The sequence below is a fragment of the Bufo bufo genome, chromosome 6 (assembly GCF_905171765.1).
Source record: "Bufo bufo chromosome 6, aBufBuf1.1, whole genome shotgun sequence".
NCBI classification, from domain to species: Eukaryota; Metazoa; Chordata; class Amphibia; order Anura; family Bufonidae; genus Bufo; species Bufo bufo.
Window position 1 is genome coordinate 282,630,275 of NC_053394.1, and position 284,422 is coordinate 282,914,696.

Sequence of the window (284,422 nt, forward strand, 5' to 3'; positions counted from 1 at the left end):
TCCCATTGTCTTGTTAGAAGGTAAACATTCTGCCCAGTCTGAGGTCCAGAGCACTGTGGATCAGGTTTTCATTAAACATATCTCAGTACTTTCCTCCATTCAGCTTTTCTTCAACCCAGACCAGTCTCCCTGTCCCAGCCGCTGAAAAACTCCCACAGCATAAAAGCACTGCCACCACCATGCTTCATTGTAACGATGGTATTAGGCAGGTGGTGAGCATTGCCTGGTTTTCTCCAGACATGATGCTTAGAAATGATGCCAAAATGGTCAATATTGGTTTAATCAGACCAGAAAGAGAGTCCTTTACATACTTTTTTGCAAACTCCGAGTGGGTGCCATGTGTCTTTTACTAGGGAGAGGTTTCTTTCTGGCCACTCTGCCATAATGTGCAGATTGGTGTAGTGCTGCACTGATGGTTGACCTTCTGGAAGTTTTTTCCAATATATTTGTTCATCTACAGGCAGTTCTTTCCTCCTAATGGCTTGCTTTTTGCTCTGATATACATTGTCAGCTGTGAGGCCTTATGTACACAGGCCTGTGTCTTTCTGTAGTGTCCCACTAGGTAAAGGTGGGCACTACACAAGGGTCAATTGGGCCACGTTGTTCTCCACCTCCTGTGGAACATGGTCATTGTATTTTATATGTCATTTTAATGTAAATTTTTATGTTATTTATGTAATCTCCTGTGTACCAGGCCTGTAGGGGTGTAATTCATCCTCCTAGACTGTAGAGGGAGCTAGGAAACCCCTAGTATAAATAGCCAAGTCGAGACCAGGGAGAGTCAGCGAAAAGAGGAGTGGATTTTGAGAAGCCTAGTGTTGCACCCTAGCCTGAGGGTAGCTGGGATCCATCCTATGATATGCAGCTAGACAGCCCAGGCTTCTAGTTGCCCCACCAGGAGAAGAGCTTGCCTCCTGAGAAACCTTTAGTTCCTATAAGAGTCCAGAGCAGAGCTATTGTTCCAGCTAAACAGAGAGCTGAAGGGCAGAAGGATTTATATGCAAAGCAAGGATATATATACCTGAGGAAGTTTCCCTAACCAAGGATAAAGCCAGCAATAGGGAATACGGGCCTTGGGCTAAAGACAGACAGGATTCTGAGGAAAAGTGCAGCCTGATCTGTAAGTGTTTAACCCTCTGCGTATCTTGCAAGAACATTGTTACCTGCCAATTGATGTCCAGCCTGCATGTTACTGCCTCTTACTTGTGGAACTGAACAAAGGACTGTAAATAGTTAACTGTTTCAGTAAAAGGAAGTTTTGGTTCAGGGAAACTTGTGTTCCTCCATTATTACTGCAACAAATCGGTGTGCCACCATTACCGGCACTGGCGTCACGAACTTTAAGGGATCTTGCCACAGGCACATTAAACTTACAACACCTAGGGCACCTCACCTACCACCTGACCTGGTCCCTATATACAGAGAGTGCCCCAGAGGACTTCTGTGCCAGCCTCTCCATCACTGCTGTACGCCTGCCCAGGGTCTCCTATGAACTGTGAGTACCAAGAGCTACCCTCGTTTTGCCTATAATCCCGTGACCTCACCATCGCTCACCCTGCAGGGCTGCGTACTGCATTTCCACATCATGTCCAATTAACTGAATTTACCACAGGTGGACACCAATCAAGGTATAGAAACATCTCAAAGATGAAGAGAAATTGGAGGCCCCAGAGCTAAATTTCAAGCGTAGTAGCAAAGGGTCTGAATAATTATGTCCATGCAAAATTGTAGGTTTTCCTTTTTAATAAATTTGCAAACATTTCTAAAATGCTGTTTTCACTGTTCTCATTATGGGATATTGAGTGCAGATTTATGGCGAAACTTGATTTTTTATTTTATTTTAGCACAATGCCACAACATAACGTGAGAAAAGTGAAAGAGTCTGAAGATTTTCCGAATGCATTGCTAGGGCTCATGCACATGAATGTGTGCTCCCCGCGCCTGTGCTGCAGACCACAAATAGCTGTCCGCAATGCACAAGCACCAGCCGAGTGCCTGCCTTTTGCAGATGCGGGCCCATTCACTTGAATGGGTCTGTGATCCGCAAGATTCAGTCTGCGTCACAAAAAAATAGAACGTGTTCTATTTTTTTGCGGTGCAGAGGCACGGACCTAAACTCCACAGAAGGGCTCCGTACTTCTTCCGCTCCATGCCTCCGCTCCGTATCTTGCGGATTGCGGACCCATTCAAGTGAAGAAGACAATTTCTGCTCCAATGTCAGCCACAAACTTTTCATCAGACTGTGTGCTCCATGTCCTTGAATGACATCACTATACCAGCACAGTGACATCATCAAACCCAGCCTAGTGTTGAAACAAATGAGACATTAGATTGGATCTACACATTAACAACACTGTATGGCATCATTATTTGGTAATATGATTAGGGCATGACACCTCTAACAGTGTATCGGTTTTTGCCCACAGTAATCCAATTACACAATCAACTGTCCCACTGCTATTCCAAAAAATACAATTGCTTTTCTCGGTCTATGGTTCCAAAGTGTGGTTAACTATTAAAAGAAAGCATGAGAGAAATAAACATCATGTCATGTGAAAGGATCATTGTCACATCTATTACTCAACAGAAACTCTTAACAAAGACTTATTTTCTATAGCTGTCAGTTCTTCAAGATAAAATTGCTCAAGCAACCCCCGACCCCCCAAAAAATAAAAAACATGAGCGCAACAATACACAATGCAGCCTTTCAGACTTTCCACACGCATGGCAATGCACTGATGAAACTCTATATAATCTCTCCTCCACATGAACTAAAACTAAAATTAAAAGGGATTTCGAGACATAAATACTGATGACTTATCTTCTGGAAAGGTCATCAGTATCTGATCGGTAGTGGTCTGACACCCGGACCCCCGCTGATCAGCTGTTTGAGAAGGCAGCGGCACTCGCAGTAGCGCAGCAGACTTCTCAAAGCTTTCCCTAGAAGACACATTCATCAGTCACATGGCCTAGGTGCAGCTCAGCCCTATTGAAGTGAATGGGGCTGAGCTGTGATACCAAGCCCAGCCGTTATATAATGTATAGCACTGTGCTTAGTGAGCAGGGTGAAGGCCACAGTGTTGATGCTGCTTTTGGGAAATGTCGGATGTGCCTGATCATCGGGGAAATAGGTGAGTATTCAGTGGTTTTTAAATTATTAATGGATGTTTCATGATAGAAACGTACAATTGTGGGCATTACTGATGTGAGCTGCCCCAATGAAGGCATTACTGTGAGGGGGCACAATGTGGGCTAACTACAGTGAAAAGGGGCAAAATGTGGATGTAACTACTGGGAGGGGGGCACAATGTGGGCATTACCACTGTGACAGGGCACAATGTGAACGTAACTAGTATGAGGGGGGCACAATGTGGGCCTAACTACTGTGACGGGGTACAATGTAGACATAACTATGGTGATGGGGCACAATGTGGGCATAACTAGTGTGAGGGACACAATGTGGGCATTACTACTGCGAGGGGGTAAAATTAGGTCATTACTGCTGTGAGTGGGCAAAATGTGAACATAATTCCATTATATACTGTGAGGTGCTGGAGGTGTTACATTATATACTGTGAGGTGCTGGAGGTGTTACATGATATACTGTGAGGTGCTGGAGGTGTTACATTATATACTGTGAGGTGCTGGAGGTGTTACATGATATACTGTTAAGAGTTGACTGGGGATGTAACATTGTATACTGTTAAGAGTTGACTGGGGATGTAACATTGTATACTGTGAAGAGCTGGCTGGTGGTGTTACATTATATACTGTGAGGAGCTGGAGGTGCTACATTATATGCTGTGATGGGCAGGCTGGGGGTGTAACATATATTGTAAGGAGTTGGCTGGCGGTGTAACATTACATATACTTCCCAACTTTAGAAAATCGCAAAGAGGGACAATATGTGTACAGCACTCACAATAGTTATGCCCAGATATGTGCCCCCTCACACTAGTTATGCCAAGATATGTGCCCCCTTCACAGTAGTTATGCCTAGATGTGACCCCCTTCACAGGAAGTAAAAAATACAAAGAGTAAATACTCACCTAGTTCCTCCGATGATCACAGTACCCCCAAAGCAGCAGCAGCAGTATACTGTTACACACATCGCGCTGCTGTGTAGGAGGAGGAGATGCTGATTTCTGGGCGGGATGCTCCTCCTACACAGTCCAGCAGTGCAATGTGTGATAGATATGGCTCTGCTGCTGGGGAGCGCCAGCTGCTGAACTGAATGGTGAAGTGGGGATCGGGTAGCTCCCTGTTTATTCCATACAATCAGCTGAAAGCTGGACATACCTCAGCCGTTCCGGGACCGTGGAACAGCCACCAAAATCCAGGACTGTCCCACCGGCAGTGGCGGATTAACATAGGGGCGTTCGGGTCGGCAGCCTCAGGCCCAACATCGCTGGAGGGCCCAACGCTGTCTCGAACGCCCACATACTGCGGCGGGGCACAGGAGCGCATAGTTCCCTGCCCCGCCGCCGATCAATGCTAAAGGTTTCAGGCCTAGTAGGCCTGAGGCCTATGTGGTAGTATAATACCGGCGCAGGCATGTGTGATGACATCATCGCGTGCCTGAGCCGGGGTGCAGAACAATGAGGATTGCACACCTGCGGCCTGCCTCACCATCCCGGACACAGGTAAGTATTAGCTTTTAGTTGTTTATTTATATATTTTTTTTCTGTGTGTACCAACTTTGAGGGGCAGAGGAGGACATGGGGGCAGTGTGGGGAAAATCACTTCAGGGTGCGCAGTATGGGGGCAGATTATTACATGGGGCAAATCACTTCATTGGGGACATATTATTACATGAGGCAAATTATGCAGTGTGGGGCAAATTACTTCATGGGGGCAGTGTGGGGGCAAATAATTTTATGGGAGGGCAGTGTGGGGGCCAATTACTTCATGGGGGCAGTGTGGGGGAAATTACTATATGGAGCAGTGTGGGGGAAATTACTATATGGGGCAGTGTGGGGGAAATTATTATATGGGGCAGTATAGGGGAAATTACTATATGGGGCAGTGTGGGGGAAGTTACTATATAAGGGCAGTGTGGGGTAAATTATTATATGGGGGCAGTGTGAGGGAAATTATTATATGGGGCAGTGTGGGGGAAATTATTATGTGGGGGCAGTGTGTGGGGTATTATTATGTGGGGGCAGTGTGGGGGAAATTACTGTATGGGGGCAGTGTGGGGGCGTTGCTATTAGGGGACATTATTTTTGGGGACACTATACAGGTATTATTACATGGAGTGTTATTATTACTGGGGGCACAGAGTCTAGGGGACATTATAACTGCTGTAGACACTATAGGGACCTTTGCGATAATTTATTAAAGTAGTGTTAAGTAGAACTGGCTTAGTAGCCCAAAGCAACAGATTCCACCTTTCATTTTTCACAGCTCCTTTGGAAAATGAAAGGTGGAATCTGATTGGTTGCTATGGGCAACTAAGCCAGTTCTACTTTACACCAGTTTGATAAATGACCCCAATTATGAGAATCCTAATGTGTCTGTGTAACAAACTCTGTAGAGACGAGATGCGGCTGAAAGAATTTGTCATGGCGTTCTGGGTCAAACGGAGGAAAGAGAAGGTCTACATGACAGGAGATGTCACTGGATGTAACAGGTATGTGGTGCTGTATTCCCCTATATGTAGAGCTGGCTCACTACTGTGAACTGCGTCTCATCTTCTCCTCCAAGTCTTTTTTTATCATAATTATATGCATTTTAAATTTGGCAACTAAAATTTTAATTTGTCACCTGCAGTCCTATGTAACAGCCCAGATAACAGTGATAACTTTCTTTGTGCAGATAATGTAGTAGATGTTCCATGCAGTCCTATGTAACACCCCACATAACACAATAGTTCACTGTGTTATGTGGGGTGTTACATAGGACTGCAGATAACATCTATGACATCTGTACTCAGAGAGTTATGAGATGGTGGGGGTATGATTCCTGGCACCCCCGCCAATCCGCTGTTTGAGGAGACCGCGATGTCCCAGTGAGCGCTGCAGCCTCTTTGCTCCTTACTAAGCACAGCGCTGTCCATTTGATAGCACTGCGCTTGGTATTACAGCTCAGACCCAATCACTCAGATGGGACAGAGCTGCACCAAGACCATGTGAACGATGAATGTATAGGCCCCCAGAGCGCCTAGCTTGGGGGATACGTGGGGGCATATACACCTATAGGGTTTAGATATATTTTTGGGATATTTGTGTCTCTCTTGTCCCCCCCCCCTACTTTTTTGTCTTTTATCAGGTAAAATCTACCTCAGGAGGAATTTTACCTGAGTAAAGAAGACCGGTCGGATCTGGATTGAAGCGGTCCTAGGTGAAGTGTTCAGGTTCCTCCTGATTGGCTGTCATCGGTTGCTGGGGAGAAATCCAGGATCTTGATTTGTTGTGGCGTGTGGCGGCGGGAAACTGGTACCTTTATAATGCGGCAGTTGGCTGTGCTGAGGTGCCAGTTTGAAGAGGACCTTGATCTGCGCCCTCCCTCCCTTGAAATAATTTTTTTATTTCATGTCGCATGCTTTATTAGTGGGGTTGATCACTCAGCTACAGCTGAGTGGATTGTGGTTTTAATGGTTAATTATTTATTTATTCTAATTTATTGAGTGAGTAATGGATGTTATGGTAATTTAATGGGTAACTCATAATAAAGCATTGCAGCCTTTTCATTCCAAACTTGGAGTCTGTTGGTTTTTTATTTAATAATTTATTTATGTAATTTATTCTGTAGTTTGATGGGTGTAGTGTGCCTCCATGTGATGTCATATGGCCGAGGAAGAGACTGTGGCGCTCACGAAGCACTGAAGCCTCTTCATACAGAAAGAAAAAAAACTAAAATGGAGGGAGGGGCCCGAGTTGGGTAGACAGCCCCAGGCCTATCATGCACTTAATCCACCCCTGCCACCGGATCCGGAATGGTTGAGAGGTATGCATTATATGGTGTGAGGTGCTGGAGGTATTTCTTTATACACTGTGAGGAGCTGGCTGGGGGTATTACATGAGGTATGAAAATCAATATGGCATGAAGTACTACTTCTGAATAGAAAAGGGGACATGGAGGTCCTGAACCATCTAGTAAAGGAATTGAACAGAGAATGGTGTAGTTCTCAGGTTAGGAAGGTGCAGCTGTCAGGACCTGTGGTGACATCATCACAGCTCCTTTACTCCCTGACAGCATGGAGAAGAACTGCAAAAGAAGCTCTCCATTGAAAATAGAATGGGCTAAGTAAAGGGAGGTCCTTTTGTTTTCTCTCCATGCCCCTTTTCTGTTCAGAATTAGTACTTCATGCCTTATTGTTTCTCATACCTCATAAGTGCCATATTATATATTATAACTGAGAAGCAGCTTATACCTCACTCATATACAGTACAGACCAAAACTTTGGACACACCTTCTCATTCAAAGAGTTTTCTTTATCTTCATGACTATGAAGGCATCAAAACTATGAATTAACACATGTGGAATTATATACATAACAAACAAGTGTGACACAACTGAAAATATATGTCATATTCTAGGTTCTTCAAAGTAGCCACCTTTTGCTTTGATTAATGCTTTGCACACTCTTGGCATTCTCTTGATGAGCTTCAAGAGGCAGTCCCCTGAAATGGTCTTCCAACAGTCTTGAAAGAGTTCCCAGAGATGCTTAGCACTTGTTGGCCCTTTTGCCTTCACTCTGCGGTCCAGCTCACCCCAAACCATCTCGATTGGGTTCAGGTCCGGTGACTGTGGAGGCCAGGTCATCTGGCGCAGCACCCCATCACTCTCCTTCATGGTCAAATAGCCCTTACTTTCAAAGTTTTCCCAATTTTCCGGCTGACTGACTGACCTTCATTTCTTAAAGTAATGATAGCCACTCGTTTTTCTTTACTTAGCTGCTTTTTTCTTGCCATAATACCAATTCTAACAGTCTATTCAGTAGGACTATCAGCTGTGTATCCACCTGACTTCTCCTCAACGCAACTGATGGTCCCAACCCCATTTATAAGGCAATAAATCCCACTTATTAAACCTGACAGGGCACACCTGTGAAGTGAAAACCATTTCAGGGGTCTACCTCTTGAAGTTCATCAAGAGAATGCCAAGAGTGTGCAAAGCAGTAATCAAAGCAAAAGGTGGCTACTTTGAAGAACCTATAATATTACATATTTTCAGTTGTTTCACTCTTGTTTGTTATGTATATAATTCCACATGTGTTAATTCATAGTTTTGATGCCTTCAGTGTGAATCTACAATTTTCATAGTCATGAAAATAAAGAAAACTTTTTGAATGAGAAGGTGTGTCCAAACTTTTGGTCTGTACTGTATATATAGTACTGAAGACTGCTACAACCCCCAATACCTAACATACCTCACATATTGACCATAATGTATAACTGACCACTGATCTATGATGTCATGTACCTCAACTATCAGTACACTGCTGTATATAATATATATCTGTACACACTGCATATATTATACCTCGTACATTACAAATCAGTACACTGCTATATATATTATATGTCTGTACAGACTTCATGTATTTGCAGTGTGTACAAATATATAGTACGAGTGTGAAGTGCGAGGTATAATAGATGCAGTGTTTACAGATGTATAGTATATTCAGCAGTGTAGTGATATGTGAGGTACAAGGTATAATAGATGCAATGTATAGAGGTATATAGTATATAAAGCAGTGTATTGATATGCCATGAATGAGGTATAAATTACACCTCGTACCTCACATATCAGTACACTGCTATATATATTATACATCTGTACAGAGTGCATGTATTATGCGGAATAATAGATGCAGTGTGTACAAACATATAGTATATTCAGCAGTGTACTTACAGTACAGACCAAAAGTTTGGACACACCTTCTCATTCAAAGAGTTTTCTTTATTTTCATGACTATGAAGGCATCAAAACTATGAATTAACACATGTGGAATTATATACATAACAAACAAGTGTGAAACAACTGAAAATATGTCATATTCTAGGTTCTTCAAAGTAGCCACCTTTTGCTTTGATTACTGCTTTGCACACTCTTGGCATTCTCTTGATGAGCTTTAAGAGGTAGTCCCCTGAAATGGTCTTCGAAGAGTCTTGTAGGAGTTCCCAGAGATGCTTAGCACTTGTTGGCCCTTTTGCTTTCACTCTGCGGTCCAGCTCATCCCAAATCATCTCGATTGGGTTCAGGTCCGGTGACTGTGGAGGCCAGGTCATCTGGCGCAGCACCCCATCACTCTCCTTCATGGTCAAATAGCCCTTACTTTCAAAGTTTTCCCAATTTTTTGGCTGACTGACTGACCTTCATTTCTTAAAGTAATGATGGCCACTCGTTTTTCTTTACTTAGCTGCTTTTTTCTTGCCATAATACAAATTCTAACAGTCTATTCAGTAGGACTATCAGCTGTGTATCCACCTGACTTCTCCTCAACGCAACTGATGGTCCCAACCCCATTTATAAGGCAAGAAATCCCACTTATTAAACCTGACGGGGCACACCTGTGAAGTGAAAACCATTTCAGGGGACTACCTCTTGAAGCTCATCAAGAGAATGCCAAGAGTGTGCAAAGCAGTAATCAAAGCAAAAGGTGGCTACTTTGAAGAACCTATAATATTACATATTTTCAGTTGTTTCACTCTTGTTTGTTATGTATATAATTCCACATGTGTTAATTCATAGTTTTGATGCCTTCAGTGTGAATCTACAATTTTCATAGTCATGAAAATAAAGAAAACTTTTTGAATGAGAAGGTGTGTCCAAACTTTTGGTCTGTACTGTATATATAGTACTGAAGACTGCTACAACCCCCAATACCTAACATACCTCACATATTGACCATAATGTATAACTGACCACTGATCTATGATGTCATGTACCTCAACTATCAGTACACTGCTGTATATAATATATATCTGTACACACTGCATATATTATACCTCGTACATTACAAATCAGTACACTGCTATATATATTATATGTCTGTACAGACTTCATGTATTTGCAGTGTGTACAAATATATAGTACGAGTGTGAAGTGCGAGGTATAATAGATGCAGTGTTTACAGATGTATAGTATATTCAGCAGTGTAGTGATATGTGAGGTACAAGGTATAATAGATGCAATGTATAGAGGTATATAGTATATAAAGCAGTGTATTGATATGCCATGAATGAGGTATAAATTACACCTCGTACCTCACATATCAGTACACTGCTATATATATTATACATCTGTACAGAGTGCATGTATTATGCGGAATAATAGATGCAGTGTGTACAAACATATAGTATATTCAGCAGTGTACTTACAGTACAGACCAAAAGTTTGGACACACCTTCTCATTCAAAGAGTTTTCTTTATTTTCATGACTATGAAGGCATCAAAACTATGAATTAACACATGTGGAATTATATACATAACAAACAAGTGTGAAACAACTGAAAATATGTCATATTCTAGGTTCTTCAAAGTAGCCACCTTTTGCTTTGATTACTGCTTTGCACACTCTTGGCATTCTCTTGATGAGCTTCAAGAGGTAGTCCCCTGAAATGGTCTTCGAAGAGTCTTGTAGGAGTTCCCAGAGATGCTTAGCACTTGTTGGCCCTTTTGCTTTCACTCTGCGGTCCAGCTCATCCCAAATCATCTCGATTGGGTTCAGGTCCGGTGACTGTGGAGGCCAGGTCATCTGGCGCAGCACCCCATCACTCTCCTTCATGGTCAAATAGCCCTTACTTTCAAAGTTTTCCCAATTTTTTGGCTGACTGACTGACCTTCATTTCTTAAAGTAATGATGGCCACTCGTTTTTCTTTACTTAGCTGCTTTTTTCTTGCCATAATACAAATTCTAACAGTCTATTCAGTAGGACTATCAGCTGTGTATCCACCTGACTTCTCCTCAACGCAACTGATGGTCCCAACCCCATTTATAAGGCAAGAAATCCCACTTATTAAACCTGACGGGGCACACCTGTGAAGTGAAAACCATTTCAGGGGACTACCTCTTGAAGCTCATCAAGAGAATGCCAAGAGTGTGCAAAGCAGTAATCAAAGCAAAAGGTGGCTACTTTGAAGAACCTAGAATATGACATATTTTCAGTTGTTTCACACTTGTTTGTTATGTATATAATTCCACATGTGTTAATTCATAGTTTTGATGCCTTCAGTGTGAATCTACAATTTTCATAGTCATGAAAATAAAGAAAACTCTTTGAATGAGAAGGTGTGTCCAAACTTTTGGTCTGTACTGTATATGTGAAGTGCGAGGTATAATACTGTAGATGCAGTGTGTACTTATATATAGTATATACAGCAGGATACTAATATGTGAGGTATAGGGTATAATAGATGCAGTGTATACAAATATATTGTGTATTTAACAGTGCACTGATATGTGAAGTGCGAGGTATAATAGATACACTGGGTATAGAGATATACAGTATATTGTAACTGTAGTCTGTAGTTGTGAATATTCTGAATGATAAGTCACTTAGGTTCTGTTCAGATCTGCATCATGGTTTCCACCAGTGACACCCAACAGATCACATTGATTTATAATGGTTCATTGGTTTCCACAGAGATGTCTGCTGTTTTGCTGAGAAAAATAGCCTCCAACACAGATGTGTACAGATGGACGTTCCCGCGACAGGTGGCAGGAGATCAGTGAGACTGGCAAAACATGGTGTGATCTAACATGTTTTCCGTTTGGATCAAATTACATCTGTGTTGTTTCTGGTGCTTGCCTCACCTTCTTTCCCCAGGTATGGTTATTAGGGTCATTTAACCTTCTCTATTTATAGTTGCTTCTCCCACAATGCTGTGTCCACTGCCACCCTTACTTTATATCTAGCCTTGGAGCCACTATCTACATTCTTTGATCAAACTAATTGGTTAAAGGGAACCCGTCACCGGGATTTTGTGTATAGAGCTGAGGACATGGATTGCTAGATGGCCGCTAGCACATCCGCAATACCCAATCCTGATTTGATACATATGCAAATTGACTGGAGATGAGTCCTGTCCCTGACTCATCTGACATACAGGACTCATCTCAAGACTCATCTCATGTGTTGGTTCCATGTTCATATGTGTCTGCATTTCTGAGAAAAATAACGGTTTAATATATGCAAATGAGCCTCTAGGAGCAACGGGGGCGTTACCGTTGCATCTAGAGGCTCCATTTTCTCTGCAACTGTCAAGCCTTCTGCACTTTGATTAACAGGACCAGGTGTTATGATGTTTTTACTGCCTGGCCCTGTCAATCAAAGGGCAGAGGGCACGGCAAATACAGAGCTGAGCCGCTAGGTGTAACGGCAACGCTCCCTTTGTTCCTAGAGGCTCATTTGCATATATTAAAACATAATTTTTCTTAGCAACGTGGGCCCCTATGAACATGAGACTAGAGATGTCGCGAACATAAAATTTTCCGTTCGTGAACGGTGAACACGAATTTCCGCAAATGTTCGCGAACGGGCGAACCGCCATAGATTTCAATAGGCAGGCGAATTTTAAAACCCACAGGGACTCTTTGTTTCAAGGGGACTAAGTTGTTTCAAGGGGACTACCACCTGGACTGTGGCATGCCGGAGGGGGATCCATGGCAAAACTCCCATGTAAAATTACGTAGTTGACGCAGAGTCGGGTTTTAATCCATAAAGGGCATAAATCACCTAACATTCCTAAATTGTTTGGAATAACGTTCTTTGAAACATCCAGTGTGTGTATACGATCAGGTATGATGCTGTATCGATCAGGTAGTGTAAGGGTTACACCCGCTTCACAGTGACGGACCAAACTCTAACAGACCAAACTCCCCGGTTAACACACCGCAAACAGTCAATTTGCATAACCACAAACTCCCCATTTGCACAAGGTTGGATACCAAGCTAGCCATGTCCCGTTCCTTGTCCTCAGTGACGTCATTGAAGGTCTCTTCCTCCACCCAGCCACGTACAACACCAAGGGTCCCCGAAAGGTGACAACAAGCCCCCTGGGACGCCTGCTGTGGTTGGTCTTCCACCTCCTCAAAGCCACCTTTCTTCTCTGACTCCTCTTCTTCAGACTCCTCTCTGCGTTGCCGCAGGTCCAGCAATCGTCGACGACAAGGCTGCTTCTGGTGGTGATGGTGACTACAACTCTTCCTCTTCATGCTCATCTACGGCCCTATCCAGCACTCTTCGCAGGGCACGCTCCAGAAAAAACGCATATGGGATGAGGTTGATGATGTTGCCTTGGGTTTGACTGACCAGGTTTGTTACCTCTGCAAAAGGACGCATGAGCCTACAGCCATTGTGCATGAGCGTTCAGTAACGCGGCAAAAAAATACCCAGCTCCGCAGAGACTGTCCTCTTTTTTTTTTAATTAAAAAAATCAGTTTTTACCAGTTTAATCTCTGTTTTGTCCTCTATCAGGGGCCGGTGTGGTGTATGGAATAGATTTTAGGAACCGGGAGATGGAAAAAGATGCTTGGTCGGTCCTCTTACTTCCAATTTGGGGCACTGCGCGTGCGCCGTGCAATGTACTGTGCTACCCGATATGAGTGGTATGTTAAGTAGTACTATTCCTATCAGTTTAATCCCTGTTACGTCCCCTATCAGGGGACGTGTATGGAATAGATTTTAGGAACCGGGAGATGGAAAAAGATGCTTGGTCGGTCCTCTTACTGCCTCTTATCACCCCCATATCAGCCCCCATACCTCTCATTAGCCCCCATATCAGCCCTTATGCCTCATTAGCCCCCATTATAAGCCATTATGCCTTTTATTAGCCCCCATATGCCTCATTAGCCCCCATATGCCTAAATAGCCCCCATTATGCCTCATTAGCCCATCAAGCCTCTTATTAGCCCCCATATGCCTCACTAGCCCACATATGCCTCATTAGCCCCCATATGCCTCTAATAGTCTAATTAGCCCCCATTTTGTCTCTAATTAGCCCCATGATGCCTCTCATTAGCCCTCATATGCCTCATTAGCCCCCATTATGCATCATTAGCCCCATATGCCTCATTAGCCCCATATGCCTCATTAGCCCCCATATGCCTCTAATTAGCCCCCATATGCCTCCAATTAGCCCCCATATGCCTCCAATTAGCCCCATATGCCTCCAATTAGCCCCCATATGCCTCTCATGATTAGCCCCTATTATGCCCCCAGCAGCCACATTTTTTATCAAATAAAAAAAACACTTACCTCTCCTGCTCCTGGAAGCTGCCTGCAATTTTCTCTCTCCTCAGTCGACTGTGCTCTGAACTGACACGCACAGCGTGAGGTCACAGAGCGCAGCCCTGCACAGCCGACAGCCAAGGACCAGGAAGTGGTAAGTACAGAGCGTTTACCGCTTCCTGGTCCTTCGGTACTAATGAGCGCTTCCATAATGGAAGCGCTCATTAGTATTCACCGGCCTGCTTTGGGGGGAATTAGCGGGGGGGGGGGGGCACCTGGGGGGGCAAAGAATAACATAGGGGGGGCAATTGCCCCCCCTCACCCCCTGTAGAGATGCCACTACTCATGACATAAATTTTATTCCTCTATGCGTCAATCTTGGTGTAGTGATGACTGTGCTCGTGCGCATGTTTGGGAGATTGCAGGTGATGGCGGTTTTTCAAAGCCTATGGTCGTGCTGAGGTAGTTCAGTGACAGTTAAGTGACCCAGAAAACAATGATTCTGCAGTGTGGGAACATTGTTGGCCTAGTAGGCTTTAATGATCACCTTAGATGATCACAAAGAAAATTAATGTTTTTGGTCTGTTCACAATGAAGCAACGACCTTATCATCTGGGGTGTGCCAACATTGCCATTGCCAACACACTCATAGAGGTGATCGCTTCATTGTGATACGCAAGCCCCTTCACCACAACAAGGTAACGATCATGAAGGGGAATTGACACATGTATGTGCCTTTTTTTTTTTTTGCAGCCACAGTGCAGCACCAGAGGCCAGAAAAATTAGGCATGTGCACATGCCTGAAAAATTAGGTATTGTTGCAGCTGCTAAAAATTAGGTATTGTTGCAGCTGATGTTTTCCAGGCAGAAAGTGCACTAAAACATTGCGGCTTGAACCCTAGTTGGTGGCGGAGAAGTCACGCAAGTCACCCGGCATGCAGAGATTAAATACAGCAGCGTGTGGACCATTTTTAGCCCAAGGCATCTCATCAGGCCTTTTTTAGTCAAATGCATCCCCCACTGTCAGTCCCTTCGGGATCCATGCCTCATTCATCTTAATAAAGGTGAGGTAATCTAGACTTTTTTTACCTAGGCGACTTCTCCTCTCAGTGACAATACCTCCTGCTGCGCTGAAGGTCCTTTCTGACAGGACACTTGAAGCGGGGCAGGCCAGAAGTTCTATCGCAAATTGGGATAGCTCAGGCCACAGGTCAAGCCTGCACACCCAGTAGTCAAGGGGTTCATCGCTCCTCAGAGTGTCAATATCTGCAGTTAAGGCGAGGTAGTCTGCTACCTGTCGTTCTCTGAGGGTGGACCCCGAAGGGCTGTGGTGATGCGTAGGACTTAAAAAGCTCTGCATGTCCTCCATCAACAACACGTCTGTAAAGCGTCCTGTCCTTGCCGGCGTGGTCGTGGTAGGAGGAGGATTACTTTCACCTCTTCCCCTGTTAGATTCCAGTTGTGCTGTGACATCACCCTTATTCGCTGTGTAAAGCATACTTTTAAACTTTTTTTTGAACTGTTGCATCCTTTCCGACTTCCGGTAATTCGGTAACATTTCAGGCACTTTCTGCTTATACCGGGGGTCTAGTAGCGTGGCCACCCAGTACAGGTCGTTCTCCTTCAGCCTTTTTATACGAGGGTCCCTCAACAGCCATGACAGCATGAAAGACCCCATTTGCACAATGTTGGATGCCGAGCTACTCATGTCCCGTTCCTCGTCCTCACTGATCTCATTGAAGGTCTGTTCTTCCCCCCAGCCACGTACAACACCACGGGTACCAGATAGGTGACAACGAGCACCCTGGGATGCCTGCTGTGGTTGGTCTTCCTCCTCCTCAAAGCCACATTCCTCCTCTGACTCCTCTTCCTCAGACTCCTCTTCCAGGGTTGCCGCAGGTCCAGCAAGAGATGCTGATAAGGCTGTTTCTGGTGGTGATGGTGACCACAACTCTTCCTCTTCCTTTTCAAGCTCATCTACAGCTTGATCCAGCACTCTTCGCAGGGCACGCTCCAGGAAGAAAACAAATGGGATGAGGTCGCTGATGGTGCCTTTGGTGCGACTGACTAGGTTTGTCACCTCCTCAAAAGGACGCATAAGCCTACAGGCATTGCGCATGAGCATCCAGTAACGTGGCAAAAAAATACCCAGCTCTGCAGAGGCTGTCCTAGCACCCCGGTCATACAAATACTCGTTGACAGCTTTTTCTTGTTGGAGCAGGCGGTCGAACATTAGGAGTGTTGAATTCCAACGTGTCGGGCTGTCGCAAATCAAACGCCTCACTGGCATGTTGTTTCGCCGCTGAATATCGGAAAAGTGCGCCATGGCCGTGTAGGAACGCCTGAAATGGCCACACACCTTCCTGGCCTGCTTGAGGACGTCCTGTAAGCCTGGCTACTTATGCACAAAGCGTTGTACGATCAGATTCAACACATGTGCCATGCATGGCACATGTGTCAACTTGCCCAAATTCAATGCCGCCAACAAATTGCTTCCGTTGTCACACACCACTTTGCCGATCTCCAGTTTGTGCAGAGTCAGCCACTGATCCACCTGTGCGTTCAGTACGGACAGGAGTGCTGGTCCGGTGTGACTCTCTGCTTTCAGGCAAGTCAACCCCAAGACGGCGTGACACTGTCGTATCCGGGATGTGGAATAGCCCCTGGGGAGCTGGGGGGGTGCAATTGATGTGGAGCAAGACGCAGCAGCAGAAGAGGACTCAGCCGAGGAGGTTAGCGAAGAGGATGGAGTAGGAGGAGTAGAGGAGGTGGCAGCAGGCCTGCCTGCAAGTCGTGGCCGTGTCACCAACTCCTCTGCAGAGCCACGCATTCCATGCTTGGCAGCCATCAGCAGGTTTACCCAATGCGCAGTGTACGTGATATACCTGCCCTGACCGAGCTTTGCAGACCAGGTATCAGTGGTCAGATGGACCCTTGCCCCAACATTGTGTGCCAGACATGCCATGACTTCCTTTTCCACAATAGAGTACAGGTTGGGGATTACCTTTTGTGAAACAAAAATTCGGCCGGGTACCTTCCACTGCGGTGTCCCAATGGCTACGAATTTTTTAAGGCCTCAGACTCCACCAGCTTGTATGGTAAAAGCTGGCGGGCTAAGAGTTCCGACAAGCCAGCTGTCAGACGCTGGGCAAGGGGGTGACTTTGTGACATTGGCTTCTTACCCTCAAACATTTCCTTGACAGACACCTGACTGTGGGCAGATGAGCAGGAACTGCTGAAGGTGAGAGGCGGATGGTTGAGAGGGGGCAAGGAGGACAGCAGTGGTTGATGTGGCTGAAGATGCTGGACCAGGAGGAGGATGGTGGCTTTGAGTTTGTGTGCTGCTTGTACTCATCATGTGTTGATCCCATAGGCGTTTGTGATGTGAGATCATGTGCCTTCGCAAAGCAGTTGTACCTAGGTGGGTGTTGGACTTCCCACGACTCAGTTTCTTATGGCACAGGTTGCAAATGGCATCGCTGTTATCAGAGGCAGACACACAAAAAAAATGCCACACTGCTGAGCTTTGCAATGACGGCATTCTGGTGGTGGCAACAGCATGCGTTGATTGGCGTGCTGTCTGGCTGACCCCAGGTGCCGATACATGCTGTCTGACTGTGCCACTAGCTCCTTGTGACGACCTCCCCCTGCTTTCAACTCGTCTCCTCCTCCTGTCTGTCTCCCCATCTGAACTTTCCCCTTGTTCTTCTTCTCTTTGAGCGGGCACCCACGTGACATCCACGGACACATCGTCATCATCAACCGCTTCACTTGTATCTGACAACTTAGCAAAGGAAGCAGCAGCGGGTACAACATCATCATCATCACATCGTACATCCATGTGTGTAATGCTGCCTGACTGAGACATATCCCTGTTATCTACATCCTCTGGCAATAATGGTTGCGCATCACTCATTTCTTCAAACTGATGTGTAAATAACTCCTCTGACAGATCAAGTGAAGCAGCTGTTGTGCTAGTGTTGGTGGTTGCGGCAGGCGGGCGAGTGGTAACTTGAGAGGTGCCCGAAGCTGAGCTGGAGGAGGATGGTGCGTCAAGGTTCCGAGCGGAAGCTGTAGAAGATTGGGTGTCCTGTGTTAGCCAGTCAACTATGTCCTCAGAACTTTTCGAGTTCAGGGTACGTGGCCTCTGAACACTGGACATTATTCTAGGGCCAAAGGAAATAACAGCACCATGACCACGACGGTGGCCTGCCTCTGCCTGTCATTTTTTTTTCGATTAGTGGTACTATGCGTGCAAGCTACTGTGACACCAGATATGAGTGGTGGGCACTGGCAGTAGTGGGCACAGTACACGCTGTGGGCCTGACACACACGCTGGCAGGCAACTGCAATTATATTACAGTGAAAAATTGTTTTATTGTTTTAAATGCAAGCTACTGTGACACCAGATATGAGTGGTGGCACTGGCAGTAGTGGGCACAGTACACGCTGTGGGCCTGAAACACACGCTTGCAGGCAACTGCAATTATATTACAGTAAGAAAATTGTTTTATTGTTTTAAATGCAAGCTACTGTGACACCAGATATGAGTGGTGGCACTGGGCACTGGCAGTAGTGGGCACAGAACACGCTGTGGGCCTGAAACACACGCTTGCATGCAACTGCAATTATATTACAGTGAAAAAATTGTTTTATTGTTTTAAATGCAAGCTACTGTGACACCAGATATGAGTGGTGGCACTGGCAGTAGTGGGCACAGTACACGCTGTGGGCCTGAAACACACGCTTGCAGGCAACTGCAATTATATTACAGTGAGAAAATAGTTTTACTGTTTTAAATGCAAGCTACTGTGACACCAGATATGAGTGGTGGCACTGGCAGTAGTGGGCACAGTACACGCTGTGGGCCTGAAACACACGCTTGCAGGCAACTGCAATTATATTACAGTGAGAAAATAGTTTTACTGTTTTAAATGCAAGCTACTGTGACACCAGATATGAGTAGTGGGCACAGTACACGCTGTGGGCCTGACACACATGCTGGCAGGCAACTGCAATTATATGACAGTGAATTTTTTTTTTATTGTTTTAAATGCAAGCTACTGTGACACCAGATATGAGTGGTGGCACTGGCAGTAGTGGGCACCGTACACACTGTGGGCCTGAAACACATGCTTGCAGGCAACTGCAATTATATTACAGTGAATTTATTTTTAATTGTTTTAAATGCAAGCTACTGTGTAGTGGGCACAGTAGACGCTGTGGGCCTAACACACACGCTGGCAGGCAACTGCAATTATATTACAGTGAATTTTTTTTTTTATTGTTTTAAATGCAAGCTACTGTGACACCAGATATGAGTGGTGGCACTGGGCACTGGCAGTAGTGGGCACAGTACACGCTGAGGGCCTGAAACACACGCTTGCAGGCAACTGCAATTATATTACAGTGAGAAAATTGTTTTATTGTTTTAAATGCAAGCTACTGTGACACCAGATATGAGTGGTGGCACTGGGCACTGGCAGTAGTGGGCACAGTACACGCTGTGGGCCTGACACATGCTGGCAGGCAACTGCAATTATATTACAGAGAAAAAAAAAAGCAGACTGATGTACTAGCCCTAAAAAGGGCTTTTTGGGGTGCTGTCAGGACGCTCTTTGAGGACTCTTTGAGGACTGGAGTGGACACAGAACACTGGCCTAGCTAACGATTTCCCTATTAATTCAGCAGCAGCAGCAGCACTCTCCCTGCTCTCACTAACACTGCAGCTTCCGAATGAATCTAAGATGGATGCTGTCCTTGCTTTTTGATCGGAGGTGGGAGGGTCTGGGAGGGAGGTTATGCTGCTGATTGGCTGGAATGTCAGTCTGCTGACTGTGAGGTACAGGGTCAAAGTTTGCTCAATGATGACGTATAGGGGGCGGACCAAACATCGCATATGTTCGCCCGCCGCGGCGAACGCGAACAAGCTATGTTCGCTGGGAACTGTTCGTCGGCGAATAGTTCGGGACATCTCTACATGGGACCAAAACAAATGTCTTCAGCTGCCAAGTGCACATGCAAGGCCCAGTTCACAAATCAGTTATATGGTCAGTTGTTTCCATCAGTTTTTGTGAGCCAAAACCAGGAGTGGAGGCTACACAGAGATAAGGTATAATAAAAAGATTTCAACTGTTCTGTATTTTGGCTCTCAATAACTGATGGAAATAACTGATCAAATAACTGATGTGTGAACTAGGTCTGACAGGTCAGTTTCATAGGTACAAATCTGCTGACAGATGTCCTTTAAAAGCCAACTGGAAACAAAATGCTACAAATTGCATTATTTGCAGACGACCTACTGCTGTTAGTAGATGATAAGGAGAATCAAGCAGATAAGATTTTCTCGCTCTTAACTGATTTTGGATCCGTGATATTATCTTCTGAATGTGTGAAAATAGCCTAGGAGACCTAGCAGAATTAATATTTTTTGTATATTTTTTTTACAAGGAAATACTGATTGAAAAAATAGAAAAGTGTCTATATATATTCCCAAATTCATAATTTCTCAAATTTTTCTTATCCTGATCTCAGGGTAATGTAAGAGATCTGACAGATCCACTTCAGAGAGAATGGCAGCCACCCCTAGACAGAGCTTACTACCTATAGGTTATAAAGCTCTACCATTGACATCAATGAGGCTGTACAGGTGAAACTCGAAAAATTTGAATATCGTGCAAAAGTCCATTTATTTCAGTAATGCAAATTAAAAGGAATTGCATTAATGCAGCTTAAAATTTGAATTTTGTGAAAAGGTTCAATATTCTAGGTTCTAAGCGTCACACTCTAGTCAGCTAATTAATCCATACCCCCTGAGCAAAGGGTACCTCAAAATTGTGATTTTGGGGTTTCATAAGCTATAAGTCATAATCATCCAAATTATACCAAATAAAGGCTTGAAATATCTTGCTTTGCATGTAATGAGTCTATCTCATATGTTGATTTCACCTTTTAAGTTGCATTACTGAAATAAATGAACTTTGTACAATATTCAAATTTTTCGAGTTTCACCTGTATACATCTGGGCACAGACAGGCCAGTATCCATGGCATTCTTAGTGTCATGGTGCTTTTCAGGGTCATTTTGTCACCTTGGTGGCTGAGTGCAGCTTCGCTCTGTGATCACCCGAGCACCCGCCCCTGTGTTGCGTGTGGTCAGTCCTGGGTAAAAACGGATCGGATAGCTACATCAGATCTGGACTGGTAATCTTTCCTGCTGGGCAGAATACCAGTAGGCTGCACAACCAATGCCTGGAAATGTAGCCACTGGTGAATAAGGCCGGGTTCCGGGTAATTACCTGGTGGGCCGATGCCCCAGGGGAGTCCTCCTCTCTGCTACTGACCGGGTACATAAAGAGCTCTCAACAATAATTGATGCTATGGGAATCAGGTACTCATGTACCCAGCCAGCAATTGCACATGGCCCCCTGAATTCAACTGCAGTGGCCCACATATCACCTCATAAGCCCCCTGCTCCATATATTAATCAAAGACAACTGGAGAAGGACAGAAAATTGTAGCTATTGATGGCCACCACAGAGGGACATCTTTTGGGGCAATATATTGTGCTGCACTATGTTCTTTGGTTCTGCTGGGATGGTATTTTGCACTATGGTATTGTTGACCTCACCTACTTGTGTTGTCCCACCTTCTGTTAATTTGGACCTGCCTCCAAAATGGGGCCACTTTTAGTTTTTTTCCCAGGGCCTCTTTAAGTTCCCAGTCCGCCCCTGCCGGGTTCACATTTGCGCTGTGAACTCCGGCACTGTAATCTGGTCACTGTATCCGGTGTACATGCCGGCTTTTAGCCGGATCAAAAAATGTTATGTGCAATATTTTTTTGTCCAGGTGAAATTTGGCATATACGCTGTGGTGATACATTATGTTAAAGATGTGTGAATTTTATTCTATATTTTGTATATCTAGGACTGTAATGAGTTAACTTTTTCTTTTCCAAGTGCCTCTCCCCCCCCACCCCTCTCTTTGTTTCAAGGCTGGAGAGGAGAGAGAGGGGGGCAAAGTGCTGCGGGCAGTGTCTGATTTCTCATCTTTCTGCAGGTGTCCCATAGAGTGTGGTGGAGATGCGTAAGCCAATCATATGGCTTGATGATATATATATTATCCACTGCCTATAGAGAAGCACCTCTTTGAAGTGTCACATATGACGTATGCAGTATTATTGTTAGAATAGAAGCCATTACAAAATGGCGATGGTAACGAGATGTTTACATTAGTTCACATTCCAAAGTGGTATTCACTGCGCAGATGCAGGTGTATTATCTCCTCTCTCTTATCTCTTCTTCCTTTTTGACCAATGAAACAATGTTTAAGCCTGAGAGAGGACTGCCCTCTTTTGAAGATGTATAATACGGCTTACCCCATGTAATAAAAGTTAGAGATTGCTTTGACCAACTTCTGTGTCAGTGTTCAGTCTCTCAGCCACGCATGGATATTAACCCCTGGGGGGGTACATTGATCTGGAACACCAGAGTGTATCTAAAATGCCCTAATTTAGGGCGTCTTTATCAAAATGGCGACCACGAAGGGACTCTGAGCGAATGTAGCATCAAACAGCTGACAAGACGGGCCCCTGAGCTTGACGAACGGCAGAGGGGAGAGGATTGCAACCTCAAAGAAAGGTGAGAAAACTTTTTATCTCATCTGCCTTTCTGCTATTTACTTCGTCATGCTCAGATAGCTCAGTCCGCTGTGGGGTGGTACTAATGTAAGTATAGTAGTCGGCTGTAATGCTGAAAGCTTAGAGTCTATTGAACCAATAGTCTGAAATCATAGATCACTCTGGTGTGTATATGTTTTGTGTGTGTCTGATTTATGTGAGGAGTGAGTTGAGCACAGACGGTAAAACCACAGACAAAGGGAGGGGACAGTAACCTCCTGGTTTGGAAGGAGGCGCTGTAGCGCCGAGGTGTGGGACAAAGAAACTCCGGCTGACCTGACCAGGGAGATGCGTAGAGCCGTATGACCTTTTTATCTAATGGAAGACTGCGGAGACTACCTGACCTGACCCTAGGAAGATGGTAGAACCTCTCATAACCTTTTGATCTAGGGGAAGACTGCGGTGATATTCTCTACCTGACCTGACCCCAGGAAGACGCGACGGAGCCCGCCTGACCCCTGGTTTTGGGGAAGACGTGCGGGGAGTCCCGGCTGACTAGTCAGACGTGATAGTCAGATTTGAGCAAACCAGTGGGAGGGTGAATCCTTTGTCTGCGGAAGAAAGGGCTAAAGGTGCTGATCACTCCTCTGTTTTGTGTGTGTGTCAGTTTGAAATATTGTTGTTTTAAGAGGGGCCAGTCCCAGTATTAGAAAATACAGCCCCTAGCTAGTAGCGAGGAAAGAAGGAGAAATGAAAGTTAAAATGTGACAAAGAATGTTAGAGAAAGGGTGGCCCCGGACAGAAGGTCGCCCGGCTGGCAACAGGGATGAAAATCTGTAAGAAACTGTGAAGTTAGAGCTTACAGATTGAGGGCATCAGAACTCCGGTGATGTTGAAGGGGGAGTTTTAACGAGTGAGAAAACAGAGCAGTGTCAGGATGATAGGTGATGGCATTAGCAAGAAAGAAAGTGCCCCAGTGTCTGCAATCAGAAAGGCGCTTGTGTTAAATATTCAGAAATGAACTGGTTAAATAGGGAAGATCCAAAAAAAAAAAAAGATGGTCAGGAACTGTGAAATAGAGAAATTCCTCCCCCCCCACCTTCACACAGAAACATTCCTGAGATAAGAGGAGCAGAGAAAAATGGGGGCAGGGAATCATGCAGAGTAAGTGATGTTATATGTGTAATATTATTATAGAAGACAAAGAATTGTTCAATAATCTTCTTTCTTCTTTCCCAAGCAGTGTACTGTGGGAATCCGGCTTTTAACAAAATGACTGTATGATTATAACATGTATATTGTCTTACAGCGACAGACCATCAGCAATTCTGGGTGTGGTGTGGCTATCTGTTTCCAGGAAAGCTGTGTTTGTCTGTGCTGCAAGTTTTGGGATGAAACAATGTGGGTTGGAAGACATAAATGATTCAGTGGAATGTGAATGGGTGTGGCTTTGAGTTGTGATTGAGGAGAATATGTGTAAAGACTGATTATGAGCTGTTAATGAAAATGAGCACATGAAAATGTATATGAATGCGTATGGAGTACGGCATTTGTTTTTTAAATAATATGCGCATTGAGAATTTTATTTTATTTTTCTTGGAAGTTTTGGGGTTTTTATTGGTGCCAACAGCATTGATCAAGCTGTACATTTTTTTATATCGAAGTCAATGAAAAGTTTCTTATGGGCCCTTTGTGTGTTCATGTCTGTATTGTCAGATCTGTTTGTTTCAATGTTTGAAGTTACGTGTTACATGTTAAGTGTTGTGCTAAACATCAGAGCTCTGTTCTGATGGATAGCTGCCACATTACTGACAGACAAAAGGGGGACCACAGCGTCCGACTGAAGGGGGTGGACTTAGATGACTCAGAGCGGAGGGAGGAGGATAGGGGTGGACGTTACAGACAATGACAGCCCTTGTGCCCATCCCCTAGTTATAAGACACTCCCATGGAAGATGAGAAGTCCTGTTTTGTTTTCCAGTCTATTAATTCCATGATAGGGAAAGTTGGATACTTCTGTAATCCAAAATGCAGAGTAACATCAAGCGGCATTGGGTGGTTCAGTGGTGCCAACAATAGGTAGTGTTCCTTTGGCATTGCTTCAGCCCTGATGCCAAACGCCTCATTGAAGTGAGGAAAAAGTAAGTCTGCCACCCTGTTATGGGCCTGCAGAGTCTGTGGGACCCAGATCCCAGAAGACAGAGTGTTGTGCTGTGTGTGGTACTCCTCGTCCACACCACACGAGAGGATTGTATTCTATGTTGACCATGCCCGGATCACTGTCCGTCCCCACAGACACCCATGTTTTTTGTTATAAGGAGAACACAAAGACAGGGAGGGGGGGAGTTAGATCAAGATTAGGAAACAGGAAATCCAGTATCGGCTCTACTTTTAAACATTTTAAGCAGATTCAGTCTGGCCCAATGATATCCCTTACTCTGGGAGATAAAGAAGTAGTCCCGTTTTTGATTGATACTGGAGCAGCCAAGACAGTTGTGCACAGCAAACATGGTCTCCCCTGATTTACTCTCCAAGCACACCAGTCTTTGGGTAGAAGTGGATGGGAAAGTAGTACGCTCCCTTTTCAACATAAACCATCCATATTAGATTTGCCCCTAACCAAGATGCACTTGCCCATTTGCTGGTCAGTGGTAACGCCCCTTGTTGCCTCCTAGGTGCAGATTTGCTTGCAAAAGTACATGCTGGTATCTCATATCAGGAGGACGGCACTGTGAAGCTTACAGGTGCCCTCAACGACCAGGAACTTTGTTTGTTGGCCATTAGTGATAAAATTCACTGGTCCATGTTTGTATCAGTACTCCCAGAAGCTGAAAAAAGCAAAACCACTCACCATTGGATGGTACATGACCTACATGCCGTTAATGAAGCCACAGTTTCTAACACCCACAGCGTGCCCAATACAAACCCCTTGTTGGCTCAAGTTCCCATTACCCCTGCTCACTCCACTGTGATTGATTTGTCCTTTAGTCCCTACCGCCTCACAGATGAGGTGGTAGATGCTTTTTATGTCTAGAACTGGCAATTTTGTGTTCCCCCACACTGGGCCTATCAGATTATTACATTTAGATTGTATTGTTATGAAGTGAGTGGCCATGACTCAGCTGTCCTCACCCAACTGCATGGCCAGCAATAACGCCCCGTAGCATATGATTCAGTCAGACTTGATCCCGTGGCCAGAGGTGCCCATTTCTGCATCAGAGCTGTAGTAGTTGTATTAGCTATGTTTGATGAAAGCTCTGAGATAGTACTGAACCACAAAGTGATGGTGATATTACATCTATCCTCATGAACGTACAATCCAAATGATTGTTTTGTTGCCCGTTATTTGAGAATGCAGTGTTCCATTTTGTTGCCTGACAATGTTGCTCTCCAAAGGTGTAATACTTTGGACCCAGCCACCCTGTTGCCTCTGGACCAAGGGGGGAGGGAAGAGTTAGGGCACCGCACTTTAAACTTTTCTTCCAGATTCAAAGGAAGAGGCTCCTGACTGTTTGCAGATGATGTCACAAGAGGTAGTGGGATTTGGTAAATCAGCCATTAGGTAATCTAGATCATGTGCTCTTTGTGGATGGATCGAGGTATGGCCAGGATGGCAGGTACTACACAGGTTGGGCAGTGGTGATTAAACGTGAACTACCACACATGTCTGCTCAAGAAGTGGAGCTAAAAGACTCTGAAGATGGCTTGCAGATATGCAGATGGAAAAACAGGTGATTCCAGGTGTGCTTTTGGGATAGCCCATGACTATGGGCCCATATGGAAAGCCAGAGACTCCTTGATCGCTTCAGGTAAACCCATCGAAAATGGGGAAGCAGTGAGGTCTCTGATGGAAGCCCTCTTGTCACTAACATGAGAGGTGATGATAGCAACGAAAGGCCACTGTAAACAGATGCAGAGGAGGCAAAGGGGAAAGCCACGGCAGATCAGGCAGCAAAAATGGCTGCCAAATTACCTAAGCAGACCCCTGTCTTAAGTGGCCACAGTTCAGGTCCCTGAAATAACTCCTCCTGTCTCCTGAAAGTTCTTAAGACCTTACAGAACCAGATGGGGAAGGAGGAAAGGAACTGGTGGATGGAAAAGGGGGGACTACAAATAAGAAGGGAAACTTTGCCTTCCCAGGTCCCTCTAATCCACGATGGCACAGGCAACCCATGGAGTGACGCACCAGACAAAAACTGCCATGTGTGATTTAGTACGTAGCATATGGTACGCCCCAGGGTTCAGCACTGTAACAGTCAGACATACTCAAGGATAAATGGTTCGTGTCCAGAACAACGTGGGCAAGGTGGTTAAGTTACCCAAGAAACACGTCTTGCTTTTTGTATCTGTTTCAACATTTGCAGACTACCTTCAACTACACAAGGTGGGCATGTATGAGTATGTATTGATATGTGATGACTTGTTTTCAGGATGGCCAAAACCGTACCCAAAGAAGTAAAAAAGATTATGGCCGAAGTTGTGTGCAGGTATTGGGTACCTTAGATCATTGAAAGTGACACAGGTGTTCACTTCACAGGTGAAGTGATGCAGGAGATGATGAAGGTTTTGGGTGTAGGACAGGCCTTACATGCTTCGTACCATCCACAAAGCAGCAGTAGAGTAGGGAAAAGGAACTGAACGGGACACTAAGTTAAAGATTCAAAAGCCTTAGAGTGCCTGCTGGTTTCCCTCTTTTAGTAAGGTATACGCCTAACCGTGAGACAGGCCTTTGTCCCTATAAGGTCCTTTTTGGGTCAGCCACTAGGATAGGATTTATTTCGCACAGCAGCTTCAGATGCAACATGGTTGTCTGACAGATTATGTGATCAGTTTGTACAAGCATTTGACTAAAGTACATTTTCGAGTTTTTGCTTCACTTCCAGGTTTTGATAAAGTACCAGGAACCCACCCACTTGTGTCTGGAGATTGGGTGGTAATAAAAGACACGTTAGAGAAGTCCTAAAACCCTGGTTTGATGGTCCATTCCGAGTGTTGTTGACCACAAGCACAGTGAAGCTCAAAGAAAAGCATAATTGGATTGATTTCAAGGAAGTGTTGAAACTGGTTTTCCCTTGTGTGACTGTTGATCATGACTCAAAAGAATATGGAAAAATTGTATGAAAACATCGATCCAGAAAATCAGAAGCACTGATGACCTCCAGTCCCCCCCATATAATGTCAACGCCAGTTAGGGAAAGATCATCTGACTTCCCCGTGCTCAAATCCAGTGTCACGGGAGGCTGTTCGCTAGGTATGGCTTTTCGTGGAAGCTGGTGAAGAGGAGGCGGAGCATTGGGACAGATGGTTAGGTTTAGGGAGAGAATGAAATTCAAGGGGGGACTGTTAAAGATGTGTGAATTTTATTCTATATTTTGTATATCTAGGACTGTAATGAGTTAACTTTTTCTTTTCCAAGTGCCTCCCCCCCCCCCACCCCTCTCTTTGTTTCAAGGCTGGAGAGGAGAGAGAGGGGGGCAAAGTGCTGCGGGCAGTGTCTGATTTCTCACCTTTCTGCAGGTGTCCCATAGAGTGTGGTGGAGATGCGTAAGCCAATCATATGGCTTGATGATATATATATTATCCACTGCCTATAGAGAAGCACCTCTTTGAAGTGTCACATATGACGTATGCAGTATTATTGTTAGAATAGAAGCCATTACAAAATGGCGATGGTAACGAGATGTTTACATTAGTTCACATTCCAAAGTGGTATTCACTGCGCAGATGCAGGTGTATTATCTCCTCTCTCTTATCTCTTCTTCCTTTTTGACCAATGAAACAATGTTTAAGCCTCAGAGAGGACTGCCCTCTTTTGAAGATGTATAATACGGCTTACCCCATGTAATAAAAGTTAGAGATTGCTTTGACCAACTTCTGTGTCAGTGTTCAGTCTCTCAGCCACGCGTGGATATTAACCCCTGGGGGGGGTACATTGATCTGGAACACCAGAGTGTATCTAAAATGCCCTAATTTAGGGCGTCTTTATCATTATATAGTGTGAGGGAAAGTGGGTAAAATATAATCTGATGTGGCTGGGGAGTTTACATTATATACTCTTAGGAAACATAGAAACATAGAAACATAGAATGTGTCGGCAGATAAGAACCATTTGGCCCATCTAGTCTGCCCAATATACTGAATACTATGGATAGCCCCCGGCCCTATCTTATATGAAGGATGGCCTTATGCCTATCCCATGCATGCTTAAACCCCTTCACTGTATTTGCAGCTACCACTTCTGCAGGAAGGCTATTCCATGCATCCACTACTCTCTCAGTAAAGTAATACTTCCTTATAATGTAACAGGAGCTGGAGGGTTTATATTATCTACTGACAGACTTGGGGTGTTACATTATAAACTATGAGGGGGTGGGGTTGCTACAATATGTATTAAGAGGGGCTGGGGGTGATACATTATATACCATATGGGGCTGGAGTTTCACATTATATCCACTGAAGGGTTAGGCTTGTTACCATACATTATTTACTGAGGGGCTGGGGGTGATACATTATATTCGCTGAGGAGCTAGATGGGGGTGTCACATTATATACTGTGAGGAGCTGGAGGTGTTACATTATATACTGTGAAGATCTGGCTGGGGGTGTTACATTATATACTGTGAGAGGCTGGATGTGTTACATTATATACTGCGAGAAGCTGGAGGTGTTACATTATATACTGTGAGGTGCTAGAGATGTTACACTATATACTGTGAGGGGCTGAAGGTGTTACATTATATATTGCGAGGGGCTGGAGGTGTTACATTATATATTGTGAGGGGCTGAAGGTGTTACATTATATACTGCGAGGAGCTGGAGGTGTTACATTATATACTGTGAGGAGCTGGAGGTGTTACATTATATACTGTGAGGGGCTGGAGGTGTTACATTATATACTGTGAAGGGCTGGAGATGTTACAATATGTACTGTAAGGGGTTTGAGGTGTTACATTATATACTGTGAAGGGCTGGAGGTGTTACATTATATACTGTGAGGATCTGGCTGGGGATGTTACATTATATACTGTGAGAGGCTGGATGTGTTACATTATATATTGCGAGGTGCTGGAGGTGTTACATTTTATACTGTGAGGTGCTAGAGATGTTACACTATATACTGTAAGGGGCTGAAGGTGTTACATTATATATTGCGAGAGGCTGGAGGTGTTACATTATATACTGTGGGGGACTGAAGGTGTTACATTATATACTGCGAGGAGCTGGAGGTGTTACATTATATACTGTGAGGAGCTGGAGGTGTTACATTATATACTGTGAGGGGCTGGAGGTGTTACATTATATACTGTGAAGGGCTGGAGGTATTACAATATGTACTGTAAGGGGTTTGAGGTGTTACATTATATACTGTGAAGGGCTGGAGGTGTTACAATATGTACTGTAAGGGGCTTGAGGTGTTACATTATATACTGTGAAGGGCTGGAGGTGTTACATTATATACTGTGAGGGGCTGGAGGTATTACATTATATACTGTGAGGGGCTGGAGGTGTTACATTATATACTGTGAAGGGCTGGAGATGTTACATTATATACTGTGAAGGGCTGGAGGTGTTACATTATATACTGTGAAGGGCTGGAGGTGTTACATTATATACTGTGAAGGGCTGGTGATGTTACAATGTGTACTGTGAGGGGCTTGAGGTGTTACATTATATACTGTGAAGGGCTGGAGGTGTTACATTATATACTGTGAGGGGCTGGAGGTGTTACATTATATACTGTGAAGGGCTGGAGATGTTACAATATGTACTGTGAGGGGCTTGAGGTGTTACATTATATACTGTGAAGGGCTGGAGGTGTTACATTATATACTGTGAAGGGCTGGAGGTGTTACATTATATACTGCGAGGAGCTGGAGGTGTTACATTATATACTGCGAGGAGCTGGAGGTGTTAAATTATATACTGTAAGGGGCTGGAGGTGTTACATTATATACTGTGAGGGGCTGGAGGTGTTACATTATATACTGTGAGGGGCTGGAGGTGTTACATTATATACTGTGAAGGGCTGGAGATGTTACATTATATACTGTGAAGGGCTGGAGGTGTTACATTATATACTGTGAGGGGCTGGAGGTGTTACATTATATACTGTGAGAGGCTGGAGGTGTTACATGATATACTGTGAAGGGCTGGAGGTGTTACATTATATACTGTGAAGGGCTGGAGGTGTTACATTATATACTGTGAAGGGCTGGAGGTGTTACATTATATACTGTGAAGGGCTGGAGGTGTTACATTATATACTGCGAGGATCTGGCTGGGGTTGTTACATTTTATACTGCGAGGATCTGGCTGGAGGTGTTATATTATATACTGTGAGGTGCTAGAGATGTTACACTATATACTGTGAGGGTTGGAGTGTTTTATTATATAATGAGAAAGGCTGGGTTGTTACATTATATACTGTGAGGAGCTGGGATGTAACATTATATACTGTGAAGGGCTGGAGATGTTACAATGTGTACTGTGAGGGGCTTGAGGTGTTACATTATATACTGTGAGGAGCTGGGATGTAACATTATATACTGTGAGGTGCTGGAGGTGTTACATTATATACTGTGAGGGGCTGGAGGTGTTACATTATATACTGTGAGGTGCTGGAGGTGTTACATTATATACTGTGAGGTGCTGGAGGTGTTACATTATATACTGTGAGGGGCTGGAGGTGTTACATTATATACTGTGAGGAGCTGGGATGTAATATTATATACTGTGAGGTGCTGGGGGTGTTACATTATATACTGTGAGGTGATGGAGGTGTTACATTATATACTGTGAGGTGCTGGAGGTGTTACATTATATACTGTGAGGGGCTGGAGGTGTTACATTATATACTGTGAGGTGCTGGAGGTGTTACATTATATACTGTGAGGAGCTGGGATGTAACATTATATACTGTGAGGGGCTGGAGGTGTTACATTATATACTGTGAGGTGCTGGAGGTGTTACATTATATACTGTGAGGTGCTGGAGGTGTTACATTATATACTGTGAGGGGCTGGAGGTGTTACATTATATACTGTGAGGAGCTGGGATGTAATATTATATACTGTGAGGTGCTGGGGGTGTTACATTATATACTGTGAGGTGCTGGAGGTGTTACATTATATACTGTGAGGGGCTGGAGGTGTTACATTATATACTGTGAGGTGCTGGGGGTGTTACATTATATACTGTGAGGTGCTGGAGGTGTTACATTATATACTGTGAGGTGCTGGAGGTGTTACATTATATACTGTGAGGTGCTGGAGGTGTTACATTATATACTGTGAGGGGCTGTTACCCTATAGACTGTGAGGTGCTGGAGGTGTTACATTATATACTGTAAGGTGCTGGAGGTGTTACATTATATACTGTGAGGGCTGCGGCCGTCTCCGTGCTTACCAAGCACACCGCTGAACATTGTATAGCAGCTGTGCTTGGTATCACATTCAGCCCCATTCACTTCTATGGGGCTGAGGACGATGCCAAGCACTGCTGCTATACAATGTATGGCATAGAGAAGCCCGCGGCACTCACAAGAGCGTCGGTGTCTTCTCAAACAGCAGATTGTTGGGGGTCCCAGGTGTTGAATGCCCGACCGATCAGATACTGATGACTTATCCAAAGGATAGGTCATCGGTAGTAAAATCCTGGGAAACCCCTTTAACACCAGCTGCAGCCTGTGTCCATTTCTTCCCATGTCCTTCTGATGACATATGCTGTCTGCCACTGTCATGTCTCCAGAGTTTTACTTTGCGGGTCTGGTCTGGGGTCTGGTGGACTTAGGGGTCAAATTTAGGGTCTAGGTTTATTTAGGGTCCTGGGGTCTGAATTGATTTGTGCTTCTATAAAGGGTCTTAAGATGTCTCAGCAGCAAACTCTGCAGTCGGGAAAATCCGTCATGGCGGTTCCGTTCTGATGGACAAGCAAAGGAAAGTCAAAATCAGAGGAGAAGTCACTGGATTTATAGATGCCCTGTTACATCTTGTGATTTTTTTCTCATACTAAATCTTTATATTACTCGTGACATACCAATTCTAGATCATCTTTACTTAGAATTCTTTTTTGGGATGTTCCTGTGTTATTCTTCCTGGAAATGTTAAATAAGGCTTGGCCTACATGGATAATTTTTGTGACTGAACTATTATAACTATGGAGCTACAGCTGCAGTCCACAGTAATACTTTGATTCACATACAGTCTTGTGACCCACCGCTGTCACTCAATGGTTAAAATGCTATAGAAAGTCTCCGTGTATCCCAGGCCTAAGTGACAACTGGCTGATACTATTCCCCTTGTCAATTTGAGGTGTCCCTACACTGGGTCAAGGCCAGCCTTAGGGGTGAGGGACCTGCGCATTCTGTTTGCCTTCTCTAGGGGGCACCAGAATCCCTACAGTTCCTCACACAGAGTACTTTTAATGAGGACATGCACTCCATTCTTTCCTCAGCACTGAAGACCAATCCTTAAATGCAGGTTGGGTGAGTACTGAGCCCCTTTTAGCAATAAGGAGATAGAGCACTGCACCCATATATGCTGATAGGGACTGGTGGATACTTCATGGGAATAGAGCTGGCCTCGCGGTTCGCCCGGCGGTCGTTTCGCGGCGAACTTTGCGTGTTCGCGATTCGCTGAACATGCGAACATATGGAGATATTCGCGCCCGTCATATTCTTTTACATTGTGAAGAACTTTGACCCATGACACATCCATACTTTGCGTGTTCGCGATTCGCTGAACATGCGAACATATGGAGATATTCGCGCCCGTCATATTCTTTTACATTGTGAAGAACTTTGACCCATGACACATCCATCAGGTGGTACAGGACAGCCAATTGAGAAGTTTCAGCACATGGACATACCCCCTACCTTATAAATAAACCTGATCTGGCCGCCATTTTACATTCAGTGTTTTGCCAGTGTAGGGAGAGGTTGCTGTGTGGAGCAGGGACAGGCTGTTAGGGACACCAAACGCTAGCTAATAGGGCCACAAAAGTCCTTTTAAGGACTGGTATAGGTGTGCTATCGATAGGTGTGATACACAGAGGGGTGCGATATACTTATAATATACTTTTATAATGAGTCAAAAACCCATAGATCTATATAGTGATCACCTGGAAGTCAGGGGCCTAGGGGCTAGGGGCTTACTAGGGCCATTTTTATATAGGGTAAGGTTCCGGGCTGGGGTTGCTCTTATCAGGGCGGGTGGTCTGTGGTTAGGCTATCAGGGCCAGAATAGCACCCCCCTGTAGGGCAATATCAGGGACAGTTCTTTGCCCACCCTGTCCTTCAATACCACATCATCATCTAGCCCAGGAATAGATGTTTTTTTGCTTTCCCTCCGGGATTCATGGATGTGCACTGGAACCACCCGGATTGTGGTAGGACATCTGGTTTCTGATTTAGTGCCACTGAGCACTTGTTATTGCCTACCACATCTATGCTTTTTGCTTAACTTTAATAATTCAGTTTATTTTCATTTTGAGGGATATCTTTTCCATTCACACGTCCACAAAATGGGTCCGCATCCGTTCTGCAATTTTGCGGAACCGGTGCAGACCCATTCATTTTCAATGGGGCCGGAATGTGCTGTCCGCATCCGCATTTGCGGATCCAAATCCGCATTTGCGGATCCGCACTTCCGCATCCGTGCTTCCGTTTCCGCAAAAAAATAGAACATGTCCTATTCTTGTCCGCAATTGCAGACAAGATTAGGCATTTTCTATTATAGTGCCGGCGATGTGCCGTCCGCAAATTGCGGAATGCACATTGCCGGTGTCCGTGTTTTGCGGATCCGCAAAACACTTACGGACGTGTGAATGGACCCTCATAGTAACATTATTAAAGGCTACGTTTTATCTTTATGTATATTCTAATAGATTGCCTTCCTTGTACAATGTTATAATATACTTTCTATGTTAGAAAGTATATTATAGTGCATTTGTATTGTGCGGCAGTTGTGTGCGGTTCTGCTGCGATACTGCAGGTATATAGAGGGACAAGCGTTATTGGAACAAATTATTTCTACTGGTGTGATATACCAGTCCCCCCCCAAAAAACAGATTGAAGCGGGGTGTTATATAGCAATATACTTTCTTTATAGTGCATTTGGGTACTGTATAGTGCATTTGCGCATGCGCGTACGCGAAAATTATATTGCCGATATTTCGCATTGAAAAAAATAATGAATGGAGATCGCAAATTTGAATAATACATCTGGTATGTCACTGTCCATGTTGTGGGACTATTTGTGCACTTCTAGTAATTATTTCTTGGCTGCAAATATGAGCCGAAGGTTTTTCAGGTTCGCTGCCATTAAAATGAATGGGACCCGCCGCAAACTTGCGTTTCGCGAACATTTGATCACGTCGCGCGATCGCATTCGCGAACTGTCCCGGCAGATGTTCGTCCATCACTACATGGGAATATATAGGAATTATATGGCATCATAGATACTGTAGGAGTATATAAAGGAAATGCATAGCATCATGAATACTGTATGGGAATATATAGGAATTGAATTGGTTATGCCAGTATATTATCTCTGCAGACATGCAAACAAAACCCGGTTGGGAGGATCGAATCACAGTTGTGGAAGCAGCTGGTAAGTAAACTGGTAAGTATAGCTAATTTTGTTTTTTTTAGCACAATTTCTTAAAGGGAACCTGTCACTGGGATTTGATGTATAGAGCTGAGGATATGGGTTGCTAGATGGTCGCTAGCACATCCGCAATACCCAGTCCCCATAGCTCTGTGTGCTTTAATTGTGGAAAAAAAACGATTTGATCCATATGCAAATTACCCCGAGATGTGTCCTGTACGTGAGATGAGTCCAGCGTGAAGGAGCGCAGCACCGCCCCGCATCCTCAGAATCTCCTCCTTGCTCCCCTGATGTCAGACAGCCAGAGCGCCGTAATCTCGTGATGTGCGAGCTAGCGCATGCGCTGTTCCTTCCCTGAGGCTGATGCCAGCACAGGGAAGGAACACTATGAGGACACTGCGCATTGCGAGATTACGGCGCTCTGGCTGTCTGACGTCGGGGAGCAAGGAGGAGATTCTGAGGATGCGGGGCGGTGCTGCGCTCCTTCACGCTGGACTCATCTCACGTACAGGACACATCTCAGGGTAATTTGCATATGGATCAAATCGTTTTTTCCCCACAATTAAAGCACACAGAGCTATGGGGACTGGGTATTGCGGATGTGCTAGAGACCATCTAGCAGCCCATGTCCTCAGCTCTATACATCAAATCCCGTTGACAGGTTCCCTTTAAATAACTTGGAAACCCCTTTTTAATCTTCAGAAAATAAATATGCATTTATGTCTTATTCAGCTCATAAGACGAGGAGTCTGTATAATGGACTCTGTATAATAACTTCCTCCCTTGTGTGCCAGCCTTTTGGCTTGAGCCACACTGCCATGTTATGTCTCATGGGGATGAATCACGGAGCAGAGAAGGAAAAGCTCATACAAAGCGACATAATATATAATTTCCTCCAGACAACAGACTCATTCCTTCCACCTCAGACAACACGTCTGGGTTGACTACTAATTCCTTCTTTAGAACTGAGCTCTGTCTACCGGACCTCTAAGCTATATCAGTAGTGTAATCTCACAACCTCTACCATGCTGTAGTAGACAGGGAATATGCTTCTCTTTAGCTTCTCTGGGCTCAGGGGGGTGCACAGATCCCAACGGACCCCATAGTATGAGCCCCCCTTCCTTACCCAATTTCCCAATATGTGTACATCAAACACTCCCAGACAAAGTGGAATCTAAAGCATGGCTTGTAACAAACATATTTTTATTTTTACTGTGAAGAAGAAATTTTTAATTACAACATGAAATAAAAAAGTCACACTCTGCCGGACCCGCTTTTTCCAACTTCTATGAAATAGGTGCCTAATAAATATGGTGCTCATTCTGAACAGCATATTTCTCAATGCATTTTACACCAGACAACTGGCATAAATACATTGGTAAATCTCCTGCTTCCCTTCACAGGGTATATTATAAAACTGGCTGCCTGTGGGGACGTTCGGGTCGGCAGCCCCGGGCCCAGCATCGCTGGGGGGCCCAACACTGACCCGAACGCCCACATACTGCGGCGGGGCACGGAAGCACATAGTTCCCTGCCCCGCCGCCTATCATCGCCATAGGCTTCATGCCTAGTAGGCCTGAGGCCTATGTGGTAGTAAAAACCCAGCGTAGTCGTGCGTGAGGACGTCATCACGTGCAATGACATCATCGCACGCCTATTTCGGGGAGCAGGGCTTTGATGTATGCGCACCTACCTCACCATCACGGACACAGGTAAGTATTAGCCTTTAGTTTTTTTGGTTTGTTTTGTTTTAGGTTTTTCTTTGTGTGTGTACAAACTTTGGGGGGCAGAGGAAGTCATATTACTGCAGGGACAGTGGGGGCAAGTGATTACATGGGGCAAATTACTTAATGGGGGGCAGTGTGGGGGCAAATTACTTAATTGGGGCAGTGTGGGGGCAAATTACTTAATTGGGGCAGTGTGGGGGCAAATTACTTAATTGGGGCAGTGTGGGGGCAAACTACTACATGGGGGGCAGTGTGGGGGAAATTACTATATGGGGCAGTGTGGGGGAAATTGCTATGTGGGGTAAGTTTTAGAGAAATTACTATATGGGGGCAGTGTGGGGGTAATTATTACTATATGAAGGCAGTGTGGAGGAAATTACTATATGGGGCAGTGTGGTGGAAATTACTATGTGGGGGCAGTGTGAAAGAAATTACTATATGGGGGCAGTGTGGGGGTAATTATTACTACATCGGGGCAGTGTGAGAGAAATTACTATATGGGGGCAGTGTGGTGGAAATTACTATGTGGGGGCAGTGTGAAAGAAATTACTATATGGGGGCAGTGTGGGGGTAATTATTACTACATCGGGGCAGTGTGAGAGAAATTACAATATGGGGGCAGTGTGAGGGAAATTACTATATGGGGTAGTGTGGGGGCAAACTACTATATGGGGGGCAATGTGGGGGAAATTACTATATGGGGCAGTGTGGGGGAAATTACTATATGGGGCAGTGTGGGGGAAATTACTATGTGGGGTAAGTTTTAGAGAAATTACTATATGGGGGCAGTGTGGGGGTAATTATTACTATATGAAGGCAGTGTGGAGGAAATTACTATATGGGGCAGTGTGGTGGAAATTACTATGTGGGGGCAGTGTGAAAGAAATTACTATATGGGGGCAGTGTGGGGGTAATTATTACTACATCGGGGCAGTGTGAGAGAAATTACTATATGGGGGCAGTGTGGTGGAAATTACTATGTGGGGGCAGTGTGAAAGAAATTACTATATGGGGGCAGTGTGGGGGTAATTAATACTACATCGGGGCAGTGTGAGAGAAATTACTATATGGGGGCAGTGTGAGGGAAATTACTATATGGGGGTAGTGTGGGGGCAAACTACTATATGGGGGGCAATGTGGGGGAAATTACTATATGGGGGCAGTGTGGGGGAAATTACTATATGGGGTAGAGTGGTGGCAATTACTATGTGGGGGCAGTGTGAGAGAAATTACTATATGGGGGCAGTGTGGGGGAAATTACTATATGGGGCAGTGTGGGGGAAATTACTATATGGGGCAGTGTGGGGGAAATTACTATATGGGGTAGAGTGGTTGCAATTACTATGTGGGGCCAGTGTGAGAGAAATTACTATATGGGGCAATGTGGGGGAAATTACTATATGGGGGCAATGTGGGGGAAATTACTATATGGGGGCAATGTGGGGGAAATTACTATGTGATGTGGGGGATGTTGCTATTGGGGAGGCACTGTAGGGGCCTTTCTATTACAGGACATATTAGGGGACATTATTTTTGGGGACACTATTCAGGCATTACCTGGAGCACAATATAGGATGTTATTATTACTGGGGGCACTCTAGGGGACATTATAATTGTTGTAGACACTATAGGGATCTTTGGGATAGTTTATCAAACTGGTGTAAAATAGAACTGGCTTAGTTGCCCATAGCAACCAATCAGATCTCACCTTTCATTTTTGACAGCTCCTTTGGAAAATGAAAGGTGGAATCTGATTGGCTGCTATGGGTAACTAAGCCAGTTCTACTTTACACCAGTTTCATAAATTACCCAATTATGTATACTGGGGGTCACTATTTTTTCAGCAGTATAGTACCTAGGACATTGGGGAGCACAGTGGGCACAGTATTGGGAGTGGCAGCAGGATGACACTGTTTGGACACCAGGATGGGGAGGTTGATGGAAAAATTGAGAAATCTAAAGTGTCTGTGTAAGGCTACTTTCACACTAGCGACAGGACGGATCCGACATGCTGTTCACCCTGTCGGATCCGTCCTGCCGCTATTTCGCCGTGCCACCGGTCTGCCGATCAATCCCCATTAACTATAATGGGGACGGGGGCGGAGCTCCGGTGCAGCACGGCAGTGCACGGCGAGAGGCCGCTGGACTAAAAGTGCTGCATGTCCGACTTTTTTGTCCGGCGGCCTCTCGCCGCGCACTGTCGTGCTGCGCCGGAGCTCCGCCCCCATCCCCATTATAGTCAATGTGGACGGAGCGGCAGTCCGGTGGCACAGCGAAATAGCGGCAGGACAGATGCGACAGGGTGAACAGCCTGTCGGATCCGTCCTGCCGCTAGTGTGCAAGTACCCTAATAAACTCTGTAAGGACGAGATGCGGCTGAAAGAATTTGTCATAGTGGTCTGGGTCAGACGCAGGAGAAGAGGAAAGAGAAGGTATACATGGCAGGAGATGTCACTGGATGTAAGAGGCATGTGGTGCTGTATTCCCCTATATGTAGAGCTGGCTCACTACTGTGACCTGCATCTCATCTTCTCCTCCAAGTCTTTTATTATAATCATATGTATTTTAAATTTGGCAAACAGCCCAGATAACAGTGATAACTTTCTGTGTATAGATAACGTAGTAGATGTTTCCTGCAGTCCTATGTAACAGCCCAGATAACAGTGATAACTTTCTGTGTATAAATAATGTAGTAGATGTTCCCTGCAGTCCTATGTAACACCCCACATAACACAATAATTCATTGTGTTATGTGGGGTGTTATATAGGACTGCAGGTAACATCTGTACTCAGAGAGTTATGAGATTGGTGGGGGTCAGACTCCTGGCACCCCCGCCAATCCGCTGTTTGAGGAGACCGCGATATTCCAGTGAGCGCCGCAGCCTCTTTGCTCCTTACTAAGCACAGCTCTGTCCATTTGATAGCACTGCGCTTGGTATTACAGCTCAGACCCAATCACTCAGAGCTGCACCTAGGCCATGTGAACGATGAATGTGATGTCATATGGACTAGGAACAACACAAAGCGCTCACAAAGTACTGCAGCCTCTTCATACAGAATTATTTTTTTTACTAAAATAGAGGGAGGGGCCCGAGTTGGGTAGACAGCCCCGGGCCTATCATGCACTTGATCCGCCCCTGGCTTGCGGCTACCACTAGGGGGAGCTCAGTGCACAAGAATTTATATAGTTATATTGAAATCAATGATAGCTGTAGAATCTCTATGCACTGAGCTTCTCCTACCGGTGGCTGGTGTAAAATGCAATGAACCTTCAGCATGTCAGAATGGGAGAAGCATTTCAGTGACAGGGCAGCAGCATAACTATTTTTACTTAAGTAGCAACCTATGGATGTGTTGTAGTCTCCTATATGAGATCTACACAAAGGGCAATCAGGGGTGGACTTAGCATTTCAAAGTTATGCTTGGGGGCCCTAATCAAATACAATTTTGTATAGTAAAATACAACAATCCTCGCTGCCTCTACGAGTTTGTTATTGGCCAGGCCCCCACACACTGGTATATCATTATCACTCTGCCCCAAATGTCACCACTCTGCTACTCTGATGCCACTATTCCCCCCACCCCTCCAAGTGATACCACTATGCCCCAAATGCCCCTCTGCTCCTCAATGTGGCACCACTCTGTCCCAAATGCTGCCTGGCTCCCACTAGTCTGGCCCAAATGCCACTTTGCACCCATTGTGCCACCACTCTTTCCCCAATGTGCTACTTCTCCCAATATCCCGCTCTTGTCACAGAGCGGGATATAACTCTAGTGACTGACTGAGTGTGAGAGCCTCAGTCAGCGCTGTGGATGCAGCGCACACTCAGACAGCACAATGCCACTGGATGAAGCTACTAGAAGCCACTAGGGGACAGCTGGCACGGCTTCAATCAGCGGCTGCACACACATCGCTCCAAAAAGTCACACATGCCTTTTTGGCGTTGTCCAGGGGTTTCCAAGTGTTTTTAACTGCTGAACTATTATCTGGATAGGTCCTCAGTATCTGATCATGGAGGCCCAACATCCAGGACCCCCACCGATCAGCTGTTTGAGAATGCAGCGGCGTTCGTAGTAGTGCAGCAGGCGTCTCTCTGCTTACCAAACACAGCGCTGTACATTATATAACGACTGTGCTTGGTATCGCAGACCAGCCCTAATCACTTCAATGGGGCTGAGCTGCGCCTAGGCCATTTGACCGATGAACGAGACGTCACATGGCCTAGGAAGGGGACAAAGGAGCCATCCCATTAAAGGGAATGGGACGTCTGAGTTGTAATTACATCTGCTCGCCTTGTAGTGTCGCTGACAAGCAGGTGATCGACGAGGAGTGCCAGCAGTCAGCACCCCGCTGATCTTGTATTGTTGACCTATCCTGAGGGTGGGTCATCAATATAAAAAAGCGGATGATATAGATAGGTACATGTAAATTTTAAAAAAAATGTCATTCCTTTTAAGAATCTTCTGTATTGATCAGAGCGTCTTTACTCTGTGCAGACTGACTGTCCACATTTACCTCTGCATAGCATTCTGGGGCTTGCAGTTAACACTTCCACTTTACTAGATCTGCCTTTCTCCCCAAATAGCACTATTGTAGGACTGATTTATAGCTGTTTTAACTGGCTCCAGAAGCGCATATCCATTTTAGTTTCCACAGTGTGTATTGTTTTTGGAGTTTTGTCGTGTTCTCTGACTCTGAAAAGCCAGCTATTTTTGTGATCTTGTTAAATTGAAAAATTCTGGGAAGCATATAGGGAGGGAAAAACATCAATTATCGTGCATGTGAAGACATGAAAGTGTTGTCCACAATTATTTCTTTTCCAGAAATAGCACCACTTTTGTCCAGAGGCTGTGTCCAGTACTACAGTTTGGTCCCATTCCCACAAAAAGTATTCCTATGCAATTTCAAATTAAGTATTATTATTATTACAATATACTGTATAAGAAATTAAGATATTGTAAGGCTTTTTTATGTTGATTACATTTTCCTCTCTGGTACGCCCCCTGCTGTTTATCCTTCTAGTCCACCTTCTGCATTCATTGGTGGACTAAACGCTCAGTAACTTCTCAGCTCTCTTGCTCCTCTCAGTGCAGGGTATGGACCACATAGTGAACAGTCTAGACACCTTCCATTCATTCTTCTTGTCCAGCCGAAACCCAACAACTATGCCGGTAGTGAACTATTGCATCCAGATCCAGTGAAATCCGGCAGGCTGCTCTCTGCCGGAACAGCCTGCTGGATCTGCGTTGCAGAAGTGAATGCAGCCAAAAGCGTTATTAAGCATAAATTCATAGAAATATAAGCTATACCTCTTAGGCCTCTTTCACACGAACGTGTGTGCTCCGTGGCTGTATTGCGGACCGCATTTGCGGATTCGCAATACATAGGGGCCGTTCCGTGGGCATTCCGCATGGGACCAATGGGTCTGCAAATTCGGAGATGCGGAACGGAACCCTACGGGAGCACTACGGAGTGCTTCCGTGGGGTTTCGTCCCGTACTTCAGTTCCGCAAAAAGATAGAACATGTCCTATCTTTTTGCAGAACGGCCGGATCGCGGACCCAATTAAAGTGAATGGGTCCCCGATACACTGCCCCACGGACGGTGTTCATGCATTGCAGCCCGCATTTTGCGGGCCGCAGCATGACCACGGGGCGCACACGTTCGTGTGCAAGAGGCCTTAAGAGAAAGAAACTGGGTAGTGGGCATTACATACCACAGTGCCACTTTTTGGTCTAAATGTTGGGGTTCTTTGTGCAGGAATGGAAGACAAGAGAAGAGGTTAGCAAGAGCTGACTGCAATGCGCCCCTGGGAGATGCAGATGCTTGATGTTCACATGGGATGAGCTGCTTCCCACCTAGAGAAAGCGAAGATACTAGACTTGCAGAGAGCTATAAGCTAAGGCCTCTTGCACACGACCATATGTATTTTGCGGTCTGCAACAAACGGATCCGCAAAAAATACGTATGACATCCATGTGCATTTCGTATTTTACGGAACAGCTGGCCCTTCATAGAACAGAACTATCCTTGTCCATAATGCGGACAATGATAGGACATGTTCTGTTTTTTTGGCGGAACAGAAATACGGACATACGGAAACGGAATGCACTTGGAGTAACTTCCGTTTTTTTTGTGGACCCATTAAAGTGAATGGTTCCGCATACGGTCCGCAAAAAAAAACGGAACGGACACGGAAATAAAATACGTTCGTGTGCAAGAGGCCTAAAAAGAATGACAGGACAGCAGTGTTTTTTTCCCCATTTATATAGTGAAAATAATAGTGTGCATCACTCCAGATATTTTTTACAATTTGTTGGATAACCCCTCTAAGGCCTCATTCAGATGACCATGTCTATTATTGCGGTCCGCATACAACAGATCTGCAAAATACGGATACCTTCCGTGTGCATTCTGCATTTTTTTCACTCCCATCATTAGAAATGACTATTTCTGTCCACAATACCGACAAGAATAGGACATGTTCTTTAATTTGCAGACATTTGTGGGATGCATGAGCCCTGAATAGGCATGGGCAACAAATCCAAGTAGGTTCTCCAGAAAGTGACTACATTAGGAAGACATTAAAAACAGTCATTTTGGAGTCCATGGAGAGACAACTTTGGTCAAAAATATAGTGCAGTAATAGTTCTCCCTGAGCAATGCTCCTGCAGCTCTGCTTTTTCAGATTGGCTCCTGCCTACCATGACAGGCTCACCAGAGCGCACAGAGAGCTAATTTGTACTGTGTAACACCAAGGACAGAATGGTTAAAAAGAGCAAATTACTAACTTAGGGGAGGCATTGTCCTGAAGATTTCCCTTCGTAGGAGCCATTATGACTCCCTAGCACATCCTGGCATGCTGTCTCAGTTGTAACCTGGACGATACTGAAAATGACCTCTAGAATTTCTCCTTTTTCCTTCTCTTTTCCGCAGAATTATATGTAGCTTTTCTTAAGTTATCAGACCCTCTCCAAACTTCCTGCACGTCATGTTCATGTCACAATGTGGCCACAGCATGAACAGAGTTTTGCCCACCACATGATCGTGTAATAATCTCTCCAGGCAGAACGTATTTTGGTATACCCATTTATAGTTTTTTTCGTGAATCAGCAAAGTACTACCCGAGGCTGGCCGACATCTTATGCAATTGCCCTAAGGGTACAGCCACACGTTCAGGTTTCTGCATGCAGTTCTGGAAGCCAAAACCAGGAGTGGATGGTAATGAGAGGAGAAGTGGTATCTGTCCTTTATACTTTGCCTCCCTTTTTATGATCCTCTCCTGATTCTGGCTTCCAAAACTGAATCAGGAAACCTGACCGTGTGGCCGTACCCTAAGGGTAGATTTATAATTTAAAAAAATGTAAAAAAAAAATGCCAGGTTCTGATTAATAAAAATGGTGAATTTCAGTGGCCTACATAAAGTTCCCCCACTCCATAGCAAACATCAAGATGGGCCCACATGATGGTGCTGGATTTTACCACCATGGACAGAGGTTCCTCCTCACCACCCTTGGGCCAATTCTTCACTTTTTACTAAGAAACAAAATGCCTCCTTCTCTTGGAAGGGGAGTCTTAAACAGCATCTATCCACTTTGTCTCAAGAGGATGTTACAGACCATGTCTGGGCCCCTTTTCTCCAAAGGGCCCCACTGAAGCTTCATGATTTTCCTCTGTTGTGTGTATGCCCTCAATGCAATGTATATGAGATGGGGAGCCCTGTATGGTTTGTGCAGCAGTCTGCACATACCATATTCTGACCTTAACATTACCTACTGGTAGGCAGTGATGGCCAGTCCGCAGTGTTCACCAGCGAAGTATGGTTAGACTCACCCATCCGGCGATGCACAGGTAAGCCCTTACCTGTGCCTGTGCCGCGAGCCGGTCTGAAATCAAATGCGGTCACCGGGAGCAGGCAGTTCCGAGAACAGCCCGATGAAGGCCCCCGGCGACTGTTCTCGGAACTGCCTGCTCCCGGTGAGCGCATTTGATTTCAGACCGGCTCGCGGCACAGGCACAGGTAAGGGCTTACCTGTGCATCTCCGGACGGGTGAGTCTAACCTTACTAAAGATGGCAGCACGCATGTGTTTGCTGGTGAACACTGCGAACTGGCCATCACTGCTGGTAGGGTCCATGTACTTTCTCTGTTCTCCATGAACAGTACACGGATCCATTGAATTCCATATGTGTATTCAGACGTCCGTTTTTTTCCCCCGTAGCCCATTGATCTGCAGGGATAAAGCTGTAGCATGCACTGCTTTGGTCCGTTCTGCAGACAGGACACACCCATTCTATTCAGTGGAATCCACGTGTGGCCTGCATTTCATTGATCCATTGCATACAAAATGATAAAACTTTATAAAAATAAAAAAAAGTTTGCTGTCTTTGGGCAGGTTTACACTTTGGTCAGTTATTTCCATCCGTTATTGTGAGCCAGTAGTGAAGCCTACTCAGAGATAAGGTATAATGGAAACATTTGCCCTTGTTCTGTGTTTTTGACCTGAACCTGGTTTTGGCTCACAATAACTGATGGAAATAACTGACCAAATAACTGAAGTGTGATTCAAAAAAACGGATCAACCACAGAGAAATACGATTGAGACATGTCTTGAACTTGAGGCTGTGAAGATAGAAAACCCGGATGCAAAACAGTATTTTGCAAGAAAAAATAATTTTACATTCACAGCATGTGCTACAAAACAGGGGTTGTATGACTGTTCAATTTCAAGAGAGGAATATAAACAGCTCATATGCAATAATGTAGCAAATGAACTTATTACCTGAACTTCATAAATTAGCCAGAGGGAGGCAGCAGTGAGCAGATGAAGTGACTAAGTATAGGGGGTCTATTAAGATTGAGAAAAGGAGTTGCAGGGTGTGAACTAGGGACAAGGGAGGAGTTGTGATGACTATCTTTGGTACTTACACTCCGCTGCTCAGCTGAATGTCAGCATACAAGCTAGTGGGGGATTCTAGGAGGCTGTTTAGAGCTCTCCCCTAAATTCTGGCTGATCATGACGACTTTTATGTACAGAAGTCTGATCCTTGTATTTCTGGTCTCTTCTACAAGCTGTGGTAAGTGGACAGAGAATTGTATCACATATAGTTCCTGTAACTTGAATTTATATTCATAAAAATCTATGTATGTCCACGCATCTGGTTAATGCACAGATGTAGATTGTAAGCTCTTGAGAACAGGGAGTATGTTTATTGCTTCCTCTGCTTGTAAAGTCCTGCAGAATATGTTCCCGCCGTACAAATAAAGTTTGTTATTCCTATCTTGTAGAGCAGTTACCTATGAGTCTCCAGCTTTTGGGGAAATACAGCTCCCAGCATTGCATTGGCATGCTGAGAGTTGTAGTTCCACAACTGCTAGAGGTGTCAGGGTATACTGGGAGCTGTATGTCCATGATAACGAGAGATGGAGGCTAGAGGCTGTTGCTTCATAACATCTGGATATGTCAGGGCATACTGAGAGTTGTAGTTCTACTACCCCTAGAAGTGGCAGGGCATGCTGGGAGTTGTAGATCCACAACAGCTGAAGATTTATAGTTAGTGCCCAGTGCTGAGGAACTGCATGAAATGTATAGATATCTGTGTGTACATGTCTCCTTCTTGTTTGTGACGAAATATTTAGTATGCAATAGGCGATACCCTGTAAAAAAGTCCAAAATGTCAGAGCAACATGAAAGTGCCTCAGACTGCTTTATAACATATGATGTAGGGATAGGACTGAATCACTTTTCCCACTGTCCATACGTTTCACACAGGATCTGAAGCATTATATCTAGATAGATAGATATTAGATAAAGATGATAGATATGAGATAGATAGATAGATAGATAGATATTAGATAAAGAAAGATGATAGATATGAGATAGATAGATAGATATTAGATAAAGATGATAGATATGAGATAGATAGATAGATAGATAGATAGATAGATATTAGATATAGATGATAGATATGAGATAGATAGATATTAGATAAAGATGATAGATATGAGATAGATAGATAGATAGATAGATAGATAGGTAGATAGATATTAGATATAGATGATAGATATGAGATAGATGATAGATATGAGATAGATGATAGATATGAGACAGATGATATAAGATGGATAATTACAGTAGATAGATAGATAGATAGATAGATATGAAAAAGATATGAGATAAACAGATGACAATTTCTATACAGTGCTGCAGTAAATGTGCCATATAAAAAAATGACCGTATGGATTTTTCAGTATTTTGCAGTCCACAAAAAATACGGATGACGTCCGTGTGCATTCCGTTTTTTGCAGAATGGAACATCTGGCCCCTGATAGAACAGTACTATCCTTGTCCGTTATGCGGACAATAATAGGACATGTTCTATCTTTGAACGGAAATACGGAAACGGAAGACATATGGAGTACCTTCCGTTTTTTTGCGGAACCCAAATAACGGAACGGAAAAAAAATGTTCGTATGCAAGAGGCCTAAAACAGATCTTAGATAAATAGATATATACTGTGTGTGTCATTGTTTGGCAAGGTGCCATGTCTGCCTGAGAATTTGCTTTAGTTTGGAGAACATTTCGACTTATATGAGGTAATGTCAAGTAAAGAACACATGCCCTGTCTTGGTAATATATTCCTTTTGCCTTTAATATATAGTGACATGTATGGGGTGACCCAAGAAAATAAGAAACGTCTTAAGATAAAGAACATTCTAATACTATGTAGCATTCACCACCTCTACTTTGTAGGTCATATATCAGACATCCCAACCTGCAAAAACTCATTTCAGGGAGGTGCACTTCTCATTTCAGGGAGGTGCACTTCTCATTTCAGGGAGGTGCACTTCTCATTTCAGGGAGGTTTTCTTTTTTTTTTCTTTCATGAACTTTTTATTACATTTTCCAAACATATGCAGTATCTGCACACTTTGCTCTATGGTGTGGAGGACTGGGCTCATTACCCTGCCCCAAATTATCATATTTATGTATATGATTAAAGGGGTTCTGTCACCACCTATAAGCCCTGTGAGCTAAACATCTGCTCATGTCCAGGGCAGCATTCTGATTTCTAAGGTGGCCTTATAAAAGCTATTTGTGGCTTTATTCTGCGGAAAAACTGGTTTTACTAACCTGTCAATCACTGAATTAAGGTGCCCAAGCAGGGGAGGTCTGTGGATGCATGGTGCCCGGCCGCACGCATCGCCATTCGTGCCCAGCGCTGCCTTCTACTCCTCAGTGCCGCCTCTCCCTCCCTCCCCCCGCTTTGAGATCCCGCGCGTGCGCACAGGCTCAGCCTGATGCGCCGTTGCGGACTGCTGGCATCGGCTTCTTCTTGCACTGTGCGCACGCGCCGAGAAGGGGACACTGCTACAGGTTGCCGGAAAGGTTTACTGCGAGTAAAAGTAAACCTTTCCGGGATATATTGTTTCACATGCGGGTGTCAGGGAGCCGCTATCTAATAGCGGGAGACTCCCTGAACCTCCGGGAGACTTGAGATCCCTGATATATGAAAAATCTGTGCTTCAGAAAGCCTCAAAGTGTCTGATCATGGCTAAAGCTTTCTTACTGTGGCACCATGACTTGGGTTGTCAATGGCCAACACATCTGGACCGTCACATGAAACACATCTATCATGGGAAATTAGGTTTATGTGAAGCGCAATATAACACCATTTATTTAAAGGGGTTGTCTCACCTCAGTAAGTGGCATTTATCATGTAGAGAAAGTTAATACAAGGCACTTACTAATGTATTGTGATTGTCCATATTGCCTCCTTTGCTGGAGTCATTTTTCTATCACATTATACACTGCTCGTTTCCATGGTTACAGACCACCCTGTAATCTATCAGTGGTGGTTGTGCTTGAACAATATAGGAAAAAGCACCAGCCTATGTGCGCTCCCATCGTCCCGGCCACCAGAGAGGCTGATGCTTTTTCCTATAGTGTGCAAGCACGACCACCACTGATGGATTGCAGGGTGGTTGTAACCATGGAAACGAGCAGTGTATAATGTGATGGAAAAATGAATCTAGCCAGCAAAGGAAGCAATATGGACAATCACAATACATTAGTAAGTGCCTTGTATTAACTTCTTCTACATGATAAATGCCATTGACTGAAGTGACACGACCCCTTTAATGCCTACTGTTATTCATTAACTCCTTAGGCCAGATTCAGACAAGTGATCCGAAACTTGTCCTCATTTCCAGCCGAAAAGTCTCCAGTGTGAGTTGGCTCATTCACTGGGTTAATGTTCAGACCAGGTATTTTCTGGTATTGTCCATTCTAAATTTGTTAGAATAAGCCCTTTAGGGCCCCAGGAGGTGTCATGGAATACACTGTACATAAACAGGGTTATAAGTGGTAAATTCAGGCTTTGAACATTAGGTGTACATGATATACACTATACGGCACATATACTGTGCATTTTACATATATACTCTATACTACGCATAGGTTTCTCAACCTTTTCACGCCAAGTACCCCCTAGTGACATGAGTTCCAACAGGGTACCGCCAAATAAGGCTATGGTCACACTGCTGTGAGAGATTTCCTTAGATTGGACTGGAAGGATAGTGCAGCAAAATGCAAACACTGCGTTTGGTGCTATTGGTGCCAACAGTCAGAAATTCCTGGACAGTCCACAAAAGTCCATTTTTTTTTTAGACTGGTGGTACTTGATCAGGTCACAGTAAATATGTTCACTATTGGTTCCTGACCTATAACCGCGTATCGCTTATAATCTTTACAGTTCTTTATAGTTTTTGAATTTGTTGGTTGTCCGTGATTTTTTGATAAATTGTCCAGAAAAAAAATAAAAATTTAGGTTGGCAACCCTGTATTGGTGTTGGTAGTGTGGTGGATCCGGCAGTGTGTCATGGCCTCCATTTAGAAGAGGACCCTGCTCATTTATATAGGTCATGCTCCCTTCCAATGGAATTTGAATTGGAAATAGTACATATGATCTTCAATATAGTTACAGACCACATATCAGACCTCAAAATAAAGATATAGATATATTTACCAATCCTGTCTAATATTTAGAGAGTGTAAACTGAGACTAAGCAGTCTAATGAGGCAACAGTCACTCGTGCTGGATGATGAATTTTGCTGCACTTTTGTCAAACTTTACAAAATGTATTGGTTTGTTTCACTGGTTTGTATTTAGCTTAGTAAATCCTCTGCATAGATCCAGTTTTGGACTGGGGTGCCTTGGGCCCACCAGTAAAATTAATTCTGGGGGCCCACTGCAAAGCTATATGCAAATATTATCTGCTCACGTAGCAACAGGCAGCAGCAAGACAAGATTATTGATTATGGGGTCTCTGCAGCAACTTTGAAAAGGCAAGTCGCTGATGAAAGAGGATATAGGTTGGCTTGCCTTTGTACCTACAAGTCATGTGCCACCTGTGCAGGGAGTGAGGGACTAAGGGTACACCTTGCTCAGCAGCCCACTGGGGGATTCACCTGTTACCCTGTGAGCCAGTCAAAGCCTGTATAGACCCCAAACATGTATCAAGACCCCAGGTCACAACTTCCAGTATACAGGTCCTATAACATACCCCCATTTACAGACCACTAATCAGAACCCCCTGTTTACAGACCCAAGTCCAGACACCTTCCTGCTCAGACCCCCCATAACATTGTGACTGAGCCTTAACAGACAACTGTCTTTCACACACAGAAGCAGGCAGAAATTTCAGCAGTGCAGATTCAATGTAAGGCCTCATGCAGGGCCGGTGCAAGGATTTTTGCCGCCCTAGGCAAGATAAAAATTGCCGCCCCCCCCTTATCAGATGATCTGCCCATATCATGACATCACATATGTTCCACCCCTTTCTCAGCATTTAAATTAAAAGAACTGCTATGTTTCCCTTAGGGTTAATCCAGCTTCTTGTAGCTGTCTCCCTGACAGCCGCTAGAGGTGCTTCCGCGATTCTCACTGTGAAAATTACAGTGGGAAGACGCGGAACATAGTTTTGAATGCGTGCGCATGCGCATTCGCAGCAGAGAGGAGGATAGGGGAGAAGAGTTTCCAGTGCTGGCGCTGGAGAAAGGTAAGTGGCTGAAGGGGTTTTAACCCCTTCAGCCCAGTGGGAGGGGGACACGAGGGTGCCCCACTCCTAACAACTATATAGTGCCAGGAAAATGAGTTTGTTTTCCCGGCACTATAGTGCTCCTTTACCACCAGTACTGCACAGTGTCTTTTCTCTGCAGGAACAGGCTATAGACACCAGTACCACTACATTAAACTGTAGTGGTTCTGGGACTATAGTGTCCTTTTAATGTGGGGTAAATTAGTTTCCAATGTAGTATTAATAACTAAACAACTAAATAATAAACATATTGCATTGTCTACTTACCACCAGGACAATAAGATGATCTGGTCTCTGGCTGCAGTCTGGCTCTTGGTCTGGCTCTGGGGACTCTGGGGACTGGAGACAAACACCAATGTCGCCCTGGGGAAGAAGAAAGCAGCTGCACTCCAATCCAGGAGCCCACTTCTGTCCCAGAAGGCACTGGGAGGCAGGAAATTGCTGATGGCTGGCTGCTCAGTGGCCTTCCCTTCCTTCTTCACTCCACCCCCTCTCTGCTCTGCGTGCTCATGGGTGGGAGGGGTCAGGGGGGTAAACGTAGAGATCAGGGCGCACTGTGCGCGGCTGTGCGCCCTTGAGCTACCCAGCCTTCCATCCAAGTCGGCAGAGCTCCGCCTCCACCCTGAGCCTGAAGGTAAGCTTAGTCAGACCAGAGAGACAGCGGTGTCAGTCTCTCTGGTCTGCTGCGCCCCCACGGCTTCACTAAGGCTCTGGACTGTCTGTACATCATATCCGGACGCTGGCTCAGTGCTGTGCCGCCTGAGGGATTCTTACTAGAGCGTTTTTTTTAAACCGCACGGTTCCGGCGCCCCGTGCTAAATTGCGCCCTTACAGGTGGCGCCGGCCCTGGCCTCATGCACACGGCCGTTGGGCCCGCCGGCTGTGTGCACCACGCATCACGGATGCGGACCCATTCATTTGAATAAGTCCACAATTCCGGAGATGCGGAACGGAACACCGGAAGCACTACAGAGTGGTGTTTCTTTCCGTTGTTCCGCACCGCAAATAAATATGACATGTCATATTTTTTTCGGTGCGGACAGACCACGGACCCATTCAAGTTGAATGGGTGCGGCCCGCTGCACGGATGTTGCCCGTGCATTGGGGAATGCAATTGCGGTCCACAATGCGCTGAACGGCCGCACAACGGCCGTGTGCATGAGGCCTAATAGTGTAGTCAGTAACTGGTATTTATGACCCTGGCCCTAGGAGTACCTCTCTTCATCTGCTCCATTTCTTCTTTGTTCCATAGTCCTCAGGGTGTCTGGGCATCAGCAGATAAGCAGGGTCACCCAGGTGTAGCTGCTAGTGTGTTCAGGTAGCTTTATGGTCATTTCTGATCTATAGTGATGCAGGTCTTGCATTACTGCATAGGACTCCTTCAGCTTCTCCTGCTAGTATGTGTATTTTGGTTTATTAATTAGCATATCTCCCATGTAAGTCTTTGAGCCATTTTTTTATTTTCTGCTTATTTTAGCATTGCACCTCTGGTGCTACAATGATTATATAGGATAACTTATATATGCTTTTGAATATTTGGGCAAACTGACTGAATATGGTATCAGCCACTGTATGGTGGTCTTATCCATTCACTCTATGGTGGTATTATCCAGTCACTGTATGATGGTGTTATCCAGTCACTGTATGGTGGTGTTATCCAGTCACTGTATGGTGGTGCTATCCAGTCACTGTATGATGGTGTTATCCAGTCACTGTATGATGGTGCTATCCAGTCACTGTATGATGGTGTTATCCAGTCACTGTATGATGGTGTTATCCAGTCACTGTATGATGGTGCTATCCAGTCACTGTATGATGGTGTTATCCAGTCACTGTATGATGGTGTTATCCAGTCACTGTATGATGGTGTTATCCAGTCACTGTATGGTGGTGTTATCCAGTCACTGTATGGTGGTGTTATCCAGTCACTGTATGGTGGTGTTATCCAGTCACTGTATGGTGGTGCTATCCAGTCACTGTATGATGGTGTTATCCAGTCACTGTATGATGGTGTTATCCAGTCACTGTATGATGGTGTTATCCAGTCACTGTATGATGGTGTTATCCAGTCACTGTATGATGGTGTTATCCAGTCACTGTATGATGGTGTTATCCAGTCACTGTATGATGGTGTTATCCAGTCACTGTATGATGGTGCTATCCAGTCACTGTATGATGGTGTTATTCAGTCACTGTATGATGGTGTTATCCAGTCACTGTATGATGGTGTTATCCAGTCACTGTATGATGGTGCTATCCAGTCACTGTATGATGGTGCTATCCAGTCACTGTATGATGGTGCTATCCAGTCACTGTATGATGGTGTTATCCAGTCACTGTATGATGGTGTTATCCAGTCACTGTATGATGGTGTTATCCAGTCACTGTATGATGGTGCTATCCAGTCACTGTATGATGGTGTTATTCAGTCACTGTATGATGGTGTTATCCAGTCACTGTATGATGGTGTTATCCAGTCACTGTATGATGGTGCTATCCAGTCACTGTATGATGGTGTTATTCAGTCACTGTATGATGGTGTTATCCAGTCACTGTATGATGGTGTTATCCAGTCACTGTATGATGGTCTTATCCAGTCACTGTATGGTGGTGTTATCCAGTCACTGTATGGGGTGTTATCCAGTCACTGTATGATGGTGTTATCCAGTCACTGTATGATGGTGTTATCCAGTCACTGTATGATGGTGTTATCCAGTCACTGTATGATGGTGTTATCCAGTCACTGTATGATGGTGTTATCCAGTCACTGTATGATGGTGTTATCCAGTCACTGTATGGGGTGTTATCCAGTCACTGTATGATGGTGTTATCCAGTCACTGTATGGGGTGTTATCCAGTCACTGTATGATGGTGTTATCCAGTCGCTATATGGTGGTGTTATCCAGTCACTGTATGGGGTGTTAGCCAGTCACTGTATGATGGTGTTATCCAGTCACTGTATGATGGTCTTATCCAGTCACTGTATGGGGTGTTAACCAGTTAATGTATCGTTTTTATCACGTTTTAATCATTAATCACGTTTTTCCCATCCGTTTAGCATATACAAAAAACGTATACCTTAAACGGATACCTAAGACTTATGCCATACCGTGGCATCCGTTCACCATGGAGTTTCATTGTAAAAAAAAGTATACTTTTTTGTTACCGGACTCTGCAGGATACAAGAACGTGGTGTGCTCCGTTTTTGTATCCTCTTTTTTTCTAACGTATATGTCAAACTGAGGCGTAAAACGTGATGTGAACCAAAATTGTTGTTTTCCTTTGGTAAGACTGTCCATGACCAAATATCGTTGGTCAATTATCATGACGATAGTTGTTGAGGGAAATAGGACTTTAACATTGGCTCAGTGCCTAGGGAGGCATGGTCTACAGGCTAACATACAAAAGCCATATTCTGTCCAATTAAAAAAATTGCTATTCCCTATATCTTTGCATGCGGTGTTCCCTCTAAGCTGAGTGCAAGAGAACAACATGATGAAAAGCATTAATTGGTAGAAACTGCCCATAGCAACCAGTCACAGCGCAGCTTTCATTTTCCAAGAGCACTATAAGAAATGGAAGCTGTGATTGGTTGTTATGGGCAACAGACTTTTCCTTTTTTAGGCTGGTTATAAATCTGCCCACCTAGGTCTGAAAACGATTCTACCGGTCTGCAGCTTTTGAAATGTTTAGGGCACGACCAAATGTACTGGTTCAGCAGCGGAAAATCTGCAGCGTATCTGTGGAAATGCACAGATTTCACATTTTGCATTGCAAAAGGAAAAAAAATCTGTGGCAGAAATCCACGACATAAACAGACATGCTGTGAATTAAAAATCAGCACCGCATGTCAAGGTATGTCTGCAGCACGTAGATGAGATTTGTCGAAATGCTGTGGATTTTCTGCATGCAAATCCACTGCAGAAAGTCCTCGGTCTATACCCCACCAGTGGCTGTACCCAGAACGTTATCATTTCCAGTTTCCGAATTCTGCAATTTATTGGCGCCTCCTTTCACTGTATGTAAGAAAATGATGGCAGTATTCTTCGTCTGCATATACTTCTGTAGGTAACAATATCTTTATATTTCAGCCTCCATCTGCTCTTCACGAGGAGTGAGCTCCTGTAAGCAGTGCCTAGCTGTCAGTCCCATATGTGCCTGGTGTTCACAAACGGTAAGGCCCTGTAGATTGTCAGCTGCTTGGACAAGAATTTGTTTGATGTCCATCTGCCCAAACCACAATATTGGCTCTGCTAGGATGAGACTGATTCATTATAAATATCATTGCTGCATAGTCCTAGGATTCTTGCATGTTGTCTGATTGTTTGGTTGAATTTGTGCAGCGTTCCCTCCCTGATGCCGTCAGTGGTCTGCAGATCCTTCCCGCTTTCCTTCAGCCTCCTAATAAGGCAATGTTTCCCTGGGCTCACACTCCACGTGGGGCTGTGTCTCTCAGACAGATGTAACAGTGAAAAGTCTGACAGAGGGCCAGGTCTCCACCCTCGGCTCCCCCAGCACATCTCACATCTGGGAATCCTTGTACTTGCAGCTGAGGCGTCTACTGAACAAGCTTTTGGTTTATATGTTTAAGTCATTCCATAGATATTCTATGACTGCGGGGGGAGTAGCAGAAGAACCAGTTGGACAGAAAAGATTTCCATACCAAAAACATTTAGATGTTTTCTACAGTCCTTGTCCAAATACCTTTTAGGCCAGGAACCACTAACTCAGGAACCACCTTTTGCGCTTAGACTTGGTACCTTAACTAGTCCAACACACAGCACTTTTTTATAGGTCTAAGGGCTCATGCACACAAACGTATTTTTTGCCAGTGTCCGTTTTTTTGCGGCTTGTATGCAGAAGCATTCACTTCAATGGCGCCGCGAAAAAAACAGAAATTACTCCATGTGTATTCTGTGTCCGTTTGTCTGCATGGCCGTTCCACAAAAAAATAGAACATGTCCTATTATTGTCCAGATAAAGGACAAGAATAGGACTGTTCTATTAGGGGCTGGCCATTCCATTCCGCAAAATGGGTGTTTTGGGGATCCGCAGTTTGCGGACCGCAAAACATCCAACGGTCGCGTGCATGAGGCCTAAAGCTGCCTCCCTTACCAACCTGTCAGTAGACAGCTATGCCAAGGTCAGATCTATGCTCAGGTGGACCATCGGTGCCTGCACTGATATCAGTTGGCACTGTGTATGGTAGAGATTGTTAACTTACGACTCTCCTGCTGCAAAACTACATCTCTCTGCGTATCAGCAGACAGATAGCTGCGAAAACCAAGCTCAGTTACATATCAAACATTGTATATATAGTGAAGTACAGGTTGTACAATACCAGAACAGGTTGCACTATATACTACCCACATGTAACATACACCTGGGGTGGACTGAGATCTTAAAGTGGCCCCTGGAAAAAAAATCCTAAAAGTGGCCCCATGTTGTAGCCAAATTGACAGAAACAGGGCAACACAAATAGGCAGGGTCAGCAATACCATAGTGCAAAATACTGTCCCTTCAGAACCATGTACCCAGGGGTGCACCTAGTCTTTCTGCTGCTCTGAGGCGAAAACTGAAACTGCGCCCCCCCATGCCAATTTCTTAACCTAACCCCTTTGCCACAATGAAAGCGCTCAAGGCCCATGGGCCTTTTGCTGCCCCCCCCCCTTGCCCCTTCCTGGTGCTGCCTGAGGTGATCGCCTCACCTGGCCTCATTGGTGGTGCACCCCTGCATGTACCACACAGCAGCACAATATATTACCCCAAAAGCTTTCCCTCTGTGGTGGCCATTAGTTGCTGCAATTGTCTGCCCTCCTCCAGTTCTCTCTGATTAGGATATGGAGCAGGAGCTTATGAGGTGAGATGTTGAGCAGAGCAGTTGAATTTAGGAGGGCATGTGGGTCGCTGTACAGAGTTAATAATACTGTAAGTTCATTATGTACCTGGCCAGCATCAGAGAGGACTTTCTAGTTATAGGAAATGCGGCAGGTGATGCAAAGCCCCACCCCTTCCGCTAAGCCCACCCCTTTTTCTCATCACTTCGGAAAAGTGTCGAGAAGCCTAAAAAGGAGTTTCGGAGGGTTGCCTAATTTATGATCCCTTCCCCAGAAACTGGTAAAATAGTCTCAGACCTACGGTTTTTGACAATTTGAATGCCTTTGTGACCGTTTGTGACTATTTGAATGTCTTGTCACAAATTAAGTACATCCTCTAACGTAAAACTCCGATCTTTGTTAAATGGCCCCCAATGAGTCCCCTCCAGTCTATTGTGTCTATGGCCCATGGCGGCTGATGTGAAGCATATCTATAAATGCCGTTAAAGGAGACCTGTCACCTCTCCTCTCATGTCTGCTTTAGTAACTACTTGCATTCCGCATGTAATACCAATGCTGGAACATCTTCTTATATAATTCCACCTTGTGCCATTCTTCTACTATTCCTGTTTGAAGTTTACAAATGATTTGCCACCAGTAAAGGTCCATCTGAGTGTGACCAGGTGAAGGCGTGTCCTTCTATACACTGCGTGCAGAATTATTAGGCAAATGAGTATTTTGACCACATCATCCTCTTTATGCATGTTGTCTTACTCCAAGCTGTATATGCTCGAAAGCCTACTACCAATTAAGCCTATTAGGTGATGTGCATCTCTGTAATGAGAAGGGGTGTGGTCTAATGACATCAACACCATATATTAGGTGTGCATAATTATTAGGCAACTTCCTTTCCTTTGGCAAAATGGGTCAAAAGAAGGACTTGACAAGCTCAGAAAAGTCAAAAATAGTGAGATATCTTGCAGAGGGATGCAGCACTCTTAAAATTGCAAAGCTTCTGAAGCGTGATCATCGAACAATCAAGCGTTTCATTCAAAATAGTCAACAGGGTCGCAAGAAGCGTGTGGAAAAACCAAGGCGCAAAATAACTGCCCATGAACTGAGAAAAGTCAAGCGTGCAGCTGCCAAGATGCCACTTGCCACCAGTTTGGCCATATTTCAGAGCTGCAACATCACTGGAGTGCCCAAAAGCACAAGGTGTGCAATACTCAGAGACATGGCCAAGGTAAGAAAGGCTGAAAGACGACCACCACTGAACAAGACACACAAGCTGAAACGTCAAGACTGATTTTTCTAAGGTTTTATGGACTGATGAAATGAGAGTGAGTCTTGATGGGCCAGATGGATGGGCCCGTGGCTGGATTGGTAAAGGGCAGAGAGCTCCAGTCCGACTCAGACGCCAGCAAGGTGGAGGTGGAGTACTGGTTTGGGCTGGTATCATCAAAGATGAGCTTGTGGGCCCTTTTCGGGTTGAGGATGGAGTCAAGCTCAACTCCCAGTCCTACTGCCAGTTTCTGGAAGACACCTTCTTCAAGCAGTGGTACAGGAAGAAGTCTGCATCCTTCAAGAAAAACATGATTTTCATGCAGGACAATGCTCCATCACACGCGTCCAAGTACTCCACAGCGTGGCTGGCAAGAAAGGGTATAAAAGAAGAAAATCTAATGACATGGCCTCCTTGTTCACCTGATCTGAACCCCATTGAGAACCTGTGGTCCATCATCAAATGTGAGATTTACAAGGAGGGAAAACAGTACACCTCTCTGAACAGTGTCTGGGAGGCTGTGGTTGCTTCTGCATGCAATGTTGATGGTGAACAGATCAAAACACTGACAGAATCCATGGATGGCAGGCTTTTGAGTGTCCTTGCAAAGAAAGGTGGCTATATTGGTCACTGATTTGTTTTTGTTTTGTTTTTGAATGTCAGAAATGTATATTTGTGAATGTTGAGATGTTATATTGGTTTCACTGGTAAAAATAAATAATTGAAATGGGTATATATTTGTTTTTTGTTAAGTTGCCTAATAATTATGCACAGTAATAGTCACCTGCACACACAGATATCCCCCTAAAATAGCTAAAACTAAAAACAAACTAAAAACTACTTCCAAAAATATTCAGCTTTGATATTAATGAGTTTTTTGGGTTCATTGAGAACATGGTTGTTGTTAAATAATAAAATTAATCCTCAATAATACAACTTGCCTAATAATTCTGCACTCCCTGTAGTCTGACACTAGCAGCACTGTTTGAATAGTGTAAGACTGTGCAGGGACACACCAGGAAATGGGTGATAGACCTTTATTGCAGACTGCTGGGATTTCATTCCTAAAATTCTTGTAAGTATAGTAGAGGAATGGCACAACATAAAGTTATAGGAAAAGATGCTGCAGAAGCGTTACTACTACTATAGGACCTATAGGCAACATGGTTGCCCCCCATAATCATGTTTAGGAAATAGAATTAAAACAATATACAAACAGAAAATAAAAGCAGATAGGGTCCATTCACACGTCCGTTGTTTCTTTCCTGATCTGTTCCGTTTTTTGCTGAACAGATCTGGACCAGATCTGGACCCATTCATTTTCAATGGGTCCTGAAAAAAAAATCAGACATTGAGCTGTCCGTTTTTTTCCAGGACCTATTGAAAATGAATGGGTCCAGATCTGGTCCAAATCTGTTCAGCAAAAAACGGAACAGATCAGGAAAGAAAAAACGGACGTGTGAATGGAGCCTAAAAAAGAGATATGTCACTATCCAGTTTATACTGACAGTAAAAATCATATGTTCCCTTTAATGAGGCCATACCTTTTGTGTATACTGAACCACTGCGCAGTTCCAGAAACCTTCATTGTTGGCATATTCTTCTCTGACACTGGAGCTGCTGATGGTTGGCAGTAGTTGTTCTCACAGTGCTAGTGGTCTGTAACCAACATGTTCTGAACAATGATAAATATGGCAGATCCACCATCCATATTCTTTGGACTGCCTTGCAAAATAGATCCAAGATGTTTAGGATGGCAACTCTGCGCACTGCCAGCAGCACGCCTGGAGTCACCCAGTAGTAGCCTGTCATAAATGGGCTGACCTGTTGCATATGCGCTTGGCTTGTGAGTAACTCTGGAAATCTGGGGGAGACATCAGCCTTCTCAAAAACTGTTTAAGGCTTCTTTCACATTAGCGTTAGAATTGTCCAGCAGGGGAACAGCCTGCCGGATCCGTACTAACGCTAATGTGAAAGAAGCCTTAAGGGAATGCACTTCAGTCCCAAAGTAAATTGGTCACACAGCAGTTCATTAACAGTCCCAAGACTTAACTCCTTCTATGCCACTGTAAATTGCAGCAGTGTTTCCCTTACATGCTAACATGAAGAATTTCCTCCTCAGTAAGGGGGCTGATGAAGTGTCTACATATAAACAGCCTAAGGCCTCTTTCCCACTACCGTATGGCTATTTCAGTGTTTTGCAGTCCGTTTTTCACGGATCCGTTCCGTTTTTTGTTTCCGTTGTGTTTCCGTTTCGGTTCCGTTTTTCCGTATGGCATATACAGTATACAGTAATTACATAGAACAAATTGAGCTGGGCATAACATTTTCAATAGATGCTTCCGCAAACAACGGAACGGATACGGAAGACATACGGATACATTTCCGTATGCATTCAGGTTTTTTTGTGGACCCATTGACTTTAATGGAGCCACGGAACGTGATTTGCGGCCAAATATAGGACATGTTCTATCTTTGCACGGAACGGAGATACGGAAACACGGAAACGGAATGCATACGGAGTACATTCCTTTTTTTTTGTGGACCCATTGAAATGAATGGTTCCGTATACGGAACGCAAAAAACGGCCCGCAAAACGGAAAAAATAAAAGGTAGTGTGAAAGAGGCCTAAGAGTGTGTTCACATGGCAGATTTTGACACATCAAAATAGGCAGTGTACTCCACGGCAGACACTGCGAGGTTTCTGTCCCAGTTGTTCACTTTGCATGTAGTTCCATTGAAAGTAGCTAAACCGCTAATGGACACCCACTGGAGCTTCAAAAGACATCCACCTGGACACTGAGCCAAGAAGGGCAATGTCCCTTCTTGGCGAGGTCATAGCTTTAAAATGCCAGCCCACAAACTGCAGTGCTATCTCCAATTGAAAGCAGTCGGACACTATGTGGCCGCCACCAAAATTATGGAGTGGTCTCTGTCGTGTGAACGAGCCCTAAAATATTCCACAACATCACTTTTCCTCTTTGCTTCAGGAGCAGCACAGGTCTCCGGACCTCTTCTTCTAGCAGTAAAATGGCCAGATCCACTTCATTAATCCAGGGACTCCATGTAGGCGAGCTGCCTTTTAGTACTACTGTCCACTCTTTTAGTGACATGTTAGAGCCATTGTATTTAGGTAGACTTCCTGTACTTGCCATCATAGGGAATAACATTTCAGGTATACACAGGTTTGCCACCATATTCACATGGAAGTGTGTCCTGTTTGTGATGCCAAAATGTAAGGGTGGCACAACCAGGGTATTATACAAGCACAGAGACCAAGCAGGCAGCAGATTTTACTAAACTTTACTTCAGCAATGAATTGGATAACTCCGGGTTATCTACAGATCTCCACAAACTGTTGACAAAAGTCTATTGTCAGCTCCTGATTGCCACATATCAGTGGGTCACATGACACATGGAGGCCAGGTCACTACTGTGGCCAGAAATTCCAAACAAGACAGCTCACGACCTTTTCAATGTCTGCACGGGAAAGGAGCAATCCCCATAAGATGCATAAGAAATAATCCCAACTGCATGAGGAAGGCTGACATGCCGCAACGCGTTCTGCTGTGAACGGTTAATAAAGCACATTCTGAAGAGCAAGTACGTCGGGGGGGGGGGGGGGAAGGGGTTAGGGGGGTAGCCAGAACCTAGTGACGGGGTCCGCTAACATGGGAGGGTCTGGGAGAAAGGCCCCCAAAAAGTAAACAACTCTTTTATCTCTGGTCTAAATCTCAGTAGCTCTTTCTAGATGCTGCCCTCCGCTCTGTCGGCACTGAGCTCTGCCCCTCCTTTTTAGCGCTTTCTGTCTGATGCGTGGCATTCTGAGCATGCTCAGTCAGTCCTACACATATATTAGTAATATATTCATTCTACATATACAGTATAAGAAGACAAGTAACTGTGGAGTAGAGGTTTAGAACAGACAGCAATCCATACTACAGGCATGTTTACGCCTCTTACATGCCTTGACAGTCTCCAGCTGGCAGAGCATGCTGAGAGTTAAAGTTTTGAAGTGCAGAAAAGACACAGACGGGTGAACACTGGTGTAATTGTAATGCATTATTTTCTCAGAACAAGTATACTACCCAATTGATTGGTTTTGACATGGTGATCCGTATGGATATCCCACCACAGCAGGCAATGGCAATGCCCTCACATAGCTCAGCTGATGGTATTTGTGTCACAGTTTACTTTGGGTGAAACACCAGCCAAATATGTCAGCTGTAAAACTTAAGGCTCATTCACATGACCATGTGCACCCCATGTCCGTGCTGCAGACCTCAAATTGCAGTCTGCAATGCACGGCCCCGGCCGTGTGAATCCTGTATTGCAGCGAGGACTCATTGACCTGAATATATAGCAAAAGATAGGCCTAAAATTCTCTCCATCAGTGATGCTCCTAGTGCTGCATCCATTTTGCCTAATAATTATTATTTCCTGTATTAGAGAAAATTGTATATTAATTGCGACAGTTTTTCAAAAATGTGAAACCACAAATTCCAGTAGTATGTTATAAGCCAAAATTATTAGCACAGACTTCCTTCCACATTTCACATTTAGCTGGATACGCATGGAAGACTTGTGTCACATCATCATTTTTTTAATCGGATCTTCACATGAATCACTTGTGGTCAAAACAACCAAATAAGCACACCAAGTTAAAAGTAGACACGTCATTACCATATCCTATGTGAATCAGTTGTTTTTTTCTTGAGGGTCGTTGACAGCAGGGTTCACATAGGGGCATTGGGTGCATCTAAAAGTACTATTTTTTTTCAAGAGACGAAAAGCAGTGGAGCGGGGCGTAGCCGTAGCCAAATGCGGCTTGACTTTGGTGGAAGGTAGTGGCAGATGGGGTTAATTTTAGGTTGTATGGAGTTATGGCAGGGGAGGAGTGAGGGGTGGAGCGGCAATTTCGTGCCAGGGATTTAAGGCAGTGAGGGCAGGGGCTTAGAGAGTGTGAGGAACGTGGGCTGAAGTTACCCACCCACCCGTGTTTGTTAAGCCATTGTCGTAGCGGGCAGGTAAAAGGGGGATCCTGGGAGGCAAAACTTGGAATAGGTGCATGGCTCTTTCGGCGTGCATCTATGAGGTTTGTGGTGAATGGAAAGCTGGGGGATCCTGTTTGGGCTAATAGCCTTGCAGGGTTATAACTTCTAGGAGTTGGTGCCCTTGGGTCAGAGAGTGCGGCCGAGGGTAAAGTTGGATTAAAAATCTGGATCATAAGTGGAGGTTCACGAGTGGTGTATATGGTTTACTAGGATTGCCTTCTAGGATCTCTTCACGTCATATAGGAATTTCCTGGGACAGAAACGGACGGAAAAGTTACATGTTGGATTAATGTTACTATGGTTACAACAAGGTATCTGTACAATGCATGGTAATTATTGTGTTGTTAATAAATTGCTGCGGCTTTTTACACCAAGTCAGGCTGATGAATCTTTCTTCGGGTTATGGGGATACGAGCCAGAGAATCTTCCATCCCAGGAAGTCAATGAAATTTAAAGAATTTCCTTGAAATAGTTTCCTATCGATTACCACTAGAATTAATAAGTGCAAACTGCTTAAAAAAACTGGTGTCTAAGTGGTGTCTGGTGTGACGCCGAGTCTGAGATATCATTTTTATTTATCTTCATACTCACTTGCAATCCAATGTTGTGCTCCAACAAAGTTAGAGTCCTCTCCATAAGGGCCCATGCACACGACTGTATCCATTTTGAGATCCGCAAAACATGGATACCAGTCGTGTATGTCCTGCCCTATGTTAAAATGCCTATTCTTGTACGCAAAACTGACAAGAATAGGATATGTTCTATCTTTTTTTGCCGGGATGGAACAGACATACGGATGCGGACAGCAAATGGTGTGCTGTCAACATTTTATGCTGCCCCATTGAAATTAATGCATCGGATGAAGGTCGAAATGCAGGGATGTGGTCTGGAGTCCTCTCAATGCATTTGACAGCTGGTTTGTGGTAGCATAGCATTGGAATGCAAGCGAGTATGAGGATAAAACTTACATAATCGGACACAGCGTCACACTATACACCGCTTACTCTAGTTTGAGGGTGTTTTGGAGATGAAAGCAAAATGCTTGTTCATCAGGTGAAATAATCTTTCCTGCAGCACTTTAAATTATCGTTTCACTCTGTGTGATCAGCGATCTGCTGCCTATTAATAATGACTCTGTATGAGGACTAGTGATGACAGTAGCCATCACTTTGTCCCCATACAGTGGAGGTGATCGCTTTCCTCCACTGACAAGCAGAGAGTTATCGGGAAGGAACAGTCCGTTCCAGATAATTGCCTGCTCTGTTGGGCAATCTAAATGCACAATTACTACCTTATCTATGCCTTTAGCAGTACAAGAGCCGTCTATAAATCCCCAACATTTTAATAATCATGAGACAACTCTGCTCATTTTGACAAAGCCTACACAGCAAATCTCACAAGTAAGCTGCAGAAAATACAAATGAAACAAAAAATGTTTATACTGAAAACCTTATTTAAACATTGACATTTTTATGATATATTCCTTTTTACATGAAGAATTGGACATGCTGTCTGTTTAAAAAATAAATGCAACTGCATTAAATACAACCTGAATGGACTTCTCCTTGAGGTAACTGAAGTGTGGTTGTCAACTTGAATAGAACCACTAATGTTCTAGAAACAGCTCTCAAACTAATCTTATTACTATGTAATACCATGCCACCTAAAGGATGCAGTTACAAGGTGGTCCTAGTGTCTGAGGGGTTCTGGGAGTATAAATGGCAGATAAGGGGCCTGTAACAGGTTTTGCACTGGAGCCCAGGAACATAAGTTTATGTCTTTGGGTCATGGTTTGGGTGAGCACAAACATAGTTCTGTATTTATGTCAATCTGTGCCAATCTGTTTATCTATATTAACAACATTGCCAATCTCTCAGAATTGGATTTATTAGTTGGAAACCAATAGAGATGTTTTCTATCAGTTGCACAAATATAAAACTGGCATCAAATTATTAGTTTTTTTTATGGTTACTGGCAGATCAGATGAGGAAACCCATACATGCAGCAACACATATAAACTATATACAGTATGTATCATTCCCAATAGATGGTGCCCCTTTACTGACGAGAGTGTTATAGTGGTGGAGCTCCACACACTAGGTTTGCTGGTGCCAGCAAGGACTTGGTAGTCGTAATCAGAGAAGAGAAGATTGCGGCACACGTTGTTTTTTTTTGTTGCAATTTATACCATTTATTAGTTTAACATCATTATATATGAATCATGATCCAGTTACATCATGCAATATTGTAGCCACTTTTGATAATCGCGCTGACCGGTCAGCGCGATTATCAAAAGTGGCTACAATATTGCATGATGTAACTGGATCATGATTCATATATGATGATGTCAAACTAATAAATTGTATAAATTGCAAAAGAAGAACCTGTGTGCCGCAACCTTTACTGACGAGAGTCATGATAGTAAAGGGATCAGCTTGGTGGTTGGATATTAAAGTCTGAAGCCAATGTTATTTTATTGTTTTACAACCAGAATGAAATTCAGGTGTTGTTTGTGGGCCCATCCCAATGTCGTGACTCTTTCCTTCCGTCTCACCTACATAGCTGCAGGTTATCTAGTTTACAAGCCTGTAACTGCCCACAGATAGTTGGTGGACAGGGATTTCTGAGCCAGAACATGAGAGGATGGGTAACAGCTGGCTGCAGGAGATATACAGTAGTTATGTCATGCATATACTCCTTATTCGTAGCCAGATCATGTCTATAGTTACCTATGTGGGAACAGTAGCAAAATGAATAGTACATGGCGAGGAATGAATCATGAGGCATCCATGCGAAGAGTAATGGACTAGTAGGACATTAGCTCAGACGGTGAATGACGTTATGTGTTACTTGGCCTGCAACGGAGGAACTTCCTGTCTCATAATACAGACAAGTCTAAATACACACTTGATTCACAGACATACATGCATGAATACTACATGATGTATGAAATATATACAGAGACAAATCCATCACCTACAGCCTCCTTGTCTGTAGTCATAATTTAATTGCCATCTTTACCTACAGTAAAGTGTTGCAAAAAACTAGGAAAAAGCTGAGTGATAACTCTAGGAGGCACCACTACAAGTCCTGCTATGGTCACCACAGAGTTGTTAAACTGTCCTAAATGACATATACAGTACAGACCAGAAGTTTGGACACACCTTCTCATTCAAAGAGTTTTCTTTATTTTCATGACTATGAAAATTGTAGATTCACACTGAAGGCATCAAAACTATGAATTAACACATGTGGAATTATATACATAACAAACAAGTGTGAAACAACTGAAAATATGTCATATTCTAGGTTCTTCAAAGAAGCCACCTTTTGCTTTGATTACTGCTTTGCACACTCTTGGCATTCTCTTGATGAGCTTCAAGAGGTAGTCTCCTGAAATGGTTTTCACTTCACAGGTGTGCCCTGTCAGGTTTAATAAGTAGGATTTCTTGCCTTATAAATTGGGTTGGGACCATCAGTTGCGTTGAGGAGAAGTCAGGTGGATACACAGCTGATAGTCTTATTGAATAGACTGTTAGAATTTGTATTATGGCAAGAAAAAAGCAGCTAAGTAAAGAAAAACGAGTGGCCATCATTACTTTAAGAGATGAAGGTCAGTCAGTCAGCCGAAAAATTGGGAAAACTTTGAAAGTAAGGGCTATTTGACCATGAAGGAGAGTGATGGGGTGCTGCGCCAGATGACCTGGCCTCTACAGTCACCGGACCTGAACCCAATCGAGATGGTTTGGTGTGAGCTGGACCGCAGAGTGAAGGCAAAAGGGCCAACAAGTGCTAAGCATCTCTGGGAACTCCTTCAAGACTGTTGGAAGACCATTACAGGGGACTACCTCTTGAAGCTCATCAAGAGAATGCCAAGAGTGTACAAAGCAGTAATCAAAGCAAAAGGTGGCTACTTTGAAGAACCTAGAATATGACATATTTTCAGTTGTTTCACACTTGTTTGTTATGTATATAATTCCACATGTGTTAATTCATAGTTTTGATGCCTTCATAGTCATGAAAATAAAGAAAACTCTTTGAATGAGAAGGTGTGTCCAAACTTTTGGTCTGTACTGTATGTTAAGGACTCTTTAAAGATAAGACTGGGTACTGGGAGGAATGACTGGTCAGCAATACATAGTAATTGCAAAATATATTATGCATTAAAATTGACTTTAAAGGACAATCCCTTTTACTCAGAAGGGTCTCCTGACAGTAAGCTGATCACAGGGTGTCTTGTAACGGAGGTCTCTAGTGATCACCTGTAGTCTATGGAGGAACCTGACAGCCAGTGTTCAATTCTTATCCAGTGCTATCACAAGGGCAATAAGACCTAGCACAATGAATGGACTTACTGGGGCCTGCAGAGAGAGATGTTCTTGTGTGTAATTCCTCCTCTGACTAATAGAAGAGGATCCTGATCAGCAGACCCAATTCTAATAATGGAGTGGTCTAGTTTAGAAAACCCATTTTCATATACGCTTTTTACTGTTAATAGAGGGGTATCCTTTGTTCAGGTTTTAGACACAACACCTCTCTCTTGCTCTGCCCAGCATTACATAGACAGTCCATTAATTTTACAGGTCACTTTGTAATTTTTATTTTCCCCAGTAGTGGTGCTGCAGGGAATTAGAACTTTTAAAGGAGTTGTCCAGGCTATAGATATTGATGACCTATTCCCACCAATAAGCTGTTTTGATCTGCCGATGTGCCATAAAGAAACAGTGTTACAGACAGTGGATATAGACCCACTGTGCCAACCAACCAGTTTGACTTTTGGCTTATCCTGAGGGTGTTATCCTAGCTGTCCAAAAGGATCTAGCCTTCAATGCAGGGGAACCTCCAGGCCAGTACCTCTTGAAATAGCCCCAGTGTGGTTGGCTGCTGACCCACTGGAATCAGAGATGCAGGAAACAGGCAGAGATCAGGACAGACAGTTTGTGCAAATCCATAAACTAATCTGAGTTCAATGCAGCCAGAAAAAGGTCAGTACGGTAAACGAGCACTGGTTGGGTCAGGCAGCAAAGGATCAAAGTCAATAGAGAGGCAGGGTTCGGTACACAGGCAGACAAACAGGACCAGCACACCTTCACTTGAATCTAGCAAGCTAGACAACCTAAAGCTCAGGCACCCTACCACTGGGGAAAGTGACATATACTCTGAGAAAGCTAGCCATAGTCTGGGGAATATTTGTACATGTGCTGGCCCTTTAAGAGCCAGGAACCACCTAATGCCCTAGGGGCGGGCAGCAAAGCGCTGGCTACATCTTGTAGGAGGTTGATGAGACTCCAGTGGCTGGGCCTGCTGTGGGTGAATAAGAGGAGGGGCAGTGGGTCCGGGCTGATGTATAGGACGGAAGGGGTAAGTAAGGCAGCGCCTGTTGTGGGAAAGCAGCGGGCACAGACCACCGCACTAACAAGTGGAAGCAGAAGGCTCTGTAGACTGTGTAGTTTCCAGCGCCGGTGTATTTTAGCTCAGTTCACCCTCACTTGAGTGGGCCTACACAGCCTCCAGCTCTGTACACTGTATAGTTTCCAGCGCAATGGCAGCCCGAAATAACTGATCAGTGGAGCTTCCAGGTGTTGGAACCTGACCCTTCAGATATTGATGACCTATCCTGAGCATAGGTCATCAATATCTGTAGCCCAGAGAACTCCTTTATTTTCATTTGCACAAGCCGATGATTTGGCAGACTTGCTGTATCGTTACTGGCAGAAAATCTGCCAGTGTAAATGGGCCTTTTCGAGTTCGCCTACAAATCGCAACCGATTACTGTGGGTTCCAGCATATGCATACTTTGTCATCAACTTATTGTCAGTGAATCATCTAAAAATTAGGCATTGCCAAAAGTGGGCAACCCTTTTATCTCAGAAAACCCTAACAGGGTTATGAAAAATGGGGTTTCTAACTATGACAGCCTTTTCAACTACCTGACAGAAGCAGACAACTTAATGATGTATATTCACTGGTGATCTGTGTATTTTAGGAAATTACATTGACATGTCTCTGTTGAAAAATACAATGGAAACTACCGTAATTATGCATCTGAAGAAAATGACGACAATCATCTTGGTCTTGCAAACAGCACCCAGTGGTGCCATCACCTCCTAATATAACTGGTGTGTCTTATATATCTACTTCTTTCAGGACTATGGAAAAGGGGCTTCCCGTTGTGATACAAAATCAGAACTGGAAAAAAAACGGTTGTCTTCGAGACTACATTGAGTACCCCGTCAGTGATATAAGCTTTTCAGCCGACCAGCCACTGAGTGACAAGGGTTCAGGTGGGGAAACTGAAAAGATCACCCAAATAACGCCACAGAAGATAGAACTCTATCTAAGACCAGGTAAAGTAGCATTAAGACATCTGCTATCGTGTAGCAACCCGTAGCCCAACCATAGTATTGCATGGTCTTCAGTTATCATGCAATGTAACCTTCATACAATGGAATGTATCTGGCTTAGAAAATACAGAGAATTCTGAACTAGTTAGTGGAAAGTGGCTACAAAAAGCAACTACCACTCTGGAGGATCCTGCATGACCATGTATTACACTGACAGCATGTTGATTTTAATGGAAACTGTGTAATTCTATGTTTGCCCTGTGGTGGCGCTGCAGGCAAATATAATACTTGCTAAAGGTCTTCAGCTGATCGTGTGGGGTCTGAAAACTGAGACATAATGTAATCAACTTATCATGAGGTGCCCTTCCAAAAAAAAAAGTTTTTTGAAGCGGTCCACCTTTTTATTCCTCTATTGATATTCTTCCAGGATATTGAAAGAACGATATCCCATAAGAGGAAATATTGATGATACTGGAGCCATTACAACTTATATAGACGTTTACAATCTGGAATTTTTTGTTCTATTTTTCTTTTGCAGATGATTCTAAGGTCTTCACAATACAAGTGCGGCAGGTGGAGGACTACCCTGTTGACATCTACTACCTTATGGACTTGTCTTACTCTATGAAGGATGACTTGGAGACTATCCAGACACTAGGCACTAAGCTGGCAGAGAGGATGCGTAAAGTGACCAGTAATTTACGGATTGGATTTGGAGCTTTTGTTGACAAGCCCATGTCACCTTACATGTACATCTCTCCTCCAGAGGTTATTGCAAACCCATGTAAAGAGTGAGTACTAGGAAGTCCTCCCATTTCTTAAGTGAAAACTTCAGCCGAAAAATAGGCAACCTATAAAAGATTTGTGCTTTTCAATGTTACAGTATGGTTTCTATACTGCAGCAGTTTCCAATGGTTATCTGTAGGACAGTTTTATTGCCTGCAGCAGGAAATGTGTCAGCTATAAGTAAAATTTTGTGGATCATAGAATCATGATCCACAGCTAGTGATGAGCGAACTTGTGTTTTCAAGCTCGGCGTACAAGGTTCGGGTTATCAAAGAATTCAGTTATGGATTCTGCTACCACGGACCATAAATTATGGCCCGTGGTAGCATAATCCATAATGGAATTCTTAGATAACCCGAACCTTGCATGCCAAACATAAAAACACAGCCACTGAGACATTTAGGATGTGGTCATTGATATGGATGGTGACTTCAGTGCATTGCTATTGTAAGGGACAGGAATTGTTGTCTTGGGGACAACGGAACAGAGATAGATCAAACACATAAAACCTGTAACTTTATAGAAAATTTGTTTCCAGTGATGTCCAACCTCTTGGTCCCAAGATCCTGCAAAACCATATATCCCAGCATGCTAGGACAGCCTTCAGCTGTCAGAACATGCTGGGAGTTGTAGTTTTGCAACAGCCTAAGGTTAGAAACAAAAAATGTCCTTGTTTAATAAAGCCACCTCTTTTTGCCCTTAAAATGGGAATGTAACAGCAGTGGCGTAGCGTGGGTTGCCCCCCCAACCTGTGGCCACGCCCCTTTTTTTTAACAGATAATGTAGTAGATGTCACCTGCAGTCCTATGTAACACCACAGATAACACGGTGATAACTCTCTGTGTACAGATAATGTAGTAGATGGGTGTGAGGCCCCAGATTTCAGAACATGCACAGTGTGACCTGAAGTCTGGGGCCAGGCTGCTACAGTGTGGGCCAAATTCTATATCCACCCTCCCATCACTACAGAACATACAGTACAGGGTAATACAGCGCACATACCTCTTACATCCAGTGACGTCTCTTTGATGTAGATGTTCTCTTTCCTCATCTTCTCCTTTCGGACCTTCAGACCAGACCACCATTTTTCAGACATTTCTCGTCTCATCCTATCATCCTACCACCCCCAATACTGTGCCGCTGTGCTCCTTAATATTATACTGCAGAAACAGATAAACCCCCTGATAATAGTAGGACTATGGAGATAGTGCCCTTTAATAATTATTGGCACACAGTGCCCTAAAATGACTTTGCCCAGCAAATTGTGCCCCTTACACTAATAGTGTAAACATAACAACCCCCAAAAATAATTGTGGTAAGCTGATACTGTGCCAAGATGCCCCCACAGTAATAGTGCTCCACCAATAGGAATAATTCTCTGCTAGAGCACACATGGTAGTAATAGTGCTCCTACAGAGCCCTCAACATGTCCCCACTGTGCCCCAGAAGTAATAATGCTCCTATAGTGCCCAAACTAGTAATGATGTTCCCCCTAGACCCCCAGTAGTAATAAAGCCCATCATAATGCCCCCAGTAGTAATAATTCTCCTTATAATGTGACAGTACAAAAAATGACCCCTTTTAATGCCCCCAGTTGAGCTAATGTCCCCTTAGTTCCCCCCATAATGTGCCAGTATAAAATACCCCTATATTGTCCCCAGTAAATGCCCCCATAGTGCTCCTCTCTTCCCTTCCTCTTAGTGACCCCCATAATGTACCAGTATAAAATGCCCCACATATAGTGCCCCAGTAGATGCCCTCAGTTTCCCCCATAATTTGCAAGTATAAAATACCCCTTCTTAGTGCCCCCGTAGATGACCCCATAGTACTCCTCTCTCCCCTTCCCTATAGTACCCACCATAATGTGTCCCAGTATAAAATGCCCCTATACAGAGCCCCCCATATAAAATACTCCTTCTTTGTGGCCTCAGTAGATCCCCCAATAATGTGCCAGTAAGAAGTGCCCCCATAGTGCCACCCAATAATGTGCCAGTAAAAAAGTGCTTCCAATAATGTGTCAGTAAGAAGTTCCCCCATAGATGCCCCCACAGTGCCCCCTAATAATGTGCCAGTAAGATGTGCCCCATAGATGCCCCCCAATCATGTGACTGTGAGAAGTGCCTCCCATAGATGACCCCCCAATCATGTGCCAGTGAGAAGTGCCCCCCAATCATGTGCCAGTGAGAAGTGCCTCCCATAGATGGCCACCCAATCATATGCCAGTAACAAGTGCCCCCCATAGATGGCCCCTCAATCATGTGCCAGTAGCCAGTATTGTACCATATAAAAAAATAAACACTTCTACTTACCTCCATGGCAGCGATGCGATGCAGGCCTCTTCCGACCTGTGTCCCGCGCTGTAAGGCTCAGGCAGTGCGATGACGTCAGTGTGTCGCCTGCACCGGCCTCTGATAGGCTGCAGGCCTAGTGCCTGCAGCCTATCAGAGGAACAGGGAAGGGAGATGCCTCTCCCTGCCCCGCTGCAACACAGCCATCTGTATCGCTGTCCTGAGGACGGCGATACAGATAACTATGGGGATGAGCGCTTCCACAATGGAAGCGCTCATCTCACTTTGCCTAATTGGCGGTGCGGCCCTGATGGTGCCCCCTAAGACTTTGCGCCCGGGGCAATGGCCACACCGCGACCCCTGCCCTGCTACGCCACTGCGTAAAACAGAGAGATCAAGACTGTAAAAGAGAACAATAGGGTTTACAAGGGAAACCTTTTTAAAACATTCATTCAGACATTCCAGAGATTGAAAACTTTGTCCTTTCAATGTGGGATAAGTAGCATTGTTGCCTGCCAAGATATTTATTGCCTAGCTGAAATAGTAGCACCACTCCCCCATCCCCCACATTTGTGTTCACACTTTTTCAGAGCAAATCTCCTTTAGATAATCTCAAATTCTAAAAAGTAGGGAGTCATTGTAAATAGTTTAAGGCACGCACTGGCTCGCTGCCCATAAATCCCCTAAGACATGCAGACTGCGAACATACTGACCGCACAGAGTGGATAACCTAGATGCTAAGTAATTATTCATATGCTTTTAGGTCCAGGGGGCACTAAGTTGTATAGGTGAGACCATGTATCTTATTTGGGCATCTTTTTATAAAACTGACAACAGGATTCTGGATTCAACAGGATTCATTTTGTCAGCATGTCTAGCAAGCTTAGCACGCTCTGTTAATTAGGGCTCATGAACACAAACTTATTTTTTGTCTGTGTCCGTTCTGTTTTTTTTTTGTGGCCCATATGAGGAACCATTCATTTAAATAGGACCACAAAAAACGGAAATGACTCTGTGTGCATTCCATATCCTTAGGTCCGCAAGTCCGTTCCGCAAAAAAATAGAACATGTCCTATTCTTGTCCATTTTGCAGACAAGGACAGGCATTTTTCCAGAGTCTGCAAAAAAAACAAAAAACCCTAGATGTAACACTGACATCATCAGTTTTTTTGTTTGTTTTTTTTGTTGTGGATCCGTGTTTTGCGGACTGCAAAATACATACTGTCGTGTGCATGAGCCCTTAAAGGGAGTCTGTCACCTCGCTTTAAAAGTAAGCATACCACCATTGAGGGTAGGGATGCAGTCACATGCTGCAGATTTTGTTGCAGAAATTTCTGAAGCTAAAAATCAGTTTCCTTTATTTGAATGGAGTTGCAAGAACATGGATTTCTGCAAGCCCTATTCAGGTGAATAGAACAGATTTTCAGTTGCAGAAATTTCTGCAACTAAAATCTGCAGCATGTGAAAGTGCCCTAGGTGCTCTAAAACATAACCATACCTTCCGTAAGAAAATCTGGTCCTCTAATCCTAAGAAATGCTACTTATTTTTGCGAAAATTTGGTTTTTGACTATAGATGCCGACTGCGCATGTGCCGCTCACGTGTAGACACACCCAGAAGTTTAGCAGTGCATGCACAGTCGGCATTTGCGCTGCTGGGGTAGAAGAAGCAAAGCCTTTGCACTTGCCTCTCTCTATTTGGAGCAACAGCGCAGGCGCGAAATTGACAGAGCCAGTCAAGATGTCTGACCCTGTCAATCAAGACGGAGGGGAAGTCTGAGCAGTGGGACCTGCCCTCACTGCTCAAGCAGGCTTATTTATGATCTAATTCGATTCATATGAGCTGATTCTCTTATCTCTGCTATGGAGCATAGATCCTCCGTTACCCCACAACTGCATGTGGATCAAACTGTGGGTGTAGCTTGGGGGGCCACAGATGACCTGGAACCTGAGACTTGTGGCCACCATGAATCTTCATATAAACTGTATAGCAGTTGTTTTTAAAGGAAGATGCTGTCATCATTGCAGGACGTGAGTGCAGCGCTGGAAGCAGCAGGGGATAAAAGGGATAAGTATTGCTTCTTTTGTTATTTTATAACATTTACTGCTGCTGCCCGAGTTTTATTTAACTCAGAAAACCCCTTTAAACATTGTACTGCACTGCTACTCTATTACTTTATATTTGTAGCTGTGCGTTGGCTTTATTTGAGAACTATAGTACCATATTTGTGTGGCACGGCTACTGAGAACTGTATGGAAATGTCATTTAGCCAATATATGACGCTATTATTTGGGCATGCACCACTGTCTGGCATGTAGAGATCAGCGCCTTGATGCATCTGCAACCAATTGACCCCCTATAGCAACTGTACTCAATCAGGAAGACCTTTAAAGTTTTATCGCCCAAAAATCATTGGTTTTCTAGATGTCTCTGCATTTTATTTTGCTTTGGACCACAAGTTCTGCCAAACAGTAATGAACTTCTTTGAAACATGAAGACTAATCTAGGCCTCTGCAGTGTGACTCATGTTCCCAAGTTTATATACAGTAGATTACCGAACATCTGTACATTTTACAGCAGAACTCGCCTCTTTGTACCTGAAGTTGTATCTCACCCAGAGAAAAGAACGTCAGAAAATCTAAATAACATTACCCTAGATGGGTACATTGCTTTTAATCAATCTGAAACCAAAAAAGCAATGCAAAGTGTGCCAAAATTACATGTAAACTAAACTGCGCCAAATGTATCACATTCCTGTGTCAGTATTCACCCAAAAAGGATTCACACCAAAATAGAAATCTGCCAAAAAAAGGTTAAGAAGGTGGCGTTAGGACCGTCACATTTATGAATGTGTTCTCAGAGAAAAGGCTCAAATATAGGCAATGTTGTAAGCAAACCCCAGACAAGTGTAAATTCAGGAAAAGTTGCACACTGTAAGCTAAATTGTGACTTTTTGGTATGGAAAAGCTGGCCATAATCAGTCCTTCCTGCTCTTGTCCTCCAACTGGTGTCGAAATGTCGCAATTGCCGTGAAAATGTTGCAAATCTGCAATATGTCTCATTTTTTATGCCCTGCGTGACATTTGCTAAATTTAATAGTTACAAAATAGAGGACCAGTCAGCATCGTGTATGACATTTATAACATTGTTAATTTAGTTTCACTTAGGGTGGGTTCACACTAGCGTTAGGGATTCCGTTATGGCTTTCCATTATAACATGGTTATAATGAAAAATAAACGGAATCCATAAGACAGAAGGACGGATCCGTTCTTCTGCCCATAGACTTGTATTATGACGGAATGCAAAATAGAAGCCTTTAAAAGCCATTCCGTTTGCTTTCCGTCCTAATAGAAGTCTATGGGAATCAAAACGGATCCGTCTGGGTCCCGTTATGCAAGATGGAAAACAAAGTCCTGTCGACAGGACTTTGTTTTCCGTCTTGCATAACGGGACCTAAACTGATCCGTTATGCTTTCCCATAGACTTCTTTTAGGACGGAAAGCAAACGGAATGGCTTTTAAAGGCTTCCATTTTGCATTCTGTCTGGACATTCCGTTATTTTCTGTTATTTTCCGTTATAACTATGTTATAACGGAAAGCCATAACGGAATCCCTAACGCTAGTGTGCACCCACCCTTAGTCTTTTGACTATAGAACGTCTATTTACACGTGCTCTAGTGACATAACTTTTATTTTAAATAGATTTTAAAACTATAACTCCAAAGTGAGACTAATTAAAAATCTCAGTAGTTTGCAGACTTTTGCCCCATATTTCATCCAGTGACTGAGAGGTTGATTCAGCTGCTGTTTGTTTCTCTCAGGCAGCTTATTAAACGAGGCAGCAAACCTGTTTGTGTGTTTTAAGCACAGATACAGACAGCCCGTATCAAGACCTAACCATATAGGGAAAGAGTAGGAAACAAGATAGTTATGTAGCCAGTGAAGGTGCGCAACTAGCTGGCTACAGTGTTTCTCATTTGAAAAGCTGCCTGAGAGAAACAGCAGCTAAATCAACCTCTCAGTCACTGGATGAAATATGGAGCAAAAGTCTGCCAAATACTGAGATTTTGTATTAGGCCTCATGCACACGACCGTTCCGTTTTTTGCTGTCCACAAATTGCAGATCCGCAAAACACGGAAGCTGCCCATGTGCCTTCCGCAATTTGCGGAATGGAACAGGCGGCCCATTGTAGAAATGCCTATTCTTGTCTGCAAAACGGACAAGAATAGGACATGTTATATTTTTTTTTTAACGGGGCCACGGAACGGAGCAATGGATGCGGACAGCACACGGAGTGCTGTCTGCATCTTTTATGGCCCCATTGAAGTGAATGGGTCCACATCCGAGCCGCCAAAACTGCGGCTCGGATGCGGACCAAAACAACGGCCGTGTGCATGAGGCCTTAGTCTCACTTTGTGTGTTGAGTTATAGTTTTAAAAGATATTTTAAATAAAAGTTATGTCTTAGTTACTAGAGCACATGTAAATGGACGTTCTATAGTCAAAAGACTAAGTGAAACTAAATTTAGTCTCAACTTTCACCACTTTCATCACCTGTTTTAAAAATCAGTAATGACGTAAATTGCGCCAACATTGATAAATCTCCCCCATTGGGTTCAGAGACATCCAGGGCAACAGTTGCAGTCTGCATCATGAAATGAGTAGTCCCATGTTGATATGTCCTATTAAGGCCTCATGCACGTGGCAGCCGGGACGGATCGAGACCCATTCAACTTGAATGGGTCAGTGATCCGTCCGCACCGTAAAAAAATAGAACATGTTCTATTTTTTGCGGTGAAGAGGCACGGACAGAAACACCACAGAAGCACTCCGTAGTGATTCCGTGGGGTTCTGTGCCTCCGTTCCGCACGCCAGCTCCGGATTGCGGACCCATTCAATATTATGGCAGGCCTGCCGTGGCCATATTGCGGCCCGTATACAGTGAGTCCACAATACACGGGCAACGGCCATGTGCTCCCTGCATCATGGATGCGGACCCATTCAAGTGAATGCAATCCGGGAGATGCGGTGCGATGTGGAACGGAAGCACGGATCGTAAGCCCGCGGAAGCACTACAAAGTGCCTCCGTGGTGTTTCTGTCCGTGCCTCCGCACCGCAAAAGAATAGAACATGTTCTATTTTTTTACGGTGCGGGCGGATCACCCACCCATTGGGTTGAATGGCCGCCGCACTGATGTTGCCCATGCATTGGGGACCGCAAATTGCGATCCCCAATGCACGGAACGGCAGCACAACGGCCGTGTGCATGAGGCCTAAGGCGTATGGAAGTCATAAAAGAGTCTTCTCTTCCAGTTCCATCTGTATTAGCCACTAAGGTGGACTTGACAAATCCATGTATAACAGAGTTGCCAATTGATCTAAATGCTGATTGCTGAGAGCTTCTGAAGCCTGAAACTGGCTGACAACCAGGGTGGCTTTTTTTCTGAGACGGGGTCATCTTGTTGACTCTTTGTTTGTTTTTGTTTGGTCTAACTATGTGCTTCAGTATCCATCACCTCCAGTCCACAGAGGTATAACCTGAAGCTTCTGGGCCCCAGCACAAAATCTGTAACAGATGTCCATACTGATGTCTTCCATATGGCATAGAAGACACCAGGGTCTGCCAATAACTATACACCATATGGATACACCCCTGCCATTCCATATAAGTTAATGTCAACTTTTTGTTCCCTCCCCCCCCAAAAAATGCATTGTGACTGACCACAACCTTATTTTATTGCACAGCATTTTTACTACGTGCTTGCCAACTTTTGGCTATAAACACGTCCTAGCCTTAACAGACGAGGTAGAACGTTTTAATGAGGAGGTTGGAAAGCAGCTTGTATCCCGGAATCGTGATGCCCCCGAGGGTGGATTTGATGCAGTTATGCAGGCTGCAGTATGTGACGTGAGTATGTATAGCCAACAGGGGCATTAGAATTGGGGGTCAGAGAATGAGTGTAACACCTCAGTTTCCTCTTTTTTTATCTGACAGGAAAGAATTGGCTGGAGGAACGAATCTTCCCACCTACTGGTTTTTACCACAGATGCCAGGACACACATAGCTTTGGATGGAAGACTTGCTGGAATTGTCCAGCCCAATGATGGGCACTGTCATTTAGGAGAAGACAATCATTACACCTTATCTACCACCTTGGTAAAGGAAGAAAAGTTGGATGAATGCAAAATTACATTCCTAAAGATAACTCCATCCATTACTCAACATACAATATAGTGTCATATAATCTTTCCTTCCTCCCTTAGGATTACCCATCTATTGGTCTCATTACAGAGAAACTCTCACAGAAAAACATTAATCTTGTTTTTGCTGTCACAAACGAAGTCCAGGACCTCTACACGGTAAAACCTACAAAAAACCTCCATATTTTATACAAAATGAATCAAGCCCATGGATATCATACATCTAAGCTCAACCACCAAACAAGAAAAAACAATGGGACATATACTCTATAAAAAATTATATAACAATCTTTATTGTACAAAAATATAAATACTAGGTCAGTTGGAAGAGAAAGAATTGATGAAATTAGATACAGAGAACATAGCAAAGGGCAGGTACACGAGGGTGATCAATATCTCAGGCGATAAATCACAAATACACAAAATAATATACTTCCTATAGATATAAGCCCCCACATGCATGTGGATATATAAGATAGTAAAACACTTCATATAGATGTATACCTCCACAACCATATAGAGTATACTCTAAGGATGTGTGTTATATCATATTAACAAAATCACTGAGAAGATGAAGTGTGAAAAGGCCACTAAATATACGTGGCTATAATTGAACTCTACAAGTAAATCATCACCTCCATGTCAGAGGACCAAATTAGATCATAAACAAACATACCAGAACAATATTCCTGTAAACAAAAGAAGCATACCCTGTGACATGATACACCACAAGTGAAGTCCTGCCCCGAGCGCAGACACCTTGATGCGCGTTTCACCTCTCAATTGGCTTCGAAGCCTCAATCTCAAAATTTAACATGATAGCTGAACCAGTATTCAGCCAACGTCTTGTTCACATTTCTGTGTTCTTTGACGTCCATGTTTCATCCATGAAGATATCCGTGAACAAGCCATGTTTGGTCCTGGTGTCTGTTTTTTGCCCTCCATGGACACTGCTAAGATCTCCTATCAGTGGTCAATGAAAAACGGACCAAACACAGTAAGTGATTTTTTACGGACCCATAGCCTTTAATGGGTGTGTTTGGTCCACATCACAGACCAGAGTAGTGCAGTGACCATGATTTTTTTCACTGATTCACAGTCAGTAAAAAAACTACTGATATGGGAACAGACACATTATAATCAATGGGTACATGTGCTGTCCGCAGAAAATGTGGACAGCACACGTCAGTGAAGAATGGAAATGTGAACTGGACCTAACAGCTGCTGGCCCTCATCCACCCAGTACTAGTCTCACATTATCTGATGGACTACTGAAAAGTCTAATTTTCACCCTCTTTTCAGTAGTTCTCTAGGCAATTGTCTACTCATGGAATCATAGAATAGCAGAAAAAGTGTACGTGGTCAATCAACCCTGTCCTTATATTTTTCCTTTTTCTTTGTATCTTTTTTTGTATCCCATTCAAGAGCTAAGCTTCAGTACACTGGAAACTACACAGTTTATGGAGCCTTCTGCTTCCCTCCATATACTGTGCCACGGCTTTCCAAAACAGTTGATTGGTCTGGGTGCTGGGTGTCAGACCACCAGTGATCTGATATTGATGATCAGTCCTGTGGATTATCAATGGCTGTAGCCCAGTGTACCATTTTTAAGTCACTTATTGTTGATTTTTCAACCACATCTGTTGGAACTACATCTACTACTCTTTCAGTAAAATTATATTTTCTGACACTGCTTCTGATGGATTCCCCCAACTATTTTCAGATTGTGTCCACCCATTCCTAAGACAGGCAAAGAAAATGCTTTTGACATTGTATGCATCATACTAATATAATAACTTTGCCGTATATGCACTCTTTTTAAAATCTTTATGTGTGTTTCTTAGAAATACAGTGCCTTGATTCCAGGGGCCACAGTAGGCACATTATCTGGAGATTCCAGCAATGTTATTCAGCTCATTGTGGATTCCTATGAGGTAAGACTCTGCACCAACCTTCCAAGTTCTCAGAACATTTATATCACTGGTCTCCAACCTGTGGCTAACCAAAACTAAGATTTCCTGCATGCCCTGGCAGCACGGCATGGTAGAGTTGCAGTTGTGAAACACCTAGAAAGCCACTTCGACTTCGAATCTATATTATGGTCCCCTTAACATTAACAGCCGAGTGTTGTCCAAGCACAATAATACTTTAACAAAATGTGAATTAAATAATGTAAACATTGAAATGTGTTTTGTCTCCATTTTTATGGCGAGAACAGAAGATTCGCTCCAAAGTAGAACTGGAAGTCCGTGATCTACCAGAAGAGCTGTCACTCTCATTTAATGCAACCTGCACCAACAATGAGGTCACACCAGGCCTGAAGTCCTGCTCAGGTCTAAAGATTGGGGACACGGTGAGTTATGGTCTGTGCAACAATGATAACATGTTCTTCTAAATAATTGAAACTTCCAAATTAACATTATTATTCCAATGCAATACAATGTCACCAGGGACTTAGTTAGACTGGGTTCACATTGCTGCAAACCCGCGCGAGTAGGTATGCAATTGCAGTCAGTTTTGACTGCGATTGCATTCCGTTGTTCAGTTTTTATCGTGCGGGTGCAATGCGTTTTGCACGCGAGTGATAAAAAACTGATTGTGGTACCGAGACCCGGGTTTGGGTTCGGTGTTGTGTAGATGTAATTATTTGTGTTCGGTGTTGTATAGATGTAATTATTAGCAACCAAGCATCCGCACTTGCTTGCGATTTTCACGCAACCCCATTCACTTCTATGGGGCCTGCGCTGCGTGAAAAAACGCATAATATAGAGCATGCTGCGATTTTCATGCAACGCACAAGTGATGCGTGAAAATCACCGCTCATCTGCACAGCCCCATAGAAGTGAATGGGTCCGGATTCAGTGTGGGTGCACGCATTGCACCCGCGCAGAAATCTCGCCCGTGTGAACCCAGCCTTATAGGGGGTGCAGAGGTAGCAGTCATACCCAGGCCCTGACTGGGTCACTTAAAGGGGTTGTCCAAGTTATATTTATTGATGACCTATCCGCAGGATAGGTCATCAATATCAGATCGGCTGGGGTCCGACACCCTGCACCCCCCGCCGATCAGCTGTTTGAAGAGAAGGCGTGTGCCATGCCAGCGCCTCCTCCTCTTCACTGTTTACCTTCTCGCCGTCGCCTCTGCAGCGGTGAGCAGGTGTAATTACACCTAACCGTCCCATTCATTTCAATTTGACAGATCGTTCCCATACACTTGTATAGGAGCGATCCGTCCCATTGAAAGGAATGGGATGGATTGGGTGTAATTACACCTGCTCACCACTGCAGATGCAACGGCGAGAAGGTAAACAGTGAAGAGGAGGAGTCTCTGGCATGGCACGCGCCTTCTCTTCAAACAGCTGATCGACGGGGGTGCCGGGTGTCGGACCCCAGCCGATCTGATATTGATGACCTATCCTGCGGATAGGTCATCAATAAATATAACTTGGACAACCCCTTTAAGGGGGTTGTCTGCTTTTTTCTATAGATGACCCAATGGGAGCCATCCCAGTGAAGTGGTGAAAAGTGGACAACCCCTTTAAGAAGTCACCAATACTATTAAAGGAGTATAATCCACCTGGACATACCCACAGGATATATACCATACAGATCAGATTGGTGCAAGTTAAACCTCTTGGACCCGCTCCTACCTCAAGAATGGGGCCCCAACACACTCCTCTGAGAATTAAGAGGTGACTTTGCTTGCACACCTCTCTCCACTTCACTTCTATATGATTTTAAAAAATCGAGCCCATTTTTTAAAATAGGTTAAGATCTCACATCTGGGATCCACTGCTATCAGACATTTATGTTCAGAAGGGAATATCCCTTTAATGATAGATGCAAGGTGGGGTCGCTGTTGCAGAAATTGGGGGCCAGAAGCTTCAACCTACCCATCTACATGTGACTACAAGAGAAATGTAGTCATTTATGGAAATAAATGGCTGCCTATATAATACATGGGCGGTGGGAGTTCATTAGAGCTGCTGCTTGTAAGCAACGCTGTCCTGTGGCTTCTATAATTCATCCACTGCTCTAATACATCTGATACATCTAAGCTATTCAAATCATATACAGTGCAATACGTCTTTCATAAACCTTACGGTTTTCGGCCATATCAGATTCCTATATGACCTTGCATTCCTACATATGTGGCTTCTTACATTGTGTAGTAGTTTCGCACGTGACTGCAGTAGACACTCATGTACACATGTTTCTTGTTAACTACCTCTTCCTGATGAGAGGCCAGCCACATCTCTGAATAGAAACAAAAGAGCCATTTCATTCATCTCTAACAAGAATCACATTTTCTGCACAGTGGTGTACATAGAGATGTAAGGGCCCCATAGCAAGGATCAAACCAGGCCCCCCACACAGGACAGAAGGGTTTCTGCCTAAACCCTTTTCAATGACCCTTGGGCCATTTATTCCACTGCCTCATTTGCTAAAAGTTGTTCCTTTAGAGGGTAAAGTCTTGACCAAGTTTTCACCCCCAGTAGAAGAGGAGATAATCCCAACTAAGATTGGGCCCCCTCTTGCCCTGGGCCCCATAGCAGTCGCATGGTCTGCCGCTATGGTAGTTATGCCCCTGATTCTGTATATTCACTATGTTCATCTTACTAGGCCTCATAACCATGTCCATATTTCAGCCACCTAAAAAGGAATCTGAAATATGGATACCTTCCGGATTTTTCTCACAATTAACAAACAAATAAAAAAAAATAAAAAGTGGAAAACCCCTTTAAATTTGTTGTTGCTGCAGGACAAGTTCTTCTGTATGATTATAGCAGTTGTCCTTGTAATTATATCTGTTTCATAGGTGAGTTTCTCCATTGAAGCCAAAGTGCGGGGTTGTCCTGAGGAAAGAGTGAAGACTTTCACCATCAAACCAGTTGGATTTAAGGACTCCCTTACTGTGACTGTGCACTTTCAGTGTGACTGCAAATGTCAGGAGAAAGATGAACCCAATAGTGACTCATGTAATATGGGCAATGGGACCCTGAGTTGTGGAATTTGCCAGTGTTATACTGGATGGCTGGGACCCCACTGTGAGTGCTCGGAAGAAGAATACGATCGCACCCAGCAGGACCGCTGTGCCCAAAGTGAGAAGGATAGCGTGTGTTCTGGAAGAGGGGAGTGCATTTGTGGCCAGTGTGTGTGTCACAACAACGACTTGGGCAAAGTGTGGGGGAAATACTGTGAATGCGATGACTTCTCCTGCCACCGGTTCAAGGGCGAGATGTGCTCAGGTAAGAAATGCATATTTACTCAAGCATATTTTACAATTGATGAGTAACCAAAAGATGTGTAGGAAGAAAGGGGTAGAAACAGCTGTCTGCAGTGACTAACACAGCTTTAACCTATGTGGTTTTCTAAAAAATCCCTTACACATTATGGCCCATTTAAATGGCCAATATGCAAGGCAGAACAAACCGTTCACTCTCTGTCATTACATGTAGTATTCATTCTGTATGGGGATGAATGATCGTTACTACGATTGTTTTCCCCTATTCAGTTTCCTTGCTTGTCAGCAGCACACCCGATTTTACACAGGATGATGTGCTACTGACAAACCATGATTTTTAACGCATAAACCTTTCTCGAGTGATCAGCGGCACATTTACAGTAATCGGGGACGAGTGTTCGTACAAACATTCGCACCTGATAATTGTCCCGATAATGAGCCCTTAGACCAGTGTTTCCCAACCAGTGTGCCTCCAGCTGTTGCAGTTTGGCTGTGCGGGCATGCTGGGAGTTGTAGTTTTGCAACAGCTGGAGGCACACTGGTTGGGAAACACTGCCTTAGACTACTGTTGGCCAAACCCATGGACTGGCAAACAATGTAAAGTGTATAGAATGCTCCCCATTGTTTGGCTGACATTGAAAGTGTATGGGCACCTTAAAGGAAATGTGTCACCAAATATTTTTTCTGCCAGATAGCAACACATATCCTTTTTTTAACAATCTGTATTCATTTCTGGATTGTAGATATTTTTAATTCTATTTTCTGAACATGAATATGGGGGCGGCCATCTTGCCTGAGCTGTTCTTAACAGCATTTAGAGAGCATTTCAAAAATAGCGTTACGGCATCCACATGAGCCCTAGACACAATGAAAAAAAGGGACCCCATTGACTAGTATAAAAGAGTTTTCTAGGCATGCTGTGTGACCTGTGCAGAGGTCAGGAGGGAGTAGATAAGCTGTAATATCACCTACTGTGAATGGTGAATCCTGTGATATCTATACACAGAGGTGCTATCAGTCAATCTAATCCTGCCTGTAATGATATAAACTCTGTCTATGAATAAGCAGGTAACAGTATTAAAGTGATCTGTACAGACGTGGCGCCTATTATTAAGCTTAGTGGCCAGTGCGAAAACTGCAGGATTTTATGGGTTTTGTTTACATATAGATATTGACATGGAAAATTAAAATATAATATCACCAAAAATTCTTTAAAAATATGGTTTACATAAAAACGTGATTTAAACAATAGGTCATTTTCTGATGACACATTCCCTTTAAAGGGGTTGTCTCATCTGAGACTTTGGTTGCATATCGCTAGGGTATGCCAAAAAATGTCAGATAAGTGGAATATCCTCTGTAACCCACAACTATCTCTAGAAGGGGCACCCGAAATTGTTCTTGTGCTGTCCATTTATGTCTATTGGAGTTCCGAAGATATCCAAGTGAGTGCGCTCAGCTATTTTTGCAGTCTCCTAGAAATAAATGGAGGGTGGCTGCTCTCTGCTCACTTTGGGGTTAACATTCTGTAGATAGGTGTGAGTCAGAGGTGGGACCCGCATCTATCTGACATTGGTGGCTTATCCTACCAATAGGCCACCAATGTCTCAGATGCGAACTGAACAGTGGTCGCAATAAGGCCTGTACAAGTGTCATAGACGCCTGTTCAGGCCATTTTACTACCTGGAAAAAGTCTAAGGCGTACCAATACACCTCAGATTCCTTTCCCCCCCATTCATCAGTGCAGGACGTGCTGTGAATGGCACGAGCAGCGCAGCAATGCTGCTGGTGCCTGAAATAACCAAATGCAGCAAGGAGCTTTGTTATTGGTCGTTTGGGCAGGCTGCCAGAGCGGTATCCCAGGAGTTGCTGGACTCAGGAGAGTAGTGATCATCCCACACTGCGCGACGTACATCCCACACTGCGCGACGTACATCCCACACTGCGCGACGTACATCCCACACTGCGCGACGTACATCCCACACTGCGCGACGTACATCCCACACTGCGCGACGTACATCCCACACTGCGCGACGTACATCCCACACTGCGCGACGTACATCCCACACTGCGCGACGTACATCCCACACTGCGCGACGTACATCCCACACTGCGCGACGTACATCCCACACTGCGCGACGTACATCCCACACTGCGCGACGTACATCCCACACCGCATACACATACCTCCAAAGTGTCCATCTTTTGGAGGGACATACCCTCTCTTTGACCCAAGTCCCTCTGTCCCTCTTTGCTCCTTAAATGTCCCTCCTTTTGACCTGGGCAATTAATGCATAAATGTCCATTAATAAATTTACTAAATTGTTCCTTACTAAAGTGTCTGTATGGTTTCTACTTGTATATTAGACCATAAATTCATTATTTTGTGCAATTTATACCTTAAAAAAAATCTATAATTTGATGATTTATGTGCTAATATTTAAATGGATATTAAGGCTACTTTCACACTTGCGGCAGTGTGATCCGGCAAGCAGTTCCGTCGCTAAATCGCGCAGGGCAAAGACATTTTTTGGAGATCTGGTGACGTACTGGGGCTCTCCATGGTGCTGCCAGGAAGCCCGGTGACGTCACCAGCACTGATTTAGCGCTTCTCTAGCCAGTAAAACGGCAAGGGCAGCGGTAAAGCCCGCCCATCAGAGCCGGTGACGTCACTGAACACACTGCCGGGCGGAAGCTTCCGCCCGGCAGTGTGTTATGATAAACAAAAGAGCCCAAGCCCTGCATGATTTAGCACAGGGCAAGGGAGCGCATCGGAGCATAAGATGCTCCTATGCCTAGCCTCAGGTGGGCTGCCTGGGTGAAAATAAGGGTATGTCCGGGTTCAGCTCTGAACCCGGACAACCCTTTCAAGGCTAGGTCTACACAACGACATTTTGTCGCACCAATATCGCGCAACAATTTTTATAATGATAGTCTATGGTGTCGCACTGCGACACGACAGTCGCTAAAAATCCATTCGCATTGCGACACCATAGAATGTCATTATAAAAATTGGCGCGCAACAAATGTCATCGTGTAGACCTAGCCTAAAGCTGGACATAGATATAAGGTAGAGACATCTCTCATGGCCTTTCTAGATGTATATTTGGCTCAGCCTATTACACGCATACATGGGCAAGGGGAAAATATGCACTGTTCTTCTAGTCATGAGTTTTTCTGTAGACACCTCAGAAATTTCTGCTTGCAGGGTTTTCCGGTTTTAGGTTAATAGGGTAATATTTTTTTTTATTGCTTACCAATTTCAGCTTCATTCTTTGCTGTCAGTGAATGAGAACACTCATGATATTGCATTCAGAGGCGGTAAACCTGTTTATAGACGTGGATGTGGGATGTACCAGTATATAGACGCAGTGTGGGATGTACCAAGGGTAGGAAAATGGCCATACTTAGCTAGGTGAACAGCTGTGCACCAGATTTATCAAATGCAACTTTCTGCAGGGGTTCTAGTCCCTGGTGAGTGCACAGCAGGATATTGGTTGGCTAGGTGAGAGGTCACTGATATCTGTCTAGGAGGAGACATTTCTTCTTCCTAGATGACCGCCAAATTACATACTCTTTCCCAGAGAGCATTGTGTGGCCTACAAGACTCTCTACGCTAACTGGCAGACTCCACAAGGAGATAGGGTACCCCCTTTGACTTACTTCAAAAAAGTCAAAAGGACTATGTGATAAAATAAATATGTACACACAAGTACATGAATAATTATACATTCTACTGAACAGAACCGCACATAAAATCTAATGCACCTTTGAGTTTGGTTGAGCGGTACCATAAATAGCCATCTTGGGTACCCTTCGAAAGTTGGCTACACTCATTTCCTTTTTGGGCAGACTAGATGGGCCAAATGGTTCTTATCTGCCGACACATTCTATGTTTCTATGATATAGTAATATCCAATAGGATACCATAGGATACAATAGTATCCAGTGTAGGCATGCTCTGTGAGCAACAGCTGCAGTAGTTTGTTACAATGTATCAGTGTGGAGGTCAGGCTGTTAAGCCTCATGTTGTGGTATGGACTGTGATTTTTATTTTTATTGTTTATGAACACAGGTAGGAAGTGGTGATGCGGTCATATTGTGTGAGTGGGTGCTATGAGTCTGAACATTAGTAAATATCATAATCACATTGTCTGGAAATGTCTATCAGACAACACAGTGAGTCGGCTCCTGATTCACCACCTCTGCCATTACTGTTACCACCCACATTTTCCTAATCATTGCAGTTGTGACAGGTATTTACTGCTGCGGGGTTTGGATTCTTGCCGCTTGGTTCACAGCTCACCTTCCCGTATTACAAGTGCTAATCTGCAATCGTCACTAAAACAGTAGATGACAGATTAACCAGTGACCATAGCTAATCCTCCGCTTCTGATTTCAGTATAAGGCCTCTTTCACACGAACGTATTGGTTCCGTTCCGTGCATTGGGGACCTCAATTTGCTGCAACGTCGGTGCGGCAGCCGGAACGGATCCAGACCCATTCAACTTGAATGGGTCCATGATCCGTCCGTTCCACAAAAAGATAGAGCAAGCTTTTGCGGAATGGAAGCACGGATCAGAACCCCACGGAAGCATTCCGTAGTGCTTCCATGGGGTTCCGTTACGTGCTTCTGTTCCACACCGCATCTCCGGATTTGCTGACCCATTCAAGTGAATGGGTCCGCATCCGTGATGCGGAATGCACACGGCCGGTGCCCCGTGTATTGCGGAACCACCGTATGCTGCCCGCAATATGGCCACGGGAGCACCAGGGCCGTGTAAAAGAGGCCTAACAGTGACATACACTAGTCAAGAAAAGGATGTGTAGTCTAAGTTTTCATGATTAACTGGATGGTGATAAGCGTACCGTAAATACCTGCCCAACAATAAAAAAAATAAAAAAAACTTACATATAATGAAGATAGAATCATACTGCCAGAGTTGAGAGCCGTCAAGTAGGAGCCTTTACATGGCCGTTTTGAGATTCTACAAGTCCCTTACAGCAGCCTTGATGATGGTCGGGGTTGTGCATTCATGGCAATTGTTAAGGAAATTCATTGGCCCAGGATGATAAGTCATTACCTGGTCACAGGACAGATGACAATTGTCTGATCGGGGAATGGGGGGGGGGGTTCTGGCCAATAGGACACCCACTGATCACAAGAACAGGGGTCCCACGTTTCCCGTTTAATGGAGCAGCAGTGGAGCATGAACCCTGTTGCTGCGTTCAATCTTTATAAGACTGCCGGAGATGGTGTAATGCCACATACCTCTTACATCCAGTGAGGTCTCCTTTTATGTAGATGTTCTCTTTCTTCATCTTCTCCATTCAGACCAGACCACCATGATTTTTATTTTTTTGCCATCTCACGTCTCTGCAGAGTTTGACAGACATCTTAGTTTCCTACTTTTCCATCATCCTCCCACCTTCTCAACATCCCATCATGCACCCCCAATACTGTGCTGCTGTGCTCCCCAAAACTATACTGCAGAAACAGATAAACCCCCTGAAAATACTAGTTACACACAGATAGCGCCCCCTTTAATAATTATTGGAACACAAGGCTCTAAAAAATAACTGCACCCAACAAATAGTGCCCCTGACACTAATAGTGTAACCATAATGTCCCCCAAAAATAACTGTGCTAAGCTGATACTGTGCCAGGGCACCTCCACAGTAATAGTACTCCCAAAGTCCCAACAATAGTAATAATTCTGTGCCAGAGTGCATTTAGTAGTAATAGTGCTCCTACAGTGCCCCCAACAGTAATTGTGGCCCACAAATAATAATGCTCCCAAAGTCCCCCAGTTGTAATAAAGCAGACCATAATGCCCTGATAGTAATAATTCTCTTTATAATGTGTGACAGTAGAAAAACGCCCCCTTATAGTGTGCGCCAGTACAAAAAAATGCCCCGTTGTGTGGCAGAAAAAAAAGTAGAGCCAATGTCCCCAGTTCCCTTATGTGTTCCAGTGACCCGTACTGTTTGCCACTACAAAACATACTTGGTGTCACTAGTTGAGCTTAGGTGCCCATAGTTCCCTTATAATTTGTGCCAGTATAAAATACTCCTATATAGTGCCCCCATAGTGATCCTTCCCTGTCCCCATAGTGCCCTCCATAATATGCCAGTATAAAATGCCCCTATAGACTGCCCCACATAAATGCCCCCATAATGCTCCTCTCCCCATAGTGGCACCAAAATGGGTGCCAGTATTAAATGCCCCTATATAATGCCCCCATAGTGCTCTTCTCCCCCACTTCTCCATAGTGCCCCCCATAATCAGTACCACATATACTTACCTTATGCTGCTGTCAGTGATGAGATGCAGGCCTCTTCCGTCCTGTGTCCTGCACTGCACGGCTCAGGCAGCGCGATAGCGTCATCGCGCCGCCTGCACCGGCCTCTGATAGGCTGCAGGCACTAGGCCTGCAGCCTATCAGGGGAACGGGCAAGGAAGGCGCCTCTCCCCTGCCCCGCCGCAGCATTAATCTGTATCGCTGCCCTGAGGACGGCGATACAGATGAATATAGAGATGAGCGCTTCCACAATGGAAGCGCTCATGATCACTTCTGCTGCCCTGCCGCTGGTCAGAAATGGCCCCACACTGGGCACCTGTGCAGCCGAACCGGTGCTATGCCAAGAATTAGTAATCGTCCAGGGAACACAGGCAGGAGCAGCAATATGCGCTCCTGCCTGTACTCACTGCGCTGCTGCGGCCCCATTAATAAAATGTCCTCCGTACACCGCTGAGCTGTCAGCGGTGTACAGAGAACAGAGTTTTAAGAGCACATGGAATGGTGCACTTTAGGTAGGAAAAGTTTAGTAAAAATAGAAAATTTATAAATAAAGTATATTAGAGATAGTTTTATTAGGGCATTAGGGAGAACATATTAAAAGTTTATGTAAAGGTTTAATTACTATTTAAACAACCCAAAAGAACTAAGGATAGGAGCAGGAGTAGAAGGAATGTGCCCATGTGTTCCTGGATGGATGGTATCTACTGTTTTGGGTGGATACTTATGTTATCTTTGCTGTTTTTGTCTGCCTAAGGCCTCATGCACACAGCCGTTGTTTTGGTCCGCATCCGAGCCGCCAATTTGGCGGCTCGGATTCGGACTAATTCACTTCAATGGGGCCGCAAAAGATGTGGACAGCACTCCGTGTGCTGTCCGCATCCGTTGCTCCGTTCCGTGGCCCCGCCAAAAAAATATAACATGTCCTATTCTTGTCCGCGCTTTGCGGACAAGAATAGGCAGTTATATGTAAAGGCTGTCCATGCCGTTCTGCAAATTGCGCAATGCACACGGACGCCATCCGTGTTTTGCAGATCCGCGATTTGCGGACCGCAAAACACACCACGGTCATGTGCATGCAGCCTAATAGACACTGAATGAAGCAGTAGTGCACATGTGTGACCACCGCTGCATTGAAACTCACAACCACAGTAAGCAGAACAGGTGGCTGGGGAACCCCATTCTGTTGATCAGTGGAGGCCCCAGTGGTGGAGTGCCCAGCGCTCATACAGTTACCACCTATCCTGCAGATGACAACTTTAAATGTTTCAAATATGTTGTAATTATCTGAAAAAGTATCGGATATATGATCTACGGTAATTCACTCTGTATTTAAAGAGGTTTTCTAGGAGTATTGCGGTATATTGATGACCAATCCTCAGTATAGGTCATCAATATCTGATCGTTGGTGGCCCTACTCCCAGAACTCCAGCAGATCATCTGTATGAAGAGGATGTGCTGAGGCCTCATGCACACGACCGTTGTTTTGGTCCGCATCCGTTGCTCCGTTCCGTCGATCTAGTCCGTTTTGCGGACAAGAATAGGTAGTTATATCAATGGCTGTCCGTGTCGTTCCGCAAATTGCGGAACGCACACGGACGCCATCCGTGTTTTGCGGATCCGCAATTTGCGGATCGCAAAACACACAACGGTCATATGCATGAGGCCTTAGGGTCACGTTCATCAGTCAAATCATCTAGGTGCAGCTCAGTTCCATTCAAGGGAATGGGCCTGAGCTGCAATACCAACCACAGCCACTACACAATGAAAGGTGCTGTGCTTGGAATGCTTTGAGAAGGCCACATCGCTCACCGAAGCGCCACAATGTCTTCAAACAACTGATCGGTGCTGCTGCCGGGTGTCTCAGACCCCACCAATTGGATACTGATGACCTAAGGATGGCTCATCAATATTATACTCTCAAAAATGCCTTCAATGGGCAAAAATGTCTATTATTGTAAAATAGTAAAGTTTGTACATTGCATTATGGAGCTGTATCTTTTAAACTAATATTGTTTCTTCTGATCACAGTAAAACTGCCTACATTTTTTGAAAATTCTATAGTGTTTTTTTTATTTTATTTTTGTAGTATGAATGTGTTATGTGAAGGGGGTTGTAGGTAATATATAAGTATATATAATACTGTAAGAATCCGTAGTCTGCTCAAGCAGAGTAATATCAACGATAATAAACTAAATATTCACTTTAACTAGGTGTGTCCGCAGCCTATCAATCAACTACATCTCTCGGCTATTTGAAGAATTTAGAACTTGCACTGACTTGTATGTATACTGATAATGAAACACAATACTGCAGCCTTTCTACTACGGCCTTTCAGACCTTTAAAGGGGTTGTCCGGGTTCAGAGCTGAACCCGGACATACCTCTATTTTCACCCAGGAAGCCCCCCTAACTTGAGCATCGGAGCAGTTCATGCTCCGATGCTCTCCTTTGCCCTGCGCTAAATCGCGCAGGGCAAAGGCATTTTTTGGAGTTCCGGTTACGTGCCGAGGCTCTCCATGGGGCTGCCAGGAACCCCGGTGACGTCACTGGCACTGATGGGCGGGATTTAGCGTTGCCCTAGTCAGTAAAATGATCTAGAACAGGGCAAAGTAGAGCATCGGAGCATGAACTGCTCCGATGCTCAAGTCAGGGGGGCTGCCGGGGTGAAATTATGGGTATGTCCGGGTTCAGCTCTGAACCCGGACTACCCCTTTAACCCCATAAAGCCTCATTTATACGTCAGTGTTTCACGGACATGTGCTGTGCGTGTTTTCCATTCATTTTAATGTGTGTATTCAGACACCAGTGTCCGTGGGTCAGTGTTTTTAGCACAGATGCTCTATTTTGTCCGTGTTCACGGATCCATCACATCCATTATAGTCTATGGGTCAGTGAAAACCACTGATGCAACACCGATACCATCCGTGTTGTATCCGTGTTTCACAGATCATTAAGAAGAGATGCTTTAAAAATTATTTTTCAGCTGTTCAGTGTCAGTGAAACACAGATGCAACGCAGACAGCACACGAATCCTTCACGGACAGCTTCACGGATGCTTTACTGACCACCTGCTCACGGATTTGAGCATAGACACGGACGTGTGCATGAGGCTTAAAGCCTCATACAGACGTCCGTGGAACATGGTCCGTGAGATACCAGACTGGCATTGCAGGAGCGCACTGCGTCATTGGTTGCTATGACGCCGCGCGCTCCTGCAATGCCAGTCCGGTATCTCACAGACCGTGTTCCACGGACGTCTGTATGAGGCTTAATTCTGAACACAAAAAATATGAGGGAGAATTTATCACACCCTGCACTCCAGAATTCTGGCCTTAAAAAGTCACAAAATAGGGCTTTTGCAACATTTTGTACTTATTTGTGCAAAAGTTGCATCTTTCTACATTTTTACATACCCACTCCAGTTCTGGAAAGTGGGTGTGGTTAACCCTTTCAAGACCAGACCAATATTTTATTTATATACCTACAATGTTGTTTACAAACAAACTGCCCAAAATAATCATAACTATAGTTCATTTTATTACAACAAATTCATAACATATAATGTACACAATAAAATAAAAATAGCAGGGAACACCAGCAGAAAGGCAATGCCAAAATCCACTGGCCTATGCCGCTATCACCCACCAATAGTTGTTAAACATGTCCAGCACAACTAAGTTATGAATGCAAAAAATCAAAAAAGTAATATCAATAATTGTTTAGCCCAATATAATAAGAAGCTAAAAATGTAGCTTATAAGAATATCACACTAAACGTGTACAAATCCCTAAAAAGAACAAAACTCTAAGGTGAAACCTATCACTCAACAGAGCCAATAGCCAAAGACAGAGGTACAGCAAAGGCTAAATATAAGAGCAGGAGAAAAAGTAAATCCCCCAAAAAATAAAAGTGAAAGACCCTATAGTGAAAGGGTGAAATGAGCCAAGAAAATAGTTGTAATCAAATCAATGTATACCGCAGGACATGATGGGGGGTGAGAAGAGCAGCGCAGGTCAAGATAGCGCAGCAGCAGATTCCACCCTTTGCAGTGCAGATCCACAGATCCTGTAAGAAGCTGACTCATAGCCAGTTTAGGAATGTTGTGGACTGTCAGCTTAACATTGTTGGCACCTCTTCTATTACGGCTTATAGTGTTTGTGAAATAACAGGAGAAGCACTTTCCTAGTGGAATTTCCTCTAATAATAGGAAAGGTTTACAATGCAAACAGAGGGAGAGGTGGTGTCCTACTGGAATGACCAAACTGACCTTGTTCTAGCAATTGGGCAAGGCCTGTAGAGCAGCTCCCCCATTCCAACATTCCATGTTGACATACGAAAACCTCTCCAGCTACCCTCAGCTTAGAGTACCCAGCATCCAAATACATTGTTTTAGTGCTGCTCAGATGTGCATCAGAGACTCAATCACAGATGATGTCCTATTTAAGGGGACACTACTATCAGGTTGCTTTTATCACATATTAAGAGCCAATATGTGTAAATTATAAAAAAAAAATTCACACAAAAAACAGGTGGATGATTTTCTAGATATAGGTTTTTGAATTCACTCAATGTATTTTATATCCTGTCCTGGCTGTATAACTTCATCCTTTATTTGCACTTTTAGGACAGCCAACAGCCCCACTTGACCTACTCAGTCAGACCGTTCACTGCCGCCAGAGAGGGAAGGGGATGCGAGACTCAATTAGAGCATCACACATCACACTGATAAGTGCAAGGACTTTCGGTGGTCATCTTTATCTAGGCATATCAAGAGAACAATACAGCTGTCACAGTGTTATCCCAGTTCTACTAATCTACTATTATGCTAACAGAACCTTTTTCTCTAGCAGCAGCAGCAAGTTAACAAAGGCTTAAGTCTGTAGTACAATGGCTGATTTTCTGGCTGATAATCATTAACGAACGTTCGCATGAACGCCTGTTAGCGATCATCTTGCAGTGTAATACTGCTGCTGATTCCATGCTTGAAAATCACCGCTTGCCGGTGGCAGATTGTGCTGTCTAATAGTGATCTGCCACCAGCAAACCACTAAGCAGCGGTCTCCTCCGCTAGCTTGCAAGCAATTACCGGGAGGGAACTTCTTCAATTTGTGGCTAGATTCTTGTGTAAATGAGTGGGGTATGACTATCACTTATCATAAAAACATACCTGTCACGGCTGTATGTGAGCAACAATAGTATACACAGTAAAAGAGCTACTGACCGGACCCAAACTAGGGAGGATAAAGGGTGACCCCTGTCCGACCCTCAGAGCTCTCCCTATGCTGCTAAAGCACATGCCCGGATCCAAATGGCGGAACGAGGCATGCCCACGTGCCTAAGACTGATGACCACTGTAACCCCTACAATAGTGGAAGGGGCACGGCCACCGGTGCCCTACTCAGTATATGGAGGGAACCGTGGCCACCTCAGATCCAGTCAGAAAATAATCAGGTACACAACAATGTCTGTACACTTAGCTGAAGGTGTTGCAGCCGCAGAGAAGACGGATCCAAGGACAGCTGGCAATATCCGGAGTGCTTGCTGCAGCAGAACACAGGTCCAGTGAACTGATAGCTACAAGTGAAGATACTAAAGCAAGAGCTACAACTGAAATGAGAACTATAATCCACGCCCTACAATAGGAGGAGGGGTGATATAAAGAGAGGGAAATCAAACGCATGAGGAACAGCTGGGAGGAAGGAAACCAAAAGTAAACAGAGCAGTGAGAACTCCTCCCAGCTCTAGTAGTGACATCATCACAGGAGTGGAGAAACAGAGCTGTGAGAACGTCCCAAAGCTCTGGTAGTGACAGTACCCCCCCCCCTCTACGGGTGGACTCCGGACACCCAGGACCCACCTTCTCAGGATGAGCCCTATGAAATGCCCTGATGAGGCGAGTGGCTTTAATGTCCGACACCGGAACCCACATCCTCTCCTCAGGACCATAACCCTTCCAATGAACGAGGTACTGAAGAGAACCGCGGACAATGCGAGAGTCCACAATTCTGGAAACCTCAAACTCCAGATTGCCATCAACCAAAATCGGAGGAGGAGGCAAAGAGGAGGGTACCGTGGGCTGGACATATGGTTTTAAGAGAGATCTGTGAAATACATTATGTATCTTCCAAACCCGTGGAAGATCAAGACGGAAGGCAACAGGATTGATGACTGACAAGATTTTATAAGGCCCAATAAACTTGGGACCCAATTTCCAGGAGGGAACCTTCAGTTTAATGTTTCTTGTAGACAACCACACCAGATCACCCACATTCAGGTCCGGACCAGGCACACGTCTCTTATCAGCCACACGCCTATACCTCTCACTCATCTTTTTAAGATTACTCTGAATCTTTTGCCAAATGGTAGACAAAGACGAGGAAAATCTCTCCTCCTCAGGTAAACCAGAAAGAGCCCCTCCCGAGAATGTCCCAAACTGCGGATGGAACCCATATGCACCAAAGAATGGTGACTTATCAGAAGATTCCTGACGACGGTTGTTCAGAGCAAACTCGGCAAGAGGGAGAAATGAACACCAATCCTCCTGGTTCTCTGCCACAAAACAGCGCAAATATGTCTCCAGATTCTGATTGAGGCGCTCAGTCTGACCATTCGACTGCGGGTGAAAGCAGAAGAGAAGGACAGCCGAACCCCCAGGCGAGAACAGAAAGCCTTCCAGAACCTGGACACAAACTGCGTGCCTCTATCGGAAACAATATCAGAGGGAATGCCGTGCAATTTAACAATATGGTCGACAAAAGCTTGCGCCAACGTTTTAGCATTGGGTAAACCAGGGAAAGGTACGAAATGAGCCATCTTGCTAAAACGGTCCACCACCACTAGGATCACCGACTTCCCCGAGGAACGAGGAAGATCCGTGATAAAGTCCATGGACAGGTGTGTCCAAGGACGGGAAGGTATGGGTAACGGGAGAAGGGAACCTGAAGGCCGTGAACGAGGGACCTTAGCGCGAGCGCACGTCTCACAAGCAGCCACAAAACCCTCCACCGACTTACGAAGAGCCGGCCACCAAAATCTCCGAGCAATGAGATCTACCGTGGCTCTACTCCCGGGGTGACCAGCAAGAACCGTATCATGATGCTCCTTAAAGAGTTTGTGACGTAGCTCAGGAGGCACGAACAACTTCCCAGAAGGACAACGGGCAGGTGCCTCAGTCTGGGCAGCCTGGACCTCGGCCTCCAAATCGGAATATAGAGCAGAAACAACTACCCCCTCCGCCAAAATGGGACCCGGGTCCTCGGAGTTTCCTCCTCCCGGAAAACAGCGAGAGAGAGCATCAGCCTTCACATTTTTTATCCCAGGTCGGAATGTAACAACAAAATTGAATCTGGAGAAGAACAGAGACCATCTGGCCTGTCTCGGATTCATACGCCTGGCCGACTCCAAGTATGCCAGATTCTTATGGTCGGTAAAAACGGTGATAGGGTGCCTGGCCCCCTCCAACCAATGGCGCCATTCCTCAAAAGCCAACTTGATGGCCAACAACTCCCTATCTCCCACATCATAGTTTCTCTCTGCCGGGGAGAGTTTTTTAGAGAAAAAGGCACAGGGTCGCCATTTGGCAGGAGAAGGGCCCTGGGACAAAACCGCACCCACACCCACCTCGGAAGCATCCACCTCAACAATAAAAGGTAAGGAAACATCGGGATGCACCAAGACGGGAGCAGACGCAAAACTCTCTTTAATCTTAGAAAAGGCTGCAAGCGCCTCCTCCGACCAAGAGGAAAAATCCGCCCCCTTTTTTGTCATGTCAGTGAGGGGTTTGACAACAGAGGAATAATTCAAAATGAACTTTCTGTAATAGTTCGCAAAACCCAGAAAGCGCATCAATGCCTTCTGATTCTCAGGAAGCTCCCACTCAAGTACAGCACGGACCTTCTCCGGATCCATGCGAAAACCAGAAGCAGAGAGGAGAAAACCCAGAAATTGAATCTCCGATACCATAAAAAGACATTTCTCCAGCTTGGCGTACAATTTATTTTCCCGCAGAATCTGCAGAACCTGAAAAAGATGATCCTGATGGGTCTGAACATCAGGGGAAAAAATCTAAATATCATCAAGATACACCAATACAAATTTCCCCATTAAATGGTAGAAAATACTATTAACAAAATGCTGAAAGACGGCCGGAGCATTCATCAGGCCGAAAGGCATAACGAGATGCTCGAAATGCCCGTTAGGGGTATTAAAGGCCGTTTTCCATTCATCCCCCTCTCTGACCCTGACCAGGTTGTACGCGCCTCTCAAATCCAATTTGGAAAACACCTTGGCCCCAACAATTTGGTTGAAGAGGTCCGGGATCAGAGGAAGGGGATAGGGATCGCGAATCGTGATACGGTTCAGCTCCCTAAAATCTAGGCAAGGTCTCAGAGAGCCATCTTTTTTTTTAACAAAAAAAAACCCTGCGGCCACAGGTGACTTTGAGGGACGAATATGCCCCTTCTCGAGACTCTCAGAGATATAAGTTCGCATTGCGATTCTTTCCGGTTGTGAGAGATTGTAGAGGCGTGCTTTTGGCAGCTTGGCGCCGGGAATGAGGTTAATGGGACAGTCAAACTCCCGGTGAGGAGGTAGCTCCTGAACACCGCTCTCGGAAAACACGTCCGAGAAATCAGAGAGAAATTATGGCACAGTTTTAGTAGACACCTCTGCAAAAGTCGCTGTGAGACAATTCTCTCTATAAAAGTCACTCCACTCATTTATTTGCCTTCCTTGCCAATCAATAGTGGGGTTATGTCTAGTGAGCCAGGGTAACCCCAAAACTAGAGGAGAAGGCAATCCGTTAAGGACAAAACAAGATATATCCTCCACATGAGTGTCACCTACAGCTAGCCGGATATTGTGAACAATGCCCTTCAGAGATCTCTGTGAGAGTGGAGCAGAGTCAATAGCAAAAATAGGTATATCCTTTTCTAATGTGCAAACCTGAAAACCATGCATGGCTACAAATTGAGTGTCAATAAGATTGACGGCCGCTCCACTATCGACAAAAATCTCACAAGAAATGACTTTGCTCTCTAGCACCACCCTGGCAGACAGGAGAAAACGGGAACTGCAGGTCAGAGGAAAAGCATCAATTCCTACATCAACTTTGCCCAAAGTAGCAGATGAAGCAGAGTTTGATGATTTACCTTTTGAGGTTTTTCTCTTATTATCACTCTTAGTACAGTTCAAGAATCTCCTAGACGGACAAACATTTGCCAAATGACCTATGCCCCCACAACAAAAACACACCATACTCTGAGGACTAAATCCTCTTTTATCAGGGGCAAGTCGACCTAGCTGCATGGGCTCCTCCTTAGAGGGGAGCGAGACAGGATGAGGCCCCTGCACACTGAATGAGTCCGCACCACTGCCCCTAGACTGACAATGGATGGACAGAGAGGTCTCGTTTCTTTCTCTTAGACGCCTGTCAAGGCGTACCGCCAATGACATGGCAGACTCTAAGGACGTTGGTCTCTCATGGAAAGCAAACGCATCTTTCAATCTCTCTGAGAGACCATGACAGAACTGACTCCGGAGTGCAGCATCATTCCAACCCGAATCAGCTGCCCATCTCCGAAATTCAGAACAATAAAGCTCCGCAGACAGTTTGTTCTCGCATAAAACACGTAAGTTAGATTCGGCCAGAGCAACACGATCCGGGTCATCATAAATCTGCCCCAGGGCCACAAAAAATCTTTCCACGGATCGAAGGGAGGGATCCCCTGATGGCAGCGAAAAAGCCCAAGTCTGAGCATTACCCCTGAGCAGGGAGATGACAATCCTCACCCTCTGCTCCTGATTACCAGAGGAGTGGGGACACAAGCAAAAATGGAGTTTGCATGCCTCTCTGAAGCGAACAAAATTCTCACTGCCCCCGGAGAACGTTTCCGGAAGTGAGACCTTTGGCTCGCAACAGACTCCATGAGCCGGAGCAGAGCCCAATGCTTGAAGCTGAGTCATAGATTGACGGAGATCCGCTACTTCCAAAGAAAGACCCTGCATGCGGTCAACCAGGCCAGAAAGCGGATCCATGTCAAAAAAGGACGGTTTTGGTGGATTATAATGTCACGGCTGTATGTGAGCAACAATAGTATACACAGTAAAAGAGCTACTGACCGGACCCAAACTAGGGAGGATAAAGGGTGACCCCTGTCCGACCCTCAGAGCTCTCCCTATGCTGCTAAAGCACATGCCCGGATCCAAATGGCGGAACGAGGCATGCCCACGTGCCTAAGACTGATGACCACTGTAACCCCTACAATAGTGGAAGGGGCACGGCCACCGGTGCCCTACTCAGTATATGGAGGGAACCGTGGCCACCTCAGATCCAGTCAGAAAATAATCAGGTACACAACAATGTCTGTACACTTAGCTGAAGGTGTTGCAGCCGCAAAGAAGACGGATCCAAGGACAGCTGGCAATATCCGGAGTGCTTGCTGCAGCAGAACACAGGTCCAGTGAACTGATAGCTACAAGTGAAGATACTAAAGCAAGAGCTACAAGTGAAATGAGAACTATAATCCACGCCCTACAATAGGAGGAGGGGTGATATAAAGAGAGGGAAATCAAACGCATGAGGAACAGCTGGGAGGAAGGAAACCAAAAGTAAACAGAGCAGTGAGAACTCCTCCCAGCTCTAGTAGTGACATCATCACAGGGGTGGAGAAACAGAGCCGTGAGAACGTCCCAAAGCTCTGGTAGTGACAATCCCACATAGCATAAGGGTCCTTTTACACAGACCGATGATCTGTCAGATTATTGGGAACGAAGTAGATGCTCCTGATCATTGTCAGATTATCAGTGGAGATGAGGGCTGCATTTACCGCTGTATGGGGACAAGCAATGTTGTTCCAGCTCAGCAGATCATTGTTTATACACCACCATCTGCTGTACAGGAAGAAGGTTTTTCTATACCGCCCGAACAACACGATCACCTGATGAACAAGTGCTTGTTCATTGGATGATTGCCATCACCTTTACACTTACAGATAATCGAAAATAAGCGTTTTTGCAAACATTCATCCATAAAAGTCTGCCAGATCTTTCATTTGTGTAAAATGATCCTAACATCTAAGAAATGTTTATAGATGGTGGAGCAGCCCAAACCTCCTGATAACATCAAGAGTAAAGTTCACAGCTTTGTTTTTTCACATTTTACTAGCACTAGCAGTATTCCTATAGAGTCCAGCCAGTTATTTCCTATGAACTGAGAAAGTAGTAGGAAGTGCCACAATTGTGTGGAGTAATAGGAGGAGTTATAGAAGAGGTTATAAGGAGTAATAGTAAGAGATATAGGGAGAGATTATATGGAATAACAGGAAGAGATATAGGGAAAAGTTATATGGAGTAATAAGAGGTATAGGCAGTGGTTATATAAAATATTAGGAAGAGGTATACTGTAGGAGAGGGTATGTGGAGTAATAGGATGAGATATAGAGAGAGGTTATATGGAGTAATAGGAGGAGATATAGTGAGAGGTTATATGGAGTAATAGAAGGAGATATCAGGAGAGGTTATATGGAGTAATAGGGGGAAATATAGGGAGAGGTTATATGGGGGACATATAGGGAAAGGATGTATGGAGTAATAGGAGGAAATATAGGGAAGGTTATATGTAGTAATGGGGGAGATATAGGGAGAGGTTATATGGAGTAATGGGAGGAGATATAGGAGGAGGTTATATGGAGTAATAGAAGGAGATATAAGAAGAGGTTATATGGAGTAATAGAATGAGATATAAGGAGAGGTTATATGGAGTAATAGTAAGAGATATAGGGAGAGGCTATATGGGGGACATATAGGGAGAGGTTATATGGAGTAATAGGAGGAAATATAGGGAAAGGTTATATTTAGTAATAGGAGAAGATATAGGCAGAGGTTATATGGAGTAATAGGAAAAGATATATGGAGAGGTTATATGGAGTAATAGGAGATATAGGGAGAGCTATATATGGAGTAATAGGATTAGATATAGGGAGAGGTTATATGGAGTAATAGAAGGAGATATAAGGAGAGGTTATATGGAGTAATAGGAGGAGATATAGGGAGAGCTATATATGGAGTAATAGGATGAGATATAGGGATAGGTTATATGGAGTAATAGGAGAAGATATAGGGAGAGGTTATTTGGAATATTAGGAGATAGAGGGAGAGGTTATATGGAGTAATAAGAGGTGATAGAAGGAGAGGTTATATGGAATAATAGGAGGAGCTATAGGGGAAGTTATATGGAGTAATAGGAGGCGATATAGGGAGAGGTTATATGGGGGACATATAGGGAGAGGTTATATGGAGTAATAGGAGGAAATATAGGTAGAGTTTATATGGAGTAATAGTAAGATATATAGGGAGCGGTAATATGGGGTAATAGGAGGAGATATAGGGAGAGTTTATATGGAGTAATATCAAGAGATATAGGGAGTGTTTATATGGAGTAGTAGGACGAGATATATGGAGAGGTTATATGGAGTAATAGGAGGAGATATAGGGAAAGGTTATATGGAGTTATAGTAGAAGATATAGGGAGAGGTTATATGGGGTAATAGGAGGAGATATAGAGAGATTTTATATGGAGTAATAGGCGGAGATATAGGGATAGTTTATATGGAGTAATATCAAGAGATATAGGGAGTGGTTATATGGAATAGTAGGACGAGATATATGGAGAGGTTATATGGAGTAATAGGAGGAGATATAGGGAGAGGTTATATGGAGTAATAGGAGGAAACTAAATGGATAGTTTAGATGTTAGGGGAATTTTCTTTGCTGAAATTTAGAAAGTAATAGAATGTGTAAGAGTATATCATTTTGGTTTCACAACAGGATATAGTAGGCTGACTATGTGGGATAATTGGTCAGGCTAAGCCACTTTAAATGGGATTTTTATTATTTTTTTGTAAACATCACATTTTGGCTAAATTTATTTCGTCATACAACAATGTTCACAGTACAAAGATTGAGACAAAACATGTTCCCCTTCATATACGTAGTTCTTACTATTTTTACTTTGGTAAACCAAAGTCATCATCTAATGTGTAAACTTCTTTGACTTCTGTGATTCCAACTTTTACTGTGCAGAGGGCAAAATGTCTGTTTTTACCATCAAAATTACTCATCAAAGAGGCAAACACATGAAACTAGATAACATCCTCGCCTCAGAAATCTTACATTCCTTTGGTGGGGGATCTGAAATTTCCCACAGTCCTACATGTGTAGTAATAGAACACTAGGGATGGAGTTGCCATTTAAGAAATTCCATAGGTTTTTCACTTAACATTGTCAGAAGGTCAAAGATCGCTGTGTAGCTCTGTCTGCCTTGCAACTACGGTAATGAAAGTGAACAAAATCGTATGGTGACCTGAAACTTACCATGACCAAAATACAACAGTCACAATGTCACAGCTAAATTTGCCATGTAGCCCTAGCCTAAATGTGATACTTATCACATGTATGGCAAACAATATACCCAGAAAATAGCACCTATAGGCCCCTTTACAAAGGCCAACTCAGCAGGGACTTATCCACAACGAATTATTCATTCCCAATAATTGGCAGATCATCAGCAGAGGTAAGAACTGCATTCACATATAGCAGTGACTTCTGCTATATGAGGACAAGCAATTGCAGCCAGTGGCAGTCATTTTTTATGAACATCAGATTACAGTTAAGTCAGGACAATCTGCTACCCAAAAACAATGATTTTCACCTTTAAACAGGGCAATTATCGGGAATGCGCATTCCTAGGAACACTGCTTTCCCATAATTACCAAAGTCGTCAGCCCATATAAAAGGGCCTTAAGTTCTAGAAGTCATTGTTTATATAGGGATATGATGCTATCATCTCTCACCCTTGGTCCTTGTAGCCTGGCTTGCCATACAATTATGTCTAAAGGACTCTTTACAAGGGGCCAATGATTGGGATAATTATGGGGGCGTTCCTATAAACACTTGTTCCTGATAACTGCCCTGTGCCAACGATCACTCGATGAATGAGTAAACGTTCCCCCCTTTGATGAAAGCATCGTTGATGCGGACACCAAACTTATTACTTCAGGGCAGCAGAAACAATGACTCTGTATGGAGGTGCAGCTTTCACCTCTGCTAAGATCAGGCAATTATCGGGAACAAACGGTTCATCCACACTAATTGTAAATGGGCCTTTACATAAGCTTGTGTGTCATATTTTCTGTCTTTCAGGACATGGACAGTGTAACTGCGGGGATTGTATTTGTGACTCTGACTGGACAGGAGATTACTGTAACTGCACCACCCGCACAGACATGTGCATGTCCAGCAGCGGTCTCCTTTGCAGTGGAAGGGGACAGTGTGTCTGCGGAAAGTGTGACTGTACCCAACCTGGTTCATATGGAGACACCTGTGAAAAATGTCCAACTTGTCCAGATGCCTGTACCTTTAAGAAGTAAGTGTTTTCCAGTAGACCCTCTTGTTATGCAGATTGCATAACTTTGCCCTATAACATCCTTCTTCTTATCAGTTTGTAGATCCTTCTGTTATACACATATAAATCCCATATAATCTCCTCCTGGAGAGAGAGAGGAGTATTGCTCATGGCAAGTGTCAAGTCACTGCTTTGCTCCTATGCATTACACTTATTCATTACTGTGCTAATGTGCACCCTTAAACCCATTTGTTCTTACAGTAGGTCCAAAAATCTGTGGTTATAAATTTCCTAATATATTTTTATAGAGTCAAGAGCTTGATTTTTCTGATACAGATCTCTAAATTTCATGTATAGCCATAGCATTAAAAGATACAATTCTGGCTGCCTGCAATCGCCACTAGGAGAAGCTGTAGAGCTTACCCACACTGTTTAAATGGTTATTCCAATAATTTCAAGTTATCCCCTATCCACAGGATAGGAAATAAATATTACATTGTGGAGGGTCCTACTACTGGGACCCCCACTGTACTCTGCAGGGCCTCCCAAAATAGGCAAAGTGGCAGGTCAATCATGTGCATTGTCATTGGTTCTGTACTCTGCTATGTCTGTCAGTCCCATAGAGATGAATGCAGCAGCAGTAGACGTACTCGACCTGACGGTCCTCTAATTTTGGGTTGCCCTCAATATCAAAGAAGTATGCCATACGCTTCCTCTAGTGTCAGTTATTGGCAGCCAGCGACCTCCCTATCCAACTGTCTGCATAGACACATAGATGTGGTTCTCCTGATTAAACACAGTTTTTTTCTTTTGTTGATCTGAGTTTTTGTTGCTGCGCTATGAAACTTTTTCTTAATATGCAAATTAGGCATTTAGCGCAACAGAGGCATCAACATTGCTCTCTTTTGACCCAAGCTCCACTCATTTCTGTGGCCATTCTCTCCCTGGATGCTTTGATTGACAGGGCTAGGTATTAGCAAACAGCAAGGGAGAAGCTTACCACAGAAATAAGTAGAGCTTGGGGGCAATGGTGACGCCCTTATTGCACCAAAGTCCTAATTTGCCTATTAAGAAAAAGCATCATAACCCGGGAAAGGAGCCTCGGATTGACAAAAGAAAAACAGAATTTTAATCAGCTATGAGTCTTGTTACGTACGGGAACTGCCCTGTCACGTGACCCGGGTGCGACTGCTAAGGGTCGATCTATCTCCCACGCCCCTACACACAGGCCTCAGATTGTGCCTCGATCACACCCCGACACATCCTTTTCATGCACCATCTATGACATTTAAATCAATACACTGATTAATTAAGGGCTCATAGAAAACCCCACAGCGCCCCACTCGCAAGCAGGCTCACAGTGGCAGAGTGCCTTTGCGCCCTAGATATTGTTCCATTGTTGCAATACATTAAATGTCAGACGGCACTTCATTCCTGAATCTCTTTATTCGGGGATTTATGCAGGTGAGTGGTGTACAGACTGACACTAGGCAAGTCTGAATGGGTTCATTGTCCCCCAGTACTTACAGTAACCCAAGTAAGCAAATATCACAGTATCAAATACTTTCCCTGACGCCGATAGCAAAGGAAGATTGACAGGAGGAGGTGCGGAAGCTACAATACTCGTACCTCATTGGCTCCTATCTTGGAGGCTTGGCAAGTCAGTGGGTGGAGTGTTCTCCATTTAAACAATGCGGGAATCGCCCGCGCTATGGCCCTCATAGTGCCGGAGGCTCTACTCTGCTGCACGCACGCCATCAGAGGCGTGCAGCGTTTGCTATACTAGATTTATCAAGTCTGCTTGCACGATATCAGAGACAGACGGGCATGGTATATGTTTCTATCACTACACACTCACCATCAGAGTGATGTAACAATAGTAACAATATGTCTGTGTTTGGTTGCTGTATGCTCCTGAGGAAATACCGTTTAATATTGGCAGGGAAACGCGTTGAGCAAATAAATGCGCCTTCCTAAGTTCAATTATTGTAGATTATTATCAGTGCAGAGCCGCTCATATAGTGTAGTGGTGACCCAGTGGTTGGTCCATCTAAATAATACCAGGGGTCTAATCCTTCACTCCAGGAGATATACTGGGGATAGAAGGTTAGAAGGATAGACCGGACATTATCTGGTTTGGACCTAGTCGCCCACTACCCTTGGGGGCTTTATGTAGCTCCCACATAATAAAAGGGAGACGTTTTATGGCGGTGGGAGTTGAGGAGATAGTATATACATACATTTTCTATACTCCGACTCTGCCCACCAGCCTGATTGTTATATTTGGTGGAGAACCAATTTTTAATTGTTGTTCAATAAAATGTTCTTAACGTACTTTATTCAGGCAGTTGATATTTAGTACATTTAGTACGTCAATTTCTCACTAAGGAAGTACCGTAGTCAGAGTCCATTCTGGTTTTTCCGCAGACAGGAGGAAAGTGGAACACAAACCAATGTTGATCGGATCCCCAAATTGTGTCAAAGAAATGTTCCCAATAGTTCATTTTTGTCCCCATTAGGCAAATGGTGGAGCTGAGAGGAGTCTCCCTCCTATTCTGTCCCACCCTTCTGGGAAGGCCCTCATTACCTGTGCATGCTCTACCTCTTTTACTCAGCTGGCAGACCTGAAATATTAATAAAACATGGCTTCCAGTCCACACCAATGGATATTCAGGCCACAACATGTTTTAATAATGTATATATTATCAGGCTGATCATTTTGATACCACACATAACCAGTGTGGTTGTCCGCGAAGGTGAGATACTGGTTATGTGGGAACGCTAGCTGTCAGGGATGGGATGTTTAGACCCCCTACGATGCCCACATCAATTTATTAATACATGAGTAGTACCAGAGATTAGATATTTTCTTCAACCTCTGACAGTGTATATGAAAAGCTGCTGGACCCCGCTGGGGAGGTTCCATTGGGTCTGAGTGTCTGCATTTCCAGGAACCATCTTCATTACCACTTGCAAAGGGCCAGTTTTTTAACATTCAGGTGATAAACTGATTTCCTCCAAGGGCAGTGCGTATTCCAACTGCAGGCCCAGACACAGAATGGTATGAACATATATTGGGATCATACGACAGGTATAACACATACACAGATAATAAAAGTTATGAGAATTGTTGTCCATTTCTCACAAGTCTATGCAAACAGATGGACAGGGAGGTTGCTGTTGACAGATGGACCTGTCATGACCTCAAATAGTGGCAGGTCCCTTTACCTGTAGCCATTGTATTTAAAAACCACCATTAATCCACACAGGACAGCATACACATACACATCCGATGGATTCTATGTATTATATGTCCTGTTATCTCTACCATTGTAACACAGGGATTGTGTGGAATGCAAGAAGTTTGAGCGCGGAGCCTGGTTTGAAGATGCATCTTTGTGTAAGAGAATTTGTCGGGACGAGATTGCGTCTGTGACAGAACTACGTAAGTAATGCATGCTTTAAAATTTCAAATCACATGTTGAAGTTCTCTCTACCTAAGTACAATCTGGCTTCAATCTATCCAGCCCGGTGACAAGCCTCAGTATTAGTCAGTTATGTGTCACTTCAGAGAGGTTCAAAGGAACATTCAAAATTAGGATTAGGATTTTTTACAGAAACAGCGCCACTTTTGTCAATGGGATGTATCCATTACTTGAATGGAGCTGAGCTGCCATACTAGGCGTTGCCCATGTACAACAGTGACTCTCTTCCAGGAAAAAGCTGACCCTTAGGCCCCTTTCACACGGGCGAGTATTCCGCGCGGATGCGATGCGTGAGGTGAACGCATTGCACCCGCACTGAATACCGACCCATTCATTTCTATGGGGCTGTTCACATGAGCGGTGATTTTCACGCATCACTTGTGCGTTGCGTGAAAATCGTAGCATGCTCTATATTCTGCGTTTTTCACGCAACGCAGGCCCCATAGAAGTGAAAGGGGTTGCGTGAAAATCGCAAGTATCCGCAAGCAAGTGCGGATGCGGTGCGATTTTCACGCATGGTTGCTAGGAGATGATCGGGATGGAGACCCGATCATTATTATTTTCCCTTATAACATGGTTATAAGGGAAAATAATAGCATTCTGAATACAGAATGCATAGTAAAACAGCGCTGGAGGGGTTAAAAAAAAATATAACTTACCTTAGTCCACTTGATCGCGTAGCCCGACATCTCCTTCTGTCTCTTTTGTTGAACAGGACCTGTGGTGAGCATTCTTTACAGGTCATGGACCTGTGGTGACGTCACTTCGGTCATCACATGATCCATCACATGATCTTTTACCATGGTGATGGATCATGTGATGACCGGAGGGACGTCATCAAAGGTCCTTGACCTGTAATGGACAATCACCACAGGTCCTGTTCAGCAAAGGAGACAGAAGGAGATGCCGGGCATCGCGATCAAGTGGACTAAGGTGAGTTAAATTATTTATTTATTTTAACCCCTCCAGCGCTATTTTACGCTTTATTTTCTTTATTCAGAATGCTATTATTTTCCCTTATAACCATGTTATAAGGGGAAATAATACAATCTACAGAACACCGATCCCAAGCCCGAACTTCTGTGAAGAAGTTCGGGTTTGGGTACAAAACATGCGTGATTTTTCTCATGCGCGTGCAAAACGCATTACAATGTTTTGCACTCGCGCGGAAAAATCGCGGGTGTTCCCGCACATTTTCCCGCAACGCCCATGTGAACTCAGCCTTAGGCCTAGTTCACACGACCGTATGGCTTTTATTGTTTTTTGCGGTCCGTTTTTCACGGATCCGTTTTTCACGGATCCGTTTTTCACGGATCCATTGTTCCGTTTTTTAGTTCCGTTGTGTTTCCGTTTCCTTTCCATTTTTCCGTTCCGTTTTTACGTATGCCATGTACAGTATACAGTAATTACATAGAAAAAATTTGGCTGGGCATAACAATTTCAATAGATGGTTCAGAAAAAACGGAACGGAAACGGAAGACATACGGATGCATTTCCGTATGTGTTCCGTTTTTTTTGCAGACCCATTGACTTGAATGGAGCCACGACCCGTGATTTACGGCCAAATATAGGACAAGCTCTATCTTTCAACGGAACGAAAAAACGGAAATACGGAAACGGAATGCATACGGAACACATTCCGCTTTTTTTGCGGAACCATTGAAATGAATGGTTCCGTATACGGACCGTATACGGAACACAAAAAAACGGCCCGTACACTCGCAAAAAAAAACGTTCGTGTGAACTAGGCCTTAGGCCTCTTTCACACTACCGTTTTTTTTGTTTTTGTTTTGCGGGCCGTTTTTTGCGTTTCCATATACGGAAATACGGAACCATTCATTTCAATGGTTCCGCAAAAAAAACGGAATGTGTTCCGTATGCATTCCGTTTCCGTATTTCCGTTTTTCCGTTCCGTTGAAAGATAGAACATGTCCTATATTTGGCCGTAAATCACGTACGGAACGTGATTTACGGCTCCATTCAAGACAATGGGTCCGCAAAAAAAACGGAACACATACGGAAATGCATCCGTATGTCTTCCGTATCCGTTCCGTTTTTTTCTGAACCATCTATTGAAAATGTTATGGCCAGCACAATTTTTTCTATGTAATTACTGTATACTGTATATGCCATACGGAAAAACGGAAACGGAAACACAACGGAAACAAAAAAACGGAACAACGGATCCGTGAAAAACGGAACGCAAAACACTGAAATCGACATACTGTAGTGTGAAAGAGGCCTTACAGTATGGGTCTATGACTGTGGCTTTATGAAGACCCTAGAAGAGCAATGCCAGCATTGACCTGGGTACTGACCTTTATACAACTGTGAGACACTAATGGGGGTTATGCCCAGCTCATATGTGTTTTCATCTTTTGTGTTCAGCTGACAATGGGAAGGATGCTGTGAATTGCACCTATAAGGACGAGAATGACTGTGTGGTCAGGTTCCAGTACCATGAGGACTCCAGTGGGAAGTCAGTATTGTACGTCATAAATGAAGCAGGTAAGAATGTGACAGATAATTGACATTTCTTCACATATGTTCTTCAGAAACATGTCATCATATAAGTGACTAAAGAGTGGGATCAAGTACTTAGGGGTTTTCCAAGATTTTTTACCTGATGACCTATCTCTTCAATGGGGCTCAGTCTAAGTCCTCATGCACACGACAGTATTTTTTCACGGTCCGCAAAACGGGGTTCCGTTGGTCCGTGATCCGTGACCGTTTTTTCATCCGTGGGTCTTCCTTGATTTTTGGATGATCCACGGACATGAAAAAAAAGTCGTTTTGGTGTCCGCCTGTCCGTGCGGAGCCAAACGGATCCGTCTTGACTTACAATGCAAGTCAACGTGGACGGATCCGTTTGATGTTGACACAATATGGTGCAATTGCAAACGGATCCATCCCCCATTGACTTTCAATGTAAAGTCAGGAGTTAATATACCATAGGATCAGAGTTTTCTCCAATCCGATGGTATATTTTAACTTGAAGAGTCCCCATCACCATGGGAACGCCTCTATGTTAGAATATACCATCGGATTTGAGTTAGATCGTGAAACTCATATCCGACAGTATATTCTACCACAGAGGCGTTCCCATAGTGATGGGGACGCTTCAAGTTAGAATATCCTACGAACTGTGTACATGACTGCCCCCTGCTGCCTGGCAGCACCCGATCTTTTACAGGGGGCTGTGATCCGCACAATTAACCCCTCAGGTGCGGCACCTGAGGGGTTAATTGTGCGTATCATAGCCCCCTGTAAGAGATCAGGTGCTGCCAGGCAGGAGGGGGCAGACCCCCCTCCCTCCCCTGTATTACATTCATTGGTGGCCAGTGCGGCCTCCCCTCTCCCCCCCCCCCTAGTTAAAATCACGTTCCAATTCCCCATCATTGGTGGCCAGTGCGGCCTCACCTCTCCCCCCCCCTTGTTAAAATCACGTTCCGAATCCCCCATCATTGGTGGCCAGTGCAGCCTCACATCTCCCCCCCCCTAGTTAAAATCATGTTCCGAATCCCCCATCATTGGTGGCCAGTGCGGCTTCACCTCTCCCCCCCCCCCTAGTTAAAATCACGTTCCCCCATCATTGGTGGCAGTGGAGAGTTCCGATTGGAGTCCCAGTTTAATCGCTGGGGCTCCAATCGGTAACCAGGGCAACCAGGACGCTACTGCAGTCCTGGTTGCCATGGTTACTTAGCAATTTTTAGAAGCATTATACTTACCTGTGCTGTCTGTGTCCGGCCGGGCGCTCCTCCTACTGGTAAGTGAAAGGTCTGTGCGGCGCATTGCTTATAGCACAGACCTGTCACTTACCAGTAGGAGGAGCGCCCGGCCGGTCACAGACATCGCAGCTCGCAGGTAAGCATAATGCTTCTAAAAATTGCTAAGTAACCATTTCAACCAGGACTGCAGTAGCGTCCTGGTTGCCATGGTTACCGATTGGAGCCCCAGCGATTAAACTGGGACTCCGATCGGAACTCTCCACTGCCACCAATGATGGGGGAACGGGATTTTAACTAGGGGGGGGAGATGTGAGGCCGCACTGGCCACCAATGATGGGGGATTCGGAACGTGATTTTAACTGGGGGGGGGAGATGTGAGGCCGCACTGGCCACCAATGATGGGGGATTCGGAACGTGATTTTAACTAGGGGGGGGAGGGGAGGCGGTACAGGTCTGCCCCCTCCTGCCTGGCAGCACCTGATCTCTTACAGGGGGCTATGATACGCACAATTAACCCTTTAGGTGCGGCACCTGAGGGGTTAATTGTGCGGATCACAGCCCCCTGTAAAAGATCGGGTGCTGCCAGGCAGCAGGGGGCAGTCATGTACACAGTTCGTAGTATATTCTAACTTGAAGCGTCCCCATCACTATGGAAACGCCTCTGTGTTAGAATATACTGTCGGATATGAGTTTTCACGAAGTGAAAACTCATATCTGAAAAAGCTTTTATGCAGACGGATCTGCGATCAGTCTGTGTGAAAGTTCCCAACTGCCACGGATCACGGACGCGGATGCCAATGTTGTGTGCATCCGCGTTTTTTCACAGACCCATTGACTTGAATGGGTCCGTGAACCGTTGTCCGTCCAAAAAATAGGACAGGTCATATTTTTTTGACGGACAGGAAACACGGATCACGGCCGCGGATGAACAACGGTGCATTTTCCGAGTTTTCAACGGACCCATTGAAAGTGAATGGGTCCGCAGAAAATCACGGAAAACGGAACAACGGCCACGAATGCACACAACGGTCGTGTGCATGAGGCCTAAGGGTCCATTCACACGTCCGCAATTCTGTTCCGCATTTTTCGGAACGGAATTGCGGACCCATTCATTTCTATGGGGTCGCACGATGTGCTGCCTGGATCCGGAATTGCGGATCCGCACTTCCAGGTCCGCAATTCCGTTCCTGAAAAAAATAGAACATGTCCTATTCTTGTCCGCAATTGTGGACAAGATTAGGCATTTTGTATTAAGTGCTGGTGATGTGCGGATCCGCAAAACACACACGGACGTGTGAATGGACCCTAAGGCACACCTGTGCAATATTCATGCTGTCTAATCAGCACCTTGATATGCCACACCTGTGAGGTGGGATGGATTATCTTGGCAAAGGAGAAGTGCTCACTAACACAGATTTAGACAGATCTCTATTGTGACAACTCGGGGTCACTTAGCTCTCCAGGATTGCCGCCGTCTTCTCACCTTAGACGGTTGGCACACCTCAAGAAGCCAATCCAACACTGCAGATTTGGGTGCAAACTGGCCACGACCAGCTTTATTTTCACTTTTACAGCAGACCATACATAAATCATAAACATAAATCCTAGGCCGTCTGGCCACTGACTACACAGTATTTCTCCCTCTCTATCGGGATCTGGGTCTACCACCCAGCTCCCCAAAACACCAGGGTTAGGCCTCCTGCACACGACCGTTGTTGGGTTCCGTGTCCGTTGTTCCGTTTTCCGTGATTTTCTGCGGACCCATTGACTTTCAATGGGTCCGTTGAAAACTCGGAAAATGCACTGTTTGTCATCCGCGTCCGTGATCCGTTTTGCCAGTCCGTGAAAAAAATATGACCTGTCCTATTTTTTTCACGGACAACGGTTCGCGGACCCATTCAAGTCAATGGGTCCGTGAAAAAACACGGAGGCACACAAGATTGTCATCCGCGTCCTTGATCCGTCGCTGTTTTTTTCCTATCATTTTCAAGGCAAACTTGACTTAGATTTTTTTTTCACTTTTCATGTCTGGTGATCCTCCAAAAATCAAGGAAAACACATGGAAAAAAAACCAGACACGGATCACGGAACAACGGAACCCCGTTTTGCGGACCGTGAAAAATACTGTCGTGTGCATGAGGCCTTAGAGGGTCCTGGTTCCCATAGGCCTTGACGCAGCCTTCTCCTTCCCCAGACTGGGAGCCCTGATTGAGGAGCTCAGCCCACATTTACTTGAGCTCCTTAGCTGGCTGCTAATTACCAGCCTAGCTGCTGCATACAGTGGGAAAAAACTATTTTCCCAGCCTTTCTTGTTCTCACCCAGCTTCCTCTGGGTGAGATGCACCATTTTAATGGCCCTCATATGGCCCTCTGGCAGCTCCACTGCCACACTGTGTGTGTGTGTATATATATATATATATATATATATATATATATACAGCAACTGAGAATTATACAATAAATTTATACTCCCAGTATACAGGACTAGCAAGTGATACTGCTATGCATTGTGTGTATGTGTGTATGTGTGTGTGTGTGTATATATGTATGTGTGTGTGTGTGTGTGTGTGTGTGTGTGTGTGTATATATGTGTGTGTATGTATGTATGTATATATATATATATATATATATATATATATACACACAGTATATACCATATTTTTCACCCCATAAGATGCATTTTTTCCCCCAAAAGTGGAGGAAAAATGCCCCTGAGTCTTATGAGGCGAATACTAATGAGTTAGTACCGTAGCACCGGGAAGCGGTGAAGGCTCTGTAGTCACCGCTTCCTGATCCTCCACTGTCGTCTGTCCAGTGGCTATGCACAGCGTGAGGGCGCTCTGTGACCTCACGCTGTGCGCGCCAGTTTACAGCACAGCCGACAGCAGGAGGAAGAAGATCACGGGCGGTGAGAAGCGGCGGTGTCCAGGAGCAGGAGAGGTAAGTGTTTTTTTATTTTATAAAACTTGGGGCTGATCTGAGGCCATGATGGGGGTGATGAGAGGCATAATGGATGATAATGTGGATGATGAGAGGCATAATGGATGATAATGGGGTGACAAGAGGCATAATGGATGATAATGGGGGTGATGAGAGGCATCATGGATGATAATGGGGATGATGAGAGGCATAATGGATGATAACGGCGGTGATGAGAGGCATCATGGATGATAATGGGGTGATGAGAGGCATAATGAATGATAATGGGGGCTGATAAGAGGCATAAGGGCTGATATGGGGGCTGATGAGAGGCATGGGGGCTGATGAGAGGCATGGGGCTCTTATCAGAGGTCTGATTTGGGGTCATTTACATTGGGGGTCTGATTGGTGGTCTGACCTGAGGTGTAATGAAAAATATATTTTTCTTATTATCCTCATCTAAAACCTAGGTGTGTCTTTTGGGGCGGTGCGTCATATAGGGCGAAAAATACGGTACATAGATATATACCTGCTCTCCTTGCATCATGTCAGTTAGTCACATGACACAAGGGAGAAAGGTCACCACTGCAGCAAGAGCTAAGCTGCAGTGGAATCAAAATGGAGGTTTACATCCTGGGAGCTGAGCCAAAAAGCCAAGGCCGGGAAGAAAGGGAGCTGGGAAGCAGGTAAGTATGCTTCCCTTTACAGGTCTGCCAAAGGCTGGGGGATTTACCAACTGAATACAGTTATGTGGTATAACCGTAATCAGGGCTGCACAGAAATGTAGGGCTTGAGGCTAAATTGTCACTCCCTGTAGTCCACCTGAGGCCACCGTCTCACTAGGCCTCATGAGCAGTGCACCCCTGACAATGATACCAAAGTAAAAGTATGCAAATGAGCTCTCTTGCAGAAGAAAGCAAATTGTCCTTTTAGTGTCCTGTAAGTCAATGTCCAAGCCAATAAAGAGCTTTGACACATGAGCGCCCATATATAAATATCACGGTTTCAGAGTTTTTGCTCTTCATCAGTAGAGAGTAGGGTTCAGGTTGACTAGTTGACATGGCTAATTCAGGAGATGAGGAATGAGGCTGAGCTGCCAGGCACAACCTGGACAAGGATGGTGCTGTGTCTAAAAGAAAAGCTGCCATGTTTTTCTGATCTAATTCAAACTAGAGCTGCAGTAAACAAATATTTTAGTGATCGAGTATTCTATTGATTATTTTTTACGATTAATCGAGTAATCTAATGAGAAAAACCTTCTTAAAATAACGTATTACTTTATAAAAACAATATTTTTATTTATTACATCTGATTTTTATCAGAACACAGATCATCAGATCAAACTACACCCCCCCAAATCAGACTATCACAGATCTCAGCCACAGATAAGCCCCCCCAAGTCAGTCAGCCTTGCCCTCAAATCAGTTCCCCCATGCCGCCACCCTACAATCAGACCCCCATGCCACCATGATCAGACCGCCTGCCACCATGATCACACCCTCCCTTGCTGCAGTGCAATCAGAGCCAGACCCCCATGCCATCCATTGCCATGTCCCCCACTCCCCCAGTGCCATCAGATTAGCAGCCCCTCCATGCCATCTCCCCCAGTGCCCCCATGATGGCACTGCCATTAGCCCCTCCATGCCATCCAGATTTCCATTATGTCCCCCTTCCCCTGTGCCTCCATGCCATTCACAATGTCCCCCACTCCCCCAGATCAGCTCCTTCATGCCAAATCACAGGTGCCCTCATTAACCCCCCCAATAATTTTATACATGCCAAATCACAGGTGTCCCAATTAACCCCTCTCTGAACCAATAACTTTACACATGCCAAATCACAGTTGCCCTCATTAACCCCTCTCCATCCCCCCACCAATAACTTTATACATGCCATTGCCAAATCACAGGTTCCCCCATTATACCCTCTCCAACCCCCACCTCCCTCTCATATATCTTTATACATGCCAAATCACAGCCTGGTGCCCAAATTAACCCGTCTCCCCCCCATCCCCCGTCACCAATAACATGCAATTCACAGGTGCCCCCCTTTCCCCCTAGGCCCGCCGCTGCTGCTTACTTTATACTTACTTTGAATGGCAGTGCGGCGTATGCTGGCACATGGAGTCCGCAGGAGACGCGTCTTCATCCCAGCATGCACTGGGACCTGACGTCACACACATCGTCAGCCAACGTGCTGATGTGTGTACGCAAGGCCCTGCAGTGTGGTGCCGAGTCGGGACACGGGAGGCCACGGAGCAGTGAGTGAGACGCTTCATTTCACTCCCGCTCCGTGGTCATGTGATTCAAACGATTCCCTGCATCGAGGGTTTTTTTACCTCGATTTAATCGATTTAATCGATGAATCGTTTCAGCCCTAATTCAAACCATTTAAGATGTATTGCTCAGTACTTATGTACATTTCTATTCATGAATCTAGGAAATCTGTTTCCGAACTTGATAGGTCATAATAACACCCAAAACTAAGAACTGTGGGCAAATTTACTAATCAAAATGAGACACAACAGAATTCTGGTGCAATTTACGCCAAAAAGTTGGCACATTTATTTTTTACTACTTACCTGACAAGGGGAGTGGCTTAGTGTAAAAAGTTATGACCTGTCAGAAAGGGTTACAGCTTAACCACTTAAGGACCACAGGTTTATACCCCCCTTGTGACCAGGCCCTTTTTTTACAAATAGTCACTTCACAACTTTAACGGTTTATTGCTCGGTCATGCAACTTGGCACCCAAATGAATTTTACCTCCTTTTCTTCTCACAAATACAGCTTTCTTTTGGTGGTATTTGATTGCTGCTGAGATTTTTCATTTTTCTGATAATCCAAAAAAGACCGCAATTTTCTCGAAAAAAGTGTATTTTTAACTTTTTCTGGTAAAATTGTTCAAATATAATTACATTTTTATACAAGTTTGTGTCAGAATTTATTGTGCTACATGTCTGATAAAAAAAAACGTTTACAAACTATGGTACAAAAATGTGAATTTCTGCATTTTGAAGCAGCTCTGACTTTCTGAGCACCTGTCATGTTTCTTGAGTGCTAGAATGCCAGGATAGTATAAATACCCCCCAAATGACCCCATTTTAGAAAGAAGACACCCCAAAGTATTCGCGGAGGGGCATGGTGAGTTCATGTATGATTTAATTTTTTTTCACAAGTTAGCGGAAAATGACACTTTCTGAGGAAAATAAAATAATAATAATAATAATAATAATAATAATAAAGTTTCCATTTCTGCTAACTTCTGGCAAAAAAAAAAAAAATCTCCCACGGACTCACTATGCCCCTCAGTGAATACCTTGAGGTGTCTACTTTCCGAAATGGGGTCATTTGTGGGGTGTGTTTACTGTTCTGGCATTTTGGGTGGGGCTAAATTGTGAGCAACCCTGTAAAGCCTAAGGCTGGGTTCACACTTGAGCGTTTTACAGCGCGTTCAAACGCGCTGTAAAACGCTCAACACATGAAAACCAATGCTTCCCTATGGCCCTGGTTCTCACTTGAGCGTTTTACAGCGCTGAAAAACGCGCTGTAAAACGCCCTACGCTCAAACAAGTACTTGAGCTTCTTTGGGGCGTTTTGACGCGCGTTTGTGGCCATAGGACATTGCAGTCAATCACACAAACGCGCGTCAAACGCGCGTTTACTATTGCAAAAAACGTGCATAAAAAACGCGCGTCAAACTCGCATATCAAAGACGCTCAGGTCTGAACCCAGCCTAAAGGTACTCGTTGGACTTTCTGCCCCTTTACACACCTAGGCTGCAAAAAAGTGTCACACATGTGGTATCGCCGTACTCAGGAGAAGTAGGGCAATGAGTTTTGGGGTGTATTTTTACATATACCCATGCTGGGTGAGAGAAATATCTCTGTAAATTGACAACTTTGTATAAAAAATTTTTAAAAGTTGTCATTTACAGAGATATTTCTCACGCACAGTATGGGTATATGTAAAAATACACCCCAAAACACATTGCCCTACTTCTTCTGAGTACGGCCCCTTTGCGCAGCCTAGGTGCGCAAAGGGGCCCAAATTCCAATGAGTACCTTTAGAATTTCACAGGGCATTTTTACGCATTTGGATTCCAAACTACTTCTCACGCTTTAGGGCCCCTAAAATGCCAGGGCAGTATAAATACCCCACAAGTGACCCCATTTTGGAAAGAAGACACCCCAAAGTATTCCGTGAGGGGTATGGTGAGTTCATGTAAGATTTTATTTTTTGTCACAAGTTAGTGGAATATGAGACTTTGTAAGAAAAAAAAAAAAAAACAATTTCCGCTAACTTGAGCCAAAAATAAAAAATTTCCGTTCAGGATCTTGTCTTTTTACCAGTCAAAAAAGTCCTGCATGCAAGACTTTTTTGACTGATCTTTTTGACAAAATCTGCAGAGCCTTCAACGCAGATGTGAATAAGCCCTTAACATTATGCAGGGATACACTTTATGTATTTGTATTACTTCAACTTTCATACTCCTCCTCAGCTAAAAATACTCTTTAAAAATGGTAAGAGGAGTATTTTTACTCTTCCAGAAAAAATGTAGTGCATTTGATACAACCCCTTTAAAGGGGTTGTCCGGGTTCAGAGCTGAACCCGGACATGCCTCCATTTTCACCCCGGCAGCCCCCCTGACTTGAGCATTTTTTGGAGATCCAGTGACGTACCGGGGCTCTCCATGGGGCTGCCAGGAACCCCGGTAACATTTAGCGCTACCCTAGCCAGTTAAACGGCAAGGGCATCGCTAAAGCCCGCCCATCAGAGCCGGTGACGTCACCGAACATACTGCCGGGCGGAAGTTTCCGCCCGGCAGTGTGTTATGATAAACAAATAAGCCTGTGTCCTGCGTGATTTAGCGCAGGGCAAGGGAGCGCTATGAACTCGCCATGCCCCTCACGGAATACCTTGGGGTGTCTTCTTTCCAAAATGGGGTCATATGTGGGGTGTGTTTACTGTTCTGGCATTTTGGGTGGGGCTAAATTGTGAGCAACCCTGTAAAGCCTAAAGGTACTCGTTGGACTTTCGGCCCCTTTACGCACCTAGGCTGCAAAAAAGTGTCACATGTGGTATCGCCGTACTCAGAAGAAGTAGGGCAATGTGTTTTGGGGTCTATTTTTACATATACCCATACTGTGTGTGAGAAATATCTCTGTAAATTACAACTTTTTCAATTTTTTTATACAAAGTTGTCAATTTACAGATATATTTCTCTCACCCAGCATGGGTATATGTAAAAATACACCCCAAAACACATTGCCCTACTTCTCCTGAGTACGGTGATACCACATGAGTGACACTTTTTTGCAGCCAAGATGCGCAAAGGGGCCCAAATTCCAATGAGTACCTTTAGGATTTCACAGGGCATTTTTACGCATTTGAATTCCAAACTACTTCTCACGCTTTAGGGCCCCTAAAATGCCAGGGCAGTACCCCTTTTTTGACATTTTGGGCTAACTAAATTTAGGGGGTATTCCTCTGAGACTATCCAGGAAAAAGAGCACACCTGCCTAGTAAAAAGGATTGCTTGCGAAGTAAAGCTGCGATCGCTAATAAAGATCCAAAAAGCTCAAAAGTGATCTTTATAGCGCCGCAGCGATTTTACAGTGTTTTTGCAGTGATCAGAAAAAAAAAAATTCTGTCACTGCGATGGGGCGGACTGAACGCAAGTGTGGGCACAAGATTAGGCCTGATCGGGCGAACACTGCGGTTTTTTGTAGAGCCTAAGGTGACCCTAATGTACTGATATAGATCTGATTGCGATCAGTCTTGATCACTTACAGATACTATATAGTACTAGTGCTGATTAGCGACAGCAATGACACTAATCAGCTACTAATCAGTGACTGCGGTGCAGTGGGCTGGGCGCTAACTACCTAACAAGTAGCTAACTACCTGGCGGTGATGAGGGACCCTTACAGGGGGGTGATCAGGGAGTCTATATGGGGTGATCAGGGGTTAATAAGACGTTAATAAGTGACAGGGGGGGGTGTAATGTGTGTGTGGTGCTTGGTGCTACTTACAGAGCTGCCTGTGTCCTCTGGTGGTCGATCCAAGCAAAAGGGACCACCAGAGGAGCAGGTAGCAGGTATATCAGACGCTATTTACAAAATAGCGTCTGATATACCTATTTGATTGGTTCTTTTAAAAATCTACAGCCTGCCAGCCAATGATCAGCGCTGGCAGGCTGTAGTTAAACTTGAATACTGCGCGCTCCTGTGAACGCGCGTTCACAGGAAATCTCAGGTCTGACGAGATTACGCCAATAGGCGTCACTGAGACCTGAGAGCGCTGCCGTCCGGACGCCTATCGGCGTTACCGTGACGGCAACTGGTTAAAGTGCGACGGCGTGCACCAAAAATGATGGTGAAAAGCAAGCCAACTGATAGTTGGTGTAAACCTAGATGAGACAATGTAAGGGTACATGCACACGACAGTCGTTTTTTGTGTCCGACCGCAAATTGTGCGTCAGCCAAAAAAACCGGATGCGGCATCCGTTTTTTTTTTGAGAGGATCAGTTTTTTTCCACAGATCCCTTGTAATAAATGCCTATCCTTGTCCGCAAATGTAAAAAAAGTAGGACATGCACTATTTTTTTTGCTGAAGGGAAACATGGACAACGGACGTGGAATACAAACGGATGAACTATCAGCATTTTTTTGCTGACCCATTGAAATGAATGGGTCCCCATCCTATCCGCAAAAAAAAAACGGAAAGGAGGCCGAGAAAAACAACTGTCATGTGCATGAGGCCTAAAGGTGCAAATTTCTCATCCAGTATTTCACTAAACTCTACGCATGTTTAGACTGTCTAGTGAAAGCTGTAACTAAATGTTGACTGCATTCTTAGAAAAGGGTTATTTTCAAGATGAAGTACAGATTTCATACCATATCTTTAGAAAAGCAGTGCGCGATACTGTACATGTGAACTACTGCCAATGTACACGGACTGCCGGTGACATTTAATATCCAGCTTGTAAGTGACTCTGGCGATTGTAAGAATTGACTGCCTAGAAGTTAATTGGGAAATGAATACAAGTTCCCACCCAATGCCGCATTCTGTAACATGTCCCACATGAAGGGAGGGAGGTACGTGAGAAAAACCTAAACTTTATAGGAATTTTCCCAGCCCCCTCTAATGTGCTGCAATATATTACCTCAGCAAAAAAGTCCAGATGCCGAGATCTTAACTCTTTAGCAGCTGGTACAGATTGCCTCTTAAGTGAGATCTGGTTTATATACAGTATGAACGTTAGTATGGCTGGAGCTGTAACATGGCAGGACAACTCTGGACAAGCTGCCCATTCTTCCTTTCCTTTCCAATGACCATGAATGAGATGCTAGGTGCTACTAAGGAAGCTATGAAATAGATGAAAGGGTGGAATTCTAGGATAGTTAAAAGGGTCCTCCAGGACATTAACCATTTCAAGGCCAAGCTGTTTTTCACTTTTATGACCAGGCTTAGTTTTGCAAATCTGACATGTGTCACTTTATGTGCTAATAACTTTGGAATGCTTCTATTTATCCAAGCCATTCTGAGATTGTTTTCTTGTGACATCTCGTACTTGATGTTAGGGGTAAATTTGGGACGATAACTTTTACCTTTATATTATAAAAAATCCCAAATTTACAGAAAAATTGTAAAAAAAATTTTTTTTCTAAATTTTAATTTCTACGCATTAAAGCCAGCTAGTGATACCTCATTAGAGAGTTTTTACTTAACCGCTTCACGTCCGCCCATAGGATATAAACGTCCTATGGGTGGATGTCTATTTCTGAACGGACGTTCCAGAACGTCCGTTCAGAAAGTGCAGCTGCACGCTAATCGTGCAGCTGCTGATCGGGTTGCCCGCTGTCAGTGACAGCAGGGCAACCCTAAGACAAGGCAGGGACAGTGCCCAGGTGTCCCTGCCTTCTAGATCGCTGCAGACACAGCGCTCACCGAGCGCTGTGTCTGCAGAGAAGGAAGCGCTGTGCGACCGCCGTGACCGGAGTGTGCAGGAGCTGTGTGAGGTCTCTCAGAGACCTCGATCAGCCCTGCTGTGAGGCTGTACAGCGCTGGATTGCTGCTGTACAGCCTCTCTAGGGGTGTATTTGTCCTGTAACTGGGGCTACTATGTCAGCCCCAGTTACAGGAGAAATCAACAGTGAAAAAAAAAAAAAAAAAAAAGTCAAGCAAATGTCCCCCAGAGGTCTTGTATGACTTTATGGGGGACAAAAAGTGTAAAATAAAAAAAATAAAAATAAAAGGTTGAAAATAAAAAAATTAAAAAAAGTTTCACATGTAAAAAAAAAAAAGTCCCCAAGTAAGGAATGAAAAAAAAAAGTTAAAAATAGAAAAAATAAAAAAAAAGTATACATATTAGGTATTGCCGCGTCCGTAAAAACCAGCTCTATAAAAATATCACATGACCTAACCCCTCGGGTGAACACCGTAAAAAAAAAAAAAAAAAAAAAAACTGTGTCAAAACAAGCAATTTTTGTCACCTTGCATCACAAAAGGTGCAACACCAAGTGATCAAAAACGCGTATGTCCCACAAAATAGTACCAATAAAACCGTCACCTCATCCCGCAAAAAATGAGCCCCTACATAAGAAAATCTCTCAAAAAATAAAAAAACTATAGCTCTTAGAACATGGAGACATTAAAACATAATTTTTTTGGTTTCAAAAATGCTATTATTGTGTTAAAGTGAAACAAATAAAAAAAAGTATACATATTAGGTATTGCCGCGTCCGTAAAAACCAGCTCTATAAAAATATCACATGACCTAACCCCTCGGGTGAACACCGTAAAAAAAAAAAAAAAAAAACTGTGTCAAAACAAGCAATTTTTGTTACCTTGCATCACAAAAGGTGCAACACCAAGTGTTCAAAAATGCGTATGTCCCACAAAATAGTACCAATAAAACCGTCACCTCATCCCGCAAAAAATGAGCCCCTACATAAGAAAATCTCTCAAAAAATAAAAAAACTATAGCTCTCAGAACATGGACACATTAAAACATAATTTTTTTGTTTCAAAAATGCTATTATTGTGTAAAACTTTAATAAATGAGAAAAAGTATACATATTAGGTATCGCCACGTTCGTAAAGATCTGCTCTATAAAAATGTCACTTGATTGAACCCCTCAGGTGAACGCTGTAAAAATAAATAAATAGAAACTGTGCTAAAACAACCAATTTTTTGGTCACCTTGCCCCATAAAGTGTTATAATGAATGATCAAAAAAATCATATGTACCCAAAAATAGTACTAATAAAACTGGCACCTTATCCCCTAGTTTCCAAAATGGGGTCACTTCTTGGGAGTTTCTACTGTAAGGGTGCATCAGGGGGCTTCAAATGGGACATGGCATCTAAAAACCATGTGGAGTTCCTTTTCTTCTGCGCCCTGCCGTGTGTCCATACAGCAGTTTATGACCACATGTGGGGTGTTTCTGTAAACCGCAGAATCTGGGTAATAAATATTGAGTTTTGTTTGGCTGTTAACCATCGATGTGTTAAAGAAAAAAATTTATTAAAATGGAAAATCTGCCAAAAAAGTGAAATTTAAAAATTTGATCTCCATTTTCCTTTAATTCTTGTGGAACGCCTAAAGGGTTAACAAAGTTTGTAAAATCGGTTTTGAATACCTTGAGGGGTGTAGTTTCTACAATGGGGTCATTTATGGGGGTATCCACTATGTAGGCCCCACAAAGTGACTTCAGACCTGAACTGGTCCTTATAAAGTGGGTTTTGGCAATTTTTTTATAAATTTGAAGAATTGCTTCTAAACTTCTAAGCCTTCTAACGTCCTAAAAAAATAAAATGACATTTCCAAAATGATGCCAACATAAAGTAGACATATGGGGAATGTTAAATAATAAATATTTTATGAGGTATCACTTTCTGTTTTAAAAGCAGAGAAATTGAAATTTAGAAAATTGCGAATTTTTCAAATTTTTGGGTAAATTTGGGATTTTTTTATAAATAAAGGTGAAATATTTTGACTCAAATTTATGACTATCATGAAGTACAATGTGTCACGAGAAAACAATCTCTGAATGACTTGGATAAATAAAGGCGTTCCAAAGTTATTACCACATAAAGTGAGATATGTCAGTTTTGCAAAATTTGGCCTGGTCAGGAAGGGGGCAAATGGCCCAGATGGGAAGTGGTTAAGATTCCCTATATGTTTAATTTATGTTGGCATCATTAAAAAAATTACATTTAATTTTTTTAGGACGTTAGAAGGCATAAAATTTAAGAAGCAATTTTTCAAATTTTCTATAACATTTTCAAAACTGACTTTTTCAAAGACCGGTTCAGTTCTGAAGTCACTTTATGGTCCTTACATAATAGAAATCACCCATAAATTACCCCATTTTAGAAACTACGCCCCTTAAATTACTCAAAACTGGTTTCACAAACTATGTTAACCCTTTAGGTGTTCCACAAGAATTAGAGGAAAATGGAGGTAAAATTTACAATTTTCAGTTTTTGTGCAGATATTTAATTTTAATCAAATTTTTCCTATAACACAGCAAGGGTTAACAGCAAAACAAACCTCAATATTTATTACCTTGATTCTGCAGTTTACAAAAACACCCCATTTATATTCGGAAACAGCTGTATGGGCGCACGGCAGGCCTCAGAAGGAAAGAAGCAACATATGGTTTTTGGAGAGCAGATTTTGCTGGAATGGCTTTTGGGTGTCGTGTCATATTTGAAGGCACACTAAGGCCCCCCAACAGAAGAAACCCCCCAAAAGTAACTCCATTTTGGAAACTACACCCCTCAAAGAATTTATTTAGGGGTTTACTGACCACTTTTACCTCAGGTGTTTCATAATATTTAGAAACGCTTGGATGTGAAAATGAAAAATTCTATTTTTTTACAAGAAAAAGTCGCTTTAACAAGGGATAACTATAGAAAAAGCACCCCATAATTTGTTACCCATTTTCTCCTAAATACGACAACACCCCATATGTGGTCGTAAACTGCTGTATGAGCTGACAGCAGAATTCAAAAGGAAAGGAGTAGCATGTGCATTTTCTAATGTGAAATTTGCTGAAATAGATTTTAAGGGCCATAGCTTTTTTTATTTTTTTGTTGATTGAGATTTGTAGGGGCTCATTTTTTGCGGGATAGGCTGTAGTTTTTAATGGTACTATTTTTGGGTACATATGACTTTTTGGATTGCTTTTTATAAAAAAAAAATTCTGGAGGTGAAGTCGGCTAATATTGTAATTCTGCCAGTGATTTGAATTTTTTATGGGGTTCTCCATGTGGTATATTTGATAAGATAATTTTATTCTGTGTGTTGATACGGTTATGGCGATACCAAATTTATATTGTTTTATTTATGTTCTACCACTTTTATATCATAAAACATCTTTTTATTAAACTTTTTTTTTTTGCATCACCAAATCGAAGACCCATAACTTTTTTTGCAGGACAGGCTGTAATTTTTACTGGTACAATTTTGTCTATATGACTTTATGAGCGCTTTTTATTCCATTTTTTAGGAGGTGAAGCAGGCAAAAATTGCATTTCTGTCAGCGTTTATTTTTTTTATGGGGTTCTCCATGTGGTACAGTTGATATGAAAATTTTATTCTGCGTGTTGATACGGTTATGGCAACACCAAATTTGTGTTGTTTTTTTTATGTTCTATGACTTCTATATCATAAAATCACTTTTTATTAAACTTTTTTTTGCATCACCAAAATCTAAGACCCATAATTTTTTTTATTTTTCCACCAACATAGTTATATGAGGCCTTATTTTTTGCAGGATGGGCTGTAGTTTTTGGTATGCTTATGACTTTTTGTTCACTTTTTATTCATTTTTCTGCAATTCCACCATAGTTTTTTTTCATTTTTACAGCGTTTACCATGTGGGATTAGTACCATAATCATTTTATAGATCAGGTCATTACGGACGCGGCGATACCAATTATGTGTAGTTTATTTTATTTTATTTTTTAATGTCTTATAAATGAGCGGATATGTGAAAGGGCTGTTTATTTTCTTTTTCTTACAATTTTTTTTAACTTTTTTTTTATTTATTAAGTCCCACTTAGATCTTGAAGATCCAATGGGGCTGATGGTTGTACTATACTTGGCAATGCTCTTGCATTGTAAAGTATAGTACTATCAGGTTTCCTGATGGCAACACTGGACGCCTTTAGAAGGCGTCCGGTTGCCATGGCAACCATTGGGCTGCTGCTATTGCAGCGCGGCAGCCCGATGGTTGAGAGAGGGAGCCCCCTCCCTCTATTAACCCCATGGATGACACTGCCGCAGCATCTAAGGGGTTATAGCAGAGTGTCAGCATACAGCTGATACTCGCTGCTGATGGCAGGACCGCAACAGGGGGCAGAGATAGGGGCAGGAGGATCAGATGGGGGCAGTGAACAGTTAAAGCCAGGGGGCACAGATGGGCAGCTGGTGCTGATCAGGCAGAGAGCACGGAAGGGGCTGGCAGGACACATTACAGTGCACAGATGGGGGCTCAGATCGGGACAGGGGGCAGATGAGGGGCACAGATTGGGGGCAAAGATCAGCTAATGCATGATTTCAGGCTTTGATCTGAAGAGTGCAGATCAGAGCCTGAAACCGGCATTTTTACACTGCTGCGCTCCAATTGGTTAGTCTGCATAGACTAACTAATTGGAGCGATCGCTGACAAGGAACCACTCTGGACCCTTGCCGGCATTACTTGACTCTGCACTGCCCCTGGCAGTGCAGGGGCAGAAGCTTTAATCCAAGCGCTTTGCAGCGCTTGGATTAAAGAGCTCTCAGGACGTTTATATACGTGCTATCTGAACAGGGTATGTGCAGATAGCGCGTATATAGACCTATGGCAGTTGTGAGGGGGTTAATGGTAGCCTATCAGTGGAGGTCCACCCTCTTGGACTTCTGCTGGTCAGTACAGTGAAGGGGCTGCAGCACTCATGATGACCACTTAAATGGGATAAGTTGCGGTAAAGGTCAGAGCTACCCGTACGGAGGAGTGGCTGTGTTTATGTAAACCACAAAGGGTGTGTGGCTTCCACGTGACCAGCAGGGGCCCTGGACCAAACATGGCTGTGTTCACAATTCAGCTGGTTGTTATAGGATTCAGACGACAAGCCTGCTGTCAGACACACCTCTAACAGTCTGTCTGGCCTTCTGTAATGCAATGCCCAGTGTTTGACTGGCCCAGCAGAGTACCAGAGGATCCTATGGTGGGCCATGCTCTGATTCCATCGTGGGACCCAAAGGTCCAGGAGAAAAAATAACATTTGGAGCATATGACTTGCCACTAGGGTCTATTTCTTTGAATCAATATCTATTAAACTTTTATTGATGATAATTTCCTCAGGTGGGCCCAAAGAACCCCAGTCCGACCCTGGCAATGCCCCATTCTTAAAGGGGTTGTCCAAGTTATATTTATTGATGACCTATATTCAGGACAGGTCATCAATATCAGATAGGCGGGGGTCCGACACCCGGCACCCCCGCCGATCAGCTGTTTGAAGAGAAGGCGCGTGCCGTGCCAGCGCTGCCTCCTCTTCACTGTTAACCTTCTAGCCGTTGCATCTGCAGCAGTGAGCAGGTGTAATTACACCCAAGCCGTCCCATTAATTTCAATGGTACGGATCGCTGTATAGGAGCGATCCGTACCATTGAAATGAATAGTACGGATTGGGTGTAATTACACCTGCTCACTGCTGCAGATGCAACAGCGAGAAGGTAAACAGTGAAGAGGAGGCAGCGCTGGCACGGCGCCCACCTTCTCTTCAAACAGCTGATCGGCGGGGGTGTCGGACAGCAAGGGAGCTGGTGTAGATTTTGGGTATAATCTATGTCAGTTTCCTGGAATACATTACAATAAATGTGCCTTATCCTTCAACGGCCACTCCCTGCCAACCCCACTTTTTTGAAAACCCTCCAAAAGTGGGTTATGCTCCAAACTTTGCAACACCAGTTTTCTGGTGTACAGGGGTTGATAAATGTCCCCCACAGTGCCTGAACACCAGAACAAGCTATTGCAGGATTTCTGGAAGATTTGAGCCAAGCTACTGTAGTAGCAGATTTAAGAATACCGCTCTGGAGCATAATACAAGCTGTTAAAGGCGTTATCCCACAAATTTAAAACTCTTTTTAAGACTCTTTTTCTTATCTAGAAGACATTATTTCCTTTCTGTGGGTAGGCAGGCAGCAGCTCCTCACATTAGACAATCAATCACCTGCAGGGTGCATTGCAATTGGCTCTTATTAACCATTTTCTGTACAGAAAATTGTCCCTCACAGACATACACATGGTATGTAATGCCCTCACAATTTCCTTCTCCACTGTCTAGACAGAGAGCATGTTAGTCCACCTTTGAATGCGGGAGAAGGTGAACCAGAAGGATAAACAGCAGGGGGCGCTATGAGGGAGGAAAATGTAAATGTACATAAAAAAGGAACAGTATTTTATTGCATATACAGTATATTGCAATAATGCTTTATTTCATATGCCCTATTCATTGCATAGGAATATTTTTCATGGGATAATCCTTTTAAATATGTGTAGAGCAATTTATACACATATTTATTATCCTAGAATTAATCTGTATAATCTAAAAAAAAAGGTGGACATAAACTTGGAAAATATTTCCTTGGGATGTCTGTGCAGCAATGGTGGGCTTGGAAACAGCTTGGTAATATGTTTTATATCTAGCATTTTTACTCTTCACCTCTATAGCTAATATTCCTTTTATTCCCCACAGAATGTCCTCAGGGTCCTGACATCCTTGTCGTCTTACTGTCGGTCATGGGAGCCATTTTGCTTGTGGGACTGGTGGCTCTGCTCATTTGGAAGTTGCTCATTACTATCCAAGACAGGCGAGATTTTGCCAAGTTTGAAGAGGAGAGGGCGAAGGCGAAGTGGGACACGGTAAGAATGGGAGAGTGATATTGATATCAACTATAATAGATGCAACTATTGCAAAACTACAACTCCCAAAATGGCAGCTTTGTAACAAGGAATCTGAACAAAACTAGATTTACATAGTAATGTAAGATGTGATTAACTTCTGCTAAGGGCCTTGGGAGTGGCAAATGCACATTTTCTACTGAGAGTCAATTCCCATCAATGGGTGAAGCATAAGGTCAGGACACAGCCCTTGGGGTATACAGACTTCCTGCCATTGCATCTCCATAATAGTTCAATTATACTGCTAGTTCTCAAGAAGGTTAGGCTCATAATGAGCTACTGAGTTTCAGAAATGTGAGATTTCACACATCTGAGCTGATCTACTACCTATATTTAGAAGGGTAATTGGATTGTCAGTTTACACTATATTAATACTAAGCCCTTCCTTACGTTCCTGGAGGTGCCATATGAACCCAGATATAGCCCCATTTTCACCTAGGCATCCCCCCCTGATATGAGCATCCCTTGCCCTGTGCTGTATTACGCAGGGCAAGGGCTGTTTGTATGTTTTTTACACTGCTAGGCGGAAGCTTCCACCTAGCAGTGTTCCCGCTGACGTCACTGGCACTGATGGGTGGGTTTAGCGCTGCCCGAGCCGTTTTAGCCTCCGCCTAGGTTACCCATGATGAGACTGTTTATCACCAGATCTCCAGAAAAGGCGTTTGTCCTGCGTGATTCAGCGCAGGGCAAAGGAGAGCATCGGAGCATGAAATTAATACAAATAAGTCACAGGGGCCTGATGGGATACACCCAAAGCTATTAAAAGAGCTTAGCGGTGAACTAGCAAAACCATTAACAGATTTATTTAACCAATCACTGGTAACAGGAGTCGTCCCAGAAGATTGGAAATTAGCAAATGTTGTGCCCATTTACAAGAAAGGTAGTAGGGAGGAATCGGGCAACTATAGGCCAGTAAGCCTGACATCAATAGTGGGGAAATTAATGGAAACCATACTTAAGGAGAGGATTGTGGAACATCTAAAATCCCATGGATTGAAAGACGACAAACAGCATGGGTTTCCTTTAGGGAGATCATGTCAAACTAATCTTATTGATTTTTTTTTGATTGGGTGACTAAAATAATAGATGGCGGAGATGCAGTAGACATCGCTTATCTAGACTTTAGTAAGGCTTTTGATACTGTCCCAATAAATTGCAGTCTTTGTGCTTGGACTCCCATATTGTTGAATGGATTAGGCAGTGGCTGAGGGACAGACAACAGAGGGTTGTAGTCAATGGAGTATATTCAGACCATGGTCTTGTTACCAGTGGGGTACCTCAGGGATCTGTTCTGGGACCCATATTGTTTAATATCTTCATCAGCGAAATTGCAGAAGGCCTCGATGGTAAGGTGTGTCTTTTTGCTGATGACACAAAGATTTGTAACAGGGTTGATGTTCCTGGAGGGATACACCAAATGGAAAAGGAGTTATGAAAACTTGAGGAATGGTCAAAAATCTGGCAACTAAAATTTAATGTTGATATGTGCAAGATAATGCACCTGGGGCGTGAAAAACCCAAGAGCAGAATATAAAATCAGTGATACAGTCCTAACCTCAGTATCTGAGGAAAGGGATTTAGGGGTCATTATTTCAGAAGACTTAAAGGTAGGCAGACAATGTCATAGAGCAGCAGGAAATGCTAGCAGAATGCTTGGGTGTATAGGGAGAGGCATTACCAGTAGAAAGAGGGAGGTGCTCATGCCGCTCTACAGAGCACTAGTGAGACCTCATTTAGAGTATTGTGCTCAGTACTGGCGACCATATCTCCAGAAGGATATTGATACTTTGGAGACAGTTCAGAGAAGAGCTACTAAACTAGTACATGGATTGCAGGATAAAACTTACCAGGAAAGATTAAAGGACCTTAACATGTATAGCTTGGAAGAAAGACGAGACAGAGAGGATATGATAGAAATTTTTAAATACATAAAGGGAATCAACAAGGTAAAAGAGGAGAGAATATTTAAAAGAAGAAAAACTGCTACAAGAGGACATAGTTTTAACCCCTTAAGGACACATGACGTATCGGTACGGCATGTTTCCCGAGTCCTTAAGGACACATGACGTACCGGTACGTCATGTGTTGTTCCGATCACTGCCGCCTGGCCGGCTGTGATCGGAACAAGGTGCCTGCTCAAATCATTGAGCAGGCACCTCGGCTAAATGCACGGGGGGGTCCCGTGACCCCCCCATGTCGGTGATCGCAACAAACCGCAGGTCAATTCAGACCTGCGGTTTGTTGCGCTTTCTGCAGTTTCTGATCCCGCGGGAATCAGAAACTTTAGTATTCCTAAAATATATATGTTTCACTCCTAAATGATTTTATCCCGGTGGGAGGTGCAGGGGGGGTGTTGCAGGAGGCGGGTGGTGCGGCAGGCGGGATCGCGATCCCCCGCCCGCCTCCCCTTGAATAATCGTTGGTGTACAGTGGGTATACCAGGGTGTCAGCACATTGCTGACACCCTGGTATAAACGGCTGACATCTGTGATGCGATGTCAGCCGTTTAAACCTTTCCATACCGCGGTCCGTACGGACTGCTGTATGGAAAAGGTTAACAGCTCAGGGAGCTCCCTCCCTCTCCCATTGGGGGGCTGCTGTGCCTTTGCAGCCCCCCGATGGAGAGGGAGAGAGCCCCCAGACAGCCCCCCTCCTTACCCTTCCCCGTCTGCGCAGTTCTGGCCACTACTGAGCAGACGGGGAAGGTTCCATTGGCAACAGGACGCCGTCTCAGGCATCCTGCTGTCCATGGTGCTGAACAGATCTGTGCTAAAGGCATAGATCTGTTCAGACAAAGTGTAAGTAAAATACAGTACAAAACACTATATGGTGTACTGTACTGTATTATACAGACATCAGACCCACTGGATCTTCAAGAACCAAGTGGGTCTGGGTCAAACAAAAAGTGAAAAAAGGTGAAAAAAAAGTAAAAATCAATAAACACATTTATCACTGATTAAAAATGAAAAAAATAAAATTCCCTACACATGTTTGGTATCTCCGCATCCATAACGACCTGATCTATAAAACGGTAATGTTACTTTACCGGAACGGTGAACGCCATAAAAAAAAAATAAAAAAAAATATGATGAAATTGAAATTTTGCCTACCTTACTTCCCAAAAAAGGTAATAAAAGTGATTAAAAAGTCGCATGTACGCCAAAATTGTAACAATCAAACCGTCATCTCATCCCGCAAAAATCATACCCTACCCAAGATAATCGCCCAAAAACTGAAAAAACTATGGCTCTTAGACTATGGAAACACTAAAACATTATTTGTTTTGTTTCAAAAATGAAATCATTGTGTAAAACTTACATAAATAAAAAAAAGGTATACATATTAGGTATCGCCGCATCCATATCGACTGTCTCTATAAAAATATCACATGACTGAACCCCTCAGATGACCACCGTAAAAAATAAAAACGGTGTAAAAAAAGCTATTTTTTGTCATCTTACGTCACAAAAAGTGTAATAGCAAGCGATCAAAAAATCATATGCACCCCAAAATAGTGGCAATCAAACCATCATCTCATCCCGCAAAAAATGAGACCCTACTTAAGATAATCGCCCAAAAATTGAAAAAACTATGGCTCTTAGATTATGGAGACACTAAAACTTTTTTTTTGTTTTAAAAATGAAATCATTGTGTAAAACTTACATAAATAAAAAAAATTGTATACATATTAGGTATCGCCGTGTCCGTGACAACCTGCTCTATAAAATTGCCACATGATCTAACCTGTCAGATGAATTTTGTAAATACCAAAAAAAAAAAAACTGTGCCAAAAAAGTAATTTCTTGTTACCTTGCCGCACAAAAAGTGTAATATAGAGCAACCAAAAATCATATGTACCCTAAACTAGTACCAAAAAAACTGCCACCCTATCCCGTAGTTTCTAAAATGGGGTCACTTTTTTGGAGTTTCTACTCTAGAGGTGCATCAGGGGGGCTTCAAATGGGACATGGTGTCAAAAAAACAGTCCAGCAAAATCTGGCTTCCAAAAACCATACGGCGCAACTTTCCCCTACGCATATGGGGTGTTTCTGTAAACGGCAGAGTCAGGGCAATAAAGATACAGTCTTGTTTGGCTGTTAACCCTTGCTTTGTTAGTGGAAAAAATGGGTTAAAATGGAAAATTAGGCAAAAAAAAGAAATTCTCAAATTTCATCCCCATTTGCCAATAACTCTTGTGCAACACCTAAAGGGTTAATGAAGTTTGTAAAATCAGTTTTGAATACCTTGAGGGGTTTAGTTTCTTAGATGGGGTCACTTTTATGGAGTTTCTACTCTAGGGGTGCATCAGGGGGGCTTCAAATGGGACATGGTGTCAAAAAAACAGTCCAGCAAAATCTGGCTTCCAAAAACCATACGGCGCACCTTTCCCTCTACGCCCTACTGTGTGCCCGTACAGTAGTTTACGGCCACATATGGGGTGTTTCTGTAAATGGCAGAGTCAGGGCAATAAAGATACAGTCTTGTTTGGCTGTTAACCCTTGCTTTGTTAGTGGAAAAAATGGGTTAAAATGGAAAATTAGGCAAAAAAATGAAATTCTCAAATTTCATCCCCATTTGCCAATAACTCTTGTTCAACACCTAAAGGGTTAACAAAGTTTGTAAAATTAGTTTTGAATACCTTGAGGGGTGTAGTTTATAGAATGGGGTCATTTTTGGGCGGTTTCTATCATGTAAGCCTCACAAAGTGACTTCAGACCTGTAGTGGTCCCTAAAAATTGGGTTTTTGTACATTTCTGAAAAATTTTAAGATTTGCTTCTAAACTTCTAAGCCTTGTAACATCCCCCCCAAAAAAATATCATTCCCAAAATAATTCAAACATGAAGTAGACATATGGGGAATGTAAAGTCATCGCAATTTTTGGGGGTAGTACTATGTATTACAGAAGTAAAGAAACTGAAACTTTGAAATTTGCAAATCTTTCAAAATTTTTGGTAAATTTGGTTTTTTTTTATGCAAAAAAAATATATTTTTTTTACTTCATTTTACCAGTGTCATGAAGTACAATATGTGACGAAAAAACAATCTCAGAATGGCCTGGATAAGTCAAAGTGTTTTAAAGTTATCAGCACTTAAAGGGACACTGGTCAGATTTGCAAAAAATGGCCAAGTCCTTAAGGTGAAATAGGGCTGAGTCCTTAAGGGGTTAAGTTGCATTACTGAAATAAATGAACTTTGCACGATATTCTAATTTTTCGAGTTTCACCTGTAGTTATTTTATAGGGAATGAAAGTATTTTAGAAAAACACACATGAATGGTATAACTAGTTACCGCCTAATAACACTTTTCTTATTTCAGGCGCACAACCCCCTCTACAAAGGTGCCACTTCAACCTTCACCAACATAACATACCGTGGGAACTCGGAGTGATCTAAGTCAATGAAGAATCAATGGACTATTCTGAGAAAAGACCACTGCCAAAGAGCCACCGCTGTCAAGCCTCATACATGCCTCTGCTGCTTTGGGGCAAGTGAAACCACCATGTGCTTCTCAGCACCATTTCTTAAAAAAAATAAAAAATTAAACGTAAGATTTACAAGGGACTCTTACACTCCTGAACAGATTTGACTGTGACCATAGATCAGAGGCCTTGCCTAGCTGACGCATTGCAGCTCTGAGCACTGAAACCTTGATGGACAATTATTTGCTCCAACATGATCAGAAGGATCAGAAGATTATTATATTTTTTTTTACAAAAATTCTACAGGTATCTCAGGAATGTGCATCACATGGCAGATCCCCTCCCCAAACAGGACCAAACCTGTTTATTTCTCCACCCATAGGACATATCAGTACCTATGAAGATGGGAAGAGTCTTTCATATCGTAGCTAAAAAAAATACTTGTACCAGGATCTATTTAGATTGGAACCTAGAATTTATTATTGAAAAGCTTCCTTTAAATTTACCATTGTATGGAATCTTCCCTATTATTTTAGGTGGTTTATGTGTAGGTAAAGAGTTTCCACATTTTACCTCTTTTAGGTGGACATACCTTGAGATGCTTACTTGCTATGCAACAATACAGAGAGTTAAGAGGGGGGAAATTCCATCTGACTGCTTGAAGAGGCCACAGATGCCCATTTTGTCAGTGTTATAAGGTCTAGAGTTCTACCGTGGCTAAAGTACTCGCCCAACAGCCATTTTGCCGTATTTACAAACTTAACATATAGCGATAAGCTGAAAGTGGACATCCGCTTAAAGGGGTTTCCCGCTTTCTATATATTGATGACCTTTCCTCAGGGTAGGTGATCGATATCAGATTTGTGGGGGTCCAACACCTGGAAACACCACAGCGTGTCAGCCACCGCTGCTTTAAACAACACAGTGGATGGTCAGATGCAGAATGCAACATCCACTATGCGGTGGCCACTTCAGCATACTGCAGCTCAGCTTCTAGGTTCCTTAGAGATTAATAGGTTTAAAACAAATTTAAAAAAATAATTCTGTGAAAAGTGTCTCAGGTTTTTTTCATGCATATCAAGACTGTGTTCTTTGCTGTAAGTTAATACCTCCTTCCTAATGGTTTCTGCAAGGTAATAATGAACAGGAAGCTGTACTCCTGACTGTATTTCCTGTCTTTGATTATGATGCCACCCAGTGGACAACTTGTAAAATTGCAGATGTGCTAATAAGTTTTCTTCATCTTGGAGTACTTGTGACCTCAGAATACGCAATAGTAGAGTTGTACAGTCCTATATGGAGCTCAAGCACACATCAGTATGTCTAGTTTGCAATGCAGTGGATGAAAGTTATTAAAGGGGGTTTTCTTGAACCCAGTGGGCCCCTCAAGCCCACCTTAAAGGGGATATCCAATACCATAAACTGCACCCCCATGTGCTGAACCCCTCACAGGGAATATACTTACCCCGCTCCCTGCGCCGCTCCTGGTCCCCGCACCGCCGCTGAAAAAAACATCCGGTGTCAGGCGGAGCAGCCAATGGCCGGCTGAGACGGGGATGACCCTCCCTAGCATCGCGGTTAGTCTAGCCCACTCATACTCGCACACAATCCTAATTATGTATGTAATAGGAGTGTATATAGACAGAGGCGTAGCTCCTGAGCACTGACCAGCCCCCCACAACCGCCACATCCAATTTACAATCCTACTGTCTTATGTGGCAGCGACACCATGCACTGGTTCCCAATTATGCCACCTCGTATAGCCACACCTGGCCAACACCTACTCTCATCATTGTACTTACAGGAGGCAGAAATGTGAACCTTGCAATTTGTAGAAATGCAAACTCTAACAATAAAATCACAACTTCACAATGCCAAATTACATTGCGGTAAATTAAATCTATTTGCCTTGAGGCTATGAAGAAGAAATGTTCAGTGGTCATTATTGGTACATTTCTTCATATGGTTATACGTATATTAGTGGATAAATTGGTAAGACATGAAGAGATGCTAGGTACACCTATAGTCTGGCCTAGCCTGATCTAATCTAGTAGCAGGATCTCATGTACTTGTGTTAATCCAGACAAGCGCTTCAAGGGGAAAGCATTAGCTCATTTATTCAATTTTTATAGGGTTTTTTTATAAAGTCTCTTTTCCAGGTTATAATGAGAAAAGTCAAAAGGCTAAAGCTTTACCTAGCACCACATACAATGACATCATCACTCTACTGTATATTCATTATGAACATTAAAGAGGTATAATGGATTTATTTAAATAAAACATCAAAGGTATAATGAAACGTCCTGCAATTTTCTAATATACTCTGGGGGACATTTATTAAGATTGGCGTTTCGAAGGCCGGTCATAACCTCTGCTACGCAGGTGTGAGATGCACCACCATTAGTAAGAGGTGCAAGCCTCTTAATATTTGTGACAGATCTCTGCAGGTCCATACATTTAGGTATAATTTGTGCCCGCTTCCTGGCATAAAATATAATAAACATGACAAACCAGCTAGACCAGGCCCTGCATTGGGCGGCACGATTAGGGTGGCCACTTGCTTCACCCCAAAAAGCCAGACATTATAAGCCACGCCTATGCCCACTAAACCACACCCCCAGATTCAGAGGGTGATTTCCGTGCACCAGAAAAATAAATCTATGACAGCAAGGTACCTGGCATAGATTTCTGGTCCTCTAATATGTGCCCGTTTTCTAGTACATATACTGTTAAATTAGTTGGGCTGCAGAGGTCCTGCCTATGGCCCACGTCCAACCAAAACCACCCAGCCACTTTTTGTAAAAGTGGGGAGGGTGGCGGCAAAGTGCAATAAGTCACAATTTTTGGTGCAAAACAGCTCTTACACTCATATTTGTGACTTTTGTATACCAGAAAAGTGTTCGAAATTATACAGTCCCAAAGTATATTAGAATTTTGTAGACTCTTTCACTACGCAAAATTGGAAGAGCTATTTAAAGGGACTGTAAAAATTTTCAAGCATTCACACATTCTTTGGTGTTCCTTTGAGAGCCAAGTTTTAATATTATCCCCCCATTTACTGCACCAGTGAGTGGTGAGAGCCATACATGCGTGGCTTCCTCTCCATTCCTGGGAGCTCATGAAGTGGCCCATTCTTGAGATAATTTGGGACCTGCACATATCAGGCATTAATGGCATATCCTGTGAATCTGCCATAAATGTCCAGATGGGACAACCCTCAAAGGATTCATTTTTATAATGAGCAAAAGTACATCAGTATTATGTCAGTGCACCTCCACGCCATCCATAGTTCTTTTATGTGACAATATGATCTATGGGAAAAGAGGATAGTTGCAGCTGCACCCTCTGCATCCCCTTTCAGCCATGCCACTTGCTGGGAGTTACTCACCTACACCGTGCAATGCTTTATCGCATCATAACGTGGTTACTACTGAAGATGGTCAAAAATTGTACTGTGGATTTAAAAAACAGATAGCATTCATTAGGATAAAGATAGTCAAGATATTTCCATCAATAAGGAAAGACAAAAGTATAAAGAATAAGGGTATCCAACTGATAAAAAAAGGCAATAAACTGGTACTGTGCTGTGTCCTGTGCAGTGCAGCGCAGCGCAATGAGGGCAACCAGTCTTCCGTGAGATACTTCATACAAACGATCCCACCCGGAACATGCCAGAGTAACCTGTCCAATCAGAGTCAAATTTGGCCAGTCATGCTATATATTTGTATTTTCAATCGACCATGTCCGAAAAAAATCTAACCTGACATATCAATATGATGATGAATATCAAATAATGGGCGTTAAAACTGCCAAAATCAACAGTAATATGTAGAAAAATAGAGAGAAGGAAGATTTCTAAAGATTTGTGCTATTACCAACGCAGGAGATCATCAGGATTGTATCCAAGTCTTGTTCTTTTATTAATACACTTAAAGACAACGCGTTTCAGCGGCAAATAGCCTCCTTTATCAGGTCACTGTAACAGCGTCCTCCTTCTTTCCATATTTTTTTACATATCACTGTGAATACCCCGGACACCGATTCAAGCGCAAACCGGGTGAGGACAATGGCAGCAGTACAGCTGAGGAGACCTATTTGCGGCAAAGTTCCTCAAGCAACAGGCCTATATAGTGGTGGAGACTATTCACAACGAAGCAGGGGCAGTAACTCCAACAGCTTATTGAGCACCCCTGAAGCTTAGCGGTACTACACGAGAGACACTGCCTCCGTTTCTTTTTCCACCTTTCATTTTGAAAAATAAAGGGAATCTGATTGGTTGTTGGCAACTAAGCCACTTTCCTTTACACCAGTTTTGATAAATTTACCCCAGTTTATCAGTTCCGCCTGGAAAGTTTCTTTAAATGGAAAGCCAGAGAAGCAAACTCAATACAAGAAGTAATTCCCACATTGATTCGGGCGTGGACTAATGTCTTTGCCCGGTAGCATCCAAAAGTAAACCTTTTGGTTTCCAAACCCCATTAGCCTTATTAGTTGAAACAGATAATTACATTAAGGGCTCATGCACAAGACCGTAGCCTGTTTTGCGGTCCACAAATTGTGAATCCGCAAAACACGGATACCGGCCACGCGGAACGGAATGTCCAGCCCATAATACAACAGTCCTATCCTTGCCTGTAATGTGGACAAGAATAGGAAATGTTCTTAATTTTTGCAGATCCCTCAGAATGGACAAACAGATGTGGACAGCACACAGAGTGCTGTCCGCATCTTTTGTGGCACCATTGAAGTAAACAGGTCTGCATCCGATGTGGAAAAAAATAAGTTAGTTTGCATGAGCCCTAATTCTCAGTTCACAGTGTTATAGTTTATAATCACATGCCAACCATTTCAGATCTTCAGACATGGATAATGGGTCTGTCGTATAGAAAAAAAAACCCTACCGGATCACTGATTTTCATCTATGTGTAAGTGACATATGGGTGTAGCAGAGTGAAAATGGTTATTTAAAGGGGTCGTCAGAAATGTAAAAAAAAAAAAAAAAATTGTTTTTCTTTTTTTCGGATAAACAGCACCCCTCTTGTGTAAGGCAGTGCTTGGTATTGCATCTAGCCCCCATCCAGTTAAATAGAGCTGAGCTACAATATTAAACACAGCCCATAGACAAGAGTGGCTCTGCTTCTGGGGTTAGAGAACCCTCTTTTTTAATAGTGAACTGTCAGACAATTAGATTGTTGTAATGTTAAATATGGTTTGTAAGATGTTATTTTTTTTCACACAATGGCACTGTTGCAAATTAAAACAATTCACATTAAAGAACAACTGTCTTTGTCTTATTTTACAACTATTCATCTGTATTTATGGGAATGAAATGTTGGGAGGTTACATTGTCATTTAATGATGACCATCACATTTACTTTCTCTTGCTCATCCAAAATGATAAAAAATCTACTTGTGTGATATTGAGTGCTGTTCACACTTGTTTTACACAGCCACAATATGCTTACCATACTCAAATACCCCCTGGGCAATTCTACTGAAAGATGACTGGCTCTATAGTTACCACTGGGGGCCAGGTCCTGAGTCTTTTGCATGGTTCCTATGAATTGGAATAGCATGCAACATGCATGAGACTAAGGCTCAATTCACACGTCCGCAATTTCGTTCCGCATTTTGCGGAACGGAATTGCGGACTTATTCATTTCTATGGGTCAGCACATCGTGCTGCCCAGACACTGAATTGCAGACCCGCACTTCCGGGTCCGCACTTCCGTTCCGCAGAAAAATAGAACATATCCTATTCTTGTCCGCAATTGCGGACAAGAACAGGGATATTCTATTAGTACCGGCAATGTGCGGTCCGCAAAATGCGGAACGCACATTGCCGCTTTCCGTGTTTTGCGGACCCGCGGCCCCGTGTATCCGCAAAACAGGTTGCGGACGTGTGAATGGAGCTTTAGTATGCCCGATGCTATAAAATGCTGGACTGCCCTCTCACCCCTTGCCTGAAATTAGATTCCTAGTTTACCAGTGAAAGTGTGCTGTTCTGACTGTGCAACGGGCTGCCCTCCAGGGTCGATCGGGTCCCAGTGTTTAGGAATGCAGAGTGGTGATGCGGCCTTAATAATTTGTGTCACGGTGCTCCTACCTGTATACTGTCGCTCCCTGGGGTTAGGCTTCGTAGCAACAAAGTAGCTGTAGTTGGTGGAGTAAACAGAGTCCAGACTTGGTAAAGAATGAGGCCCTGAATGGGCTCTGTTTAACATCTCAGAGGTATTAAGTCCTTTTATATATCAGGAATGGGCTGCTCTCTGAGCTACTTTCCCAAAGCTCCTGCAGTAGTGAGGGGAAAACGCTCCCTCACCACACCATGCTGCCTCATAGGGATGAGTGAACTTGTGTTTTCAAGTTCGGCGTACAAGGTTCAGGTTCGGATTATCTAAGAATTTCATAATGGATTCCACTACCATGGACAATAAGTTATCCATAACGGAATTCTTAGATAACCCAAACCTTGTTCGCCGAACTTGAAAACACAAGTTCGCTCAACACTACTGACTCACTCTCTCTCTCCAACCAACTATAGCTTACTGCAACCTTTACCTTGGTAAGAAGTGGTACTAGCCCACTACTGCCCAAAAAGGAGAGAATGGAATGGTAAGTTCCATTCTATCTAAAGGTACTCTCTGCCAGTTACACTGCCACCTGCTGGACAACCAGGCACAGGCACAGTACATGAAATACAATACATAACAGTTACATAGCACCTAATCAACAGACATGGAAAGGCATGGTAATGTCACACATTGGTTAGGCATTTAAGATAGTAGCAGGTTGTAGGAATGGTAGTGCCCGCTCTGGGGTACTACTACTGCCCATGTCCGATCTTCTGCCAGTTAAACCTACTCTGATTATCCGCTGCCTGCCCTTGCCTTAGCCTGTCTATTGTACTGACCCTTTGCTGTCTGCATTGACCTCTGGTTGTTTTACGGAACTGCACCAACTCTGCCTGCCCTGACCTCGGCATGGTTACCGACTATGACTATTGCCTGACCCCCTCATGCTTTGCACCAGTGTCCCTGACCTCTATGGATCAGCTGCCAACTACACTGGGACTACTCCAAGAGGTAGCAGCTTGATGGGTCCCCAGCAGCACCAGTCAGATCCCTGTATAAGGGTTAAATGGTGAAAACTAGATCGCAAGGATAACGCCCTTAGGACAAATCCAAAGTCAAACCGGTTAGTTGGAACGGTGGGTCCACACTCTGCCCATTCTAGCTCCAGTTTTGGGATATTCTGATTGCTCCATTTTAATGGCCTGGTATTTAATCTGTATAGTAATGTGCATGTCCACCTACTGAGGTGGTCGCACATGCTCAGTTCCTTCCTTCAACTACCACCAGCTAGATTTACTGTGACAGTTACAGGGAGAGAGCAGCAGCAAATAGAACACTAGCATAGCAACTGGAGCAAATAAAGGAACATCTCTGGATTCATGCGAGGTACGGGGCTAGTTCTAGCTTTGTTACATTGTCATGTTCTATATTGTTTCTGATTTTAAATCGAACATGGCATAGCCCCTTTAAATTTGCTGGACCTGGAGATCTGTGTACCACTTTATCTGCCAGCATCCACCTCCTCTCTTTCTTCAAATCTGCAGGAGGTTTTAAATAAATCTGTTAATGCAGAAAGCGCAGGGTTCCATGGAAACGCTGAAATCTGTAAATAACGTGTGTGGGCATCATGTGTGCCAGTGTGGGTACAACTCAGACTATGCCAGTCCTTTAGGTGTGCTTCTGTCATATTAACAGCTCCATGTGCCATGTTTTGCTATTTAACTTGTGTGTATCAGGGCTAGGTTTACATGATTTAAATTCCCAGACTTTTATGATGATTATGATCTCCAACCTGTGGGTCTCCAGCTGTTGCAAAACTACAACTCCGAGCATGCCTTGACAACTGCAGGCTGTGGAGAGCCATATGTTGGAGATCAACGAATATAGCAATGTTAAAGGAAACGTGTCCCCAAAATTTTATCTGGCTTTTAAAACTAGATAGTGACACGTCCTTTTTTCTAATCTGTTTTTATTTTGTTATTGCAGATTTCCTGAACATGATTATTGGGGCGGTCATCTTGCCTGAGCCTGAGTTCTGATGACAAATGCACTTTAAATTGATGTGATTGGAAATGGTTCCCTAGAAAAAAAATTGTACCATGTAAGGCTACTTTCACACTTGCGCTTGATCGGATCCGTTCTGAACGGATCCGATCATATTAATGCAGACGGAGGCTCCGTTCAGTACGGATCCGTCTGCATTAATAACTTAGAAAAATTTCTAAGTGAGAAATTAGCCTGAGCGGATCCGTTCAGACTTTCAATGTAAAGTCAATGGGGGACGGATCCGCTTGAAGATTGAGCCATATGGTGTCATCTTCAAGCGGATCCGTTCCCATTGACTTACATTGTAAGTCTGGACGGATCCGCACGCCTCCGCACGGCCAGGCGGACACCCGAACGCTGCAAGCAGCGTTCAGCTGTCCGCCTGGCCGTGCGGAGGCGAGCGGAGCGGAGGCTGAACGCCGCCAGACTGATGCAGTCTGAGCGGATCCGCATCCATTCAGACTGCATCAGGGCTGGACGGAAGCGTTCTGCTCCGCTCGTGAGCCCCTTCAAACGGAACTCACGAGCGGACAGCAGAACGCTAGTGTGAAAGTAGCCTAAGAAGGTTAAGGGGGTATTCCACCCACACATATTTGTGGTAAATGATATAGGCATGGACTCCAGTCTGTCAGCTTCTGCCTACACTGATCAATTGTAGCAAGAGCTCAGAACAGTCACGTATATGGACTAGCTGCTGTAATGCAGGTGCCACAGTTCTGACCCCCACCAAACCCTGGTTGTCTTTGGTAGGAAAAGGCCATCCATTTCAAAGTCCTGGAGAAACCCTTTAGGGTACATTCACAGGTCCGTAAGTGTTTTGCGGATCCGCAAAACACGGATACCAGCCGTGTGTGTTCTGCATTTTGCAGACTTCACATAGATGGCGCTATATAGAGAATGCCTATTTTTGTCCACTTGCTCTTGTTGCGGACAAGAATAGGACATGTTCTATATTTTTTGCAGGGCCGCAGAACGGTGTGCCGTCCACATCTTTTGCGGCCCCATTGAAATGAATGGGTCCGCACTTACAGTGACAGTCTGGTGGGATTATTTTCAGTCCTGCCATTAAAGAGTAGAGGTTTCAACAGGATCGTACTAACCACTTTCAGTTACTGAATTATGACATTTTGGTGATGGTCATGATGGCGGTTGTTGCTGAGACTTTCAGAGTGCCACATTTCTCTACCTCAAACTGTGCTTACACCTGTAATTAAATGTCAGGACAGGTCTAGTGAAAGGAGAGGGTGGGCACAGTTGGTGACTCCTTGGAGGGATCCAGGCACTAAGAATTCCACCAAACTCTAAATCAGAAGGGCTGCACCCCTATAAAATTCTAGAAACGTTAAGATAGGCCATAGAAAGAAACTCAGGCCAATGTATCCACCTACAGTCAGGTCCATAAATATTGGGACATCAACGCAATTCTAACATTTTGGGCTCTATACACCACCACAATGGATTTGAAATGAAACAAACAAGATGTGCTTTAACTGCAGACTGTCAGCTTTAATTTGAGGGTATTTACATCCAAATCAGGTGAACGGTGTAGGAATTACAACAGTTTGCATATGTGCCTCCCTCTTGTTAAGGGACCAAAAGTAATGGGACAATTGGCTTCTCAGCTGTTCTATGGCCAGGTGTCTGTTATTCCCTCATTATCCCAATTACAATGAGCAGATAAAAGGTCCAGAGTTCATTTCAAGTGTGCTATTTGCATTTGGAATCTGTTGCTGTCAACTCTCAAGATGAGATCCAAAGAGCTGTCACTATCAGTGAAGCAAGCCATCATTAGGCTGAAAAAAACAAAACAAACCCATCAGAGAGATAGCAAAAACATTAGGCGTGGCCAAAACAACTGCTTGGAACATTCTTAAAAAGAAATTAATGGGGGGGGCACCTGGTCCCTGCTCACTTTGGGGTTCCCGTTCTGGAGATAGGTGCAGGTACCAGAGGTGAGACCCCCACCTATCTGACACTGGTGGCATATCGTAGCAATTCGCTTTTAGGCCCCTTTCATGGTTGCCCAAGTCACATAGTCATTAACCAACATTAAATAAATAAATACACAGACACTTTTCAATGTGGAATTATATGGCCGCAATGTTTATTAAGGATAATCTATAATAAAAACATTGGCATAAAAAAATAAATTAGCATAAATGAATTAAAATTAATCTAATAATAAAATCAACTATTAAACTCCAGAAAACATAACCACCAGTCCACCCAGCATTAGCTGGGCGACAAACTCCCACTAAAAAACATTGTGACAAAAATTAAGAGAGGGCGGGTGGGGCGCTGATCCACGGTCTGCTTTCTTCTTACAGGCACGGACCCCAGCGGAGCACTCCAATATAAAGGGAAATCTTCTAGGTCTAGGTGACATCGTACGGTGAAGTGGCCACTGCTATATCTAACCCTTCCCCGAATTATGCAGTATCCCCCAGGTTTATAGTTATTGTTTAATTTTAGCATTGATCCTTGGTACATACATTGGTATGGTAGCCGTCCCCTCTAATCTTCATTTCGGGTACAGTAACAGCTTGACGTTACATTGATTTGGGCTTAGAACCAGTGGTGCGGCCATTTCTCTGAAGTATCCCAAGAGCTGTTTTTTAACAAGATGCCAGGCCGCATGTTGCTTGTGTGTGCAGCCTGAGTAGCGTAAACGTGCTACCATTGCCTGCTGCGTGTCCAGCACATTTGGGACGTCATTCTTTGGCAATTGCAGAGGGAGCTGCCAGCAGCGGCTCTTGATGATTTGCGTACCCAAGTGCATTAACCTCTTGGGAACATAGGGCGCCCTGATGTCCCGGTACTTAAGGACACAGGGCATACCTGCACGCCCTGTGTATTTCCGATCACCGCCGCGTGGCGGGCGGTGATCGGAACTTGCGCGGGCGGTGATCGGAACTTGGTGCCTGCTGAAATCAATCAGCAGGCACCCTGGGTCAATGCCGGGGGGGGATCCTGTGACCCCCCGTATCGGCGATCGCTGCGCATTAACCCCTTCTATGCCGCTGACCGCAGCATAGAAGGGGTTTGTGTTTGAGTGATCGCATCGAGTCCCCAGCTGCTGTGGCGGGGACTCAATGTCTCAGAAGGCAGCCCGATGCCGTGCAGAGGCTGCCCAATGCCTTGCACGGCATCGGGACCTGCCTTCTACGGGAGCCGAGGAGATCCAGCCTCAGGCTGGGTCTCCTAGGCAACCTGTTTGTGTACTACTCACTGTAGTACACGAACAGGCAATGCATTACAATAAAAATGTATTGTAATGCATTGCAGAGTGGATCAGACCCCCAAAAGTGAACATCAGAAATAAAGTAAAGAAAAAAAAGTGTTTTTAATAAAATTAATATTATAAAGTAAAAGTAATAAAAATATGCCCCCCAAAAGTATGCCCCCCAAAATAGAACCAATCTAACCGTCACCTCATCCCGCAAAAAATGAGCCCCTACCTAAGCCAAAAAAATTAAAAAAACTATGGCTCAGAATACGGACACACTAAAACATCATTCTTTTTGTTTAAAAAATGCTGTTATTGTGTAAATCTTAAGTAAATGAAAAAAGTAGATATATAAGGTATCGCCGCGTCCGTAAGAACCTGCTCTATAAAAATATTACATGACCTAACCCCTCAGGTGAACACCCTAAAAAATTTTTTTTAATATGAACTGTGTAAAAAAAAAGCAATTTTTTGTCACCTTACATCACAAAAAGTGTAATAGCAAGCGATCAAACAGTCATACGCACCCCAAAATAGTGCCAATCAAACGGTAATCTCATCCCGCAAAAATCATACCCTACCTAAGATAATCGCCCAAAAACTGAAAAATCTATGGCTCTCAGACTATAGAGACACTAAAACATGATTTTTTTTTGTTTCAAAAAAGAAATCATTGTGTAAAACTTACATAAATAAATAAAAAAGTAGACATATTAGGTATCGCCGCATCCGTAAGAACCTGCTCTATAAAAATATCACATGACCTAACCTCTCAGGTGAACACTGTAAAAAAAAAAAAAAAAACTGTGTAAAAAAAGCCATTTTTTGTCACCTTACATCACAAAAAGTGTAATAGCAAGCAATCAAAATGTCATACGCACCACAAAATAGTACCAATCAAACAGTCATATCATCCCGAAAAAAATGAGCCCCTACACAAGACATTCGCCCAAAAAATAAATAAAACTATGGCTTTCAGAATGTGGAGACACTAAAAAATCATTTTTTTTTTTCTGTCTGTGCGGCGCATTGCTAATGCTTATAGCATTAGCAATGCGCCGCACAGACCTATGAGAAGAAGGAGCGCCCGGCGGCCACGGCGCACGTGAGTATAATGCTGCTCACTAACATACCATGGCAGCCAGGACTTCAGTAGCGTCCAGGCTGCCATGGTAACCGATCGGAGCCCCAGCATACACTGCTGGGACTCCGATCGGAACTGCCCACTGCCACCAATGATGGGGGGGGGGAGGGGGACCCTGTGGCCACTGCCACCAATGATTAATACAGGGGAGGGAGGGGGGGGGTGCTTTTGAGTTACCAGAGGGGGCTGATAAGAGGGAGAGGCTGGGGGGCACATGAGAGGCTGGGTGGCTGATCAGAGGCTGGGGGCGGATCAGGGGATGGGGGGCACATGAGAGGCTGGGGGGAGGATCAGAGGCTGGGGGGCGGATCAGAGGCTGGCTGCCATGGTCAGCTCCCTGCTTGTGTGCACAAAGCACAGGGCAGCAGGGAGAGTGTAAAGTCCTATTCACCCTAATAGAACTATTAGGGTGAAAATGACAAGGGTTCTAGCCCTTAAAGAGGCTAATAGTTATTAAATAAAAAGTATATAAAAAAACAAAGTTTAAACACCCCCCCAAATATAGAAAACAATATATCGCGATATATATCGCATATGCTTAAAATTATATCGCAATATAGATTTTAGGCCATATCGCCCACCCCTAGGCAACCAAAAATCATATGCACCCTAAAATAGTACCAACAAAACTGCCACCTTATCCCGTAGTTTCCAAAATGGGGTCACTTTTTTGGAGTTTCTACTCTAGGGGTGCATCAGGGGGGCTTCGAATGGGACATGGTGTCAAAAAACCAGTCCAGCAAAATCTGCCTTCCAAAAACCGTATGGCGTTCCTTTCCTTTTGCGCCCTGCCGTGTGCCCGTACAGTAGTTTACGACCACATATGGGGTGTTTCTGTAAACTGCAGAATCAGGGCCATAAATATTGAGTTTTGTTTGGCTGTTAACCCTTGCTTTGTAACTGGAAAAAATGGATTCAAATGGAAAATCTGCCAAAAAAGTGAAATTTTGAAATGTTATCTCTATTTTCCATTAATTCTTGTGGAACACCTAAAGGGTTAACAAAGTTTGTAAAATCAGTTTTGTCTACCTTGAGGGGTGTAGTTTCTAAAATGGGGTAATTTTGGGGTGGTTTCTGAAAGGATTTGGACCTTCCTGGACCTCTAGAACACCTTGGTTTGACCCTACTGACATCAGGAGAATATTTCTCAGCAGCAAAGGAATGACACGCACATAGGTATCACTGAGAAATACTCTAACTTTATTGTCTTACAGTTCAGCTCACTGTAAGTCAGTGGGAGAAAGGGGTGTTGGACGCCCACCAATCTGATTTTGATGACCTATTCTGAGGACAGGCCATCAATGTCTAAGTACCAGAAGCCATGTGAACCTAGCCTTAGAGGGAATGGTCAGCAGACGAAAGTAAGCTGAGTATAGCTATCTCTAGCAGTCCTAAAAAAGATGCTCAACTGCCACTCCATTTATGAAGGGTTACATAGGACCCCATTCTCACAATGACTGGGGGTCCCAGCGGCCACTTTCAAACAGTAAAGGTGATCATAAATAGGTTACACATCAAAAAATACAAATCTGAGCATAAAGATGTAATGAAAAAAGTATCCAAACCCCTACAACTACCTACAAAAAATGGCCGAGTCTCTACCAGTGATAGTCAGTTCGCAGTGTTCGGCAGCGAACACATGCGTGCTGCCATCTTTAGTAAGGTTAGACTCACCCATCTGGCGATGCACAGGTAAGTCCTTACCTGTGCCGCGAGCCGGTCTGAAATCAAATGCGGTAACTGGGAGCAGGCAGTTCCGAGAACAGCCCGATGAAGGCCCCCGGTGGCTGTTCTCGGAATTGCCTGCTCCCGGTGAGTGCATTTGATTTCAGACCGGCTCGCGGCACAGGCACACCTGTGCATCGCCGGACGGGTGAGTCTAACCTTACTAAAGATGGCAGCCCACATGTGTTCGCTGGCGAACACTGCGAACTGGCCATCACTGGTCTCTACAGCTCAAAAATGAACAATCTTTATTAAATAAATATATGTGACATTAACGTGATTAAGGCTACATGCACACGACTGTGGTGTGTTTTGTGGTCCGCACATCGCGGATCCACAAAACACGGATGGTGTCCGTGCGCGTTCCGCAATTTGCGGAACAGCACGGACAGCCTTTAATATAACTGCCTATTCTTGTCCGCAAAGCGTGGACAAGAATAGGATATGTTATATTTTTTTGTGGGGCCACGGAACGGAGCAACGGATACTTTTGAAGTGATTGGGTCCGCATCCGAGCCGCCAAAACTGCGGCTTGGATGCGGACCAAAACAACAGCCGTGTGCATGAGGCCTAAAAGAGATGAAAAAAACCCCACAAAAAATGATGAAGTGCGGTTCCCCTGAGGGGTGGTATGACAATATGATAATACCATATACATATAATTGCCTATAGATATTAGAAGCAATTTTGTGCAAAGTAACTAAGCAAAAAGTTGCCCGATTCAGAGCAAATGCCAGGACAAACTTCTACAAAACTGACTCCTGCACAAATAAGCAACCAGTGAACAAAGTGTAATAATTACATACCCATCAGAGTTTGATACCCTCCGGAGAACGGCACACCCCAACGCATGTTTTGGCAAAGCCTTCCTCTGGGGGTAGTATTCTGATCAGTATTTATAAGCCATACGCGGGTACAAAACACAGAGGTGCCAGCAGGGGTGTAGCTAAAGGCTCATGGGCCCTGGTGCAAGAGTTCAGCTTGGGCCCCCCTTCCCTCAGTGCTTTGTGGCCAGGGGCAGGGAAGCACAAACCTTTGTGCCGTCCATGGCAAAAATTTAAAACGGTACCCCCCCCCATGGCAAATTCTTGACCTAACCCCTTCCCTCCAGCCAGGGTGTAACTTGACCAGCAAGCACTTTCTATAATACCGGTGTCTTCTTATGCAGCACAAGGGTCTTTGGCCCCCTCAGGCTCCTGGTCCCGGTAGCGACTGCTACCTCTGCACCCCCTATAGCTACGCCCCTGGGTGCAAGTCTTTCCACTGTATCAGGGATGGCCAACCTGCGGCTCTCCAGCTGTTGCAAAACTACAACTCCCAGCATGCCCAGGCTTCAACAGCAGGGATACTCAACCTGTGGCTCTCCAGCTGTTGTAAAACTACAACTCCCACCATGCTCTGCTGTAGGCTGTCCAGGCATGCTGGGAGTTGTAGTTTTGCAACAGCTGGAGGGCACCAGGTTGGGCATCCCTGGCCTACAGCTGGGCATGCTGGAAGTTGTAGTTTTACAACAGCTGGAGGGCCATCCCTGCTAGGGATCGACCGATTATCGGTTTGGCCGATATTATCGGCCGATATTGAGGATTTTGACCGTTATCGGTATCGGCATTTATTTTGCCGATATACCGATAACGTATTGGGAACACAGAACGCGCTGCTCTCAGTGCTCTCTGTGTTCCCTCCGCAGCACAGGGGAGAAGGAAGCAGTGTCCTCCCCCTGTGATGCTGCTGCCGCTGCCGCCAATGACAGGACGGAAGACAAGAGGAGGGGAGGGGCTGTGGCCGCTGCGCCACCAATGAAGATAAGCCTTTCATTCATTCATATACAGGAGGCGGGAGCTGGCTGCAGAATCACATAGCCGGCTCCCGACCTCTATGAGCGATAGCTGCGATCCGCGGTAGTTAACTCCTCAGGTGCCGCGGATCGCAGCTACCGCTCATAGAGGTCAGGAGCCGGCTATGTGATTCTGCAGCCAGCTCCCGCCTCCTGTATATGAATGAATGAAAGGCTTATCTTCATTGGTGGCGCAGTGCGCCCCCCCCAAGCCCCCCAGTATTAATCATTGGTGGCGCAGTGCGCCCCCCCCCCACCCAGTATTACTCATTGGTGGCAGTGGCCACAGGATCCCCTCTCCCCTGCTCCTCCGATCGGAGCCCCAGCTGTGTAATCCTGGGGCTCCGATCAGTTACCATGGCAGCCAGGACGCTATTGAAGCCCTGGCTGCCATGGTAAGCTCCATGCTGCTGTGTGCACAAAGCACAGAGGAGCAGGGACAGTGTGAGCTCCTATTCACCCTGATAGAGATCTATCAGGGGGAATAGGACAAGGGTTCTAGTCCCTAAGGGGGCTAAAAGTTAGTAAAAAAACCCCACAAAAATATTAAGTATAAATGAAAAAGACTTATAAAAAAAATACACATTAACAATAAACAAAAAAATACACATTAACAATAAACATTAATTTTCAGCAGATTTGTGTAGGAATTTTTTTTTTTTCTCAAAAATGAAAATTCCCAGAATATCAGTATAAATTATCGGCTATCGGCCTGAAAGTTCACAAATTATCGGTATCGGCCCTAAAAAATCAATATCGGTCGATCCCTAATCCCTGCACTATATTTTTTCTCTGCCGGTTGTTCCATTCCATGGTTTTGCTTACAAATGATACAGAATACTACAAAGTATATCCTGCTGCCACCCTCTAGTGCAGGGATCAGCAACTTCCGGCACCGCAGCTGTTCTGAAACTACAACTCCCATCATGTCCCATTCACTTCTATGGGAGTTAGAACAGCCGAGCATGTTGCATGCTGGGGGTTGTGGTTTCTCAGCAGCTGGAGTGCTGGTGCTCTCGTGAACAGCTGAGACGTCCTTCTTCTCTCCACCCCTCCCCCATCTCCTCCTGTTCTGTCAGCCCATACTTCTGCAGAAGGTCGATGAGGAGTCTGATGATGCGCAGCGCGCCCTATGTATTGTACAAGGTACTGTCATTACATGAAGCATTGTCTAGGCTGCTGTGGGATTTCACATATGTAATAAATGCTCAGAGTGGATTAGTACTATATAGCAGGCGTTTAAAGGGATCATCCATTAAAAACGAAATCATTATTACCAATCTGCTGAAGCTTTTGCAGCTGACAGCTCCCAGCATGCTCTGAACACTGATCCAACCTATGTTTCCAGAGGGGCTAGGAAACTACAACCCCCAACAGACTATAGTCCCAGGGCATATCGGGAATTGTAGTCCCCCCTCATTAGCTAGACTACTGATCTTTCACTCTACAATTGATCGCTCATCCTTACACCTTCAGTCAATTTCAAAATACGTTAGCATTTATTTCTGAAAGTATTTTCGCGATAATTGTGCGTTAACGTGCGGTTCTGTCACAACCTGCAGGTCGCCGTTGAGACGTCGCGAGCTCCTCTAAACTAAACCGCGTTCATGCTCCCATTGGTCACACGTGTGCGCGGCCAGCACTTCCGCTTCCTGTGGGGGCGTGGCTTGACCTACGATTGGCTTGCACTTTATTGGTCCCGCCTTTTGCCTGCAGCTGATTGGTCTTTCACTAGAGCGTTCCTCGTCTCCGCGGCAACAGCTGCCACTACCGGTTCCGTCATGGACGGGAAAAGGCCGCAGTTCGGTAACCGGCACCTGAAGGATCCGAGTCAGGTTTTCCAACATAATGCCTGGTAAGAGCCAGTAATGAGGGGCACAGATATTGCGAGCGGTGGTCAGACTGGGCATTGTCAGCAGTGACATTTGTAAATTAAGAGTACAGTCATGGTGACATTTTCTTCTAATCTCCTCTAAAAAGTGTTTTAGGGTACTTTCACACTAGTGTTGTTAGAATCCGGCAGGCAGTTCCGTTGCCGTATCCGGAAATCCGTATGCAAACGGATGTTGTTTTTTTCTGGATCCGGTTACAGATCCATTGTACTTATTCATTGGAATACTGGATACGTCTTTCCGGCATCATCTGGAATAACAGATCTGGTATTAAAAATTTTTTTAAAGCTAGAAAGAACTGCGCATGCGAGACCGGAAAGCCGGATCTGGTGATGTGGCAATTTCCGGAACACTAGGTACCGGATCTGGCATTAATACATTTCAATGGAAATTAATGCAGGACCTGGCAAGTGCGGTAGTGTTCCTGGAATTTTGGCCAGAAAAAATACTGCATCAAGCTGCAGTATTTTGTCTGGACAAATACCGTACAAGGGACGGAACGCTTTCCATTCAGAATGCATTGGGATAAAATGGAAGCGTTTTTTCCGGTATTAGGACCCTTTACCGGAAAAGAATAACGCTAGTGTGAAAGCAGCCTTATCTACTGAGCACATCCCTTATGTTTAGCGCCCCCTGTAAAGAGCATTGCTTGATCTGGGATTCTACTCAACCATTGGGGTCATATATCAAACTGGTGTAAAGTAGAACTGGTTTAGTGGCCCAATCAAATTCTTCCTTTCATTTTTGAAAGTTGGAATCTGAATGCTACGGGCAACTAAGCCAGCTCTTCTTTACACCAGTTTGATAAATGACCCCACATTTCCCATTCATTTGTGTGCACTGCAGGTGCGGCTATCTTTCCCCAGTGATGCCACTGGATAGCCGGGGAGCTATATCTAGAATTCTGGGTGTCCTTATTACCTGATCCCTGAGTAGAGGGGAATACTGGAATCATCTTCTCTCTATGTGGATGAACGATTACTACAGTGATCACTTGTGTCCATACAGATTCTTTGGTTGTGGGCAGCAGATCCCTGTTTACACTGAAGGCTCTGCTGCCCATTTTAGGTGCCCACTGAAACATGCAATCACCCGCTGGAAAAGGTTTGCTCATTTGTTGGATGATTGGCAGCACATTCCTACAAACGCTCATTCCCCAATTGTTGTCTTGATGATCGGCCCGTGTAATTGGACCTTTAGGCCCCTTTCACACGAGAATGTTTCCCACTTGGGTGCGATGCGTGATGTGAACGCTTAGCACCCACACTGAATCCTGACCCATTCATTTCAATGGGTCCGTGTACATGAGCGTTTATTTTTTTTTTAACATGCATCAGTTCTGCGTTGCATGAGAATAGCAGCATGTTCTATATTTCGCGTTTTTCACGCAGCCCTGGCCCTGTAGAAGTGAATGGGGCTTCAGTGAAAAACACATTGCATCCGGATGTAGCCTAGCTCACTAAGGTGTTACATTTGTTGCTGTGGGAGGAGTTTGGGAAGGAGTGTGTGTATATATAGAGACAGACTCATTAGCTGGCCTAGTTCATTAGCTGCAAGTACTAGCTTCAAGTACTACATTAAGTACTAGTAAAGAGATATTGCAGGAGATAGTCAGGAGGTAGGCTGGAAGGTGGAAACAATACAAAAAAAAAAAAGGTAAGATTTGTTTGATTTGTTTGATTTAAAGTTACAAATTTTTTATTTATTTTTTTCTCCTCTTTAAAATGGCAGACTTGGTTCAGTGCAGGAATTGTTGTGCATTTATTTCATGTTCCACTCTTTGGAGATTCGGATGCTGTCAGATCTGTAGACAGTTCTCCTTACTGCAGCAGGAAATTGCATTTTTGAAAGCTGAAATATTTAAATTATCTGATAAACAAACTCCAGCTAGGACTGCTGCAATGCCACTGCCACAGAGGACCCCCAGAAATGGCAGATGGGTTAATGTAGGTTCTGGAAGTCTTAGAGTGGTGGATAGAAGACATGTCCCACAGTCGGTGGTTCTCCATAATTCATTTGCAGCACTCTCAGAATGTAAGGACAACATGGATATGGACTCAAGCACAGAGGGTGAGAAACCATCGACTCCTATGTCTAATGTATGCAACAAAAAAGATAAAGTGAAGTCTCAAAGGAAGCAGCTGTTGCTGGGTGATTCAATCATAAGAAGTGTGGAGCTTAAAGAAAATGGTTTTGTGAGATGTCTCCCTGGGGCTACTGCTAGAAGAGATAGAAGACGTATTATTAATATTGTTAAGCAAGCAAAGCAGGAAGGGGACGTGGATGTTCTTGTCCATCTAGGGACAAATGACCTGGCTTGCAATGAAGTGTCAGAGGTGAAAAAATCTTTTATCACACTTGGTAATGACGTACAGGATTTTGCATCCACCATTTCATTTTCTGAAGTTCTGCCTGTGCATAATGTTCAGAATGATAGGCAGAGGCGCATAAAGGAGTTCAACATATGGCTTGGTAAATGGTGTCAAGAGCAAGGATTTGGCTTTGTTTCTCATGATAGCTCTACTTGGAATAGAAAGGAACTGTACAAAAAAGATGGTTTGCATCTTTCTCTCAAAGGAACAAATGTACTTAGTGAACAACTCCAAGAATTTGCGAAAGAGTATTTAAACTAGGAAGGGGGGGCAAAAGAGTGAAAATAAAAGAGTCCAATTGCCCCCCGAAACAATGCCAGAACAGGTCAGAAGCACAGAGGTTAAGAAATGATAAGCTCAGAGTCCTGTCTACAAATGCTCGCAGTTTAGGTAAAAAAATCAATGAACTTGCGTCAATAATGGCATCTGAGAATGTAGATTTAGTGGCTGTTACGGAGACATGGTTTAATGAAAGAAATGACTGGGACATAACCATACCAGGGTACTCTTTATACAGAAGAGACAGAGAAGGCAAGAAAGGAGGAGGAGTGGCCCTGTATGTGAAAGATAGCATTAAATCTAACCTAATACAAGTTGGTGAGGCCAACATAGAGTCAGTTTGGGTTACGTTGCAGTTTGCTAACCATGCAGTAACTCGTGTAGGTGTGATATATAGACCACCTGGTCAAGTTAAAGAACTAGATGATCTACTAGTTGAAGAAATAGCTAAAATGACAATGAAAGGAGAAGTTATCATTATGGGAGATTTCAATCTTCCAGATATAAACTGGAAAACCAAAATAGCAAGTTCTACCAGGAGTACAGATATTCTAAATTCCCTACTGGGGTTATCTCTACAACAAGTGGTTGAGGAGCCAACCCGGAGGGAGGCCATTTTGGATTTGGTATTCACAAACGGGGATTCGGTATATGATGTCATTGTAGGCGAAACCTTGGGATCTAGTGATCACCAGTCAGTGTGGTTTAATATAAGAACTGTGAAAGAGTCCCACCACACAAAAACAAAAGTTTTAGATTTTAGAAAAACAGACTTTTCAAAAATGAAATTAGTCATAAATGAGTCCTTATCAGACTGGAACGGATTACATGGAGTCCAGGAGAAATGGGACTACTTAAAAGGTGCATTATTGAAGGCAACAGAAAATTGCATTAGACTTGTCAGTAAAAGCAAAAAAAGGAGGAGACCACTGTGGTACTCAGCAGAAGTGGCCCAAATCATTAAAAATAAAAAGCTAGCATTTTGTAATTATAAAAAAACCCAGAGCAATGAAGATAAGGAAATCTACAAGATTAGGCAGAGAGAGGCCAAGCAAGTTATAAGAACTTCTAAAGCGCAGGCAGAAGAAAAACTAGCTCAGTCTATGAAAAAAGGGGATAAGACATTCTTCAGATATATAAATGAAAAAAGGAAATTAAAACAAGGAATAACTAAATTAAAAACAAAGGACGGAAGGTATGTAGAAGAGAATAAAGGGCTAGCCGACTGCCTTAATGAATACTTCTGTTCAGTTTTTACAAAAGAAAAAGGAGAAGGACCTCCACTAGAAAGAATGACTAATAAATCGTTTGATGCATGTATCTTTACAGAGGAAGATGTTCTAAGTTTGCTGTCTAAGGTGAAGACAAATAAGTCACAGGGGCCTGATGAGATACACCCAAAATTATTAAAAGAGCTTAGTGGTGAGCTGGCAAAACCGCTAACAGATTTATTTAACCAATCATTAGTAACAGGAGTCGTCCCGGAAGATTGGAAATTGGCAAATGTCGTGCCCATTCACAAGAAAGGTAGTAGGGAGGAATCGAGCAACTATAGACCAGTGAGTCTGACATCAATAGTAGGCAAATTAATGGAAACCCTATTAAAGGATAGGATTGTGGAACATCTAAAATCCCATGGATTGCAAGATGAAAAACAACATGGGTTTACTTCAGGGAGATCATGTCAAACAAATCTTATAGATTTTTTTGACTGGGTGACTAAAATAATAGACGGTGGAGGTGCAGTAGACATCGCATATCTAGATTTTAGTAAGGCTTTTGACACTGTCCCACATAGAAGACTTATCAATAAACTGCAGTCATTGAGCATGGACTCCCATATTGTTGAGTGAATTAGGCAGTGGCTGAGTGACAGACAACAGAGGGTTGTAGTCAATGGAGAACATTCAAAACAAGGTCATGTTACCAGTGGGGTTCCACAGGGATCTGTACTGGGACCAATTTTGTTTAATATCTTCATAAGTGATATTGCAAAAGGCCTCGCTGGTAAGGTTTGTCTTTTTGCTGATGACACAAAGATATGTAACAGGGTTGATGTTCCTGGAGGGAAACGCCAAATGGAAAAGGATTTAGGAAAACTAGAAGAATGGTCAGAACTCTGGAAACTGAAATTTAATGTGGATAAGTGCAAGATAATGCACCTGGGGCGTAAAAACCCAAGGGCAGAATATAGAATATTTGACACAGTCCTGACCTCAGTATCTGGGGAAAGGGATTTAGGAGTAATTATTTCAGAAGACTTAAAGGTGGGAAGACAATGTAATAGAGCAGCACGAAATGCCAGCAGAATGCTTGGATGTATAGGGAGAGGTATAAGCAGTAGAAAGAGTGAAGTGCTTATGCCGCTGTACAGAACACTGGTGAGACCTCACTTGGAGTATTGTGCGCAGTACTGGAGGCCATATCTCCAGAAGGATATAGATACTCTAGAGAGAGTTCAGAGAAGAGCTACTAAACTAGTACATGGATTGCAGGATAAAACTTACCAGGAAAGGTAAAGGACCTTAATATGTATAGCTTGGAAGAAAGAAGAGACAGAGGGGATATGATAGAAACTTTTAAATACATAAAGGGAATCAACTCGGTAAAGGAAGAGAGCATATTTAAAAGAAGAAAAACTACCACAAGAGGACACAGTTTTAAATTAGAGGGGCAAAGGTTTAAAAGTAATATAAGGAAGTATTACTTTACTGAGAGAGTAGTGGATGCATGGAATAGCCTTCCTGCAGAAGTGGTAGCTGCAAATACAGTGAAGGGGTTTAAGCATGCATGGGATAGGCATAAGGCCATCCTTCATATAAGATAGGGCCAGGGGCTATCCATAGTATTCAGTATATTGGGCAGACTAGATGGGCCAAATGGTTCTTATCTGCCGACACATTCTATGTTTCTATGTAATCTGGATTCATTCCGAGTGCAATGTCTTTTCACTGATGGTTGCTAGGAGACATTGTTTGTAAACCTTCATTTTATTTTAATTTTTTTTCACGCGCGCGAAAAACTTATCAAAACTGATTGCACCCGCGCGGAAAAACTGAAACCCTGAATGCAAATGCAGACAAAACTGACCGAACCTGATTGTGAAATGGTGCGAGAACGCATCCTGACACAATCCGTATCGCTAGTCTTAGCATAATAAGGAAATGCCCATGGCGGTGACATCCTGCAAAAATGACAAACCTGAGGTATTCACCGAAAAGCATCTGTTATATCTCCTGGTTACGAAGGATGCAGCCGGCCTTGTAATGCACGACCTTTATGTATTTCTCATCATTTTCTATCTTATAGGGACAATGTGCAGTGGTCTGAGGAGCAAGAAACTGCCGCTCAAAAGAAAGTGCTAGAAAACAGTTCCCAGCCGCTTCCACCTGAGCAGCAAGGTAAGATAGCGGGTGCTGGGCTGCAATCGGCTGAGTTGGCGTCAGGATGTGTTTTATAATGGTGGGCTCCATGTCCAGAGGCCTCAGCTATATGCATTCCTGTGAACGTTAGTCATATAGCCAAGACCGGGAGCCTCTTTTAATGTTGCTAGAAAGGGGGAACGGAATAAAACGTCTTTAAAAACTCATCGCCGGCGCTCTGGTCCAGCAGGAGCAGAAACAGAGAAGGACGTAGGACGCTGGAACTGGAGCGCCGGCGACGAGTTTTTAAAGACGTTTTATTTCGTTCCCCCTTTCTAGCAATATTAAAAGTGGCTCCCGGTCTCGGCTGTATGACTAACGCCCACCATTAAAAAACACATCCTGACGCCAAGGTCTGCTACAGTGGAGGAAATAATTATTTGACCCCTCACTGATTTTGTAAGTTTGTCCAATGACAAAGAAATGATAAGTCTCAGAACAGTATCATTTCAATGGTAGGTTTATTGTAACAGTGGCAGATAGCACATCAAAAGGAAAATCGAAAAAATAACTTTAAATAAAAGATAGCAACTGATTTGCATTTCATTGAGTGAAATAAGTATTTGAACCCCTACCAACCATTAAGAGTTCTGGCTCCCACAGAGTGGTTAGACACTTCTACTCAATTAGTCACCCTCATTAAGGACACCTGTCTTAACTAGTCACCTGTATAAAAGACACCTGTCCACAGAATCAATCAATCAAGCAGACTCCAAACTCTCCAACATGGGAAAGACCAAAGAGCTGTCCAAGGATGTCAGAGACAAAATTGTAGACCTGCACAAGGCTGGAATGGGCTACAAAACCATTAGCAAGAAGCTGGGAGAGAAGGTGACAACTGTTGGTGCGATTGTTCGAAAATGGAAGGAGCACAAAATGACCATCAATCGACCTCGCTCTGGGGCTCCACGCAAGATCTCACCTCGTGGGGTGTCAATGGTTCTGAGAAAGGTGAAAAAGCATCCTAGAACTACACGGGAGGAGTTAGTTAATGACCTCAAATTAGCAGGGACCACAGTCACCAAGAAAACCATTGGAAACACATTACACCGCAATGGATTAAAATCCTGCAGGGCTCGCAAGGTCCCCCTGCTCAGGAAGGCACATGTGCAGGCCCGTCTGAAGTTTGCCAATGAACACCTGAATGATTCAGAGAGTGACTGGGAGAAGGTGCTGTGGTCTGATGAGACCAAAATAGAGCTCTTTGGCATTAACTCAACTCGCTGTGTTTGGAGGAAGAAAAATGCTGCCTATGACCCCCAAAACACCGTCCCCACCGTCAAGCATGGGGGTGGAAACATTTTGCTTTGGGGGTGTTTTTCTGCTAAGGGCACAGGACAACTTATTCGCATAAACGGGAAAATGGACGGAGCCATGTATCGTGAAATCCTGAGCGACAACCTCCTTCCCTCTGCCAGGAAACTGAAAATGGGTCGTGGATGGGTGTTCCAGCACGACAATGACCCAAAACATACAGCAAAGGCAACAAAGGAGTGGCTCAAGAAGAAGCACATTAAGGTCATGGAGTGGCCTAGTCAGTCTCCGGACCTTAATCCAATCGAAAACCTATGGAGGGAGCTCAAGCTCAGAGTTGCACAGAGACAGCCTCGAAACCTTAGGGATTTAGAGATGATCTGCAAAGAGGAGTGGACCAACATTCCTCCTAAAATGTGCGCAAACTTGGTCATCAATTACAAGAAACGTTTGACCTCTGTGCTTGCAAACAAGGGTTTTTCCACCAAGTATTAAGTCTTTTTTTGTTAGAGGGTTCAAATACTTATTTCACTCAATGAAATGCAAATCAGTTGCTATCTTTTATTTAAAGTTATTTTTTCGATTTTCCTTTTGATGTGCTATCTGCCACTGTTACAATAAACCTACCATTGAAATGATACTGTTCTGAGACTTTTCATTTCTTTGTCATTGGACAAACTTACAAAATCAGTGAGGGGTCAAATAATTATTTCCTCCACTGTATACATCTACACAGTCAGTGGCCTCAGTGTCGGTAGTGACTCTGTGCCTGCACCTGCCAACAATGAGGCCACTGATTGGCCGGAAGCAGTGATGTGTGTAAACAGCATGTCACTTCTAGTCCGGAGGCTGAGGAGAATGTAGCACAGCAGCGAGACGTTTTCTTTTCCCCCTGGTCTCATAAAACCCCTTTAAAAGATATTTTTAAAATTAAAGGGAACCTGTCACCTCAAAAATGCATCTACACCCCCCAGCAGTCCCTCATAGTAGCCCGCAGCCTGTTAATAATCATATGTTTCATGCTGTTGTCCGATTCTGCGTGAGTAAAAAACTGTTTTATTCTCCATCAGCGCTATAGTGCTGGCCAGCTTTTAGCATTCGGCTTCACAACGACATTTCGTGCAATGCATTTCAGTGGTGTCGCTATGCGGCATGCTGCGACTTTGATGCGACAGTCACAAAAAAGTCAGATGATTTTTTTATTTTATTTTTTCTGTGACTGTCGCGTCACAGTCGCAACCTGTTGTGTGCCACATTGCAACACCATAGAAATACATGATATCAAATGTCTTCTAGTCCTTTCCTTCGCTGTAAATATATGGCTGCTGCGAACATTTGGTAAAAGAAAAATATATACGGTGATGCAGTCTCGATAATGGTAAGAAGTCAACTTAAAGGGCTTGTGCAGAATTCCAAAAACCATTTTTTCCCCCCGAACGACACCCCACCTGTACATCAGCTGCGTTGAAGTGAATTGGGCTTAGCTGCAGTACCACACTTAGCCTGTGGACTCATGGGGCGCTGTTATTGGAAGAAAGCCGCCATGTTTTTCTAATCCAGCACAGCCCCTTTAACAGCACCTTTCACCAATGTTGTCTCTGCCTGGTTCCAGAGGAATATGAGAATAAAGCCAGCAACTACTGGGACGACTTCTACACCATACATGAGAACAGATTCTTCAAGGACAGGCAGTGGCTTTTTGCAGAGTTCCCTGAGCTGTCTCCCAGCCACAAGAGTCGGTCGGATATAGATGGAGAACAGAAACAGGACCTCAAGCTGGACACGGCTGGTGAGAGTAAGGACTATCCAGGATCTTCAGCCAATTACCGCATATTAGAGGTAATGACCAGAACTCGCCTTATGGCTACAAGTCTCTGTCATATATAGATATAGAGCAAGCTGCTTTCTTAAAGGGGTATCGCCATCTGGGAGATTTGTGGCATACTGCTATGCTATGCTATAAAACAATTGTATGATCGGTGTGATGCTGCGTATGTGTGGCCACCTGCCATTCACAGCTATAGAACGTCTGAAAATAGCAAAGCACTGGCTTGGGTATTTCCAGCACTCCCTTAGTGGTGAACAGGAGGGTGGCTGCGCTTGTGCAGTTTGCCCTTCAGTCACTGCTATGGGACTTCCGAAAATGGCCGAGCATGCTCGCTCTCCTATTTTTTGGGGAAGTCCTGTAGCAGTGATTGAAGAGGACACCATGCGTGTGAGGTGTGTTCTTCCATCCCTTCGAGCTTTGTTTTTCAGATAGGACCAGTTTCAGAGGTGGGACCTACACCTTTCTGACATTTATAGCATATCCTAGCATGATGCAATAAATGTCTGAGATGGGGCAAGCACTTTAATGTTGTCTTCATGGGGTTAATAAACCTCATGTCTCTGTCCTTGTCAGAGTGAAGAGGGCCATACCATGCCTTCAGCAGGGACACTACACAGGTCACTTACTGTTCCCGCTGCTCTGGCACACTCCAGTGAGCAGTATCCGTCTGCCGCTGCTAATAGCCAGTTGCCCTCTGGGGCGCTGATGCTGCATCATTTCTATTACGGCACTATTCGTTCCATCATCATAACCTGTTAATTTATTTCTGCTTCTTTCCCCTGGTCTTAGGTGGGCTGCGGTGTCGGAAACACAGTCTTTCCAATTTTGCAGACTAATAAGTAAGTAGCTTATTACTATAACTTATTTATTTTTTTAAGGTGTAGTTTGGTTCAGGGTGTAGCTTCCTTGTAAGAAGGCGGGATTCCATTTCTCCATCCACGGTGACCCTGCAATCTCTGCTAAGGAGGGTGGAAATCAATAACCTGATTAAATGGAGCACATGGTTATATGTGCTGGTATTGTACACAATTATTAAAGGGGTTTTCTGTCAGAGATAGATATATACAGCCTTCATCGGGCTGTTCTCGGAACTGCCTGCTCCCGGTGACCGCATTTGATTTCAGACCGGCTTGCGGCACAGGTAAGGGCTTTCCTGTGCATCGCCGGACGGGTGAGTCAAGATGGCAGCCCGCATGTGTTCATTGGCGAACTGACCATCACTGTCACTGAGCCACCGTGCTGCCCACAGGATAGGTTATCAATATCAAATTGGAAGGGGTCAGACAAGCTGCACCCCCCCCCCCCCCCCCTAATCAGTTTGAAGCGGCTGGAGCCCTGCTGCCTCCTTATAGCATGCTAAGCACAGCGCCGTACGTTGTATAGTGGCTGTGCTTGATATTGCATCTCAGGCTCCATTACTTGAATGGGACTGAGCGGCGCCTAGGCCATGTGACCTACAAGAAAAAGAGACAATGCAGCAGCACCCTGCAAATCAGATTAAGTACAACAATGCCATAGTCACAAAAATTATGATTACAAAAATTATAGTGCTAATGCTACGCTTATTTATAAAGTGAGATGCTTGGCCAATGCATTTTGTACAAAACCATCTGAGCCCGTCTGCCGTATGTCAAGGCGATCTCTGTTAGATGGGTCCTAACACTAAATACTACCTGTTATGCGCCATAATGGCCGCCATAAAATTCAGGGAGTGTTGGATCCACATGCATGCTGGATCCACTCTGCCTTTTACCATTTTTGGTGCCAAAATGGCCTCCATTACAAGGGATGCAGGTACCAACATGCATGCCTAGCCCACTCTATACCTTTCCTGGTGCCAGACAGCTTCCAATGAATGTAGTGAGAGCAAATTTGGTTGTTTTAGCACAGTTTTTATGTATTTATTTTTACAGCGTTCACCTGAGGGGTTAGGTCATGTGACATTTTTATAGAGCAGAGCATTACAGCAGTGGCAATACCTAATATGTATACTTTTTCTTATTTAAGTTTTACACAATAGCATTTTTGAAACCAAAAAAATGTTTGTCTCCATAGTCTGAGAGCCATAGCTTTTTTTCTTTTTTGACCAATTGTCTTAGGTAGGGTCTCCTTTTTTGTGGATGAGGTGACGGTTTGATTGGTACTATTTTGGGGGTGCATACGCCTTTTTGATCGCTTGGTATTGTACTTTGTGATGTTAGGTGACAAAAAATGGCTTTTTTTGGCACTGTTTTTATTTCATTTTTTTTTACGGTGATTCATCTAAAAAACCTTTGAGAAAAAAAAATTGCGTAGCAAGTTGTACTTTTAAGTGGTACAATTTATTTTTTTATCTCCAAGGGGAGAGGTTATTTTTTGTTATGGTGTTTTACTGTGCAGGGTATACAATTTTATATTCAAATCCCTTCCCCTGTATGCATTTTTGGCCTTAGTGACCAAGTAATTTTTTATCGTTTGTATACCAAGAGCTATAACTTTTTATTTATATTTTTCTGTCGATGTAGCCATATGAGGGCTTGTTTTTTGTGGGATAAGATGTAGTTTTTAATGGTGCCATTTTGGGGTACACAACTGATTTTAACTTTTATTAACTCTTTCTGGGGGGGGTCAGCAAGTAAAATTTGACTGATATATATATGTTCCCCATGTACAACTGTAGTCAGAAAAAGCAGAGATAAGAATGTAAAAATTACAAGTTATACTGAAGCATTTCCCATAAATCTATACATCAGTCTGCTCAGCTCCTCCTGCTCTATAACATGTATATTGCACTGTATTGTCCAGGGAGGCATTGTTTTAACAGACCTCACTGCACGATAGATATATTTGGATAGAGCATGAGCAGGTAATGATGTCTGTGTTTTCATTTACAGTGACTCCGGTCTGTTTGTATACTGCTGTGATTTTTCTTCCACTGCAGTGGAGATTGTAAAGGTATGTTCTATTGAAGACTCAACCAATTATATTAACTAGAGGGCACCTTATATTACATATTTTTCCCATGGATTTACACGTTGCATTTAAATTGGTTTTCAAGACCTATCCTCAGGATTATTTGGGGAGGTCTGACACCTTGCACCCACATAAACTGGCTGGTTTGAGCAGCCGCCAGCGCCGAACACTGCTTAGTGGCTGTACAAGGGTACTGCAGCTCAGCTCCCATTCAAGTAAATGGGAACCGCATTGTAGTATGTACAGAACCAAAACGGCTCATCTGTGGCTGTGCCGAGTGTCTGATCCCCACTGATATGATGTTGATGACCTATCCTGAGGAGGATAGGCCATCAATATTAAAGGCTATGTACACCTTTGGGGGCAATTTAAAAAAAAAATAATTTCATTGTACTTATTTTCAGCTACAAATCTTTTTTTCAATTGGTCTTTATTAGAAATATGGAATAGGGTTGTCACGATACCAAAATTTAGATTCGATTTCGATACTAGAAAAAAGTATTGCAATACTCGATACCATTCGATTCCACGCAGAGAAATTAAATGCCAAAAAAGCCACGTGCATTCCACATTTTATGAAACGTCCAGCCCATAATCGAACAGTCTGATCCTATTTTTTGGGGGAACAAGGTGACAAAAAAAAGGCAAATCGTGCAGTTTTTTTTTTTTTTGGAATTTTTTTTTTTGTTTATTTTAATAGTTTGGACTTTTTCGTATGTGGCGATATGTAATTATGTTGATATATTGTTTCTATATTTTATATGTAAAATTGGGAAAAGGGATGATTAAGGCCTCTTTCACACTTGCGTTGTTGGGATCCGGCGTGCACTTCCGTTGCCGGAGGTGCCCGCCGGATCCGGAAAAACGCAAATGTACTGAAAGCATTTGAAGACGGAACCGTCTTCCAAATGCTTTCAGTGTTACTATGGCACCCAGGACGCTATTAAAGTCCTGGTTGCCATAGTAGGAGCGGGGAGCGGTATACTTACAGTCCGTGCGGCTCCCGGGGCGCTCCAGAATGACTTCAGAGCGCCCCATGCGCATGGATGACGTGATCCATGCGATCACATGATCCATGCGCTTGTGGCGCCCTGACGTCACTCTGAAGCGCCCCGGGAGCCGCACGGACGGTAAGTACACTGCTCCCCTGCTCCCCGCTACACTTTACCATGGCTGCCAGGACTTTAGCGTCCCGGCAGCCATGGTAACAATTCAGAAAAAGCTAAATGTCGGCTCCGGCAATGCGCCGAAACGACGTTTAGCTTAAGGCCGGATCCGGATCAATGCCTTCCAATGGGCATTAATTCCGGATCCGGCCTTGCGGCAAGTGTTCCGGATTTTTGGCCGGAGCAAAAAGCGCAGCATGCTGCGGTATTTTCTCCGGCCAAAAAACGTTCCGTTCCGGAACTGAAGACATCCTGAACGGATTTCTCTCCATTCAGAATGCATTAGGATAATCCTGATCAGGATTCTTCCGGCATAGAGCCCCGACGACGGAACTCTATGCCGGAAGACAAGAACGCAGGTGTGAAAGAGCCCTTAAACTTAATGTTTTGGTGTGGTTTTTTTTGTTAGTTTTTTTTAAACTTATTTATTTTACTTTTTATTTTTAATAACCATTAGCCCCCTTAGCGGCTAGAACCTGGGATCTTTTAATCCCTTGTCCTATTTACCCTAATTACCATGTAAGGTCCTGGCTGCCATGGTAACCGATCAGAGCCCAGCGATTACACTGATGGGGCTCCGATCAGAAGCTACCACCAATGAAGAGGAGGGGAGGGGACCCTCTGGCCACTGTCACCAATGGTTTTAATACTGTGGGGGTTGTGGGGGCACTGCGCCACCAATGTTTTTAATACTGGGGTTGGCTGCCACTAATGACAGGAGGAAAGAGGGGAGGAGGAGGGGAGGGACTGTGGCCACTGTGCCATCAATGAAGATAACTAATATTTAATACAAATACAGGCGGCGGGTGCCGGCGGCAGAATCGCATAGCCGGCACCCGACCTCTATGACAGGGCGCTGCGATCCGCGGCAGTTAACCCCTTATGTGAGGCACCTGAGGGGTTAACTGCTGCGGATCGCAGTGCCTTGTCATAGAGGTCGGGTGCCGGCTATGTGATTCTGCCGTTGGCACCCGCCGCCTGTATTTGTATCAAATGTTAGTTATCTTCATTGGTGGCGCAGTGGCCACAGTCCCTCCCCTCCTCCTCCCTTCTCTCCTGTCATTGGTGGCAGCCGCGGCACAGTGGGCAGGAGAGACTCCATCCTTCTCCCCTGTGCTGCTCAGGAGAACATGGAGCGCACTAAGAGCAGTGCGCGCCATGTTCTCTGATACTATGCTGTGCAGTAGCGCAGCCTAGTATCGGTAAATGTCAAATTCCGGTATCTAATCGATACCGGTCCAAAAATATTGATTATTCAATACACGGTGCAACCCTAATATGGATTCCTTTTTTGTATACAGAGCTGAGATGCTCTACTAGCTGCCTGTGGATTTTCTGTCTTTTCAGTCAACTGGGGAGCTGACGGGCTCCTTTTTATCTCTGCTCTCTGACATTAAAACACTAATTATAACTCAGTTCTATACTTACTGATAAGAATGTGGCTTAAATAAGGCCCCTTTCACACGGGCGAGTATTCCGTGCGGGTGCAATGCATGAGTTGAACGCATTGCACCCACACTGAATCCGGACCCATTCATTTTCACGTATCACTTGTGCGTTGCGTGAAAATCGCAGCATGCTCTATATTCTGCGTTTTTCACGTAAAGCAGGCCTCATAGAAGTGAATCGGGCCGCGTGAAAATCGCAAGCAAGTGCGGATGCGGTGCGATTTTCACGCATGGTTGCTAGGTGACGAACGGGCTGGGGACTCGATCTGTATTATTTTCCCTTATAACATGGTTATAAGGGAAAATAATAGCATTCTGAATACAGACTGCAAAGTAAAATAGTGATGGAGGGGTTAAAAAAAATAAAATAACTCTGAGTCCACTTGATCTCGTTGTTGTCTTCTTCTGTAATGTTGAGCTGCCGGCTAAGGACCTGTGGTGACTTTACATCACATGATCCAATCACATGGTACCTCACCATGGTGATGAACCATGTGATGAGCACAGTGATGTCATCAAAGGTCCTACTCCTGTGCAGAGCAAAGAAGAAGACAGAAGAGATGCTGGCTGCGCAATCAAGTGGATTAAGGTGAGTTTAGTTTTTTTAACCCCTCCAGCTCTATTGTACTATGCATTCTGTATTCAGAATGCTATTATTTTCCCTTATAACCATGTTATAAGGGAAAATAATACAATCTACAGAATACCTAACCCAAACCCGAACTTCTGTGAAGAAGTTCGGGTTTGGGTACCAAACATGCCGATTTTTCTCATGCGCGTGCAAAACGCATTACAATGTTTTGCACTCGCACGGAAAAATCGCGCATGTTCGCACAACGCACCCGCACCTTTTCCCGCAACGCCCGTGTGAAACCAGCCTAAGTGTTTAGGACCTCTCCGTGGGTTTATTAGATGGCCTGCACAAAGTGAAAGTACCAGTCACACCGTTAGAAAAACAGTTAACCCTTTGAGACAGAACGGCTCAATATGTGTATTAAAAAGGCCAATTGAATATGACTTTTAGCCCAAAATAAGTAAAATGTAATCATAAACAAAAATTGGCTCCAAAGGTGTACATAGCCCTTAAGTCCTAGAAAACCCCTTTTAACAGTACTTTTAATTACATTTCCGGACTGTGTTTCCTTCCAAAAGTTTAAGTGGAAGACGTTTGTGGTCCAGGTGCCTAGGCAGATGTATGGTGTTACTAGCATCTTCTGGAAAAGCAGCTTACATGAGTGGCTTCCAGCGTCATACTGGTACCTAAGCAAATGCACTGGGCACCTCTCCTCCTGTTTTTGCTTTTGAACTTCTAGAATGAGAATCGGTTGGTAACATAATTGAAGGCACTCTTCTAATACAAATGTATATTACTTATATATAGACAAATAAAACCAAATGCTTGTCATTGAGAATGGAATACATGCACATTTCATATCTGATTAATCCATTGGGTTGAGGATTTCCAAATCGATCCAAGCAGTATTTCTGGATTATTGGATAAATAGTGGTCTGGCTTGTAATACTTCGCCATCACTTCAGTAGACTCCTTGCTCTGAGACTGCACCAACAGCCTTGTACTATGCACATCTGTATGTGTATATATGTATGGATTTGGAAATGAAATGTAGGAACATTTTGAGGCTTTGGGACTATTTGATGACGGATTAGCAGATGTTGTACACAACTAGGGTCTCGATGTAAACTGTAGGTATATTGGTTGGCATTATATCTTAGTATAATTTTTATCAATTCTCATGCCCGCTGTTCATTTTTTATTTTTTTTACAGAGCAACCCTAATTATGACCCGTCACGATGCTTTGCCTTTGTCCACGACCTGTCAGACGAGAGCTCCACTTATCCCATTCCCGAGGAGAGCTTGGATGTCATCGTCCTGATCTTCGTCCTTTCCGCCATCCTTCCAAGCAAGTGAGTGACCTGTAAGAAATGGAGCTCATTCAAGCATGAGATGGATATTAATAACTGCAGTTGCAGGTTTTGCGCTGAACTTGCAGTAGCGGTATGCTGATCACTAAGAATAGAAGTTATACTTGTAAGTTTGTAATGTGCATGTACTGTAGACAGAATTTTCAGCAGTTCATAACCTCTTCATTCTGAGCATCAGTAGGGACCCAAGAACCGTACCTCAACCAATCAAGTATAGATGATAACTTATGAACTGCCGTTTCATTTTTTATTTATATTTTTATACCCTGCTGTATGAGTTCTTTTGTGCTTTAAAATTTAATCATTTTCAGTTTTACCTGATAATAACTCCCACAAATGTGTGCTACTTTCCTATTCTGCAGGTGACTATTAAGAGGCTAAAACAAATGCTTACTGATTTCATGTAATTGCAGGGCTTGTCTCTGGTTAGTTGTATGTGAGAGGATACACACTGGTCTGGGGTAGTGGGGGAAGTTATCTGCGTTCTGATTGGTCTTGCTAGTTCATGTGAGGAGAGCAAGGGCTTATGGGAAGTGAGGGAAATACAGGATGGCCTCAAGGACAGGGCAAAGATCACCACAGGAAGTGCAGCAGAGGCCATTTTAGGCCTCTTTCACACTTGCGTTGTCCGGATCCGGCGTGTACTCCACTTGCCGGAATTACACTCCGGATCCGGAAAAACGCAAGTGTACTGAAAGCATTTGAAGACGGAACCGTCTTCCAAATGCTTTCAGTGTTACTATGGCACCCGGGACGCTATTAAAGTCCTGGTTGCCATAGTAGGAGCGGGGGAGCGGTATACTTACAGTCCGTGCGGCTCCCGGGGCGCTCCAGAATGACGTCAGGGCGCCCCATGCGCATGGATGACGTGATCCATGTGATCACATGATCCATGCGCTTGGGGCGCCCTGACGTCACTCTGGAGCGCCCCGGGAGCCGCACGGACGGTAAGTATGCTGCTCCCCGCTACACTTTACCATGGCTGCCAGGACTTTAGCGTCCCGGCAGCCATGGTAACCACTCTGAAAAAGCTAAATGTCGGCTCCGGCAATGCGCCGAAACGACGTTTAGCTTAAGGCCGGATCCGGATCAATGCCTTTCAATGGGCATTAATTCCGGATCCGGCCTTGCGGCAAGTGTTCCGGATTTTTGGCCGGAGCAAAAAGCGCAGCATGCTGCGGTATTTTCTCCGGCCAAAAAACGTTCCGTTCCGGAACTGAAGACATCCTGATGCATCCTGAACGGATTTCTCTCCATTCAGAATGCATTAGGATAATCCTGATCAGGATTCTTCCGGCATAGAGCCCTGACGACGGAACTCTATGCCGGAAGACAAGAACGCAAGTGTGAAAGAGCACTTAGGAAGATGCTGAAATAGAGGCACAGAGAAATAGGGCTGAATACAGACATCAGAAAGGTAAAATTAACTGAAAATTAAAGCTTCGTGAATATCTTCCCTTCAGCATCACATGTTAAGAATTTCATTTTTGGTAGTGAAATGGCAGTTACACTGTAATATTTCATCCACGTTTAACCCCATCACTGCCTCTATAATTGTTACACAGGATGCAGGAGGCCATTACACGTCTCAGCAAGCTGTTGAAGCCTGGTGGTTGCATCCTTTTGCGGGACTATGGCCGGTATGACATGGCCCAACTGCGCTTTAAAAAAGGTACCGTATTGTTGGTCTACCGTAGCTCAATACATTTTTATTGTAAAGGGGTTATCCACGTTGAATTGAAACTCTGGAGGCTAAAGTAATAAAAAGTTAAGCTTTACATTTTTCTCCCCTGAAGCACCATGCTGTGGTCCTCCCTGCCTGTGTTTGGTTTTTCCCGGGTGCAGCAGTGATTTCTTGTACTCACCATGTCACTGCCGCAGCCAGTCAACCGTGGCGTGTTGTATACTACTGATGCCTGCGATTGGCTGCATGGTGACATGGTATGTGTACGGGGCGTGATGACTGCAGCCAAGAAGATGACATCAGCACTGCAGGACCAAAACGTAACACTGGAAGCAACAGAGGAGCAATGCGGTATCACTTTTTTTTTATTTACCACATTTACTGTTGCTCCCGGGATTTAATTTAACGTGGACAAACTCTTTTTAATGGCTTGCACAGTGCAGACTTCTAGAAAAACAGGTTTTAAAAAAAATATAATTGTGCTGCACAACATGACTAAAAATAATAATGAAATGATTTTTGAAAAATAAGGGTTTTAATTGTACAAAAGTAGTAAAGATGATCAACTTCTAGATGAATGTGGTATGACCATAATCCGATGAAACTATAGAATAAAGTTATGGTGTATATTGCATCCATCAGACCAGACATAAAATAAATAAATGAACTTGCCTCTCCTGCTCTGGAACACACCACCACTTGCGAGATCCAGCAGACTCCCTGCAGTCGCCGCACCCGGGTCTTCTGCCGGCACCACGCTGCATTGTGACCTGTCATCGCACATTATCAGATGAAAGTGCGCCACATCCAGACGCTGTACACAGTCAGAACACAGCATAGCAGAAGACCAGGGAGTACAGCCAGCACCAGAAGTACTATATTCACCGATCCCCGCTCTTCCATAGAAGAAGCATTTATTATTATTTGTTTCATAAGATGCACTGCCATTTTCCCCCCACTTTTGTGCATCTTATGGTGCAAAAATATGGTAACTCAAATGGTGCAATTTAAAAATACAAATCATCCTTAAAAAATAAATGCAAAAAATAAATAAAATTACAGCTATGCTGGTAGAAGCTTAAAATAAAGTTATGAAATTGCTGCTTCCTTAAAACTGTCACCAACAACCTCCCTATGAAACAGTTTGCCACATAGATGTGGTTCACCTGATTAAAACTATGATAAAAGGAAAAAGAGAACAAAACGAGCAGCACTCACTGTTGATAGGCAGGTAACTTTATTCCATGGCAGGAGGGGGGTGCAAGGGTTGCAGATACAGCAGCAAGTAAGCGACAGCCGTTTCACGCGTGTATGCACTTCTTCTGGCTTTCCAACACTGAAGAGGTCACGGCACCTTCTTATAGTGCACAGGAAGCCGCATCATCGCAGTAATTTGCTTAATTACTAAGTAATCAACACCTGGCCTCTCAAGAGGGAGGGCAGGGATTACAGTCAGGCGGGACCTCTTCAATGATGTAAGGTGCATATGTGAACATACATAAACCAATAAGAACAAATCAAAATACGAAAATACAATAAGCAAGAGTGGTTCATTACAAAAATACGCTCATATCTATTTTTTCATTTAATCCCAGCGGACCCAGTGCATCCGTGCGTAGGATCCATATAGTTTCTCTTCTCAGAAGCTCCTTTTCTCTGTCACCACCTCTTTCAGTGCGGTTAACTACTTCAAGGCCGGCAAAAGTCAGCACATTGGGATTTCCACTATGTGCCCTGTTCACATGATCTATTAACCGCGGGACCCCCTTTCCTGTTTTTAAGGAGTTTCGGTGTTCGCGGAATCTTTCAAATAAGCAGCGGATAGTTTTTCCCGATGTAGAAGTGTCCGCATCTACATAAAATTATATAAACCACAAATTTGCTGCGGCAGGTAATAAGTGGAAAAACCCTATGTTCTATCCCTGCAACAGAGATCACTTGTAATTGGGAATTGAAGCTGCAGAAGGAACAGCTTCTGCAACTCCTATTCCCTTTTGGTCTCTGTTCAGACAGCCATGTGAGATGTTTTTTTCTGAAATGGCTAGTTACCAGTTGATCGCGTATAGTATGGCATCTTCTAAACGCTATCACTGGTTTCATATCTTTCAATTGTTTTAGGGAATCGTCCCTCACTAGGATACTCCAATTTTTCTTTATGACCTGTTTTATCTTATCGGCCATAGGACTGAATTTAAAGGAAAAGGGGAAGGGTGGGGGCCCTTTTATTGAGGGTTTACCTTACTTCTGTCTGATGTACTTGTGACGCTTTTGTCATAGCTTGATTCAACAAGTCTGGGGGATACCCTCTACGTCTCAGCCTAGCGCGCAGATCCTGCGCCTGTTTATCATAACTCATTGAGGTGGTATTTATACGCGCAAGTCTTCTGAATTTGCCATATGGCACTGATTGTTTTACTGTGCTTGGGTGATAACTGGAGAAATGGAGGAGGGAGTTGGCGGCGGTCGGCTTACGAAAACCTTCCGTCACCAACTCCCCCTCCACCACTGATACCACTACATCCAGAAACTCGATTTTATTGCCCCCAAACTGGTAAGTAAATCGCATGTTCATGTCGTTCTGTGTATTCAAGTAATCCACGAAAGCCCAGAAATGTGCCTCATCGCTGGACCATATGATGAAAACATCATCCACGAATCTGTAATAGGCATGCATATAACTTTATGATATGATAAATTCAGTCCTATGGCCGATAAGATAAAACAGGTCATAAAGAAAAATTGGAGTATCTTAGTGAGGGACGATTCCCTAAAACAATTGAAAGATATGAAACCGGTGATAGCGTTTAGAAGATGCCATACTATACGCGATCAACTGGTAACTAGCCATTTCAGAAAAAAACGTCTCACATGGCTGTCTGAACAGAGACCAAAAGGGAATAGGAGCTGCAGAAGCTGTTCCTTCTGCAGCTTCAATTCCCAACTACAAGTGATCTCTGTTGCAGGGATAGAACATAGGGTTTTTCCACTTATTACCTGCCGTAGCAAATTTGTGGTTTATATAATTTTATGTAGATGCGGACACTTCTACATCGGGAAAAACTATCCGCTGCTTATTTGAAAGATTCCGCGAACACCGAAACTCCTTAAAAACAGGAAAGGGTGTTCCGCGGTTAATAGATCATGTGAACAGGGCACATAGTGGAAATCCCAATGTGCTGACTTTTGCCGGCCTTGAAGTAGTTAACCGCACTGAAAGAGGTGGTGACAGAGAAAAGGAGCTTCTGAGAAGAGAAACTATATGGATCCTACGCACGGATGCATTGGGTCCGCTGGGATTAAATGAAAAAATAGATATGAGCGTATTTTTGTAATGAACCACTCTTGCTTATTGTATTTTCGTATTTTGATTTGTTCTTATTGGTTTATGTATGTTCACATATGCACCTTACATCATTGAAGAGGTCCAGCCTGACTGAAATCCCTGCCCTCCCTCTTGAGAGGCCAGGTGTTGATTACTTAGTAATTAAGCAAATTACTGCGATGATGCGGCTTCCTGTGCACTATAAGAAGGTGCCGTGACCTCTTCAGTGTTGGAAAGCCAGAAGAAGCGCATACACGCGTGAAACGGCTGTCGCTTACGTGCTGCTGTATCTGCAACCCTTGCACCCCCCCTCCTGCCATGGAATAAAGTTACCTGCCTATCAACAGTGAGTGCTGCTCGTTTTGTTCTTTTTTCCTTTTATCATATATGCTCACTGCAGCTACAAGCTGAGCACCTCTGTGAGGCACCACTCCTCGGCAGTTGCATCCTGACAATTTTAGGTTTGGTGTAGTGCCGCTGGTTATCTGCTCTACACTTTACATCTCCTGATTAAAATGCTTCTTTATTTTCTTGATCCGAGGCTCTGTTCTTGAGTTGTGATTCTTTTTGCAAGTAAGCCCTTTGGTGCAATTAGTGCATCCAAGCGCCACTCATTTCTATGTCCAGCGCTCCCTGGCTGCTTTGTTTGACAGGGCAAAACAGCGGAGGGGCTGGCCATAGAAGAGTGCGAAGCTTGGGTGCAACAGGAGCAATGGCAATTTGCATATTAACCACTTACCGTCACACTAACGCCGAAAGGCGTCATCTCTGCGGCGCTCCCAGGTCACACTAACGCCGATTGGCGTCATCTCGCGTGAGCCGAGATTTCCTGTGAACGCGCGCACACAGGAACGGAAGGTAAGAGAGTTGATCTCCAGCCTGCCAGCGGCGATCGTTCGCTGGCAGGCTGGAGATGTGATTTTTTTTTAACCCCTAACAGGTATATTAGACGCTGTTATGATAACAGCGTCTAATATACCTGCTACCTGGTCCTCTGGTGGTCCCCTTTGTTTGGATCGACCACCAGAGGACACAGGTAGCTCAGTAAAGTAGCACCACTACACTACACTACACCCCCCCCCCCCCCCCGTCACTTATTAATCCCTTATTAGCCCCTGATCACCCCATATAGACTCCCTGATCACCCCCCTGTCATTGATTACCCCCCCTGTCATTGATCACACCCCTGTAAAGCTCCATTCAGACGTCCGCATGATTTTTACGGATCCACTGATAGATGGATCGGATCCGCAAAACGCACACGGACGTCTGAATGGAGCCTTACAGGGGTGATCAATGACTGTGTTGAGCACCCCATATAGACTCCCTCATCACCCCCCTGTCATTGATCACACCCCTGTAAAGTTCCATTCGGACATCCGCATGATTTTTACGGATCCACTGATAGATGGATCGGATCCGCAAAACACATACAGGCGTCTCCCTGGAGCCTTCCAGGGGGGTGATCACCCCATATAGACTCCCTGATCTCCTTCCTGTCATTGATCACCGCCCCTGTCATTGATCACCCCCCCCTGTCAGGCTGCAAAGGGGCCCATATTCCAAAGAGCACCTTTCGGATTTCACAGGTCATTTACCTACTTACCACACATTAGGGCCCCTGGAAAATGCCAGGGCAGTATAACTACCCCACAAGTGACCCCATTTTGGAAAGGAGACACCCCAAGGTATTCCATGAGGGGCATGGCGAGTTCCTAGAATTTTATATTTTTTGTCACAAGTTAGTGGAAAATGATGATTTTTTTTTTTTTTTTTTTTTTTTTTTTCTTACAAAGTCTCATATTCCACTAACTTGTGACAAAAAATAAAAACTTCCATGAACTCACTATGCCCATCAGCGAATACCTTGGGGTGTCTTCTTTCCAAAATGGGGTCACTTGTGGGGTAGTTATACTGCCCTGGCATTCTAGGGGCCCAAATGTGTGGTAAGGAGTTTGAAATCAAATTCTGTAAAAAATGACCAGTGAAATCCGAAAGGTGCTCTTTGGAATATGGGCCCCTTTGCCCACCTAGGCTGCAAAAAAGTGTCACACATGTGGTATCTCCGTATTCAGGAGAAGTTGGGGAATGTTTTGGGGTGTCATTTTACATATACCCATGCTGGGTGAGAGAAATATCTTGGCAAAAGACAACTTTTCCCATTTTTTTTTTTATACAAAGTTGGCATTTGACCAAGATATTTCTCTCACCCAGCATGGGTATATGTAAAATGACACCCCAAAACACATTCCCCAACTTCTCCTGAGTACGGCGATACCACATGTGTGACACTTTTTTTGCAGCCTAGGTGGGCAAAGGGGCCCATATTCCAAAGAGCACCTTTCGGATTTCACTGGTCATTTTTTACAGAATTTGATTTCAAACTCCTTACCACACATTTGGGCCCCTAGAATGCCAGGGCAGTATAACTACCCCACAAGTGACCCCATTTTGGAAAGAAGACATCCCAAGGTATTCGCTGATGGGCATAGTGAGTTCATGGAAGCTTTTATTTTTTGTCACAAGTTAGTGGAATATGAGACTTTGTAAGAAAAAAAAAAAAAAAAAATCATCATTTTCCGCTAACTTGTGACAAAAAAATAAAAAGTTCTATGAACTCACTATGCCCATCAGCGAATACCTTAGGGTGTGTACTTTCCGAAATGGGGTCATTTGTGGGGTGTTTGTACTGTCTGGGCATTGTAGAACCTCAGGAAACATGACAGGTGCTCAGAAAGTCAGAGCTGCTTCAAAAAGCGGAAATTCACATTTTTGTACCATAGTTTGTAAACGCTATAACTTTTACCCAAACCATTTTTTTTTTACCCAAACATTTTTTTTTTATCAAAGACATGTAGAACAATAAATTTAGAGCAAAATTTATATATGGATGTCGTTTTTTTTGCAAAATTTTACAACTGAAAGTGAAAAATGTCATTTTTTTTGCAAAAAAATCGTTAAATTTCGATTAATAACAAAAAAAAGTAAAAATGTCAGCAGCAATGAAATACCACCAAATGAAAGCTCTATTAGTGAGAAGAAAAGGAGGTAAAATTCATTTGGGTGGTAAGTTGCATGACCGAGCAATAAACCGCTAAAGTTGTGGAGTGCCGATTTGTAAAAAAAGGCCTGGTCTTTAGGGGGGTATAAACCTGTGGTCCTTAAGTGGTTAAGAAGCTGTATCATAACTTGGGAACGGCGCCTCTGATCAACAAAAGAAAAACAGGGGCACATTTATTAAGACTGGCGTTTTAGACGCCGGTTTTGATGAAGCCCCATACCTGGCGGTGGATCCGCCGAAGTTATGAAGAGGTGCAGGCCTCTCTAACTCCGGCATATCCAGTGCCAGTTCTAAATGTAAGACGGCTTCTGAGCTGAAGTCAAAGCAGTAAATTGACTTGTATGCAAACTTGTGCACTGCAGCTGTCACTTGAGGCAATTATCTACGGGCCGGCCATGAGGCAAGATGAGCATCTTGCCTTAAGACAGCGGATAGCAGTTTATGCTGTCCCACTGTTCTGCCTCATGTGCCTTAGGCCACTAGGCCTGACGTCTAAAGCAGTAGAATGGCGCAGGAGGTCGCAATGACATCACCGCAACCTCCTGCTTTGGGTGTCAGGTTGCTCAATGATGTGGTCATGAACGCCTGTGTCAGGATACCTTTTTAATGTGTGTATTACTGGGGACAGTAGTACAGTCTGGAGCACTGGGGGGCTTTATAATTCATGGGGCCTTACAGGGAGCATTAACACAGGCCAGAGCCTAACTGGGGGCATTAATACAGGTCAGAGCACTATAGGGGGGCATTACAGTGCAGGGGCACTATGAGGGGGGTTATAACCGCAGAAGGGCATTATAACTACAGGGGCCCTTGGTTGGGCTTTATAAATACTGGGTCTACAACAGGGAGCATTATTACTACTCAAGCTGCTACAGGGGACATAAAAATACTGGGGGCAGTTTAAGAGGCTTTTTAATGCCTAGGGGCTGTAAAGGGGTTCCTTATAGAGGGGCTTTGTTACTGCTGGAGGCAGTCATGGTGTCATAATTACTACTTGGGGTACTGTGGGGGCATTAATATTGGTCACAATATCGAGGGCATTGTTCCCAATGTCACACTGTATAGGGACACCACCACCCCAACTGGTTACACTCAGCTGGTCCTTAATAGCAGTTCATTTATCAAGGAATAGCACAAGAGAGACTTATAAGAATAGATGTTCCAGAATTGTTATTACATGGGGAATGCAAGTAATTACTAAAATGGTTATGTCATGAGAGGTTATAGGTCCTCTTTAAAAAAAAAAAATAATAATAATAATCAGATGTGCTACAAAAAGTCTGGGTGTAGCCCCAGCTTAAAGCCTATATTACATTGGCTGACTGAGCAAGCGATTGTAGGGAGGGAAGTGTTCCCTCCCAGCAATTGCCTGCTAGCTAGAGGAGGAGATTGCTACTATTACATGCAGCAATCTCCTCTGCAGCATGGGGAGGAGCGATCGTTATACCATCGCTCGTCCCCATGCTGTCTGGTGGTTTGCTGACGGCAGATCAGAATTAGACACCACGCTCTGCCCCTGGCAAACGATTATTTTTAAGCGTTCTTAAAAATCACAATTGCCCAATGAGCGATCTCATTGCTCGTTCATCGGGCAATTGGCGGCAGTATTACAGTGCAAGATGATCGCTAACTAACGCTCTTTAGTGATCGTCTGGCAAAAAATCGGCAGGTGTAATACAGCCTTAAAGGGTTTCTGTCACCACAATTATTCCTATTAAACTGGCTGATATTATCCATGTGCAAATGTCAGCTGAATCTAACTCTTTTTATTTAAAAAATGTATGTTTACCCCCATAACTGCACAGTTTTTACTTTTATGATATGCAAATTAGTCTCTCATGGCTCCAGACTAAAAACAATATCAAGGAGCCATTGGCTCCTAACCTGAAAAATTTAGGAGCCAAATTTTAAAATACATATAATTACGGTATAATATAAAAAAAAAAAAAGACATGGCTTACCTAGGGCTGTCACAATACCAAAATTTTGACTATTTCGATACCATAAAAAAGTATTGCGATACTCGATACCACGTGAAAAAAATAAAACCCCAAAAAAGCTGCGTGCATTCGGTGCACTGTGCCACCAATGAATATAGTTTATGCTTAATACAAACGCAGGCTGCAATGCGGGTGCCGGCCATATCCCATACCCGGCACCCAGCCTCTATGACTGCGCGCTGCGATCCGCTGCTATTAACCCCTCAGGTGCAGCTCCTCCCTGCTATCAGCCCATTGGTGGCAGCAGCGGTGCAGGGGGGAGGGACTGCCTCCTTCTCCCCTGTGCTGTTGAGAAGAACACGGAACGCGCTGACAGCACGTGCCATGTCAGTTTAATGTGAAAGTGGCAGAGCAGCGAGGGTCTAGGCACAAATGGCGACAAGACTACAAAGTCTTGTTGCCTTTTAGCAATTCTAAGTCGCATTTGCAACCATTTTGTTCGCTATCTGGAGCCCTGCCTCTAGGAGAAGGAGCAATGCGCCCCCTCCGTTCTCCCACCTCATTCCACACCCTGAGGGAAACTAATTCTGGCCTGGCCCTGTCAATCAACACTGGCAGGGCATGGAATGAGGTGGGAGAACGAAGCGGGCGCATTGCTCCTTCTCCTGGAGGCTAACTTGTATATCCTAAAAGTAAAAATTGCGCAGTTAGGCCTCATGCACACGAACGTTTTTTTTTGCGGTCCGCAAAAACGGTTTCCGTTGTTCCATGATCCGTGTCCGTTTTTTCTTCCGTGGGTCTTCCTTGTTTTTTGGAGGATCCATGGACATGAAAAATGAAAAATAAATTTAAGTCAAGTTTGCCTTTGAAATGATAGGAAAAAACGGACACGGATCACGGACGCGGATGACAATCTTGTATGCATCCGTGATTTTTCACGGACCCATTGACTTGAATGGATCCGTGAACCGTTGACCGTGAAAAAAATAGGACAGGTCATATTTTTTTCACGGCCAGGAAACACGGATCACGGATGCGGCTGCCAAACGGTGCATTTTCCGATCTTTCCACGGACCCATTGAAAGTCAATGGGTCCGTGAAAAAAAACGGAAAACGGAACCACGGACGCGGATGCACACAACGGTCGTGTGCATGAGGCCTTATGGGGGCATACATATAAAAATAAAATAAAAAAATAGCAGAGTTAGATTCAGCTGACATTTGTACATGGATAATGTCAGCCAGTTTAATAGGGATAATTGTGGGGGCAGAAACCCTTTAAGGGGTTAAGAAAGTAGATCACTGGCTAAACAAATATATGGCTAGCCTAAACCTATGCTTGCATGCTGGTATGTGTTCTATTTGTGGAAGGATACACGGGCAATAGTATCATGCCTAGCACTACACACTTAGGGCCCATTCAGACGGCCGTAGTGCTTTACGGATCCGCAAAACACGGATACCGGCCGTGTGCGTTCCGCAATTTGCAGACCAAACATGGCCGCAACCATAATAGAAAATGCCTATTTTTGTCTTGAGATTGCGGACAAGAATAGGACATGTTCTATTTTTTTCTGCGGCCCCATTGAAATGAATGGGTCCGCATCTGTTCCGCAATTGTGTCCCCATTATAGGTGGAACGACATCCATTTTGAAATGAATGGGTCCGCATCTGTTCTGTAATTTCTGCCAAAGTTGCTTCAACTAAGTACTGATTAAAGGGTCTGAATACTTATGTCATTGCAAGATTTTAGTTTTACAAACATTCTGTTTTCACTTTATCATTACGGGGAACTGAGTGCAGATAAGAGGTATTCTGGTTTTAATGATTACATTTATTTTTTAAGACAATAGGATGTTGAACAATTTTTTCTAATTTACATTTTAGTTCTGTAAAACACCTCCTGTAGGAGAGCTAGATGGGACTAAACATGGCGTCGCTCGTGTGAGCCTCACGCGTGTCATGTGACCTGGCTTTCATTTAACTGCCCAGCCATCTAACAGTTCATTAGTATTGTACTGAGGAGCAGAACAAGTACAGTATATACAGTATTATCACCTGCAACAGTATCTCATCATGTCTGTGTAGGAGCAGATATATTTTTTTTTAAATAAACTTTATTAACAACATGAGATCATCACTCAGACAGGCATCCATTTTACCATCAACTACAGACAAGCACATAATGTAGTTACTGTAATGACCACAATAAAAAAATAATAATCCTGATTCCACCACTAGTCCTGTGTGCTGACCCAGCACATGTGTGTTATGTAACGCTGCTTACTGAATGTCACGGTGTAAAGAGTGTCACATGACTGATGCCATGTTTCACCTGGGCCATGGATGCATTACATAGGACTGATATATGGGCTATACTATTCTTCTGCATATAGGGGTCAACTGCCTGATTTAAGAAAGGTATGTATGCAGAATTCTAAATATGTGTATATTAGAAAATTGTATTTTTACCCATTACTTCAACAAATAAATGTAAAAAATTAAAACCGGAATAACCCTTTAATGGAGAAAAACGTTTATTTTTATTTTAGCACAAGGCCTCAACATACCAAAATTGTGAAAAAAGTGAAAAGATCTGGAGACTTTCCGAATGCACTGTATATATTAAAGGGACACGGTCACCTGGATTTCACTTACTGAGCTACTATCACATCAGTCTCCACGATTTACATTAAAATATACTAGTATTACTGCCCTGTGTCTTGTAATTTGTCTATAAAATCACTTTTATTAATATGCTAATTACCTCATTAAGGAGCCCAAGGGGACGTCCCTCCGGGAGTTGGAGCCCAGCTGCGCCCATTACATCGGAGCCCAGCACCGCCCCACTGCTAATTTATTCACTCCTCTTCGCCGACTTAATGTTTGTGCAGCGCCCATAATCCCGCGCATGCGCCCTGGATACACATGTCAGCGCCGGCGCGGTGTCCTGGCATCGGCCTCACAGAACTCATTGCGCATGCGCCAGCTTCGTTCGACCCGCTCCTGCTCCTCCGTCCGGCAAGTTGCGCCACTCTGCTCTTCCTTTTCCGGGTCGAGCGAAGCTGGCGCATGCACAATGAGTTCAATGTGTGATGCTGATGCCAGGACACCGCGCGGGCGTTGACGTGTATCCAGGGCGCATACACGGGATTACGGGCACTGCACAAACATTACGTCGGCAAAGAGGAGTGAATAAATTAGAAGTGGGGCAGTGCTGGGCTCCAACGGCCAGAGGGACAGCCCCTTGGGCTCCTTATTGAGGTAATTAGCATATTAAAAGCGATTTTATAGACAAATTACAAGACACAGGGCAGTAATACTAGTATATTTTAATGTAAATCGTGGAGACTGATGTGGTGATATTAATAGCTCCAGGTATTAATAATCCAGGTGATGGTGTCCCTTTTAAAGGTAAATGTTTATTCTCTTTGTTCTCTATTCAAGGGGCTGCATCACACACTCCGATTCATGCCAACAAAAGCTTTAAAAACAGGAAAATAAAATAAGTGTGCAGTTCAGAGTAGCAATCTGATATGTAAGGACTCATTCAGACGGGCGATAAATCTTCAGCCCAGTCTGGGGTCCTGAGCTCTCTGGATCAGGTTCTCATTAAGAATTTCTCAGTACTTTGCTCCATTCAGCTTTCCATCATGGTCAGTCTTCTTGTCTCAGGTGCAAAAAAACAGCCCCAAAGCATGATGCTGCCACCACCATGCTTCACTTTAGGGATGGTATTGGGCAGGTGATGAGCAGTGCCTCCAGACATGACGCTTAGAATTGAAGCCAACATGTTCAATCTTGCTTTCATCAGACCAGAGTATTTTGTTTCTCAGTCTTTAGAGCTCAACCAGAGTGACCATTGGGTTCTTGGTTACCTCCTATTACCAAGGCCCTTCTCCCTGATTACTTAGTTTGGTGGGGCGGCCAGCTCTAAGAAGTGTCCTGGTTGTTCCAAACGTATTCCATGTAAGAATTATGGAGGACACTGTGCTCTAGGGAACATTCATTGCAGCAGAAATTTTTTGTACCCTTCTCCAGCTCTGTACCTCCAGACAGTCCTGTCTCTAAGCTCTACAGATGGTTCTTTCCTGTTCATGGCTTGTTTTTTATTTTTTATTTTTTTTGCTCTGATATACACTGTCAGCTGTGAGACCTTATATAGAGATTGGAGATGATTTAGAACGAGACCCCCTATCAGCTAAATGTACCACAGGTGGATTCCAATCCATCAAGGTGTAGAAACATCTCAAATATGATAAAAAGAAATGGAGGCCCCCCCAGAGCTCAATTTCAAGTGGCACAGTAATGGGTATGATTAGTGATACCCATATAAAATTTTAGTTTCTCCTTTTTTAATAAATTTGCAAAAACATCTAATTCTTTTTTTTTTTTTTTCTTTCCTCATTATACGGGATTGAGTGCAGATTGATGGGGAAAATTGAGAATTTTTTTTATTTTACAACATGGCTGCCACATAACAAAAATGTGAAAAAAAAAAGTTAAAGGGTCTCAAGGCTTTCCAAATGCAGTGTACCTCTTTGGACTTTATACTGTCAGTGGAGAGAACATGTAACATGCACTGTATGATCTATGATCAAAGAAGACGTATACTTTAATGGTCCTATTATAGAAGGGATCATGTTGAGTCATACATGCTTTATAATCTTACAGGGCGTTGTCTTTCTGAGAACTTTTATGTCAGAGGAGATGGAACGAGAGTCTACTTCTTTACACAAGGCAAGTCTTTAAGCCACACCCAAAAAAACATGTTGGGCCACTATTTGGAAAGATATCGTTGGAAACTAGTCATTAGGGGGATGGGTTACTAATTGTATTCTTAAAGGGGTTGTCCCATCTGAACATTTATGGAATAACATTAGGATATGCCATAAGTTTCCAATTGGTCCAGATCCCTTATTTGGGACTTGCACCCATCTCCAGTACTGGGCTCTGCATTGAATGGAGAGGACGCTGCACATGCGCTTCATCTTTTCCATTCACAGCTAACGGGGCTTGTAAAAATAGCCGAGCCAGCGGTCAGCTAGTTATGTAAATCCTATAGCAGTGAATGGAGAAAGCCGCTCATACACCTCATCCTTTTCATTGACACTGGGGACCTGCTCCTATCGGACATTTACATTATATTCTATTGGTATGCTGTAAATATCCAGATTGGACAACATCTTTTAAGCCTTTCGTTTTGTGATTAGATATGTTCTTTTGTTCCTAGATGAACTTGGAAATTTGTTTACAACAGCCAACTTGGAAAAAGTGCAAAATACAGTGGATCGCAGGCTTCAAGTAAACCGCGGCAAACAGCTGACAATGTATCGCGTGTGGATTCAGTGTAAATACCGCAAGCCCTGTAAGTCTGAAAGCCAACACCAAGATAACACCCAGTGATGCACTGCCATAGGTGGAACATATTTCCACATATTTAAAGTTCCACTTTAGGGTTGGTATTCCAAATACACAACATCAAGACGCTCTTCACTGGCCTTCAGTTCATGATATACTCCACAAGATTAAGCCATAGCTGCCATAAGAACCATCCACAGACAAAAAAAATATATATTTTTTTTAACTTGAACTGTTTGGAGAAAAGGCCATTGTAGGACATTTGTGGAACAACTGGATGTTTCCAAACCATAACACTTGATGTGCTTGCTCATTTACTGCTGGTGTTTCCTTACTGGAGGCTGTTTCTGTTCATCTAGAACCAGTTCTTAATTTTTTTTTTTTTATTTAAATAAAGCATTTTACATATTTTTTTTATTTTTTTTACTTTGGTCTTTCTTCTTTGTTCACCTTTTTACATGTTGTCATACTAAATCTCCCCCACATCCTCTAATAGACCTTGAGGGCTGGTACTAAGGTCCCTATTACACCTGCAGATGCAGCAGGCGATTATCTGGAGGTAAGCGTTCTTCCCCGCAATCACCTGTTCACTATTGGAGGAGACTGCTGCTATTACATGCACCGATCTCCTCCTCAGTATGGGGACAAGAGATTGCTAATGCCTTCACTCGTCACCACCCTGAATCACTGTTTGCCGGCAGCAGATCTTGATTACATGGCACAATCTGCCGCCGCCAAAAATTTTCTAAAGGATTTAGAACAGTCTTACCGGATGGTCTTTTGAATGGACTTCGTGCCCTCGACACGGTGTACCTTTTTTGAGGATGAGGGTTCCGGTCTCGGGCTGTTTTGTTTGGTTTTGAATTCCGCGCCAAACCTCTAAACACACGTGATGCTGGATATCGTTCGTGCAGTAGAAGTTTTTCTTAGGCGGTTTGTCTCATAAAATAGTGTCCATGCCTGCCTCGGTCTGTCGATGTGCTTTCCAAATGGCGGTAGTACCACAGAGACATCTGATTTCTTTGTAGCCTGCAGGAGATCTGGGCGCTCCTCCCTGAATTTTGCCATGTTTCTCTTAAATTCTTGCTTCTGTCTCTGGTAATCCTGAATATATTTCATCTTCTTTTTTTCTGGTAACTCTTTATACTTTTTGTACAGAATCTTGGTTAAGTCTACGTTGCTCATCTCTGGATATAGCTTAGCATATTTGGCCCTGTTCTCCACAAAGAAGTGGAAATGGGGTGCCAGGGGCTTTTTGGGGCGTTTCTTCAGTTTTTCTTCTTTATATTGGTTCTTCACATGTTCTTCTGCATCATGAATTAGTTCTGAGAGAGTGCGGAACTGCCTCAAAGCGATCTCAATCCACTTTTGACGACACACAGGTCCCGTATAATTCTTGAAGGCCATCTTGTTCCAGTCTAGATAAGATGCTGTGGTTTTGAACTTTAAATTGTCCTGGCTGGGCAGAATGGACTTCATGGTTTCCATGAGAGTGAGCACGTCCTCTTTGGACCATTGAGCTTGATCACTTGGGGCAGCCATGCTGGTGTTAGGCACTGCCCGGTAGAGGATGAAATGGATTGTTTGTCATCAGCTGCTCCAAGTCTAGGAAACTCTCTCTTCAGGGACCTCGTGTGGGCGGACCCCTGCCAGCCGTCATCCAAAACTCCCTAGTGTGTCTGTACAAAAAGTATAAAGAGTTACCAGAGAAAAAGAAGATGAAATATATTCAGGATTACCAGAGACAGAAGCAAGAATTTAAGAGAAACATGGCAAAATTCAGGGAGGAGCGCCCAGATCTCCTGCAGGCTACAAAAAAATCAGATGTCTCTGTGGTACTACCCCCATTTGGAAAGCGCATCGACAGACCGAGGCAGGCATGGACACTATTTTATGAAACCTCAAACCGCCTAAGAAAAACTTCTACTGCACGAACGATATCCAGCATCACTACAAGATCACGTGTGTTTAGAGGTTTGGCGCGGAATTCAAAACCAAACAAAACAGCCCTTGAGACCGGAACCCTCATCCTCAAAAAAGGTACACCGTGTCGAGGGCACGAAGTCCATTCAAAAGACCTCACGGTAAGACTGTGTTCTAAATCCTTTTGAAAATAAGCGATTGCATTTTGTTGTAAACACAGCGGGACGCCGCTGTCTTCATCCAGTGAGTGGGACGCCACTCCGTATGCTACTGACTTTCATTGGTGCTTTAAATCAAATAACACCTGACTATTAACTTGTGCTAAAAATCGGATATTACCTGGTACACAGTTTGAACACTTGAAAAACCTGATGTTCTATTTTCTTACAATTTTTTTTTTAATCGAATTTTACCAGCCAACTCAATTTTCGAATATTTATCAAATATCATATTTGGTCGATTATTTTACCACTTGTCTTTATTGCGATTTCTTTTAAACCATCGGAGATTCCACAGACTGTTGGTTTTTAGGAATAGCATTATCAATTGGGATCCATTTATTTATGTATAAGATTGTATTGTTTTTTTTCTAGAGCTTAAAGGGGTTATCTGAGTTATGGGAAAAAAAATAAAACCTAACAAAATTAATCAGGATATACATATACATTAGTCAAGCTTGATTTTTTGAAAAAAGAACGATCCTTACACCTTTTCCAGGTTCTGTTATTGCTGTGTTTACATGCAGCAGTAACAACAATGACTCATCTCTCCCTCATGAATATTTGTGGGAGGGGTTGATCTGACCTTCTCCTCACCCTGCTCTGCACATAATGACCTTGCATAATCTGTGGATGGCACTGTTTAGGGGGGAGATCTGTGGATGGCACTGTTTAGGGGGGAGATCTGTGTGGATGGCACTGTAGGGGGATCTGTGGATGGCACTGCCATACACAGATCCCCCCCCTAAACAGTGCCATCCACAGATCTCCCCCATAAACAGTGCCATCCACAGATCCCCCCTAAACAGTGCCATCCACAGATCCCCCCTCCCCTAAACAGTGCCATGATCATCATGATGGCACTGTTTACGGGAGGGGGGGGGGATCTGTGGATGGCACTGTTTAGGGGGGAGATCTGTGGATGGCACTGTTTAGGGGAGGGGGATCTGTGGTCTGTGGATGGCACTGTTTAGGGGGGAGATCTGTGTGGATGGCACTGTTTAGGGGAGGGGGGATCTGTGGATGGCACTGTAGGGGGATCTGTGGATGGCACTGCCTGCCATCCACAGACCACAGATCTCCCTACAGTGCCATCCACAGATCCCCCTCCCCGACGCTCACAGCAGCAGTATATTAATAAACTAATCAGTAAATACTTTAATCATTGCTCATTGCTGAGCTCTTTACTTATTATTTGGATATCTCTGAGTCTCTGACTCTTACTGTCTTAGCTCCGGTAACAACAGCAGGCAGTGCAGAAGGGCGTTCACTCACTGACGTCACGCACCTGCGCCGCCTAGTGGGAGGAGCAGGCGCGTGACGTCAGTGACAGTGAGTGAGCGCCGCCCCCCGCACTGCCTGCTCTGCTATTACCGGAGTCCGGAGCTAAGACAAAGTAAGAGATATGCGAAATAATGCAAGTAAAGAGCTCACTCAGCAATGCCAATGAGCAATGCGGCGCCCTGTATATTCTAACCCCCAGGCAAGCGTCCCTGTCACCATGGAACTCTTGGGGGTTAGAATATACCATCGGATTTGAGTTTTTTACGATCTCACTGAGCTCGAAAAACTCAGATCCGATGGTATATTCTAACCAGGCAAGCGTCCCCGTCACCATGGGAACGCCTGGGGGTTAGAATATTTTATACCATTGGATCTTCTGACTGTTACTCTGCTTGGCCAGTTCGGGGCCCCAAGCAATTGATTGTTTTGTCTGGCCTGAGGATCGCACATATGCGATCAGCTATTAGCCGCAGGGAGGAACTTGGAGGTAGCCGCGGCACAAGTGAGGATCGCGCATGCGCGATCAACTCACAGCCGCACGGACTGTAATGCAGAGAGGTGGGGGCGTGGCCAAGGCTGATGACGTTCCGTTTACATGGATTAGTCACTCCGACAAGCAGAGAGCTCCATGTCAACGGAACGTCACAGCTGATGACGTGGGCGGTCACATGACTGTTTAGTGTAGCAGAGAAACGGCACAAGATAGGTACAGTAAGTGATTTAGGAAAACTAATGTATAGGAGAAATAAAGCCATAGAGATAAGGTTAAGTTAACTCGGATAACCCCTTTAATGACCATTCTTAGTATATTAATTGTCACTCATTGTTGCTATTTAATTTGAACTGTATTATAGCCTTGACTCTTGAACTATTTATTGTCAAAATTTTTATCCGATTATCAATAAAGATCCCATTACTATAGAGTGCCCCACTACTATTTATTTATTTATTTATTTATTTAACCATTCAGACCGTGTTCACACAACATAGGTAGTCTAGTGGTAGGACCCATACCACACTGAGATACTTTGACGGTGGTGCAAAAGGGCTCCGTTGTGTTCCTGACTGGTGGAATACATTGGCTAAAGTCTCAGTTTTTAACATCAGCTTGAGGGATTAGCCAGTGTTGTCAGTTGCATATCATTGTGGTGCACTTTTTGCAGTGATTTAGTCTCTGTTTGCACCTTATTCAACATGGGGGAGTGGCTTAAGATGAGCCAAAATGTACCACAATTTTGGCATAAAGTAAGCCTTATAGGTGGTGTATACTTAGGGTTGTATTACACTGGCTAAGGGTCGGCCAGATCTGCCGGTGTAAAGGTGCAGCCAATTACCCAATGAATGAGCAAATGCTCGTTCATCGGGTAATCGGCTCTTTTATACAGTCACAAAAATCCATTGTTTGCCAGCAGCGTATTGTGCTGTCTAATCAGACTCTGCTAACAGTAAATAATGATTCTGTATGGCTACATGCACACGAACTTTATTTGTGTCCGTTCCGTTTTTCTTTGCGGATAGGATGCGGACCCATTCATTTTAATGGGTCTGCAAAAAATGCGGACAGCACACTGTGTGCTGTCCGCATCAGTATCTCCGTTCCATAGCCCCGCAAAAAAATAGAACATGTCCGTTTTAGGCATTGTTACAATGGATCGGCAAAAAAAAAAAAAGTTTTTGCGGATTGCAAAACACATACGGTCGTGTGCATGTAGCCTATGGGGATGAGCGATGGCATTAGCATTTGCTCTAGGGTTGTCACGATACCAAAATTTTGATTAGATTTCGACACCATAAAAAAGTATTGCGATATTTGATACCACGCAAAATAAAAATAAAGCGCCAAAAAAGCCAAATGTTATGCTCCATCTGGCCCATAATAGAACAGTCCTATCCTATTTTTTGGGGGGGACAATGTTATTTTTTCTTTGTTACTGCGTTCACCGCATAAGATGTTTTTTTTAAATATTCTAATAGTTTGGACTTTTTGGATGTGGCGATATGTTATTTATTTATGTATTTTATATGTAAAATTGGGAAAGGGGCGATTTAAACTTTTATTTTGGTGTTTTTGTTTTTTTAAACCTTTTTTTTACTTTTTATTTAATAACCATTAGACCCCTTAGGGGCTAGAACCTGGGATCTTTTAATCCCTTGTCCTATTCACCCTAATGGAGCTCTATTAGGGTGATTAGGACTTTCCCCTAGTCGTCTCCACGATGGCACCCATGAGCTTAGCCCCGCCATATCGGGTACAGGAAAAACACGTAGAGAGATTAAATTGCTCCTTCCTACCTTACTACTCAGTGTTTTTCCTGTTCCTGTTTGGGAAAAGACATTTAGAGAGAGCAGGCAGTAATGATCTGCCTCTGGAAGCTTATCAATTTGGGGGTGGCAGCTCAGGCAAAGCCTGTAGCTCCCTAGATTCCTGTCCGGAGTTTGGCTGCGATTGGGGCTGATACACTCTGTATCGTTTTGCTCCCTGCAGATGGTACCGGTTGGTGCATAGCGTCCGGCGCCATCTTGGATATGGGCACTTCCGGTATGGCTGATGCGGCCTTCCGGCGGGCCACAGGTAAGTAATCTCTGGGGCACGCGAGGCCTGAATTCTATGAGGCAGGCCAGCGATGTAGCCAGAATTAGGCGCAATTGCCCTCACCTTTGCCCATACTCTCCCTGCGTTCTATGCGTTTTGGCATTCTGGTGTCCCACATGGCCTGGCCTTATAAAATGGCAATGGCTGCTGTGGATAGTAGCCTCACCCTGGAATAATCATGGATCGCAGCAAAGTTAATACATGCCCAGCATCTCTTCAGACCGTGAGTAAATAGGATCTGGGGCCCATTTATTTCTTACTTATAAGCTGTGATAAGAACCAGCATATCTTCTCATTTATAGGGAGAAAAAGAAGCTGTTTTAAAGCAAAAATGTATCCTTGCCAAATGTGCTATTTGCAACAAAAAACAGGATCCAGCATGTAAAAAAACCTGTGTGTCCTTCTTGTACATCAAAGATTGTGCAGGATGAATCCCCTGTTTTAATGAATGATATAAGATCTATGGTTAAGGAGGAAATACAATTGCATGATTTTCCTATCTTGTGACGTAAAGTCATGATTTTATTAAAGACACGGAGGCGAGTATTGCTATCTCTTTCTTTACTAAAATCATATAGCAGCAAAGAACAAACGTTTCAATCAAAATGATAACCATGGCAACCAACCCCTCCCCACTGTGCCAGTATAAACAGTCCTGGTCTCTGTCAACTCCTCCTCTTTCTTTGATGATAGTCTTCTGGAACTGAGTGCGAAAACAAAAACACTTCAGCCTCCGAAACCGAAATACAACCGAAACAGAACACTACTCCTTAACAGAAGAATGAAGCTGGAAACTCATACTCGATCAGTAGTTGGAAAACGGCATATTCATCCTATGAAGAATAGAATAAGACAAAGGGTAGAAAACGTCCTAGTAATGAAGTAAAAACAATACTCCGTTGCAGTACATATATATAAAATAACAAGTGAATGCAAAACTAAAACTAATGGAGACCGATAGAAATCCATGTCCCAAATTCTAGGGGGGGGGTAAAATAATGGGAGGGGCAATACTCGCCTCCGTGTCTTTAATAAAATCATGACTTTACGTCACAAGATAGGAAAATCATGCAATTTTATTACATGACACGGAGGCTCCTATTGCGAGTTCAACGCTGACTTACCACAGAGGAAAAAACAAGAACTGTAGGCCGGAAATAAAACTCTCGAAATGTAGATACACGTGACCAATCAGCCAATCTCCTAATGTCCTCCAAACGCGCCCCTGCCACAGCCATGGAGGTCGCCGAGGCCCCTCTAGTGGAATGAGCTGTGAAAACTGCAGTATCCACTCCTGCCAAGGACATAATCCACTTTACCCAGCGGGCCAGAGTGATCGTGGTGACAGGTTGGAAAGGGCGCCGGTATGACAGGAAAAGCTGAGGACAAGGAGAGCAATGAGGGTCCGTACGAACCTCATATTCTCGGAGGCAGGCCACCGGGCAGAGAGCAGGAGCATCCGGGAAACTAGGATAAGAAACAGACCGGATATTGGTCTTGGTGCGTCGCGTGATGTTAAACACGACCCCCTCTGGAGTAAATGAGCGAGCGTCATGATCTAAAGCGTGGACCTCAGACACTCTCTTGCAAGAGATTAAACAAAATAAAGAAACCAACTTAGCCGAAAGCTGGCTAAGAGAAAGGTCCGCATTAGACGGCCACGAGGAGAACAACGATAGCACAGAGGAGACATCCCACGTAGAGGAAAAACGAGGTCTGGGAGGACGAGAAAGGCGAGAACCTCTGAGAAGCCAGCAAACTAAAGGGTGTTGACCAGCCGGGCACCCCCCAAACCCTTGGTGAAAAGCGGAAATGGCGGAACGGTATAAGTTAATGGTACGGAAAGCCTTACCCTCCTCAAAAAGTGAAGTAAGAAATTGGAGAACCTCAGTTACAGGAGCTGAGACGGGATCCAGGTGCCTAGCCAGGCACCAATCAGCCCTAGATCTCCAGGCTGACCGATAAGACCGTCTGGTCCCCGGAGCCCAAGCCTCGTCCAATAGGTGTCTAGCTGCCTCCGAAATTCCAGCGACGTCCCAAGGTTCCCTGAGATTCTGCACGCCAGGAGCTGAAGAGAGTCTTCGAGGACGAGAGGGTGCCTCAAACCTGATGGATCCAATAAGAGGTCCGGGAAGACCGGAAGAAGTAGAGGGCATAGGATCAGACACTCCAGAAGCTGAGGAAACCACGATTGGGTGGTCCAGAACGGGACTATGAGCACGAGATCTGCGCCCTGACGGCGGACCTGAGTTAAGACTCGGGGAATCATCGCAAATGGAGGGAAAGCGTAAGAGAGGTGGCCGGCCCAATCCTGAAGAAACGCATCGACTGCCTCCGCGTCTGGATCCGGACGCCAGCTGTAAAACCGTGGAAGATGGGCGTTCAAACGGGACGCGAAGAGGTCCAAACTGAAAGGACCCCAACAGGAAGATATGGACGAGAAGACTCGTCTCCAATCGCTGGAGTCCGACAGAAAACGCGAGCTCCAGTCCGCATGGGTATTGTGGAGACCCGGTAGATACTCTGCCGTCACAGTGATCTCTCTGGCCAGGCAGAACGTCCAGAAATCTTGAGCCAAGTGGGACAGAGTCGTAGAATCCGTGCCCCCCATGGCATTGACATACCGGACCGCAGAGATGTTGTCCATCCGCAGTCTGATGCAAGTCCTGGCTAAGCCGTTCGCAAAACTGCGAACTGCAAAGGAACCCGCAAGCAGCTCCAAGGCGTTGGTGTGAAGAGCAGACTCCTCGTCTGACCAGAGACCCACGGTAGTCACACCGTTGCAGTAAGCTCCCCAGCCCAGAAGGCTGGCATCCGACTCTATCGTGAAATCCGGACGGGGACCAAAGATCGCTTTCCCGTTCCACACCTCCAAGTTGTGGATCCACCACCTCAACTCGTCTCTGGTGTCCTCGTCCAAGGTGATCAAATCCGCATAGGATGCCCCCAACTGGAGGTGGGCAATCTTGAGGCGCTGCATGCCACGATAATGCAGGGGAGCTGGGAACACTGCCTGGATGGACGAGGAGAGAAGGCCTATGATGCGGGCCAGGTGTCGCAGGGAAACCTGCGGAAGGGAGAGGGCTCCTTGTAGATGGCACGAACCTTGGAGGCTGAGAGTCTCCGTGGAAGTATTGATAGTGAAGCCCAAGAATTCTATGGACTGGGGTAAGAGACGACTTCTCCAGGTTGAGGAGGAAACCCAACCGAGACAACAGATCCATGGACCACCGTAGATGTGTAAGAAGGACTGAAGGGCTCTTGGCCATGATGAGGATATCGTCCAGATAAATGATCAGGCGAATCCCCCGACTGCGGAGACAGGAAATGACTGGTCGCAGAAGCTTGGTGAAGCACCAAGGGGCCGAAGAGAGTCCGAAGGGTAGACATGTGAACCTCCACACCTCCGAGTCCCAGAGGAAGCGAAGGAGATCCCTGGATGACTCGGCCACCGGAACTGTCAGGTAGGCATCTTTCAGGTCTAGTTTGACCATCCAATCCCCATGGAGGAGTAAATCCCTGAGGAGGTGGATGCCCTCCATCTTGAAGTGCCGATATTGCACGAAGGCGTTTAGTGCCCGGAGGTTGATCACTGGTCGCATCTGGCCTCCTTTTTTGGCCACCAGGAACATACTGCTTATGATACCCTCCGAGGAAGAGGGAGCCCGCTCTATGGCACCTTTCTGATATAGCGCTGTCAACTCCTGGTGTAATAACAGGCGCGATGAGGACGGGAGAACTACAGGATGCGGGGGAGGGATCTGGACATGGGAGCAAATCAGTTCTATGTGAAACCCTTGGACGGTAGAAAGAACCCATGGGTCGGCAGTGATGGTTGACCAGACATGGGGAAAAAAGACGGAGCCTGCCCCCCACCCAAGGAATCAAAGAAGATGTTGGTATATGACTTACCGAAAGGGCGTCTGGATGATGAACCTCTGGCTCCACGTGAACGCCATGAAGATCCGCGGGTGGGAAAGAAGGCGGGCGGCTGCCGGAACTCCTGGTTGGAGGGTCGATAAGGGAAGGAGCCTCAACCCGAACCACGGGTCTGGTAGGAAGAACGGCCGGACAGGCGGCCCCTAGAGCTGCCGGCCCTGTTAGAGACCCGTCCCTGGAAGACTCGCTTCATTGACGTCTGGGCCTTATCAAGGGCAGTGAAGGCTCCTACAAACCGGGACAGATCTTTTATGAAAGAATCCCCGAATAATAACCCATGGGCATCTTTGCCTGCCTCAGTCAGGGCTAAATTAGAGAGCTTAGGCTCAATCTTAAATAGAATCGCTTTTCGTCTCTCAATAGACAGCAAAGTGTTGACGTTGCCCGTGATACACACGGCACGTTGTACCCATCCCCGGAGCTCCTCCGGAGCCACCATTGTATTCTGGGATCTGGCCGATTCTGCCAGTTCAAAATTTTTTGTCAGTGGGCCCAAAAGGTCCAATAATTTGTCCTGACATGACTTTAAGGCCGACTCAAGGCCCTTCCTAGGGTTCCAGCCCGATTTTGACAGAAATTGACACATCTTCGGGTCAACAATGGGTGTCTCACAGACCTTGTTGGGGATAATAGGTCTGGGGCACTCAGCCTTAAGCTTGTTACGCGCCTCCTTAGAAAGGGGTTGGCGCACACGGGCCTCTAGGTATTTGGCTACATGTGAAGACGGGAGCCACTCTGCAGACCTGGGATGATGGAGTGCATCTGGGTCAAATAGCGGTTCACCCGCAGGATCCAGAATTGCCGAGGATTCCAAAGGAACCTCAATGGATGCAGTAAGTGGTGCGACACATGCTGAGGATGGACCCGGAAGGTCCGAATCCAAAGGATCGTCCTCCTCCATGTCTATAAAGTCAACAGACCGATACTGAGCCTCCTCATCTGAATCGAGTTCAGAACCCGAAACATTCTCATGCTGCGCTCTGGCGCATTTCCATTGCCTCGCCTTTTCTGCCTGGCGGGTGTAGGCTCTCTTGCGCGAACGATGCACGCCATCCTGGGTGGCTATAGCTCCACCAGTCATAACGGTTCTGGAGGCAGATAATACATTTTCAGGTGGCTGGGATCCCAATGGTTTGGAGGAAGGACCAGCCATAAGGGCCTCAGAAATAGAATTAGAAATGGCTGAGGACATGGGTCCCATAGCAGCTTGGATTGCTGCAGCTACTGAGCGATGAATCGCTGAAGCTTGGGCATCAATAGATATGGCTCCAGACTCCTGGGCAATGGCATTAGGAGAAACCTCCATGATCTCAGGGGCAAACTCACCCCCACGTACACTATCCTTAGACATAGTGACCTAATGCAGCAGGAAGTAACTATAATAATAATAATCTCCCTATGAGCCAGTGAATATAGATAATAATAACAATAGACCCCCAGTAAGGCAAGAAGACTAAAAGAGCAAATGTGGGGCAAGAACAAGCAGACCAGATACCGCAGGGAAAAAAGCGGAATGCAGGAGAGACTCCGGCAGCTCTGTGAGGTGATACGGCCGAAATCTCGCGAATTCCCGCGAGATCTCGCCGAGAGCAGAGCAGGGAAGACGCGCGAAACAGCCGGAGACCTGAAAGGAAATGGCGGCCGAAATCACGTGAGATCTCGGCCGCCGAAGATGAGGACACTAAAGGAGCAGTGCTGAAGGACGGTAAGAGGTAGAGACGGAGAAAGCGGCGAAATGGCCGAAAAAGGGGGGAAGGGAGCTAATAGAAGCGGTACTAAGAAAAAGGGAAGATCCCAGGGAGAAAAGAAATACCTATGGAATAAAATAAAATAAGTCCCCAGAACGAAGGGGGGACACCCCCAAACACAGCAGGCAAACCTACAACAACAAAACGAATCTATGCCAACAATAGATAATATAATATAATACAGTATACCTCTGCCCACAGATATGAGAAGAGCAAAATGTACTTATCTGTGAGAAGAGCAGCAAAGAAAGAGGAGGAGTTGACAGAGACCAGGACTGTTATACTGGCACAGTGGGGAGGGGTTGGTTGCCATGGTTATCATTTTTATTGAAACGTTTGTTCTTTGCTGCTATATGATTTTAGTAAAGAAAGAGATAGCAATAGGAGCCTCCGTGTCATGTAATAAAATCAGCTATGTCTGGATTATCCACATCATTATATAAGAAGAGATCTAGGAAGAGGACTAGATGATTTGGAAGATTTGACCGATGCGGTTTTTTCAGACACAGAGGAAGCTGAACATCTAGATTCATCTTCTGAAGAGGAAGACAAACATTTTTTATTTTCCTCTGAAGATTTAAATCCATTAATCGGAGCCATATGTAATACAATGGAAATTGAGCAGGACAAGAAGGCAAATCAGTACAGGATACTATGTTCGGGGGGGTCTTGGGGAGAAACAAAAAAGAGTTTTTCCAATCCATGTAAATGTTCATAGTCTAATAAATAAGGAATCGAATACTCTGGATAAAAGATACATTTTTCCCAGAGGCCTCAAGAGAAGATACTCTTTTAATGAATCGGAGATAAAAAAAACTGATAGATGCCTGGGTGGCAAAGCTTCTAAAAAATACTTCTATACCTTTTGAAGATGCAGCACAACTTTAAAGGGGTTGTCCGGGTTCAGAGTTGAACCCGGACATATCCCCATTTTCACCCAGGCAGCTCCCCTGACTTGAGCTAAATAGCGCAGGGCAAAGGCATTTTTTGGAGTTCCGGTGACGTACCGTGCTCTCCATGGGGCTGCCAGGTGGAGGCTTCTGCCCAGCAGTGAGCCTGGTGACATCACTGCACTAATGGGGCGGGCTTTAGTGCTGCCCTAGCCTGTAAAACGGCTAGGGCAGCGCTGAAGCCCGCCCATCAGAGCCAGTGACGTCACCAAACACTGCTGGGCGAAAGCCTCCGACCCGCAGTGTGTTATAATAAATAAAAAAAACCTTGCCCTGCGCTATCCAGCACAGAGCAAGGTAGCGCATCGGAACATGAACTGCTCCGATGCTCAAGTCAGGGGGGGGCTGCCTGGGTGAAATTATGGGTATGTCTGGGTTCAGCTCTGAACCCGGACAACCCCTTTTAAAGATCCTATGGATAAAAAGCAGAAAGGTTATTCAAGAAAACATGGGAGATGGCTAATTCCTTGTTCCAGCCAAATGTGTCCGCAACCTGTGTCGCTAGAGTGCTCTGTATTTGATCACTTATCAAGTGTAGTATCTGTTCTTATACTTCTGCTCTGATCAGTGAGGCGCCATGACGGACCGATACACCATCCACAGCCAGTTGAAGCATCTGCAGTCCAAGTACGTTGGCACTGGCCATGCGGACACCACCAAGTGGGAATGGCTGGTGAATCAGCACCGTGACTTTCCGAGCTCGTTACCTAGTGGTTGTGCACCCACAGTTGTTTCTGGGTACATTTTAACCTTTTCTCTAAGTGACAGGAGGAAAGGTCTTTAACACTCGACTGACTCTAATAGCGGGTTGTGTGCTGATTCCCACGGGCCTTATTTAGGTGTTATAGTGGGACCCGTTATTGGGGTGGTCGCTGTTTTGAGCAGTGGATTGAATGTTTGGGAAGGAATGTTGGGGGGGGGGGGGGGGATGTCTTGTGCAACCTTATTGCACGCACTGAATATGAGGATGCAGGTATTAGTTTAATGTCTGTGTATGATATGACTTGCTATTGTGTTTGCTCTCCTGATGTACTTAGTTTGGGCGCTGGGTTTGATCATTTCTGGATATTTAAGTATGGCGGGAAGGATTAATGTACTTAGCTGGAATATAAGGGGGATTAAGGATGTAGTTGAAAGACGAGCAGTTATGGATTGCCTGAATCAGCATCAACCATTGATTTGTTGTGTGCAGGAGACTCACCTTACCTCGGACCAGACTAAAGTGCTTACCCCTGGTTGGGCGGGACACTGTTACCATTCCACCTTTTCATCTTTTGCTAGAGGGGTGAGCCTCCTGATACACAGGTCAATTGCGTTTACATGTATCTCCCAAAAGGTAGATAAAGAAGGGAGGTATGTCTGTCTACACTGTGTGATTTTCGCAACAACATGTATCTTGGTGGGAGTGTACATTCCGCCACCATACTCGCCGGTAGTACTTAAAGATATACTACAGTTTATAGCAGATGTACCTAATGTTCCGGTTCTATTACTGGGGGACTTTAATAATGTCCTTGATCATAATATAGATAGAATGGGGGTGGGTCACACTCCTCATGTGACGGGAATGACATCTTCTGGGGTTCTGATGCGAGAAGCTATGATGCTAGATTTTTGGAGGTTGAAAAACCCGGCAGAGAGTCAGTTCTCTTGCTGCTCTAGCACATATAATTCTCTATCCAGAATTGATCTCATTCTTGGTAATGCTCATATAGGGCAATATGTGAGGGACGTACAGTATTTGCCACGTAGGATCTCTGATCACTCTCCGGTGATGGCGGTGCTGGACCTCCGTACAACAAAAAATCAAAGGTGTGGCGGTTGGAAGCTTAATCCATACTGGCTACCTCTCCTACCAGATGCTGGCGGAATTGGTGAAAAACTCAGGGAATTTTTTCAAATTAATTTACCGTCTGCAACCAAATTAATGGTGTGGGAGACTATGAAAGCGTTTTTGCGGGGATTGCTTAAAGCGGAAATTAACAAGAAAAAAAATGAAACTAGGGCACACACGAAAAAGTTGATTATGGAGGTGGAGGCAGCAGAGGCGGAGTATGTTTTGCATCCACAAGATGGTGCTAGAGATAAATGGAAGGAGTCCTAACAAAGGCTGAATGATCGGTTGCTGGTTCAAGCGAAAAACAAACGATTCTTTCAAAAGCAAACCTTTTATGAGGATGGTGAGAGGGCTGGTAGACTTTTGGCATTGATATCTAAAGCCCAGTTACAACCTACATACATTGCAGCCCTGAGGGATTCGTGTGGTGTGGTTCAAACTGAGCCAACGCATTTGCTTCAGGTCATGTACTCGTTCTACTCCACACTATACCGATCTAAATTGAAAGTTATGGATGAGGAAATTGTTTGCTTTTTACAGCCATTAAAATTATGTACCCTATCAAGTGAGCACAGGGCGTTGTTAGATAGTCCGATTACTGTGCAGGAGCTAGAGGTAGCATTAAAAATTCTTCAAGGGTCTCTAGGACCATCTGTGGCCCTTCTTCCTCTCTGACTGATTAGTAAAACTTATACTTTTATTGTATTTTAATTAAAAATGTCCTGTTATTATCAGGAGAACACACACTATTAAAATTCCTCAGGATCTGGAGTGGGGTTCTGTGTTTTATGCTTTCACGTACATTCGCTTCCGCCACTATACAGCCTGTTCTGGAGGTGCCTGATACTCCTCAGGTATCCCTCCTACCTCTGCTTCTCTGTCTAGCTTCGCTTGCACTTAATCTCAGCTGTATATTTAGCTGTGTGCGTCTCTAGTCTGTTCCCTATCTCCCAGATCTTGAACTAAAAACTATCTACTGCTTATTCTTGGACGACTGGGGTCATTCTCTCCCTGCTGCAATGGCGATCATAAACCAATTTGGGAATATGTCTGGGTTGGTAATTAACTGGTCAAAATCTGCCCTTTTGCCCTTAGGAAGCAGTTATATTAGGCCTCCTCTAGATACGGGAGGGTTGCAGGCAGTGGCGTTGCTAGGGCTGGTGTCACCCGGTGCGGTAGAAAATGGTGTCACCCCTTCCCCCCCACCCCCTCCCCTCAGCAAATTTTTTAGCCATATATGGGGGCTATGGTGGTGCTACTGCCATAGGGGGCATCCGTTAGCTCAGCAGACCCCCCCTTAGCAATCAGAGCCTGGTCTCGGGAGGGGAACTTCCAGATTATTTTCTGTCCGCCACCACAAAACAATGGTGCTTATAGAACAGACTACACAGTGTAGCTGTATACTGTACATTGTGGAGCACAGTGTAGCGGTATACTGTACATTGTGGGGCACAGTGTATAGGTATTCTGTATATTGTGTGGCACAGTGTAGCGGTATACTGTATATTGTGGGGCACAGTGTAGAGGTATACTGTATATTGTGTGGCACAGTGTAGAGGTATACTGTATATTGTGTGGCACAGTGTAGAGGTATACTGTATATTGTGGGGCACAGTGTAGAGGTATACTGTATATTGTGGGGCACAGTGTAGAGGTATACTGTATATTGTGGGGCACAGTGTAGAGGTATACTGTATATTGTGCGGCACAGTGTAGAGGTATACTGTATATTGTGGGGCACAGTGTAGCGGTATACTGTACATTGTGGGGCACAGTGTATAGGTATTCTGTATATTGTGTGGCACAGTGTAGCGGTATACTGTATATTGTGGGGCACAGTGTAGAGGTATACTGTATATTGTGGGGCACAGTGTAGAGGTATACTGTATATTGTGTGGCACAGTGTAGAGGTATACTGTATATTGTGGGGCACAGTGTAGCGGTATACTGTATATTGTGTGGCACAGTGTAGAGGTATACTGTATATTGTGTGGCACAGTGTAGAGGTATACTGTATATTGTGCGGCACAGTGTAGAGGTATACTGTATATTGTGTGGCACAGTGTAGAGGTATACTGTATATTGTGTGGCACAGTGTAGAGGTATACTGTATATTGTGTGGCACAGTGTAGAGGTATACTGTATATTGTGTGGCACAGCGTAGCGGTATACTGTATATTGTGTGGCACAGTGTAGAGGTATACTGTATATTGTGTGGCACAGTGTAGGCTATATGTGTATAACAAACATATTTCACATAAAAACTTAGTTGCTTGGCCCTTGGGGATCTCGGACGCCACTTCAACACTTTGGCCGGGGGCTCGGCGGAGCTGATGTGCTTTATCCTAATGAGAAAGATTTCATAATAAGGATTTGGAGAAGGGGCAGAGGGATAGCAGAGCAGGGAGAGGCTGGTGCTGCTACTAGGGGGTCATACCATGTGGGAGTAATAAAGCCCACCATAATGCCCCCTCCCCCCCTAGTAGAAATAATTCTCCTTTTAATGTGACAGTGCAAAAAATACCCCCTTGTAATGCCCCCAGTTGAGCTAATGTCCCCATAGTGCCCCCATAATGTCCCAGTATAAAATACCCCAATATAGTGCCCCCAGTGAATTCCCCCATAGTGCTCCTTTCCCCCTTCTTCCTGCTAGTGCCCCCCATAATGTACCAGTATAAAATGGCCCATATATAGTGCCCCTGTAGATGCCCCTCAGTGTCCGGCCTCTGATAGGCTGCCGGCCTAGTGTCCCCCATAATGCCCCCCAATAATGTGCCAGTAAGTGTCCCCATAGATGCCCCCCCCATCATGTGCCAGTATCAAATGCCTCTCTCCTCCCCCCCACATGTCCCAGTATCATAGTGCCATCTCCCATCCCCCCAATGTGCCAGTATGAAGTGCCTCTCTCCTCCCCCCCACATGTCCCAGTATCATAGTGCCATCTACCCCCCAATGTGCCAGTATAAAGTGCCTCTCTCCTCCCCCTCACATGTCCCAGTATCATAGTGCCATCTACCCCCCAATGTGCCAGTATGAAGTGCCTCTCTCCTCCCCCCCACATGTCCCAGTATCATAGTGCCATGCCATCTCCCCCCCAAAAAGTGCCAGTATCACATGCCTCCCCCCCATGTCCCAGTATCATAGTGCCATTCCATCCCCCCAAAAAAAGTGCCAGTATAAAGTGCCTCTCTCCCCCCCCCCCCATGTCCCAGTATCATAGTGCCATGCCATCTCCCCCCCATGTGCCAGTATCAGGTGCCAACCCCCCTCCCCCCATGTGCCAGTATCAAGTGCCTCCTGCTCCCCCCATGGCAGTAACAGTCGGGTATTAAAAAAAAATAATAAACACTTCTACTTACCTCCATGTCAGCGATGAAATGCAGCCTCTTCCTGTGTCCCGCCCTGTATGTCCATATATGGAGTTAGTGCTTGTGTATTTCAGAAAAGCTTCTGCTGGGATTCTAACCCACGACCTTCTGTATCAGAGGCAAAGCATCTAACTACACTGCCATAAGAACAGCCTTGCTACTGACTGAAAATATGAGACTTCTACTGTTATAGCTGTACATCTATACACATGACAGCTGCCCTAACACACCCAGCACTGCTATATCTCTATATGACAGCTGTCTCAGCACACTCAGCTTTGCTATATCTCTATAAATGATAGCTGCCCCAGCACACCCAGCTCTGCTACATATGATACACATGACAGCTGCACCAGCACACTCAGCTCTACTATATCTCTATATATGACAGCTGCTCCAGCAAACCCAGCTCTGCTACATCTATACACATGACAGCTGCCCCAACACACCCAGCACTGCTACATCTAATACACATGACAGCTGCACCAGCACACTCAGCTCTACTATATCTCTATATATGACAGCTGCTCCAGCAAACCCAGCTCTGCTACATCTATACACGACAGCTGCCCTAACACACCCAGCACTGCTATATCTCTATATGACAGCTGTCCCAGCACACTCAGCTCTGCTATATCTCTATATATGATAGCTGCCCTAACACACCCAGCTCTGCTACATCTAATACACATGACAGCTGCACCAGCACACTCAGCTCTACTATATCTCTATATATGACAGCTGCTCCAGCAAACCCAGCTCTGCTACATCTATACACATGACAGCTGCCCAAACACACCCAGCACTGCTACATCTAATACACATGACAGCTGCACCAGCACACTCAGCTCTACTATATCTCTATATATGACAGCTGCTCCAGCAAACCCAGCTCTGCTACATCTATACACATGACAGCTGCCCTAACACACCCAGCACTGCTATATCTCTATATGACAGCTGTCCCAGCACACTCAGCTTTGCTATATCTCTATAAATGATAGCTGCCCCAGCACACCCAGCTCTGCTACATATGATACACATGACATCTGCACCAGCACACTCAGCTCTACTATATCTCTATATATGACAGCTGCCCCAGCAAACCCAGCTCTGCTACATCTATACACATGACAGCTGCCCAAACACACCCAGCACTGCTACATCTAATACACATGACAGCTGGAGCAGCTGTCATATATAGAGATATAGTAGAGCTGAGTGTGCTGGTGCAGCTGTCATGTGTATCATATGTAGCAGAGCTGGGTGTGCTGGGGCAGCTGTCATATAGAGATATAGCAGTGCTGGGTGTGTTAGGGCAGCTGTCATGTGTATAGATGTACAGCTATAACAGTAGAAGTCTCATATATTTTCAGTCAGTAGCAAGGCTGTTCTTATGGCCGTGTGGTTAGATGCTTTGCCTCTGATACAGAAGGTCGTGGGTTCGAATCCCAGCAGAAGCTTTTCTGAAATACACAAGCACTAACTCCATATATGGACATAAAGGGCGGGACACAGGGAAGAGGCTGCATCTCAGTGCTTTGCCTCTGATACAGAAGGTTGTGGGTTCGAATCCCAGACACATCTTTCCCTCTCCTGAGGACGGCAATGCAAATGGTTCGTAAATGCCTGCCCTGCTGGTGTCACCCCCATCAATGGTGTCACCCGGTGCGGTCCGCACCCCCCTTGCAACGCCACTGGTTGCAGGTGGTGACGTCTCTAAAATAATTGGGGGTATGGGTAACTGTAAATTTAGGTGACTATGAACGTCTGAATCTGGTTCCAATGCTCACTGAATTTAGGAGGAAAGTACAGGCCTGGAGCAAATTACCTTTATCTGTGATCAGTCGAGTTAATCTCGTGAAAATTATATTAATGCCAAAACTTTTATACCTCCTACATAACGCACCGGTCTGGATTCCGCTTCGATTTTTTAACACTGTCAACGCAATATTCAGAGATTTAATATGGAGGGGAGATGTCCCTAGGATTGGACCTTTAACCCTTCAACGGCCCAAAACGCAAGGGGATTGGCAGTGCCGGATCCTTGGTCTTATTATATTGCAGCCCAGTTGCAACATTTCAGAGGATGGGGAGACGAACCCAAATTGAATAGTGCGGGGCGCATTATCCAGCACTTATTGCACCGTTCGTGTTTATTGTCTGCCCTGGAGGATGGTTCGTTTCATTCTCATGGTACTCAATATCCATTGCTACGCATGATGCATAAAAAATGGTGGAAAGCTAAAGAAAGGGCGAATGTTACCGGGTATAGTACCCACACACCTATATGGCCTAATCACTTATATTCTGAACTAGACAAAATTAGTGGAGTGCAACAATGGGAGCAATATGGGCTGGGTAAGATGGTTCAATTATTCTCGGACAAGGCATTGAAGAGTTTCGAAGTACTGAGACAGGAATTTAACATTCTGCATAGGTATTTTTATGTTTATCTGCAGTTGAGGCATGCTATTCAGACGCAAGAAAAGAAGGGAAAGATCCAGCAGGCAGCCAGATGTCCTATCATTGATTACACAGTGAGGGCAGGGTCCACTAGCGGGGTGATATCCCTCTATTACAACACACTCAGGGAGGAAGTTGATAAGTCCAACCCGCTGAAATTGTATGAAAAATGGAAGGCAGATATCGAGGATCTAACGTAGGAGCAGTGGAGGGAAATCCTCAATGACGTACCAATGTTGTCATTAAGTGAGTCCTATAGACTATCTCAGATGTATCTCCTGCATAGGGTTTATAGAACACCTGTACTATTATTCAAAATGGGGTATAGGGTGGATGATGTATGCCCACCCTGTAATATTGCGGGTGCAGACTTGATTTACCTTATGTGGAACTGCCCGCGCTTGAGGAGGTATTGGGGTGAAATAGTGGAACTTATAAATAAGGTATTTCGCATTAGTTTGGAGGTTAGCTCACTGACGTGTTTACTAGGCTTTGTGAAAGTGCCTAGGCACATGATGAAAAAGAAGGTGGTGGTGATGAGAATACTTATACCAAGCAAGGAAATGCATAGCTGCTCATTGGATCGATGAGTTAGTTCCTGCGGTTCAGGAAGTAGTGGATAGGGTGCATACACTGGTTGGGCTGGAGGAATATGTGTATTTAAGGAGGAACTCGGTTAAAATATTTGAGGAGATTTGGTCCTCGTGGATTTCTCACTATAATTTGTCCTAATGTATGTTTGTGGAGGGGGACTGGTGGGTCAGAGATGGATGGGGTGTGCATATGTGAGTGTGGTAGTGTACGGATAGAGTATGCTTGGGGTATGTTTGCATTTGTACGCGAGGTGGAGTAATTTTGAATTGCGGAAGTTCTCAGATGTCCTATAACATGTTTCAGAAGACTGGACTACGATACTTTCGGATGGACTTATCAACTACAGTTATGGACTATAATTTGCGTCTTCTAAGTGGTCGTGCTTTGGGGTGGGGGGTGGGTTATTGTTGTTCTTGTATAACAAATTTTATTGAAAAAGCAATAAAAATTATCTGATTTAAAAAAAGAGTGCTCTGTATTTGGTTAGATCAATTAGAATTCCACATAAAATAAGAAACTCCTAGAGATCAGATCCTATATTCCATCCCAATTCTTAAAATGGCGGCTGGATTTTTGGCAGTTTCTTCAGCTGCAGCTGTATCTATGGCAGCAAGAACTTCAGTTTTAGCTAACTCAGAAGAGTGTCATGTATGAGATCATGGAAAGGTGATGTAACATCTAAAAATAAATTATGTTCCATACCCTTCCATGGAAAATATGTGTTTGGACCCGATCTGGATAAAATATTAGAAAAAGTGTCCGATATGAAAAAAGGTTTTCCTGAAGATTATACATTTTGTAACGATAGACCCTATAAAAGGTGTAATTTCCAGGGCCAAAACAGGCCAGACAGGGGAAAATCTGGCATATGGAGTTACAGAAAGGGGGGGAGGGGGATAGATCCTTCTTTTTTGAATCCAAACAGCTTCCCTGAGCCTCTAAATGACGTTAGAAGGCTAGCCGGTTTTATACATCAGTGGCGGCTTATCACCAATAACAGTTTGATTGGTCAAGTTCTACTAGACAGATACAAAATAGAATTTTCGGCCTCTCCTCCTCAAAAATTTTGTCTTGCGTCTTTTTCTCCAGGCCCACTCTTAAAAAAAAAAAAATCTGGGGGAATTAGGCGCAATAGAGCCAGTCCCAGAGATAGAAAGACACTTAGGGCATTATTCTCACCTATTTATAGTAAAAAAAAAAAAACAATGGTTCTCATAGAACAATTCTAAATCTCAAGCCTCTGAACAAATCTATTGTGTACAGGAAATTCAAGATGGACTCTATAAAAACGGCAATTCCTCTGATTTCCAAAAATGTGAGAATGGTCATGATAGACCTAAAAGACGCTTATTTACATCTGGACCATCGGAAATTTCTCAGATTTGCTATCCCAGAAGGGGGAAGTATAACACCCTATCAGTTCACTTGTCTTCCCTTTGGGATATCTTCCGCCCTCAGACTATTCCCGAAAATCATTGCGTAAGTTGTGGCCTTCTTCAGATTAAAGGGGGTTCTAGTTTTACCCTATCTGGACGATAGATTATTAGTAGAATCCAAAAATCAGGACTTTCAAAGTCAACTGAGTTTTGTCATAACAACCTTACAAAACCTAGCTTGGATCATAAATTGGAAAAAAATCTGATCTCTCTGTCTCCGAGAAGAAAAAATTCCTGGGAATGATTCTAGATTCAGGAAGACAAAAGACTTTTCCCCCTCAAGACAAGGTAGAAAACTTAATCCAGATGCTCAAATACTTCAGAAGTCGGTAAAAGGTATCCATAAAACAAGCAATGAAGATACTGGGACATATGACATCCTGTATCCCGGCGGTCCCATGGGCACAACATCATTCCAGAACACTTCAGATTTTAAATGTATGGAGTGGAAACCCGTAACATCTGGATTACAGTTTCAGTCTCTCTTTAAAAGTGAAGAGATCCCTCAATCGGTGGCAGAGAAAGGACAACTGCTTATTGGGCATAGAGTGGATACAGGAACCCTCTCGGTTAGGCTACTTTCACACTAGCGTTGTTTTAATCCGGCGTTCAATTCCGACACCGGAACTGCCCGCCGGTTCCGGAAGAACGTGTGAAAACGGATTACATTTGAATCCTGGTCAGGATTTTGATCACAATGAAAAAATGCATTCGAAAAAACGGATCCGCCATTTCTGGACTTTAACTTTTTTTTTCACATTTTTAGGGTTTAACATGCAAAAGCCGGATCCGGTTTGACTGAACACACAGCGCCGGATCCGGCGTTAATGCAAGTCAATGGGAAAAAGACCGGATCCGGCGTTCAGTCAAAGTGTTCAGGATTTTTGGCCGGAGGTAAAAATACAGCATGCTACGTTTTTCTGAAAAGCCTGATCAGTCAAAAAGACTGAACTGAAGACATCCTGATGCATCCTGAACGGATTGCTCTCCATTCAGAATGCATGGGGATAAAACTGATCAGTTCTTTTCCGGATTTGAGCCCCTAGGACGGAACTCAGCGCCGGAAAAGAAAAACGCTACTGTGAAAGTACCCTTAATGACAACAGATACAAGCAGCAGAGGTTGGGGAGCACATGTGGGACGGATGTCCTTTCTGAGAGTTTGGACCAGAAGTACGAGAGAAGCTTCATCAAACCAGAGAGAATTGGCGGCTGTATGGGAAGCGATGAAGGCGTCAAGGAAAATAATATCCAGATCCCACTTGAAAATCTATTCGGACAACATGACTGCAGTGGCACTTCTTCAAAATCAGGGAAGTACGAGGGGACAACAACGAAAGAATTATCAGGAAAGATTCTTCAGTGGACAGAAAAAAGAAGATCTGTTATCTCTGACAGCAGTTCACCTCGGGTCAAGAAAATGTTTGGGTGACAGCAGAAATTGGATTATCGCAGGGGAATGGACCCTTGTGAATCAAGCATTCGAGTTAATTAAAGGAACCTGGGGATACCCATACATAGATCTCTTCGCAATAAAAAAACAATAGAAAACTAGCGATATTCTGCTCCCTGCATCCAGAAGACATCCCGATTTATGTAGGCACGTTTTCCATCAGTTGGACTCCGAACCTCTGTCATGTCTATCCTCCGATAAACCCAGGGTACTTCAAAAAAATAGAGAGCAAATGCCAGAGTTATACTGTTATTCTGGCCCAGAAGAGCATATTATGGCAGGCGCAGCACTATGGAGTGCCTTTTGCGCTATGGCATTAGAAGAATTTTGATATCTCTGACTTTTAGTCTAACCAGACTGTCTATTACTCTGTAATTCCTCTAGCGCCGTTCTATGGAAACAGTAGGTTTAAAGAGCACACCAAATGCTTCAAATAACTTATTTATTAACTTCAACTTTTCTTCATATATAGCACTGCCGCCCCTGCAGCAAATAGTCCATGTACAAAACACTTGTTGAAAAGATATCACAAAATGGCGGTATGCATAAGATGGTGGTTCAACTGTTCAAGTTTGTCATTCAACATAAATGGTGGATATATTTTTCTCTTGAGTATCTGTACTCTCACTTTAAGTTATTTAAGCACTTTATGATCTCTCTCTGAGAGGTATATCTAAGATTTGACCGATTGTTCTACTAATCTGTATGCAATTTGTATGGATTGCTATTTGTAGTTTGCAATTGTATGGTTGCAATTGGTGGAACTGTAAGTAAACACATATATATCCAGTTCAGTATACAGTTCTAAACACAATACTAACAATATGAACATTATATAACTGTTTTAAATACCTATATTGGCCTCTTGTTCCCATAAAACTCAGCTCTGGAGTGAATGTCTCTTCAGCTCCTGTCTCTGGTGAATAATGATTCTAGCAGCAGGAGCTGGGGAAATTCCCAGAAAGGTTGTCTGTGAGGCTGGCTGTGATTGGTGAAAACTCTTGCTGTGTGAGAAGCTGGCTGTGATTGGTCTAGACTTCTGCCTAGCAACAACAGATTAACACTATGCTTTCTGCTGTGTCACTGAGCTTATCTTACACTATAAAATGAATCTTAAAGGCATATTATCTTTTCTACAGTTATATGACATCCAAAACATGATGTCACAGTAAATAACTCTGCTTTTATCTTTAACACATAAACATAGGAACTGTATTAAGGCTATTGGCAGGTCTGGCTATATACACATATATGCTATATTAGCAACCTAGGACAGGTCTTAGCTGGCCAGCGAACACTCCCACCAAAATTACCTATAATTCTATGTTCTTAGTGGTAGGACTTGAACATGAATTTGAGGAATTTTCCATCAGGTTCTCCACTTCCAAGTGTCTTTTATCACTCTTAAGTAGAACAACTAACTTCTGTATAGGACGTTCAAACTTGAGTGGAGTAGTCAGACGTTTTCCTTTTTTGTCAAGTGTTGAGTCTCCTATTTGTAACAACACTCTTCTTACTAGTTTGTCTTCATCCTTTTGAACTTCTAGAACTTTGGCCAATTTCCATTGACTTCTAGGTAAATCTTCTTCTTTCACTAACACTATGTCACCAACTTGGACATTTCTTCTGGGTGTTTGCCATTTACTTCTTAGCATAAGATTGGCTAAGTACTCAATCTATTCCAAAACTGTTCTGATAGATATTGAACTCTTTGCCATCTCCTTCTGGCATATAAATCCACTTTGGTGAACTTGCCAGGGGGTGGCTGTATGTAATCAGACTTAAGGTGAAGTAGATGGTTGGGAGTTAAAGGGTCCAAACTTGTTGGGTCGTTGATGTTAACAATAGGCATTACTCCATAGAATAGGGTCCTAAGTGAAGCATCATCTATTCTTCCGGCGTTCTTTTTCAACACTGAACTTAACACATTTCTCACAGTTCTGATTTGTCTTTCCAAACTCCTCCTGTATGGCTTGCATGTAAAGCATTCATATGAAAATCTCACTGTTTCTCTAACAAATACTTAGTTACTTTTTCTTTATCGATCTCTTTTAGAGCTTTCTTCAATTCATTCTTTGCTCTGACAAAATTAGATCCTTGGTCAGATCTAAGCTCTCTGACAGTACCGCTAATAAAACATCTCAAGGCGTTGATGAATGCGTCAGTTGACATATCTTCTAACATTTCCAGATAAATCGCTCTGGAACTCAGACATGTAAATATTAGTCCATATCTCTTGTACTCCTTGCGGATTTGCTTGGTGATGAATGGGCCAAAGCAATCCATTCCGGGTTTACACGATCTGCCGGTAAATCTGCCATTCTTTGTTCTTCTGTAGGTCTACGTGCCTTTCTGCAGACTACACATTTACTTATATACTTTGCTATAACTTTGATTCCTTTCACAATCCAGTAACCACCTTCTCTCAAACAGCTTTGGGTAAAGCTTCTTCCTTGATGTAAGGATATGTTGTGGTAGTGATCAATAATCAATCTTGTAAAGGTAGAGTTTTTGGGTAGAATTGCTGAATGCTTCACTCTGCTAGGTAACAATGCATTTTCCAGTCTCCCACCTTCAGCATACCATTCTTCAGAACAAGATTAAAGGATAACTGTCACATTTAGACCCTAATTTAAATTTTCATATATGTAGTTACTAATAACATGATATTCCAGAGTCCGTTACTATTAGACTGACTTACCCCATATTTAATAAGATTCAGCCCTTAGCAACCAGTCTGCATAAAACTGCAATTTCACTATTCAGTTAAGATGGCCGCCACTGCCCTCACCCTGAGGCTAATCCCGGGTGCCCTCTAGCCAGTAACAATAGCCCCCCAAAAGTGTCAGTAACCAGAGCCCTCCCCCTAAAGGGTTAATCTCCTGCAGCACAAAGGGGTCCTCGTACCACATGTTGCTTTCATTTATACACTGAGCAGATGGTAGATCTCCCTTTCCTGGTCTGTGCAGCTTCCACTCTGCATCCTCCAGCTCTGCTGAGTGAGGGAGCGTCTGCCAAGCGCAGGGACAGGGAGAAGTGCACACAGCCCAGGCACTGTTATCAGCTGCTGGGGAGGACCTGGCTTTAATCATTTACTTACAGTCCCTGGCTGTCAGTAATGTGACCTTGCACGCAGCCTGCTTCTGCGTGCTCCGTCCTTCAACAGATAGACGGACCATGCCTAGCAACCCTATTTTAACCCCTTAAGGACTCACCCCTATTTCACCTTAAGGACTTGGCCATTTTTTGCAAATCTGACCAGTGTCACTTTTAAGTGTTGATAACTTTAAAACGCTTTGACTTACCCAGGCCGTTCTGAGAATGTTTTTTTCGTCACATATTGTACTTCATGACACTGCTAAAATTGGGTCAAAAAAGTAAATTTTTTTGCATAAAAAAATACCAGATTTACCAAAAATTTGGAAAAATTAGCAAATTTCAAAGTTTCAGTTTCTCTACTTCTGTAATACATAGTGATACCCCCAAAAATTGTGATGACTTTACATTCCCCATATGTCTACTTCATGTTTGTAGCATTTTGGGAATATTTTATTTTTTGGGGATGTCACAAGGCTTAGAAGTTTAGAAGCAAATCTTGAAATTTTTCAGAAATTTACAAAAACCCAATTTTTAGGGACCACTACAGGTCTGAAGTCACTTTGCGAGGCTTACATAATAGAAACCGCCCAAAAATGACCCCATTCTATAAACTACACCCCTCAAGGTATTCAAAACTGATTTTACAAACTTCGTTAACCCTTTAGGTGTTGCACAAGAGTTATTGGCAAATGGGGATGAAATTTGAGAATTACATTTTTTTGCCTAATTTTCCATTTTAACCCATTTTTTTCACTAACAAAGCAAGGGTTAACAGCCAAACAAGACTGTATCTTTATTGCCCTGACTCTGCCATTTACAGAAACACCCCATATGTGGCCGTAAACTACTGTACGGGCACACAGTAGGGCGTAGAGTGAAAGGTGCGCCGTATGGTTTTTGGAAGCCAGATTTTGCTGGACTGGTTTTTTGACACCATGTCCCATTTGAAGCCCCCCTGATGCACCCCTAGAGTAGAAACTCCATAAAAGTGACCCCATCTAAGAAACTACACCCCTCAAGGTATTCAAAACTGATTTTACAAACTTTGTTAACCCTTTAGGTGTTGCACAAGATTTAATGGAAAATAGAGATACAATTTCAAAATTTCACTTTTTTGGCAGATTTTCCATTTTAATATTTTTTTTCAAATTAAAAAGCAAGGGTTAACAGCCAAACAAAACTCATTATTTATGGCCCTGATTCTGTAGTTTACAGAAACACCCCATATGTGGTCATATACCGCTGTACGGGCACGCGGCAGGGTGCATAAGGAAAGGAATGCCATACGGTTTTTGGAAGGCAGATTTTGCTGGACTGTTTTTTTTGACACCATGTCCCATTTGAAGCCCCCCTGATGCACCCCCAGAGTAGAAACTCCAAAAAAGTGACCCCATTTTAGAAACTACGGGATAGGGTGGCAGTTTTGTTGGTACTAGTTTAGGGTACATATGATTTTTGGTTGCTCTATATTACACTTTTTTGTGCGGCAAGGTAACAAGAAATAGATGTTTTGGCACGTTTTTTTTTTTGTTATTTACAACATTCATCTGACAGGTTAGATCATGTGATATTTTTATAGAGCCGGTCGATACGGACGCGGCGATACCTAATATGTATACTTTTTATTTATTTATGTAATTTTACACAATGATTTCATTTTTGAAACAAAAAAAATCATGTTTTAGTGTTTCCATAGTCTGAGAGCCATAGTTTTTTCAGTTTTTGGGCGATTATCTTGGGTGGGGTATGATTTTTGCGGGATGAGATGACGGTTGGATTGGTACTAATTTGGCGTACATGCGACTTTTTTGATCACTTTTATTACCTTTTTGGGAAGTAAGGTGGGCAAAATTTCAATTTCCTAATAGTTTTTTTTTTTTTTTTTTTATGGCGTTCACCGTGCGGAGAAAGTAACATGACCGTTTTATAGATCAGGTCATTACGGACGCGGCGATACCAAACATGTGTAGGGAATTTTATTTTTTTCATTTTTAATCAGTGATAAATGTGTTTTTTGATTTTTACTTTTTTTTCACCTTTTTCTTACTTTTTTTTTTTTTAAACTTTCAAGTTTTATTGATTTTTCAGCATAAGAAAATCAGACAGTAAATATGTCACTTGCATAAGCCAGAACAATGTTAAGATTTGCAAAGTACAACTTTGACATTTATATTGTGATGTTACATAGTTAAACCAACATAAGAATGCTAGCAACTATCACTTATTATATGCTAAGCAAATTGATGACATATACAACAGATTGTAACATAATCAATCCATGAACAAGACTAATGGATTGAATCCAGAACATGTGATCCATTTCTAAGATATAATTTATTCTATACTTTAGTGTACCACCATATATGCTTACCCTACAGCGTTATCCATCCACCGTCCTCCATCCACCGCTCTCTCCCGCCATGTATGTATACCACATCATCAGTCACTACAGAGCCAAAGAGTGAATCTTAACTGCAAACGGGCAAGAGTTCCACAATTCCCATCTTTTGTGAGCCCTTAAGCGTTCAGAGTAAGATTCTGCATATATGTATTCATGTTGCATATACTGGTTAACTAGTGAGATCACATCAGGCACCTGAGGAGTAATGGACAGCTTCCATGAGGTCGCAATAAGCTTCCTTGCAGCTGAGAGAATGCCCATCATAACCGGTCTATGGGAGTGAGGTAAATCTCCTATTCCGATGGATAGCACAGCTAATGGAGGGTCGAGGGGGATCCGGAAGCCCGCCACTGTCGAGATAAGGTCAAAAATCTTCCTCCAAAAAGGGAGAATAATAGGGCACGACCACCACATATGTGATAAGCTTCCCTTTTCCCCACAATTTCTCCAACAGTTTGAACTATATTCAGGATCCATGTGTGCTATACGGGCTGGAGTCAAGTACCATCTAAGCTGTATTTTCCTATTTTGTTCAATGTGATTAATGCATTTGGCAGTAGCTATCGTCCAGTGGAAAGCATCCCTCCACTCCTCGACCGACCAAGAGCTCTCAAATTCTTCTTCCCATTTCACCATAAAGTTAAGCTTTGTTTCTAAAGTAGGGTCAAGTGCATGATATGCAGTAGCTAGGCCTTTCCCCTGACCTGTCGTACTAGTAAAATATTTACCAAAAGGGGTAGTTTTATTCAATGAAATAATGGGAGGTTTCGTTCTGTGCAGCATATGCCTAACTTGTAGGTATTGATAGAAACAAGTATTAGGTAAACCATAATTTTGATGTAAGGTCTCAAATGTTTTCATAGTATCACCTTCATACAACTGATCCAAACGTATGATACCTGCTTTCTCCCATTTATCTAAGGAGAGATCGGGGACCCCATATGTAAGCGCAACCAGTGGGATCTCAGATCTGTTAGGTGTGAAAAGCAACCCTTTCTCTATATAATGGCACCAGGTCCAAACTGCCGCTTGCATAGTCAAGAGAGGGGGTGAAGATTTAGGCGCTTCCAGGGAAAGGGCGGCAAGAAAGCCTGGGAGAGAACCCAGTTTTGTGTAGGTGGATTCTAATTCATGCCATCTCTGTAGCGAGGAAGGCGCCCACCACTCTTTAGTCTGCTCAATGAGGTTCGCCTTGTAATAACGAATGAGGTCCGGGACTCCAAGGCCCCCTTCTCTCAGCTTTGGGTATAGGGCTCGTCGGTCCACTCTAGGTGGTTTGTTACCCCATATAAATTTTATAAGGTCCGACTGCAACAGTTTTAATATTTTTTTGTGGAATGATAAGAGGAATACATCTAAGTTTATAGAGGATCTTAGGTAGAATCATCATTTTGACCGCATTAATTCTAGCCAGCCATGACATAAACAGCTTAGAATACTCGGCATAATCTGTCAGTAATTCTTTTCTCAGGGAATCGAGATTGCTTCTCACCAAATTTAGTATACGAGGTGTTAATAATATGCCTAGGTAAATTATGCCATCCTCTGCCCATTGAAATGGAGCTTTCGCCAGAAGCTCCCTTTTGAGGGGTTCTTGGATCGCAAATGGGAGAATATGCGATTTTGTAACATTAAGTTTATAGAAAGAGGCTTGAGCATATTCTTTTAAGACTTCCATGATGTTTGGGAGAGATATCTCTGGGTTCGTAAGTGATAACAGGACATCATCCGCGTACAGTCCTATTTTGTGTGATGCATTACCCACATGTATACCCAAAATACCTGGGTCCAAGCGGATTCTTTCTGCCAGGGGTTCCATCACTAGCGCAAAAACCAATGGTGACAAAGGGCAGCCTTGTCTGGTACCGTTCGTTATATCAAAGCTTTTGGAATAAAAGCCGGATGCTAATACTCGAGCTGATGGAAGGGAGTATAGATTTAAGATAGCCGATAGAATAGGACCCCTGAACCCAAAATGATTCAACACCTCCGTCAGAAACCCCCAGTGCACCCTATCGAAAGCTTTTTCAGCATCAAGCGATATAAATATTGTGGGTGCACCGGAGGTATCCGCTATTTGGAGCAAATCAATTACTCTACGAGTTCCATCTCTACATTGACGGCCAGGGATGAAACCAACCTGGTCAGTGGACACCAATTTAGGAAGAAGGGGCTGTAACCTCAGGGCCAGCAGTTTAGAGAATAATTTCAGGTCATTATTTAATAAAGATATGGGGCGGAAATTTGCTGGAGTATCATGAGGTTTCCCTGGTTTAGGGATTGTTGTGATAATAGCACATAACATCTCTTTGGGTATAGTACCCGGGAGTAGAAATGTATTAAAAAGCCGCGTAAGGTATGGTAATAAGCTTACTTTAAAGGATTTATAATAGTCTCCCGAAAAGCCATCTGGGCCTGGAGCTTTATGCAATTTTAATGATTTAATAGCTGTATCTACTTCCCATTCTGAAAAGGGGGCATTGAGCAATTCCAAATCTTGGGAGGCAATACTTGGGAGAGATACTGATTTTAAGAAATTCAGTATGGTATGTGAGGTGGGTTGTGGGGTGCCGCCGTCATTTTTTAAGTTATAAAGGGAACTATAGTAATCTGCAAACGCATCCGCAATATCTATTGGATGTGTAGTCATCTTTCCATTATTTTGCTTCATTGAATCTATACGGGAGGTTACCTCCCTTTTTTTCAGTCTGCGGGCTAGCATAGCTCCGGCTCTATCTCCTAAGTGATACCATTTTGCCTTTGACCTGGTTAGGGCCTTTTCAAATTTGCAGAGCAAGAGAGAGCGTAGTTGAAAGCGCAGGTCTGTGAGTTGAGCTGATAATGTATCTGTAGGGGTCTCCTTAATCGCGCTTCTACCTCCACTATTTGAGCTAAAATGTCCTGCATCTGTTTTATCTCTTTGCTTTTTAAGTTTGGACGCAGTCTGAATGAAAAGTCCTCTCATGAAGCTTTTATGGGCGCACCATAATGTGGAGACGCTGATATCTGGCGTGTCATTAAAAACAAAGTATTCGTCCAAAGCTTTAGAGAATAATTGGTGCCGATTTTCATCCCTCAGCAAAAATGAGTTAAGGCGCCAAAGCGGTGGGTTAGGATTAGGATAATTATCTGAGATGTGTAGATAGGTTGGAGCGTGATCAGACCATGTAATATTGCCTATTGCTGTGTGAGTGGTTTTATGAAGAAGGTCTTTGGATATAAGAAAGTAATCGATTCTAGATTGGGAGATATGAACCTGGGACATAAAGGTATAATCCCTTTCTGTCGCATGTTGGTACCTCCATATATCATGTAGGGGAGTAGTTTTGAGAAGCTTACCCAACGCAGGCCGATGACCCCTCGTTTTCTTGGAACAGTCCATCAAAGGGTCAATGGGCAAGTTAAAATCCCCTCCTAGAATGATGGAACCCCTGGCAGAATTCAACAATTTCTTAAAGAACCTTGTAAGAAAAGAAATTTGGTGAGAGTTAGGTACATAGACATTAGCTATGGTGTATTCAGCATGGTTTATGGAGCAAAGGAGAATAATATATCGTCCCGCTTGATCAATGATAGTTTGATGTGCTTTAAATTGGACCGAACGCCTAACCCCTATAAGAACCTCAGCTTTTTTAACTTCTGCCGATGCAAAATAAAGATGTGGGTAGTGCCTATTTGAACACTTACCAATATCTTTGGTCTTTTACTTTTTTTTTTACTCAGACCCACTTGGTTCTTGAAGATCCAGTGGGTCTGATGTCTGTATAATATAATACAGTACAGTACACTATATAGTGTTTTGTACTGTATTTTACTTACACTTTGAACAGATCTCTGCCTTTAGCACAGATCTGTTCAGCACCATGGACAGCAGGATGCCTAAGACTGCGTCCTGTTGCCATGGTAACCTTCCCGGTCTGCTCAGTAGTGGTCAGAACTTCGCAGACTGGGAAGGGTAAGGACTGGTCTGTCGGGCGGCTATCTGGGAGCTCTCTCCCTCTCCATCGGGGGGCTGCAAAGGCACTGCAGCCCCCCGATGGGAGAGGGAGGGAGCTCCCTCTTACTGTTAACTTTTTCCATACAGCGGTCCGTACGGACCGCGGTATGGAAAGGGTTAAACGGCTGACATCTGCACAGATGTCAGCCGTTTATACCAGGGTGTCAGCAATGTGCTGACACCCTGGTATACCCACTAGACGGCAAGAATTTTTGCCCGCACCGCCCGCAACTCCCCCCCCTGCACCACCCGCCGGCAAAAAATCATGCAGGGGTGCAGGGGGGGTGTAAAATCTATATTTGAGGGACACTAAAGTTTCTGATCCAGAAACTGCAGAAAGCGCAGCAAACCGGAGGTCTGAATTGACCTGCGGTATGCGGTGATCGCCGATAGAGGGGGTCACATGACCCCCCCTGGCGTTGTGACAGGATGCCGGCTGAATGATTTCAGCCGGCATCCCGTTCCCATTAACCCCCGCGGCGCCGGAATCTTCATTTAAAGTTAGGACATACCTGTACGCCCTGAGTCCTTAAGGACTCGGGAAATAGGGCGTACCGGTACGCCCTGCATCCTTAAGGGGTTAAGCACAGGTAAAAGTAGGCAGTACAGGGAACAAAAATGTGGAATTAAGGGGTTATTGAATAAACAGTGAAAAGTTGAAATAGGGCCACCAAGGTGATATTAATCACCACAATCCAATACTCCAAAAAAATATATATATACAACAGTTATCCTTTAAGATTGAACAATGGGTGGTTGTTTGGAAGCCTTTTAGGTTCTTGACTAAGTCTCTTCAACTCTTCACTGTAGAATCTCTGTTGAATGAGTCTTCAGCTTTCATTATTTCTTCTACATTCAACAATTCCTTCTTTCTGATTCCCTTTGCCAAACGTTGAATTCGAGCTACTACATTTATGACTGTATTCCATTTTGAACATCTGGCTAGTCTTTCAAGTATGTCATCTTGATACTTAGCAGCAGTGCTCAATGTTTGTACAACTTTTACTTCTGGATCACCCATAGACAATTCTGTGTAACCTTTACTGGGCTTGATTTCCTTTTCCCAAAAGAACTCTGGACCTGTGAACCAATTAGAATTTTTCAATTCTGTTACATTCAGGCCTCTTGAAGCATGATCTGCTGGGTTATGCTTTGTGTCAATGTTATGCCAATGTTCTGGATTTGTTATTTCCCGAATTTTCTCAACTCTGTTGGCGACAAAGATATGGAATCTCCAAGCTTCGTTGTTTATGTATCCTAGGACAACTTGTGAGTCTGTCAAAAAATATTCTTCATCTATTTTCAATTCCAATTCTTCTCTCAGAAAGTTGCTTGCTGATGCTGAAACTACGGCTTCTGTCAGTTCAAGTCTTGGTATTGTCTGAATACTGGTAGGTGTAACTGTGGCTTTCCCTATAACCAGGGCACAGTGTGTCTTTTCTTCTCCTATTACTCTGATGTAGGAGCACTGACCATAACCATAACTACTGGCATCTGAAAAATGATGAAGTTCTATTTTCTTTCCGAATTCATGAGGTACAAAACATCTGGGTATCTGAACTTCTCTCAAGTTTTGCAAGTCTCTTATCCAAATCTCCCACCTTGGCCTTAAATTTTCAGGTATGGGCTCCCAACTTTTGTCTGCATAATTCTTGCAGTATTTCTTTTGCTCTGAGGATTACTGGGGCCAAGAATCCCAATGGATCAAATATAGAAGCCACTGCGGAAAGAATGGTTCGTCTAGTTGCAACTTTCTCTTCAATAGATATTTCAAAGAAGAACTTGTCTGTCACGGCCTCGGTGTGTGCCGCGACATTTTCGCCGCGCATGCTGGTTGCCGGTGGCAACCTGTTTTTATGCATGTGTGTGCGCTTTTCCTTTTAGGATGTTTCCTTTCCCTGCTTTGGTGTGCACGGGGTTAAGGTGTGCTTGGTAGGTGTGGTGGGTGTGACCTCAGGCCTCCTATATGTTGGTGTGGTGGAGCCTGAGTGTCAGTTTGGTTGTTTGTCAGCTTGGTGTGGAGCTCTGCTTCTGGACTGAATGATACTGTCTGTGTGAGCTATACTTATTTGTTATTTTGTATATCTTGCTTTGTCTGTTGTCCCCTCCGGTGTGTTTCTGTCATTCCTCCCCCCACCTGGTGTATGTAGTTATGGTGCGGGTTTTGCTTGGAGGTTTGATTGTTGTATGAGGCTCCGAAAGGGGCGGGCTTTCCTGGAAGGGTTTAAGCGAAGACTCGCCTGTGGGCTTTTCCAGCTTGGAGCCACCTTCCATCATGGCTACTGCAGGTAAGTGAGGATTGCATAGTTAGGTTACTGTGTAACTTACCTGCCGTACTGTTTAGCCCATGGCCTTCTATCCTGCTTGCCACTGGGCCGTTTGAGACACCATTCATCCATAGTGTTGGATGAATGGGTGGTCTCTGCCCTGTCATTAGGCCTAGGGCTTTGTAGGGATAGTATGGTCAAAGGTTGGTGAGCATGAGCCCCCTTACCTTCTGATGCGGCTCATGCGGTAGGAGTCTAAGGTGAGTTCAGGGTTGTGCTAGGTGGTGACCTGCTCCCTGTTCCTTCCTATCTGGCATTGCAGTCTCTGCCTTTGCACGGTGGCGGTTTTTCCCCACTCCCCTTCGTGACATAATAACAAATAACAGTTCCGCAGCCGCGGTGCCTTCGAAAGAGGGTGCAGCATGTATTGTCAGCCGTTTTCGGCATACATGCGCGTTCTCAGGAGGGAGAGCGTTAAGGGGTTCACCGTTAACGGCGCGGTTGGTGGCTTTTTCCCCGCCACCTTGTTAACCGTGTCCGTGTTGGTGCCCCCTCGTCCCTTTCTATGTTCCTATCTCTGGTCGTCTGCTGGCAGCATTCCTTTGGTGTTCCGGCTGTGTGCTGGTTGGGGAGTGGCTGCTGGTAGCGACCTGGAGCGGGAGCGTTTTATGAGTCAGACGCGGTGTTCAGTGGGTCCTTCTGACTGCTTTGCTGGCTGGTGGCCAGGGACCTAGGTGATGGTCCTGGCTTGCTGGCGACAGTCTAGGAACTCCCTGTTCCTTCCTATCTGGCATTGCAGTCTCTGCCTTTGCACGGTGGGGGGTTTTCCCCACTCCCCTTCGTGACATTGTCGTTCTCTACATTTCATCCCAATCCAAGTACGTTCTGAACTGGAGGATGATCATAATAGAGATATACATTCTTCATTGTTGCTGCATGTTCAGAGTCACTGATGGATTCCATTACCTCTCTGTTGTTTGAGATGAATTGGTGAAGGCGCAGGTTTCCTCTTGCGCATAACTCTTGGCTTTATTTCACTAGTTTGATTGCAGATTCTGTAGACTCTAGACTTATAAGACCATCATCTACATAAAAGTTTTTCTTTAGAAAATTTGCTGCTGATGGGCAATACTTTTCATTCTGATTAGCCAGGTACTTCATACCATAATTGGCGCAACCTGGAGATGACGCTGCTCCAAACAAGTGTACTTTCATTCTGTATTCTGTTGGCTCTGTATCTCCATCCTCCCACCATAGAAACCTCAGGAAGTCTCCATCTTCATTCTTCACATGAAACTGGTGGAACATCTTTTCAACGTCACACATTACCGTTACGGGATACTTTCTGAATCTACAGAGTACTCCAGGCAGAGTGTTTGTAAGATCTGGTCCTTTTTAGTAGATGATCGTTCAATGCAACACCATTGTACATTGCTGAGCAATCAAATACTACTCTAATCTTATCTGGTTTCTTGGAGTGGTAAACAACTTGATGTGCGATGTACCACAATTCTCCTTGTGTAGGTTGGTTATTAACTTTCTCTGCATGTCCTTCTTCAAGGATGCCTTCCATGAATTTCAAATAATCCTGCTTGAATTTAGGATCTCTTCCCATCTTTTCCTTTAAGATTTCTGTTTTTTGGCAGACGAGGTCGTTCTCTAAAAGGTAAGGGCATTTCAAGATGACCTTGTTGATTCTGCTTAATATTTTCTTCTAGAGTGTGTACGAAGTTTATATCTTCTTGGGATACACTCTTTTCTTTAGAACTTATGTCTGCAAAGTCAGATTCAAGGATCTTGATTACTTTTGCTGGACTTACAGTTGGTAACTCTTGGACAGATATTCGATGACACAATCCTGTCACCTGTTTTGAGTATGCGATCTGCTGTTTTACTCCAACAACACCCCATCCTAGATCAGTTGGAATAGCGTAGGGTTCACCCTTTCCTCCTGTGATTACCTTTCGTTGTACCAAGGCTTCTGGACAATTATAGCCTATCAACAGTCCAACACCAAACTCCTTCAGCGAGGACATTTTATGAGATATGACAGATAGGTGCTTCCATTTATTGGCTGTTTCACAGGTAGGTATGCGATCTCGATCTAGAGGTTTATCGTCTTTTGTATAAGCTGGAGGTAGATTCAATGTGAAGTTTGAATGAAGTCCTCTAACTCTCAGTCCTTTGACCCTTTGACTGTTCACTAATGTGTGTCTCCCTATCATTGTAGTGAGTTTAAACTTAACTGGTTCTGTAGCCACTTGTAATTTCTTGCAGATTTCTTGATCAATGAAGGTGACATCACTCAGGGCATCCAGTAGCGCATAAGCGTATACCTTCTTATTCCTCCTTTTAGGATTTGAAATGCACACTGGTACAACCATTGATGTGCCATTGCTTTCTCCTTCCCTCACTCTGCAAGAGAATACCAATACTTTCTTTCCTTCCTCAGTATCTTTAGGTATTGCAGATTTATCTTTCTTTGGACGTTCTTCATGTAGTGGTGTAGGATGGCATCCTTTGCAAACCCTGCATGTGGCCTTTTTCTTACACTCCTAAGTAACATGGCCTTTTCTTAGGCATCCGAAACAGTTGGTTATCCAGCACAAATTTTTTATTTTCATCTGGGGACTTCTCCTTCAATTGTTGGCACTTATGTATGGAGTGGTTCTCTCCACAGAACATACACTTGAAGGTAGTCTAAAGATTTGTCAGTTCTGTCTCTCTACTGATCCCAGTAGTGACTTTGAACTTACTCTCGTAGGTATCTGGACCTTTAGCTGCTGTGTTGGTTGCAAAGCTAGTTGCTCTTGCACGTCTTATCTCTCTTGCAGGCCTTTCTTCTAAGGATTTTAAGACGTAAGATGATGTTACTGGATTACATGCTATCCGTGCTTCCTCATTGACAAACTCATAGAACTCTTTAAAACTTGGAAAGTTCTTGCCTAGATCTAACTGTTCAGTCACATAGCGATTCCATCTAGAAACCACTTCTTCAGGTAGCTTACTTCCAGTCCTTGAACGTGTGGGATGGAATTGCTGCATCCTTGCAGGAAGTCACCATACTCTTGAGTCTGAAGTGTTCTTTAGGACCTATTTTAGGCCAGTTATTCAATTTCTCTCTAAACGTTCTTTGTACTAAGAAAGGATGACCATATCTTGCATTAAATTTTTCCCAAGCTTGCTTGTAGGCTTCTTCGTCTTTTCTATAGAAGTTACGTTCAAGAACTTTCTTTGCTTCCCCACCAACATATCTCTGAAGATAGAATAACTTGTCGATTGGACTGAAGCAATGATGCTCAATGATCATTTCAAAACTTGCTGTCACGGATGGTGTACAGGAAACAAGACAATACCATATAAACAATGTCTCTCTGGATCCACAACTAAGGAACAAAGGGAGACCCCTGCAATAGACCTGCCGCTCTCCCTCACTGCTCAGCCTATGCGAACACCCCAAAGGTGGATGGCCGCATATCCACGTTCCTCGGCTATCTATTACCTGAAGACCCTACAATAGTGAAGGGACACGACCACCGGCTCCCTACACTGACACGGAGGGAGTCAGGGTCACCTGGATCCAGAAAAGACAAAATCATAAATACATAAACAGCACTTATCTTGCAGACAACTGACGACTGAGGACTGGGAACTGGGAACAGCATGCACACACACTCCAGGAAGTTGTATCAGCCGCACACTACTGCATTATGGGGAGGAACTTAAAGGGTAGCGATCAGTCTGACTGCATGACAGCTGAGATAGACTAACGAGATGAGAAACTAAACCAAAACAAAGAAATTCAAGGAGGAGGATCTGAGAAGCTCCTGTGAGCGCTTCTCAGCTGTCTGGCTGTGACACTTGCCTTCCACTCTATGAACTTCAGTACGTCTCCTGAAAATACAGTGGGTTCCGGCACAGGAAGTCTAGCTAGGGCTGTTCTCTGTGGTCTTGCTGGGACAATGGTTGTAACATTCTCCTGAGCATTGCAATGGCCTCTAGGAATAGAATCATCCGATTCAATTTTTTCACTTACTTCTGAATTAGGTGAGTCCTTTTCTTTATCTTTTCTGGTAGAGATAGAGGATAAATTCACACACCTTTTTTCTAACACTGGACTAGGCCTCTCTTTGTTTTTCTGAGCAAAGATGGAAGGATAATAACTTTATTCTCTCACTAAATGCTGGAGATTCCCTTCCATTCTCATGGGCGTAAGTAGGAAAGTAAGTGTCTGCTTCTTCACTTAGAACAGATTTAAACCTATGACTACTCAGATTCATATCCTCTTCGTGTACTCTGATTCTGGCTTCTATGATCTTAACTTCTTTTTGCCTTTCCAGACTTTTAATCTGTTGGAGCTGTGCCTACATTTCAGCTTCCATTTGATGGCGCTGTGCCTCCATTTCAGCTTCCATATGATGGCGTTGTGCATCCATTTCAGCTTCCACTGATGGCGTTGTGCATCCTTTTCAGCTTGCTTTTCAGCCATCAGTTGACACTGGGCCTCGATGGCAGCTTCCATCTCAATTAGTTAACAAAGTTAGTTAACAAATCTCAGTTAACAAAGTTTGTAAAATCTGTTTTGAATACCTTGAGGGGTGTAATTTCTTAGATGGGGTCACTTTTATGGAGTTTCTACTCTAGGGGTGCATCAGGGGGGCTTCAAATGGGACATGGTGTAAATAAACCAGTCCAGCAAAATCTGCCTTCCAAAAACCATACGGCACACCTTTCCCTCTAAGCCCTACTGTGTGCCCGTACAGTAGTTTACGCCACATATGGGGTGTTTCTGCAAACTACAGAATCGGGGCAATAAATATAGCATTTTGTTTGGCTGTTAACCCTTGCTTTGTTACTGGAAAAAATGGATTAAAATGGAAAATTTGCCAAAAAATCTAAATTCTGAAATTTTATCTCCATTTGCCATTAACTCTTGTGGAACACCTAAAGGGTAAACGACGTTTGTAAAATCAGTTTTGAATACCTTGAAGGGTGTAGTTTCTAGAATGGGGTCATTTTTGGGTGGTTTCTATTATATAAGCCTCACAAAGTGATTTACTTCTAAGCCTTGGAGTAGACATATGGGGAATGTAAAGTAATAACTATTTTTGGAGGTATTACTATGTATTATAGAAGTAGAGAAATTGAAACTTGGAAATTTGCAATTTTTTACAAATTTTTGTCCTTAAGGAGTTAACAGTGAACACCACAGCCCCTCACCCCTTAACACTGACCCCCCCACACAGTGCCCCGCCTCCTTAAAATGTTACCTCCACAGCAGCCCATCCCCTTAACTTTGACCTTCACAGCAGACCGCCCCTTTAACAGTGAGTTTCACAGCACCCCACTCCCTTTATATTGACCTCCTCAGGGGCCCACCCCCTTAACAGTGACCTATACAGCACCCTGCCCCTTAACACTGACCTACATAGGGGACCGTCCCCTTATCTGTGACCTCCACTGTTCCCTGCCTCCTTAACAGAGACCTCCACAGCACCCGTCCCTTTAACAGTGACTGCCACAGTACCCCATTTCCTTACTAGTGACCTCCACAGTGCCCACCGCTTTAGCAGTGACCTCCACAGCAACCTGTCCCCTTAACAGTAGCATTCACAGTGAACGCCCCTTTAAGTGACCTCCACAGTGTCCGCCCCTTTAACAGTGACCTCCACAGCAGCTGCCCCTTTAATAGTGTTCCCTGCCCCCTTAACAGTGACCTCCACAGCAGCTGCCCATTTAATAGTGGCCCCTGCCCTCTTAACAGTGACCTACACAGCGCCCTGCCCTTTTAAGGCTAGGGCTACATGACTACATTTGTCTCGTGACATTTTGGCGTACCACTGTCGCGCAATTTTTTTTAATAACGATAGGCTATGGTGTCGCACTGCGACATGCTGTGACTGCGACACGACAGTCGCAAAAAAAATCCAAGATGGATGCATGTAGCAGTGTAGTTGTGCCCTATTTGTCGTGCGACTTATTGTCATCGTGTAGCCCTAGCCTAAAGCTGACCTACAGCAGTGAAGAAAAATGGCTGGGTTGTTATGGAAACCTGGAGTAAAACTCCCCCCCTCCATACAAGCCATCACACCCCCCTCCCCTTCAGGATGGCCGGCGCGGCAACAAGCCCCCCCTTCCTTCAGGATGGCCAACAAGGCAACAAGTCCCCCCCGCCCCCTCCTCCCTTCAGGATGGCCGGCGACTAAATAATATGTGCCCCAAAATGGTACCAATCAAACCATCATCTCTTCCAGCAAAAAATGGGAACCTACCTAAGACAATTGCCCAAAAAATAAAAAAATATGGCTTTCAGAAAATGGAATTCAAAAATTTAAAAAAATTGACATATTGGGTATCGCCACGTCATTACGACCTGCTCTATAAAAATATCACATTATCTACTCTGTCAGGTGAACATTGTAAAAAACAAAAAGTTAAAACTGTGCCAGAACAGCCATTTTTTGGTTGCCTTGCCTCACAAAAAGAGTAATATATATATATATATATATATATATATATATATATATATACATACACACACACACACACACACACACACAATGCACAACTACCTCTAGCAAAAGATTAACCGTATTTTTCAATTTATAAGACGCTCCCGATGATAAGACACACCCCAGATTTTAGAGGAGGAAAATAAGATTTTTTTTTATTTTTTATCAGACCTTATATCAGCCCTTTGTTTCTGAGCCCCATCAGACCTCAGATCAGAATAAAATAAAAAACTCCTCTTGCCTCTCCTCTGCCATGGCTCCTCTTCATCTCTGGCAGAAGTCATGCTCCCCTGTATTCTCCGGCCCGCGCTGCACTGTCACCTGCGTGCACTACGTCCTGACGCTGTATGGGGTCAGGACAGCGCCGGCCCCAGCAAAGAAGACCAGGGAGGGTGAGTACTGGAAGCGCTTGCAGCGCTTCTTCCCCACTCCTGTTACCTAATGCATACTAGTATTCGCTTTATGAGACGCACTGCCATTCCCCCCCCCCCCCCCACACTTTTGGGGGGGGGGGGGGAAGTGCGTCTTATAAAGAGAAAAATATGGTACATACTGCAGGAATAACCCTAATATATAACAATGGCAGCACATCAGGCCAAATATAAATTTTTTTTTTATTCTTATATTGTCCTGGATTTGTTGCCAGATCCATTGGCCTAATGGATCTGGCAACAAATCCAGGACAATATAAGAATAAAAAAAATGGCAGCACTCTCACAAAAAATGAGTGAAAAGAAAAACGCTTTATTCACCCCTGTGGTCGCAACTAGGAATGAGCGAACTTGTGTTTCAAGTTTGGCGTACAAGGTTCAGGTTCAGGTAATGTAAGAATTCCGTTATAGATTCTGCTACCACGGCCCACAACTAAGGGTCCATTCACACATCCGCATCCGTTCCGCAATTTTGTGGAAGGGGTGCGGACCCATGTTCAATGGCCGTTCCGCAGCCCCCCAAAAAAATAGAGCATGTCCTATTCTTGTTCGCAGCCACAGACAATTAAAGGCATTTCTATCATAGTGCCAGCCATGTGCGGTCCACAAAATGCGGAACGCACATGGACGGTGTCCGTGTTTTGCGGATACGCAATTTGCGGACCGCAAAACAGTTGCAGACATGTGAATGGACCCTTATGTTCCGTGGTAGCGGAATCCATAACTGAATTCTTAAATAACCTGAACCTTGTACGCCGAACTTGAAACACAAGTTCACTCAACACTAGTCGCAACGTTTTAGCTCATAACTTGAAAAGAGACTGTTTGAATGTTTAACAGGATGTGGGGGTGGGGCAGCAGAGCTTGTGCTGGTGCATGTGAAATCTAGTGAGCACAAAAAGAATTGGCAGTGGTGAAAGGTGAAATATTCTGCTGGAATCTCCAGGGTCTCCTGCTGCATTGAACTCACTTGTACCTTCTGCGCGTGTGCCGGATAACTTGCCCGGCACCCTCACTCGCAGTGCGCCTGCGTCACTTATTCAATGCCAGCGTCTCCTGCTGCGCCTGCGTCGGCTCGGGAGGATCGGGGACTGTAAAAGCCGCCCAGCCAGTGAATAATAATGAGCTGGGCGGCGCTAGGAAGCGACAGTTGAGGCGCGGCTGGGCACAAAGGTACGAGTAAAAACGCCCCTTGGGCATAAAGAGATGTGAAAAACCGCCCCTTGGGCATAAAGGAAGGTGATTGACAGATGATTATAAAGTTGTTTTTACATGGTTTACAATGCGGACAGGGGGTATTCTTATATGATTGTAATACACTTTAATAGATCTATGACTGCATAGGAATAACTAAATATGTTTATCGGGACTGTCAGTGTCCCTTTCAGGTCAATCTCTTTATTCGGGTAGTACAAACCGGATTCCAAAAAAGTTGGGACACTATACAAATCGTGAATAAAAACTGAATGCAATGATGTGGAGGTGCCAACTTCTAATATTTTATTCAGAATAGAACATAAATCACGGAACAAAAGTTTAAACTGAGAAAATGTACCATTTTAAAGGGAAAAATATGTTGAATCAGAATTTAATGGTGTCAACAAATCCCCAAAAAGTTGGGACAAGGCCATTTTCACCAATGTGTGGCATCTCCCCTTCTTCTTACAACACTCAACAGACGTCTGGGGACCGAGGAGACCAGTTTCTCAAGTTTAGAAATAGGAATGCTCTCCCATTCTTGTCTAATACAGGCCTCTAAGGCTGGGTTCACACGAGCGTGTCCGGATTAGTTCCGGATGCGTCCCGGTGTGTTGCGGCAAACCCGCGCGAGTAGGAATGCAATTGCAGTCAGTTTTGACTGCGATTGCGTTCCGTTGTTCAGTTTTTATCGTGCGTGTGCAATGTGTTTTGCACGCGCGTGATAAAAAACCGACTGTGGTACCCAGACCCGAACTTCTTCACAGAAGTTCAGGTTTGGGTTCGGTGTTGTGTAGATGTTATTATTTTCCCTTATAACATGGTTATAAGGGAAAATAATAGCATTCTGAAAACAGAATGCTTAGTAGGTGATCAGTTGAGGGTTAAAAAAAATTAAAAAAATTAACTCACCTTCTCCGTTTGTTCGCGTAAGTCCCGGTCTCTTCTTTACTTCTCAAAAGATGAACTATGGGCTAAAGGACCTTTGATGACGTAAGATCACATGCTCCAATCACATGGTCCATCACCGCGGTGATGGAGCATGTGATCTGACGTCATCAAAGGTCCTTTAGCCCATAGTTCATCTTTTTAAAGAACTAAAGACCGGGAGAACTACGCGAACAAGAGGACAAGGTGAGTTAATTTTTTTTATTTTTTAACCCTCAATTGACCTTCTACTAAGCATTCTGTATTCAGAATGCTATTATTTTCCCTTATAACCATGTTATAAGGGAAAATAATACAGTGTATAGACAGTCACCTAGCAACCGTGTGTGAAAATCGCACCGCATCCGCACTTGCTTGCGGATGCATGCGATTTTCACGCAACCCCATTCACTTCTATGGGGCCTGCGTTGCGTGAAAAACGCAGAATATAGAGCATGCTGCGATTTTCACGCAACGCATAAGTGATGCGTGAAAATCATCGCTCATCTGAACAGCCCCATAGAAATGAATGGGTCCAGATTCAGTGCGGGTGCAATGCGTTCACCTACCGCATTGCACCCGCGCGGAAATCTCGCCCGTGTGAACGCAGCCTAACTGTTCAATCGTCTTGGGCCTTCTTTGTTGCACCTTCCTCTTTATGATGCGCCAAATGTTCTCTATAGGTGAAAGATCTGGACTGCAGACTGGCCATTTCAGTACCTGGATCCTTCTCCTACGCAGCCATGATGTTGTGATTGATGCAGAATGTGGTCTGGCATTATCTTGTTGAAAAATGCAGGGTCTTCCCTGAAAGAGATGACGTCTGGATGGGAGCATATGTTGTTCTAGAACCTGAATATATTTTTCTGCATTGATGGTGCCTTTACAGACATGCAAGCTGCCCATGCCACACGCACTCATGCAACCCCATACCATCAGAGATGCAGGCTTCTGAACTGAGCGTTGATAACAACTTGGGTTGTCCTTGTCCTCTTTGGTCCGGATGACATGGCGTCCCAGATTTCCAAAAAGTACTTTGAATCGTGACTCGTCTGACCACAGAACAGTCTTCCATTTTGCGACACTCCATTTTAAATGATCCCTGGCCCAGTGAAAACGCCTGAGCTTGTGGATCTTGCTTAGAAATGGCTTCTTCTTTGCACTGTAGAGTTTCAGCTGGCAACGGCGGATGGCACGGTGGATTGTTTTCACTGACAATGGTTTCTGGAAGTATTCCTGAGCCCATTCTGTGATTTCCTTTACAGTAGCATTCCTGTTTGTGGTGCAGTGTCGTTTAAGGGCCGGAGATCACGGGCATCCAGTATGGTTTTACGGCCTTGACCCTTACGCACAGAGATTGTTCCAGATTCTCTGAATCTTCGGATGATGTTATGCACAGTTGATGATGATAGATGCAAAGTCTTTGCAATTTTTCGCTGGGTAACACCTTTCTGATATTGCTCCACTATCTTTCTGCGCAACATTGTGGGAATTGGTGATCCTCTACCCATCTTGGCTTCTGAGAGACACTGCCACTCTGAGAAGCTCTTTTTATACCCAATCATGTTGCCAATTGACCTAATTAGTGTTAATTGGTCTTCCAGCTCTTCGTTATGCTCAAATTTACTTTTATTGCTACTTGTCCCAACTTTTTTGGGATTTGTTGACACCGTGAAAATTGGAATCAACGTATTTTTCCTTTAAAATGATACATTTACTCGGATTAAACGTTTGATCTGTCATCTACGTTCTATTACAAATAAAATATTGACATTTATCATCTCCACATCATTGCATTCAGTTTTTATTCACAATTTGTTTAGTGTCCCAACTTTTTTGGAATCCGGTTTGTATATGGCTCAACGCGTTTCGGGGGCTTCGGGAGCAATACCCCCTTCCTCAGGAGTAGATCAATAAAAATGACAATGACAATACACAGTAACATTTACATGCTTATAAATAAATGGTTTGTCACATCTATATTTGGAATTGGCGCGCTTACACAGCGAAACCAGAAGTGGCGCCACCAAGGGCCACCCTTGGCCATGCCCCCCTGTGCCACACTACTTCTTGACTTTGAACCCTCATCCAAGAGGACTGGAAACATCTGCCAATATACTCAATATATCTACATATTCAGTATCCTCTATCAGTCCTGACAATAATTTTTTAGCCCTGCCAGCCAACTTCTCCGAGAATTCTTTTTTAGAATTGTTTTCCCCCACACCCCACAAGGGCCCTCCAGCAGGTTCAAGTGCAGGGTGTTAGGGACATTATATAGTTAGTGAATAGTGTAGCTGATTAAAAGAGCAAGCAAAATACTTTTTGTGTCATTGTCTTAGGGTTTTGTGTGCTAGGGAGGGATTATTGTCATCGTCTGTGGAAAAAAAGAAAAAAAAAGTATTTTGCTTGCTGTTTTAGTGTCACTGTCTTAGGGTTTTGTGTGCTAGGGAGAGATTATCGTTATCGTCGTTCGTCTGTGAAAAAAAATGTATTTTGCTTGCTGTTTTAGTGTCACTGTCTTAGGGTTTCGTGTGCTAGGGAGGGATTAGTGTAAGCTTTGTTTGTCTGTGAAAAAAACACTGTCTGGTTTTCTTTCATTGTCTTAGGGTTTCGTGTCTATTTTATTAAATTTTTGCCCCATTTTCCCAAACCTAATAAAGTTAGCCCAAATTCCCTCTTCATTTTCTTTTTATATTTTTTGGCTGTTTAAAAACATTGGGTGGCGATCATGAGGGGTTGTGGGTGTGCTGGCAGCCGTGGTCGTGGTAGGGGGAGTCTGTTCCAGTTCTGGACCGCTGTCAGCATGGGGTCACTCCTCTACCCATGGAGGGGCGGGCGCAGATGGCAGGGGCGTCCGCCTCATCAGAGATTCTTTTGGGCGTGGCAGCCGCCCCATTTCGTGTCAGGACGCCGAGGCAGTAGTGTCTTTTGCGACACACAAGCCAGTGGCACGGAGTCCTCTGCCCTGGCTCTGAGCAGCAGCAGCTCTCTGGCTCCTGCAGGACCAGCCCCCAAAACTCGTCCTTGCTGCTGCTGTTTGACAGCGACTGTGAGAGGGACATCTTGGGGGAGGTAATGCAGGAGAATGAGCTGCAGCTAGGTCCGAATGCTCAGGACCGTTTGGAAGGGATGAAGGAGGAGGGGTACCGCCCGTCAGTACCCCAGTGACATCCCTTCCAACTTGTGCGGATGGTTTCAGTCACAGAACCCCCGCACCTAGTCAGACCCAGGCGTCAGCTGTTCCTCTCAGTCCACCACTGGTCGACCTTGGGTCTGACAATGCAGGTGACGAAGAGGAGGGTGAGCAAGAATGGGTTCCACCTCCCTTGTCAGGTGACAGCAGCACTGATGAGGAAGGTAGGCACCCGAGGCGAATGGTTCGCCAGGTCACAAGGGAGCCCAGTGGCAGGGGCTCCACTGGTAATGGCAGCAGGAGGCAGCTGCAGCAGGTGCCGCCTCCACCTGTGCGCACCGAGCCTGAACAGGCACAAGCCAGCACCACCCCATCTGACAGGAGGTCGGTGTGTAAGTCGCCTGTTTGGGCTTATTTCACCCTGGCAGAAGACGATCAGACAATCGCCATCTGTCAGCTGTACAATGCCAGGGTGAGGAGAGGGAGGTCTGTTGCTCGGCTGGGTACCACTGCCCTTACCCAGCACCTGAGAGTCAACCACTGGCGGGAGTGGGACCAGATGTAGGGCGGTCGCAGCAGCGCCAGCAGCAGTGCGCAGGGGACAGCAGCTCCTGCTACTGTCCTGCAGTCACCCTACCCCCTTCCAACAATGCATTCCCACTCCCCTACTCCTTCTCTTAGAGGTACTGGTACCGGCAGCCAGACCTCTGCCTCCTCTGTCGCCTGCACTGCCATCTGGCGCCAGCTGTCGGTTGCCAAGGCATTTGAACGCACCACGGCCTACGCACCCGGGGACCGATGGGTGCGTTTACTCAATTGGCTCTTGACAAGGGTTATTGCCTAACATCTGCTGCCCTTCAATATTGTGGACTGCAATCAATTCTGGCAGATGTTGGAGCAGGCGTATCCCTAGCCACCATTTCTTTGCCAGGACCAGCGTCCCTGCCCTACACCAGCACATTATGCAGAATGTATCCCTGTCACTGGATCATGCTGTCATCGACAGGGTGCGTCTGACAATGGATGCCTGGAACAGAAGACATGGGCAGGGATGCTATATCAGCTTCACAGCCCATTGGGTGTCCCTCCGAGGCGCCGGGGAGGGATCATCAGATGTGGCGGCATCTCAGTTTGTGCTGCCGCCCGGGGTGTCCTGGGGAAAACTGCTGTTTTCCCTCAAGCCACTGTCTCCACCGCTGCTGAGCCCCCCAGCAAGCGTCCCCGTAGCTACACAAGTGTGGGGCACGTGTGCTGCCAGGCCATGCTCCAGCTTGTCAGCTTATGGGAATGGAGACACACTGGACCTGATGTTCTGGGCGCCCTCCAGGCTCAGGTGCACAAGTGGCTGACACCCCGAAGGCTCTAGGCAGGTATGGTTGTCTGTGACAATGGCAGCAACCTCCTCGGCGCCCTCCATGCTGGCAGTCTAATACACTTGCCTTGCATGGCACATGTCCTCAACCTTCTGGTACAGAAGTTCCTATGCACATACCTAAGGTTGAGCGATATCATGCAAAGGGTACGGAGGATTGCCAGACACTTCCGACGCTCCCCAACCGCCACAGCGTCCCTGTCCAAACTGCAACAGGACAACAGCCTGCCACCTCACAGGCTGATTGTGGACAGTGTGACACGGTGGAACTTCACCCTCCACATGCTGGAGAGGTTGTGGGAGCAGCAACGGGCGGTGAAAGAGTACCTGCTGGACCAAGGCACTTCCGGGACATCACACCCACTCCCCTACATCACCAATGCGGAGTGGGGGCAGATACACCATGTCTGCCACGTGTTGGCCACATTCGAGCAGGCGACCAAGATGGTCAGCGGGGAGCATGTCAGCCTCAATGAAGATTTTTTTTTAGGAGGTTGTTGACGTGCAGGAGTCTGGGCCTGGTCAGGAGGGAGAGCGGGTGCTGGGGGCGGGGGTGGGGCGACTCCTAGAGGGAGCAGCAGCAGGAGGACCAAGACATCCTGGTCCCGGGCAGCCAAGAAGAGTCACAGCGTGCTGTCCTCTTCCCCATGGCTGCCCACATGCTGCGCTGCCTTCCGGAGGGACCCCCGGATCAGGAAAATTAAGGAGAGGGATAATATTTGGTTGGCCACCCTTTTAGACCCTCGATGCAAGGTTAAACTGGAGCAGTTCATCCCAGCCAGCCGGCGGGATGCCTGTATGCAACACCTGCGGGATGCCTGTATGCAACACCTGCGGGCCTGTCTGCTCTGCCAGCTGGAGCAGGCCAACCCTCTGCCTCACTCTCCAGTTCTCCCCGCTCATCTCACCCAGCATTTGGCTGGCCCAAGCACCTTCAGCCAGGAACCCAGCTAATGGAACAGGAAATACCTCTCTGCAGGGGGTCTAGGCCATTCCCCAGTTCGATGATCCAGGCTGCACACTGGAGGCAGCCGCCGAGCACCACGCCAGAAGCCGAGGACCGTGACTGAGTCATCACTGAGGGGAGGGGAACTGATCCTGGCGGCAGAGCCGGGGACACTTCCAGACCCGGGCCTGAGGCAAGCTGACTCCTCACTGGCTTCTGTGCTCAGACGGTTGGGTGCTGCCGATGGCCGGAGCCCAGCGTGTGTGCGGCGCTGATCATCTATGGGTGGGGCGAGCGGCGGTACCCATGCCTCATTACAGACAAAAGGAGGATGAGAGAGCCGCTACTAAACCCCACCAGTCCTGCTGCCCTCTGGCTTAGAGGAATCAGCACACGGAGCGGCAGGCTGCGTTACCTCAGTGTTCTTCTCCAGACTCGATGTACCCATATATGGAAACTAAGAGCAGACCGGTGCTGGCGTCGTGTGGAGCTATTTTTGTACTAATTTATTGTGGGCTTTACAAACTTAAAATGCCTTTGACAAAAAATTGTCAAAGGAAAATTTTGCATTTTTGTATGCATGGGAAAACATTCCTGCTCTAGACAAAGAACCTGCTGCTGTTAGAGGTGTCTAAGTTTATTTTTGTTGTTGCCCCGGGTCTGGTGGGGGCCCATTCCTGGGAACACATTCCTTTTGCAAACAAAGAACCAGCTGCTGTCAGAGGTGTCTAAGTTTATTTTTGTATAAGTCAGAGGGAACATATTCCTGCTACAAACAAACAACCGGCTCCTGTCTGTTCTGGCTGAGTTTGGACGAGCTATGAGTAGGCCTTATACTACACCATTACCATTTACCTGCTGCTGTCTGTCCTCATGAGTTTGGACAAGCTATGTGTAGGCCTTATACTACACCATTACCATTTACCTGCTGCTGCTGTCTGTCCTGATCCTGATCCTGATGAGTTTGACCCTGGACTAAAGGGGCCTTACTGAAACCTTATAGTTTAAAATTGCATGAGAACAAAACAATATTAAAAAACGAAAGCACACTTTAGAACTGAATTTTTTTTTTTATTTACAAACATGGCCCTAAGGCAACTTTTTTAGTTGGTCATGAAGGTCCAACATCTTCTGCATCCTTTTGCGGTGCAGCGCCTCTATCTTCCACATCTGCTTGCACATCAGCTTCCGCATCTCGTGCATGCCGGCTTCTTGCTCCTGCTGCATCTGCCTCATTTTCAATCAGTACTGTTAGGATTTTTTTTTTAAATGAAAATTACTTGCAATTCAGATTAAGCGGCATGGATACAGAATTATATTGCTATATGCACATATTTACCCTCCTGGCGGGTGCTGGTGACAACCTCCTCCTCTTCATCATCATCAGGAGCTGGGGGAAAGAATGAGGCTGCTGGGAGGGTCTAGCCTCTTCCACCTCCACCTCTTCGCCCACATAAGTTGGGGGTGGCACCTCATGCTGCTGCTGCTGGGAGGGTCCGGCCTGCTCTCCCTCCTCGGCGGACAACACCACCCCCTCCAGATTCTCTGTTGAAGGCCTGCTGCGGACGGAGGGAACGGGAACCTCTGTAATCACACAATGTTCAGAATTTAGACAAACAACTCAGAACTCATAACAAATGCAAATTAAGTGGGGGATGTATCTAATGTAATGATGGACTGGGCCTTTTACTGGAATACAGAATGATGATTGCAGTTTATGCATATAAACACACATATATATATATATATTTATGTGTGTGTGAAACAAACAAAATCAGCCGGTTACATCATACATCTGTACCTCGCTGTGTATATATATATATATATATATATATATATATATATATATATATATATATATATATATACATATTGTGAGATAGTGACAGATCTCACAGAGGTGAGAGGCAAGGAAGGGGTGGATAATGCGGTCCACACCCCTATTCCACCACAGGTGAGATCAGCTGATGGTGCTGGGGCTGGCATAAGGCACTTCCCAGGGTGTCAGTCTTGGGGAAAGAGATTCATTGTGCAACAGGGTACTGCTGGAGGCTCTGTATTAGTGGTCTCAGCCAGGTTGGCTGAAGGACCACGGGGCTAGGTGCTATCCGGAGCATTGGGGAACGCCGTGACGCCTTGGCGCAAGGATCACGAGGCCGGAGTCGGAGGGACTACTGGGCCACATTCCCCCATAAAGGTACTGGAAGTGAGACTGTGTGTGAACAGGGCTCTGTACAGCCAGGCGGCTGTGGGACACTGGGCTGGGAAAGTCGCTTGTAATTACCAGGTGCGAACGGTGCTTTGCGTAAGGTAGAAAGATGTTTAGTTAGAGCCCAGCCAGGCAGGTGTTTATTTTGTATGATTTATGTCTGTTTTGCTGAGGTGCCAAATAAAAGCGATGTTTGGACCTTAAACTTGGTGTTTGGCGAAGATACTTGTGTGAATGACCCCCGGAGAAGAGCTAACCCCCCCACAATATATATATATATATATATATATATATATATATACTCATGGCTAGGTAGAGATGCATGATGTAACCTGCTGATTTGCTACGTGTCACACCTGGTACTAAGTATTCATTTGTAAAGGGATGAAATACTTATTTGCATAACTGTATATATACATTAAAGAGTGTTGGTGAGAGATACAAAAGTAATGTAAGCATTGTACCTGGGCATATTCTGTCACTGATCTCTCTGATCCGCTCCGAGTTCCTCCTCTTCAGATCGGACCATTTCTTTAGCATGTCCATCTTAGTGTGCCTGTCATTGAATTTCCTCCATAGCTCGAAACGGATCCCCCTCACAATGGCCTGCTTCTCAGACTGGACCCGGGTCTTGTCATAGCCCCACTCCAACATGCGCTGCAGGATAAAGATGCAAGCATATAATCCCAATTTTTTTAAATGCAAGTATTGAAAATAATGTCCTCAACAAAACAGAAAAAAGTATTTAAAGAGGACCTTTCATGGGCCCAAAGAATATGAACTAAGTAGCAGGCTACATAGAGCGGCGCCCAGGGATGTAAGTGCACTTACTATTATTCCTGGGCGCCGCTCCGTTCGCCCACTGTGGCCCCCGGTAATTTCTCAACATTCAGAGCAAGTAGGAGGAAATGCCAGTGTCTCTCCTTCTCCCTGACAGCAGCTCTGTCCAATCGCAGCTCAGAGCCAGGGAGAAAAAAAAACTCCCTGGCTCTGAGCTCTGCGCTGCGATTGGACAGCGCTGCTGTCAGGGAGAAGGAGAGACACTGGCGAGATACAAAATTTTATACATAATTTTATAATATTCAATCCATTTAATTTTTGAAATACAAACCGGATTCCAAAAAGTTGGGACACTATACAAATCGTGAATAAAAACTGAATGCAATGATGTGGAGGTGCCAACTTCTAATATTTTATTCAGAATAGAACATAAATCACGGAACAAAAGTTTAAACTGAGAAAATGTACCATTTTAAGGGAAAAATATGTTGAATCAGAATTTTATGGTGTCAACAAATTCCCAAAAAGTTGGGACAAGGCCATTTTCCCCACTGTGTGGCATCTCCCCTTCTTCTTACAACACTCAACAGACGTCTGGGGACCGAGGAGACCAGTTTCTCAAGTTTAGAAATAGGAATGCTCTCCCATTCTCGTCTAATACAGGCCTCTAACTGTTCAATCGTCTTGGGCCTTCTTTGTTGCACCTTCCTCTTTATGATGCGCCAAATGTTCTCTATAGGTGAAAGATCTGGACTGCAGACTGGCCATTTCAGTACCCGGATCCTTCTCCTACGCAGCCATGATGTTGTGATTGATGCAGAATGTGGTCTGGCATTATCTTGTTGAAAAATGCAGGGTCTTCCCTGAAAGAGATGACGTCTGGATGGGAGCATATGTTGTTCTAGAACCTGAATATATTTTTCTGCATTGATGGTGCCTTTCCAGACATGCAAGCTGCCCATGCCACATGCACTCATGCAACCCCATACCATCAGAGATGCAGGCTTCTGAACTGAGCGTTGATAACAACTTGGGTTGTCCTTGTCCTCTTTGGTCCGGATGACATGGCGTCCCAGATTTCCAAAAAGAACTTCGAATCGTGACTCGTCTGACCACAGAACAGTCTTCCATTTTGCCACACTCCATTTTAAATGATCCCTGGCCCAGTGAAAACGCCTGAGCTTGTGGATCTTGCTTAGAAATGGCTTCTTCTTTGCACTGTAGAGTTTCAGCTGGCAACGGTGGATGGCACGGTGGATTGTGTTCACTGACAATGGTTTCTGGAAGTATTCCTGAGCCCATTCTGGGATTTCCTTTACAGTAGCATTCCTGTTTGTGGTGCAGTGTCGTTTAAGGGCCCGGAGATCACGGGCATCCAGTATGGTTTTACGGCCTTGACCCTTACGCACAGAGATTGTTCCAGATTCTCTGAATCTTCGGATGATGTTATGCACAGTTGATGATGATAGATGCAAAGTCTTTGCAATTTTTCGCTGGGTAACACCTTTCTGATATTGCTCCACTATCTTTCTGCGCAACATTGTGGGAATTGGTGATCCTCTACCCATCTTGGCTTCTGAGACACACTGCCACTCTGAGAAGCTCTTTTTATACCCAATCATGTTGCCAATTGACCTAATTAGTGTTAATTGGTCTTCCAGCTCTTCGTTATGCTCAAATTTACTTTTTCCAGCCTCTTATTGCTACTTGTCCCAACTTTTTTGGGATTTGTTGACACCGTGAAAATTGGAATCAACGTATTTTTCCTTTAAAATGATACATTTACTCGGATTAAACGTTTGATCTGTCATCTACGTTCTATTACAAATAAAATATTGACATTTGCTATCTCCACATCATTGCATTCAGTTTTTATTCACAATTTGTTTAGTGTCCCAACTTTTTTGGAATCCGGTTTGTACATGGCCATTAAGAAACAACCAGCAGACAGCACTTATTTTATTACTAAAGGTCCCTTTTAGATGGGACAATTCATCAGGCGATTGTGGGGAAGGAAGCGTTCCTTCCTGGCAATTGCCTGCTTATCAATCAATATAAAACCCCTGCAGAACCCTTTTAACCTAAAAGTCATCCACTGGCTGATAATGTGTATATGGGTCTCCCCACTCTAAGAATGGCAGATGTTGGAGGAAAGAAGGCACAAGGGAGATACAGCTCATCATACACATTAGATGTATGTCAACCGAGCCTGCTGAGTTTTACTGGATCAGCTAACCATCTGATATGTTTGGCACCCTCCTCCTCAGGGTACGTTCACATGGCTTAAATCTGCCACTGATTCAGCAGAAAATAGGTGTTTCAGCTGCTAAATCCACAATCAAACCTCGCCAACAGGATTTTTCAGTAGATGATTTACAAAATGCTTGAGAAGTGACATGTTACATATTGGAAGCAGATTTGATTGAGGATTTCATAGAAGTCAATGGGGAAACAGAAAGATTTCAACCAAATACTCTTCTAATACTCTTGTAAAAAACCCTCTGCCACCAAAAATTACCTGTTTTCAGCTACTAATCAACTACTGTTCTACTACTGATTTTTTTTGCAGCTGATTTTGCAGTGTAAACTTAGCCTGACTTTGCCCCGATTTTAACAGCTCGATCTTTATGTTCTCAGGCAGAGGCATCTTTCTTCTCACTACCCATTCACAACTATAACAAGTTGTTTCAGTTTATTTTTAATATAGTTTAGGGACATTTTTGTAATATACTTTATTAGGGAAAGATGTTTCTACTAGAAAACAGAGTGTAAAGAGTCTTCATAGCAAAGCTTAAACTTAGTGTTGCTGAGGAGAGTCTGTCTTCAGTCTGCAGAAGAGGCCTGTGTGTAACATGCAGAGGCTCCCACTCGCCTCTTCACTACCTCAATCCCTGACTATGGACATGTGGCCTAACTATCACTGTCCATCACCTTGCCTAGCTGACTTGTTACACACAGGTATATGTGTTCAAACAGCAGGGCCGCAACAGATAGACTTGAATGGGTCAGAAATCCGCAAGATACGGCCAAAGATGGGACATGTCCTATCTTTTGCTGAGTGGAGACATGGATCGGAAGCCCTTCCGTGGACTTTTGGTTCCGTGCCTCCGCACTGCAAAAGATAGGACACATCCTATCTTTTGTCGTATCTTGCAGATTGCAGACCCATTCACAGCCAGCACAAAGTTCACACGTCCAGTGCCTGTGTATTGCGGACCTGCTGTTTGCAGTCCGCAACACAGGCACGGTGGTCATGTGAATGGTCCCTAACCCTCAGTTACAGATTTGAAACAACACACTTTTTGGGCTCATGCACACGAATGTTGTTTGGATCTGCATCCGAGCCGCATCCATCGCTCCGTTCCGTGGGGCCGCAAAAAAATAGAACATGTCCTATTCTTGTCCGTTTTGCTGACAAGAATAGGCATTTCTATTATGGGTGACCCATTTCTTTTGCGCAAATTGTGGAATGCACACGGGCGGCATCCGTGTTTTGCGTATCCATAATTTGCGGACCACAAAACACGCCGCAGTCGTGTGAGCCCTTATGCTGAATATGCATTTGCACAGCAGGATCAGGAGAGCGAGCTACTTGCTGACAGATATTTCAGGTGTATGGCCAGATGGACTGGGCAATGGCTTGTTCCTCCCTCCTTAGTGGAAAAAAAAACATGCATACTCAGCTTAGGCTACTTTCACACTCGCGTTTTGGCTTTCCGTTTGTGAGATCCGTCAGGGGCTCTCACAAGCGGTCCAAAACAGATCAGTTTTGCCCTAATGCATTCTGAGTGGAAAAGGATCCGCTCAGAATGCATCAGTTTGCCTCCGATCAGTCTCCATTCCGCTCTGGAGGCGGACACCAAAACGCTGGGAGACGGATCCTTTTCTATTGTGGCAAATTGTGTCAGAGAAAACGGATCCATCCCCAATTAACTTACATTGTGTGCCAGGATGGAACCTTTTTTAACTGACACAATCTGGCACAATAGAAAACGGATCCATCTCCTATTGACTTTCACTGGAGTTCATAATGGATCTTAGCTATGTTACAGATAGTACAAAAGCAGATCCATGACAGATCCGCCCAAAATGCGAGTGTGAAAGTAGCCTTAGATGAGTGCATCGGTCAACTAATGGCATAAACGTAGACATTTTCACATGACAATCTTGTTACAGCAATGTCTATAATGATTGGACAACCTCAGAGGAAATATGCAGGCTCCACCTGAATCACTGTGGTTGCCACCCTGATGGTAAACTGCAAAAAATTACCATATCGAGTGGCAAAAGAAAGGGAGTCACATATTTTGGGAATGGACCGTGTCTAATTGGGAAAAACATTGACAACATTGAAACAATGTATAATATTATTATTTTGTAAAAGGGAACCTGATGATTTTGCAATTGATTCAGCATTACCTTAATAATCCTACGTTATAGATTTTGCGCCCTTTATGGAGATCAATTTCAGACTTCAGCAGGGTTGTTCCCTTTCAGCTGTAACCCAGCCTTTCATTTCAAGAGCAGTGCCTCTAGCCCAACCTCGCTCTCGAAATCATGCCACAAATCCCATACATGCTCAGTCTTTCCATCACTGGCCAATTGAGGAATACACTGTGAAGTTGCCTATATGCGCAGGCACGAGATTTCGAGTAGCAGGGGAAGATAAGCGGGATATAGAAGGATATCAATGAAGGACTTAAGGGTGCAGCTGTACAAGAGAAGTAAGGGCACATTGGACTCATCTCAGAGCATTAACGTATAGGGTGGGAAAATTTCAAGTATGAATTGCACAGTAATGGGGTATCAGGCCGAGGCAATTTAGGGGTTAATCAAAAAGCTAATGATAAATCTAAGCAGAATTGGCTTTTGGTTGTGGGGGTTTAAAAGTGGGTGACAGGTTTTAGTTTCCAGATGGTGGTTTTCTCTCTGGAGGCCAGGATGAAGCAGCGGCAGTAAATGCCTCTTAGGGTTCCTACACGCACAACTTTGCATCAGCGTTTTTTTGGGGCTGTAGATGCACCAGAATAACAGCATGCATTTCTATTAAGGCTCATTCAGACGGCCTTGTTTTGCGGTCCGCAAATTGAAAATCCGCAAAACACGGACACCGGCCCGTGTGTTTTTTCCACAATTTGCGATCCGCACGTGCCCGCCTCCCTCATAGAAAATGCCTATTTTTGTCCACAATTGCTCTATATTTTTTGCAGGGACACGGAACGGAACGGAACTACGGATACGGACAGCACACTGTGTGCTGTCCCACATCTTTTGCGGCCCCATTGAAATGAATGGCTCCGCACCCATTCCGCAAAATTGCAGAACGGGTGGGGACCCATTCATACAGCCGTGTGAATGGGCCCTTAGTGTGATGAGATGTCAAAACACCCGAAACTCTCACCTCATTAACAAAAACAGTAGTAGCAAAAATACGCTAGTGTTTCCTGTGTTTCATATTTTCCATAAACCTTTATGGAGCTGGTGTTGGTGTTTTTGCCGCAAAAATTAAACCAAAAAATGGAAAACTGCAGCAAAAAGCTGCTTGTGAACCCATCATTAAAGTGCTAAATTCCTATCTTGTCTAATCCTAAACGTATATAAATACTCAACAGGAATGAGATTGGGATGCAGTTTCTTTTTTAATATACGCACATGAACAATAGGGAGGATAGGCCATCACTTGTAAGAGTGGACAAACCATTTAAAGGGGTTGTCTGACAAGGGAATACAAAACTTTGAATAAATTGTAGAACGTCTCCAAGTTCTTTACATCATCTTTCTTGGCCTAAATTTAGCAATTTTCCACTTTAATGGTCCCAGTTACAAAAAGACCGGTAGTGTTGCGGTACTGCAGATGGGCTGATTATATAGATGCTTGCACACAGAGGGAGTGCCATAGGCAACAGGGGGCTGGCTTGCATAGTGAGCAGAAGAAAAGCCAAGCCCTTTTTACCACGTGAGCAATGACATGTCGTCTCAGAATGGAGGGGCAGGACTGAAGAGGGACTGCAGTGTGAGATGACATGCTTCCAAATTCTGAAAACTACTTCTGTTCAATGGTAAGTGACCTGCAAAGTACATACAGTTGCAAGAAAAAGTATGTGAACCCGTTGGAATGATATGGATTTCTGCACAAATTGGTCATAAAATATGATCTGATCATTTAAGTCACGACAATAGACAATCACAGTCTGCTTAAACTAATAACACACAAAGAATTAAATGTTACCATGTTTTTATTGAACACACCATGTAAACATTCACAGTGCAGATGGAAAAAGTATGTGAACCCTTGGATTTAATAACTGGTTGAACCTCCTTTGGCAGCAATAACTTCAACCAAACGTTTCCTGTAGTTGCAGATCAGACGTGCACAACGGTCAGGAGTAATTCTTGACCATTCCTCTTTACAGAACTGTTTCAGTTCAGCAATATTCTTGGGATGTCTGGTGTGAATCACTTTCTTAAGGTCATGCCACAGCATCTCAATCAGGTTGAGGTCAGGACTCTGACTGGGCCACTCCAGAAGGCATATTTTCTTCTGTTTAAGCCATTCTGTTGTTGATTTACTTCTATGCTTTGGGTCGTTGTCCTGTTGCAACACACATCTTCTGTTGAGCTTCAGCTGGTGGATAGATGACTGTCACGGATGGTGTACAGGAAACAAGACAATACCATATAAACAATGTCTCTCTGGATCCACAACTAAGGAACAAAGGGAGACCCCTGCAATAGAGCTGCCGCTCTCCCTCACTGCTCAGCCTATGCGAACACCCCAAAGGTGGATGGCCGCATATCCACGTTCCTCGGCTATCTATTACCTGAAGACCCTACAATAGTGAAGGGACACGACCACCGGCTCCCTACACTGACACGGAGGGAGTCAGGGTCACCTGGATCCAGAAAAGACAAAAACATAAATACATAAACAGCACTTATCTGCAGACGACTGACGACTGAGGACTGGGAACTGGGAACAGCATGCACACACACTCCAGGAAGTTGTATCAGCCGCACACTACTGCATTATGGGGAGGAACTTAAAGGGTAGCGATCAGTCTGACTGCATGACAGCTGAGATAGACTAACGAGATGAGAAACTAAACCAAAACAAAGAAATTCAAGGAGGAGGATCTGAGAAGCTCCTGTGAGCGCTTCTCAGCTGTCTGGCTGTGACAGTACCCCTCCCTCTAGGAGTGGACTCCGGACACTCAGGGCCCACCTTCTCAGGATGGGACCTATGGAAAGCCCTGATGAGACGAGAGGCCTTAATGTCCGTCACTGGGACCCACATCCTCTCCTCAGGACCATAACCCTCCCAATGAACGAGGTACTGGAGGGAACCGCGGACAAGACGAGAATCCACAATCCTAGAGACCTGAAATTCAAGATTTCCATCAACCATAATCGGAGGAGGAGGCAAAGGCGAGGGTACAATAGGTTGAACATAAGGTTTCAATAAGGACTTATGAAAAACATTATGGATCTTCCAAGTCTGAGGAAGATCAAGACGGTAGGCAACAGGATTGATGACAGACAGGATCTTGTAAGGCCCAATAAACCTAGGACCCAACTTCCAGGAGGGAACCTTCAATTTGATATTCTTGGTAGACAACCACACCAGATCACCAACATTCAGGTCCGGACCAGGCACACGTCTCTTATCCGCCACACGCTTATATCTCTCACTCATGCTCTTTAGATTATCCTGAATCTTTTGCCAAATAGATGACAAAGACGAGGAGAATCTGTCCTCATCAGGCAAACCAGAAGAGCCCTCTCCCGAGAAAGTCCCAAACTGCGGATGGAACCCATATGCACCAAAAAATGGTGACTTATCAGAGGACTCCTGACGACGGTTATTTAAAGCAAACTCAGCAAGGGACAAAAAAGAACACCAATCCTCCTGATTCTCCGCCACAAAACAGCGCAGATATGTCTCCAGATTCTGATTGACGCGCTCTGTCTGGCCATTCGACTGCGGATGGAAAGCAGAAGAGAATGACAACCGAACCCCCAAGCGAGAACAGAAAGCCTTCCAGAATCTGGAAACAAACTGCGTGCCCCTATCAGAGACTATGTCTGAAGGAATCCCATGCAATTTGACAATGTGGTCAATAAATGCCTGCGCCAGCGTCTTAGCATTGGGCAAACCAGGGAAAGGGATAAAATGCACCATTTTGCTAAAACGGTCCACCACCACCAGAATCACAGACTTCCCCGAGGAACGAGGCAAGTCCGTTATGAAGTCCATGGACAGATGTGTCCAAGGACGGGAAGGAATGGGCAAAGGAAGGAGAGGACCTGATGGCCGTGAATGAGGGACCTTGGCACGAGCGCAAGTCTCGCAAGCTGCCACAAAACCCTCAACCGACTTACGAAGCGCAGGCCACCAGAATCTCCGAGCGATGAGATCCAGTGTGGCTCTTGCCCCCGGGTGCCCAGCAAGGACCGTGTCGTGGTGTTATTTAAAAATCTTGTGTCTCAAAGCGAGAGGCACAAACAACCTCCCAGGCGGACAAAGATCAGGAGCTTCTGACTGGGCTGCCTGCACCTCTGCCTCCAATTCAGGAAAAAGAGCAGAGACCACCACACCTTCAGCCAAAATGGGACCCGGGTCTTCAAAATTCCCACCTCCTGGAAAACAAAGTGACAGGGCATCTGCCTTCACATTCTTAACCCCAGGGCGGAACGTAACAACAAAATTAAACCTTGAAAAGAACAAAGACCATCTGGCCTGTCTCGGGTTCAGACGCTTGGCTGACTCCAAATAGGCCAGATTTTTATGGTCAGTAAACACGGTAATAGGGTGTCTGGCTCCCTCTAGCCAATGGCGCCATTCCTCAAAAGCCAACTTGATGGCCAACAATTCCCTATCTCCCACATCATAATTTCTCTCTGCGGAGGAGAGTTTCTTTGAGAAAAAGGCACACGGTTGCCATTTGGCAGGAGAGGAACCCTGAGACAAGACCGCACCCACCCCTACCTCAGAAGCATCAACCTCAACTATGAAGGGTAACGAAATATCAGGTTGTACTAGGATGGGAGCGGAAGCAAAACTCTCCTTGATATTAGAAAAGGCCTTACGCGCCTCTACCGACCAGGAAGAAAAATCTACCCCCTTTCTGGTCATATCAGTGAGTGGTTTAACAACAGAGGAATAATTCAAAATAAATTTCCTGTAATAATTGGCAAAGCCCAAAAAACGCATCAGCGCCTTCTGGTTCTCAGGAAGCTCCCACTCAAGCACAGCGCGGACCTTCTCGGGGTCCATGCGAAAACCAGAAGCGGAGACAAGAAACCCCAGAAATTGGATTTCTGGAACCGCAAACACACATTTTTCCAGTTTCGCATATAATTTATTCTCCCGCAGAATGAGCAAGACCTGACGTAAGTGTTCCTTATGAGTCTTGAAATCAGGAGAAAAAATCTAAATGTCATCCAAATACACTAATACAAATTTTCCCATTAAATGATAAAAAATGCTGTTGACGAAATGCTGAAAAACGGCTGGGGCATTCATTAAACCAAAAGGCATAACCAAATTCTCAAAATGGCCCTCAGGGGTATTGAAAGCCGTCTTCCATTCGTCTCCTTCTCTGACCCTAACCAGGTTGTATGCCCCTCTTAGGTCTAATTTGGAAAAGACTTTAGCCCCAACAACCTGGTTAAACAGGTCCGGGATCAGAGGAAGCGGATAAGGGTCACGAATAGTGATACTGTTCAGCTCCCTGAAATCCAGACAAGGTCTTAAAGAACCATCTTTTTTCTTAACAAAGAAAAAACCAGCGGCAACAGGTGACTTCGAGGGTCGTATGTGTCCTTTTCTCAAACTCTCAGAGATATAAGCCCGCATAGCGACCCTCTCAGGTTGGGAGAGATTGTATAAACGAGATTTAGGCAGCTTGGCGCCTGGGATGAGATTAATAGGGCAATCATACTCCCTGTGCGGAGGCAAACCCTGAACTCCACTCTCAGAGAAGACATCCAAAAATTCAGAGAGGAAAGGTGGTACAGTCTTAGTAGAAACCTCAGAAACCGATGTTATGAGGCAATTCTCTCTGCAAAAGTTACTCCAACCATTTATTTGCCTCGCTTGCCAATCAATGGTGGGGTTATGTTTAGTGAGCCAGGGTAGCCCCAACACTAGAGGAGTAGGCAAACCGCTAAGGACGAAACATGACACATCCTCAACATGAGCATCACTCACAATTAAACGGATATTGTGAACTATGCCCTTTAATGATTTCTGAGAAAGTGGAGCTGAATCAATAGCAAAAACAGGAATATCCCTTCCCAAAGTGCATACCTGGAAACCATGAGTTATTGCAAATTGATTATCAATGAGGTTGACAGCTGCTCCACTATCCACAAAAATCTCACAAAAAATGCTCTTGCTCTCTAGCGCCACCCTAGCAGGCAGGACAAAACGGGAACTACAAGCAAACGGAAAACCTTCAATTTCCGCCTCAACCCTGCCAATAGTAACAGACGGAACATTTTTAAAAGATTTTTTCCTTTTTGTCTCTTTATTACTCCCAGAAAACTGCCTGAATCTCCTTGATGGACAAACAATTGCCAAATGATTTATACCTCCACAACAAAAACAAACCCTCCCATGCGGGCTGAATCTTCTATTGTCAGAGGCAATCAACCCCAGCTGCATGGGCTCCTGCTCAGAAGGGGCTGACAGCGACTGAGACTCCTGCGCACAGAATGAGACCGCTGCACTGTTCCGAGACTGAGTAGGACAGGAAGGAGAGATCTCTCGTCTCTCTCTAAGACGCCTGTCAATACGAACGGCCTGAGACATAGCAGAGTCCAAGGAGATAGGCCTCTCATGAAAGGAAAATGCATCTTTCAATCCCTCTGAAAGACCATGGCAAAATTGACTTCGGAGTGCAGCATCATTCCAACCAGTATCAGCTGCCCATCTCCGAAATTCGGAGCAGTATATCTCTGCGGATTGTTTACCCTGGCATAACAGACGTAGTCTAGACTCAGCCAGAGCAATACGATCCGGATCATCATATATCTGACCCAGGGCTAAAAAGAATTCATCCACTGAGCGGAGGGGCCGTGCCCCCTCCGGTAGCGAAAAGGCCCAAGACTGAGCGTTACCCCTGAGCAGCGATACAATGATCCCCACCCTCCGTTCTTCATCACCAGAAGAATGGGGAAGAAGGCGAAAATGGAGTTTGCAAGCCTCTTTAAAACGCACAAAATTCTCACTACCCCCAGAGAACGTATCCGGGAGCGAGATCTTGGGCTCAGCACAAACTCCATGAACGCAAGCTGAACCGGTCACTTAAAACTGAGAAAAAATCCTACGGAGATCAGCTACCTCCAATGAAAGACCCTGGAGGCGTTCAGCCAAAAGTGAAACCAGATCCATGCTTGAGACGGTTTTGGCGGCTGATAATGTCACGGATGGTGTACAGGAAACAAGACAATACCATATAAACAATGTCTCTCTGGATCCACAACTAAGGAACAAAGGGAGACCCCTGCAATAGAGCTGCCGCTCTCCCTCACTGCTCAGCCTATGTGAACACCCCAAAGGTGGGTGGCCGCATATCCACGTTCCTCGGCTATCTATTACCTGAAGACCCTACAATAGTGAAGGGACACGACCACCGGCTCCCTACACTGACACGGAGGGAGTCAGGGTCACCTGGATCCAGAAAAGACAAAAACATAAATACATAAACAGCACTTATCTGCAGACGACTGACGACTGAGGACTGGGAACTGGGAACTGGGAACTGGGAACAGCATGCACACACACTCCAGGAAGTTGTATCAGCCGCACACTACTGCATTATGGGGAGGAACTTAAAGGGTAGCGATCAGTCTGACTGCATGACAGCTGAGATAGACTAACGAGATGAGAAACTAAACCAAAACAAAGAAATTCAAGGAGGAGGATCTGAGAAGCTCCTGTGAGCGCTTCTCAGCTGTCTGGCTGTGACAATGACCTTAAGTTCTCCTGCAAAATGTCTTGATAAACTTGAGAATTCATTTTTCCTTCGATGATAGCAATCCGTCCAGGCCCTGATGCTGCAAAGCAGCCCCAAAACATGATGCCCCCACCACCATACTTCACAGTTGGGATGAGGTTTTGATGTTGGTGTGCTGTTCCTCTTTTTCTCCACACATAGTGTTGTGTGTTTCTTCCAAACAACTAAACTTTGGTTTCATCTGTCCACAGAATATTTTGCCAGTACTGCTGTGGAACATCCAGGTGCTCTTGTGCAAACTGTAAATGTGCAGCAATGTTTTTTTTGGACAGCAGTGGCTTCCTCTGTGGTATCCTCCAATGAAATCCATTCTTGTTTAGTGTTTTTTTACGTATCGTAGATTCGCTAACAGGGATGTTAGCATATGCCAGAGACTTTTGTAAGTCTTTAGCTGACACTCTAGGATTCTTCTTCACCTCATTGAGCAGTCTGCGCTGTTCTCTTGCAGTTATCTTTACAGGACAGTGCTGAACTTTCTCCATTTATAGACAATTTGTCTTACCGTGGACTGATTAACAGCAAGGCTTTTGGAGACACTTGTATAACCCTTTCCAGCTTTATGCAAGTCAACAATTCTTAATTGTAGGTCTTCTGAGAGCTCTTTCCAAATGTCAATTTCTATACTTTTAAAATAAATAGTAATACGTCCTAAAATAGTTATTACTTTATATTTCCCTTATGTCTACTTCATGTTTGGATCATTTTGTAAATGACATTTTCTTTTTTTGGGAAGTTAGAAGGCTTAGAAGTTTAGAAGCAAATCTTAAAATATTTAAGAAAATTTCCAAAACCCAATTTTTTAAAGGACCAGTTCAGTTATGAAGTCACTTTGTGGGACTTACATATTAGAAACCACCCATTAATCACACCATTTTAGAAACTACACCCCTCAGGAGTGTTAAACTCTGTCTTCCACTCATCCCCCTCTTAGATGCGAATCAGATTGTAGGCTCCCCTGAAATCCATTTTGGAAAACCATTTTGCACCCGCAATCTGATTAAAGAAGTCGGGAATAAGAGGAAGAGGATAGTGGTCTCAGATAGTTATCCTATTTTGTTAACGAAAATCTAGGCAAGAACGCAAACCCCCATCTTTCTTCTTCACAAAGAAGAACCCCGCAGCCACAGGTGAAGAAGAGGGTCTGATATGTCCTTTAGCCAGACTCTCGGAAATATAGTCCTTCATGGTTAGTCTTTCGGGGCCAGAAAAATTATATCACCTGTTTTTAGGTAACTTTGCTCCAGGGAGCAGGTTAACCGGACAATCATAAGGACGATGGGGTGGTAACTCCTGACACCCCTTCTCAGAGAAAACATCTTTAAAGTTGGACACAAATGCTGGTAAGGTTGTAATGGAGGTGGCTAAGCAACTGCTACTTAAGCAATTGTCCCTACAATGCTCACTCCACTCCAATATCTTCCTGGCCTGCCAATCAACAACAGGATTGTGCACTACCAACCAGGGAAGACCTAATACCATAGGAGTAGGAAGACTTTCAAGGACATAGCAAGAAATAAACTCATTATGGAGGGCTCCCACCTGAAGATGTATGTTATGTACAATGTGTGTCAGGTTCCCCTGAGTAAGAGCAGCTGAGTCGATAGCAAATATGGGGACTGATCTAGATAAAGGACTAAAAGACAAACCCAAAGTCCGAGCGAATCGGGCATCCACCATATTAACCCCAGCCCCACTGTCCAAAAAGACAGAGATTGTCTCAGTTTTATTATCCGAGACTACCATAGCTGGCAAAACAAACTAAGACATTCGTATGGAGGAGATGTATACACCCAAGTTGTCCCGAGTGGCTCTCCCTAGTTGCATAGGTTCGTCTGAGTCAGGACAAACTGACTCCTGCCTGAGAAAAGTCTCTGAAGGACAAGAACTGATCAGCCTATTCTTAAGGCGTCTATCAATTCTTATAAATAGCTACATGGGGCTTCAAGGGATATAGGAATATCATACAGCGCAAGCGCGTCTTTTACTTTCTCTGACAACCCCTGGCAAAACTGGTTCCTGAAAGCCATGGAATGACCCATTCCACAGAGTATCTGTGGCCCACCCTCGAAACTCGGAACAATAAACCCCTGCTGACCGATCTCCTTGCTGAAGCCGCCATAATCTAGACTCAGCTAGGGAGACCTTCCCATTTCCGTATGAAGGAGAGGACTCCCCTGCATAACTGAAACGGAACAGATCCGTTTTGCAGTCCATAGACTTATATTATGACGGAATAAATAACAGAATGCCTCTAAAGGCATTCGTTATGCATTCCGTCATAGAATTGCTTTATGGTCCGTGGTAATGAAATCCATAACGCAATTCACCTTTTACCAGTAAACAAAGCGTGAACGAATTTCAAAATATGAAATTCTATTATCTCTACACCCCATATGTGCTTGTAGCCTGCTGTATGGGTGCACGGCAGGCAAAAAGCAAAATATGGATTTTGTTGGCCTGAAATGGCAGACATGGATTTTGGGTGCCATGTCGCATTTAAAAAATTCCTGATTCCCAGAAATTAAAAACCCCAAGAAGTGACCCCATTTTGGAAAGTGCACCCAGTACGAACATTTTAAGGGGTGGAAAGGGCACTTTTGACCTAACAGGTGTTTCACAGAAATGAATATGTAGTGGTTGGTGAAAAGTGGATATGTAAGCTATGCGGACTAAATCAGAAATATAAGGTAATAGAATATACGTAGTAGTAGGATGCACAGGGCCACTAGTCACCAACCAGGGTGCTCACAGTCAAAGTAGTATCACCCCACTACTTAATAAGGCAAAATATATATGTAAAAGACTGGGCACACCTGAGGAAATTTGGTCACTCCGTTTAATAATTGAAGGTAATAGGCACATACATAAAAGGATGATTCACTAAGTAAAAATTCCAAAAAACGATCTACAGGGAGTGCAGAATTATTAGGCAAGTTGTATTTTTGAGGATTAATTTTATTATTGAACAACAACCATGTTCTCAATGAACCCAAAAAACTCATTAATATCAAAGCTGAATATTTTTGGAAGTAGTTTTTAGTTTGTTTTTAGTTTTAGCTATTTTAGGGGGATATCTGTGTGTGCAGGTGACTATTACTGTGCATAATTATTAGGCAACTTAACAAAAAACAAATATATACCCATTTCAATTATTTATTTTTACCAGTGAAACCAACATCTCAACATTCACAAATATACATTTCTGACATTCAAAAACAAAACAAAAACAAATCAGTGACCAATATAGCCACCTTTCTTTGCAAGGACACTCAAAAGCCTGCCATCCATGGATTCTGTCAGTGTTTTGATCTGTTCACCATCAACATTGCGTGCAGCAGCAACCACAGCCTCCCAGACACTGTTCAGAGAGGTGTACTGTTTTCCCTCCTTGTAAATCTCACATTTGATGATGGACCACAGGTTCTCAATGGGGTTCAGATCAAGTGAACAAGGAGGCCATGTCATTAGATTTTCTTCTTTTATACCCTTTCTTGCCAGCCACGCTGTGGAGTACTTGGACGCGTGTGATGGATCATTGTCCTGCATGAAAATCATGTTTTTCTTGAAGGATGCAGACTCCTTCCTGTACCACTGCTTGAAGAAGGTGTCTTCCAGAAACTGGCAGTAGGACTGGGAGTTGAGCTTGACTCCATCCTCAACCCGAAAAGGCCCCACAAGCTCATATTTGATAATACCAGCCCAAACCAGTACTCCACCTCCACCTTGCTGGCGTCTGAGTCGGACTGGAGCTCTCTGCCCTTTACCAATCCAGCCACGGGCCCATCCATCTGGCCCATCAAGACTCACTCTCATTTCATCAGTCCATAAAACCTTAGAAAAATCAGTCTTGAGATATTTCTTGGCCCAGTCTTGACGTTTCAGCTTGTGTGTCTTGTTCAGTGGTGGTCGTCTTTCAATATTGCACACCTTGTGCTTTTGGGCACTCCAGTGATGTTGCAGCTCTGAAATATGGCCAAACTGGTGGCAAGTGGCATCTTGGCAGCTGCACGCTTGACTTTTCTCAGTTCATGGGCAGTTATTTTGCGCCTTGGTTTTTCCACACGCTTCTTGCGACCCTGTTGACTATTTTGAATGAAACGCTTGATTGTTCGATGATCACGCTTCAGAAGCTTTGCAATTTTAAGAGTGCTGCATCCCTCTGCAAGATATCTCACTATTTTTGACTTTTCTGAGCCTGTCAAGTCCTTCTTTTGACCCATTTTGCCATAGGAAAGGAAGTTGCCTAATAATTATGCACACCTAATATAGGGTGTTGATGTCATTAGACCACACCCCTTCTCATTACAGAGATGCACATCACCTAATATGCTTAATTGGTAGTAGGCTTTCGAGCCTATACAGCTTGGAGTAAGACAACATGCATAAAGAGGATGATGTGGTCAAAATACTCATTTGCCTAATAATTCTGCACGCAGTGTATATATCATACATGCATGCACGTGTTTGCATGCATATATGTATATATATGCATGCGTCTCAACCCTTCCTCAACAATCCCCCTGTTGTCGGACTATATAATACGACAATATATTGGGGGAACGGGTTGAGATATATTTGCCCCCCCCTCAACCCCATCCTGGGTGGAAGTTCAGGAAGAACTGTAGTGCACACTGATCTTTAGGTACTTAGACATCCCTAATCCAGCTTCCTCCGACCTGCCCTTCACCGTAACCTACTCCTCCGTCCACAGGATACACCGTCTTCTTCTTGACATCTTTAGGATACCACACACCCACAGTCTCTCGGTTAACTGGCCTTTCTTTAACAGTCTTTTAGTGTCGGCCACCCCCACTTTGGAGTGACCACACCCCCACAGTCTCTCGGTAATTCTGCCGATCTTCAGGTATGGCCCGCCTCCAAGGAATCCAGAGCGGGTTCACCCTCGCAGTCTTTAACTGGCCTTTCTTTCGCAGTCTTTTAGTGTCGGCCACCCCCACTTTGGAGTGGCCACACCCCCACAGTCTCTCGGTAGTTCTGCCGATCTTCAGGTATGGCCCGCCTTCAAGGCATCTGGAGCGGGTTCACCCTCACAGTCTCAGTCCCAACTTTCTTCTATCCAACGTCTGTTTCCATCTTGATGGGTGCGGTTCTCCCATGGACAGATTAATAGGTCTTTACAAGGCAGGTCAAACTCTTAAGCGGTGATGTCATAGTACCTAAATTCTACTGCGGAGAACACCTCCGTCACACTACACCTCCAGCCCTTCCCTTAAGAACCTCACCGTTCCAGGGTTCAAGGTGGCAAATGGCAAACAAAGGATGCCTGTCCCTATCGTGACCTAACCTTATCCCCATTCACACAAAATACATGTCACATCCCTCCCAACACCACCAAATTCCATTAAATGTGTGTACCCATAGAGACTCATGCAACCTGGCATATCTCTACACCTCCACAGACACCAGTAGGTCGCAGACCCCCGTATCAATGGGAAACGACTATAGGATGCAAATGTGTACAGTCAAATATAGGCTGTCACACATTTGCACCTAGAGTGTCTATGGGTACACAATCGACCAAAATCAACAAATAAACAAAATCAATAAATACAATGTGCTATGGGGTTTCAGGGTAGTACAAGTTATACGTCCCTAGCCCTCATAGGAAACAAAGTGTCCATAAAATATTTGGCTACAGGAACAATGTTAGCGTTATGTCCTGAGCCTCCTCCTTCGGTTAGTTCGGTAAAGTTCTGTCTGGTTCTGGTGTATTTGGTCAATAAGTCCCTTGACCCTCCGATACACAGTCTAATGTAGATGACGATGACCAGAACCAGAAGAAGTTTCACTGGGTGAAACAAGTGATAGTAGCTCTTCCACCCGAACGTCTCCAAGTCTTCCTCCAGAGTCTGAGATAACGCTCCCGCTGGATTGTGGCACAGTCTTCCATCTCTAGAACACCTCTAGACAGAGGTCGCTTGGTTGCCAAAATCCAGTGGGATCCTCTGGAGCTTCACAAGAGTGTCAGGGGGAATAGCTGGCCTCTTCTGTGGCATCTCCTGGGTTTTTCTTCCGCTCCATATACAATCACACCTATGGCAGAAGAAAATACCAGGCGCTCCCGGGGGAATTTCTCCCCTAACAGTGCAATTAAATGTAAAAATTCCCATCACCAATACCTTTGACCCATGGGTAGAGAAAGGTATTGGGCTGCCCTTTATCTCACATGACCCCTCGTTATCCCAACACTGGTGTCTGAACACCCTACCTTCTGAGGATCGCGTCCTCTGCTACACATCCCTCTGCACCAACAGATAAGGATGGCCACCCTACTAGGTTAGGATAACTGGAGTTCTGTGGACAAAGCACCATCTTGTTATTGATGGCACCGCATCCCTGTCCACTCATGTGTACCCAGGCTGATTTCCCCCTGTGATCCTGTCTTGTGGAGGCCCGCAGAACCAATGGCATAGTCATGCCCTGGCTCCCCAGGACCCCACAACACAAGAACACAGTCCACACTCTGCTGCCAAACACTCTGCATCCAATCCCTATCAGAGCTGTGCTACCTGCTCGGACTAGAATTAAGTGCGCAGCACAACATTACACCAATGTTGTCTGTCCGCCCCAGTCCCCAGCGCAACACAGCCCTACCGAAAACCTTGAGCACAACAGTGTTATCTGTATCGATCCGAGACCCTGGCTGCCCAGAATAAAATCACATCATCCTTTGTGTAGGATTTCCCTTGTGAAATTATCTGCTCGCGAACCTATACGTTCTCGATCCACAGTATAACACTGTTCCACTCCAAGGGGACACAGAATGAAACACAAAACAGCAGACGGGACTTACAACACTACATAAATCAGGATGGTGGAACACATTCGTAGACAAGGACTACCACCATCAACATCAAGAAGAACGTACAAACAGATAATAAAAACACACAACATGGACATACACAGGGAACAAACTGTGTAACAAATAGTACAGGGGTGTCAAATGTTGCCTAGCCTAGCTTGGCCATTCTAACCCCTCAGCGCCTGATGAGTCATGTGTCGCTGAGAGGTAACTCCTTTATGGCCAAGCTGACTAGACCCCACTGCACAATTTGTTACCTGAATCCCATCATTGGACACATTGCAATTACTTGCACAATTCCTTGCAATGTGTCCTTTGTCCCCACACCTGTAGCACCTGATTGGGCTTACTGTCTTGTGTGTTTTGCAGTGCTTTGCTATATGACCCAAGCCACCACACACAAAACATTTGATGTTTGCCCGGCATGGCTTAGGTCCGTCCACACTGCAACCGCGCTCTCTGAATTGTTCCATCCTCAGGGAGGCACTTTTCACAATGTTTCTTTTCCCCAAAGTCAGGGAAAAATCTCTGTTAGTCTGGACAGGCTTGGTCTGGTGATTTGGCCTGTCACAGACTACACTCCCCCCTCTTTGCCCTCTTTACGGGAAAAGAAAGGGCCGGCACCAACTTGGTGATTACCTGTTGCATGCCAGTCATTATCTGGGAGCTTACAGCAACCTGAGCCTTCAATTGGGCTACCGTCACATCAGTAGAGGCAGTCTGCTCATTGAAGGCCTTGACTTCAGTATAAGACTGAGTCAACTTAGCCTCAATTTCCTCCTTCTGCCTCTGCAGCTCTACTAACTGTGACTCTAACCTAGCCACCTGCGCATCTCGGTCAACAGTAGACTGCACATTCTCTGCCAGCTGTGCCCGCAATGCCGAAACCTGGTCCGAATTACTGGTACAGCACTGGCGGTGAATGGCCGGAGGAATTGTCTCCGTTGACTGAGACACCAGCGCGACTTCTTTTGGCTTGCAGATGCTAACCTCAAATGTTTGCACAAGTTTGGCTAGCATCTGAAGCCATTTGGTGGCCTTGTTCAACACCATCCGTTTGTTCACACAGAGCTTGTCATAACTACAAGCCTGTGCCAACAAATCGGACCACAGCATTTCTGCTGACTTGTATGTGGTTGGGAGCATGGGGTTAAATGTGCTGTGTCTGCTCAAGTGTTGTAGTGTGGGGAAGTCCATACTCACCGTTTGATGAGCGTCCATCTTCTCCTTGGGGCCGTACCTCTTCGTCCTAGCAGCTGCTTGGAAGAAGTCCATTTTCCCGGATCGCTTCTTCCCGACCAGTCGGACTTGTACGCCGCTCCCACGAAGATGGATCTCCTTCAGTGACGTGTCCTCTTCTCCCTCGCAATCACTTGAGCGATGCAGTGACCGTGTAAAGCAAATAGCAAAATATTAGTTCACAGATAGACAATAGATTCTCTGCTAAAGACTTTGATCTGCGTTTGGTGCTGTGAGGTAGAGTCGCGTTACCTGTCCGAATTATCAGGTCCTAGACGCTCAGACCACTTACCGCGTCTCTCTTGCCTGATAATTGACAGTATAACCGACCTCTAGCCTCAAACAGCGTAAGGAAGAGTCGCGTTACCTGTCCGAATTATCAGGTCTTAGACGCTCAGACCACTAACTGCGTCTCTCTTGCCTGATAATTGACAGTGTAACCGACCTCTAGCCTCAAAACCAAACACAGATTTCGAAATCTAAGCAGTGGGCCTGGCTCGCCAATGTAAAGGGGGAATATTAATCACCAATATTTTTGCAAATATCAATCATTAATATTCATAAATGGGAGGGGCCGTCTATTGATGACTCCGCCCATTTATACCTTTATATAATAATAACAATACAATACTTTCGCTATGCGACTCCGCCCATTTATACATTTATATAATAATATTAATATACTTTGCCTTTACCTCACGCTACACTTGCTGCATGCGCCTTACTAACTCGCTACCGCTAACAAGTACACGCTACACAAAGGGTATAAATATAACGGTATTTATTAAATCCTAATACACTAAGCACGCAATGCACTAACAATACACAGCACTACAAATATAGAATCCTAAACTACACTACACAATCCCAAGTTCCACCCATCAACTATCTATACAGTTCACACATACAAGTATATAACAACCCACCCCACCTGACTATATACTATCCCTATGGGGTACGACGAGGGTTAACGGTGGTCTTACTGGGGTGTAAGCAGACCACAAAACACAAATACAGTAATAGGGGTGAGATACAGTGGGGGGTCATCAGGGCTACACAGTAATGCAAGGGTTAACACCCTGCAAGTGTTCCCAAGGGGATCAGGGACACGACAATAATATCCAGGGGAGTAGGGGGTTTGGAACCAGGGGTGTGGGGGTTAATCAGGGGAGGTGGTGTAGGGATAGGGGTTTGGACTCAGGGGTTACCAGGGGTAAGGGTTAATCAGGGACCAGGGGTATAGGGGTTTGGGACACAGGGGTTACCAGGGGTAAACAGGGGAGGTGGTATATCGTTGGTATAAGAAGAGGGGGATACTCAGTCTTAGATGCTCGTTCATCTAGGGTGATCCTCGCTCCAAAAGGGGGGAGACCGCTCCGTCCCCCTGAACGCCGATCGTCCTCTCCTCTCAGAGGGGGTGGGGGGTCCGGTCCTCTCCTGAGCGCAGGATGCGCTCCTCTTCAAGGTGGGGGGGTCCCGATCCTAACTGCTTGAGTGCCGGGCCGCCGGATATTTATCCCCGGCGGCCCGCACTCCCGCGCCGCCCACCAGGGGGCGCGCGCGCGCCCATCCGAGCCACGAGAGCCGGCGCAGCGATATGACGTCACTGCGCCGGCCCGCGTGCTCACATCGGGGGACGCGCTTCTGGCAGACAGGCGGGAGAAGCCTTTGATCTCCCGCCTGCTGCACCTAGCATTCCGGACAGTGCGATAGTAATCGCACTGTCGGAATGCGCATAATAGAAGGAGGGGAGGCTTCTCCCCTTCTTCTATCATGTGTAATTATCTCCAGCGGCGCTGGAGATAATTACAACAAAGGGCTCAGATTCTGTTGAATCTGAGCTCTTTGTATGCATCAGGATGACCGGACCCTTGTCCGGTCATTCTGATGCAATTAGCCAGATTGCATCGGTGTGAATGCTTGGGGCACATTCACACCGATGCACCTGGTTTCAGGTGTAGGAGAGGGAATATTGTAAAATATACATGCGTATGGATGCTTGGGGCACATCCATACACATGTATACATCAATATTAGGGACATCTAAAAGGGGCACAGATTATATAAGGGGGCACAGGCCCCTACATTATAAGGGGGCACAAGCCCCTACATATATTAAAAGGGGTCACATGTATCCCACAGGGGCCTCCATGAGCCCCTGTGGGCCACTAAGGGCAGATGTGCGCAGATGCTGGGAACATCCGCGCACATCCTCCTATAACGTGATTAATGCATGCATATATATCATACATGCATGCACGTGTTTGCATACATATATGTATATATATGCATGCGTCTCAACCCTTCCTCAACACACAGGCCAGGTTTTTCAGGGCAGGTTTCGCAGTGGTAGATGGTGTCTTTCCTTATTCCCCTTTTGGAACACACCCTGCATCTTTTTTGGGTCCTTCCCTTCCTTGCAGTCTGGCGGACTTGAACTGGAAAATGTTGCCCTGGTACAACACGGGCAGCATGACTTTCAGAAGTACTGGGACCCTCCCCTGCCTGGCTTTGAAAAGTTAGGGCCTTGATAACCACCTCTTGGAACTGAAGGAAAGTTCCTGTGTGGCCTGCAGATTGAAATACCACTTATGCCTTGCACATTGCCATCTGTACAATGTGTCCGGCCAGCTTTTTGTACCACACTTTCGTTTTTCGTGTGGAATTGTAAGGCTTCAGAAGCTGATCTGAAAGATCAACCTCCCCATGTGCCTGTTGTAATCAAAGATGCAAACTGGTTTGGGGGTAGTGGTTGTGGTACCTCGTACAGGAGCAGGGGAGCTGGCGTTAGTGTGAATGGTGGTCAGTACAAGGACGTCCCTCTTGTCCTTGTGCTTAACCACCAGCATGTTCTCATGGAGGAGAGCCCTACTTTCACCCATTCTCAGTGGTTGCCCTACCAGGGATCTAGGGAGGCCTCTCAGATTTTTGCGCACTGTGCCACAAGCCACAGTACCTCTGGCAGTTAGGGATATGAATAGGGGTATGCTGGTATAATAGTTATCCACATAGAGGTGGTAACCCTTATCCAGCAGTGGGTGCAGTAAGTCCCACACGATCTTCCCACTAACTCCTAGGACGGGGAGGCATTCTGGGGGTTCTATCCGGGAATCTTTCCCTTCGTAAATGCGGAACTTGTGGGTGAACCCGGAGCTACTCTCACAAAGTTTGTAAATCTTAATGCCATACCTAGTTCATTTGCTAGGCAGGTACTGACGGAATCTAATCCTTCCTTTGAAAAGTAATAGGGACATTTTTATCAGGGGTGTACACCTCAGCAAACCTGGTGTTAAAGTGGTCAAGGACAGGCCTAACCTTGAACAGATGGTCAAATGTTGGGTCGTTATGGGGTGGGCACTGTGCATTGTCGTTTTAGTGTAGGAATTTCTGAATTGACTCAAATTGCTTCCGGGTCATTAAATTTACAAAATCTTCAGAGAAGAAGATTTTGAAAATATCTAGGTCAGTGAAGCCCACACTATCTACAGTCAGGTCCATAAATATTGGGACATCGAAACAATTCTAACATTTTTGCCTCTATACACCACCACAATTGATTTGAAATGAAACGAACAAGATGTGCTTTAACTGCAGACTGTCAGCTTTAATTTGAGGGTATTTACATCCAAATCAGGTGAACGGTGTAGGAATTACAACAGTTTGCATATGTGCCTTCCACTTGTTAAGGAACCAAAAGTAATGGGACAGAATAATAATAAGGCTTGAGAAAGGCTCATGCTTGAGCCGAAACGTCGCTTTTGCCACCAAATGGGTGAATAAAAACAAACTTCTCTGAAGAAACGCTTGGAGTGCAGTCCAATTTTTATTCTCTATAAGTGGGTAAGCACCTTTTACCATACTTGGACATTGCACCCGTCTATTTTCCATACTCTTCTAGGGTGGTGCTGCCAGTGGTTTTTTTCCTATATATATATATATATATATATATATATATATAACACTACACGAAGAAAAAAAAATCTGCACTGTAAACTGAGCAGACCGTTCAGAAAAATGGATGTTTCTGATCAGCGCTCAGCAGGTGCAGGACGAACGCACACGGATATTATGTGCGCGCAAAAATCTACACTAACACTACCTAAAATTGATTTCTATGTAACACAAAATATTTTTTTTTCACAAAAAAAAAGAAAACTGAGCACAAAAGTGACCAGTAAATTTTTTTTTTACTTATTGGTGCTTAAGGTTGCAGAACGCACGCAAGCTGATGTTTGGTGCGTCCGTGCAGACACTGCAGTATAAAAATTTACTGCAGATACAAAAAAAAGAACACTAGCTAAAAATTTACATATATATATAAGCTTCTAAGTATTACTTAAAAAAAATATATATATCAGTGAGCCCAGGTGGTAAACAGTGAAGTACGAGTGCTTGGCGTTTACAGCTCACACACTGAAAAAGTAATGCAGGGCAGAAAAAAAAAAAAGACAGATAAAAGTGACAAAAAAGGTCAAAATTTGTTCGCCATAGGCAAAATCGGACGGGGGGGGGGGGATTGGAGGCGGGGATAAGGATTAGGGCTTGGGATTAGGGCTTCTGCTGCAAAAAAAAAATAATTAATCACTGTGGCAGATGGTACAAGATGTTCTTCTTCTTTTCTTTTTTACACAGGTACCAGTAAGCAGTGGTGGTGAACCACAAGTCCCAGCAGGGCAGATACAGCACAGAGGGGCACAGGCCCACTCTGCATGCAGTCTCCAGCTAGAATGGCTGCATGCAGAGGTATTCTTCCAGTTCCCTCTGCTGCTGTAGTGCTGCCATTGGCTGGGGCGTTATTCAGCACCGGTCACCTCCAAATGATTCCCTCCCCCCCCCCCCCCGGCAACTCCATACTGCTTCCAGCGCTGCGATGTGCGGAAAAACGTCATGCTGCCCTTACCCGGCATGGATGCCTGCCGGTAAGAGTAGCCATAGTGCCCCAATTCCCCCGCAATCTCCTTCCAGAACCCAGCGGACCTTGCACCGTGCATATACGACGCTGGTCCTTAAGTCACGTCCAGCTGCGCCGTATATGTACGCCGCGGGTCCTTAAGGGGTTAATGTTATGTCGTTGTTTCCCTGGAATACCCCTTTAAACTGACCATGCACATTACAGTATTTTTATACAATCTTATGCCATCGTACTGAACAGAAATGTCCGGTGGTGCAGCGCTGTGTTCGCTTCTAATTTTTCCCTGCAGAGCAGCGCTCTCATCCACTTGGCTGCACAGGAGCTGTGGCAGTGGGTGCAGTGCAGTGGGAAAAATAATGAAGACAAAGCGTTACAGCAGCCCTGCATCCTCTTTATTCTCAGCATTAGGCCTCATGTACAGGGCCGTGTTTTGTTTTATGCAAATTGCAGATCCGCAAAACATGGATCCCTGCTTTTCCCCCCCTTATTTAACGGACAAGAATAGGACGTTCTATGTTTTATGCAGGGCAGCGGAATGGACGTGCAGATGTGGACAGTGATGGCCAGTTGACTGGGAGCAGGCAGTTCCGAGAACAGCCGCCGGGGGCCTTCATCTGGCTGTTCTGGGAACTGCCTGCTCTCGGTGACCGCATTTGTTTCAGACCGGCTCGCGCACAGGCACAGGTAAGGACTTACCTGTGCATCGCCGGACTTGTGAGCTAAGATGGCAGCTCGCATGTGTTCGCTGGCGAACACTGCGAACTGGCCATCACTGGATGTGGACAGCACATAGTGTGCTGTCCGCATCTTTTGCTGTCCCACTGAAATAAATGGGTCCGCAACCGATCCACAAAAAATACGGAACGGATCCAGACCAAACATACAGTCATGTGCATGAGCTCTTAGTCCATGTCTGGACCGCAATTTTTATGGCTCGCACGTGGACCCATTCATTTCTATGTCATCTGCGGCAGTTCCGCAAATTATAGAACATGTCTTATTCTTGGGAGTTTTGCAGCTAAGAAAAGTCAGTTCTAGCAGGAAAATGCGGGATGCACACGGCCTGTATCTGTATTTTGTAGCTCTGTGGTTTGCAGACCGCAAAATACATACCGTCATGTGCATGACGCCTGTCACCCACTAATCATACGGTCATGCCACAGTGATGGAAAACCCCTTATCACTGAGGTGCAGCATTCACACTGGACCACTGCAGACAAGCCACAATTCAGACAATTAGCTCCTATTTATTTAGAGCTGATTAGAGGCCGGATTATTTACTGTAGTTTTTATTCCTGAATGCAGGACTAGGAAATGATTTCTAAAAAGTTTAGCACACAATGGTCAGCGACAATTACTGCATTTATACAATAGATGAACACCGGACATCTAAACACAAATGTTAATCTACTGTAGATTGCTTATCATATGCTACTGCTTGTCTACATGGCCACGTTAGCATTGACACAAAGCAAATTAATCCCCGAGCTGTGATATTGTGGTGTTTGTGGAAATGAAGTCTCCGGGTACGGCAGATATCTGTCAGTCTTCTTTTTCTTGCAGACGGTTTGGTTGCTTGTATAATCATTTTGGGCGTCATCAAACAGCAATATACCTAAATTAGGCGGATTTAGGGTTCAAATTGCGACACAAAGGTCCTTTGCACTGCAATCTGCGACTTCTCCATGCTCACACCAGGTCTAACAAATGGGGTGTGTCGTTGGCGGGAACGGGCAGCAGTCCTGTCTGATTTACCATTTTCTACGCCTGTTTTAAGCAGAGAAGATAGTCTAAATGTAAGACAGCTAGGAAGGTGGCTTCCATTACGGAGCGAAAATTGATCCGCCGGAGTTATGTAGAGGCTCGCACCTCTTCATAAGTCCGGCGGATCCACCGCCAGGTATAGGTGTCTAAACACTATCTTAATAAATGTTCCCCTCTATCCTTACTATGAGGCTACATGCACACAAATGTATTTTGTTTCCGTGTCCGTTCCGTGTTTTTTGCAGATAGGATGCAGGCCCATTCATTTCAATGGGTCATCAAAAAATGCGGACAGCAGACCGTGTGCTGTCCGCATCAGTATGTCCGTTCCGTAGCCCCGCAAAAAAAATAGAACATGTCCTATCCTTGTCCGTTTTAGGCATTGTTACAATGGATCCGCAAAAAAAAAAAACGGAGCGCATACGGATGTTTTTTTTGGGCGGATCCGCAATTTGAGGACCGCAAAACACATACGGTCGTGTGCATGTAGCCTAAGGATTCACATGACCGTATTGTTCATCCATGTGCTCTCTTGCATTTTTTGCAGAGAGCACACTGACCCATTGATTTCTATGTGGCAGTGCACACATTCATTTTTTTGTGGATCCGTGCGCCTGTTTTGCAAATTATAGAACATTCCCTATTCTGATCCACGTTGTAGACTAGAATAGCCTCTTGATGGGATTGAGAAACATGCGCACTTGAAAACTATACTTATTTTGCAGATCTGTTTGCGGACTGGAATACAGACATGGCTGTGTGCATGAAGCCTAAGGCCCCTTTCACACGGGCGAGATTTCCACGCGGGTGCAATGCGAAGGTGAACGCATTGCACCCGCACTGAATCCGGACCCATTCATTTCTATGGGGCTGTGCATATGAGCTGTGATTTTCATGCATCACTTGTGCGTTGCGTGAAAATCGCAGCAAGCTCTATTTTGTGCGTTTTTCACTCAACGCAGGCCCCATAGAAGTGAATGGGGCTGTGTGAAAATCGCAAGCATGTGATTTTCACGCACGGTTGCTAGGAGACGATCGGGATGGAGACCCGAACATTATTATTTTCCTTTATAACATGGTTATAAGGTAAAATAATAGCATTCTGAATACAGAATGCATAGTACAATAGGGCTGGAGGGGTTAATTTTTTTAAATAATAATTTAACTCACCTTAATCCACTTGATTGTGCAGCCCGGCTTCTCTTCAGTCTTCATCTTTGCTGTGCACAGAAAAAGGACCTGTGATGACGTCACTGCGCTCATCACACGGTCCATCACATGATCCATCACCATGGTAGAAGATCATGTGATGGACCATGTGATGAGCGCAGTGATGCCATCAAAGGTCCTATTCCTCAAAGAAGAAAACAGAAGAGAAGCCGGGCTGCACGAACAAGTGGATTAAGGTGAGTTAAATTATTATAATTTTTTTTTAACCCCTCAAGCCCTATTGTACTAAGCATTCAAAATGCTATTATTTTCCCTTATAACCATGTTATAAGAGGAAATAATACAATCTACACAACCTTGAACCCAAACCTGAACTTCTGTGACGAAGTTCGGGTCTGGGTACCACATTCAGTTTTTTAGCACGGGCGTGCAAAACACATTGCACCCGCGCGATAAAAACGGAACGCAATCGCAGTCAAAACTGACTGTAATTGGGTACCTACTCGCACGGGTTTGCCGCAACGCATCCGGACCTTATCCGGACACGCTTGTGTGAAAGAGGCCTAAGAGTATGACAACACAGCATAGTTGAGATGCAGCCACAGTGTGGTCCAGCACTGCGTGGCCGTACAAGCCACATTGGGCTCTAATTAAACTAATTAGGATCGCACTGTTTAGTCGGTTTCCATTGTTAGGGCTCATGCACACGGTCGTTACCGTATTGCGGCCCGCATACAGTGGGTCCGCAATACACGGGCACTGGCCGTGTGCACCCGCATCACGGATGCAGACCCATTCACTTGAATCGGTACGCAATCCGGGAGAGCATTGGGGTGCGGAACGGAAGCACGGATCGGAAGCACTACGGAGTGCTTCAGTGGTGTTTCTGTCCATGCCTCCGCACCGCAAAAAAATAGAACATGTTCTATTTTTTTACACTGCAGACGGATCACGGACCCATTCAAGTTGATTGGGTCCCGATCCGTCCTGGCCGCCGGCACGGATGTTGTGCGTGCATTGGGGACCGCAAATTGCTCATGTACAACGGCCGTGTACATGAGCACTTGGCGGCGTGGTATTGCGGGTGCCGTGTGGCCCTTAACAGTAAAAACCAACTAAACAGAACGATCCGAATTAGCTTAATTAGAGCCTGCTGTGATCCATATGGCTGTGTGGTACTCAACCGCAGCTTGGCCACGCAATTGCGCAGCGTGGTTTACTCTCAGACTACCTTAAAGGGGTTGTCCAGCTCCGTTTGTGAGTGTAATCCTCCGTTCTGGACCCTGCTGGTCTTGCAGGAGCGCACAACATTATACTGATTGATAATGCTATGTGCCTCTGCGTGACCTTTTTACTACAGAATCATACTGGCAGCTTTATGTCACTATGACCCTGTAACAATAAGGTCATGCAGAGGCACATAGCATTATCAATCATGATAATGCTGTGCGCTCCTGCAAGACCAGCAGGGTCCAGAACGGAGGATCACGCTCCCAAACGGAGCGTGATTCCCACAATGGACTCGTTCGTTTGAAAGAGCCCTTATAGAATTTTTTATTATGCCTCATCTAATCTGTTCTCCGCTGCTTGATTCCAGAGCCGATACTCAATTCAGCGAATCTTCCTGTCCCCGGCCTGTAAACTTCCAGACTTCAGCGGTGATGTGTCTCCAAATGGCATGTAACTGCTGGATTACTGACCCTTGGGCACCCTTGACACCACTGAGGCCAATAATTGGCTTTAGCAGCCCATGTGACCCCCATTTGGAAGTTTAAAGGCCAGAAGCCAGAACCTCGGTGCTGGATCTGGGCAGCGGGAAGGCGGTGAATGGATTTGATATATTTTTTAAGTGGAACACATTTGAGGGCAAAATGATAAAAATCATGTAAAGTACACCTTTAAAGGTACCCATACAGTGGGGAAAATAGGCGATTTTGCAAGTTTTCCCACCTACAAAGAATGGAGAGGGCTGTAATTTTTATTATAGGTACTGTAATGACCGGCGTCACGCACAGGGAGGAAAAAGGGAAAGCCCTGCCCAAGGGAGAGGGAAAGGTGGTGACCCCTAACTCACCTTGCGGCTGGCACCTGACTGCCCTGACGTCCCTAGACGGGTTCCTCACCCGTGCGGCGATCACGTGCCTAAACCCTGGCTTTCCCTAAAATGAGCCCTAGATAGTGAACGGGCCGGTGGGATCACTAGTCCGCACCACTGTCACTAAGAGGGAAACACCAGGGAGAGGACAGACAAAACAGACAAACACATACACCCAGGTGGGCGACCACAAAGGTCCAACAGGGATCCGGAGGGTAGCGTTCTGGACCAACTACCAGAGAACGCAGCAACACAGCTCCAGAGGGTCAGAATAGATGTTCAGGCAGGAAGCTCTATATCTGGCAACCAGAGAAGTGTGAGAGGGGAATATAAGGAGGTTTGGGAGTGCTGGATAAGGAACAGCTGAGGAGAAAGAGCTACGGATCCCTGAGTGAGCCAAAAGGGTTTGCAAAGCAAACCCAGAAAGCTACCATAAGGAAACAGCCCTATCTTACATAGAGCGTGCAGCCAACCGCTGCGACTTCCTGACCCCGGGTATAACGGAGTCAGGCGTGGTTCTTAACACCCTCGTGACAGTACCCCCCTCTCTACGAGGGGCCTCCGGACACTCAGGACCAGGTCTCTCAGGATGAGAGGCATGAAAAACCCGAACTAGCCTGTCGGCGTTTACCTCAGACGCAGGAACCCACATTCTTTCCTCGGGACCGTAACCTCTCCAATGCACCAGATATTGAAGAGAGCGGCGGACCCGACGAGAATTAACAATTTTGGATATCTGAAATTCTAGATTACCATCCACGACAACAGGAGGGGGTGGCAGCGGTTACGGTTCTAGAGGTGGAACATATTTTTTGAGTAACGACTTATGAAAAACATTATGGATTTTAAAAGTCTGAGGTAACTCCAGGCGAAAAGCCACGGGGTTGATGATGGCTACAATTTTGTAAGGGCCAATAAACCTAAGACCCAGTTTCCAAGAGGGAACCTTCAATTTAATATTCCTAGTAGACAACCACACATAGTCATTCACTCCTAGGTCCGGACCTGGCGACCGTCTCTTATCAGCCATGCATTTGTATTTACCTCCCATATTTTTCAAGTTAGCTTGCACCTTCTGCCATACCGATGAAAGAGATGACGAAAACCGTTCCTCTTCGGGAACCCCAGAAGACCCCCCCTCTTTGAAAGTACAGAATTGGGGATGAAAACCATATGCACCAAGAAATGGTGACTTGCCAGTGGATTCCTGACGACGATTATTTATGGCAAACTCAGCTAACGGTAAATATGATGACCACAACTCTTGGTTTTCAGACACAAAACATCTTAGATATGTCTCAAGGTTTTGGTTGGTACGCTCAGTCTGTCCATTCGACTGAGGATGGAAAGCTGAGGAAAAGGACAAGTGTACCCCCAAACGGGAACAAAAAGCTTTCCAAAATTTAGAAATAAACTGGGTACCCCGATCCGAAACAACATCAGAGGGGACCCCGTGAAGCTTCACGATTTCACTGACGAATACCTGAGCAAGAGTCTTAGCATTAGGTAGTGGGTAACGCAATGAAGTGTACCATTTTGCTAAACCTGTCCACTACTACCAAAATAACAGTTTTACCCGCAGACAAAGGTAAGTCAGTGATAAAATCCATTGACAGATGTGTCCACGGTCTATTGGGAATGACGAGTGGTAATAGAGACCCTGCAGGACGTGTATGTGAAACTTTTGAGCGCGCACAGGTAGAACATGAAGACACTAAATCCAATACATCCTGACGCAACCTTGGCCACCAAAAACGACGAGACAATAGCTCCAAGGTTGCTTTACTACCCGGGTGCCCAGCAAGTGCTGAATTATGATGTTCCTTTAATAATTGGAAACGTAGGTTCAACGGTACAAACAATTTCTCTGAGGGGCAAGAGACCGGCGCGTCCCCCTGGGCCTCTAACACCTTCCCCTCCAGAACAGAGTGTACCGCAGAAACAACCACTCCTCTTTGAAGAATGGGCACCGGATCACTCACATTACCCCCTCCAGGGAAACAACGAGATAGTGCATCAGCCTTGGTATTCTTTGCCCCAGGACGATAGGTAATCACAAAGTTAAACCTGGTAAAAATTAGTGACCACCTAGCCTGTCTAGGGGTTGAGACGCTTAGCTGATTCGAGGTACAGAAGATTTTTGTGGTCCGTAATCACAGTGACGGGGTGGACTGCCCCCTCTAAAAAGTGACGCCACTCCTCAAACGCAAGTTTAATAGCTAATAGTTCCCTATTGCCAATATCGTAGTTCTTTTCTGCTGCAGATAGTTTTTTAGAAAAGAAAGCACAAGGACGCCATTTGCCAGGAGACGGACCCTGAGACAGCACTGCCCCCACTCCCACCTCTGACGCATCGACTTCAACAATAAAAGGCTGAGAGACATCAGGTTGGACTAGTACAGGTGCTGAGGTAAACCTCTCTTTTAGAGAGGAAAAAGAAACTTTAGCGGCGTCAGACCATTTAGAAAAATCAGTCCCCTTCCTAGTCATGTCAGTAAGGGGTTTTACAATAAGTGAATAATTTTTTATGAATTTCCTATAGAAATTCGCGAAGCCCAAGAACCGTTGTAGTGCTTTGAGGTTCTCAGGAAGATCCCAATGTAAAATTGCCTGGACCTTCCTAGGATCCATACGGAAACCTGAAGCAGATAAAAAATAACCTAGGAATTGTATCTCCTGAACGGCGAAGACACATTTTTCAATTTTAGCATATAATTTATTCGTCCGTAGGACCTGCAGTACTTGTCTGACATGCACCTCATGTGTTCTCAGATCAGACGAATAAATTAAAATATCATCTAGGTATATTACCACAAACCTGCCGATTAGATGACTAAAAATGTCATTAACGAAATGTTGAAAGACGGCAGGAGCATTGGTCAGACCGAAAGGCATAACTAGATTTTCATAATGCCCCTCAGGGGTGTTAAAAGCTGTCTTCCACTCATCCCCCTCCTTAATCCGAATCAGATTGTAGGCCCCCCTAAGATCAAGTTTGGAGAACCACCTAGCACCCGCAATCTGGTTAAACAGGTCAGGAATGAGAGGAAGAGGGTATGGGTCTCGGATGGTTATCCGATTTAATTTGCGAAAATCTAGGCAAGGACGCAGGCCCCCATCTTTCTTTTTAACGAAGAAAAACCCTGCAGCCACGGGTGAAGAAGAGGGTCTGATGTGTCCCTTAGCCAAGCTCTCGGAGATATAATCTTTCATGGCTTGTCTCTCTGGACCCGAAAGATTATATAACCTGGTCTTGGGTAATTTTGCGCCGGGAATAAGGTTAACCGGGCAATCATAAGGACGATGAGGTGGTAACTTCTGACAACCCTTTTCAGAAAAAACATCCTCAAAATCCGAAATAAATGTAGGTAGGGTAGTTATGGAGGCGACTAAGCAATTGCTATTTAAGCAATTTTCTCTGCACTGCTCACTCCACTCCAATATCTCCCTGGCCTGCCAATCCACCACTGGATTGTGCGCTACCAACCAGGGAAGACCCAGCACTACCGGAGTGGGAAGCCCCTCCAGAACATAACATGAAAGCATCTCGTTATGGTGGTCCCCTACCCGAAGGTGTAAATTATGAACAATGTGGGTGAGGTTTCTCTGAGACAGAGGAGCAGAATCAATAGCGAATATGGGAATAGGTCTCTGTAGCGTACAGAGAGACAAACCCATAGTGCGGGCAAAATGGGCATCTATCAAATTTACCCCTGCTCCACTGTCTAGAAAGAAAGTAATAGTCTCCGTCTTATCACCAAAAACAATAACCGCTGGCAACACAAATTGCGATGTACGTATGGAGGAAACGTATACCCCCCGGCTGACATCCTCCACACAGCCTGGGGTTAGTAGTTTTCCGACGGTCTTTTGTTTCTGAGGAAAGAAGGACAGACATTAATGAAATGACCCCTCTCCCCACAAAAAAACAAACCCCACGCCTACAGCGAGCCTCAGGAGGACGGACCTGACGAGTAGTTCCTCCTAGCTGCATAGGCTCGTCTAAGTCCGTACAGACTAACTGCTGCTTGGGAGGGGTTACCAATTGCTCCAGTTTTTTCAACCTGTCCCTAAGGCGTCTATCTATTCGGATAGAAAGGGACATAACCGCATCAAGGGAAAAGGGGGTCTCATATAATGCAAGCGCATCCTTAACCCTTTCGGATAACCCAGAGCAGAACTGACTCCTGAGAGCCGGGTCGTTCCATTGGGTATCCGTAGCCCACCTACGGAATTCAGAGCAATACTCCTCTACCGGCCGCTCTCCTTGTAAGAGTCTCCGTAATCATGATTCAGCCAGTGCGACTCGGTCAGGGTCGTCATATGAGACCCAAGGCCCCGAAAAACTCATCCACTGACCGAAGAGCCTGGGAATCAGTAGGTAAAGAGAACGCCCAGGACTGCGGGTCCCCCTGCAGCAGGGAAATAACAACCCCCACCCGCTGTTCTTCATTACCAGAGGAGTAAGGGAGCAGTTTAAAATATCATTTACAGGCCTCACGGAATGTCAAAAACTTGTCCCTTCCCCCAGAAAATCTGTCAGGGAGAGGGACCTTGGGTTCCGCAACAACCTGGTTACCAGTAGCAACTGCTGGGCTTGCGGTCAGTTGTAATTGCTGCTGTTGCTGGAGGACCGACGCCTTCAATCCTGCCACCTCCAAAGACAGGCCATGAAATTGTTTGGACAGAGCAGCAATTTGATCCATACTGGATTCTAAGTAGGTAAAAAAAAAAATTTTTTTTTTTTTAACCTACACAAAATAAGGGCCAGATATAATGTAATGACCGGCGTCACGCACAGGGAGGAAAAAAGGGAAAGTCCTGCCCAAGGGAGAGGGAAAGGTGGTGACCCCTAACTCACCTTGCGGCTGGCACCTGACTGCCCTGACATCCCTAGACGGGTTCCTCACCCGTGCGGCGATCGCGTGCCTAAACCCTGGCTTTCCCTAAAATGAGCCCTAGATAGTGAACGGGCCAGTGGGATCACTAGTCCGCACCACTGTCACTAAGAGGGAAACACCAGGGAGAGGACAGACAAAACAGACAAACACATAGGAGAAAGAAGGTCCCGGAGACAAATAGAGTTCCTCTATCAGCTTTCCTTTAATATTCACATAAAGTTGACAGACGTCACCACCCTCCACATGACATAATATTGACGCGTTTCGGGTAGACACCCTTAGTCGTAACACCATGTCAAGTGTGGCCTTTCTATTTAAAAGGAGTCAGAGATTCCTCCACCCACCGCGGGGAAGGAATCAGTCACTCCATAGGTTGCCACACACCTTGACACACCCTTTAGTTTCTTGCATCTATTACTGATATAATTGGCAACACTCTGTGTGAACATTGACCCGAGCGTATTAACCCCGGCAATACCGAGGCACTCGCTCGACGTCAAAAGCCGCACTGTGTGACCATACCATCATATTTTAAAACCGCATAATATACATGTTCAATCCCAATACATAAAGTGAAACAAAAAATAACATAAAAAAATGACGTCCAGCATTACAACACATTGTAACTCGTTGTGTTCTAGCAAATAGTGTCAAAAATTGCACAACGAGTTAACAATGTGTTTTAAAGAAATATAAATAAAAATAACACCAAAGACAATCCATTGCGGCCGGCAGATTCCAGAGTGGGACAACATCGGTAGCAATCATGATATATATACATGTGACCTTGGTAAATACATGGTTTGCAGTAGGAAATAATTACTGCAATATTATTAGAATTTTCTAATTGCTGAGTTGCCCACTGAGAGAAAAAACGCTCCGTCTGACTGCGGTTCTGGAGCTTGATGAGTAGATGAACAGAGATGTGTACTGAAAATGAAAAAAATGAAAGAGGTAAGTTGTGAAGACTCATGTATCCTCCTTTAATTTTTTACATGTTTCCTTATGTGACCATATTGTCAGCAGTGAACATTTGTCATTTATTTTAGCAGCTTGGTTGATCACTGATAGACATAGGTCAATTCTTTTCTCAAATTCAGACCCGCTGGAGTTCTGGTTGCAAGTCTGAAGATCCAGTAGGCTTCCCTAAGAAGGATTTTCTTTCGGTAATCTCCGCCCCTTTTAGGGGCCAAAACACGTTCAATAGCATAGGCTTGGAAATATGACACTTGACGTGCATGTGTTTTTATAAAGTGCCTAGCTATGTTTGAGATGTTTAAAATGTTGGGATTATTAATATAGTTTAGATGTTCTAGGATGCGGTTTTTAAACCTGCGGGATGTGCTGCCTATATACATCAGATCACAAAACGTGCATTTGATTATATAAATAACACCCTCCGTGTTACAGTTTATATAACTACGGATGGGGTATTTGCACGTGTGGTCCGAATACCCCATCCGTAGTTATATAAACTGTAACACGGAGGGTGTTATTTATATAATCAAATGCACGTTTTGTGATCTGATGTATATAGGCAGCACATCCCGCAGGTTTAAAAACCGCATCCTAGAACATCTAAACTATATTAATAATCCCAACATTTTAAACATCTCAAACATAGCTAGGCACTTTATAAAAACACATGCACGTCAAGTGTCATATTTCCAAGCCTATGCTATTGAACGTGTTTTGGCCCCTAAAAGGGGCGGAGATTACCGAAAGAAAATCCTTCTTAGGGAAGCCTACTGGATCTTCAGACTTGCAACCAGAACTCCAGCGGGTCTGAATTTGAGAAAAGAATTGACCTATGTCTATCAGTGATCAACCAAGCTGCTAAAATAAATGACAAATGTTCACTGCTGACAATATGGTCACATAAGGAAACATGTAAAAAATTAAAGGAGGATACATGAGTCTTCACAACTTACCTCTTTCATTTTTTTCATTTTCAGTACACATCTCTGTTCATCTACTCATCAAGCTCCAGAACCGCAGTCAGACGGAGCGTTTTTTCTCTCAGTGGGCAACTCAGCAATTAGAAAATTCTAATAATATTGCAGTAATTATTTCCTACTGCAAACCATGTATTTACCAAGGTCACATGTATATATATCATGATTGCTACCGATGTTGTCCCACTCTGGAATCTGCCGGCCGCAATGGATTGTCTTTGGTGTTATTTTTATTTATATTTCTTTAAAACACATTGTTAACTCGTTGTGCAATTTTTGACACTATTTGCTAGAACACAACGAGTTACAATGTGTTGTAATGCTGGACGTCATTTTTTTATGTTATTTTTTGTTTCACTTTATGTATTGGGATTGAACATGTATATTATGCGGTTTTAAAATATGATGGTATGGTCACACAGTGCGGCTTTTGACGTCGAGCGAGTGCCTCGGTATTGCCGGGGTTAATACGCTCGGGTCAATGTTCACACAGAGTGTTGCCAATTATATCAGTAATAGATGCAAGAAACTAAAGGGTGTGTCAAGGTGTGTGGCAACCTATGGAGTGACTGATTCCTTCCCCGCGGTGGGTGGAGGAATCTCTGACTCCTTTTAAATAGAAAGGCCACACTTGACATGGTGTTACGACTAAGGGTGTCTACCCGAAACGCGTCAATATTATGTCATGTGGAGGGTGGTGACGTCTGTCAACTTTATGTGAATATTAAAGGAAAGCTGATAGAGGAACTCTATTTGTCTCCGGGACCTTCTTTCTCCTTACCTGCAGCCTGCCACGGGAACACTCCCCTAGGGCCTCTGGAGCCGGGACCATATATTTTACTACGGAGGTGAGCTGGATCATATGTTTATCCAGACAAACACATACACTGCGTGCAGAATTATTAGGCAAATGAGTATTTTGACCACATCATCCTCTTTATGCATGTTGTCTTACTCCAAGCTGTATAGGCTCGAAAGCCTACTACCAATTAAGCATATTAGGTGATGTGCATCTCTGTAATGAGAAGGGGTGTGGTCTAATGACATCAACACCCTATATTAGGTGTGCATAATTATTAGGCAACTTCCTTTCCTTTGGCAAAATGGGTCAAAAGAAGGACTTGACAGGCTCAGAAAAGTCAAAAATAGTGAGATATCTTGCAGAGGGATGCAGCACTCTTAAAATTGCAAAGCTTCTGAAGCGTGATCATCGAACAATCAAGCGTTTCATTCAAAATAGTCAACAGGGTCGCAAGAAGCGTGTGGAAAAACCAAGGCGCAAAATAACTGCCCATGAACTGAGAAAAGTCAAGCGTGCAGCTGCCAAGATGCCACTTGCCACCAGTTTGGCCATATTTCAGAGCTGCAACATCACTGGAGTGCCCAAAAGCACAAGGTGTGCAATATTGAAAGACGACCACCACTGAACAAGACACACAAGCTGAAACGTCAAGACTGGGCCAAGAAATATCTCAAGACTGATTTTTCTAAGGTTTTATGGACTGATGAAATGAGAGTGAGTCTTGATGGGCCAGATGGATGGGCCCGTGGCTGGATTGGTAAAGGGCAGAGAGCTCCAGTCCGACTCAGACGCCAGCAAGGTGGAGGTGGAGTACTGGTTTGGGCTGGTATTATCAAATATGAGCTTGTGGGGCCTTTTCGGGTTGAGGATGGAGTCAAGCTCAACTCCCAGTCCTACTGCCAGTTTCTGGAAGACACCTTCTTCAAGCAGTGGTACAGGAAGGAGTCTGCATCCTTCAAGAAAAACATGATTTTCATGCAGGACAATGATCCATCACACGCGTCCAAGTACTCCACAGCGTGGCTGGCAAGAAAGGGTATAAAAGAAGAAAATCTAATGACATGGCCTCCTTGTTCACTTGATCTGAACCCCATTGAGAACCTGTGGTCCATCATCAAATGTGAGATTTACAAGGAGGGAAAACAGTACACCTCTCTGAACAGTGTCTGGGAGGCTGTGGTTGCTGCTGCACGCAATGTTGATGGTGAACAGATCAAAACACTGACAGAATCCATGGATGGCAGGCTTTTGAGTGTCCTTGCAAAGAAAGGTGGCTATATTGGTCACTGATTTGTTTTGTTTTTGAATGTCAGAAATGTATATTTGTGAATGTTGAGATGTTATATTGGTTTCACTGGTAAAAATAAATAATTGAAATGGGTATATATTTGTTTTTTGTTAAGTTGCCTAATAATTATGCACAGTAATAGTCACCTGCACACACAGATATCCCCCTAAAATAGCTAAAACTAAAAACAAACTAAAAACTACTTCCAAAAATATTCAGCTTTGATATTAATGAGTTTTTTGGGTTCATTGAGAACATGGTTGTTGTTCAATAATAAAATTAATCCTCAAAAATACAACTTGCCTAATAATTCTGCACTCCCTGTACACCCAGGTGGGCGACCACAAAGGTCCAACAGGGATCCGAAGGGTAGCGTTCTGGACCAACAACCAGAGAACGCAGCAACACAGCTCCAGAGGGTCAGAATAGATGTCCAGGCAGGAAGCTCTATATCTGGCAACCAGAGAAGTGTGAGAGGGGAATATAAGGAGGTTTGGGAGTTCTGGACAAGGAACAGCTGAGGAGAAAGAGCTACGGATCCCTGAGTGAGCCAAAAGGGTTTGCAAAGCAAACCCATAAAGCTACCATAAGGAAACAGCCCTATCTTACATAGAGCGTGCAGCCAACCGCTGCGACTTCCTGACCCCGGGTATAACGGAGTCAGGCGTGGTTCTTGACACCCTCGTGACAGGTACACTTCAACTGTGAGTGACAGAATAAATTTAAAAAATCCAGAAAATCACATTGCAGCACTCCAGACTAAAAAAATATTAAGGAGCCATTGGCTCCTAACCTGAAAGATTTAGGAGTCAAATAAAATTTTTAGCTGCCAAATTTAAAATACATATAATTACGGTATAATAATAAATTAAAAAAAAGACATGTCTTACCTAGGGTTGTCACGATACCAAAATTATGATTCGAATTCGATACCATAAAAAAGTATTGCGATACTCGATACCACGCAAAAAAAAATTAAACACCGCGTGCATTCCGCATTTTATGGAACGTCTGGACCATAATAGAACAGTCCGATCCTAATTTTTGTCAGGACAAGGTGACCAAAAAATGGCAAATTGCGCGTTTTTTTTTTCCTGTTACAGCGTTCGCAGAATAGTAGATATTTTTCAATATTTTAATAGTTCGCACTTTTTCGGGCGTGGCGACATGTAATATGTTTATTTTTTTATTGTTTATATATTTTATATGTAAAATTGGGAAAGGGGGCGATTAAAACTTTTAGGCCCCTTTCAGACGAGCGTTCCCCCCGCAGCGAGTCTGCAACGCAGCTCCCGGCCTGACCTCCCAGCGCTGCTGGGGTCACATAGCATTATATTAATTTATGATGCTATGTAACCCTTACAGTTCTGGAATGTATTGGATAACACTGGCATAATGCTGCCAGTGTTATCCAATACATTCCAGAACTGTAAGGGTTACATAGCACCATAAATCATTATCATCATTATCAATCATTATCAATGCTATGTGAATCCCGTCAGTGCTGGGAGGTCAGGCTGGGAGCTGTGCTGCGGACTCGCTGCGGCAGGAACGCTCGTCTGCAAGGGGCCTTAGTATTTTGGTGTTTTTTTTACTTTTTATTTAATAACTATTTCCCCCCTTAGGGGCTAGAACCTGGGATCTTTTCATCCCTTGTCCTATTCACCCTAATAGAGATCTATCAGGGTGAATAGGACTTCACACTCTCCATGCTGCCCTGTGCATAGTACACACAGCAGCAGGGAGATTACAATGGAAGCCAGGGCTTCAGTAGCGTCCTGTCTGCCTTGGTAACCAATCGGAGCCCCAGGATTACACTTCTGGGGCTCCGATCAGAAGCTGCCACTGCCACCAATGAGGAGGAGGGGAGGGGACCCTGTGGCCACTGCCACCAATAAGGAGGAGGGGACCCTGTGACAACTGCCACCAATGATTATAATAGTTAGAATACTGGGGGGGGGGGGGCGCACTGCGCCACCAATGATTATACTTTATAATACTGGGGGGAAGGGGGTGCACTGTGCAACCAATAAATATAGTTTATGCCTGAATACAAAGCCGGGCTGCTGTTGCCGGCCAAATCCCATTCCCGGCCTCTATGACTGCGCGCTGCGATCTGCCGCAATTAAGGCTACTTTCACACTGGCATTTTGGCTTTCCGTTTGTGAGATCCATTCAGGGCTCTCACAAGCGGTCCAAAACAGATCAGTTTTGCCCTAATGCATTCTGAATGGAAAAGGATCTGCTCACAATGCATCAGTTTGCCTCCGTTCCGTCTCCATTCCGCTTTGGAGGTGGACACCAAAACGCTGCTTGCATGGTGTCCGTCTGACGAAAACGGAGCCAATAGAATCTGGCATAATAGAAAATGGATCCGTCCTCTATTGACTTCGAATGGTGTTCAAGACGGATCCGTCTTGGCTATGTTAAAGATAATACAAATTGATCCGTTCTGAACGGATGCAGACGGTTGTATTATCTGAACGGATCCGTCTGTGCAGATGCATGACGGATCCGCACCAAACGCGAGTGTGAAAGTAGCCTAACCCCTCAGGTGCCGCACCTAAGGGGTTAATTGCTGCGGATCGCATCGCGCAGTCATAGAGGCTGGGTGCCGGATATGGGATATGGCCAGCACCTGCAGCGCGCGTTTGTATTCAGGCAAAAACTATATCCATTGGTGGCGCAGTGGCGACAGCCCCTCCCCTCCTCCTCCCTGCTATCAGTTTATTGGTGGCAGCAGTGGCACAGAGGGGAGGGATTGCCTCCTTCTCCCCTGTGCTGTTGAGAACATGGCAAGCGCTGAAAGCAGCACGTCCCATGTCAGTTCAACTCGTGTGTGAAAGAGGCAGAGCAGCAGAGGGTAGGCGCAAATGGCAACAAGACTACAAAGTCTTGTCACCATTTTGCAATGCTAAGTCGCATTGGCGACCATTTTGGTTGCCATCTGGAGCCCTGCATAGTATGATTTTCAAATCATTAATTTGCATTTTATTGCATGAAATAAGTATTTGATACAATAGAAAAAAAGAACTTTATATTTGGTACAGAGGTCAGACGTTTCCTATAGTTCTTGACCAACTTTGCACACACTGCAGCAGGGATTTTGGCCCACTCCTTCATACAGATCTTCTCCAGATCTTTCAGGTTTCGGGGCTGTCGCTGGGCTACATTGCGTCTCAGCTCCCTCCAAAGATTTTCAATTGGGTTCAGGTCTGGAGACTGGCTAGGCCACTCCAGGACCTTGAAATAGTTCTTACAGAGCCACTCCTTAGTTGCCCGGGCTGTGTGTTTTGGGTCATTGTCATGCTGGAAGACCCAGCTTCAATGCTCTTACCGGGGGAAGGAGATTGGCCAAAATCTCTTGATACATGGCCCCATCCATCCTCCCTTCAATAGCAGCCGTCCTGTCCCCTTTGCAGAAAAGCACCCCCAAAGTATGATGTTTCCACCCCCATGCTTCACGGTTGGGACGGTGTTCTTGGGGTTGTACTCATCCTTCTCCTTCCTCCAAACACGGCGAGTGGAGTTGATACCAAAAAGTTATATTTTGGTTTCATCTGACCACATGACCTTCTCCCATGTCTCCTCTGGATCATCCAGATGGTCATTGGTGAACTTTAAAAAGGCCTGGACACGTGCTGGCGTGAGCAGGGGGACCTTGAGTGCCCTGCAGGATTTTAATACATGATGGTGTAAGTGTGTTACATTAATCTTTGAGACTGTGGTCCCAGCTCTCTTCAGGTCATTTACCAGGTCCTTCCGTGTAGTTCTGGGCTGATTCCTGAACTTTCTCAGAATCATCCTTACCCCACGAGACGAGATCTTGCATGGAACCCCAGAACGAGGAAGATTGACAGTCATCTTGTGTTTCTCCATTTTCGAATAATTGCGCCAACAGTTGTTGCCTTCTCACCAGGCTGCTTACTGTCACGGCAGTATGTGAGCAACAATAGTATACACAGTAAAAGAGCTACTGACCGGACCCAAACTAGGGAGGATAAAGGGTGACCCCTGTCAGACCCTCAAAGCTCTCCCTATGCTGCTAAGCACATGCCCGGATCCAAATGGCGGAACGAGGCATGCCCACGTACCTTAGACTGATGACCACTGTAACCCCTACAATAGTGGAAGGGGCACGGCCAGTGCCACCGGTGCCCTACTCAGTATATGGAGGGAACCGTGGCCACCTCAGATCCAGTCAGAAAATAATCTGGTACACAACAATGTCTGTACACTTAGCTGAAGGTGTTGCAGCCGCAGAGAAGACGGATCCAAGGACAGCTGGCAATATCCGGAGTGCTTGCTGCAGCAGAACACAGGTCCAGTGAACTGATAGCTACAAGTGAAGATACTAAAGCAAGACCTACAACTGAAATGAGAACTATAATCCACGCCCTACAATAGGAGGAGGGGTGATATAAAGAGAGGGAAATCAAACGCATGAGGAACAGCTGGGAGGAAGGAAACCAAAAGTAAACAGAGCAGTGAGAACTCCTCCCAGCTCTAGTAGTGACATCATCACAGGGGTGGAGAAACAGAGCTGTCAGAACGTCCCAAAGCTCTGGTAGTGACACTTGCCTATTGTGCTGTAGCCCATCCAAGCCTTGTGCAGGTCTACAATTTTGTCCCTGGTGTCCTTAGATAGCTCTTTGGTCTTTGCCATGGTGGAGAGGTTGGAGTGTGATTGAGTGCGTGGACAGGTGTTTTTATACAGGTAACGAGTACAAACAGGTGCAATAAAGGCCTCTTGCACACGACCGTATGCCCTCCGAGACATAAGGTCCATATGTCCCGGAGCGGCATTGATTGTGCGTACTGGAGTACATAGCATCATAGATTACAATGATGCTGTGCACGTCGGACCGCCCGCGGGGCTATTGTCCCGCACTCATAAGTTCATATGAGTGCAGGACTATAGCCCCGCGGGTGGCCCGACCTGCACAGTATCATTGTAATCTATGATGCTGTGTGCCCCTGTGTGCACAATCAATGCCGCTTCGGGACATATAGCCCGCTCACGGACCGTATATCTCAGAGGGCATACGGTCGTGTTCAAGAGGCCTAATACAGGTAATGAGTGTGCAGCGTACTCAAGTTGTGTTTAGAAGTGTTCCTGGGTGATGTAGTGCAATAGACACTAACCTGGTACGGCTGACTCTCTGCAAAGGCAGGTGATGATAGAAAATATTCGTGACGCCAGTGCCAATTAAACGGTGGCACGCCGTTTGCTGATAGTAGGAATAACTGAGGAACACGTGAGGTTAAAGCAGAACTCCAACTTTAGTAGTCATCATCAAAATAGGGACATTAATGGAATCGCAGTTCCTTTGCATACAGTCGATCTTGCAATACGGTTGATGCAGGAATTGGGTTACAGCAAGGTGATTTCAGAGTGTTAAACACAGGACTTGCAGTACAGGCCGTTTGCACTCTATTCCTGTCTGATCCTGGAACATAGAAATTCTTCTCCAAGGTCCAATGCCCTGCTCTGGCGTATATCCTTGGGTTTTATTCTATTAAAGTACCTCCTCTGTAGACTTAAGTACCTCTTGCTTTCCTTGGCTTGCCTCTGTCCCTCTCAGCTTCCTCAGGCTCTAGAAACTTCTGAACTCTAGACTAGACTGACCTTTCCTTCCCTGACTGGGCCTTATATAAACTAGGGCTCCCTAGCTCCCTCTAGTGACTAAGAGCTGGAATGACACCCCTAGCAGGCCTGTACATGCAAGTTTCACAGTAACAGGGAAATACATAACATTACATTACATGACATTTTATAAAGATGACATATACCAACTTCCCCATAAATAAGGAGGGACGACAGCACACCAAGTGACCTTTGGTAGTGACGGGTATTACAGTCCCCGTACACTACAAGTGCAAAATAGGGCTTCTTTAAAATTCAGTTTATTTTTTTAAGATTTATGAATACATACATAGGAGTTACATCACTCCCATTGAATCATAGATAAACAATCACATAAAATAAAGGTAGAAGCATATATATATCTTTATTTTTTTAAGACAATCAAGGGTTTGTTCATAAACCTACACAACATAGCAAATATAGGAATAACAGGGAAAGGGAGGAAAGAGAGAAAAGGGAAGGACAGTGAGGGTAAGGAACAAGCACCAGTCAGAAATAAATCCTTTGTTGATACTTTTTATTTCTACAATTATTACGTTCAGGCAATTATTTTAACATCTGGGCCATTTTGTCCATGGCCACATATTCAGTCCATTTATTCCAGATAGAGTCATATTTCTTTGTCTTGAATAACACACTCCATCTTCTTTTCTCATAACTTTGTACTCTAGTCATCTCCAATAAACACTCTTTAATTGTAGGGGGATCCTTTTGCAACCATTTCCTAGGAATGATTATCTTTGCTTACGGATTTCCTGGAAGAGATTGTTCATTTTGTATTTTCCAAATCCATGAAATATGAAAAAATATGGGAAAAATATGAAATCTATGGATTGGAGGTGACTTTCAGGTCATCTTCCTTCTTGTACCAACTAGTTATGTGATAAGGATCTGCCATTCTTCTCTGAAGTTTCTGACCAGGCTTAGGGTGTTAGGACCCCTGCTGTGCTGGGGCCGCTCAGACTATAGAGAGGGCACTTTTATGGGGTTTTGTCAAGACAATATCAGATTGATGGATACTTAACCTGGCAGGGGTTTCTCCTAGGGCCAGGAAGAATCTTTTGGAGCTGGGAAGGTGAATTAACTTCTGGGTTGAGAGAGTTTTAACTCTTTGTGTGAATGAGAGAGCTCTTGTGAGTTTTGTAATTTTAAAACAGGATGCATTCGCAATTTATTTGTATTACCGAGATCGTGAAGCATAACAGGACCTCAACTGGAATTCAGACATATCATATTGGATCCCAACATTCTCTCTTCTTGTTTTCCTGGGAGGTAAGTTCTGCCAAAGTTGTCTG

The 284,422-nt window shown here is 44.4% G+C and overlaps 3 protein-coding genes across 3 annotated transcripts; 2 read left to right on the forward strand and 1 right to left on the reverse strand.

Moving 5' to 3' along the window:
* The first annotated feature begins 46,043 nt into the window (after positions 1-46,043).
* On the forward strand, positions 46,044-135,433 carry ITGB3 (integrin subunit beta 3). The gene is given in 16 exon segments (XM_040435622.1): positions 46,044-46,203; positions 55,318-55,400; positions 69,526-69,579; positions 69,581-69,725; positions 70,261-70,513; positions 78,542-78,704; positions 78,792-78,953; positions 79,061-79,156; positions 80,842-80,931; positions 81,216-81,350; positions 83,816-84,245; positions 104,742-104,964; positions 108,285-108,388; positions 110,817-110,936; positions 129,827-129,993; positions 135,351-135,433. Coding segments are annotated over 16 exon segments (2,358 nt in total). The 5' UTR covers positions 46,044-46,142; the 3' UTR covers positions 135,423-135,433.
* A 17,128-nt stretch (positions 135,434-152,561) lies between these two features.
* Positions 152,562-185,846, forward strand: METTL2A (methyltransferase like 2A). The gene is made up of 10 exons (XM_040435630.1): positions 152,562-152,648; positions 153,065-153,357; positions 159,355-159,446; positions 162,334-162,560; positions 163,339-163,388; positions 165,423-165,483; positions 169,903-170,042; positions 171,626-171,732; positions 184,743-184,808; positions 185,302-185,846. The coding sequence occupies exons 2-10, from the start codon at positions 153,110-153,112 to the stop codon at positions 185,472-185,474; spliced, it is 1,164 nt and encodes a 387-aa protein (XP_040291564.1). The 5' UTR covers positions 152,562-152,648; positions 153,065-153,109; the 3' UTR covers positions 185,475-185,846.
* Positions 185,847-186,308: 462 nt separating this feature from the next.
* On the reverse strand, positions 186,309-187,174 carry LOC121005657 (nucleolar transcription factor 1-B-like). The gene has a single exon (XM_040438431.1). The coding sequence runs from the start codon at positions 186,969-186,971 to the stop codon at positions 186,309-186,311; it is 663 nt and encodes a 220-aa protein (XP_040294365.1). The 5' UTR covers positions 186,972-187,174.
* Between the last annotated feature and the right edge of the window lie 97,248 nt (positions 187,175-284,422).

Excerpts from the sequence above, each read along its gene's own strand:
- LOC121005657 (XM_040438431.1), bottom strand. The coding sequence starts at position 186,971 with ATGGCTGCCCCAAGTGATCAAGCTCAATGGTCCAAAGAGGACGTGCTC.
- METTL2A (XM_040435630.1), top strand. The coding sequence starts at position 153,110 with ATGCTCCCATTGGTCACACGTGTGCGCGGCCAGCACTTCCGCTTCCTG. Across the intron at positions 162,561-163,338 it reads CCAATTACCGCATATTAGAG|GTGGGCTGCGGTGTCGGAAA; the intron begins GTAATGACCAGA and ends CCCTGGTCTTAG. Across the intron at positions 163,389-165,422 it reads CCAATTTTGCAGACTAATAA|TGACTCCGGTCTGTTTGTAT; the intron begins GTAAGTAGCTTA and ends TTTCATTTACAG.